The sequence below is a fragment of the Lissotriton helveticus genome, chromosome 5_1, assembly GCF_964261635.1.
Source record: "Lissotriton helveticus chromosome 5_1, aLisHel1.1, whole genome shotgun sequence".
Lineage (NCBI taxonomy): Eukaryota > Metazoa > Chordata > Amphibia > Caudata > Salamandridae > Lissotriton > Lissotriton helveticus.
In genome coordinates, this window is record NC_136065.1 from 26,275,658 (window position 1) to 26,564,015 (window position 288,358).

The 288,358-nt window shown below is 48.3% G+C and overlaps 1 protein-coding gene across 1 annotated transcript; it reads right to left on the reverse strand.

Annotated features, from left to right (window-relative positions):
- Positions 1-44,750: 44,750 nt before the first annotated feature.
- LOC144754096 (E3 ubiquitin-protein ligase TRIM39-like) lies at positions 44,751-201,185 on the reverse strand. Its single transcript, XM_078641663.1, has 6 exons — positions 200,759-201,185; positions 147,281-147,376; positions 120,785-121,015; positions 64,651-64,673; positions 61,184-61,230; positions 44,751-54,264 (listed from the first exon to the last, which is right to left on the reverse strand). The coding sequence occupies exons 1-6, from the start codon at positions 201,170-201,172 to the stop codon at positions 53,756-53,758; spliced, it is 1,320 nt and encodes a 439-aa protein (XP_078497789.1). The 5' UTR covers positions 201,173-201,185; the 3' UTR covers positions 44,751-53,755.
- Positions 201,186-288,358: the final 87,173 nt, after the last annotated feature.

Consider the following 288,358-nt stretch of genomic DNA (forward strand, 5'->3'; position numbering starts at 1 on the left):
GTCCCGTCCGAGGCCTTCCGTTCCGTGCTGCCCGGTGAGTACCATTGCTGGGGTAGTGTCTAGACAGGGTCAGTCTAAATCGACTCCTGGTCCGTGGGTTGGTGGTACCCAAGCTCACAAACGAAGTGTTCACCTAGGTGGATACGGGTCTTGATGTGTTCCTTTATGGGACCGGTATGTTCCGTACTGTTACAGCAGTGCATCCAGTAACTCCAGTCTGTTCCGTTCTCGAGAATTCTGTTCTGTTTCTGTTTTCAGTATTTTCAGGTAGTATTCTGTTCGAACTGTTATTTATAATGTTGTTCAATGTATTTCCAATGTCGTGGTATGCCTGAATTGTTTTCCCAATTGTTATTGTTTTTCGTGTATTGTATTGTGTTCCGATTCAAGTTTAGAATGCCGCTCTTTTCCAAGTTACGTCAGTTAAAAACTAGAAAGGGTCTGCTGGAAGCAGCAGTTCCTGTTCCGCCTAGGGACAGTCCAGGTCACTTTATGTATCAGAAACATGGCATAAGCGCCATATTGTATCTAGATTTATGGGTAGAGTATACCAAACAGTTGGAAGAAAAGTATAGATGGCCCGTATCGGGTACATGGGATGCCGAATGTATCATGCGAGTAGAAGAAGCATTATGGAAAAAGAAAGCCAGACAGTCACAGAAAGATGCCATCGAATTATGGCGTAAGGAAGCGCATAGAAGAACGGAAAAGGAAGTCAGAAAGTCAGAGTTAAGTAGAGAATCCCAAGAACGAGCCCAAGAAAGAGAATTAATCGAGATAGGTGAACAAGTCAAAACCGAACAGTCAGACAGACAGAGGCATGCCCTTATGAAGGGTATGTATCCTCTCCTTGCCGAAGGCTTGCCAAAAGCGACCCCAGAGGCATCCAGTAATTTCCCGCCACCATTAGTTCCGACCAAGCTACGTCACAAACCGACCGCAGCTGATATTTTTATTTCATCCTATTTGGATGACACAGTTCCAGAATATGCAAATCCAGTTCGCGCTCCACCAGTCCCTGTAAATCAGGCACTTCCCGTTTCTCCAGACACCGGAGTACCTGTTACGGTACCCCCGGGTCAGCCTGTCATACAAGTTCAGCCCACGTTACAATTACCGACCCTGCAAGCACGAAGAATGTCAGTCGACGATTCTAGTCTAGGGGCCGCAGGAGGAGGTCCTCCTCAAACCCCGCCGCCACACAAGCGTTTAACAGCACTCGAATTACATGCTCAAGCATCACAGCGTACTCCTAAAAGTAATAAGTCTGTTACAGAAATCAGGCAAGCCCTTAACGAATGTGTTTATGATCCAGTTCCAGGCGAATATAATATGGTTTTATATTCCGTACGTGTAAGGAGGGTGACCGAGTATCTAGTCACCTTGCCGAATATGAAAGAAGATCTAGACAGAATATATCGTTTCATCCGTACAGGGGATGATCCAGAAAGTATTGGCGAGATTATGTCTCAAAGGAAAGCCGAGATTCAGCTCATGATATTAAAGTTCCTGATCAATTGTCTAATAAGAGAACAAGATTACCCGTCTAAAGATCCCGCCGAAATGAGAATCCTGACAAGGTGGAGTGATAATATAGCCGAGGGTAAGCACAAGACCATTAGTGCCATGGAAAGTATGTACAAGAAAATTCGTAAAGAAATAATAAGGTTACACGAACAGCGTAAAGCAGCACAAGTAAGCGAGAAAGAAAGTATCTCTGATCCTGAAGAGGAAGACGAGAATCCCGCCAGAATAGCGTATGTAGGAAAATCCAGATTTCCAGATCGCCATTTACGCCTAGAACCCAAGTCTGTTTTTCATCATCCAGCACCAGAACAAGGTTCTCTAGAACAAGCATTTCAAGCTACCGATCACATTCTGAAATCACGAGTCGGTTATAGCGAATTAAGTACCATGCATGAACAAGAACTAGCCCGATCAGCAGTCCGATGGATTACTGATTCTACCACTTTTCCAGACGAAATAGTGGCACAAATGTTTCTGAAACTGCCCCCAGCCGAGCAACGACTGGTGGGTATGTATATGATCCAGCACCTCATTACCCAGTATGAGGGTCAACATTCTGATCCAGGCCCGTTACACGATATCCTGAACGAGTTACTCCAGTATAGATGGAGAGGTCTAGGTACCGATTTAATAAATGTCATTCTAGAACAGCGTCACAAATATAGAACGTTTTTGAACCCGCATTTTGTTCATGTCTCACCCCCAGAAAGTAAACCATTCTATATAGACAGACAGAATCCGTTACGAGAGGTCCACCCAGTCCAAGGGGCGGGTGGCGTAATGCAACGAGTGTTTGTATACACTCCGATATCAAAGATGGAACTTCTAGAAATGAAGAAATTAATTCCCTGTCATGACAAAGATCCAGCAGGGTTCCATAGAGAATTAAAAGACATGCTCCGTATGGGAGAATACACTTACCCAGATGTCATTAAAATGTTAAAGGTCCTGCTACCCGCAGGGGTGTATGAAAAGTTAAAAGAAAAAGAATGGGAGGTGGGAGAGAAAAAGATCGATTGGGCAGCTCTAGAAGCTGAAGACAAGGCACGAGTACCAGGTACCGGTCTTGGAGATAAATGTAAAGAATTACCAGAATTATTGATTCAAGTTTTACCCAGATTATTGACAACTAGGAAAGAAGACTGGGATGCAATCTCAGCCTGTAAACAGAAACAAGATGAAGACATTAGTGATTTTTATTCTAGATTCGAGAAATGTTTCAGTATTAACAGTGGTCTCAAGACAAGTAGTGAGTCATACCCTCATCTTTTCGTTACCAAATTAGTCGAGAATTCAAGTCCACAAATTAAAAATCGAGTTTTGAAAGTCGAAAGCACCTGGCAAGCAAATACTCCGTCCCAGATGCTCCAGATGCTCCAGTATCACCAGAATAGAATCAGAGAAGAGCAAGAACACGAAAGAAAACGTATGAAAGACACGAAAATGAAAGTGCTAGTTGCACAATCTATTCCTCAAGACAGTCAGAAGAGGGGTCCGAATCAAGCCAGTCATCCTGCAGCTCCCGTTAAAGGGAACTGCAATTATTGTAAACAGCCAGGTCATTTTATAAACGAGTGTGCAGTTCTGAAACATAATATAGCTACTGGTAAGACTAAAGAAAGACCACGTCCGCCTAGACAAGAACAAGTTTCACAGATTCCTCAGCCACAGAATGCACAACAGACAGTTACAGTACCGCAGCCTATTGCTGCAACACAGCATGTCACGCAGCAGATGTACCAGTATGCACAGTCTGAGTATCCAGAGTACCAGTCATATTCATGAAACAGCCTAGAGAGGGAGGTAGGCTTGCCTCTCATCGAGATACCTGTAGACCAAGAAGGTCCCTATGTTCACAGCCAAGTATTAGGGAAAGACAGAAAGTTTTTGATCGATACAGGGGCAAGTAGGACCACAATTAGTCATGCCGAAGTTCCAGGGGCTCCGCTCTCAGGCTCAAGAAATGTTTCCCTTGGATTTTCAGGAAAACCCATAGTTAATGAGATTTCAAAGCCAGTTACTCTAGAAGTAGGTCCATTGTCCCGTACTACTGATCTGTTACTTACTAAGTCATGTCCAGAAAATCTATTAGGCATTAAGACATTGAAAGAATTAGGTGCAGTTATTTGCTGTTCCCCAGAGGGAATACGTCTGTTCCTACGTGATTTTAAGGGTCACTATGTATTACGAGATTTTGATTCAAGATTGTCTAATGTTCCGCAGCATCTATGGGCGCAAGGTCCAACTGATGTAGGTTACATGCAAATCACACCCTATCGTGTGACTCTCAAGCCAGGTGTAGTGTTACCCCGAATCAGACAGTACAGATTGCCACCTGAGGCTGTAGCAGCCTTATCAAAAATTATTGACGAGCTCATGGCTCAAGGAGTAGTTGTAGAAACTGACTCCAATGTATGTAATTCTCCGATCATTCCAGTCATGAAACGTACTGATCCAAATGCACCCCCAGTATATCGATTAGTGATTGATTTACGAGAGCTTAATAAATGTATTATTCCTCAGTACCCAGTTGTCCCAGATATTTCTTCCCTGTTAACAGCCATTGATTCCGAAGCCATGTTTTTCACTGTTATTGACCTCAAGAATGCATTTTTCAGTGTTCCAATTCATCCAGACAGCCAGTTTCTTTTCGGATTCTGTTTAAATGGGAGGAGCTATATGTTTACACGCGCTCCTCAAGGTTTCACAGAAAGCCCTAGTATTTACAGTCAAGCACTCAAGAGACAACTAGACAATATTCACATGCCAACTGACACTGCCCTGCTCCAGTATGTCGATGATCTACTGATCACAGCCCGTTCTGAACGTGCCTGCGAGCAAGCATCACTTACAGTTCTGTATTTTCTAGCCGAGATGGGGCACAAAGTGTCACCTTCGAAGCTTCAATTCTGTGTCCAGCAAGTGGTATACTTAGGACACTTGCTGTCCAAGAGGGGTAGGCAGTTGACACCCGACCGTATCCAGTTAATAGCGAATCTTCCCCAGCCCAGAACCCAGAAGGAGGTACGTGCTTTTATCGGCCTTACTTCTTATTGTAGACAATGGATTCCCCAGTATGCATTCCTAGCCAAGCCACTGATACAGTTAACGACACAGGAGGCAGCCGTATCGACTGTCCTCCCTTGGACATCTGAGCATACACTTAGTTTCAACGAGTTAAAGAAAGCCCTATGTCAAGCTCCAGTTCTAGCTACACCGAACTACAGTAAGCCTTTTACACTTTTCGTTACAGAACGCGAAGGTACAGCATTATCTGTTCTCACACAAGATCAAGCAGGTCAATACAAGCCCTGTGCTTATTTTTCGAGCACATTAGATCCAGTCGCCCAGGCGTTGCCTGCGTGCCTCAAGTCAGTTGCAGCCACAGCACTAGCTATCAGACAAAGTGATTCTATAGCTTTAGGACATTCCCTGACAGTACAAGTTCCACATTCAGTAGAAGTTCTTTTAAACCGAACACAAACTCAGCACTTGACAATTGCACGTTTAACAGGTTATGAATTGACACTGTTCCAGCCACACATAGAAATTAGACGCTGCAACGTCCTGAATCCTGCTACATTGTTACCATCAGTTAGTTCAAATCCAGACCCACATGATTGTGTGGAAGTAGTTAACATTACGACTAAGCCAAGACAAGACCTGACAGACATTCCGTTACCAGATCCTGACCTGACACTTTATGTTGATGGTTCATGTATGAGAAATAATACAGGAGAACTAGTCGCCGCGTATGCAGTGACTACTGACACTGAAGTTATTGAAACACACCGTATTGATATTCTGTCCGCTCAAGCAGCAGAGCTAGTTGCTCTGACACAAGCCTGTATACATGCCAAGAACCTGAAGGTTAATGTTTACACAGATTCACGTTACGCATTCGGAGTTGTACACGACTTCGGAGTGCTCTGGCAGGAGAGAGGTTTTATGACTTCTCATGGAACCAAGATTCAGCATGGTCTCCTTATTCAAGCCCTGTTAGATGCCATACATTTACCGACATCTATTGCTATCATGAAGTGCAAAGCACATACGAAAGTCACTGACATTATTTCCCAAGGTAATGATTTAGCAGACCGCACAGCCAAGCTTACAGCACAGACTCCAGACATTCCGGTAAACAAGACACATACTCCAGATCTGACTACATGCATGACAGTTAAGGACCCTACACAAGATGTCATAGATATCCAGTTACATGCTACCCCCGATGAAATCAAGAAATGGTCTGTACAAGGAGGGGTCCAGACAGATCAAGGATGGTTAACGAAGGGTAGAGCCACATGGTTTCTCCCCGATTCTATGGTTCAAGTCATTATCAATACCGCACATAGTCCAGCACATTTAGGAGAAAAAGCTATGTTAGACAGTATCCAGAACATTTGGTTCAACAAGCATTTACGAGCTGCAGCCAAGCAGAAAGTCCGTACCTGTATGATATGTTGTCAGTTTAATCCAGGTAAAAGTGTCCCGGTGGAACAAGGTGGTTTCCAGCCCCCTGACCACCCTTTTGAGGTCCTCCAGATGGATTATATTCAGATGGAGCGATGTCGAGGTTTCAAGTATGTCCTTGTAGTAGTATGCGCTTTGTCCAGGTGGACAGAAGCATATCCAGTCCCAGATTACACAGCCGCGACCACTGCCAAGCAGTTGGTTCGTGAATTCTTCCCTAGATATGGACTCCCTAGAGTCGTATATTCTGATAACGGCCAGCCATTCTCATCCGAACTCATGAAACACGTTTCCCTTTTGTTAGGGTACCAGTGGAAGTTCCATTGTGTACGCCATCCAGAAGCAGCTGGACTAGTCGAGAGACATAATCAGACTCTGAAGATCCGTATAGCAAAAGTCTGTAAAGACAAGGGTGTGGACTGGTTAGTAGCTTTGCCAGTCGCTCTGTTTTACATGCGTATGGTCGCACATTCCAGATCAGGTCTGTCCCCGTATGAGGTCGTTTTCGGCCGCCCCCCTAACATGTGGGGTACTCCTAGACCCCGAAGTATTACCGATGTTTCATGTAATATGCTGACAGATTACCTAGCTTCCTTGATGTCTGCCCTCAACTCATGTCGTTCACAGGTTGCCGCCGCATTTCCAGACAATACCGAGGTGGCACCGCACGAGATCGTTCCAGGATCCTTGGTGATGGTCCGCAATTTTGACAGATCAAGTCCGCTGGAACCACGTTGGAAGGAGCCACGTCAGGTCCTCTTGACCACCCGAACTGCCGTCAAGTTAGAAGGCAGGAAGGGGTGGGTACACCTTTCTCATGTAAAACTTTTCCAAGGACCAAAGCCAGTCTTCAAAGACATTGCCAAGAACATTTCCCAGGATTCAAAGGATTGCCAGAACATTGTTTTAAAGGACTGTCCCGCATCGAACATTATTACAACCCCTCCCTTGTTAGAGAAAACTCCGCAACAGGAGTATAAGTTAAAGCTCAGGTCTAATAAGTCAGCCAGTTTGATTGTATAAGTCCTCCCCTAGGTGAAACGGTTAAATTGTTTCTGACATGTATAAAATAGACCCCCATAGTGAGAGAGTCAGTCGAAGTTCACTACAATGTATCGTTTTTCTGAGTTTCGTGTTATTTCTCAGCATAATGATTTCTTGCACCAGCTATGCTTTCTATCTGTATTTACCAGTTCCTCATGTAAATATGTCTGCTCATGCTACAGTAGAGCACACGTTTAGTGATCTGCCTCCTCACGAATATTCATACCGCCTCGCAATGCGTAATAACACATTCATCCGTATGTTACATTATTCACACCAGACCAGCAATGCCACTAATTGTTGGGTGTGTGGTCGACTCCCCCCTTTCCAGACACCGAAGGGAGTTCTGCCACTGTTTCCTTATCCATTCTCACACAATGGTTCGTGTGGAGCATGGTCCACGTTAACGTCATCCTCAACAGATATGTCTTTTCTTAACAGTACATGTTTCCCAGACAAGCAAGGTTTCCCCCACAGAACAGGTTTAGATTTAGAAAATGAAGTATATAATATAGGACATTATTCGTCGAATTTCATGGTCCTGAATGTTCAGTCTGATACTACTCCAGACTCACCTGCTATTTCAGTACTACCAGTCAAAGGCGAATTATGTGTCCGTAGTTATGGTTCTGTACATATAGGTCATAGTGAATGTACTACTGTTATCAAGTATAGTGACAGTAGGAAATCTATTTTTATAGCTTCACGTCATTCTTATTTTGTTTGTGGTCAAACTGCATATGTCCGTCTGCCCCTCGATTGGGAGGGAACCTGTTACATTGCTTTTCTACTGCCACCTGTTTTTCTAGCCCCACCTGATTATCATAGGAATTCTTTCTTAGTACACACTAGACACAAGAGAAATCTCCCGATTGTCGATTATACTGAAACCGCCGCAGAGCAATTCATTGATATAGATAAAGGTGTTTTCCCTTATTTAGGTACAGTTGTAAATAGTAAGCTTATCCGTAGGTTAACAAGAACCCTCGAAGCAGTAGTAGATGAGACTGCCTCTGCTCTAGGTAACTTAACTGAAGAGCAATCCTTTATGAGAATTGTCGTTTTACAGAATCGTCTCGTCCTTGACGTCATACTGGCCGATAGGGGCGGGGCCTGTAGAATTCTCGGATCCAGTTGTTGCATTTTCATTCCAAATAACGCGCCGTCTGTTTATTCGGCTATAACCAGACTCCATAAAATTGCCCATCTGTTACATCAAGATCCAGGCACCTGGACATGGTCCGGTTGGTTCTGGAATGTAATTTCCGCATGGGGATGGAAAGTCCTGTCCTTCCTAGGTATTGCAGTAGCGGTCATATCTAGCTGCTGCCTCTGTATACAATGTGGCCCTGCGATTTGCAGCATGTGTGCTACCCCTTGTATTCCTCGTCCCAAGCCCCGTTCTAAATCCCGTTCCAAGACAATTCGAGACGAGCAAATGGTACTGTATGAAATGATAGACGGTATCATGAATATTGATGTTTCCTGATGGAAACGTAGTGACAAGGAGGGAATGTGGAAAAGTAAATTTTGCCATGTTCTGTGTCCCTACGCCTCATCCATCATATGTTACGTGTGCATGATCAATATGCATATGTTATTCCCCATTTCTGATTAAAGACGCAATTACGGTTGTGTCCACCTCTGGTGTGTTATTTTCCAGTCCTCGTGAATACTACGAATATCAGGCCTATGTAAGCTATGTTGCCACGTTTCTCAGTGTGCACGTTATTCCATTATAAAGTTCCCGTTTCTAGGCCTCAAAAGGGCCCGGACCACAGATTCAGCTCCTGTCTCCTGAAAGCCTCGCTGAAGAGCGATACAGCCCCCACCTGTATCCTCGACCTTTCACTTATTTCCTGCCTCGCAGTGCCCGGTGCACCCCGACTCTGCCTCTGAGTCTGCCAAAAGTATGTTATAGTTCCTGCTATCAGTTCAAGTCCTCCTCCTCTGCATTCCTAAGCTACTGAACTGCATCAATAGTTTCCGTCATTGTCTAGCCTTCTCGTCTCCACGTTAGAGAAATACTGTATTTAATGGTCATTTAATATTCTTCACGCACTACATGTAGAATAATGCATGGTCCAGTCTTAGAGTCAAGTTAGCCTCTCCCCTCATGACTTCTAGTTTATATCAACATGTTCCCTAAACATTAGATACCAGATAGGGTTTAGGTACATGTCGCTCCGACCCTCCAGACTCTAGTCTCTGCTCCTAGCACAGAGTTCGTAGCCCCCAGCTTCTCCTAGTAACACGTCATTGCTAGTTTTCGCGCACCATTAGGTTAGAGGTCTCGGCTCCTTAGGTAGCCCCCTCCTATGTTTCCGCCCATTCATGACATATTCTGTTACGTTCGCATCACATGTCTATGTATACTCCCAGTTACACCTACTTTCCCCCTTATCTTTCGCGACTGCTACGCGTCACGCCCTCTACTCCACCCACTGTTACGCCTATTGCAATGTAATGTTATGTGTTTGCGCTATGTATAAATGTCAATGTTTTGTTATTGAATGTTAGCGCGCTCATCCCAGACCTAGCCCCGGCAGCTGCCGGGCCTCTTTTCCCCTGTCATTCTGTTCCTATGCAGGTTGTCCTGATCCTGTCCTTATGCTGTAATAAACCTGCAGAAACTCCTACTACCTCGAATCTTGACTCTTATTTATTGAGCTATCTGTTATTCATTCATTCATCCGAAAAATAGGGTATTATTTATTTATTTACCACAGTGCCTTGGAAGTGGGGAGAAGCTTCTGGAGGCATACCTTTGAAATACACAGATGCCCCGTCTTTCCTGCCCTGGCTCCAGACTAACTACAGGAGGTTTGCACTTTGTGAGGAGGTGGAACACAGCCTATTCAGGTGTAATTGAGGCTGACCCTAGCTCCTCCCTCCCATCCTGCCAGTGATGGCCCATCCAGTAACACCTAATATATCATTGTGTGTGGCTTTCTAGGAGCGTGCGCTGTTTCTTTCGACACCTGCTGTAATTACTTAGTAGGCTTGCAGTCAGGTTATCTTCTTGCTTCTGGCAGCTTGCATTTTGACTCGTTCATTCTGCATTTTGATTTGTTAAATGCATGTATTTGTCATGCTCGTTTACAGTTGCCCCTCCCTGAGAGATGCAAGTAATTACAATCTAACTCCTGCAGTCAAGAGGATGTGGCATAACAGCAACATTTATGTATTTTGGTGCTGAGGATCAAGGTTCAAGTTTGGGGACCAAGGTTTTAGAATTGAGGTTAACTTTACATCCTGAAATTGTGGTCCATTTTTAAACTTCCTTATGTTTACTAATAAATAAGGGGCAGATTTACAAGAAACTGACGCATCTGTAGAGATGCGTCAGTTTCCCTGGGCCAGCCTGCGATACCCTTGCGCCACCATGGATGCCCCATATTTACAATATGGTGCACCATGTTGCAAGGATGCGTCAGAATTTCTGACGCATCTGTTGGCCCAAAAGTCACACATTGCTGGAGTTGTGTCGCAAGCACGATGCAACTCCAGCAATGCACGTTGAGGCCTATACTTATTGTACTGCATCACTCCTTGAGCCTGCTTCAAGCAGGCTTAAGGAGTGACAAAAAAAGTTCACGTTCACAAAAGTGAAGCAACAGCAGGGCAAAAGTGTTGCAAGGGGCTTGTAAATCTGCCACTAAATTCTTCTGTGTAATGTAAGAAGTGTTCCTGTATGGCGCCGCAATCTCTTTGCGCTATGTACAAATATTATGGTGAAACAGCTACAGCTGCCAACTTTGGAGCTGGGAATAAGGTTCACGTTTTGGAGTGACAATCATATGATGTAATTCTGGTGAAATAACTTACTTGGTAATGGGGTCTAGTGCTTTCACGGTAAGTAGCACTATGACGTGACAACGAAGGGCAATGTGACTTCACACTGTGGCAGCATAAGAAGGGTCATTGTGACATATATTCATCGAGGACTCTGGCATCAAAGTAACGAACACTGTCACATCACAGTAATTAGCACTGTTCACCACAGCAGCGCGCACTAGGACATGATAGTAACGTGCTCTGTGAAACCATAACAAGGGGCACTATGCCAACAGAGAGAGGCTCATTATAACATCATAGAAAGCCTTAGTGCGTCATCACAGCAAGAGGTGCTGTGACCTCACAGCAACCATCACTGTGACTTCACGGATGGACCCTTTGACATCACGCCAAAGGGACACTGTGATATCACATCAAGAAGAACTGTGTTGGAGCAAAGAATACTATGACATCACATGAGTAGGTGTGACGTCGTCGCATTTACCATTATGTCCTCACTTCAAAGAGCACTGTGACATCACGTTGAAGGGCAGCTGAACTGCGTAACATTAGAGCAGCAAACATTGTAACATCACAGAAGGAGTAATGCAGCATCACATCATGGAACGCTGTGCCATCGCAGAAGGAGTAATGCAGCATCACTTCATGGGACGCTGTGCCATCGCAGAAGGAGTAATGCAGCATCACATCATGGGACGCTGTGCCATCACAGAAGGAGTAATGCAGCATCACATCATGGGACGCTGTGCCATCGCAGAAGGGACACTGCAGCATCACATCATGGGACGCTGTGCCATCACAGAAGGAGTAATGCATCATCACATCATGGAACGCTGTGCCATCGCAGAAGGGACACTGCAGCATCACATCATGGGACGCTGTGCCATCACAGAAGGAGTAATGCAGCATCACATCATGGGACGCTGTGTCATCACAGAAGGAGTAATGCAGCATCACATCATGGGACGCTGTGCCATCGCAGAAGGGACACTGCAGCATCACATCATGGGACGCTGTGTCATCACAGAAGGAGTAATGCAGCATCACATCATGGGACGCTGTGCCATCACAGAAGGAGTAATGCAGCATCACATCATGGAACGCTGTGCCATCACAGAAGGAGTAATGCAGCATCACATCATGGGACGCTGTGCCATCACAGAAGGAGTAATGCAGCATCACATCATGGGACGCTGTGTCATCACAGAAGGGACACTGCAACATCACAGCAAAAGGCACTGTGACCCTAGTGCTGCGTGACATCACAGTACTGAGAACTGTGACATCACAGAGAGGGATACTGTGTAATCAGAGGAAGGCTTAACCAAGACGTATGACATTACAGCAACGGGCACTCTGGCATCACATTAAGGGGTACTAAGCCATCAAAGCAACAAGCACTGTGACATCACAGCAAGGGCCACTCATAACCCATAAATGGGCCCTGTCACATAACATCAAGTAGCACTTCCATATATCAACAAGACAGGATATGACATCATTACATTGGACACTGTTATCACATGGGGCAACTCAGAAGTGTGCCATCACAGCAACACGCACTGTGGCATAGGGTGACCAACTGGCATGGGTGCAAATTCAGGATGGTGTGTGTGAAAATTCAGGACAAAGGGTCAAAATTTAGGAGAAAGATTCAGGACAGGAGGTAAAAATTCAGGACAAAACTTAGGGACAAAAGGTACGTTTTACAGACACATCAGAGGAGGGCGTACAATAGTGTATAAGTAAGTAAATAGACAAACACTTAAGTACAAGTCAAAAGAAGCTTATATTAGTTTAAGCCAATTGTCCACTTTACGATTTTTTAGTACGCTTGCAGCTTTGAGCAACTGTGCAGATCTTTTTGTGGTATTTCATATGATAAAAATCTATTCATATGGTTACTGCACTTGGTTGTTGTTAGAAATGGGGGTCTCTAGTTGGCAAGTGCGTGCACCTTTGTCCAAATAGGGACCCTTCTTCCTAGTCAGGATAAGGGAGTTACACTCCTAAAATAATCCCTGCTCACCCCCTTAGTAGATTGGCACGAGCAGTCAGGCTTATCTTAGATGCAGTGTGTAAAGCATTTGCACATAACCCACAGTAAGACAGTGTACACACTACAAAAGGACACCACACCAGTTTAGAAAAATATCCAATATTTTATATAATTTAAACAAGAACAAAAACGATTAAAAAAAACCACAATACTATATGTAAAAAAATATGTAGTTACCAAAATAAGTTTCACGCAAAGTTCCTCGATGTCGATAGCTCCGGCTGGGGCTACCACGGCGTCTTGAAAAACAAACCCAACCGTTCTGGCTGGTCGCTGGGTCGTGGGCCAGCTACCGTGTCGGGAAGTCCCGCAAACAGTACTTGTGAGAAATGCAGGGGAATGAGGCCCTTGAGGTCACTCGCGTTGCAGATCGAGCTCCTCTCTGATGGAACCTGGAGAGCTGACGTCGGCAGGCGTCGGGTGCTGCGGTGCAATGTGCAGAGGTGCAGTGCCCCCAGGTCACGGTGCGAGCAGTGGCTGACTGGCATCGTCAGATGGCGTCGTCGGTGAGACCCGGGTCGTGTTGCGAGATGGAGGCGGTGCTCGTCATGGTGCTAGCAGGTCACAGTGCAAGCAGTGGCGTCGTCATTGCTGAAGTGCTTTCGTCAGCTGGCAAGCGGGAGTTGATGGTGCCGGCGTTGGTGGGCCAGGGCTGCGGTGCGGGATGAGGGCGATGCTTTGTGTGGCCTACGAGCTGTGCCCTCGAACCACGATGCAAGCAGCAGCTTCAATTTCGGCATGGAGTGGCTGTGTCTGGGAGGCCAAGGCGTCCTCGTGAATCAAGGTGGTGCCCACAGGTCGCGTTGCGAGCAGCGCCTCGGTGGCGCATCAACATGCATCGTCGGTGAGACCAAGGTCGTGGTGCGGCATTTCAGCAGTGCTCTCTGCGGTGCCAAAGCGAGGCGTGAAGCGAGGCAGTGCAGAGTGCGGTGCCCACAGGTCGCAGTGCACGCAGCGGCTCGGTGACAGGCGTCGTCGGTGAGACCAAGGTTGCGGTGCGGCGTTTGCAGCAGTGCCCTCTGCAGTGCCTTCAGGACATGGAGTCAGCAGCATCGTCGTAGACGTCCTCAAGTTGCTTTTCCTCTGATACAGCACAAAACACACAGTCCCAGTTCTGCGGGCAAAAGAGCTTGAAGTCATTGCTGCTCCTGAGACTTCGCGAACAGGGGGCAAGCTGTACGTCAAGCCCTTGGAAAAACTCACAAACTAGGTTGCAGAAAGTCCTGCCCAGCCCTTTCACTGCCCAAGACAGAAGCAGCCACTGCAAGTCAGCCCAGCAAAGCACACAGCAAAGTGGTAGTTCCTCATCACAGCTTCTCCAGCTCTTTTTCTTGGGAGTCTTCTTGATCCAGATGACTTCTAAAGTTCAAGTGTCTGGGCCCCAGTATTTGTATCCAAAAATCCGTTGATCTCTCAGGCAGAGGCCCAGCCAGAACCAGTTCTGCCTTCTCTGGTATGATTTCCTGGCAGGAGGTGGAGACGGTATTGTGAGAGGCAGACCAGGCCCTATGAGGTGCAAAGAAATCTCCTCCCCCTTCCCAGCCCAGGTCTATTCAGCCCTTTTCTGACCTACCTAGACTATCTGGAGCCCCTCTGGCCCCCCAGGCTTCTATCATCCAAAACCCAGACAGGCAATCCACATTCCAACAGAGGCACATCGGATGACTGAGCAAGAAAATACCTACTTTCTAAACGTGGGATTTTTAAATGCAGAATGTAAAAATCCCCTTGACTAAAAGATGCATCTTTAGATTCTGAGTTCAGGCATACTATACTTCATGCTGCTACCTAATTCTTTGGGCCAGTTATGTTTATAATATGTTATAAACAAACCTCCCATTCTCTCCTATGGGGAACCAGTAGCCTTGCCATAGTGAAAAACAAATTGGCTGTAATTCACTATCGGGACATGCCACACACACCCGGGCATGTCCCACCTTTCACATACACTACACCCTGCCCACAGAGGTACCTTGGCCCTACCTGAGGGGTGCCTGACGTCTAAGAAAAGGGAAGGTTAGGAACTGGCAGTGTGTGCACTGACCCTGCGATGGCTGGCCTGAGTTACCTTTTTACGAGTAGTCCAGGTGGGTGGCACAATCCAGTGCTGCAGCCCACCAACGGCGCTTGAGTCGTAGGCCCTGGCACACGCAGTGCACTCTAGTAGAGACTGACACACGAATCAAGCAGGACAATCATGGAAACGCCAATCCATACGCATTTTACTACAGGAGCACCTGCACTTCACCACTGATCAGCAGTGCCAAAAGTGCTCAGAAACGCTAAGCCAGCAAAAACAGAGTCAGAACCGGGAGGTCAGAAAGAAAAATCTCACGCCAAAAGATGCCAAGTCTAACACATTCCCAATCTGATTTTTTGTTTACAATTCATGGTCGTGAGCAAGCATGTTTGGTGAGCGAAATGGTCAGGAAGATCTGCTCGGATAGACATTGCGAGATGTAAAGCGGCACGCAGAGGATGCAGCTAATTAGGACCTGCAGTGCTGGACTAGAGTGCAGTCCTCCGAGTGTTCAGCTTTGTGTCAGATTGCTTCAGGTATTCAATGTCTGTTCAGCTGGTGATGAGTGGTATAGGGGCTGGTACAGAACTGAGTGATGGATAAGACCCATAGCAGACAGGTCTTGTATGAGGGTAAGAGCATGAAGCAGGAAAAGGACTGCGCGATGGATAAGACCCATAGCAGACAGGTCTTGTATGAGGGTAAGAGCATGAAGCAGGAAAGGAAAATGCTACTTACCAGTATGCATCTGTTCATGGCATGTAGAGCTGCAGAGTTGTACATTTAGCATTAGATCGCCACCTGGTGTTGGGCTCGGATGATTGCATGTTGTTGTCGTCTTGGAAGAAGTCTTTGTAGTCACGAGATAGGTGACTCCTCCCTTGGACGATAGTGCGCATGGGCATCGGCTCCATCCTTAGATTGTTTTTCGCCATGATGGGAAATGATGGAGTTAGTAGAACTAAAGAAAAGGATGTCCATGCGTGTGCATCTAAGTAAGATAAAACTGGAACGGATACAGGTCCCGGGGAGGCAGGAGGGCGTGTACAACTCTGCAGCTCTACATGCCAAGAACAGATGCATACTAGTAAGTAGCATTTTGCGTTCGAGGCATATGAGCTGCAGATTGTACACTTAGCATTGGTTGTGCAGCAGTGTCTCCCTTAGCGGTGGTCACCTGTATCCGTTGCAGTAGTTTGAAATAGAGTTTTAAGGACAGTTTGGCCTACTGCAGCTTGCTGCTTGGCTTGCACATCAACACAGTAGTGTTTTGTGAAGGTGTGTGTTGTAGACCATGTTGCTGCCTTGCATTTGTCCTCTAAGGGTATGTTTCCTAAGAAAGCCATAGAGGCTCCTAGTTTGCGTGTGGAGTGCGCTCTAGGAGGAACTGTTAATGTACGTTTTGTTTTTGATAGCATATTTGTATACATTTTACAATCCACCTTGCAATCCACCTTTAGAGATGGGGTTGCCTTTATGAGGTGGAGAGAAAGACACAAACAGTTGTTTTGTTTTTCAAAAGGACTATGGGGCTCATTAGGATGACGGGCGGACTTTGTCGGCCCGCCATCCTGAGGGAATTAGGGACCGCCGGCCATAAGGGCGGGGGTCCCGTGGGGGGTATTAGGAGGTGCCAGCCACAGTGGTGGGCACATCCTGCATTTTTAGCATTGTGGCGGGCGGTGCAGAGAGCACCGCCCGCAATGCTAAAAATGCATTGAAGCTTTTGCATAAACAAAGCGGCAGGCACTCTAAGACTTCAGGAGCCAGATCGACAAATTTAGTTGATTTGGGTCTGGATGTCGGATGTCTCTATGGTTCTGCGTTAGCACGGATGGAGTTAGTCGTAACTTTTGGTGTGGAACTAGAGAGAGTTCTAGCAGTGTGGTGAACCACGGTTGGCGTGCCCATGTGGAAGCTACCAGGATTAATTTGAGAGACTGTTGTCTGAGCTTGCAAACTACTAATGGTATCAGTGGTAGAGGCGAAAAAGCTCACGCAAATCTGCCTGAACAGTTCATCCATATCGCAATCTGGCGGCGAAGGTTGGGCATTTTGCATTTTCGTGTGTGGCGAACAGATCTATGTCTGAATGACCCCACTTGTGGAAGAATGGTTGAAGAAGTTGTGGATGTAGTTCCCATTCGTTGATTTGTTGTGTCTGCCGACTCAACAGATCTGCTATCTGATTGTGAACTCCTGGAAGGTGCTCTGCTAACAGATATATGTTTTGTGAAATGGCCCACCTCCAAATGTTCTGTGCGAGCTGGGACAGTTGTAGAGAGTGTGCCCCCACTGTTTTTTTATATAATACATGGCTGTCATGTTGTCCGTCGGGATTAAGACAGCTTTGTTTTGTACTTGTTCTTGAAATGTTTTGAGTGCTAAGAATATTGCTAGCAGCTCTAGATGGTTGATATGGAATGATTTTTGTTGACTGTTCCATTGTCCTTGAGTTGTGTGAGGTAGGAGATGGGCTCCCCATCCTGTGAGAAATGCGTCTTCTGTGAGCACTAGTTGTGGGACAGGTTCGAGGAACGGCCGCCCTTTTGTCAAGTTTTTAGTGTTCCACCACTGCAGAGAGCGATGTGTGCGGCTGTCTACCAACACCAGGTCTGTTAGTTGACCTTGAGCCTGGCTCCACTGTTGTGCTAGGCATTCTTGTAACGGACCCATTTGTAGTCTTGCATATGGTACTATGAAGATGCAAGATGCCATCATGCCTATTAGTCTCATGAACACTCTGGCTTGCAGAGATTGTTGGTGTTGGAAGGCTGTGACTAAGGCTTGAATTCTCTGTATCCTTGCTGGACTGGGATACGCTAGAGCTGTAGACGTGTTTATTGTAGCCCCTAGATACTGATGTATATGAGAGGGTTGCAGGTGCGACTTGGTGCAGTTGATTGTGAACCCTAAGTCGTGCAACGTTTGAATTGTCTGATGTGTGTGTTGTACACACTGATTGAATGACTTGGATTTTATAAGCCAATCGTCTAGATAAGGGAAGACATGTATTTGTTGTCTCCTGAGATGTGCTGCTACTACTGCTAGGCACTTTGTGAATACACGTGGTGCTGTTGTCACTCCGAATGGAAGGACTTTGAACTGATAATGTTCTCCTTCCAGTACAAACCTTAGATACTTTCTGTGAGCAGGATGTATAGGAATGTGGAAGTAGGTGTCCTTTAGGTCTAGTGTTGTAAGGAAATCGCCTTGTTGTAGCAGTGGGAGAACTTGTTGTAAAGTGATCATATGAAAATTATCTGATTGTATGTAATGATTGAGGGACCTGAGGTCGAGAATTGGTCTTAGTGTCCCGTCCTTCTTGGGAATTAGAAAATACAGCGAGTAAACCCCTGTTCCTTGTTCTTGTAAAGGAACTATTTGTATTGCATCTTTTTGTAGAAGTGACAGAACTTCTTGTTTGAGTAGAGTAAGGTGTTCTGTAGACATTGGACGCTGCCTGGGTGGTATGTGTGGAGGGGTTGCTGTAATTTCTAGGCAGTAGCCATACTGGATAATCTGTCTTACCCACTTGTCTGTTGTGGTGGAGTTCCAGACAGGCAGGAATTGTGTTAATTTGCCCCCACAGGGGAGGAATGCTATTGGGGGAGCAGAGGGAAGTCACTGTTTTGTGGTGGAAGAGGCTCGAATATAGTTGTTACCCCGACCTCTTCCCTTGTTGTTATTTCCTCTATATCCTCCACTAAAAAATCCCTTGTTAGAGGATGTTTGTGTGCTAGATTTGAAGGATGTTGTATTGCCTGCCCCAGTTTGTTTGGACCGGAATCGAGCTGTTGGAGTCGAAACGATCTTAGTCGATATCAAAAGTATTTGGTCAGTTTTTAAGAAGTTTTTTGGAGCTTCGAATTGCTTGAAAAGTCTATTTCTAGCCGGAGCAGAAAACTTTCATCCGAACCCAGTGGCGGAAAACAACAATCTAAGGATGGAGCCGATGCCCATGTGCACTATCGTCCAAGGGAGGAGTCACCTATCTCGTGTCTACAAAGACTTCTTCCAAGATGACAACAACATGCAATCATCCGAGCCCAACACCAGGTGGTGATCTAATGCTAAGTGTACAATCTGCAGCTCATATGCCGCGAACAGGGAGTTATTAACCAGCCTGCATGAGCTATAATTGGCTGTAGACGGCCGAGTGTTACCATATTATTGTGGGTCGAAACATTTAGATAGTTAACATTACTATATAATGCTCTGGCTAGTGGCTATCCATATATCAGCCCTCATTATTTTACCTGTAGATGGGAAATAGTACACTGCTTGGGCTGTTTCATTTCTGTGAGATTTAAACTCAGATTCTCATTGATGCACTGGAGTGTACTACAGACTAGAAACTGTATACACTGTTAAGGCATCACTGTAGGGCAGAAGGAGGCCCTGTCTTTTACACACAGAGCATTTTCTATTAAATGGAAGCAAAATACCAACATGCAGTTTAATGATACAACTATATAGCGCACAAATACTAATGCGTGGAAATGTGGTTTTGGCAACTATATATCATTTGAACATCACCAAGTAAAGTGTCCTAATAGTTTTCATCCTATTAAACACTCTCTTTCCAGCACACTTCTGAACTACCAACTAGTGGTCCATTTGTGGTTTCCTAACTGCTGATATGTTTTGAAACATTTGCACAGTTTATTGACAGATATTTAAAAGTTGATGTGTGTTACAAACAAACTGACTGCTCACAGCCTTTGTTTTCACACCCCCAAGAAAATTTGAGAAAACAGGGTGCATTCTACAACACATTGGCAATTCTATATTCAATTGTATTCACTTCTAAATCATAGTAATTGATGGATTTACTGTGCACCAGGATAGGACAATCTTTGATGGGCTCTCCAATGATTCCCTCACTATCACCGCCCCCCAACAGTGCCTCTCATCTCTCCATTGCCCCTCTCTCACATGGATTTCATTTGTTTAATAGCCCTTCTCGTACCAGTATATGATGTCCAAGCACTTTACATCACACACACATACAGAGACAATGAATCAGATGAGTTCAAATCAGTGCATATGAATGAATGAATATGTAGTTTATTAGTCAATTAAAACCGTATGCATTCAAAAACCCTTACAATGTGAAATATTTACCTGAAGTGGTTAAAAACATTTCACTCATCAGCAGCAAACCATTTCATATCTTAATTATTAGGCAATCTGATTATTTGCATCCCTCATAATCATAATCACAAATCAGAGTGTGCACCAATATGCTCATTTTAGGATGGTTCAGAGATCAAGTATTCCTCCACACCTGCCTACAATCTAAAAGAATTTATCATTCTTTAAACAACTTTTTCATATCTTACTTAAGGAGCAAGCATATAAAATGACTATACATACAGGGAGACACAGTTAAAATGTCAATGCACACGTTGGAGTCGAGAGCATAGGATCATTAATACAGATAATAGAGCAGGTTGTTGATTTACAAATAAAGTGTCAATGTGCAAAATATAATACCATAAAAAACAGTATGCCAATTGGGAGGGGGGGCGCGTGCCAAGAGTGACTATGCATGAAGCAAATGTTTATGTGGTTTGACGGGATAGGGACAGGTTGTGACTTATTCCTCTAGCAGCCCGTCCCGTACGTATCAATAGCCCCGGTGAAACAGTTATTCGGTCACGTTACACCTACCCACCCCCCTACCCTCACCTCCCATAACCAAACTTAAGCTCCTATTACAGTTTTAAACGTAGTCAGAAATTGCACTAATCTCTTGTTCAGCGTTGTGTTTTGTGGGTCCAATGACCCCAGCATTGCATTCATACAGGCCCTGACTGCTACGCCCTTAAACAAAGGTCTTAATAAGCCTTTTTGCTGGTTCACCAGAGCAGGACAGATACATATGACATGTTGTAAAGATCCTGCCGCCTGATGGCATAGGCGGCAGCTCTTGCCCTCGTCTACCCCACCTTTCCTCCATTTTGGGACGAAATCTAGTGTAGGTATTTCACCAATTCTTTAGGCCAGGAAGGTCTGTTTTACCTTCCAATGGTGGGATGCTTCCAAAAGTGAAGATTCTCTTGAGTTTGAAAAGGATTTCAATACCAACTATCCATGGAGGCGCTTTGCCAGCTTGTCTTTGTCTGCAATCCAGCTTTGGAGTTTATTCGACTAGTTTACCATTTTCTCTTGTACACTTGTCCAGAAATGTTAGCGTTCAATAGATCTCCCAGTTCTAAGAGCACAATGCTATTCTCCAAATATTTCTTGTAGACTCCGTTCCCCCGTTGGAGATTGATTTAAATCCAAACTTGTTTAGCCAGCGTCTTATCAGCAGCTGCACGCAGCTTGTGGGAAAGCTTCACAAACGCCGCGGGTCTGGCAAGTGACTGTTTTGTTATTAGAAACTACAGCCGAACTTGGGCCGGCAGACAGATCTGGGCAGCCGAAAGGTTTGTATATACGATCTTATCACTAATTTGTCAAGAAGGGTAGTCTCATTGCCTGGAATTATCTCAGATCCATATGTAATGGAAGGTATAAGTTTAGCCTTAAGTACCGCTCCCAAAGGTTTCAAATCGTGGCCTCAGATGGATCTTGCCAGTGCTGAAAAGGCTTAATTAATTGTTTGGGCTTTCGCCTTAATTGTCTTTCTTTGGGGTACAAATGTTCCTCTTGCATCTATTTTTATCCCTAAATATACATAGGTAGATGTCTCATTTATAATATTGTTGCCAAGGTACCATTCACAGTTTTTCTTTTTTGTACGCCGGTTAAAAGCGATCAATTCGTCTATTTTGGTGTTTATTGTCAGGCCATTCTACTCTGCGTAAATGCTAAGACAGTTAAGAAGGCGTTGAAGTCCTGTTTGTGTATTGTTAAGTAGTAATACACCATCTGCATGAAGAATATTTGACAATTGTTGCCCACCCAGGCTCGGGGCATGCGCTGTCAGCTCATCCAACTCCGTTGAGAGATCTGCAACCAAAAGGGGTGCTAACACACAGCCTCGGTTTAAGCCCATCAATGTTTGAACTTTCTCTGATACATGGGTACCATTTCCAATCTTGATTTTAACCCACGTATCAGAGTATATTAATCTAATTGCTCGCAGGACGGTAGATGGAATTCCCCATCGATGGAGTTTTGCCCATAGACTACTACGTGGAACACAGTCAAAGGCTGCCTTGAAATCAACGAAGCACATATAAAGCGATGTACCAGTTGCCTTTGCTCTATTCAATATCAGGTCCACCACCATGATGTTGGTAATAGTACTGTGACTCCTTAAAAAGCCAGTTTGATTTGGTGGAAGTCTTCAGTTTTTATGTGCCCAAGATTCCAGATCGTGTAACAGTAGAGTAGAGAGGAATTTACACTCAACATCCAAAAGTGCACATAGACGGTAGTTGGTGAGAGAAGATGTTTTTCCACCTTTATAAATGGGATGGATTATTGAGCCTTTCCAGCTTTCGGGGGTAACCTTGTTTGCCAGAATGTTGTTATACAGTGACGACAAAAAGGTTGCCCACCTAGATGAAGAATGCTTAAAACGAGCCTGTGGTATTCCATTTGGGCCAGGGGCACAATCTGCTCTTGACTTTTTGATAACTTTTTCTACCTTCCCTGGAGTATTTAAACAGGGTGCCATGGTATCTTTGTAAGGATGATGCGAGCTCATTATATCCAAGGAACTTTCTTTAAAATGTGATTTTAAATGCTGAACCCACTCGAACTCGCAAATATTTGCATTATTTGCTGGTCCAGTACCTTTCTCGATATTGTTAATGAGTTTCCAAAATGTTTACGAATCATTTGTTTTTGTAGCTTGCATCAACTGAGCCCATAATGTTTCCTGTTTGGCTTTTTTAGATCTCCATATCTTCCTTTTTAATCGACGTCTCTCATTGCGGAAATGCTTTAATAATTCTGTATCTCCTAAATTGTGGCGCAACTTCCGCGAAAGCTTGCCTACTTTGGTTTTTTATTCTTTGAATATGTAGTGAGAATATGTTAGACCTGGGGGTCACTAGTTGGCAAAGGTATACACCTTTGACCAAATAGGGACCCTTGCGTCGAAGTCAGAGAAAGGGGATTACACTCCTTGATAACCCCTGCTCACTCCCTTGGTGGCTTGGCACGAGGAGACAGACTTATCTCAGAGGCAGTTCGTTAAGCATTTGTGAACCCATACAGTAATACAGTTAAAACACTACAGATGGACACCACATTCGGTTGTATACAAATAAGTATTCTTTATATACACTTATCACAAGACCACAAATGACAAAAATCCACAATACTGTAATTACAAGTAATACTTCACGATGGTAGAAGTAATTAAAAAATAGGTTATTCACTTAATCAGTCTTTAGCAACAGATAACCCCAACAGGAGTTATCACGACGTCGAGGTCAAAGAGTTCCCAAAGTACGGCGCCGACTTCGAGGTGCGCGGCGTTGGGCCCGGAGTCAAAACAGACCCCAACAGAACAGTACCTTGGAAAGCGAAAACAAAGACAGCTCACGGCCGCAGGGAAATGATGATGCGTCAGTGTCCTGGATGCTTGCGCAGGCAAGAGAGGCGTTGGTTCCTAACTGGAGAGGATGTGACGTTACGTTGGCACCGAAACCACGGTTCCTTACAATATCACGGTGTCAATGAGTTCTTGGCCACCTTCGTCGAGGATCAGCTCCACGATGATGTTGGTTTCAGAGTCGATACGGCACAGCAGCAGGTGTCGGGCCTACGTCGTAGGTCAGAGCAGCGCTCATGGCTTATGGCAGGTTACGATGTCGCTCGCTGGCATCAATGTTGCAATTTCCTTCTGTAGCAACTAGAACAGCAAGTTCCAGATGCAGGCAAGCAGAAGGGGTAAAGTCTTGTATCCCTGATACTTCAGGCAGGAGGTAAGCTCAAATTCAAGACCTTAGGGAAATATTCTGCAAGATGATGCTTTAAGATTTGTAGAAATATATATTGAAAGACCACCACATGGGTGACCTGAATTGGCTTCATGTGTTGCATTATTACAGTATTCAACATAGCCGATAAGGGGTTCATTAGATGTCGACCAGGTTTCCTGTAACATTATTATACTGGAAGCTTTCAGGAAATCCATTACCCCTTGATCTTCAATAAGCGAATTTAAGCCATTGACGTTCCAGGAACAAAGAATCAGAGGATTTGAACAGCATCAATCCTTCTTTTCAGGATTTTGCTTAGTTAATATTCCTGGGAGCCAACTCCAATCACAAAGACCAGTCACCTTGCAGTGCTGTTTTAACCTCCTCGTTTTGTCTTTTGTTTTTTGAATCTATATGTGTTTTGACATTGCTGTTTATAATTGCCGCAAACCTATATTACACTATAAAAATGTTATGAGTGGACGTTCTATTACCAACAAATGTCTACTTGTGCGTGATTCTAGGAATGCATTCCTATGTATGTTAGGTGTATGCTGTATGGAGGACCTGACGGAACCTAGTTATAGGATACGTTGTCACCTTTCATGCTAAATTTTGCTTTCCTCTACATGCTTCCTCTAGGTTCCCCTCTAGAGTAGGACCAGTTGGCTTACTCCTTGATTGACCCAGTGAGGTTGTATCTCTTTAATATTTTCTATATATTTATTAATACATTTTTTTCACTGTGTAGTACCAAAAACTCTAGGTCCTGAAGAATTGCCAGTTAGGCACGAAACATGTCGACCTTCTAGAGGGTTGAGTTAGTAGACTGTAAATTAGGCAGCTCCCTTTCTCCCCTCTCACCCCTTTTAACAAGGGAGTCAGCCACTCGAATAAAAATCCTGTGTGGACTGACTCACCCTTTTTTAACCTCACTCCAAACCTTACGACTACACTTCACCAGACCCCTCACACGCACTCAAACCATTGGCTGGAACAAAAGATCTCCAACAAAGAGCGCCTTTGGCGCCCGTCAGACATTGCAGCGCCAGTCTGACGAGGAGCAGGAGACCGATGATGAAGCCTGACACCTAGGTTCCTGGGTGTGTGAGGTCTCCTAGTTCCAACAAGGGAACACCCCTGTTCCCTGCTTCTGTTCCGTCTCCATTTCCTTACACCTCCATACTTTCCTGTCCCTGGGGAACTCAGTACTCCTTTGCTTATCAGTTGTCTGGACATGTACTGTGGACCCCGTTAAATATTGTCCACCATTGGTTCCCAATTTTGTATTGTAGCCAACTCCAATCGTCTTGTAACTCTGGGACTCTCTTCAATGCTTCACAGGTTCGCGTACCAGACTGGCTGCTCCTTATCTTGATGCCGTATGCTATGTTTAATTCCTTAGATGCGTCTGATGCATTTTTTTAAACTCTAACCTGTTCTATTCTGGCTGTTTTTCTATCATCTCGTTTTTGACTAGCCATACGTATTTTATTATCCTCACTTTTTTGCTGCATTATATCAAGGGGCTTGTTTGGAATCAACACCATTGGAAAACAAGATGCTTGTGGTTGCCAAACTTTAATACCCCATTTCTCAAATACGCTAACATTCGCCATTATTTTGTCAGCAATGTTCCTGTTTAGCCAAGTTGTAATTGTTATCTCCTTATCGGGGTATTCATCTTCTTTCTTAAATTCCACTACATCCAGATACGTAGTTACCACATCTTTAAGATCTGTAATAACTCGTAGTAATTTCAAGATATTACCACGGTTTAAAATATTGTGCGGGCCTGTATATATTGGGGGCTGAAGGCTACTTTCCTTGTTTCGGGCGATATGTTTAAATACTCAATATTCTCTTTCTCCATAATAACTGGGGGGCATGTATTTTCCATAACTGGCGACCCCTCTCTTTCCATCAGCAAATTCACTTCTTCACCTTCCGTGATTAATCACTCTTGTGTCCCTAAATGGGCCCCCTGAGTGATTCTATTATCACCTTGCTGGCCAGTGTGATTTGCTAGTATCTGATTAACAATGCTGTTTTGAGCTCCTTGGTCGACCACTAGTTCATTACTTGATATCCGACTTAATTCAATCCCTAGTTCATTATTCAGGCTTGTTAAATGACTGTTAGATTTAGCTGGATTCTTAATTTGTCCAGATTGCAAATTATGGACTTCTGCCCTTACACTTATCATTTGATCGGATACTTTTTCCTTTGTTATTATTGGCACTTCCCCTATGGGGACAGAACCGGATGTGCCCTCTACCTCCCCTGGTTTTGTTGTACAACACTCCAATAATTGGTTTACATTTACAATTAGTCCTGATTTCTTATTGGGGCCAAAGATCGGAAAGTATGAATTTATTTCAGATCCCTTTACTTTCAATGAATTAGGATCTACACTCACTTCTTTACTAAGAGTTTGTAGTTCATATGCTTTTTTATTGTGAGTTTTCCTTAACTTTTTCCTAGCCCTTTTTGACAGTTTTGTCAGTTTTGGTGAAACCCTTATTTCTTTGCTTTGTTTCGAATATGCCTTTTCCAAATTACTTGAGTCATTGATTCCACCAGAAACATCACTGCTCCCCCTTCTATTGCCAAGCTATCTTCTAAAGAATCTAAATGAGGGACTTCAGTGTGAGCTTGTGTATTCCTAGCATCTTTTACAGATTGAGGTTTTACATCATCACTCGGACTGCCTACAATATTAGATGGTGCAGTCATTTCATCCCTTCCTTGCCCATTTCTACCCAACAACGATTTTACTTCTTGCACCATGGAACTTACTACTATAGGCAGATCCGAGATCGTATCAATCAACTGTGCACAGGTGCAGGTTATATATGAAGTATCCTTATCCGCTTGAACTTTCATAATGAGATTAGTTAGATGCAAGAGTTGTGTGTCAATACCCGCCACATGGGTTGCTAGAGTGTTTAATATATCCACCTGAACATCCAATTTGTCTGAGTGGAAATTTAACGCATAAGTGATTGAGCCCATGGTATGTATTAGACAATCCCATAAACACTGCTCTGTGCTAACCTCACTCTTTTTTTTGGTTGACCTCAGCTTTAGATGATGAAGGTATATTCTCTTTAAGGTCTAAGCTACATTGATCGTTTGTACTGAAAGTCTTCTCAGAGCTACCAACATCTTGATCGAACAATGAGTTATTAGTAGTGAGGCTATTAAAGCTATTCTCCGTTACTATACTTGATTGATCCAGATTAATCAGGCTAACATTACCATCTTTAATTGAACAACTATATGGGACAGGCTGTAAGTCCTCTGTAACTAGAATGGATTAGCTGGAACCATCTTTGAAAGCTGGAATTCCAACTTCAACTCCATCTCCAGCTTCAGCTACTTGTACATACGTATTATCAAACACACTATCATATTTATTTTCATTCAGTGCCTTCAGCGGAGACAAATCACTCCCTACATCCAGCCCCTCAAAACCCAACTCTTGACTGGCAATTTAAGAATCGTTAGCCGGCCGAGGCCCCACCTGCGCTGTAGAGTCACAGACGTGAATTTACGCCCGAGCTTGTAACCGCCCTGCTACAATTAAGGAATGGAATGAGGGAGCGAGTGTGGGTGTCAGCGCTTAATCTGTCACAACCTCTTCGACTAAAATCTTCCTGTCCTGCTTAACCGATACAACATCCACTTTTACAGGCAGCTTAGTTTGGGTCAGATCATTAGCAGGGCAACTTTCTTTTTCTTTTTTACACACTGGGGAGGACAAGGCAGAAGATAATATGCACTCACTAAACCCCCCGCTAGGTTCGTCCCTCTCAGAGAACTTTCTTTTATGGTTTTCTTTGTGAATATCTTTATCTGACTGTATTTGATGGTACTTAAAGAAGTATTTCTTTATAGACGGCTGCGCCACACATGGAGACTTCATATGAACATAGTCATTACTTAGAGAAGTGGATAAAGTCCTTTCCTCAGCTGGGAAAAATTGATTCTCCTCTGAACAGGCGCTTCTTCTGTTAATTAACACGTCTCCCTCCTGTTCTCCATTTCCCTTATCCCAGCTAAGTCCGGCTGGGTCTTTTCCAATCTCTACCATCACTTCTGATTTCACCTCAATCGACTGGATTCGTTTAGATTTTTGCGGGGCTCCACGCTGGAGACCAGACCTCATCATGAAACGCACAAGATCACTCAAGGACCACTCCGCTCAGCACCTCCTCTTCTCTTTTGAGATCTTTTTTTGAGTTCGTGAGCTTGCGTAGGGTTTTGCAGTTCTCTTGCGTGCTCTCACTAACAACCTGGTGATTCCTAGTTTCTGTAAGCGCAACACATCAACACCTCCGCTCTATTCCCACTCCACCTCCCAAGCCTGTCTGCCCCCTTTGGGTTGGAGCAACTGCCATCAGGGAGGAACAGCGTGGTTGTTGCGTATGTGGCGACTACTCACTCTGGCGTTGAAAAGTGCATTTTTTTTAAAAATTATGCTAGGGATTTAATGGAGTTTAATGGAGTTCTATCCCAATGGTGTGAGCCTGTTTAACACACTGCTGACAGTTTCTTGGCTTATATATCGGGCAATTGATGTGGTAAAATTGGTGACTGTCACTTTTTTCTCCCTCCTACGCCGCCGTCTCCTTGCTGGTCTTCAATGCTACTGTCCTGTTGTCCTACTTTCACACAGGATAGGTGGGGGGGTGGCGTTGCTGGTGCTCCCGTTGGGGGAAGAAGGTGGGGGGTGCTGGGCAGAACTGCCTCTCGTTCTGCGTCCTCTCGAAAATCTCGGCGAGGCGAGTCTGGGCAGGGCAGGGCGGAGCTATACTGGAATACACAGGGCTGCACAGGACTTCACCCGTGAACCAGCCCGAGTCACCCCCGAACTCCCGCGGGACTAGCCACCCGCCGCCTCCACCTTCCCCCGGCCCCCCTCGCCACTCCTTGCACCTCACCGCGTACTTGCAGCTTGCAGACAGCCCTCCCCGGTGTATGCTGCCTCTGCTGCCGAGTGGGTCTCTCTCTCTCGAGTCGCCGAGTCACCGAGTCTCTGGGTGTGGGGTGTGGGCTGTAACTCAGCCCCGACCTGCTCCAACCTGCCTCAGCTTTGGGCGCGGACTCAGGTTTTTTTGATCCGACACCTTTAGCTCCCGGCTCCCGACTCTGCTGGCGTGCACCACTCAACTGCTCACTGCTCAGTGCTCAACTGCTCAACAGCGCCACCTCTGCTAATGCAAAATCCCCAGCAGTTACTGCTCTCTCTCTATAATCAAACTGCCCATTCTGACCTATCAGAACAGGTAGCCTTGCAATAGTGAAAAACAAAATTGGCTGTAATTCACTATCAGGGCCTGCCACAAACATGAGGGCATGTCCTACCTTTTCCATACAATGCACCCTGACCCTGGGGGTACCTTGGGCCTACCATAGGGGTGACTAACATGTATAAAAGGGAAGGTTTAGGGACTGGCAAGTGGGTGCACTTAGCAAGTCGACATGGAACTACTAGACTGCACACACGCTCTGCAATGGCAGGCCCGAGACACACTTTACAAGCTGGTTCTGTGGGTGGCACAATCAGTGCTGCAAGCCCACCAGCAGCATTTGATTTACAGGCCCTGGGCACACATTGTGCACTATACTAGGGTCTGACAAGTAAATCAAATAAGTCAATCATGAAGTCACTAATCCATAACATCAATTTAACATAGAGGGCATATGCACTTTAGCACTGATCAGCAGTGGTAAAGAAACCTGAGTCATAAAACAGCCAACAACAGATCAAAAGAAATACAGGAGGAGGGCAAACATTGCAGGGATGACCCTGCAAAAAGGGCCAAGTCCCCCTTCCTGCTAAAACGCAAGGGAGACCAATCACTTCCTTGATGGGCTTCCCTGCTTTGGGCGATAGAACATGGACTCATGCCCGCAACAACAGGGGCATATTCCAGTTCTACGCCAATCTGAACCCATTTGGATCCCTCTGTCCATACTCTCAGGGCCCACCAAGCTAACCCATGGGGAACCCTTCTCCTCGCCTGTGGGCACCCTGTGTGCATCACCTGACCTTAGCTTGCTCACAGGTGTGTCCCAACCAACAGACAGCAAGCCATGGTGGCCACTGACAGTGGTCAGTGATTAGACCCAGGCCTTATGCCTCTCAGGGCTCTCAAACCTCGGTGACGTCAGAGAGCGGGGGACAGTAGCCCTAGGTGCTTGGCACCATTTGTCTACTCTCCCTCCTGTCAGGTATGACATCCTGACACTGACCCACCAGTCCTGGGCCTGTACCCGGCGGCTGGACTGGAGAGTGGGGTGAGCTTTCCCACACCCGCTTCACCTCCTCGGGGCTCTGTATCCTCCCACCTGGAGCGGTATCCCCTTCCAGAATTGTCAGGGCACCTGTGGCAGGTGTCCTGCACAATTCGCCCACCAGTTCAGGGGTTATATCCTGCAAATCGGATCCCAGCATAGGGTCTGTAACCTTAGACTGGGCAGTGGTCAGGGGTGAGGCTGCCTTCTCCCTGCCCCCCTTACTGGGGCCCAGCACCTTCCCACGTGGAGCGGTGCCCCCAGAAGACAAACCGGTATGGACACTGATTGCAGTTGTCCTTCCCTCCAGGTCAGGCAACACCTGAACCTGGCTTTCCAACCCAGGGACGAAACCCTGAGGCTGAGCAAATGCCTGGCGAAGCAGGACTTCCTTGGGAGTACATATACCCTCCCCGAGGGTGAGACATAACTCATGTGTCGTGTGACAGTCTGCCTGGCACAGATCTCCCGACCCCTGTCCATCTGACAGTTCGTGAAGATCCTTCAGGACAGAAGTGGTGTCACCATGGTCACTCCTTGGTGACTTAGCCCTTCTGACTGGCCCCTGACCCACTGGTTCTTCCACTGGGGACTCTTTTCCCCTCTCGCCCCTCAATTTGGACTCCTGCACCCTCCACTTATGATTGGCCCCGCCAGGCACCAGAAATGATGGAGGTTCACTTACAGACTCTCCCAGCTCACCTGACTCGGGGAGATCCCTCTCAACAGACGGTCCATCAGGACAGACTAGGCTCCCTACCTGGTGTTCCCTTAAGGAACCATCCAGTACTGGAGACTAAGGTTGGGGCTCAGAATATGGCCCAGTCTCACTCCTTCTTCTGTGAGACAGGATGTGAGGCCCTATAACCTCATCACTATAAGGGGACCTAGCTGGGCTACTCTGAACCACTTCCACCACTCTGGGTTGAAAGACACCTGCACCATTCCTCTTAGGGTCACTCCCCCATGTCTATCCAGACCCTCTGGAATCCACCACAAGGTGTGCCTCACGTGCAAGCTTCCAAGGATCAGAGAACTCACACTCCAACAGGTGTTGACATAGCTCTGGAAAACAGGGACTTATAATATGCTCTCCAACAATTGGATCACACAGCCCCCTACAAGGGTTAACCAAACTACCCTTCACCTCGCCATCCAGTGCCTCGCACATGTACCCCACACCACTCTCCTGAGATTGGCAAGACAGTATCGGACTGTCTCCGTCACTCAACCCACACTTTTACGGGCGGTCTTCACACTCACATACCAGGACTTCAACGTTGGGGGAACCCCTCTCCCTGCACCTCCCATCTAGAGTCAGTAGAGTGTCCCTCCCACCAATAGGACCATGAACCCCTGCGTCAATTTCCCCATTCTGCTCAGGGACACTGCACACCACTGGAACTACCTCATGTCCTTGAACTTCCTGGTGTATGTTAACCCCCTCCTACAAGTCAGGCACCAAATTTCTGGGTGTGTGTACTATTCCCTCAGCATTAGAAAATTCTATCTTGCTGCCACCATCTGAGCTGGATTCCTCCTCCAACCCAGCAAAGCTCACTTCCTGAGCTATACCAATTTCTGCTTTTTGGGCTTAATTCCCTTTTGGCTTCATTAAGCTTTCTCAGCTCCTCATCAATCTCTCAGCCTCTGGTCACAAGCCAGAAACCAGGTATCTTTTTCTGTTTCCTCCTCACTTTTAGAGAATTCCTCCTCCTTAGACTCAGTTGGTAGTGTTGCCTTCCAGCAGGGTAACTCATACTGAAATAGGGATGCCTCTAGATCGTCCGTGGACCTTCGCTTCACAGGCAGCCCTCTTTCCTGGCAAAACACACGTAGCTCCTTCATTGTGTAGACAAATATGTGCCAGAAGTCGAGTTCCATTTTTCAACAACTAACCAGAGTCCTAGTATCAAAAATACTTCCAGGAGGACACCAGAAAACAGAAAAATAGTATGTGGTTGTGTTTGGTCTGCACTCACTAGTAGTGTACACCAATCACTGTATATGAGCCACAAATGCAAGTCTGAAACCTCATCGCTGAACACCAATGTTAGATATGGGGGTCACTAGTTGGCAATGGTATACACCTTTGACCAAATAGGGACCCTTGCTTCTAAGTCAGGGAAAGAAGATCACACTCCGGGATAACCCCTGCTCACGCAGACAGGCTTATCTCAGAGGCAGTGTGTTAAGCATTTGTGAACACATTCAGTAATACAGTGAAAACACTACAGATGGACACCACACGGGTTATATAAAAATAAATATTCTTTATATAGACACATCACAAGACTACCAACAACAAAAATCCACAATACTGTAATCACAAGTAATACTTCCCAATGGTAGAAGTAATTCAAAAATAGGTCATTCACTTAATCAGTCTTTAGCAACAGATAAACCCAACGGGAGTTATCACGACCTCAAGGACAAAGAGTTCCCAAAGTACGGCGCCGACCGCGAGGTGCGCAGCATCGGGCCCAGAGTTAAAACAGACCCCACAGAATAGTACCTTGGAAAGCGAAACATAGACAGCTCACAGTGTCCTGGAGATGCGGTGTCGATAGCGTGTTGCAATATCAAACAAGAGCTGGCTCTAATCAGTAAGGCTGAGCACTAATACCAATATAACAAGAAAAATTGCCTAAACTGATACACAATTCAAAGATTAATGTGATTCAAACGGAAGAACAACTCGTTTCTACCGGAGTATTCGCTATTTAATAGCTATTTAATCATTTTAAATAGAAACAATGTGATACAAAAATTGATATACATTAAGTTAAAGAAACATTGGACACAACATATTACGAAAAAGGTGATATGAACACAATTACTCTATTCAGGCATGTCACAGTCATTCAATACACATACAGCCACTCATACAAAACCTGACACACCCTAGAGTCCCGGATGTGTCAGTATAAAGAAAATAAATAGAATGAAAGTTCGGATTGCTCTGTGAATCAAACAATTGTTATAAATCAGTATTGCACGAAGGAATATATTCCAAAATTTTCAGTTTTCAACACAGTTTAAACACTAGTATATACAATATCATACAACTTGAGTTTCAAATGTTGTGTAGCAAGGTTCTGTGGGAATGGAGCAAAGATGGAAAAGAGATTTAGGGCGGGTCTCTCAAGAGAGATCAAGGACACTGTACACGGGGGGAGTTTTTTGTGTAGAAAGTTACCTCTCGGTGGAGATGAAATGGCCACGGCGGGACCGTCAGTATGATTTATTCGCGAGGCAATGAACACACCACTGCAGGCCAACCCAACAACAGCACGCTGGCAGAGGGGCAGGCCAAACTCCTGCAGCTTCCTTCGGTTCTTCTCTTCTGCACAGGCTTGTCCTTGTGTTCCCAGAAGTGATCTAACTTCTTGGGGTCTGGGTCCCCATATTTATACTCAGAAATCCTTTGTCCTCTGAAGGCAGAGGGTCATGTACCTAGTCCAAAACAGTTCTGGGTGCATTATGCCAGTGCACAACTTCTTCCTTTGTCAGTATGGGCTAGGGTCATCAGACGCACCACAGGAGGTGGTACCAGCAATGTGGAAGGCAGGCACAGCCCTATTCAGTCCCAGGCGCAACTCCTCCCACCACTCCTCAGGTAGATCGACCTATTCAGCCTACTGCTGACTCGCCCTGTCTCCTGAAGCCCCCCAGACCCTGTCACTCACAAAACAAGACATTCAATACACACGCTAGCAGAGGCAGGCTAGATAGTTAGGTAAGAAAATACAGACTTTCTAAAAGTGGTATTTTCAAACACAGAATGTTAAAACCAACTTTACTAAAAGATGCATTTTATCATTCTGAGTTCGAGCATACTAAACTCAAATCTCTACCTCATACCCCGGGTCCGTTAGAATTATAGGATGTTCTAAACAAAACCGCCCGTTCTGGCCTATGGGGACAGGTAGCCTTGCAATGGTGAAAAACAAAATAGGTTGTAATTCACTATCAGGTCATGCCACGAACATCAGGACATGTCCTACCTTTTACATACAACGTACCCTGCCCGTAGGCCTACCGTAGGGGTGACTGCTATGAAGAAAAGGGAAGGTTTAAGGACTGGCGAGTGGGTGCACCCGCCTAGTCGACAGAGCCCAGACTGTGTATGGGCTCTGCCGTGGCAGGCCCGAGTTACACTTTACAGGCTGCGTTGGTGGGTGGCACAATCGGTGCTGCAAGCCCACCAGCAGCATTTGATTTACAAGCCCCGGCTCACACGGTGCACGATATGATGGTCTGACAGTAAATAAAATAAGTCAATCATGGAGTCACTAATCAAAACATCAATTTAACATAGAGAGCATATGCACTTTAGCTCTTATCAGTGCCCAGAGTCATAAAACCAACAAAAACAGGTCAGAGAAAATACAGGAGGAAGGCAAAAAGTTCATGGATGACCCTGCAAAAAGGGTCAAGTCCAACAACTATATATTTAAAACTAGGTGTTTTGCATACCACAGTCTAGGCAACCTAGTAGTACATTAGAATTTAATAATGTTGTCCAGTCGGATGAGGAGTGGGTGTTATATTCTGTATGGGTACCCTAATATAGGCCCGGGTAACATCATAACCCTTCACCTATATTCGTCCCCTACACTACATACATAACGGGCTTTAGGATTGACCCTTTACCTAGTTACAGTACTGCTCACAGAATGTGGAGTTTTCCCTGAACAATAGCCTCATACATTATGCATGAGGATTCATGAGGAATCTTGTAAACTCAGCAGGACCTACATCTACTGCATAATAACTATGTACAAGGTTCATTCCCAACGTCATTCCAAGTCCGACAGTGACACAGCAAGGTAGAACCCCTGGGGAGACCTCTGGGGATAAATACATCACATCTTGCTGAGATAGAGGGAGGAGATCAGGACTTCCCTGCCGACACACAGACGTGAGACGCTGAGGTTCCTGCATGCAGACCCTCCAGCTCGCAGTGGTCTGAACATCCCTTGCAGGGTGTCCAGCTCGATACCAAGACAAGGTCCCACAGTCTCAGACTTCAGGTAATGGGGTTGACTTTATCCTAAAAGTATTCTTGGCTTTACACCTGCTGACATGCCAGGTACACTTAGGCACATCTAGTTAGGGTTGCATCGCACTAGTACCCATTTTACTGTCATGTATTTTATATATTTGCCTGTATTCATGGTTTTGGTAAAATGGTAGAAATCTACATTCCTTTTACCTTTCTAGAGCTTTTAGTAATTTATATCTGTTTCTGCCTAACGATTGTTTCAGCACACTTATCTTACACTAGAATAACGACTGTTCAATATATGCTTATTGAAAACGTCCCTACCGTTTATTTTGTGTATCTCTCTGAGACAAAGTGAGCACGAGTGACTGAGCGAAAAGTAGTGCACTGTTTCCACGGTCCTGAGGGATCAGGGTTGTCATGTTCGATAGTTGCCAAGAACTAATCTTTCCTTGGTAAGAAGAGTTTCTAGTGGCACTGTGAGCCAGCTGGTACACAGGCTGACATCCGCAGTGGGGGTGTCTGGAATCAGTCTGGACACAAGGCATATACAGTGTATGTTGTCTAAACACGCAGATCGTATATAGGGTAAAAAGGAGCTACACAACAGTTCCTGATAGAGAGAGATCAGAGTTTTATCCAGTGGCTGTTTCCACTAATGCCAAAGTAGCACAGAGGATAAAGATGCCTGCTGCAAAGAACATATCCTTGTGTGTTCATAGGTTTTCAGGCAACAATAAATATGTAAAGGTAACTTACCGTTTAATGTTCCTGCGGGAGAGAGATCGGCATTTTATAAAGTGGCTGTTTCCACTCATGTTAAAGTAGAGCAGAGGATTAAGATGCCTGCTGCCAAGAACATGTCCTTGTGTGTCCAGAGGCTTTCAGGCAAGAATAAAAATGTAAACGTAACTTTGGCGATTAATACTCCTGCTGGAGAAATGGATTAGAGTCTTATCTAATGGCTGTTTTGACTCATGTTAAAGTGACGCAGAAGATTAAGATGCCTGCTGCAAAGAACATTTCCTTGTGTGTTAAAACATTTTCAGACAACAATAAAACTGTAAAGGTAACTTTGGCGATTAATTTTCCTGCTGGAGAGAGATCAGAGTTTTATCTGGTGGCAGTTTCTATTCATGCTGAAGTAGCGCAGAGGATTAAGATGCCTGCTGCAAAGAACATGTAAAAAAAAAAAATATATATATCAAAATGTGAAGGTAATTTTAGAGATTAATGTCTATGCTGGGGAGACTCCACTGCTTCGACGCCGGGTGCTCCCTTGCTGATTTGTGACCCCACGCCTCGCGGCCCCCGCTGCGCGGGGGCCACTCGAGACTCTTACCGCCTGGACTGTTGACCGGCTGCATCGTCGAGGGAATCTATCACCACCAGGGACTGCGAGGACCAGCGGGCGCTGCGTTCTAAACTCGCCACAGCTGGTCCTCTTCCCGCCCCTCCCGCTGGACTTCAAGTAAGGAGGCGTGAATTCACTCTGTGTGCCTGCCTACAGAGACTCCACTGCTTCGACGCCGGGTGCTCCCTTGCTGATTTGTGACCCCACGCCTCGCGGCCCCCGCTGCGCGGGAGCCACTCGAGACTCTTACCGCCTGGACTGTTGACCGGCTGCATCGTCGAGGGAATCTATCACCACCAGGGACTGCGAGGACCAGCGGGCGCTGCGTTCTAAACTCGCCACAGCTGGTCCTCTTCCCGCCCCTCCCGCTGGACTTCAAGTAAGGAGGCGTGAATTCACTCTGTGTGCCTGCCTACAGAGACTCCACTGCTTTGACGCCGGGAGCTCCCTTGCTGATCTGTGACCCCACGCCTCGCGGCCCCGCTGCGCGGGAGCCACTCGAGACTCTTACCGCCTGGACTGTTGACCGGCTGCATCGTCGAGGGAATCTATCACCACCAGGGACTGCGAGGACCAGCGGGCGCTGCGTTCTAAACTCGCCACAGCTGGTCCTCTTCCCGCCCCTCCCGCTGGACTTCAAGTAAGGAGGCGTGAATTCACTCTGTGTGCCTGCCTACAGAGACTCCACTGCTTTGACGCCGGGTGCTCCCTTGCTGATTTGAAGGAATCTATTATCTTCTGTGCTGTGAGTTACTTGTTGTTTCGGCTGGTTGCTATTGACTGTCCAAGTGCCTAAGGCCTAAAATCTTGCTATTGGTAATAATCTAACATCTTGCCATATTGTATTAGGTTTGAGTGGCTCCCATATGTCGAGACAGAAAACCCCCATCACCCCTGCCAACACCATGGACAATTATTTAGTCCATGTGGTGGCAAAAATTAATAGTGAACGGAGGTCTTCCCTGGGGCTTAGTGACTCTCCACCATGTGCACAATTAGAAAAGCTAGGTTCAACCCAATTGGACTTTGATGAAATAAATGTTATAGATCTGCATACGGACGAGATTAATGATTGTTCAGTGTTAAATGTTTCTACGGCATCTATTGCTCCACAATTAGATACTAATGCCGACCTATTCATTGGGGATGAGATAAATATGTCCTGCAATGACTCAGAGATAGATAAGGAGAGCATCTCTCCTCCAATGCCTGTACCCGCACCAAGAGCAGTAAGAGGGTCCACAAAGGTTCCCCCCAAAAGAGAAGGACTGCGGTCTAGCAGGAATAAACCAGCAAACCCCCCTAAAAACAAACATAAGAGTGTTACAGAAGGGATAAGGGAGGAAGGGAATGGCAATACAGGATGGGATGATATGTTATCAAGTAAGTTTATGGGCATGTTAGAATCTAAGATATCTCGGCTAATCAAACCCCTCATATCTAAAATAGACCATCTAACTGATAAAGTTAATAAATTGGAGACCATTCTAAAAATAACAAATGATAGCGTGGGAGAGATACCGAATTTGATAATAAGCAAACTTGATGAAAAACAAGTGATGGGAAATATAACAGGGGGAAACTTCTCTGGGGGAATAGAAGATATTCCAGTTCCTATTCAGTCAACTAGTACTAGATCTAGTAATGACCCTAACAACTATATAGCCTCAGATCCTCCGATAATCCAAGGGAATGCTATATCCCCTGATTTTAATACCGAAACAAGTCCTGTGGAGCTAATTGTAGAAGCCTCACCCCTGATAGTAGTACTTGCTAATGTCCCACCACTGAAAACAGGTCAGAGTGAGTCGCCAGATTCCCTATTAAATAAAGCTTTGCAGTGGTTGAGTAATAACATGCATATATCTCCCTGGGGAAAAGAAAAGCTGTCAGAAGACTTGCTATCAGCGAGACGGGTAAAGTGGATAGGGACTAAACCTAAGAAGTTTGCAGGTGACTGCGTGGTATTAAACCTTAAGGGCCCTGAGGTATTACCGGACATTCTGCTTAATATTTTCCCTCCACAACGTAGAACGGCAGAAATAATTCCACTTATGTTGGACTTTTTCTACAGCAGAAGAGGACTTGTAGCCAAGTCAAGCATATTGAGAACCAAGTGGTCAGTAGTGGGAAATAGAAGGGCCAGGGGTGGCCCTACCTGCGATTGGGGACTAAATTTGGAAAATCGTTACTCTGCTTTATCCGATTTAAACGAATGCGACTGACTTGCAAGTTGTGAATCTGTCTCTCCCAAAAAGCAGATGATCCAAAATAACGGAAGGGCAGAAAATATGATATGTACACAGTCGAGCAATCGGATAATAGGCCCTAGGGAACCCCAAATTTTTGCTTATGGAGAGCCAAAGGCAGATATAGAGGGTTTAAACAGAGTTAGAGAGGCAAAAGAGAGCAAAATAACATTGACGGATGGAGAAATAATAACTGCAGAATGTGAAGTATTTGTAAATAGTGCTGAGAAGTGCCAGGCGTTGCAACGACAAGAGACATCATTACTGTCCCTTGTCTCATGGAACATAGCAGGCATAGTAAATAAAATAACTATACCAGATTGGGTGGATTTCATTGACCAATACGACATAATTATGCTGCAAGAAACCTGGTCACTGACCCCAACCTTTCGTCAGGGGTATCTAAACTTTCATATGCCAGCAATTAGAAATCGTTTGGGATGCCCCTCAGGAGGCTTGTTAATTTGGATACGCCAGTCACTGAACTGTTCCATAAAACAAAGATCTGTACCATCTAATGATATCATAGCACTTGATATCAGTTGGGAAAATGGCCATGAACTTGTCCTGTATAATGTCTATGCCAGGGGAGTGGGTAGTGGCAAATCCTCAGAGGTTGTAACAATCCTAGAGCAGAATATTGAAATGATAACAGTAAAATCTCATGTAATAGTAGGCGGGGATTTTAATGCCACCTTTGAACCCTTAGGTGAAGAGGATAGGATTTTGTCTGAGGAGGAGGATGCCAAGTGGGGTATACCCCAGTTAGAGGTGCCTGCTATTAAAAAATGGAGTGCAGTGGCAATCCAGTTAAAGAGTCTCTGTTTAGCAAGAGGATTGAGAGCAGTAAACGGGCGCTCGCCCTCTGATTTAAAAGGGAATAACACGTTTGATAATGGCCGAGCAGCTAGTAGAATTGACTATCTACTATTGGATGTAAGGGCCTGGAATAAAATGCTAGATATGGTCGTGGAAAAGAGATTAGAAAGTGACCACAACCCTTTATGCCTGACCCTTTACTCCTATAATGAGATTACAGAGTGTACCAATAAAAATGAAATGGTTACGCAAGATGTTGCATGCTCGAATAACCAACGTCATTTGAAATGGAGAATGTTAATAGAAGACGTAGCAAAATTTGAGATTCTCAAAAAAATAGTAGTCGATGAAGTAAATAACATTAAGTCCCACTGTGGGAAGCTTAACTTCCAAGATTATATGATGGAGGCCCATAAAAACCTCTTTTGCAATATCCAAAGCTTTTTCACTAAAACAGTAGATTCCAATAAAATCAAAAAGGAACAACCAAGTCAAGGATGGTATGACAAGAGTTGTAGGTTGGCACGGCTCAACTTAAGTACAGAATTGAGAACAGGCAATGCCATAGCAGTTAGGAGGGCTAGAGACAATTATAGACAGACCCAGAAACAGGCCAGGAAACGCTGGGATGAGGAATGTTGGCAATATTTGAAGGAGGCCTGTGCTGCTAAGGATTCTAAGCGATTTTGGTCTTTAGTAAAAATGGGAGAGGGGAGGGATAGCTGCTCAGCCACAAAACCACGTTGCTAAAAACAAATGGACTGAGTTTTTCCAACCACAGTATGCTCGAAATCCAGCCTACATCTCCATCCAACCCCCGCCACCTGTCTTTTTCAAACACCAAATATTTAATGAAAAGGACGTTAGAAAAGCATTGGATTGTATAGCGGGGGGAAAAGCCCCGGGTATGGATGGAATCCCGGCTGATATATTTTTATCGGACCGGAAATCCTGGTGTACTTACTTTGAAATGCTGGCCAATGCAGTGGCGACGGGAGGGGAGGTACCTGCATCATGGAAGGGAGCAGAAATTATCCCCATATTTAAAAAAGGCGATAAAACTCTAGCTAAAAACTATAGACCCATCAGTTTAATTGACACAGCCCAAAAACTGATGGGGCGCCTAGTCCAGAATAAATTGCAACAATGGATTGACGAAAGGAACATACTGTCACCCTATCAGGCAGGGTTTCGTCCCCTGACTAGTAGTGTTGACCAAGTCCTATACTTCATAGCCATCTATTGGAGAAATGTCACACTAAAAAAGGGGTCATTGTATGCCGTTTTTGTGGACTTAAAAGCAGCGTTCGACCTGGTCCCTAGAGAAAAATTGTGGCAGACCCTGGCTGATGTAGGATTAAGCCAGGAACTTCTTACCCTCCTAGTCCGCCTCCACGAAAATAATTTTGCCAAAATTAGGTGGGGCAAGCAGGGAGAAGTAACAGACCCTTTTCCAGTAGAACGAGGAGTAAGGCAAGGATGTGTCCTAGCGCCAACACTATTTTCAATTTACATAAATGGTATAGTTGACCATCTAAAGAAACTTCCAAGTGACGCCCCAATTATAGCAGGCTCCCGCGTTCCCGTCCTTATGTTTGCGGACGATACGCTTTTACTTTCACGCACGCCGAGCGGTCTCCAAAAAGTGGTTGATGCCTTTGGAGAATTTTGTGATAGTAGGGGCCTTGAACTGAATACTACAAAAACTAAATTCATGTGCCTAAATCAACATTCCACTTTCAAAGGTGTAATAAAATATAAAGGCACTTCCCTAGAGAAAGTGGACGCTTTTTCTTACCTAGGCATCATCCTACAGGGAAACATGAAGTGGAAATCGCACATTAACACAACAGTTTTGAAGTTTAGCCAGCTTGCAGGCGCAGTTGCTTTAAAACATCGAGCCTCGCTAACTAAGCCGGTAAATTGTGCACTTGAAATCTATAATATGAAAGTAATGGGCGCCTGTTTATATGGATCCGAATTATGGGGGTTTTCAAACTTGGGAGAGCTGGGACGCGCAGAAAACAGATTCTTGCGAGGGCTTGTAATGGTCCCCCAAAGCACACCCATAACTCCTCTGAAACTGGACCTTGGCAGGAAAAATATTGAGGACATTGCCAGGCTACGGCCACTTTTATATTGGAGACGCCTGATGGTGACTCCAGAGCTAAACCATTATGCTACAGCTTTGGCAGATGTTGTTGAGTTCGATCGTTTTCATTGTATTGAATGGCTAAAAGAACTTCGGGGACTTCTTGTAAAGTTAAAACTGGAACATTTATGGAGCTCTAATGATGTGGCTAGTTTTCCTACAAAAGCAAAATTGAAAGAACTATATTGGGAAATGGTGTATTCAACAATGTTTTGTAAAGGATCCCATTCAAAATTGTCATCTCGCTTTTCGGACATAAAAATGTATCCGTCATGCGAACTATATTGGGATATAATCGAACGACCACATGATAGGAAACTATACTTCCAATTCCGTATAGGAACATTACCAGTAAATGCGTTTAAGAAACACTGGTCTCCACTGTGGGATGAACATTGTTATTTTTGTAAAGATCAAATAGAGCACATTTCCCATTTGTTGTTCTGTTGCCCATTGTATATTAGCCCTACGCGCAAATGGCTAAAACCAGTGTGCTCAAATATTGGTACCCGTAGCCAATCGATAGCCCTTAGAATACTAGAATCCGATTGTTCAGCGCCATTTGTAGTTGCCGTAGCAAAATTTCTTGCTTGGGCTTGGGTAATCCGTACTCGTACTCTAATGTCAAATACAGCAAATTGAAACATGGCTGCTACTATCTAACCATTCCGTTATATGAATTGTCATTTTAAAAATAATTTTTATGAATTTTGGAAAAATGTATTCGTATTTTTAATATGTATAGCATTCGACTGTCAATGTTTAATATGTGTTTTAGAAAGTATTTTTAGCTATAGTATTTATTGTAATAGGGTTAGGAGGATGCTTTTGTGACAAATGTCGAATAAAGCTTTGAAATTTGAATTTGATGCAAAATTAAAAACTGTAAAGGCAACTTTGGCGAATGATGTTCCTGCCGGAGAAGGTCGGAGTTTTATCTAGTTGATGTTTCCACTCCAGCTGAAGTAGCGCAGAGGATTAAGGGCCTCATGTATCAATGTTACGTTTTGCAATTCTCAAATAGCAATTTTTGAGAATCGTTATTTGAGAATCGCAAAACGCTACGTATGTAGATTTGGAGTACATATTGTGAATCCTACATATTCCTTAATTGCGAATCGCAATTAAAGAATACCTCCCCATTGATTCCTATGGGCCTAGAGGCCCCTAGGAATGAATAGGAAGACATTATCAATTTGTGATTCCCAATTATTGAATCGCAAATTGAGAATGCTATTTCAAGTGTGCAAGTGTGTCAAAAGGACACCCTGCTGCACCCCTGAAATGAGCATGGGTGCACATATGGCGAACATACATGCCCTAAGGGCACGTGTGTGCGCCACATGCCACTTTGAATAATCCGATCACGAACGCTAAAAATCTGTGAATTTCAGTGTTAGCGATTACAATTCGCATTGATACATGTGGCCCTAAGATGCCTGCTGCAAAGAACATGTTCTTGTGTGTTCAGGCGTTTTCAGGCAACAATAGAAATGTCAAGGTAACTTTGGCGATTAAAGTTTCTGTTGGAGAGAGATGGGAGTTTAATCTAGTGGCTGTTTCCACTTATGCTGAAGTAGAGCAGAGGATTAAGATGCCTGCTGCAAAGAACATGTCCTTGTGTATCGAGAGGTTTTCAGGCGGCAATAAAAATGTAAAGGTAACAATGGCAATTAATGTTTGTGGGGGAGAGAGACCGAAAGTTTTATCTAGTGGCTGTTTCCACTCATGCTAAAGTAGCGCAGACGATTAAGATGCCTGCTGCAAAGAACATGTCCTTGTGTGTCTGTAAGCTTTTAGGCAACAATAAAAATGTAAAGGTAACTTTGGCGGGTAATGTTCCTGCAGGAGAGAGATGGGAGTTTTATCTAGTGGCTGTTTCCACTCAAGCTAAAGTTTAGCAGAGGATTAAGATGCCTGCTACAAAATACATGTCCTTGTGTGTTCAGAGGTTTTCAGGCGACAATAAAAATGTAAAGTTAACCTTCGCAAATAATGTGTCTGCGGGAGAGAGATCAGACTTTTTTCATAGTGGCTGTTTCCACTCATGCAAAAGTAGTGCAGAGGATTAAGATGCCTGCTGCAAAGAGCATTTCCTTGTGTGTTCAGAGGTTTTCAGGCAACAATAAAAATGTAAAGATAACTTTGGCGAATAAAGTTCCAGAGGGAAAGAGATGGAAGTGTTATCTAGTGTCTGTTTCCACTCATGCTGAAGTAGCGCAGAAGATTAAGATACCTGCTGCAAAGAACATGTCCTTCTGTGTTTAGAGATTTTCAGGCAACAATAAAAATGTAAAGGTAACCACAGAAATTAATGTTTCTGTGGGAGAGAGTTCGGAAGTTTTATCTAGTGGCTGCTTCCACTGATGCTAAAGTAGCACAGATGATTAAGATGCCTGCTGCAAAGAACATGTTCTTGTGTGTCCTGAGATTTTGAGGCAACAATACAAATGTAAAGTTAACTTTGGAAATTAATGTTCCTGCAGGAGACGGATCAGAGTTTTATCCAGTGGTTGTTTCCACTCAACCTAAAGTTTCGCAGAGGATTAAGATGCCTGCTGCAAAGAAACATGTCCTTGTCTGTCCAGAGGTTTTCATGCGACAATTAAAATGTAAAGGTAACCTTTTTTTTTAAACAAAGTTTATTAAGATTTTGTGCATGTTTCAAACAGCAAGTGATTAGATTGTACATTAGACATTTCTATTGTATAACTTTATATCCTGTCAATGAGTTACCTTGAACAGCAGTTTAATTAAGCATCACAATATTATAACGCCTCACTTGGTGTTCTTGCTGCATTCACATATCTCTATTACACTCATATTGCCACTACATATATATATATATGACTCTCAACAAAATCTTGTATTACAGCATACAATCCTGTCCCTGTCCTAGTCTAATAAACCAAAGTAACATATAATGTAATTCCCCCCCCACCCCCCAGCTCGGCCTCGCTTATATGCCTCTTAAGAGCAGGTGGCACCATTAAATGTCCAGTGCCCTGTGAGGTGCAACCTTAGCATAATACTTGTGTTTCAGTATCAACATCCTTCCGCCCTGACTGCACACACTAATTATATGTATATTTACAATTAAACATTTGTCCTATGTGAATGCATTAATTTCTGTCGTTTTAAACTCCTCCATTAGTACATTCCATTCAAGTGAAATAGGTTTCTTACGTAATCCCCCACGTTCCTCACTTTGTATATCTATACCTTCAGCTCTACCCATCTAAGGGCTTCGTTATACCTCTATACCTTCAGCTCTACCCATCGAAGGGCTTCGTTATACCTCTATACCTTCAGCTCTCCCCATCTAAGGGCTTCGTTATACCAATCTGAAACCGTTGGCGCTTTCTTCGTTTTCCAGCGCTTTGTTATTGTTCTTTTAGCCAGTAACAGCATCAGAGTAAGAAAGCGAGTTGTAGGGCTCCCACTTTTTCTTTTAAGACCCACACCTAGCAAGCAGGAGTCTAGTGTATTTATTTGTTTCCCCGGTGCTATCGTAGCTACTATGGTATGTATTGTATACCAGTAATGCGATATTTTGTGCATGACCATATCTTGTGGACCAGATCAGCACTTGGTTCCTGACCGCGAGGGCATAGATCAGCCACATCCGCAAACATCACACTGAATCTACGGGGGATAAATATGCGCGGTGTAGTATCATTATTTGAATACATTTAAACTTCGGGTTACGCGACACCTTTCTAGGATATTCCGTAATGGTTGACCATTCCTTGTCTGTTAATACCCTGCCTACATTCGCATTCCATCTTTCCCTAAGAGTCTGTAGTGATGTTGCTGTGTGCGAATTAATCCCATGAGCTAAACATTTTGTTAAACAACTCCCATTCCCCATCAAGTATAGCATGTGCACCAGCTCGTGTGTCGTAGGTGCTTGGCCATCCGGCGCGCAGGTACTACGAATAAATCTCAGTATATGTGCATGCGTCAAGAAAAGTACGCTTGGCACTTCCTGTTCTCTCACAAAGGTAGCGCAGTCTGACAGCATACCGTCTGCAAACAGCATTCCTACTGTATTCACCCCTGATTCCGACCAGACCGAAACTCATCGTTTAGACACTATCTCTAGTGGCAAGGGTATGCCGATCAGTGGTAGGTTTGGAGCATACGGTATTTGTTGTTTAGTATAACGCAGTGCCTTTCTCCAGTATTGCAAAGCCACTTTTAGTAACGGAGGTGTGTTTGGTGGCACCCTTGCATTTGGCAGAAGAAGTGTTTGTAACTTACCCCCATTCCATTCTCTTTGGGACATACCGAGTTTTTGTAAATTCCGGCCCACCAGCCACTAGGCCATCCAGTGTAATTGGCTGGCATAGCAGTATATTTTAAAGTCCGGCACTCCCATTCCTACGCTTCTATTGTCTAACTGTAGCTCGGATAATCCTATCCTGCGCCTTCCGGTGCCCCAAATTAACTCCACCAGTAAGGTGTCAAGAGCTTTAAATATGTGTGTAGGAATATTGTAGGCAGGTTCGTAAAATAATAAAGTAATCTAGGGAGCATCACCATTTTGGTGATTGTTATCCTCCCTGCCTCTGACAAAGGTAAAGATGTCCACAACCTAATTTGTGATCGAAGTGTATTAATCACTCTAGTTATGTTGCCATCTATCATATTTGCCATCTCTCTGTAGACATGTATTCCTAAATATTTAAATGTTGTTTGTGCTGTTTGAAAGTTCCATGGACCAAAATACAGCGAGTCATATAACCTTTGACCCAGAAAGGAATATGCGTAGGATTTGGTATCATTGATAGAGAGCCCAGACAGCAATTGAAACTTCTGAAATATATCCGGGAGAGGCGTGTGGTCTTTGCTAAGGTCCTCGAGATACAATCTAATGTCATTGGCGTAAGCCCAAACAATGTGGGTCTCGTTCCCCATACGTGTGCCGTGTTGTGGTGCAAGAAGACGAAGTTTGGCCCACAGAGGTTCTAAGGCCAGGACAAATATTAAAGGAGATAATGGGCAACCTTGCCGCGTACCTCGTGCCACTACATATTGTGGTGATATATAAGGCCCCGTGCGGGCTCGCGCAGTTGGGTTAGTATATAATAAAGCCGACCATTTTATGTATTGCTCAGTAGAGCACGGAACATATAGCCCCAATGCAAAGAGTTGAACGCCTGCTGCAAGTCTAGTGATATACAACCTTGTGTATTCATGTGGGAAGATGCTTTTGTCATTAGTTGGTGGAGTCTATGAATATTTAGGGCTGTACTTCTGCAGGGCACAAATCCACGTTGGTCTGCATGTATTAATTGTGGTATACATTGTTGTATCCTAATAGCCAGTAGCTTACTGAGAACCTTGTAGTCTGTGTTTAACAGTGATAAAGGTCTGTACCCTGACATGTCTGATATTTCTACCAGGTTTCAATAGGGATACCACTAAAGCCTGAAGTGTTGTGCCTGGTAACCTGCCAGTTTCTAACAATGCCTGATATCATTTTTGAAGGTGCAGGGCTAATATTGTCATATATGTAGCATTTAATTCTACGGGCAGCCCATCCGACCCCGGAGTTTTAGGCCTAGGAAGCGCTTTGATTGCTGCTTTAATTCCCGCTTCCGTAATAGGCTAATCTAGTTCTTCCTTATGCCCTGCCAACAATTGCAGAAGCTGGAGGTCCTCAAAGAATGCGTCAAAGTCCCTTTCGGAAAGGAGAGGCGGTGTCATATAGAGTGTCTCTTAGTATAATTTAAATGCTTCATTAATGCCCAGTTGTGTATTTACAATAACCCCCTCGGAGTTAGTTACCCCTATATTAGGAGAAGCCGTCAGTGTATTGCTGATAATTCTCGCTAGTAACACTCCCGCCCTACCTGCTTCCACATGTTGCTTTTGTGTATACAGCTGGTAGTCCAATACTCTACGGTCTTCTAATAATTCAGCATGTTGTATGTGTGCTTCTTGCAATTCCTCCTTACTAGTGTCATTTGTCAATGCGCCCCTTTCCAGAGTACCTAACCTGTTTTCTAGTGCTGTGAGTTTATCTAACAATGCTGAGGGCTCCCCTACTCTTGTGCTGATTGCAACTTCCCTAATAACTGTCTTAAAAGCATCCCATTCCATCGGTCTTGTGCTGGCGGTGTTGGCATTTTCTGTAAAATAGTTAGTAATCGCCTTGTTTCGAGTACCTGAAAGACAGAATCTTCCAATAACGACGGCTGCAATCTCCATGTAGGTATTGGTGTGGGTATCCGCCCCCACGTGAGGGTACCTTCCAGTGGATTGTGATCTGAAAGGGTCTTCCCGAGGTACATTGTGTCTGTCACATTGGGCATCAGCCTCATAGAGCAAAATATCCTGTCAAGGCGTGTATGTCGGCCGTGGGGGTGGGAGTAGGAGGAGTATTCCAAACTGTCTGGATGCTTCATTCCCCAGGAATCACCAATATTCCATCCCATTGCCCAACTTCTTAGAGCATCCGCCTGTTTACTACTATTAGTACCGTGCAGGGGTGGGTGCGACCTGTCCAAACCGACATCTAACAGCATTAAAGTCCCACGTAAAGGTAACGTTGGCAACAGTGGCGTCACTAGGGGGGTGCGGGGGGTGCGGACCGCACCGGGTGACACCCTCACATGGGGGTGACACCATCTGGTTGCGCCCCCCCCTCCCCCCAGCAGGCCTCTGTACATGGCACCCCTGCACCGCACCCGAAGGCCTCGGAGAGACTCGATCCGCTTTAAAAACAAAAGCAACCAGAGATATTTTCTCACCGATTCGAATTAAAATGTTCTCATTAGTTAAAGTTTGAAAAGTGTAGTAATGAGGGGCCCCCGCCATTTATATGGAAAAAGACACGGTGCTAAAGAGGGGGGGCCGGGGAGGGGGGGTATTAACCGCTTGGAATTGGAAATTAGCTTTTACTTTAGCTGTTTCATATCATAAAATTCTCACGTCTACAAACTCGCTGGTGCCTTGTACACAGATTTCTTTTTGCATTTTGAAAAGCTTTAAAAGAGAAACCATATGAAAGCGGCAGAGAGTGTAAAGGGGGGGGGGTCCTGCCCCCCCCCCCGGGTTTAATGTGCGAGAGAGAGGGAGCTAGAGGGAGTAAGAAGACGAGAGAGAGAGGGAGCTAGAGGGAGTAAGAAGACGAGAGAGACAGGGAGCTAGAGGGAGTAAGACAGAGAGAGAGGGAGCTAGAGTGAGAAAGACAGAGAGAGAGGGAGCTAGAGGGAGAAAGACAGAGAGAGAGAGAGGGAGCTAGAGAGAGTAAGACAGAGAGAGGGGAGACAGAGGTAGCTAGAGGAAGTAAGACAGAGAGAGAGAGAGGGAGCTAGACGGAGAGAGGGAGCTAGGGGGAGTACGATAGAGAGGGAGCAAGACAGATAGAGAGGGAGCAAGACAGAGAGAAAGGGAGCTAGAGGGAATAAGAGAGAGGGAGCTAGAGGGAGCAAGACAGAGAGAGAGGGCGCTAGAGGGAGTAAGACAGAGAGAGAGGGAGCTAGAGGGAGTAAGACAGAGAGAGAGGGAGACAGAGGGAGCTAGAGGGAGTAAGACAGAGAGAGAGAGGGAGCTAGACAGAGACAGAGGGAGCTAGAGGGAGTAAGACAGAGAGAGAGGGAGCTAGACAGAGAGAGGGAGCTAGAGGGAGTAAGACAGAGAGAGAGGGAGCTAGAGGGAGCGAGACAGAGAGAGGGAGCTAGAGGGAGTAAGACAGAGAGAGAGGGAGTCAGAGGGAGCTAGAGGGACCAAGACAGAGAGCGAGGGAGCTAGACAGAGAGAGCGAGCTAGAGGGAGTAAGATAGAGAGAGAAGGAGCTAAAGGGAGTAAGACAGAGAGAGAGGGAGCTAGAGGGAATAAGAGAGAGAGAGGGAGCTAGAGGGAGGAAGACAGAGAGAGGAGCTCGAGGGAGTACGACAGAGAGAGAGGGAGCTAGAGGGAGTAAGACAGAGAGAGAGGGAGACAGAAGGAGCTAGAGGGAGCAAGAGAGAGGGAGCTAGAGGGAGTAAGACCGAGAGAGAGGGAGACAGAGGGAGCTAGAGGGAGCTAGACAGAGAGAGGGAGCTAGAGGGAGTAAGACAGAGAGAGAGGGAGCTAGAGAGAGTAAGACAGCGAGAGAGGGAGCTAGACAGAGAGAGGGAGCTAGAGGGAGTAAGATAGAGAGAGAGGGAGCTACAGGGAGCTAGAGCGAGCAAGACAGAGAGAGAGGGAGTAAGAGAGAGAGAGAGGGAGCTAGAGGGAGCAAGCCAGAGAGAGGGAGCTAGAGGGACCAAGCCGGAGAGGGAGCTAGAGGGAGCTAGTGGGAGTAAGACAGAGAGAGAGGGAGCTAGGCGGAGCAAGACAGACAGAGAGGGAGATAGAGGGAGCAAGACAGAGAGGGAACTAGAGGGAGTAAGAGAGAGGGAGCTAGAGGGAGTAAGACAGAGAGAGAGGGAGCTATAGGGAGTAAGACAGAGAGAGAGGGAGCTAGAGGGAGTAAGACAGAGAGAGGGAGACAGAGGGAGCTAGAGGGAGCAAGACAGAGAGAGAGTGAGCTAGACAGAGAGAGGGAGCTAGAGGGATTAAGATAAAGAGAGAGGGAGCAAGACAGTGGGAGAGGGAGCTAGAGGGAGTAAGAGCGAGAGAGGGAGCTAGAGGGAGCTACACAGAGAGATGGACCTAGAGGGAGTAAGAGAGAGAGCGGGAGCTAGAGGGAGTAAGAGAGAGAGTGGGAGCTAGAGAGAGTAAGATAGAGAGAGGGAGCTAGAGGGAGTAAAACAGAGAGAGAGGGAGCAAGAGGGAGTAAGACAGAGAGAGAGGGAGTTAGAAGGAGTAAGAGAGGGAGCTAGAGGGAGCAAGACAGAGAGAGGGAGCTAGAGGGAGTAAGACAGAGAGAGAGGGAGCTAGAGGGAGTAAGGCAGAGAGAGAGGGAGCTAGAGGGAGTAAGACAGGGAGAGAGGGAGCTAGACAGAGAGAGAGAGCTAGAGGGATTAAGATAGAGAGAGAGGGAGCAAGACAGCGGGAGGGGGAGCTAGAGGGAGTAAGAGAGAGAGAGGGAGCTAGAGGGAGCAAGACAGAGAGAGAGGGTGCTAGAGGGAGTAAGACAGAGAGAGAGGGAGCTAGAGGGAGTAAGGCAGAGAGAGAGGGAGACAGAGGGAGCTAGAGGGAGTAAGACAGAGAGAGAGACGGGAGCTAGACAGAGACAGAGGGAGCTAGAGGGAGTAAGACAGAGAGAGAGGGAGCTAGACAGAGAGAGGGAGCTAGAGGGAGTAAGACAGAGAGAGAGGGAGCTAGAGGGAGCGAGACAGAGAGAGGGAGCTAGAGGGAGTAAGACAGAGAGAGAGGGAGTCAGAGGGAGCTAGAGGGACCAAGACAGAGAGAGAGGGAGCTAGACAGAGAGAGCGAGCTAGAGGGAGTAAGATAGAGAGAGAGGGAGCTAAAGGGAGTAAGACAGAGAGAGAGGGAGCTAGAGGGAATAAGAGAGAGAGAGGGAGCTAGAGGGAGGAAGACAGAGAGAGGAGCTCGAGGGAGTACGACAGAGAGAGAGGGAGCTAGAGGGAGTAAGACAGAGAGAGAGGGAGACAGAAGGAGCTAGAGGGAGCAAGAGAGAGGGAGCTAGAGGGAGTAAGACCGAGAGAGAGGGAGACAGAGGGAGCTAGAGGGAGCAAGAGAAAGGGAGCTCAAGGGAGCTAGACAGAGAGAGGGAGCTAGAGGGAGTAAGACAGAGAGAGAGGGAGCTAGAAAGAGTAAGACAGCGAGAGAAGGAGCTAGACAGAGAGAGGGAGCTAGAGGGAGTAAGATAGAGAGAGAGGGAGCTACAGGGAGCTAGAGCGAGCAAGACAGAGAGAGAGGGAGTAAGAGAGAGAGAGAGGGAGCTAGAGGGAGCAAGCCAGAGAGAGGGAGCTAGAGGGAGCTAGTGGGAGTAGGACAGAGAGAGAGGGAGCTAGGCGGAGCTAGTGGGAGTAAGACAGAGAGAGAGGGAGCTAGGCGGAGCAAGACAGACAGAGAGGGAGCTAGAGGGAGTAAGACAGAGAGAGGGAGACAGAGGGAGCTAGAGGGAGCAAGACAGAGAGAGAGGGAGCTAGACAGAGAGAGGGAGCTAGAGGGATTAAGATAAAGAGAGAGGGAGCAAGACAGAGGGAGAGGGAGCTATAGGGAGTAAGACAGAGAGAGAGGGAGCTAGAGGGAGTAAGACAGGGAGAGAGGGAGCTATAGGGAGTAAGACAGAGAGAGAGGGAGCTAGAGGGAGTAAGACAGAGAGAGGGAGACAGAGGGAGCTAGAGGGAGCAAGACAGAGAGAGAGGGAGCTAGACAGAGAGAGGGAGCTAGAGGGATTAAGATAAAGAGAGAGGGAGCAAGACAGAGGGAGAGGGAGCTAGATGGAGTAAGAGAGAGGGAGCTAGAGGGAGCTACACAGAGAGATGGAGCTAGAGGGAGTAAGAGAGAGAGCGGGAGCTAGAGGGAGTAAGAGAGAGAGTGGGAGCTAGAGAGAGTAAGACAGAGAGAGGGCGCTAGAGGGAGTAAAACAGAGAGAGAGGGAGCAAGAGGGAATAAGACAGAGAGAGAGGGAGTTAGAAGGAGTAAGAGAGGGAGCTAGAGGGAGCAAGACAAAGAGAGGGAGCTAGAGGGAGTAAGACCGAGAGAGAGGGAGCTAGAGGGAGTAAGACAGGGAGAGAGGGAGCTAGACAGAGAGAGAGAACTAGAGGGATTAAGATAGAGAGAGAGGGAGCAAGACAGAGGGAGGGGGAGCTAGAGGGAGTAAGAGAGAGAGAGAGGGAGCTAGAGGGAGCTACACAGAGATGGAGCTAGAGAGAGTAAGACAGAGAGAGAGGGAGTAAGACAGAGAGAGGGAGACAGAGGGAGTTAGAGGGAGCAATACAGAGAGAGAGGGAGCTAGACAGAGAGAGGGAGTAAGACAGAGAGAGAGTGAGCCAGAGGGCTCTTGACAGAGAGAGGGAGCTAGAGGGAGTAAGAGAGAGAGAGAGGAAGCTAGAGGGAGTAAGACAGAGAGAGAGGCAGCTAGAGGGAGTAAGACAGAGAGAGGGAGCTAAATGGAGCAAGACAGAGAGAGAGGGAGCTAGAGGGAGTAAGAGAGAGAGAGGGAGCTAGAGGGAGTAAGAGAGAGAGCGGGAGCTAGAGGGAGTAAGACAGAGAGAGGGAGCTAGACAGAGAGAGGGAGCTAGAGGGAGTAAGACAGTACCTAGCGCCGTACATTTCCGACAGAGGTGGTCCATGCTGTAAGTCGTGAGGGGGTGACACCATGAGTTACCCGCACCGGGTGACACCAACCCCAGTGACGCCACTGGTTGGCAAATAATGTATCTGCGGGAAAGAGATGGGAGTTTTATCTAGTGGCTATTTCCACTCCTGCTAAAGTAGCGCAGAGGATTAAGGTGCCTGCTGCAAAGAACATGTCCTTGTGTGTCTGTAAGTTTTTAGGCAACAATAAAAATGTAAAGGTAACTTTGGCGAGTGAGGTTCCTGCAGGACGGAGATGGAAGCTTTTTCTAGTGGCGGCTACTACTGATGCTAAAGTAGCGCAGAGGATTAAGGTGCCTGCTGCAAAGAACATGTCCTTGCGTGTTCAGAGGTTTTCAGGTGACAATAAAAATGTAAATGTAACTTTGACATTTAATGTTCTTTTAGGAAAGAGAAGGAAGTTAAGATGCCTGATAGGCACCAGGTTTGCAGTACGGAGCACAGCAGCCACACTGCTCTACAACATACCTTAGAAACATTGCCACAGCCAATAGCTCGGGCTAAAGACTTATAAGGTCCCAAAGGCAGGACCTATTGGCTATGCCAATGCTTGTTTAATTCTGCAGTTTGGTGCATGATTCACACGGGAAACATTGTCTGCCCTTGTTTATAAAATCTACAAGGAAAAGAGATACATAGTTTCACTGAGGCTTCTGGTTGCCATGGAAACAGGTGAGAGGGTCATTGAAGAAGGTTCTTGGAATGTTGGAGTTTAAACCGTGGATGACAGTTGGAGGGGGTGGGGGGGGGGGGCTCACTCCAGCCTCAGCTCCGCTCCTCCCCTGTAGGGGGGTGGGCGGGAAGGATGAGGGTCTGAAGCTCCCTGCAGCTCTCACTCCAGCCTCAGATCCGCTCCCCAGAGACCAAAGAGCGGGAAGAGCCTCTGTGTGAAGGGGGCCGGCGGGAAGGAGTAGAGAAGCTCCATGGAGTCAGCATTGTACACGGACAGCCGCCCCCCCTCGTAGTCCAGATACACCCCCAGCTTCAGGGGCTCCTCACGAGGGGTCAGAGGGGTCCAAGGGGAGGTGAGAGCTGAGTACTGACCCCCCGACCCCTGCACAGCCCAGACTCCCCCCTCAGGTGACCATGGGATCCCTCTCTTCCTGTCCACAGACTCTGCTGCGACCCCCACACGCCACTCTCCCCCCTCCTGCAGCAGCTGCACCTCCCAGTAATGTCTGCCGGAGGTGAACCCCTCGCTCCCCAGCACACAGAGGGAGTGAGTGAATCTCTTGGGGGTGTCCGGCAGGGTCTGTGCTGTGTTCGTGTCTCTCACTCGTCTCCCCCCCTCAGACAGGAGGAGCCGAGGATGAGCCGTGTCAGGATCCAGAGTCACCATCACTGCAGAGAAGAGATTCACAATTAGAGATTCAATGACACAAAGAAAGGCTGTAATTACTGCTTCTGTTTTACATATGATTAATTTACACCACATCTGGAAGGAGCACGCGGCGCTAGAGAGCGCGGCACTAGACGGCTCACTACACTAAAGCGCGCGGCACTAGACTGCTCACTACACTAAAGCGCGCGGCACTAGACTGCTCACTACACTAAAGCGCGCGGCACTAGACTGCTCACTACACTAAAGCGCGCGGCACTAGACTGCTCACTACACTAAAGCGCAGCACTAGACCACCACACATGAGACATGCTACACTACATCACACTACCACCAACGAAGCATGCTACACTACATCACACTACTACACATGAAGCAAGCTACACTGCATCACACTACTACACATGAAGCAAGCTACACTACATCACACTACTACACATGAAGCATGCTACACCAGACTACCACACGAGGCATACTACACTACATCACACTACCACACATGAGACATACTACAACACACTACAACACGAGGCATACTACACTACTACACACTACCACACATGAGACATACTACATCACACTACAACACGAGGAATACTACACTGCATCACACTACCACCAACGAAGCATGCTACACTACATCATACTACTACACATGAAGCATGTTACACTACATCACACTACTACACATGAAGCAAGCTACACTAAATCACACTACCACACATGAAGCATGCTACAACACACTACAACACGAGGCATACTACACTACATCACACTTCCACACATGAGACATACTACAACACACTACAACACGAGGAATACTACACTGCATCACACTACCACACATGAGACATACTACAACACACTACAACACGAGACACACTACACTACTACACACTACCACACATGAGACATACTACATCGCACTACAACACGAGGAATACTACACTGCATCACACTACCACCAACGAAGCATGCTACACTACATCACACTACTACACATGAAGCATGTTACACTACATCACACTACTACACATGAAGCAAGCTACACTACATCACACTACTAACTACATCACACTACTACACATGAAGCATGCTACACCACACTACCACACAAGCCATAATACACTACATCACAGTACCACGCATAAAGCATGCTACACTACATCACACTACTACACATTAAGCATCCTACACTACATCACACTACTACACATGAAGCATGCTACACTACATCACACTACCACACATGAAGCATGCTACACCACACTACCACGAGGCATACTACACTACACTACCACACATGAAGCATGCTACACCACACTACCACTCAAGGCATAATACACTACATCACACTACCACGCATAAAGCATGCTACACTACACCACACTACTACACATTAAGCATCCTACACTACATCACACTACCACACATGAAGCATGCTACATCACACTACCACACGAGGCATACTACACTACATCACACTACCACACATGAGACATACTACATCACACTACAACACGAGGCATACTACACTGCATCACACTACCACACATGAGACATGCTACACCACACTACAACACGAGGCATACTACACTACATCACACTACCACACATGAGACATACTACAACACACTACAACACGAGGCATACTACACTACATCACACTACCACACATGAGACATACTACAACACACTACAACACGAGGCATACTACACTATATCACACTACCACACATGAAGCATGCTACACCACACTACCACACACAGCATATTACACTACTTCACACTACCACACATGAGACATACTACATCACACTACAACACGAGGCATACTACACTACATCACACTACCACACATGAGACATACTACATCACACTACAACACGAGGCATACTACACTACATCACACTACTACACATGAGACATACTACATCACACTACAACACGAGGCATAATACACTGCATCACACTACCACAAACGAAGCATGCTACACTACACCACACTACTACACATGAAGCATGTTACACTACATCACACTACTACACATGAAGCATGCTACACCACACTACCACACAAGCCATAATACACTACATCACTCTACTACGCATAAAGCATGCTACACTACACCACACTACTACACATTAAGCATCCTACGCTACATCACACTACTACACATGAAGCATGCTACACCACACTACCACACAAGCCATAATACACTACCACACATGAGACATACTACATGTATTGTATGTATGTATTGCGACTTATATAGCGCACGTATCACCCGAAGGTATCAAGGCGCTTGCTTAGGGAACCCGTCCTGGTATTCCCCTGTGAGATACCCCGGCAGGGTAACCACAAGGTGAAAGCCAGGCATCCCGCCGCGAGGGGCCGTAGTGGAGATTAAGCAAGCTATTGCCCAGAGTCGCAGAGTGTGACCCCGTGAGTCGAGTAGGCACCGGAGCGAGAATTGTCGAGTCTGTGGAATTTTTGAGCCCGAGACCCGCCGAGGCGGGGAATCGAACCCTGGTCCACGGCCGATCTCAGCTTCCGGGTCTGCCGCCTCTAACCACTGAGCCACGCTTCTCACACTACAACACGAGGAATACTACACTACATCACACTACCACAAACAAAGCATGCTACACTACACCACACTACTACACATGAAGCATGTTACACTACATCACACTACTACACATGAAGCATGCTACACCACACTACCACACAAGCCATAATACACTACATCACACTACCACGCATAAAGCATGCTACACTACACCACACTACTACACATTAAGCATCCTACACTACATCACACTACTACACATGAAGCATGCTACACCACACTACCACACAAGCCATAATACACTACATCACACTACCACGCATAAAGCATGCTACACTACATCACACTACTACACATTAAGCATCCTACACTACATCACACTACTACACATGAAGCATGCTACACTACATCACACTACCACAAACGAAGCATGCTACACTGCATCACACTACTACACATGAAGCATGCTACACTACACTACACTACCACACATGAAGCATGCTACACCACACTACCACACAAGGCATAATACACTACATCACACTACCACGCATAAAGCATGCTACACTACACCACACTACTACACATTAAGCATCCTACACTACATCACACTACCACACATGAAGCATGCTACATCACACTACCACACGAGGCATACTACACTACATCACACTACCACACATAAAGCGTGCTACAATACCCTACCACACAATGCATACTACACTACATAACACTACCACACATGAATCATGCTACATCACCCTACCACATGAGGTATACTACACTACATCACACTACCACACATGAAGCATGCTACACTGCATCACACTACTACACATGAAGCATGCACACTACATCACACTACTACACATGAAGCATACTACACCACACTACCACACAAGCGATAATACACTACATCACACTACCACACATGAAGCATGCTACATCACACTACCACACGAGGCATACTACACTACATCACACTACCACAAATGAAGCGTGCTACAATACCCTACCACACAATGCATACTACACTACATAACACTACCACACATGAAGCATGCTACACTGCATCACACTACTACACATGAAGCATGCTACACTACATCACACTACTACACATGAAGCTTGCTACATTATATCACACTACTACACATGAAGCATGCTACACTGCATCACACTACTACACATGAAGCATGCTACACTACATCACACTACTACACATGAAGCATACTACACCACACTACCACACAAGCCATAATACACTACATCACACTACCACACATAAAGCATACTACATACTACACTACATCACACTACTACACACGAAGCATGCTACACTACATCACACTACCACACATGAAGCATGCTACACTACATCACACTACCACACATGAATCATGCTACACCACACTACCACACAAGGCATATTACACTACTTCACACTACCACACATGAAGCGTGCTACAACACCCTACCACACAAGGCATAATACACTACATCACACTACTACACATGAAGCATGCCACATCACACTACCACACGAGGCATACCACACTACATCACACTACTACACAAGAAGCATGCTACACTACATCACACTACTACACATGACGCCTGCTACACTATATCACACTGCTACACATGAAGCTTGCTACACTACATCACACTACTACACATGAAGCATGTTACATCACACTACCACACGAGGCATACCACACTACATCACACTGCTACACATGAAGTATGCTACACTACATCACACTACTACACATGAAGCCTGCTACACTATATCACACTGCTACACATGAAGCATGCTACACTGCATCACACTACTACACATGAAGCATGCTACACTACATCACACTACTACACATGAAGCATACTACACCACACTACCACACAAGCCATAATACACTACATCACACTACCACACATAAAGCATACTACACTACATCACACTACTACACATGAAGCATGCTACACTACATCACACTACCACACATGAAGCATGCTACACTACATCACACTACCACACATGAATCATGCTACACCACACTACCACACAAGGCATACTACACTACACCACACTACCACACATGAATCATGCTACAACACCCTACCACACAAGGCATAATACACTACATCACACTACTACACATGAAGCATGCCACATCACACTACCACACGAGGCATACCGCACTACATCACACTACTACACAAGAAGCATGCTACACTACATCACACTACTACACATGAAGCCTGCTACACTATATCACACTGCTACACATGAAGCTTGCTTCACTGCATCACACTACTACACATGAAGCTTGCTACACTATATCACACTGCTACACATGAAGCATCATACACTACATCACACTACCACACGAGGCATACTACACTACACCACACTACCACACATGAGGCATGCTATATCACACTACGACACAAGCCATAAAACACTACATCACACTACCACACATGAAGCATGCTGCACCACACTACCACACAAGCCATAATAAACGACATCACAGTACCACACATGAAGCATGCTACACAACTCTACAACACGAGGTATACTACACTGCATCACACTAACACACATGAAGTGTGCTACAACACCCTACCACACAAGGCATGCTACACTAAATAACACTACCACACATGAAGCATGATACATCACACCACCACACGAGGCATACTACACTACATCAAACTACCACATATAAAGCATGCAACACCACACTACAACACAAGGTATACTACACTACATCACACTACCAAACAAGAAGCATGCTACTCAACACTACAACACAAGGTATACTACACTACATCACACTACCACACATGAAGTGTGAGTCTGTGAGAGAGTGTCTGTGAGAGATTGTCTGTGAGAGTGTCTGTGAGAGTGTCTGTGTGAGAGAGTCTGTGAGAGAGTGTCTGTGAGAGTGTCTATGAATGTCTATGAGAGTGTCTATGAGTGTCGATGAGAGTGTCGGTGACAGTGTCTGTGAGTGTCTGTGAGAGAGTGTTTCTGAGAGTCTGTGAGAGAGTGTCTGTGTGAGAGTGTCTGCGAGAGAGAGTCTGTGAGAGAGTGTCTGTGAGAGTGTCTATGAGAGAGCCTGTGAGTGTCTGTGAGAGAGTCTGTGAGAGTGTCTGTGAGAGAGTCTGTGAGAGAGTGTCTGTGAGAGAGAGTCTGTGAGAGAGTCTGTGAGAGAGTGTCTGTGAGAGAGTGTCTGTGTGAGAGTGTCTGTGAGAGTCTGTGAGAGTGTCTGTAAGAGAGTGTTTGTGAGAGTCTGTGAGAGAGTGTCTGTGTGAGAATGTCTGCGAGAGTCTGTGAGAGAGTGTCTGTGAGAGTCTGTGAGAGTGTCTATGAGAGAGTCTGTGAGAGTGTCTGTGAGAGTGTCTGTGAGAGAGTCTGTGAGAGTGTCTGTAAGAGAGTGTCTGTGAGAGTGTCTGTGAGTGTCTGTGAGCGAGTGTCTGTGAACGAGTGTCTGTGAGAGAGTGTCTGTGAGAGAGTGTCTGTGAGGGTGTCTGTGAGAGAGTGTCTGTGAGAGTCTGTGAGAGAGTGCCTGTGAGAGTGTCTGTGAGAGAGTTCCTGTGAGAGAGTGTCTGTGAGAGTATGTGAGAGAGTCTGTGAGAGAGTGTCTTAGAGTGTCTGTGAGGGTGTCTGTGAGAGTCTGTGAGAGAGTGTCTGTGAGAGTGTCTGTGAAAGTCTGTGAGAGAGTGCCTGTGAGAGTGTCTGTGAGAGAGTTCCTGTGAGAGAGTGTCTGTGAGAGTATGTGAGAGAGTCTGTGTGAGAGTGTCTTAGAGTGTCTGTGAGGGTGTCTGTGAGAGTCTGTGAGAGAGTGTCTGTGAAAGTCTGTGAGAGAGTTTTTGATGCCTAGATAATTCAAAGTTAAGATATCTGCAGTTAGACATTGTCTCTACCAGATAAGGTGTTACTGAAGGTAAGTAACTTGTTCCTTAATGTATATTGGATTAAGAAAAGTGCTGTTGTGTTCATGTCTAAATTAGACCAGTAGTGCCACCATGTGGTGGACTGTCATGAGTACTTATGCTGACAATTAAAACCACTGGTTCAAATTAAGCATTGATTTTGTGACACCATTGCCACTGAGCATGGCAGTGATGTGTGGGGACTCTCACTACACTAGCAGTAAATTCCTTCCACCAGGACTGTCTGTCTGTCCCGGTCAGGTGGTGGTAAAGCCCTCATTTGCATGTAGATGTTGTCTGGTCTGTTTTGGCATACGTGCGCACTTTATCAAGCATACAGCTATAACAAACGATATCATTTTCATAAACAGTATCAAACATGCATAATAAACCCAATTGTATTTACCTTTATAACGCTTCATCTCTGGGCCTTGAAGCTTCACATTATTACACCTGAAACAACACATCAATCATGTTGGTGTTACAGAACAAACACAGTTTAAAAGGATAACATACGGAACACCAGATACCGCCTGTAATTAAAAAAGTAATCCTGTGATCCCAGGCGCTCCTGTGGACCAGTGCAAAGAGTGTGTTACTCTTGACACAACAACAATCAAAGCTCCAATGACACAACAACAATCAAAGCTCCAATGACACATGGCAACCCAGTTACAACCTGCTGAGCAGTGGCTGGGTGAGAATAACAGGTGACAACCCACTAAAATCACAGAATACCAAACAAACCAGGGCCACGCTGCTTGCAATGATGAAGGGACATAGATTGGCAGCCAATAAAGCCTGTCAATGGGTAAAAAGACTATTCGGCAACGCTCGATTCAAACTGGTCCAATGCAGTTATCGCCACATGTACATGGAGTTCTCCACACTGCTCAAGATGCCATGAAACACAGCTGACTCCCGGAGTATGAGGTGGCGATGACCTTCAGTACAAACATACTAGTCTGAGTTAGAGAGAAGGCTGCCTCCGCGCACTGGACGGCTTCCCGAACTATGTCCAGTGCTTACGGCAGATGAAAGAAAAGGAAAGATGAAAAGACAGATCACTCCACTGGGGAGTATACTAGCAGTATTCTATAATGTCTTTAATTGCGTGTTTGTAATTAATCTCTAGATGCCAGCACTTGTGAGTCTCTGTGGTCCTGCACCTTGGAATCTCTGTGGTCCTGCACCTTGGAATCTCTGTGGTCCTGCACCTTGGAATCTCTGTGGTCCTGCACCTTGGAATCTCTGTGGTCCTGCACCTTGGAATCTCTGTGGTCCTGCACCTTGGAATCTCTGTGGTCCTGCACCTTGGAATCTCTGTGGTCCTGCACCTTGGAATCTCTGTGGTCCTGCACCTTGGAATCTCTGTGGTCCTGCATCTTGGAGTCTCTGTGGTCCTGCACCTTGGAATCTCTGTGGTCCTGCATCTTGGAATCTCTGTGGTCCTGCACCTTGGAATCTCTGTGGTCCTGCATCTTGGAGTCTCTGTGGTGCTGCACCTTGGAATCTCTGCGGTCCTGCATCTTGGAGTCTCTGTGGTCCTGCACCTTGGAATCTCTGTGGTTCTCTACCAGGGAATCTCTCAACTCCTGATTCTTGGGATATCTGTGGTCATGAACCTGTGAATCTCTGTGGTCATGTACCTGTGAATCTCTGTGGCCATGTACCTGTGAATCTCTGTGGTCACGAACCTGTGAATCTCTGTGGTCATGAACCTGTGAATCTCTGTGGTCATGTACCTGTGAATCTCTGTGGTCATGTACACGTGAATCTCTGTGGTCATGAACCTGTGAATCTCTGTGGTCATGAACCTGTGAATCTCTGTGGTCATGAACCTGTGAATCTCTGTGGTCATGAACCTGTGAATCTCTGTGGTCATGAACCTGTGAATCTCTGTGGTCATGAACCTGTGAATCTCTGTGGTCATGAACCTGTGAATCTCTGTGGTCATGAACCTGTGAATCTCTGTGGTCATGAACCTGTGAATCTCTGTGGTCATGAACCTGTAAATCTCTGTGGTCATGTACCTGTGAATCTCTGTGGTCATGTACCTGTGAATCTCTGTGGTCATGTACACGTGAATCTCTGTGGTCATGAACCTGTGAATCTCTGTGGTTATGAACCTGTGAATCTCTGTGGTCATGAACCTGTAAATCTCTGTGGCCATGTACCTGTGAATCTCTGTGGTCATGTACACGTGAATCTCTGTGGTCATGTACACGTGAATCTCTGTGGTCATGTACACGTGAATCTCTGTGGTCATGAACCTGTGAATCTCTGTGGTCATGAACCTGTGAATCTCTGTGGTCATGATGACGTCTGTGAGACATAGTTGAAATTGCTCTTCTGCGACGGTAGAATTTTCTTCAGGCACTAAGATACACTGAGTATCATCGGCATATGAAGTGGTTTCAATTTTAAAGGATAATATTCTTTCAATGAGGGGAGCCATATATATGATGAATAAAACCAGGCTGAGGGCAGATCCCTGAGGAATGCCAGACTTGAGTGACGTTTCAGTTGGCTGTTAATGTCCAAGCGTAACCACCTGCCTGTGGTCGGCAATGAAGGACTTTAGCCAAGCCAAGGCTAGATGGGAAATGCCGCACATCTTCAGGCGGTGCTCTAGAATATCATGGGAGATCGAGTCAAATGCAGCTGATAGATCTAATGGGATCAGACTGCATTTGTACCCATATCAACGGCAAATTTAGGGTTCAGTGCATTCAAGAAGAGCGGATTCGGTGGAATGGTTAGGTCGAAAACCATACGGGCGAGGGTGCAAAAGGTTGGTCGCTTCAACAAAAGTGGTCAATTGACTATTGACTAATTTCTCCGTGATCTTACTAAGGTAGGGCAACAAAGAGATGAGCTGTAGATTGGAGAGAGTGGTACGATACTTTAATTGGTTTTTTAAAGGAGTTTTAAAGCAGCAACCTTTCCAGTCAGTGGGAACATCTGCAGTTAACAGGGAAGAATTGATTATTTCATTGATAACCGAGTGGACAACATCAATAATAGTGTGAAGAACTTCCAGCAGGCAAGCATAGAAAGGTGACCCCGACTCACAGGAAAGGATGGCTTGCCGTGACTGTTCTAGGCTAATGGTCTGGAAGGTTTGCAGATTAGAGATGACCTTATAAGATACAGAAGACGTGTCTATGGGAGGAACATATCCCATATAAAATCTGTTTGTAACTTTTGGATTTTTGGTTAAAAAAAGTTAACAATATTGTCAAATAATGTTTGAGAAGTGGGTTATTTTGAGTTTAAAGATACATTTTTTTATCTGATTTAGCTGATGTAATTAGATTTGTGTAATACGCTTTTTTCTCCACTTAAATTTGTTTGTGATAAGCTTACAGAACTGTTTTGAACTGAGCTTAGTCTTCTGAATTGTATCCTTTCTGCCATCTACTCTCAGATTGTCTACATTGAAGGTGTAATTCAGTTAGTTTTTGAGTATAGCAGGGGGCTGATACTTTAGTGATCGATTTCATTTTCAAAGAATTCTGGGGGGTGAATATATTACTAACAGTGATCATCCAATGGTTAAAGCTCTGGTTATCCTGAGAGGTGCTGACTGATAAGGTGGGTCTAAGCCCTAATGCACGGTTAACTAGATCTGGGTGCTCCTGCATGTCGCCCCACTTGCGTAATGTCTTGGGGGAACTAGTAGTAGGTGGCCTTGGGGGATTAATATGGGGCCAAGTGATTCTAAACTGAATAAGTGTATGTGCTGACCAAGGCAAAGGAATCGGGGAGTTGACAGTTAATGAACATAGATTGGAGAAAATTCCATCTATCCCCTGTAGCAGCAAGACATGCTCCTTTCACACTGAGAGGAGGATAATAAATCAGCCTTACCTGCTCAGGGTACTTCTGACATCCTGCAAAACAGAAAAAGAAATACAATGAATGCAGTTTCCACTGAATATATTAACATTTTGTATTCATTTAGCATGGAAATGTGTTTGGAAATCTAAGCTCCATTGAACTCTTCAATCTCTAGTTTGAAGACTCTGGGAGCCCCCCCCCACATCCTCGTATAAAGTCAGATATTCTGTCGGCACAGGCGGTGACATCCTGAGTGGATATCCCATGACACAGCACAATCTGAAATATTCTGAATGGGGTCACATGACACAACAGAAACTGATATTCTGAGTAATATAAAAAGGATCTCTACCCCGGAAAACCCCAGGAGTTCACTTTTTTACCACTGGTCCTTGACCTCTCCTGTGTTGTAAGCCTTCCTACAGACGTCTCACCCCTTGTAATTGCTGCTAAAATGGAATTAGGAGCTTCAACCTGTAGAGCCTGCCTTTTAATATATGGCGAGCTATGCTTGAACAGTGAGGGTAAGGGGCTCTGGGTAGGTCACAGAAGACCTGTCTAAAGACTATGTGTGCACTATGAGTGTTGCATGTGTGGATTAGGGTGAGCGTGGAACTTGTATGTTGTGCGATAACCTAAAAGGACAGCATTTTGTATCTGCTGTGTGTCAAGAGTGCCAAACAAGGAGGTAAGTTATGGGTACATAAAAGTCCTTTGAAGCTGACCAGACTTCTCTGAAAGGAGGGAGGGAGACAGGTGCCACTTAAAAGTGCCAGGACAGTCCGGGACCACTTCCCGCTACACTCTTGTCCAGCATGGTTGCTGAGGACAGCGCAGTGATTTGGAAGGCCTCTCCCTCTTTTGTGTCTTTGTCTCAGATTCCATCAAGCCACACTAACCTCTGCTCCCACTTACTGCCACATTTGAGCAAACAAAACTTTGGCCTGGACCATTCTGGGCAAATAAGGAAAATGCTACTTACCAGTATGCATCTGTTCTTGGCATGTAGAGCTGCAGATTACTACACTTTGCATTAGATCACCACCTGGTGTTGGGCTCAGATGAGTGCATGTTGTTGCCGTTTTGGAAGAAGTCTTTTGTAGTCACAAGATAGGTGACTCCTCCCTTGGACGATATTGCGCATGGGCATCGGCTCCATCCTTAGATTGTTTTCCGCCATGATGGAGTTAGTAGAAGTAAAGAAAAGGATGTTCATGCGTGTGCATCTAAGTAAGATAAAACTGGAACAGATCCAGGTCCCGGGGAGGCAGGAGGGCGTGTAGTAATCTGCAGCTCTACATGCCAAGAACAGATGCATACTGGTAAGTAGCATTTTCCGTTCGAGGCATATGCGCTGCAGATACTACACTTTGCATCGATTGTGCAGCAGTGTCTCCCCTAGCGGTGGTCACCTGTACCGTTGCAGTAGTTTGAATGAGAGTTTTAAGGACAGCTTGGCCTACTGCAGCTTGCTGCTTGGCTTGCACATCAACACAGTAGTGTTTAGTGAAGGTGTGTGTTGTAGACCATGTTGCTGCCTTGCATATGTCTTCTAGGGGATGTTCCGTAAGAAAGCCATAGAGGCTCCTAGTTTGCGTGTGAAGTGTGCTCTAGGAGGAACTGTTAATGTACGTTTTGGGTTTTGATAGCATATTTGTATACATTTTACAATCCACCTTGCAATTACACCCTTAGAGGTGAGGTTGGCTTTGTGAGGTGGAAAGAAAGATACAAACAATTGTTTTGTTTTTCCAAAAGATTTAGTCCTATCTATATAGTAGAGAAGAGCTCTTTTAACATCTAGTGTGTGTAGAGCTCTTTCTGCTACAGAGTCAGGGTTTTGGAAAAACACAGGTAAACTCTACAGATTGGTTTAAATGAAAAGGACGCATCTGTGAGCACTAAGGTACTTTTGGTCGCTGACCCTGCAACCCCAGCGGTATTCCCTGAACCTTCCAGGACTTTGCAGGACGACTCGCCGCACCCGCTCCGCGGGTGCCGCTTCGGCGCTTTGGACTCTGGGACACTTGGTGCGGGACCGAAGACAGGCTACCGGGTGAGTGCGGTCAGCGGGGCTGCGAGCGTGCAGGGGACTCCATTGCCCAGGAGTCCCTGCTAGACCATTGCCTAACATCCGGTCCGCTCTCCCTGCTGCCGCCCCCCGCCTTCTTCCGTCTTAAAAACCCTTTCCTTCCCTTCACCTGCGGGACGCATCTGTGAGCACTGAGGCACTTTTGGTCGCTGACCCTGCAACCCCAGCGGTATTCCCTGAACCTTCCAGGACTTTGCAGGACGACTCGCCGCACCCGCTCCGCGGGTGCCGCTTCGGCGCTTTGGACTCTGGGACACTTGGTGCGGGACCGAAGACAGGCTACCGGGTGAGTGCGGTCAGCGGGGCTGCGAGCGTGCAGGGGACTCCATTGCCCAGGAGTCCCTGCTAGACCATTGCCTAACATCCGGTCCGCTCTCCCTGCTGCCGCCCCCCGCCTTCTTCCGTCTTAAAAACCCTTTCCTTCCCTTCACCTGCGGGACGCATCTGTGAGCACTGAGGCACTTTTGGTCGCTGACCCTGCAACCCCAGCGGTATTCCCTGAACCTTCCAGGACTTTGCAGGACGACTCGCCGCACCCACTCCGCGGGTGCCGCTTCGGCGCTTTGGACTCTGGGACACTTGGTGCGGGACCGAAGACAGGCTACCGGGTGAGTGCGGTCAGCGGGGCTGCGAGCGTGCAGGGGACTCCATTGCCCAGGAGTCCCTGCTAGACCATTGCCTAACATCCGGTCCGCTCTCCCTGCTGCCGCCCCCCGCCTTCTTCCGTCTTAAAAACCCTTTCCTTCCCTTCACCTGCGGGACGCATCTGTGAGCACTGAGGCACTTTTGGTCGCTGACCCTGCAACCCCAGCGGTATTCCCTGAACCTTCCAGGACTTTGCAGGACGACTCGCCGCACCCGCTCCGCGGGTGCCGCTTCGGCGCTTTGGACTCTGGGACACTTGGTGCGGGACCGAAGACAGGCTACCGGGTGAGTGCGGTCAGCGGGGCTGCGAGCGTGCAGGGGACTCCATTGCCCAGGAGTCCCTGCTAGACCATTGCCTAACATCCGGTCCGCTCTCCCTGCTGCCGCCCCCCGCCTTCTTCCATCTTAAAAACCCTTTCCTTCCCTTCACCTGCGGGACGCATCTGTGAGCACTGAGGCACTTTTGGTCGCTGACCCTGCAACCCCAGCGGTATTCCCTGAACCTTCCAGGACTTTGCAGGACGACTCGCCGCACCCGCTCCGCGGGTGCCGCTTCGGCGCTTTGGACTCTGGGACACTTGGTGCGGGACCGAAGACAGGCTACCGGGTGAGTGCGGTCAGCGGGGCTGCGAGCGTGCAGGGGACTCCATTGCCCAGGAGTCCCTGCTAGACCATTGCCTAACATCCGGTCCGCTCTCCCTGCTGCCACGCCCCCCTGTTCTACTCGGCCACCTACTTATTGAACCAGCACTCCCGCAGCGCGGGACGCAGCCCGGGGCGAAGACCGGGCAAAGAGCGGGCCGTTTGAGGCCGTTCGAGGACTAAGAGGGCTGGGCTGGGCCACCCCCCCTTGTTGGTACATTATACAGTCTTATCGTTGTTTGTATTGTTATTTATTCACTTGTATCCTGTAAAATGTGCTCACGGGGTAGCCGGAGCAAAACCCTCATGGCCGCTAGCAACCCTAATAGAACCCTGGACGATTTCCTAGTCAAAACCAATTTGGCTATTGACGAAGAAATTAGTAAAATGCAGCACAAGGTTTCCTTAGAACTTGATGCTGCAAGAAGGCTGTCAGAACATATAGCCAACACAAAAAAATCATCCTTGGGGAATATTGCATCTGCCCGTACTCCCGATCGTACCATAGCTCCCCGGCCCTTATTAGCAACGGTAGCTATTCATCCCGCTCCGCTAACAACTCTTATAAATTCTCCCCCTATCCCCATCCCAACTCTAGTGCAACAAAGCAAAGCCCTTGTCCCACTAACCAATGGTATAGGCTCCATTCCTTTCCTCAAAACTAACTTAATCACGAGATCGTGTAGTGCCAAGAAAGCAGCAACCTATAAAAAGAAATGTCTAGCGAGGTCTATTTATGCTCGGAAAAAAGCTAAAATTGCAAGATCCCAGTTTTTTAACAGTAGACGTACCATGGGCTCCCTTGGGGCGAAAGATGATAGTCATAAACCGACTCCTAGTGGTCTGGGGGGGGAACCCGTTCCCAGTTCATCTAGCCTGGCGGAAGATAACATCCTCATCACCTCCCCAGGGGAGAATAGCGTGGTTAATTTGGAGAGTCGGGTGTGCAGTCCCGTGAATGGAAGGGAGGGGGATGAAGAATTCCTTAAGATAGTTTGGGGTACGCTTAAGCAATTACTATCCCCTTTGGAATTAAGACTTTCCCGCATAGAGAACAATCTGCTGGAAATGGACAGGACCATAGTCACCCTGGCTAGTTTGAGCTTAAAAAACATGGAAGCCAAGCTCCCATGTGTAACCGACTCTATCCCCCAACCCAAGGCACCTGTCCCCATACCACCTCCTCCGCATGTATCTGTAAGCATTCCTGCGACCTTGTCAGCACCAAAACCAACACCTAAGCCCCGCACTATTATTGCCAATCCTATAGTACCTACTCCTAGCTTAGATGTACCACTATCTCTCCCCTCGCAAAAACCCGCCAATAGACAGAATTTTGTCCCAAGAGTAGCAGCCCATCAACTCTCAAGGCCTGAACGCACGAAATATCCACTACGACAGGCTACCCGCCCTAACTTTCGTGGAGGGTTTATTGATTTACCCCCTGAAGCTGGGTCCTATGTCATTATATTAGCTGGTGTTCCTGAATTGGACCCACATTCTCAGGAGAATGATCTTTCCCTTAAAAACAAGGTCATTCATTGGCTTAATTCTAATAAACAGCTCCCCGGTCAGTATAGAAGTAGTGTCTTAATGGTACGGAGAGTGCCCTGGATTGGTCCCACGCATAAGTCTATAGCTGGTGACTGTGTTGTGGTATCTTTTGCGGACCACCACACAGCCCAGCATCTTTGCGCATGGCCATCCTACGGAGCTAATTCTACTATAGTCGTGAGGCCACTTACTTTCTTTTACCCTCCTAGACACCAACATACGCAGGAGGGCTTATGGTTAAATGTTCAGCACTCTAGACGGCCAACTCATATGGTTGATGGATACACCCAGCATAATTGGTGGCAGGGGGCTCCGACATCAAATATGTTCGGTTGTCTGGAGGATGTCGACTGACATGGGGGGTCTGTTGACATACTGCCACTAAAGAATTTCCCTCACACTAGGGAGATAGTCCCATTTATCACCTCTACAAAATCCAGTATTAACTTAACTCCTCCTAGAAATCTGACGAACTCTCCTTATTCCAGGGAGGCAGCCCAATTTACTACCTTAACATCGCCTTGTATTGGCCTCACTGCGCTTGGAAATCTGTGTCCAACTCCAGACCCTAGCGTTGTTCTGGCTATGTCTGGGTTAGATGCGCAGGGCCTGGCTCCCATTTGCCGAGTAAATGGTACGGATAACCCACTGAGAGTGGCATCCTGGAACATCGCAGGGCTACGGGGACGCCTGGATAATGTCGATTGGACCAACTTTATCGACCTATACGACATCATTATCTTCCAGGAAACATGGTCAACAGTCCCCTTATACAGGGTGGGTTATCTTAATTTCTCAAAACCCGCCACCCAGAGTACTAAGGGTAGGGCCTCAGGTGGCTTAACTATCTGGATTAAAAATAATCTGGGCTTTCATGGCAAGGAGATTTTGGTAGAGAGTGTGGATCTTCTGTGTATCACTTTGAGTAAAGCCAATGCCATTGATCTTTTTCTGGTTAATGTCTATGCCCGTGGCTGCCAGGGTGGGAGAAAGCAAACCGTGTTGAACGACCTTGACCGGGTACTGAAGAACTCTACAGGTGACCAGATTGTTATGGTAGCGGGCGATATGAATTCCTCCTTTGAGCCCATACTTACCCTGGCAGAGGATGTGGGTGCAGAGGAGGATACAGCATGGAACATTCCCCCGTTAACTATCCCTAGGGGAGTTAGGGGTACTGAGGCAGCCCTACATTGGCTGGGCTTTTGTTTGGAATGGGGCCTCCGGGCTGTTAACGGGCGCACACGCTCAGATAGATTAGGGACAAATACCTTTGACAATGGTTTAAGCTCTAGCCGCATCGACTACATATTGATCAATATTGAATGTTGGTCAATTGTGCGAGATATGGTGGTAGAGCCCCGTCCAGAGAGCGATCACAATCCCCTTTCACTCGAGATCTTGGTCTCTGGCTTGGGTGCCCAAGCCTGTGGAACCAACTGCTTGACGTCAGACGTAGTCTTGTGCGACAACAGACGTCGTGTAAAATGGTCCAGGGTGTTAGACGATCTAGCGCTTATCGCCAAGATAGAGGAGAAGGTCAGGAGCGCGAGGAGTAGGATGCCACCATTATCCCCTTCTGGTGTTGTTGATCCAACTTTTATCACTCTCCACGAGGAGTGTTTTTTGAGTCTCAAAAACCTCCTTACTAAGCCCTCTAAACCAGCCCCCATTAAGGCGTACAAAAAATGGTATAACAAGAGTTGCAGAGCAGCTCACAGTAGCTTAGTAGCTGCTGTTAAGGCTAGGAACATTGCAGATATTAGGGTTGCTAGGCAGTGTTATAAACATACCCTCTGGGCGGCCAAGCGGGACTGGGATGACTCTTACTGGCTCGCCCTCCTTAGAGCCTGTGAGTCTTCCAATCCAACAGAATTTTGGCTGATCGTGAGGAGGGGAAGGGCTTCAGTTGCCCAAACACCTGATAACCACGTGTCAGCACAATCTTGGGTTGAATTTTTCTCGACTCAATTCAACGACCCAAATATAGCTCTGGATCAAACAATAGCTACCTTCCCACTGAGCCCCCTACTACCAATAGGAGATAGACTTACCTTTCTGGAAACTGATACTTTACAAGCTCTTGAGTCAGTCCAGTCGGGAAAAGCCCCTGGCCTAGATGTCATCCCCGCAGACCTTTTTAAGCTTAATCCTGACTTATGGGTTCCATATATCACACTACTGGCAAACAATATAGCTGCAGGCGCAGAGATTCCGAAATCCCGGAAAGGTGCGGAAATCCTGCCAGTATATAAGAAGGGTGATCGCTCCGTCCCAAACAATTATCGGCCAATTAGTCTGATCGATGCGTTTCAGAAAATTGTGTCTAGGATGATTTTAGTAAGAATCCAGGAATGGATCGACACTAATAACATACTTTCTCCCATGCAGGCAGGGTTTAGGTTCGGCATCAGTACTATTGACCAGGTTCTCCGGTTTTCACTACTCTTTTGGAAAGTGGTTTTGTTGGGCGGCGGCGTAATATACGCCGCGTTTGTCGACCTTAAGTCGGCTTTTGACTTAGTCCCAAGGAAGAAGCTATGGGAAGCTCTTAGATCAATGGGTCTTCCTTTAGAGCTTTTGAGCCTTGTCCAGCGCTTACACGAGGATACTTTCGCTCAGGTAAGATGGGGTAGCCAGGGGCAGGTGACAGAATGCTTCCCTGTACAACGTGGGGTGCGTCAAGGCTGTGTCCTGGCCCCCACCTTGTTCCTCTTGTTTATTAATCAGGTGGCCCAATATTTTAATAACACACAGTCCGATGCACCAATGTTGGGTGGTCGCAAATATCCTATGCTTATTTTTGCAGACGACACCCTCCTCCTTTCGAAAACAAGAGGAGGGCTTCAGGTGGCCCTGAATAGATTTTCTGAATTTTGTAATGCAAACGACTTACAAATAAATGTTGAAAATACCAAATTTATGGTTTTTTGTAAGAAAACCCCTCCGATCTGTTCTGTGTCTCTAAACGGGGTCCAACTTGAGCAGGTCAAGGTCATGACATATCTTGGTGTGACTCTTGATCATCATCTCGACTGGAACTCCCAATTGGAGACGTCCAAATTGAAATTTAATAGGTTGGCTGGTTGTTTGGTTCTTGAGCAAAAGAACTCTTTTACAAAATGTATTACCCCCGCCCTTAAGATCTATGAGGCTAAGGTCCTTTCTGCAACCTTATATGGAGCCGAAGTCTGGGGTCACAAAGATCTTTCATGCTTGGCTGTGGCACAAAATAGGTTCCTACGGAACCTGGTAGGTCTCCCGCAGTCTGCACCCATAAAACCCTTGTTACTTGACCTAGGTTGTAGACCAATCAATGATTTGGCCCAGTATCGCATAGTGTCACTCTGGCGTCGCCTTTGGTCCACTCCCGAGCTTAGTCTTTTTGCTCGGGAACTAGACGAGGTAAAATCATTATGGGGTGCACAAAAATTACACTGGTTTAGGGAAGTCAGAAACACCCTACATATGATGGGCCTTCCTGAGCTTTGGTCAAATCCAGGGGGGTCTACTTTCCCATCCAAATCTGAGTTTAAGGCGCTCTTTTGGGCATGGAAAAAATCCATCTTGGTAACCCAATCCCTGGACACTAATCTAACAGGGAAATTTTTATTGCACAAGGTCACTCCCTTATTAGAGCAGTATTGGGATTTGATACCCAAGGTGTTAGATCGTAAGCTCTATCATCAGTTTCGTACTGGCACCTTGCCAGTCAATTCCTTTACTGCTAAATGGGATGCGAAGACAGGAAGCAAATGTCCCTGGTGTTCTGACCAGGAAGAAAGTATTGGTCATCTTTTCTTTGGTTGTCCTGTATATCGTGAACCTAGAAACAAGTGGCTAAAACCCATATGTGCATCCTTGAATTGTAGTGGTTATCGTGATGCACTCAGGAAACTGCAAGTTGTAAGATCGGAAATTGTGGTGGTTTGTGTTGCTAAATTCCTGGGATGGTCCTGGCTGATCCGAATTAAGAGACTGAATGCACCTTTGCACTGATCGTCCCATTTAGATGTATTTTATGTATACTGTTTGTGTATTGTGCTTTTTAGTCCTAGGGATTCCTAGTGTATTTTATATTGTACATGCTTGTATATTGTCTTTTATGAATTCTTATCATTCGAAATAAAGACTAATTGAATTGAATTGAAAAGGAGTTATGACTTTTGGAAGGAATTTAGGATTAGTTCTTAGAACCACTTTGTTACGATGTAGTTGTAAAAATGGTTCTTGTATTGTGAAAGCTTGTATCTCACTTACTCTTCTACGAGAGATAATAGCAATAAGGAAAGCTGTTTTCCATGTGAGGAATTGCAGTTCACATATGTGTAAAGGTTCAAAAGGTGGTTCCATGAGTCTTGTAAGAACAACATTTAGGTTCCACACTGGAGAAGGTGGTAACCTCGGGGGAATGATTATTTTTTAATCCTTCCACAAATGCTTTAATAGCAGGTACTCTAAAAAGTGACAGATGTTGTCTGTTTTGTAAATATGCTGCAATTGTTGCAAGGTGCAGGCGTATGGATGAATATGCCAAGTTACATCTTTGTAAATGTAAAAGGTAGCAAATTAGTCAGTCAGTCAAAGTACTTTATTTCGGTAACATACCATAAAAAGGCCATACATACACAATAAGCATAACGCAATAGCAAAGGATAAAACAGGTAAAACCATGTATTAAAAATCACATACAAACAGTTCCTGCAAATATTAAAAAAAACATCGGACATTGCACCGAAATGTCAGTATATAAAATATATAAAATTGGATAAAAAGTGTGGCACCTCCTAAAAGTAGCCCTTAGTACGAAATATGAGCTTCCAGCTTTAGTATTGCACATCTCATATACCACATAGATTGGAGAAATCTTGCAGTGGCAAAAACTATCAGGGGGGAAGTGTCATATTTAAGAATCCTGAATACCTCCCTGTAATCCCTAAAGCCCCTAACCCTACATAGCTGCAAAATCCATTTCTCCCTAGCCCTAGCGTAAGTGGGGCAGAAGAGCAGAACGTGCAGATCTGTCTCACTGCTGCCCGAACACCCCGGGCAGGTACTTGCCGTTGAGGAAGCGTTCCGCCATTTGTGCGTTACCGCCCTCAATGGCAATGCGCTGTGTCTGAACTGGGTGTAAAGTTTCTTAGCCAAGGAGGGCTGGATATCGTCCAAAAAGACTTCAAAGCGGGGATAAGCCTTGATGTTCAAGAAAGTGTCCGTTAGCCTACCCGTCGAGAGATTGCATGTTGTAGACACCATGCGGTACCTTCTAAGAGCTGCATTCAGTAGTTTTTTAGAAAGCAAAGGACAGGAATCTTGGGGAAACGACCACATGTCTCCCCTGTCTAAAGCATGGCAGAGGTGCTTGATGTAATTCAACCAGGGTATTTTCCCCGAGGTCCCCCTATGCAGAATGTCTCTCAGGTCATCCCTATAGCTCGAAAGCTCAGGAGTCACCCAAAAGACGCCTGCAGTACAGGAGAGGACGATTTGCTACGATCTCCTGGATTGGGACCAGGCCCAGGTCCAACCTCAGAGGGATCAAAGGCGAGCTCACAGGGAGATGGAGCAAGCGCCTAATAAAACTGTTTTCCGTGAGCATCAAAGGGGCAGCTGATGTATGGCCCCATAGCTCTATGCCATAGAGTGCGCCCCCTCTTGCTTGGGCCTTATAGATCTCAAGAGGCGGGCTCAGGAGTTTCAATGAGGTGTCATTAAAAACCTTTAAAATACCACCCGATGATTGGGCCAGCTTTAGGTTGGCCCTAGCCTTATGGGACCCCCAGTCCATCTTGTCATTCAGTGTGACCCCCAAGTACTCAAAGGTGGACACACGGTCCAACACTATTCCATACATATGCGGGCGGGGGCAATTGGCCGATTTATAGTTAAAGACCACTAACTTTGCTTTCGAGATGTTGATCTCCAGATTTCTCAGATGGCAAAAGGAGCAGAATGCGTCTAATGTGCGCTGTATACCCCCTGACGATTTTGACACCAGGAGTGTATCATCGGCGAACATTAGGGCCGGTATCCGTCGCCCCGCTAAACTGGGAGAGTCCAAGTCTTTTGCTCCCGAGAGATGGTCTATTAGCCCATTAAGAAAGAGGGAGAAGAGGGTAGGAGCCAAGAGGCACCCCTGCCTTACTCCCCTCTCAACCGGGAAGGGGGCCGACAACTCCCCACTCCTCCCATACCTCACCCTAGCATATGTGCCCTGATGCAGTCGTTTAAATAGGTGGCACAAGTAAGAGGGGGCACCCATCGCCAGCAGTAAAGCCCACAGCTTGTCCCTATGGACCAGGTCAAATGTGGACCGAAGGTCCACAAAGATCAAAAACAAACTACCCACCCCAATAGTGACCGTCTTCCAGTAGACCAACTGTAGTCTAAACAGTTGGTCTATGGTAGAAACCTTTGCTCGGAAGCCCGCCTGAAGGGAGGTTAGGATGTGTTGGTCATCCATCCAACTCTGCAACCTTGATAACAAAAGGCGGGCAAAGATTTTCTGGAGGACGTCCATCAAACTTATGGGGCGGTAATTAGACAGGTCTAGGGGGGAAGCTTTCTTGTGAATGGGGATTATTTCGGCTCCCAACCAGGTTTACGGGATCTCCAGACCCTGCAAAATGGCATTAAAATAAACACAAATGTAGGGAGCCCATACCTTTTGTTTGCTACAGTAGAGGCCGCCAGGGATCCTGTCCAGGCCCGGGGCTTTTCCTAATTTCAAGCTACCAAGGGGCCCCCACACTTCATGGACAGAGCAAGGTGGGCAGACCAGGGCCGGGGCTTCCAGGAGAGCCAATTCTGTAGGGCGATTTTGCAAAACAGCCTCCTCATGGTGGTCACTATGGCCAGATGAATACAGGGGCTTAAAATGATCTAGCCACGCATCTTCACTCAGATTAGGGATGATGGCAGACTTCCCCTCGGCCGACCCGACTCGCACAAGGTTCCAGAATGACCTGAAATCTCGGGTTCCCAATGCCACGCGGATATTGTCCCACCTGGCGGCTTCCCACTCAGCCCTAGCCTCCCTAATCAAAGTTTTATACACCTGCCTCGCCGTTCTAATGCTAAAGATTGAACCCGATTTGACCTCCCTGATCAAGCACCTCTTTGCGTGGCTACATTCTTTGTTAAACCAGTGATCCTGCCTCTTTGACCCACCGCTCCTAACATCCAAAGAGTAGACATAGCGGGCCAGGGAGCCAAAAAGGTTGTTATGTATATCTTGGAGCCCCTGGGAGTGGGAGGGGAGAGGTTCGCAACCTGCAACCGGGAGGTTAGAAACCTCCGTGAGAGAGCTTTCAACAAGTTGATATAATTCTGCCAGCCTCTCAGGAGCCAGTGCAATCCTCTCCCATCTAACTCTTCTCCCTCCCGCCGCTATGACTAGATTAAAGTCAGTAGCCGTTTCCTCACGTCCTGAATCATTGCGACAACCAAGGGGAACAAGCAGTTCTAATGACAATAAATTGTGATCGCTATCGAACCTTGGGATCACAGAAAAAGTTCTGAGGCAAGCCCAAAACTCTAAATTCACCAATATATAATCTATGGTAGAGCTTCCCCCGGTCTGTTAAATGTACTGGTCTCTGGAACATCTGGGGCCAATCTACCATTACAAGCCGTTAGTGAATATAGAAAAGCCAACTTGTTAATCGCAAGGGCTTTTCTGGGTACATGGTGCAGTCCGGAATGAACCAACTTTCGTCCTCTTCCGTGGAAATAGAGGGAATCCCCGAAAATGGCTCAAAGTGACAGTTGAGGTCTGCACCAATAATTTTATGAGCACCCGGGGGAAGAGATTGTAAAAGAGTCTCCAGTGCTTCCAAGGTTGATAGGCCCAGCTGGAGCGGATGAGGGCGCAGGTATATATTAAACACTGCCAACAAAGGCCCCTTGTTGAAATTCAATATAACACGGAGAATGTCCGGGCAGTGGCAATCTACTACCTTAACCGTACATCCCAGATGGACAGCAACTCAAATACATAACCCCCCCTGAAGGTCTGCCCCTCAAGCCTTGTACTGCTGGGATATGGAAGGACGCATATCCCTCCTTGACCGGTGGGGACAGCATCCAAGTCTCTTGAAAGAGACATAAATCATAGCACTCCATCAACTCTCCCCACTCCGGATTTAGCAGCTTTCTCTCGAGTTCTGCTACATTCCAAGAGGCTATAAGTGGATAGTGAGTTGAAGCAGGAACCGGGGGTCCGCCAGTAGTAGAGGCTCGATAGAGCAGGAAGGTTTAGAATGTAAATGGTTACCCACTTCCTCTGCAGAACTAACTAACCCCAGATTAGAAGAGGGCGGGGGAATAATAAAATGTGTCCCTTCTAGACCGACTCTCTCACCTGGAGCACACTTCACTCTGCTAGGATTCCCCCCACCTTCACACACCGTGTGGGGCAAAACAGATCCTACGGGGGAGAAAATTAATAGGGGTCAGTCTATATTGCTTAGGGCAGAGTATCTATTACCCATAGCGATGTTAAATTCATGATCATAACCAGCAAGAAAGGGGTGGAATGGGTCATACCCCCCTAAAGCTGGAGGTTGTGAATAGAAATACCCCAAATGGACGGTGTTAATAGAGTTCGCGTGGGAAAACCCTCCATTGTGTAATACATGTTCAACAGCCCTTGGATCCCGAAAATTCACAATCACACAGTCACCACTAATGTCCTTAGGTCTCGTCCCCAACCAACTTACTCTATGTGCAAACATAATTTCCCCCTGCCCGGCACCCATTAAAGGTCTATGCCTACTTAACCAGAAGATAACTTTGTTCTTCAATTCCGGAAAAGATTCCCATGTATCGCCTGGGAGGGCAGGGACGCCTGTGAGCACCACCACATAGGGCGAGGCTTCCGGCGGAACCTGGGGTAGGGGAGTGTATTTGGAAGAGCCCAGCATGTTGTTATTTCCTAGCGGGCACTCTAAGAGCCCAGTTGGTTTTGGCAGCCCTGGTGGTTCCTGTACTTTACATCCCGGGACAGATGGAGGCGCAATAGAGTGACCAATGGGACCTGGCCCATTAGTAGTTAATGTGGGAGTCGTGATCTTAGGAGGGATCAGTACAGGGGAGGGGGGATTAGGGCAAAGGCTATTGGCCGGAGGCTGGTCCTTCGCAGCCACGTTGGTGGGTCCTTTGGCCGGTGCCGAAATAGTATTCCCCGATGCAGTGGCTGTCTGTGCTTTCCCTGAGCCTTTACTATTTATCAAAGAGACCAGTCTGTCAATCTTAGAGGACAAAGATTTAAAATGGGTAATGATGAACAGTTGCATATGGGCCTGGAGATCGAACAAAAGGTTTGTAGCCCAGAGAGGGGACCAGAGAAAACACGAGGACTGGGATTGGGGTCACAAAAGCCCTGCTCAGAATCTCCACAAGCAGGAGTAGGTGCTGGTGCCTTAGTGGGTTTCCCTTTTTTCTTAGATTTTATGGGTCTGGCACAACGCACGTGCTCCTGAGGTGGGGCCCGGGGGGGGAAGAGGAAGGTCGGGATTGCACGCTCTCAATTGCAAAATCTGAATCAGACACAATCTGAGCACCAGGTAGGTCTGAGAATGAGGGCATAAGGGAGGTCATAAAATCTGTAGGGAAAGCTGTAGCTACGGAGCAGTCTTCCAGAAGAGTAGAGGAGGGCATAGCAGGGGTAATCGAAAGACGCCTTTTCGTATTTTCTATAGCGTTTGCCACAACCCCTATTGTTTTTTGAAGCATTTTATCAATAGCGTACGGCTAGGTAGGAAGCCGATAATAGCCTGGTCATAGGGCGGTGGGCAGTCGGCTTATCTCCCTTGCACATGCTGCTGCTCTCAGCTACTTACAGCCAATTAGGGAGTGAAATAAAATACCTAAAATACAAAGTTACACCAAGAGCAGGAACACAGTGAACTATAACAATATAACAAAAGTGGCCAAGTAGAAATATTTAAACAACAAGAAGTGTTGTTAGTCTCTTCGACTGCATATTATAGAATAACATTAAAACGAGGTACCGCTATAGAGTTCACCCAAGATATCTTTTGCGGGAAGGTTTAGAGGGGTGGCCCAGCTCGGCCTCTGTCGGCCCCGGACGGCCGCAGACGGTCCCGCCCTTGTCCCGCCCTTGTCCCGTGATGCGGGTACTAAAGAGTGACTATATAGGAGGAGACTCGAAGGGCGTGGCTTGTTCCTGGTCCAGGTGATTATCAGGCACCGAATCCTGGGACTTGGAGTCTGCCTCGGTGTTCCGGCGTGACTCTACAAGTCCAGGATGCGGGTAAGGGCCCCACGACGATCCTTCAGAGCCCGCAGTTCGTGGAAGGGCTTAGCAAGGTTTAGTCCAGTTGATTAACAGCTCCACAATGACCTCTGCGCTGCGGCACCCGCAAAGCGGGTGCGGCGAGGTCTAGTAAGCGCCTGAAGCTGGGGGCGAGGCTTGTTCCCGGTCCAGGTGATTATCAGGCACCGAATCCTAGGACTTGGAGTCTGCCTCGGTGTTCCGACGTGACTCTACAAGTCCAGGATGCAGGTAAGGGCCCCACGACGATCCTCCAGAGCCCGCAGTTCATGGAAGGGCTTAGCAAGGTTTAGTCCAGTTGAAAAACAGCTCCACAATGACCTCCGCGCTGTAGCAAATTATATTCTGGATAGAAGCATCCAGGGGATCAATTTGGTTATTGTTGCAATGCATGGCAAATCTCTTCCATTTAGCAGCATACCAAGCTCTGGTAGTAGGTCTCCTGGCCTCTTTAATGATGTTCATACAGTCTGGTGGTAGGTTAAGATAACCAAACTCTAAGACTTCAGGAGCCAGATCGCCAGATTCAGTTGATTTGGGTCTAGATGTCTGATGTCTACAAGGTTCTGCGTCAGCATGGATGGTGTCATGCGTAACGTTTGGTGTGGAACTAGAGAGAGTTCTAGCAGTGTGGTTAACCACGGTTGGCGTGCCCATGTGGGAGCTACCAGGATTAATTTGAGAGACTGTTGTCTGAGCCTGCGTACTACTAATGGTATTAGTGGTAGTGGCAGAAAAGCGTACGCAAATCTGCCTAACCAGTTCATCCATATCGCATTGTCCTTGGACAGCGGGTGTGGAAACCTGGCGGCGAAGGTTGGGCATTTTGCGTTATCATGTGTGGTGAACAGATCTATGTCTGGATGACCCCACTTGTGGAAAACTGGTTGAAGAACTTGCGGATGTAGTTCCCATTCATGAATTTGTTGTGTCTGCCGACTCAACAGATCTGCTATCTGATTGTGAACTCCTGGAAGGTGCTCTGCTAGCAGATATATATTTTGTGGAATGGCCCATCTCCAAATGTTCTGTGCAAGCTGGGACAGTTGTAGAGAGTGTGTCCCCCCTGTTTTTGTATATAGTACATGGCTGTCATGTTGTCCGTCCGGATTAAGACAGCTTTGTTTTGTACTTGTACTTGGAATGTTTTGAGTGCTAAGAATATTGCTAGCAGCTCTAGATGGTTGATATGGAACAATCTTTGTTGAATGGTCCATTGTCCTTGAGTTGTATGATGTAGGAGATGGGCTCCCCATCCTGTGAGAGATGTGTCTGCTGTGAGTACTATTTGTGGAACAGGTTCAAGGATTGACCGCCCCTTTGTCAAGTTTTTGGTGTTCCACCACTGCAGAGAGCGATATGTGCGGCTGTCTACCAACACCAGGTCTGTTAGTTGCCCTTGAGCCTGGTTCCACTGTCGTGCTAGACATTCCTGTAACGGACGCATCTGCAGTCTTGCACATGGTACAATGACGATGCAAGATACTAGCATGCCTATTAGTCTTATGAACACTTTGGCTTGCAGAGATTGCTGGTGTTGGAAGACTGTGACTAAGGCTTGAATGCTCTGTATCCTTGCTGGACTGGGATACGCTAGAGCTGTAGATGTGTCTATTGTAGCCCCTAGATACTGGTGTATATGAGAGGGCTGCAGGTGCGACTTGGTGTAGTTGATTGCAAACCCTAAGTCGTGCAAAGTTTGAATTGTCTGATGTGTGTGTTGAACACACTGATTGAATGACTTGGCTTTTATGAGCCAATCGTCGAGGTAAGGGAAGACATGTATTTGTTGTCTCCTGAGATGTGCTTCTACTACTGCTAGGCACTTTGCGAATACTCTTGGTGCTGTTGTATCTCCGAATGGAAGGACTTTGAATTGATAATGTTGTCCTTCCAGTACAAACCTTAGATACTTCCTGTGAGCAGGATGTATAGGAATGTGAAAGTAGGCGTGCTTTAGATCTAGTGTTGTAAGGAAATCACCTTGTTGCAGCAATGGGAGCACTTGTTGTAAAGTGATCATGAGAAAATGATCTGATTGTCAGTAATGATTGAGGGACCTGAGGTTGAGAAGTGGTCTTAGTGTTCCGTCCTTCTTGGGTATTAGAAAATACAGCGAGTAAAGCCCTGTTCCTTGTTCTTGTAAAGGAACTATTTCTATTGCGTCCTTTTGTAGAAGTGACAGGACTTCTTGTTTAAGCAGAGTAAGGTGCTCTGCGGACATTGGACCCTGCCTGGATGGTATGTGTGGAGGGGTTGCTGTAAGATCCAGGCAGTAGCCATACTGGATAATTTGTCTTACCCACTTGTCTGTTGTGATGGAATTCCAGACAGGTAGGAACGGTGTTAATCTGCCTGCCCCCAACCCCCACAGGAGTGGAATGCTGTTGGGGGAGCAGAGGAAAGTCACTGTTTTGTGGTGGAAGAGGTTCGATTATTGTTGTTACCGCGACCTCTTCCTTTGTTGTTTTTTCCTCTTTATCCTCCTCTAAAATATCCCTTGTTAGAGGATGTTTGTCTGTTAGATTTGAAGGATGTTGTGTTGTCTGCTCCAGACTGTTTGGAGCCTCCTCCATAGAAGTAGCGATGAAAGCAACTTTTAGCTTGTGTGGTCTGTAAAGCTCCCATAGATTTGGCAGTATCTGTATCCTTCTTCATATTTTCAAGTGCTGTGTCTACCTCTGGTCCAAACAATTGATTTTGATTAAGTGGTTGATTTAAAATGGTAGTTTGCACTTCCTGTTTAAATCCAGAAATGCGTAGCCACGTATGTCTTCTAAGTAGGACACAGGTGTTTACAACTCTAGATGCAGTGTCTGCTACATCAAGTGCACACTTGATTGAGGCATTGGAAATTAGCTTGCCTTTTTGTATACGGTTGTTTGCCTGCGCCTTATATTGGTTAGGTAGATGTTCTAGTAGTTTCTCTAACTGATCATAATGAGCCCTATCATATCTTGAAAGGAGGGCTTGTGTGTTAGCTATATGCCATATGTTGGTAGCTTGCACAACTATTCTTTTGCCTGAAGCATCTGTTACCTTGGATTCTTTGTCAGGTGGGGGTGCCTCACCTGATGTTTTGTGAATTTGCCCTTTTCCTAGCATTTGATACAACTAGTGAATATAATGGTAGCGGTCCTTTAATGTAGGCTGGTGCAGGGCTATGTTTTTTTCAATTCTAGGGTTTAGGATCCTAGTATGTACAGGGTCTTTAAATATCTCCGGAGCATGTTTGATGACCCCTTTAATCATGGGAAGAATTTGAATAGACCTTTGCGATTGTTCAAATGTGTCTAACAGAAAATCTTCCTCTGCCTCATCAGAATGCATAGTGACCCCATGGTCAATGGCAGCTCTGTTCAGCAGGTGTCCAAAACTAATTTTATCTTCTGGGGGAGAAGGTTTTGATGGGTATGACTGTGGGTCAGGAATATCTGGCCTTGCAAAGAAGAGAGTTTCCCAGAGACCAGAAAGGACCGGGTATACAATAATTTGAAAAAAATTCCTTTCTGTGTTATTAGGCTTTTATATTAGTGACCAACAGGCCTACATGCATATCGAATGACTTTTGTTTTTAGCCGTGACACTGAGAGTTCTAATTGCACCACACTAGTTTAGATTTGAGTTTCTCAAAGTTTATTTTCATAAAACATATTCATTCATCATTAAAAACATTTTGCGAATATCTTCGTACAGTGCTCTGGTACAAAATTAGCACCTTTTTCTAACAATTCCGTATTACGGTATTCTAGCACAGAGTCACTGATGGTTATGCATCAAACTTAAATATTAAATAAAACAAGAAATACACAAATTACTTAATGGGCATATTGTTTCAATATACACTTATAATAACCTTATAATAACAAAGGACTTAGTTTTTATTATAAGGTTATTATAAGTGTATAGAATAGGAGAATGTGGGTTAGAAATCTGTGGTGAATTGTTAAGAGGAGCAGGGGATGAAGGAGAAGGGAGTATAGGAGAAGAAGGGTGCATAGGAGATGTGGTAGAGTCCTTCTTCTTGGCAGGTACTACAGGTGTGGGTGTTGTATCTGCCTTCCTCTTCTTTTGTGGTATAGTGGATACAGCACCTGTTTTTGGGTCAATGTAGATCTTCTTTTGCAGAGTATCAGGTTGGAAAAGTTCTTCTCCTTCTGGAACATTGTCGGTGCCGATTTTTTCGGTTCCGAACGAGGTTGCTGCTTGTCTTTAGCCTTAGGAGGTGTTACAGTGTCCTTTGGCGTAGTTTTCGGCACCAAAGGTGTTGTTTTCGGTGTCGTAGGCTGTTTCGAGGGCTTGTGTGCATCAGAATCAGGCCTTGTCGGTTTCGGTACCGAAGACGATGGCTTCGGAGTGAAAGCTGGTCTCGTCGGCTTCGAGGCGTCGGACGCTGGCTTCATACCTTTGTCTTTAAAAGTCGACGGTTTTGGAGCCGAGACTTCTTTCAGTTTCTGTGCCGAGGGAGCTTGTGGGATCGGCACGTGTGGCTTGCTCGGTACGGAGCTACGAAAAGGCTTAGGGCCAGATGTAGGTAATCTCAATTTACCTATTCTTAAATACAGAATCATACCGATTTGGTATTTGAGAATAGGTAAATGGGATGTAGGTAATTTTTCGTTAAAAATTACCGAATCGGTAAGTTTCGGTAATTACAGAATCGGTATTTAGCAATTCGGTAATTGCCATTCATTCCTATGGGCCTGGAGGCCCATAGGAATGAATAGCAATTACCGAATCAGTAAATACCGATTCGGTAAAATGGGGGACACATTCAAGGGTGCCAGGGTGTCACTTTGACACCCTGTTTCACCCCTGAATCGTGCTTGTGTGCAGATGTGGCACACATACATGCCCTAAGGGCATGTATGTCTGCCACATGGCACAGTTAAAAATTCACAGATTTGCATTTTCTAAGGTATTCCTTGTTTACCACTAACTTATAGTTGGTGGTAAATAACGAATCCTAACATGGCAAAAGCACTCTTTTGAGTGCTCCCTACATTGCAAATTCGGTAATGAATATGCTACTTACCAGTCTGCATCTGTTCTTGGCATGTAGGGCTGCTGACATTCATATCTATAGCATAGATCGCCGCCTAGCGTTGGGTCCGGATGATCGCACATTGTTGTCCTGGAAGAGTCTTCGAAGTATCACGAGATAGGTGGCTCCTCCCCTGGACTACAGTGCGCATGGGCATCGACTCCATCCCTAGATTGTTTTTAGCCATTGTGGCGAAGATGGAGTGTAACAGTGTGAGCGATGACCATGCTAAGAGTAAGTGTAAATTCTGCAGCCGCTACAGGCGCCGGGGAGGAGGTCGGGCGATATGAATGTCAGCAGCCCTAAATGCCAAGAACAGATGCATACTGGTAAGTAGCATATTCAGTTCGAGGCATGTGGGCTGCTGAATTCATATCTATAGCATAGAATAAATAGCAGTCCCTCCATTAACGGCGGCCGCCTGTGCCAGCTGCAGACGTTTGAAAAAGTGTCTTAAGAACAGCCTGCCCTACAGCTGCTTGCTGCTTGGAGTGCACATCTACACAGTAGTGTTTAGTAAATGTGTGTGGTGTAGACCATGTGGCTGCTCTACAAATATCTTCCAAAGGGATATTACCAATGAAAGCCATGGAGGCCCCCAACTTGCGGGTGGAGTGGGCTCTGGGGGGGAACGTTAAAGTGCGCTTAGCCTTGTGATAGCAAATCTGAATACACTTAACGATCCACCTGGCTATACCTGCTTTGGAAATGGGGTTGCCTTTGTGCTGGGCTGAAAAGGCAACAAAGATTTGATGTGTCTTCCTAAAATCTTTGGTCCTATTGATGTAGTACATCAAAGCTCGTTTGACATCAAGAGTGTGGAGCATTCTTTCGGCTACCGTCTCGGGGTTTTGAAAGAACGCGGGCAGCTCAATGGTCTGATTGACATGGAACTGCGAAACCACCCTGTTGGAGTGAATTTGTATGAATGGCTCTTGTACAGTGAGCGCCTGTAGCTCACTAGCACGTCACAGAGACGTAATGGCAATGAGAAAAGCCACTTTCCATGTTAAGAACTGAATCTCACAGGAATGTAGAGGCTCAAAAGGTGGGCCCATCAACCTGGTGAGGACCACATTGAGGTTCCATACAGGAGCTGGCGGGGTTCTGGGAGGGATGACCCGTTTCATTCCTTCCAGGAAGGCTTTAATGGCAGGCACTCTGAAAGAGGAGAGATGCTGCCTGTTTTGGAGATAAGCCGCTATGGCGGATAAGTGTATCCGAATGGAAGCATATGCTAGATTGCATTTGTAAAGATGTAACAAATAACAGATGATGTTGGGAGTGGATGCATCTAGCGGGTTGATGTTGTGTTCAGTACAGTAAATGACAAACCGCTTCCATTTCGCTGCATAGCAGGCTCTGGTGGTGGGCTTTCTTGCCTCCCGTATGATATCCATGCATTCAGGAGGCAAGTTAAGGTAGCCAAATTCTAAGACCTCAGGAGCCAGATCGCCAGGTTGAGCTGTTGCGGATCTGGGTGCTGAATGTCGCCATGGCTTTGCGTCAAAGGTCTGGGTGTGAGGTGCAGCTTTTGATGCGGTACCACAGAGAGTTCTAGAAACGTGGTGTACCATGGTTGGCATGCCCACGTTGGAGCAACCAGGATGAGTGTCATCGAGTGTTGCTTTAGCTTTCGTGCCACCAGCGGTATGAGAGGTGCTATGGGAAAAGCGTACGCAAATCTGCCTGACCAGTTCATCCATATCGCATTGCCCTGCGATTGCGGGTGAGGGAACCTGGCGGCAAAGCTTTGGCATTTTGCGTTTTCCCTTGTGGCGAACAGGTCTATCTCTGGATGACCCCACTGCTGGAAGTACGGGCGGAGTACTGATGGATGTATCTCCCACTGGTGTATTTGGTGGCTGTACCTGCTGAGCAGATCCGTCATCTGATTGTCCTTGCCCGGGAGGTGTTCCGCCATGAGGAAGATGTTCCTCTAAATGGCCCACTTCCACATGCTCCGAGCCAGATGAGACAACTGCGGAGAGTGTGTACCTCCCTGCTTTTGAATGTAGTACATGGCCGTCATGTTGTCCGTCCGGATCAACACAACTTTGTTGCACAGATGCACTTTAAATGCCTTCAATGCCATGAAGATTGCCATCAGTTCTAGGTAGTTGATGTGCATCTTCTTTTGCTGCGTTGTCCATAGTCCCTGCACCGTGTAGTGGAGTACATGAGCTCCCCATCCCAGGAGAGATGCGTCCGTCGTCAGGGTAATCTGTGGCACAGGCTCCTGGAACGGTCGGCCCTTGCAAAGGTTGTGTGGATTCCACCAATGCAGAGAGCTGTATGCCCGACCGGTTACCAACACTAGGTCGTTCAACTGTCCTTGAGCCTGAGTCCACTGATGAGCCAAGCATTCTTGGAGCGGATGCATATGTAGCCTCGCGTGCGGGACTATGAAGATGCAGGAGGCCATCATGCCTATCAACTGCATGAACACTCTTGCAGGAAGCGAGTGTTGCGGTCTGAACTTTTGGATCAGTGACTGAATGCTGTCGCTGCCTCACAGAATTTGGCTGAGCTGTGGCTGCCAGAGTATCGATCGTCGCACCCAGATATTGCCGCACATGGGCTGGCTGAAGGTGCGACTTGGGATAATTTAGTGAGAATCCCAGATCGTGAAGAAGGTGAATGGTGTGGGACATGTTGGCGGCGCACTGCTGGGCCGACTTTGCTTGGACAAGCCAGTCGTCCAGATAAGGGTAAACGTGAATGTTCTGCCTCCTGAGGTGCGCAGCTACTGTCGCCAGACATTTTGTGAACACCCTGGGCGCCGTGGTCACCCCGAAAGGCAGGACCTTGAACTGATAATGCCGACCCTGAATGGTGAACCTGAGGTATTTTCTGAGTGATGGATGCAGTGGAATGTGGAAATATGCATCCTTGAGATCCAAGGTTGCGAGGAAGTCTCCCTGATTGAGCAACGGGAGAACCTGCTGCAGTGTGAGCATATGAAAGTGTTCTGATAGAATGTACTGATTCAGGGGTCTGAGGTCCAGTATGGGTCTGAGGGACCCGTCCTTCTTTGGGATTAAGAAGTACAGGGAGTACACTCCCGTGCCTTCTTCCTCCACCGGCACGAGCTCGATTGCCCCTTTTTGCAGCATGACGAGCACGTCCTGCTGCAATAAGTGCAAATGCTCTGTGGACATAGGACGGTGTTTTGGTGGCATGTTGGGTGGAGTGGATGTTAACTCCAGACAATAACTGAACTGGATAAGTTTCCTGACCCACCTGTCTGTGGTGATGGATTTCCCGACCGGCAGGAACTGCTGGAGCCTCCCCCCGACAGGCGTGTATGGTCGGGGGGCAGTGACAGGGCGTCACTGTTTGTTGGTGGCGGAGGAGCGGGAGTTGTTGTTTCCACGACCCCTGCCCTTGGTGCTGTTGCCCCGATAGCCACCTTTACTCTGCTTGGTGTAAGAGGACTACGCCCCACCTTTATTGTATTGCGTTTGCTGGGACATCTGGCCTCTGGAAACGCCTCTATTGACTGAGCGAGGAAAAGTACTTCCCCTAAACTGCTGGGACAGGAGAGCCCCCATGGACTTTGCAGTCTCGGTATCCTTCTTTATCTTTTCCAGGGTGCTATCCACCTCAGGACCAAATAACCTATCTGGGTTTACTGGCTGATTGAGGATGGTGGTTTGTATCTCCGGCTTGAAACCGGAGATTCTGAGCCATGCCTGACGTCTCAACATCACACTGGTGTTAATGGCCCTGGCCGCGGTGTCCGCTACGTCCAGTGCACATTTAATAGAAGCGTTGGAGATGAGCTTCCCTTCTTGAATAAGCATCTCAGCTGTCTCTTTATACTGATCTGGAAGATGTTGTAACAGGGTCTCTAGTGTGTCATAGTGCGCCCTGTCATATCTGGCCAGGAGTGCCTGAGTGTTTGAGATACGCCAGATATTGGCCACTTGAGCCGCCACCCTCTTCCCTGATGCCTCCAGCACTTTAGATTCCTTGTCAGGGGGAGGAGCATCACCAGTGGTCTGCGAGTTCGCCCTTTTCCAGGCATTAGAAACGACCAGAGAGTCCAATGGCAACTGGCCCTTGATGTAGGTCGGGTCGCCAGGTGCCGGCTTATATTTCTTTTCAATCCTAGGGTTGATCTCCCTGGCCCGTGTGGGTTCTTTAAAATGTCTGCAGCATGTTTTAGAACCCCTTTCAGCATGGGGAGGGTCACGACAGTCTTTTCTGCTGTGGAAAAGGTATCAAAGAGGAAGTCCACTTCGATAGGGTCGGCATGCAGCTGGACGTCGTGGTTTTTAGCCGCCCTCTCAATTAGAGCATTAAATGCAGCTGAATCCTCAGTAGGAGAGGTTTTGACATTGTACACCTGAGGGTCCTGGGCAGTTTGCTGATCCCCTGGGTCACCTGCATCTGCCCATGAGTCCTGGTGATCCTCAGGATCAGTGTTGGCAGGAAAGGTATACTCCTCGTCATCACCTTCTCCACCCTCCACATCTGAATAAGTGGGCGAGGGTGTAGCCACTCTTGGAGTCCGTGGAGCAAGCGGCTCCACTAGAACTGGGGAGTCCGTAGCAGGCTTCTTGCGCTTCAAAGGAATCGTGTAGGACTCCAAAGGTTGGGTTGCCGTGATCTTTCTCTTGTAGAGGGTAAGTTTCCCGGTGTCGGCGTCGATAAAGTTTTCCGACTGCTCCTCCACCAAGGGTTGTCGATGCTTTAAGCTCCCAAGTGGCTGAGAAGGCTTTGACGCTGAAGACACTTGCACGGGCGCTTCTGCGACCGACCGTGGTGCGAAGGCCTTCGGTGCTACCTTCGGCGGCAACGTAAACAGGAGTGGCATCGAAGACTTTGGCGTTGTGGCAGCTGGCTTCGGGGTGGAAGCATCCTTCGGAGCGGCCGTGGAAGCCTTGTTCCTGATGCGCTGTAGAGAGTCCGACACTTGCTTCGTAAAGGAAGCAGACGGTTTTGTCGACCCGACAGACGTTTTCGGTCCACCAGCGAGTGAAGACTCGAGCGTCGATGCCTTGTTCTTGTCCGGCCGAGGTACAGGATCAGCCCTTTTCGGCGCGCTGTGCCCTCCTTCCGTGCCGACGGCCTTTGGCGCTGACGTTTTCGAGTCGGGGGACTTGACTACTGGGTGTGGGGTCCTAGTCTTTGGTTCGACGCCCCCTTGGTTGATTTTGGCTCGACGCCCTTGACCGACTTTGACTCGGCGCCCTTGACCGACTTTGGATCGGCGCCCTTGGTCGACTTCCCCGGGGTCGACAGCCTTCTTCGGCTTCGGCTGCCCCGACGTATCGGAAGACGAGGAGGCGGCCGGAGGGACAGACGTCTTCTGTTTCGACGGCGTCTCTATTACTTTCGTTTTCGTCGACACCGAAGGTTTCACTTTTGGTTTTGTTTTGACCAACGGCGGCTCCGCAGAAGTGTCCGTAGCCGGGCCCGTAGGCGAGGCCGTGGATCTGGGTGAAAGGTCTTGGGTAAGGCCGTGTGGCGATCCCTCGACCTGAGCCTTAGTGAGTGTTCGATCGGGGCTTAGCTCCTCACATGAGCTATCTTCCGTGGCCCCATAGGCCTAATTGTCGTCTCCTACCTCGTCGACGACTTCTTCTGCATCGAGCACTTCGACGTCCGCGTCATAGTCGTAGTCGATCTCCTCGGCTGGAGGGGAAATCTGCATATGAACTTCTTGTTCGTCTGCTTCTTCTCTGTCGAAGATGTCCACCGGTGCCGGGGCCGACTGCCGGGCCTCCAGGCGCGCCACGCGCCAAAGTCGAATTGTCTTCTTCGATCGAAACCTGGAACAAGCCATACAGTTGGCTTCATCGTGGTCCGGCGACAGGCACTTGTTGCACACCGGGTGGACGTCGATGTGGGGATATTTAGATCCGCACACGGGACATTTCTTGAACGGACTCCGTTCCATGATGTGTTGTCGAAAGTCTTGCTGCGTCGACTGGGCCTCGAGCACCGAAGAGCCACGCGACTCCTCTGGATGTCCGACTCGGGAACTGAGCCGGAATAGAGCTGGGCACCGAACGCAAACAATACCGACGGTATAGGAAAAGGCCTCCAGGCCTTAAGAAAAGTCTATATCGATTCCGAACTGGAGATAACGAATATACATCCGAACCCAATGGCGGAAAAAAACAATCTGGGGATGGAGTCGATGCCCATGCGCACTGTAGTCCAGGGGAGGAGCCACCTATCTCGTGATACTTCGAAGACTCTTCCAGGACAACAATGTGCAATCATCCGGACCCAACACTAGGCGTCGATCTATGCTATAGATATGAATTCAGCAGCCCACATGCCTCGAACATTACCGATTCGGTATTTTGAGGAATCAGTAATTTACAGATTCCTTAAAATACCGAATCAGTAAATTAACGAATTTGCAATTTGGCCACCTACATCCCAAATGCCCAATACCGGTCGGTAACGGACGAAATTCGGTAATTTCGGCCGTTACCGACCGGTATTGGGCCACCTACATCTGGCCCTTAATTACTTTCTTAGGAGAATGGCTCGATGGTGGGGCTTCGAAGTGGTTTTTCGGTCGCGACTGGGCCCCTGAGGCGAGTGTTGACCTTTGCCTTCAATCTGGGTGCTGTGTGTGGTGCAGGGGCAGTAGTACTCACGTGCTGACCCGATGGTATGGAGTCATCTGAGTCGTCTGCCTCTGATACGATTTGGAGATCATCGGAATCTTCTTCGGGAACAAACAAAACCTCCTTGTCGAAGATATCCACAGGTTCCGGAGCTGATCTCAGCATGTCGTGTCGACGGGCCCTCCGATCTCGGATGGTTTTCTTGGATCGAAAGGACGCGCAGGCTGTACAGCTAGATTTGTCACGTTCTGGCGATAAGCACAGGTTGCAGACCTCGTGGTGGTCAGTGCGTGGAAACTTTGCTCCACACATGGGGCATTTTTTGAATGGCCTCCTTTCCATGAGGTGTAGGCCTCACGGCGTGGATAGGCCCATTGGCCCGCGTCGACGACTGGAGTCGAGCTGATGGAGTCGAAACGATGTTAGTCGATATGGAAGGTAGTTAGGTAAAGTTTTAATACGTTTTTGTGCTTTGAAGTACTTGAAAAGTAGATTTCGAGCCGGAGGGGAAAAAGTTCATCCGAACCCAGTGGCGGTAAAAAACAATCTAAGGATGGAGCCGATGCCCATGCGCACTATCGTCCAAGGGATGAGTCGCCTATCTCGTGACTACAAAAGACTTCTTCCAAGACGACAACAACATGCAATCATCCGAGCCCAACACCAGGTGGCGATCTAATGCAAAGTGTAGTATCTGCAGATCATATGCCTCGAACATACATTATCAGGGCCTGCCTGAAACCAGCTCCTGGGATGGACATCTGGAGTTTGCATCTATGTCTGCAAAACTTGGATAAATATTGGTTGGAAACCCAGATCAGTGCCAGGATTCTCTCTGACCATTGTCAGGATCATAAAGAAATGCAGGTGCGAAATATTGTAGCTTCAATGCCAGGAGGCCTGATTGCTGACTTCCTAGGTAGGAGCCCTATAAAGTGAGCTGTAGACTGCCCGGAGAAAGCAGGAACTACCTGCAGGACATAGGGGGTTAGTAGACAGCATCCCCACAGACACCTGCTTCGTGAGGTCATCCATCAGCAGAACTGTCTGGTGACTAAGTAGCTTTGCAAGGCACTTGGGGCCTAACCCAGGTGGAGCTGCTGAATCTATCTTGAGGGCAGAGTCTGATTCACTATTCAGACTGGTATGAAAGGAGTGCCCTGCATGAGGAGGTTCGAGCAGATGGGGTACGAGAGGAGAGCCCTGCATGAGCAGGTACAGGCAGATGGGGTACGAGAGGAGTGCCCTGCATGAGCAGGTACAGGCAGATGGGGTACGAGAGGAGTGCTCTGCATGAGCAGGTACAGGCAGATGGGGTACGAGAGGAGTGCCCTGCAAGAGCAGGTACAGGCAGATGGGGTACGAGAGGAGTGCCCTGCATGAGGAGGTTCGAGCAGATGGGGTACGAGAGGAGTGCCCTGCATGAGCAGGTACAGGCAGATGGGGTACGAGAGGAGTGCCCTGCATGAGGAGGTACAGGCAGATGGGGTAAGAGAGGAGTGCCCTGCATGAGGAGGTTCGAGCAGATGGGGTACGAGAGGAGTGCCCTGCATGAGCAGGTACAAGCAGATGGGGTACGAGAGGAGTGCCCTGCATGAGGAGGTACAGGCAGATGGGGTAAGAGAGGAGTGCCCTGCATGAGGAGGTTCGAGCAGATGGGGTAAGAGAGGAATGCCCTGCATGAGCAGGTACAGCAGATGGGGTACGAGAGGAGTGCCCTGCATGAGCAGGTACAGGCAGATGGGGTAAGAGAGGAATGCCCTGCATGAGCAGGTACAGCAGATGGGGTACGAGAGGAGTGCCCTGCATGAGCAGGTACAGGCAGATGGGGTACGAGAGGAGTGCCCTGCATGAGCAGGTACAGGCAGATGGGGTAAGAGAGGAGTGCCCTGCATGAGGAGGTACAGGCAGATGGGGTAAGAGAGGAGTGCCCTGCATGAGGAGGTTCGAGCAGATGGGGTAAGAGAGGAATGCCCTGCATGAGCAGGTACAGCAGATGGGGTACGAGAGGAGTGCCCTGCATGAGCAGGTACAAGCAGATGGGGTACGAGAGGAGTGCCCTGCATGAGCAGGTACAGCAGATGGGGTACGAGAGGAGTGCCCTGCATGAGCAGGTACAGGCAGATGGGGTACGAGAGGAGTGCCCTGCATGAGCAGGTACAGGCAGATGGGGTACGAGAGGAGTGCCCTGCATGAGCAGGTACAGGCAGATGGGGTACGAGAGGAGTGCCCTGCATGAGGAGGTACAAACAGATGGGGTACGAGAGGAGTGCCCTGCAAGTGGAGGTACAAGCAGATGGGGTACGAGAGGAGTGCCCTGCATGAGGAGGTTCGAGCAGATGGGGTAAGAGAGGAATGCCCTGCATGAGCAGGTACAGGCAGATGGGGTAAGAGAGGAATGCCCTGCATGAGCAGGTACAGGCAGATGGGGTACGAGAGGAGTGCCCTGCATGAGGAGGTTCGAGCAGATGGGGTACGAGAGGAGTGCCCTGCATGAGCAGGTACAGGCAGATGGGGTAAGAGAGGAGTGCCCTGCATGAGCAGGTACAGGCAGATGGGGTAAGAGAGGAGTGCCCTGCATGAGGAGGTTCGAGCAGATGGGGTACGAGAGGAATGCCCTGCATGAGCAGGTACAGGCAGATGGGGTACGAGAGGAGTGCCCTGCATGAGCAGGTACAGGCAGATGGGGTAAGAGAGGAGTGCCCTGCATGAGGAGGTACAGCAGATGGGGTACGAGAGGAGTGCCCTGCATGAGCAGGTACAAGCAGATGGGGTACGAGAGGAGTGCCCTGCATGAGGAGTTACAAGCAGATGGGGTACGAGAGGAGTGCCCTGCATGAGCAGGTACAGGCAGATGGGGTACGAGAGGAGTGCCCTGCATGAGCAGGTACAGGCAGATGGGGTAAGAGAGGAGTGCCCTGCATGAGCAGGTACAGGCAGATGGGGTACGAGAGGAGTGCCCTGCATGAGCAGGTACAGGCAGATGGGGTACGAGAGGAGTGCCCTGCATGAGCAGGTACAGGCAGATGGGGTACGAGAGGAGTGCCCTGCATGAGCAGGTACAAGCAGATGGGGTACGAGAGGAGTGCCCTGCATGAGCAGGTACAGGCAGATGGGGTACGAGAGGAGTGCCCTGCATGAGGAGGTACAAGCAGATGGGGTACGAGAGGAGTGCCCTGCATGAGCAGGTACAGGCAGATGGGGTACGAGAGGAATGCTCTGCATGAGCAGGTACAGGCAGATGGGGTAAGAGAGGAGTGCCCTGCATGAGCAGGTACAGGCAGATGGGGTACGAGAGGAGTGCCCTGCATGAGCAGGTACAGGCAGATGGGGTAAGAGAGGAGTGCCCTGCATGAGCAGGTACAGGCAGATGGGGTACGAGAGGAGTGCCCTGCATGAGCAGGTACAGGCAGATGGGGTAAGAGAGGAGAGCCCTGCATGAGCAGGTACAGGCAGATGGGGTACGAGAGGAGTGCTCTGCATGAGCAGGTACAGGCAGATGGGGTACGAGAGGAGTGCCCTGCATGAGCAGGTACAGGCAGATGGGGTACGAGAGGAGTGCCCTGCATGAGGAGTTACAAGCAGATGGGGTACGAGAGGAGTGCCCTGCATGAGGAGTTACAAGCAGATGGGGTACGAGAGGAGTGCCCTGCATGAGCAGGTACAGGCAGATGGGGTAAGAGAGGAGTGCCCTGCATGAGCAGGTACAGGCAGATGGGGTACGAGAGGAGTGCCCTGCATGAGCAGGTACAAGCAGATGGGGTACGAGAGGAGTGCCCTGCATGAGGAGGTTTCGAGCAGATGGGGTACGAGAGGAGTGCCCTGCATGAGCAGGTACAGGCAGATGGGGTACGAGAGGAGTGCCCTGCATGAGCAGGTACAGGCAGATGGGGTACGAGAGGAGTGCCCTGCATGAGCAGGTACAGGCAGATGGGGTACGAGAGGAGTGCCCTGCATGAGCAGGTACAGGCAGATGGGGTACGAGAGGAGTGCCCTGCATGAGCAGGTACAGGCAGATGGTGTACGAGAGGAGTGCCCTGCATGAGCAGGTACAGGCAGATGGGGTACGAGAGGAGTGCCCTGCATGAGGAGTTACAAGCAGATGGGGTACGAGAGGAGTGCCCTGCATGAGCAGGTACAGGCAGATGGGGTACGAGAGGAGTGCCCTGCATGAGCAGGTACAGGCAGATGGGGTAAGAGAGGAGTGCCCTGCATGAGCAGGTACAGGCAGATGGGGTACGAGAGGAGTGCCCTGCATGAGCAGGTACAGGCAGATGGGGTAAGAGAGGAGTGCCCTGCATGAGCAGGTACAGGCAGATGGGGTACGAGAGGAGTGCCCTGCATGAGCAGGTACAGGCAGATGGGGTACGAGAGGAGTGCCCTGCATGAGGAGGTACAGGCAGATGGGGTACGAGAGGAGTGCCCTGCATGAGCAGGTACAGGCAGATGGGGTACGAGAGGAGTGCCCTGCATGAGGAGTTACAAGCAGATGGGGTACGAGAGGAGTGCCCTGCATGAGCAGGTACAAGCAGATGGGGTACGAGAGGAGTGCCCTGCATGAGCAGGTACAAGCAGATGGGGTACGAGAGGAGTGCCCTGCATGAGGAGTTACAAGCAGATGGGGTACGAGAGGAGTGCCCTGCATGAGCAGGTACAGGCAGATGGGGTACGAGAGGAGTGCCCTGCATGAGCAGGTACAGGCAGATGGGGTACGAGAGGAGTGCCCTGCATGAGCAGGTACAGGCAGATGGGGTACGAGAGGAGTGCCCTGCATGAGGAGGTTCGAGCAGATGGGGTACGAGAGGAGTGCCCTGCATGAGCAGGTACAGCAGATGGGGTACGAGAGGAGTGCCCTGCATGAGCAGGTACAGGCAGATGGGGTACGAGCGGAGAGCCCTGCATGAGCAGGTACAGGCAGATGGGGTACGAGAGGAGTGCCCTGCATGAGCAGGTACAGGCAGATGGGGTACGAGCGGAGAGCCCTGCATGAGCAGGTACAGGCAGATGGGGTACGAGAGGAGTGCCCTGCATGAGCAGGTACAGGCAGATGGGGTACGAGAGGAGTGCCCTGCATGAGCAGGTACAGGCAGATGGGGTACGAGAGGAGTGCCCTGCATGAGGAGGTACAGGCAGATGGGGTACGAGAGGAGTGCCCTGCATGAGCAGGTACAGGCAGATGGGGTACGAGAGGAGTGCCCTGCATGAGCAGGTACAGGCAGATGGGGTACGAGAGGAATGCTCTGCATGAGCAGGAACAGGCAGATGGGGTACGAAAGGAGTGCCCTGCATGAGCAGGTACAGGCAGATGGGGTACGAGAGGAGAGCCCTGCATGAGCAGGTACAGGCAGATGGGGTACGAGAGGAGTGCCCTGCATGAGCAGGTACAGGCAGATGGGGTACGAGAGGAATGCTCTGCATGAGCAGGTACAGGCAGATGGGGTACGAAAGGAGTGCCCTGCATGAGCAGGTACAGGCAGATGGGGTACGAGAGGAGTGCCCTGCATGAGCAGGTACAGGCAGATGGGGTACGAGAGGAGTGCCCTGCATGAGCAGGTACAAGCAGATGGGGTAAGAGAGGAGTGCCCTGCATGAGCAGGTACAAGCAGATGGGGTAAGAGAGGAGAGCCCTGCATGAGCAGGTACAGGCAGATGGGGTACGAGAGGAGTGCCCTGCATGAGCAGGTACAGGCAGATGGGGTACGAGAGGAGTGCTCTGCATGAGGAGGTTTGAGCAGATGGGGTACGAGAGGAGTGCCCTGCATGAGCAGGTACAAGCAGATGGGGTACGAGAGGAGTGCCCTGCATGAGCAGGTACAGGCAGATGGGGTACGAGAGGAGTGCTCTGCATGAGGAGGTACAAGCAGATGGGGTGCGAGAGGAGTGCCCTGCAAGAGGAGGTACAAGCAGATGGGGTAAGAGAGGAGTGCCCTGCATGAGCAGGTACAAGCAGATGGGGTAAGAGAGGAGTGCCCTGCATGAGCAGGTACAAGCAGATGGGGTAAGAGAGGAGAGCCCTGCATGAGCAGGTACAGGCAGATGGGGTACGAGAGGAGTGCCCTGCAAGAGGAGGTACAAGCAGATGGGGTACGAGAGGAGTGCCCTGCATGAGGAGGTACAAGCAGATGGGGTACGAGAGGAGTGCCCTGCATGAGCAGGTACAGGCAGATGGGGTACGAGAGGAGAGCCCTGCATGAGCAGGTACAAGCAGATGGGGTACGAGAGGAGTGCCCTGCATGAGCAGGTACAGCAGATGGGGTAAGAGAGGAGTGCCCTGCATGAGGAGGTACAAGCAGATGGGGTAAGAGAGGAGTGCCCTGCATGAGGAGGTACAAGCAGATGGGGTAAGAGAGGAGTGCCCTGCATGAGGAGGTTCGAGCAGATGGGGTACGAGAGGAGTGCTCTGCATGAGCAGGTACAGGCAGATGGGGTACGAGAGGAGTGCCCTGCATGAGGAGGTACAAGCAGATGGGGTAAGAGAGGAGTGCCCTGCATGAGGAGGTTTCGAGCAGATGGGGTACGAGAGGAGTGCCCTGCATGAGGAGGTACAGGCAGATGGGGTAAGAGAGGAGTGCCCTGCATGAGGAGGTTTCGAGCAGATGGGGTACGAGAGGAGTGCCCTGCATGAGCAGGTACAGGCAGATGGGGTAAGAGAGGAGTGCCCTGCATGAGCAGGTACAGGCAGATGGGGTACGAGAGGAGTGCCCTGCATGAGCAGGTACAGGCAGATGGGGTACGAGAGGAGTGCCCTGCATGAGGAGGTACAAGCAGATGGGGTACGAGAGGAATGCTCAGCATGAGGAGGTTTGAGCAGATGGGGTATGAGAGGAGTGCCCTGCATGAGGAGGTACAAGCAGATGGGGTAAGAGAGGAGTGCCCTGCATGAGCAGGTACAGCAGATGGGGTAAGAGAGGAGTGCCCTGCATGAGGAGGTACAAGCAGATGGGGTAAGAGAGGAGTGCCCTGCATGAGCAGGTACAGGCAGATGGGGTAAGAGAGGAGTGCCCTGCATGAGGAGGTACAGGCAGATGGGGTACGAGAGGAGTGCTCTGCATGAGCAGGTACAGGCAGATGGGGTACGAGAGGAGTGCCCTGCATGAGCAGGTACAGGCAGATGGGGTACGAGAGGAGTGCCCTGCATGAGGAGGTACAGGCAGATGGGGTTCGAGAGGAGTGCTCTGCAAGTGGAGGTACAGCAGATGGGGTACGAGAGGAGTGCCCTGCATGAGGAGGTACAGGCAGATGGGGTACGAGAGGAGAGCCCTGCATGAGCAGGTACAGGCAGATGGGGTAAGAGAGGAGTGCCCTGCATGAGGAGGTACAGCAGATGGGGTACGAAAAGAGTGCCCTGCATGAGGAGGTACAAACAGGGAGGTACACTAGAAAAGCACCTTGCAGGAGGATGTATTAGCAGAAGGGTAAGTTAAGGGTGCCCTGAAGGAGGAAGTACGTGCAGGTAGGAGTATGAGAAGTGCCTTGCAGGAAGACTGTCTAGGAAAGGAGATTGCAGCAATCCGGTAAGAACGAAGAGCTATGGCCACCTCTAAGGCAGGGGCTTCTCTGTGCAGCTGCGTGCTCCAAACCACATTAACATGGGTGCAGACTTTAGGAGGCTCTGATTGAGTGTCTTGCTAATTTCCTGCCAGAGACCACAGCACCTGCACCAGTCACCCAGGGCAGGACCAGACGTATGTTCGAAACCTGGCCATGTCAGGGAGACGTTCCCTCACATTTGTATCCCAGAATGGAAAAGACAGATGCCCAGGAGGAGCAGGCACCTGATTAAAAACCATCTTTGTGGGTCTAACGTTTGTTAAGGCTCAGAGGGAAGGTGACCCATGTGTGGCGGGTCAAACAGGGTTTCTACTAGGAAACAGTGTAAACAAAGAGAGAGTTGCTCTGGGAACATAACTCACATAAGGCCTCTTGCATCTGGTTACAGTTGTGTTGCTTCATGAGATGATGGAACAGGAATATCCTCAGTGTATGGAGTATGGTCATGCACCCTTGTCTTGGGGATCCGGATGCATGTGAAACTGATAACTTGACATTTGTGTGGCCCTGTAACACAGTAATATAGTGTGTGCACAAAAACCTAGGCCTTTCCATGGGAATGTGGGGTTATTTATAGGAAGAGGTGAGGGCACCGTTCCGAGATTTGTGAACCATTAGGCTTCAAAAGAAGTGTTTCTATGTCTGAGTAGAGTACAACAGAGAGAGAAAGAGGAAAATGCCTCAGGCGATTGTTTTTGTGCAGGAAGGTAGGTACCCCTTCGTAAACAATAACAATCCTGCTTACAATGCAGACATCCATCTGTGCCTGGCCATGCCCAACCATCACAAGCATCCCTGCTTCCCGTACATCAGAACTGAGGTACCCACAAGAATCGCTTACTCATCTGCAGTCTTACATAAAGTTGTCAATTTGCACAGAACCTATGCTCCTTCAGACACCTCTTGCAACGGGCCTTTCCCAACCCAATTAGAAGCCCCCATAGCCTGTCTACACTAGATTTCACTATCTTCACAAGGGTTTAAAAGACCCGAGCAAGTCATCACGCCAGGTTAACAACAATAAACATAAGGCAGTAGACACCCGTAGACTCAAATAGAAACCCCACCCCCCCACCCCCCGCCTGTTGTCTCCTTAGCCTCCAAGTGCACTGACAGCCTCCTTCTCAATGTCAGGACCAAAGCATGCGGTCGATCTCTAGGACTTGCCTTCCTCAATGTCATCCATAATGTTACATATGCCCCTTAGTTTCCTTTGCATGGAGCCATTTCTCAGGAAGCTTCTCGGCTGTGAACTAATCATCCTATTTGAACAGAGCATCAAATGGACAGCGTTTCCCCATCATAAGTGGGGTTGCACCTCTATTCCTATCCTAAGCCATATCTGGTTACAGTTCATGGTGTCCAGAAAATTCAGTTATAAATCAAAGTTACTTCCTGCCAGGCAGCAATTTGCAGACATTCATGTAGTGCACTGAGCGTTAGAAATTGGGTCTCTAGTTGACAGAGGTTTGAGCCCTAACCAAGTAGGGACCACAATACTAGTCAGGGTAAGTCAGTCACAAACCATAAATTATCCGGTCTGGTAGATTGGCACTGAGCTGGCAGGCCTAGCTTAGGAGGAAAAGGGTAAAGTGTTTGTGCAACAGAACACAAAGTAACACAATGACAGCACCACTAAACGAGTCCACACCAGGTTAGAACAATAGATATTGTTTTTATAAATAAAACAATACCAAAACAACACAATTTCAATAGGTAGATGTCGAGTTATGAATGTTTAAAGACTAAAAGTGTCCGTAGTGCTTAGAAGCAATAAGCACCAATGGGAGTCTTCTGGTCACACTGGACCTGGACAAAGTGAAGAATTCAGGCCGAGCACAATGGCGTGCGGGCTGGAACAGGAGCCACGGAGGCCCAGTGAACACACTACCTTGATGCGTTGATTCCCTTTATGCAGTGGTGATGAAGCTGTGGTTCTGACGACGATATGTTGAGCGGTAGGTATTGGTTCCATAGACGATGCCCTAGGATTCTCCTCTCAGTCAATGTAATGTGCTCCCACTGCAACGCCAGCGATGCGACAGTTCTGTGAAGTGATGTGCCTATTCGGCTCCTTCAATAGGGTTAATGTGCCAGTTCTGCTACAGTCAGACTGGAGATGCAGTGAGCACAGGTGCAAGCACCTGGGCCCACTGCCAATGGACCAGGCACAGACGCAGGAGTAGAAACATTGATATCCCTGAGTCTCAAGCAACAGGAGGCAAGCCAACTAGCCCTTGGAGATATTTCTGGGTTCAAGGCGGAGTCCAGCTCTCCCTCAGCAGGGTCAGAGAGCAGCAGGCAGAAGGACAGCACAGCAGAAAGGCAGTTCTTCCAGAGAAGCAGTCCGGCAGATGAGGTATACAACGGTTACCACACATTTTTTACAATGCGGTACCGTTACCACGCTACTTTTACCACGCAAGTCGTTACCACGACTTGCGCTGGGGGGCGCTCCAGGATAGTAAATTGTTTAATTTACTATCCAACTCCTTTCCCTAGAGTCCACGGGGACTGGAGTTGGAATAGTAAATTAAAAAATTTACTATCCAGCGCCCCTCCACGCAAGTCGTGGTAACGACTTGCGTGGTAAAAGTAGCGTTGTAACGGTACGCGTTGTAAAAGTACGCGTGGTACCGTCATACATCCGGCAGATGACAGTCCTTTTAGCAGCACCGCAGTTCTTCTGAAAGGGGTTCTTTACAGGTCTAGAAGAGCCTGATTTAGTGTGGTCAGAGAACCAGTACTTATGCCCAGGTGTGCCTTTAACCCCTTCGGAGCTCATGACGAGCTCAGCTCGTCATAGCATATACCTCTCAGGTGCTCATGACGAGCTGAGTAGTATTTAAAGAAGATTTTGGTGGGAGGTTGGTTTATTCGTTTTCGTTTCACACGGAAGAAGACATGCATATTTTTGGAGCCACGGTTCTGACAGTGAGGTAAAGGGAAACATCGTAGTATTCGTAAGAATGATTAAACAGCATGGGGAAAGGGGAGAGCATTTGCATGATATCATGTCTGATTTCTTTATGAATAGTTGTTATGAACACTTGGCAAGCAAACAGGATTGATTATTGGGATATGTTTTTTGTTTTAATGATCGCAGAGCGCAAGGGTTTGGGAGAGGACTTTAGTTTACTTTGACTAATTATACAGGGGAGCTCACGAGCTCACAGGGGAATGCAATAGAGGGTGGGTTTTGGTAAAGTTTGTGATGAGATTTCTGACAATCGTGAAATTTAGAGGTAGGAAACGCTTTGTGTTTCTGTCTCATTGTTTACACAGCCTTTTTGATGTATTACAGTGCCCCTGAGGAAGAACTTATAAGGGTTCGAAATGCATTGGGCTTTACAAGTTGCTGACTTGAAGGAATGTAAAAAAGCACGTATCAATGTTTAACCTTACTTTGGCGACATCTGATATCTGAAAATGCATAATAAACATTCCAGTACCATCAGGCTGTTTCCGCAGTGATTTAATAAACTGGGATAAATTGGATTACTTTATTGGATTACAATGGAACACTATGGATTACAGAGAATAATATGGTATATTTCGGAGGAATGTCTTCCTATTGCAGCAGTGCAGCAGCAGGGGGCACAAATGGTGCCCTTGTTTGGAAGGATCACATATTCACTTACGACATATACCAGGCGAGAAACATGTTGACCGTGTTTTAGATCAATTTATTCACCATGCTAACTAGGACCATTATATCCTTAATTAGCGCTGCACTTTTAATTATGTGAGTGAGCTCAATTGTTAAATAGTCTGACCCTGAGCATCACCATCCCTATTTTACCTTATTACCACTCTACAATCAACCATCCGGGTGTGTGAGGGCCCGTGATCCTATTGGAGCACAATCCTCTCCCTGGAACTATAATCTTTCTTAAGATTATTGTTACACGGAGCTTGTGTGCTGGACCTGAATAGCTCCTGGTTCCCCGTTTTGTAGAATTCTCTTAACATGCTCTGGGGCACCAGTTACATACCAGATTAGACTACATTCTCTGTAGTGAAGTGTTCTGGCCTAGGATGCTCAATTCTGAGTACTTGGGCCGGACCTCAACAGATCACGGCCCCCTCAAGGTTACCCTCTGATAGAGGGGGGGGGGTGGAGAGTTAAGGCACTGATACCAACGCAGTGACTGCGGACAGAGGACCTGCTTGACAATGTCTACAGAGGCACCATTCGCACACACTGGCTTCTTGAGGAGGACAAAGGATCCGTTGGGTCTAAAGGAATAGAATGGGATGCAATGAAGGTGGTCATGCGGGGACATTGTATTGAGACCTCTTGAGAGGCGAGGCACTCCTTCCTCCGCAGAGTGTTAGTGTTGAATGCTCACCGGCGGGAGATGATAACAGTGGTTGAGGCACGGATGCCTCTAACTGAGCTTCATGGTCAGTATAGAGAAGAGGTATGCCATCTTAATAATATCAATTATAAGGCCTCTCTGGCTCGCATAATGCAGACGGTAACAAGCTGGGGCATACTCTAGGATGCCTGCTGCGATCAGCAATCCCTAGAACTCTTATGGGGGAAATTCATACTCCTGCTGGCAACGCTGTAAACACACATGCGGACATAAATGGGCTCTCTCAGACCCCATTCTGGACTATATTCGTGGGGTTACCCTCCCACGCATGATGCCTCTGCAGTTCCAAGAGTTGGAAAAACCTCTACAAATAGAGGAGAAACAGGCGGCGATATGTCATATGGCTCCTAACAAGGTTCTAAGAATGGACGGGTTTCCGTGGAATACTATGCTACATTCAGAGCAACTCTTACCCCAATTTTATTTGCAGTTTACCAGGAGGCACATCAACAGGGAATTCTGCGTGATTCCTTACAAGGGGCCATCATAGTATTGTTGCCCACGCTTGGCAGGGATCCCTTGGAGGAGGACCCTTATCGCCCATTGTCAATGCGTAACATTGATTATAAAAGTTAAAGCAAGGTGCTTGCCATTCAGTTGCTTCCTCTGCTTCGGTCACTGGTCCATCCTGACCATGTGGGTTTATCTCCCAAAGAACAAACTACTGTAACACACGTCGGCTGTGTCACATTATGGGAAAGGTGGAGGGAAGCGCGGGACTTCAAATGGTGGTCTCCTTGGATTTTGAGAAGGCATTCGACACCTTAAGGGTGTTGTATATGCTGTTGGTGTTGGAGGTCCTGGGGATGGGACCTGAGTTCATCGGTTGGGTCCAATTGCTCTACACGATTGCTCTACATGCCGCTAGCCAGAGAGAGAACCAGACACAGATATTGCGTCAGTTTGAGAACAGCAAAGGCACCCACCAGGGCTGCTCCTTATTGTTGGAATGGGTGAATATGATGTCAATGAATACCATGATATGTGCAGGCCCGACAACAGCAATACCAATAACTGCAATATCAGTGTATGCCATAACTTGTGACGGCTTGATCATGCCAACATCCATCAATTCAATATCAATATATGTCATAACCTGCATCCGCACAATAGCGCCAACACCGGCAAGGATGATATCAATGTATGTAAGAATCCATGCACAAATGAGGATACCGTTACCAGTAAGAACAATGTCATTGTACGTTACGACCTAAGCTAACATAACTGTGTCAACACCAGTAAGAACAATGTCAATGTATGCTATGACAACTGTATGCACAATGTTAAGGATGTCAATAAAAATGATACCAGTGACTGCCATTTTATTTCCAGGAGTTGTAATGAACTCAGCTCATTTATCTCGGATTCACCCAAGGTGACCTCCCCAACAACCCTGAGTCAGAGATAAGTGGTTAGACAACTCCTATGAACCACCCCCACGCCTATCGAATATCAGGTCACAGGTGGGGTCTCGCTTAACTAAAAGACATATGTGCACACAGAGAAAACAACAGATAGATAGCTGCACCACAAACAGGTCTGAGGAAATTGGACCCAATAAAACACGTTTGGCCAAAGGTTTGTGCTCTTCAAAATGATCACAAAGTTAGATACTAAATGTAGAAAACCAATCGGGACACAACATACACACCACAGGTAGTGATCACACGCTCCTCGTGCTGGACATCTGGACACATACACACTGACCACACTAGCTCTCTAAAAGTGGTGTCTCTTTAGATATTTCAGCAGCCACTGTTGGAGGGAGGTGTGGGGGCACTTGACATCAAGGTATAATTTGTGGCCGCACTGATAGAGAGGCCCGTGCGTTAACTGATAGGCGACATATTAGAGAAGAGCAGAGCAATTCAGGAGGAGCTGGGTGATGTTGGAGTGTTGTACTGGCTAGGGACACCTGGGGGCCTGTCCAGGAAACTGGGCAGACTGGGGCGTGTTGCTAAACTCTGCTGGTATTGGTATATCCAGCCTGACACAGGCAGATGCCTTAAGCCCCGCAGTTACTGCTGTGAAGCGCTCCAGGGATGAGAGTCCTGCTGGTAGTGCATGACTCAACACCGTGGCAAGAAGTGGGAGTGTCCCACAGAGGTGACTAATATAACTAAGGCACTGGGGGCTGATCTCTTTCTCGTTATAATGCACTTATTTTGTAAGTCGGGAACACCTGGGCAGTGAAACAAGAGGAACCACCATCAAACTGTAAGATACAGTGTACCCTAACACATGGATTGGGCAGAAGGGCAGTCAGGATGCTCTACACATCTCTGCAGGCTGCTGATGCTGACCATGCAGTACACAGTAAGCCCCGATGGGAGGAGTGTTTTGGGGGCATTGACAGTTAAACAGTGGGGGATGGCAGTGGAACACATGAAGAGCGTTTTTATGTAATGCCCTCCTGAAGTTTACGCAGTTTAATTACTTACATCAAACATACTTTACACTGCAACGACTCCACAAGATGTTCCCAGGGGTGGCCCGCTGTGCCCACGCTCTGGACCTCAGAAGCGACTTTACACATGGTGTGGGATTGTCCGACACTAGCACAGGTATTGGTGCAGGGGGAAACATCCTTTACCACGCGGATTTTAATCCGCAAGGCTTTAACAACGCGTCCATTACAACGCAAGTCGAACCACGACTTGCGCTGGAGGGCGCTAGAGGATTAAGAATAGTATATTTACTATTCCAACACCTTCCCTAGTGTCCACGGGGACTGGTGTTAGAATAGTAAATTATACTATTCTCAATCCGTGCCCCCAACGCAAGTCGTGGTAACGACTTGCGTTGTAAGGGACGCGTTGTTAAAGCACGCGTTGTGACGGTACGCGTCGTACCATCACACATCCTGGTGCAGGTGATGGAACATATTTTGGCAGTAACTGATGTGCACTTATCTCCCGATCCTCTGCCGTGCTCGCAAGAGTTTGCAAAATGGACGAAACGAGTGGTACATAAATGGTCTGTAGCTGAGGCTGACACCATGTCTTATGATCTGCAGCTCCGAGGGGGAGGTGGTGCTGCCAGGCTCTGGGATACTTAAGTGCTTAAACTCCTTGACAAATAAGACCCCCCTGCGGAATGGTTGGTTTTGTGAGATGGCTCTGCGTCGATGCTAGCCTCGACTCTGCACTTCGTTGGGAGACCTAGGAGACCTGGTCTGTCTCCACGCCCCATTGGGTGCTTTCTAGGGTCGGATGTTCTGTGTGCACTGCGCTTCGCATCCTCCCTCGCACAGATGCTCCTGTGATACACCCTTTTCGTACAGTGATCATGTTATTGTTCTTCTGTTCCCGCCCTCGAGGACCTAATCTGTTTTTGGCAGTTTTTGTTATTATAATCATAATTTTCTATTTTTGGCATCACCCTGATGGAGCGTTAACGACTTTGTTAAATCCATTTGCTATATTGTTTGAACAACATGTTTCCATGTACACTAATTCCACTTCTATATTGCTCGCTGATATATCGAATACTACTGTTTCCAGTGTGAACTCAAATGCTGATATATTTATTGATATATATGATCTGCTGTTTGTGATATAACAAAATGGCAATAAATAAAAACATAAAAAATCATTACCTTTTTGAAAATGCTTAATTAAATAGCTCACTTTTCACCCTAACATGAGGTTCGTGCAGATAAAAATATGTAGTGTCCTTCACTAGGAAAAAAGTAAGCGCTGTAGAACAGAAAGAAGTGTGTTCACTCTTCTGAGAAACTTTGTTTCTTTCAAATTCCCACAGATTTTGCTTCTCACTATGTTGCACATTTGTATTCAGCTTTTTTTACATTTTGCTCCTCTGTCTCCATATGTTCATTGCTGTCACTGGGATTGGTTGGTGTGCTGTGTCGCCCATGATAGAAAAAATGCATTAATATAAAACAACTCATCTTCATATTGAGATGGATTATTGACATGTATGTATGCATGCATGACATGTACATCTAAGTTGCGAGTGGAACCTGCTTTTGTTGGAGGTCTGCCAGCGGAATCGGTGGTTGCAATGTCCACCTAAAATGGCGGTGACCTGCCCCTGGTTATGGGGATCCTGGCGAACACAGATGCTAGGGGCGGATCATTGTATGCATCCTGCTCCGCCCACTGACCGTATCACGCCGCACGCTGTCCTCCCTCGCATGCCGATCATCTTACTCCATGCTCAGCAGAGGGTGCCCGATCCGGTATTTGTATCGCACAGGGTGAATGACGGCCATTATGGGATGTCACGCTTGCCGCATTCATGTCCAGGTCTGATGGGGCTTGTCCGATGCGGCTATCCCTCCTCGGTTATTGCCATGTGCCGCTTTCCTTCCTGGCTGCGGGGATGATTGCACACACTGTCCTGTCTTCACTTTGCCACGATCCCGGAGTCTACTGCTGGTGAGAGTAGCTGGAGGGCTGATCGTGTTTCTCGCCCTGCTACTTTCCATAGTGTGATCCTTCACTCTGCATCGGTGCTGTTATGGATCTCTCCCAGGGTTGTCTGCTCTCCCGGCTGTCTCCTACGGAGGTGAGATCTTGATTATTGGGGTGCTTTCTAAAAGTCCCCTGAATTAAGCACAAGAGATTGATGCCTGACTTTAAAATGGCGCTGGCTTGTGACTCATTTCCATTAGTAGTAAACATGGAAACAAGTCTAGACTCAATTATCAAGCTTCTTGGATTGAACACTGTGCCTGCTCATGACCTCAACTCATCTGTACATGGTCTTTCATTACTATTCTAGACAATGAAACAGATCTAAGTATCTATACTACGTCTTGGATATATTAAAGGCACTTTTTTTTTAATTAAATCTATATTTACTGGACTTCATATCTAATCTTTGGAATTGATTGCTGAAGGATTGAAAGAGAAGGAAAGAGAAAAGAAAGTGGAAGAGAGGATAAGAAGGGAAAGGAAGAAGGAAGGAAAGGAAGAGATAAGATGGGGAAGGGAAAAGAAGAAAGAAAAAATAGAAAAAGGAAAAGGGGAAAAGGAAAGGAAAAGGAGGAAAAAAAGGGAAAAAAAGAAGAAAAAAAAGCCCTTAGACTTGGAACCCGCAGGCCACAATGCCTACAAAATTCTTTACCCAGCTAAACTCACAAAAAATGCATCGAAGAAATTCAAACACCGGCTTATGATAACAAATATGGAGACTCTTGTCTTAGATACCTACTTCTGCTCTAACAAGGGCATTATTGCTAATGACCTTATCTTCCACACTAATAAACGTGCCAAATGGAGAGCTACCTTCCACGCTATGCTACATATCTCCTCAATGAAGAAATCTCCGTATGCCATCAAACTGATGGTTACTGCCTCAGACCTTTACCCTTTAAATGCCACCATTACTATTTACAATAATGGCAATATCCTAATACAATCCTCTGACGAGAATCTAGATATCTTTGATAGGCTCTTCCCCACTCGCAAGAAAGCAGTAAACAATAGGGATAACACACTTTCTACATCCTTGCATCGCCTGGACTTAGATGTCTCCTTATCGCCCCCCTTCCAGCATACCTTATCAGACCCTCCCAACCTGACCAATGCCACCCCTATCTTGACGCCTATCCCGCCAGCCTCCACTATTGTAGCTATACATGGGTCTCCTGACTCTTGCGTGCTAGGTTTGCCTTCAGCCCCTACCATCAGTACGACTGAAACCACCAGTAATCACTGCCAACTAGTCCAGCCGGCTGATACCACTCAATACTGAAGATACAAGCTTAAGCCTCGATACTGATCACATCCTGACTAATACTCCAAAGTTATCCTGGCCCTCCTCGTTGGATAACACCATACTGGAGATCTCCAACTCCCTCCCACCTCCTTCACACATTGGGGACCATCTAGTCTCCACGCACCTTCCTTCCGCTGTGGTGCTTGAGGGTATTCTTTCAACCACTACACTTATCTCGCCTATACAATCCCACATATTGGATTGCCCAGACTCCACTCTCCCACTACCTGTCACATTATGTGAGGGAACCCCTACAATGGCTACATTTAATCCGCCCATCAATTCGCAGAATTCATTGACCCCTCCACATCCCGAAGGGGGAGACCCTGACGGGCTGCCTAGCGACATTTTCACTCCCACATTGGATATGCATAATGACACTACGAGTAGTTCGCCACAGCAAACAGTCCATACACCAACTCCCATTACATACTCTCCCATCTCTGTCCTGATTGATCAAATCAATGAGTTAGCTACAGGCCTATCTCATCTTAAGGACGATATTCTTAATATTTCAACCATCACAAAAGATCTTCTCATCTTACATAGAGCCACCAATGACACAGTGAATCTTATCAATCTCCAAATGAGAAACTTCTGCCCTACGGATGCCCCCATTGACAATATTACTCAGCACAACCCAAACTATGTCCAACCTAGTAGCCTCATACCCACAGTCACACTCCCTATCACCACCACTCCAGGCAGCTTATCTTCCCTCTCGGGGACAAAGAGTTCATGCAATGAGCTCTCAGAAAGTGACATTGATGATCTTCTTACATCCTATGCCTTGGACTCTTTTAATAGTAAGTCCCACTGCAACGTCATTAAAACCATTGTAACCAACCCCCTCAGAGAACCTACACCCAAACTAGAGCAGTTAATAGAGTTAACCTCACTAATATCAATTTAGAACAGATTTCCTCAATCCCCTTGATTAACAAGCTGAAGTGTGGGCTTTTAAACTGTAGATCTGCCAGCAAACATGCTACTGATATCTTCAATCTCACATCAGATGAAGATTTAGACATTATGGTCCTCACAGAAACTTGGCTAAACAGCTCCTCATTTCCCATCCTCGATTTACTGGTTCCTCCCTCACATGATCTAATCCGATTTGATAGGATTGGGAAACTTGGCGGAGGGGTAGCCTGCATTTATCGTAACTCACTATCAGTAAAACAAGCGGATTCCATTGAGCTATCCTCGTGTGACTACCTATGCATTAGTATCTCAGATGCTAAGCGTGTCACTAGTAACTTACACATTTTTTACCACCCCCCAGGTGACAATTTGACTTGTATAGATGAGATTATGGAGATTATGGCATCCAATTCCAACTCTCTAATTCCTCATATCTACCTAGGGGATTTCAATCTCCACTGGAGCAATGCAAATGATCAGATTGTTTGCTGCTTCAAAGAATTTTTGGTTGAACAGGAGTTATTCCAATTCTGTAACAGTCCAACACATAACAAGGGTGAGACATTGGACCACATCATTGCAAAATCAAACTTCATCTTACTGGAATCCATCACCCCTTGTGACTGGTCTGATCATTATTCAATCCTCTTCTCCATCAATATCGAAGCTATTCAAAAAAGGAGTCAACCCCCAAAATCAAGGCAATTGAAACGGAATCTACAAAACATCAATCACATCTCCAATGCAACTCCGCTTTGACCCTCATGACTGATATAACTGATGTACATGACCTTACAACCTTCTACAATGACACGATGCTCGAAACTCTGGACTCCATAGCGCCGTTACGGGAAACAAATGTCTGAACTTGGATCGTAGACAGCTAAGAGCCACTGAAAGTCTTTGGAAATCGGCTCCTAACACTGACAACCTGGAGCTCCTTAGAAGGTTACAGAATTCTTACAATAGAAAGATTCTTAAGGCAAAAGCAGACTTTTTCCGAACTCAGCTGAACCAAGCTAGCAACCGTCCAAAAAAACTCTTTGAAATCGTCAAGCAACAATCATGCAATACAACTAACCATAGTGAGCTAAATGATCTGGCCACGCCTATTTGTGACGTGCTTGCCAATTTCTTTCATGAAAAGACTAGGGCTATTGAGCTAGACATCCAATCAAAGTTGGCCCCCTCTAAACCCATGGCACAAGATCCCAAAATGGGCGCTTTATTTGAAGCTCATTTTAATAACCCAAGGGAAGTTACAAAAAATAATGCCTCCTAGCACACCTTCTCTCCAATTTCTCAACAATCTATCAACAACACTCTCCAAGCAGTCAACCCCTCCAATCATTTCTCGGACCCCTTGCCTCCTGCCCTGTTCAAGATCTTAAAAACTTCTATACTACCTTTATGGTCAAAAATTCTAAACGCCTCCCTGAGTGAAGGTGTCATCCCGGACTGTCTTACAATAGGTCAGGTCACTCCTATATTAAAGAAACCTGACGCCTCCCCATCTGATCCTAACAACTACCGTCCTATAACCAACATCCCCACCTTGGCTAAATTATTGGAGAAATGTGTTCAAATTCAATTATGCAATCACATTGAGAACTTCAACCTCTTAGATTGTCACCAATCTGGATTCGGAAGAGGGCACAGCACAGAATCCGCACTCACTCACATTCTGGATGATATACTAACTATGCTTGACCGTAACGAATCATGCCTTTTGATTCTTCTTGACCTGTCCTCCGCCTTCGATACGGTCAAACACGACAACCTCTTGCCTCTACTGAAAAGAAGGATAGGCCTCTCAGGCACTGTGCTACAATGGTTCTCTTCCTTCCCGAACAATAGATCTCAAAGATTCAAGATGAAAATTTCACTCTCGCAACCTTCCATGGTCAATCTTGGTGTGCCTCAGGGATCGTCCCTCTCACCCATTCTTTTCAATCTCCTAATGGAGCCTCTGGCAAATGCATTGAAATCAGCAAACATTCTATATCACCTGTACGCGGATGACACCCAGCTATACCTGAAAATCACCTCACCTGATGACATCATTGCTCTTAACACTACGCGTATGAACACGCAAAGCTGGCTCACTAACAACCACCTGATGCTGAACACACAAAAAACTGAATTCATTCTCATCTCACCTCCAAATCACGCTCCTAAGATAGACCTCTGGCTAAAACACCTAACCTCCTTTGACTGTGTCCCCCTCATCATAGACTCAGCAAAATCCCTAGGTGTCTCCATTGACAAACATTTGAATATGCAGTCGCACATTTCTATTGCCACCAAGGGAGCTTATCACAAGATGAGTATATTAAGGAAACTCAAACACTTCCTCCCTCAGGCTGATCTAAAAATTGCAGTACAAGCTCTAGTCCTACCAAGACTAGATTACGGAAGCTCCACCCTCGCTGGTCTCCCTAAATACAGACTTGCTCCTCTGAGAGCAGCCCTAAATGCTGCGGCTAGACTGGTTTCAGGAACTAAAAGAAACAGCCACATTTCACCAACATTGAAAGCACTGGATTGGTTGCCTTATGAGGCAAGAATACACCTTAAAGTGGCTTGCATGACGCATAAAGCAATTCACAACAGTACACCTAGTTATCTGGCGGTAAAGTTGGAAAAATCTGGAGGCTGTAGACAATTACGAAGTGCGAGCACTTTCCTTCTGAAACCCCAATCCTTCCGGAAGAAGAGAACAGGCTGTAGAGCTTTCTCAGGGATTGCACCAAAGATTTGGAACTCTCTACCACCACTTGTGCATGGAATCACCTCCTTCTTTAGACTACTAATGATCAAATTCATGTCCTAAGTTTAAGTTTAAATACAGGATGTATTTGAGTTTAAGATTTTCATCACAACCCTTGTTGCCTTATATCTGCATGCAGCTCAATACTAGCTGGATATTGATATGCTTGATCATCCATGTGTGTGTTTGTGTGTATGTACATGTGTATACATATATTTATGTATATACATGTATGTATATGCATGTGTCTATTCTGGTCCTCTATGTTTGCTATGTATTCCTTTTTTTTTTTCTTTCCCTGATCTCTATTTCTTTACAAACTGGGACATTTGTTTTTGTTGACTGTAGTCTACTTCATCCTTTAATATTCTTCTACTGTAAAGCGCTCTGATACCCTCGTGGGTCACGTTCGTGCTATATAAAACTCTATAAATAAATAAATAAATAAATATGTGACGGTAAGAACTGTTTGTATATGTGTTGCACTTGGCCCTTTTTGCGGGGTCATCCCTAAACATTTTTCTCCTAGCCTTTTCTCTGACATGGTGTTGGTGGTTTTAGGCCTCCGGGCACTTTAGCACTGCTGTCCAGTGTAAAGTGCGTGCACTTTCTGTGTTACATTTGTTAAGATTGGTCTACACCTGTTTGGCATATGTAACTTACCTGTCAGTCCCTTGTTAAAGTGATATCTCATATACCCAGGGCTGGTAAATTAAATGCTACTGGTGTGCTTGCAGCGCTGATTGCGCCATCCACCAAAGTAGCCTTGTAAACCTATCTCAGGTCTCTGCCATTGCAGGGCCTGTGTGTGCAGTGTCACTGCCGCTGTGGCGTGGCACCTACAGTGTGTGCCATGTCTGTGACACCCCTTTTCCTGCATATCAGCCACCCCAAAGGTAGGCCCTAGCTAGCCCTATGGGCGGGGTGCATTGTAGGTAAAATATAGGACATGCACCTTAAGTGTGTGACATGTCCTGGTAGTGACAAACAGCCATTTTGGTTTCTCACTACTGTGGGGTTGCCCTCCCATAGGGATGCATTGAGGATTCCCTGTTAAGTGTTTCAGTGGTAATTCCAGATATGAGAGGAGCAGCATGGTCAGGTTTAGTATATTTGGAATTGTAATAATAAATGCTGCGCAATGGTGTGCACAGATTTATTATGACTATTTTAGAAATGCCACTTTCAGAAGTTGGCATTTCTGTGTGCTATGTGTCTAGGTGCCTGACGTGAATTGCATGTCTGGTTTTTGACTGACAGGGGCTGGGAGGTGTGTGTGGCTCCAGGAGGGGCAGGGTGAGTCAGCACTAGGCTGAATGGGACATCTGCATTGGGAGTAGTGGGAGGAGTAATCCCCTGACCATGAATAGGTCTGTGCCTAGCCTGTACAATGCTGGCTCCGCCCCCTGTGATGTGTCTGATCACTGAGCCCCCACCTGACAAAGGGAAAGAGGAGCCTGGTAAACAAAGTGCTCCAATTCCCCCTTTTTGCTGGTTCCCCCAAACCCTGCATTGCAGAGAAAGGAGAGAGGTAGTATAAGTATAGGGGTTGTGACCCCATGATTGGGTGCTTGTGCTTGTTCCTGAACCTGCTGGGGCGTGCTGCTGCTGGGGACCAGGAGGAAACGCCATGAGGGCTTGCCTCCCTGAGCACAGCATTGCCTCCTGGATCTCTCAGGACTTTTGCTGTTGGAGCTATGGCTCCTAGCGCCTCATGAGTGCTATATTTTAATTTCCAAAAGAAGAGGAATGCATGGGTTTCACAGCTCTGAGCTTCCCGTGGAGGAGGATTTCCCCGGCGTAGGGATTCCCCGCGTTGGCGGGAGCCCACCCAGCTCTCATGCCGAATTATCTTTATTTACGGCGGGTGCCCACCCCGCATTGATGAGTTTATATTCGCCTCGCGGGTGCCCAGTCTGCATTGAGGAGTTTATATTTGCCTCGCAGGTGCCCACCCCGCTTATTTATTTTGCGGGTGCCCACCCCGCATATGGAAATCTCCAGGGGGGCGCCATGATCGAGCGTGGCAAACCGGAAGCCAGGCAGGCTGCCTGGTGGTGGGCGGAGCCTGCCGCATGCCGCAGGAAGTGAGCAGGGCTCCCGTGAGCTAAGGGAAGCCCCGCGTATGCGGCAGAGGATCCCCGGTGCCTGTCCCCAGTCCAGGGGAGGCCGGAGAAGATCCAAGTGTGGGACCAGAGAGTCAGGAGAGAGAGTCCCAGAGGAGAGGGGGCTCTCCTGAGCATGCCGCCCGAGACGAGAGGAGCCCAGAGAGTTCCGGTGAGTGGGGGCTCCATGTGCACATTGTTGGTGCCTGAGCGGTCCCGCCGTTGTGGGCCGCTCCAATGCTGGGGGCAATTTCGTTTAGTAAGAGTCCCCGAGGGCTCCGGTGAGTTGGTGCCGATCGAGGCACATGGTCGGGGCTTTTTGGCCACAGTTGTCTGCTTGACAGTGGGAAGCTGCAACGATTGGGCAGCTATAAGACTTCAGGAGCCAGATTGCCAAATTCAGTTGACTTGGATCTGGATGTCTGATGTTTCCATGGTTCTGTGTTAGCATGGATGGTGTCAGACACAGTCTTTGGTGGGGAAATAGAGAGAGTTCTAACAGTGTTGTGAACCACGGTTGGCGTGCCCAAGTGGGAGCTACCAGGATCATATTGAGAGACTGTTGTCTTAGCTTGCAAACTACTAATGGTATCAGCGGGAGTGGCGGAAAAGCGTCCTCAAATCTGCCTGACCAGTTCATCCATATCGCATTGCCCTTGGACAACGGGTGTGGAAACCTGGCGGCGAAGGTTGGGCATTTTGTGTTTTCGTGTGTGGCGAACAGATCAATGTCTGGATGACCCCACTTCTGAAAAGATGGTGTGAGAACTTGCAGATGTAGTTCCCATTCGTGAATCTCTTGTGTCTGTCGACTTAACAGATCTGCTATCTGATTGTGAACTCCTGGAAGGTGTTCCGCCAATAGATATATTTTTTGTGGAATGGTCCATCTCCAAATGTTCTGTGCAAGCTGGGACAGTTGTAGAGAGTGTGCCCCCCCCCTGTTTTTGTATATAGTACATGGCTGTCATGTTGTCTGCCCGGATCAAGACAGCTTTGTTTTGTACATGTACTTGGAAGGACTTGAGCGCTAAAAATATCGCTAGCAGCTCTAGGTGACTGATGTGGAGCACTTTTTGTTAAGTGGTCCATTTTCCTTGAGTTGTATGGTGTAGGAGGTGGGCTCCCCATTCTGTCAGGGATGCGTCTGCTGTCAGTACTATTTGTGGAACAGGCTCGAGGAACTGCCGCCCTCTGGACAAGTTTTTGGTGTTCCACCACTGCAGAGAGCGATGTGTGCGGCTGTCCACCAACACCAGGTCAGTAAGTTGTCCTAGAGCCTGGTTCCACTGACGTGCTAGACATTCTTGCAATGGGTGCATTTTCAATCTTGCATATGGTACAATAAAATGCAAATTGCCACCATGCCTATTAATTGCATGAACACTCTGGCTGGGAGAGAGTGTTGGTTAAGAAAATCTGTGACTAACGCCTGAATGCTGTGTATCTGGCTGGACTGGGATACCCTAGAGCTGTAGACGTGTTTATTGTAGCCCCTAGGTATTGATGTACATGTGAGGGCTGGAGATACGACTTGGTATGTAATGTCTAAATTGTTTGGGATGTGTGTTGGGCACACTGATTGAATGATTTGGCTTTTATGAGCCAATCGTCTAGGTATGGGAAGACATGGATGTGTTGCCTCCTGAGATGTGCTGCTACTACTGCTAGGTACTTTGTAAACACTCTTGGTGTGGTTGTGACCCCGAATGGAAGGACTTTGAACTGATAGTGTTGTCCTTGTAGCACAAACCTTGGATACTTCCTGTGAGAAGGATGTATGGGAATGTGGAAGTAGGCGTCCTTCAGATCTAGTGTAGTCAGGAAGTCGCCTTGTTGCAACAGTGGGAGCACTTGTTGTAATGTGATCATATGAAAATGATCTGAGTGTATATACAGATTGAGGGGCCGGAGGTCGAAAATCGGTCTTAGTGTCCCGTCCTTCTTGGGTATTGGGAAATACAGCGAGTGAACCCCTGTTCCCTCTTGTTGTAACGGAACTATTTCTAGTGCGTCCTTTTGAAGCAATGATAGAACGTCTTGCTCGAGCAGCGTGAGACGTTCTGTAGACATTGGACACTGCCTGGGTGGTATGTGTGGAGGGGTTGCTGTAAGTTCTAGGCAGTAGCCATACTGGATAATCTGTCTTACCCACTTCTCTGTTGTGATGGAATTCCAGACAGGTAGGAACTGTGTTAGTCTTCTCCCTACAGGAGTGGAATGCTGTTGGGGAAGTTGAAGAAAGTCACTGTTTTGTGGTGGGAGAGGTTCGACTATTGTTATTTCCTCAACCTCTCTCCTTATTGTTGTTGCCTCTATAGCCTCCTCTAAAATATCCTCTATCGGAAGATGTTTGTGTACTATTTTTAAAGGAAACTGAATTGTCTGCTCCAGCTTGTTTGGAGCCTCCTCTATAAAAGGAGCGACGAAAGGAGCCTCTAGCAGGGGTGGTTTGCAGAGCTCCTATAGACCTGGCTGTATCAGTGTCCTTTTTCATTTTTTCAAGTGCTGTGTCTACCTCTTGTCCAAACAATTGTTGTTGGTTGAATGGCTGATTTAAGATAGTGGTTTGCACCTCTTGCTTAAATCCTGAAATGCGTAGCCAAGCATGACGTCTAAGGAGGACACTAGTGTTTATTGCTCTAGATGCAGTGTCTGCTACATCAAGTGCACATTTTATTAAGGCATTTGAGATTAGTTTACCTTCTTGTATAAGGTCATCTGCCTGTGCTTTATATTGGTCAGGTAGATGTTGTAAAAGCTTCTCTAACTGATCATAGTGAGCTCTGTCGTATCTTGCGAGGAGGGCTTGTGTGTTAGCTATGCACTATGTATTGCTAGCTTGGGCAGCTATTTGTTTGCCTGAAGCGTCTATTATTTTTGATTCCTTATCAGGGGGTGGTGCTTCCATGATGTTTGGGAGTTTGCCCTTTCCCTAGCATTTGAAACGACAAGGGAATCTAAGGGTAGTTGTCCCTTAATGTAGGCAGGATCTGCCGGGGCTGGTCTTTACTTTTTCTCTATTCTTGGGTTTATGATCCTAGCTCGTACAGGATCTTTAACACCATCTCTGCTTGGGATCTCCTTCTGCTGTGCAGGACTATAATAGAAATGGGTGTGGTCATGACGCGCTCAGCTCGTCATGAGCACATGAGCACCGTGCCTCATGACAAGCTGAGCTCGTCATGAGCACGGAAGGGGTTAAACACTTCTGGGGCATGTTTAATGACCCCTTTAATCATAGGCAGTATTTGAACAGATGTTTGTGAGTGTTCAAAAGTGTCTAATAAGAAATCTTCTTCTGCCTCATCTGAGTGCATTGTGACATTATGATAGATGGCAGCTCTATAAAGTAAGTATCCAAAACCAAGTCTTCTGGAGGGCAAGGTTTGGATGGATATGTATGTGGGTCAGGAATATCTGGTACATCCTGTGGGATTGGGAACTCCGAGTCTGGTGTATAGGAAAAAGGCTCATCTGAGTCTCCCCCTCCCCCTATGCTATACTCATCATCATTCTGAGGAGATGTATGTGGTGAAGAATGAGGAGGAGAATTTTGAGGTGAAATGTCTGAAGGAGAATGAGGTGGAGGAGAAGGTACAGGAGAAGAAGGATGCATAGGAGATGTGGCAGAGTCCTTCTTCTTGACAGGCACTGTAGTTGTAGGTGCTGAATCTGCTTTTCTCTTTCTTTGTGGTATAGTGGAAACATGTCCTGTTTTAGGGTCAATGTAGATCCTTTTTTGCAAAGGATCAGGTTGAAAAAGATCCTCTTCTTGAGGAACTCCTTCCGGCGCTGATTTTTTCAGTTCCAGACATGGTTGGTGCTTGTCTTTAGCCTTAGAAGCTGTTGTAAGGTCCTTTGGCGTAGATTTCGGCACCGAAGATATTGTCTTTGGAGTCGAAGCCTGTTTTGTGGGCTTTTGGGCATCAGACGCAGGCCTTGCTGGTTTTGGCACGAAGATATAGGCTTTGGAGTCGAAGCTGTTTTCGTCGGCTTCGAAGCGTCGGAAGAGTCTTCATTGTTTTCGGAGCCGTCTTATCTTTAGGAGTCGACGGTTTTGTATTGTCTTTCGGAGCCGGGGCTTCCTTCGGTTTCGGTGCCGAGGGAGCTGGTAGTATCGGCACGTGCGGTTTGCTCGTTACGGAGCTACCGGAAGGCTTGAGCATTTTCTTCGGAGCCGGGCTTGATGGCGGGGCTTTCGAAGTATTTTTTCGGTCGTGACTGGGCCCCGGAGGCGGAGTGTTGGCCTTTTCCTTCGATTTATGTGTTGGGTCTGTGTAAGGGGCAGTAGTACTCACGCGCTGACCCGAAGGTATGGAATCGTCTGCCTCGAATACGATTTGGAGATTGCCTGAATCTTCCTCTGGGACACATGCTTCTTCGTCGAAGATATCCACTGGTTCCGGAGCCGATCTCTGCATATCGTATCGACGGGCATTCCGATCCTGAATGGTCTTTTTAGAACGAAAGGATGCGCAGGCTGTACAGCTAGACTCGTCGTGATCTGGCGATAGGCACAGGTTACAGACCTCTTGATGGTCACTGTGTGGAAACTTTGCTCCACACTCGGGGCATCTTTTGAATGGCGTCCTTTCCATGAGTTGTAGGCCTCACGGCGTGGATAGGCCCAACGGGCAGCGGGGACGACCGTAATCGAACTGGTGAAGTCGAATCGATGCCTTTTGATATCGAAAGTTGCTTGGCAAAGTTTGTAATTGTTTATGCGCAGAAAAACTACTATTAAGTAGATTTCGAATTGGAGCGGAAAAGTTACATCCGAACCCAGTGGCGGAAAAAAACAATCTAAAGATGGAGTCGATGCCCATGCGCACTATAGTCCAAGGAAGGAGTCTCCTATCTCGACAGCAACATGCAATCAACCGAGCCCAACACCAGGTGGCGATCTAATGTTCAGTGTGAGATCTGCAGCTCATATGCCTCGAACATATGGTTAATGGACCCTGATTTATGCCTCTAATGTGGGTTATGTATGAGGTTATTTGCATAATGTGGTTTATGCTTGTGAGGTTATGCTCTACTGTGATTTATGCCCCTAATTTGATTCATGATTAGGAGGTTATGGTCCAATATGTTTAGGCTTATGAGGTTGGCGCATAATGTATTTTAGGCCAGATGTGATATGGTGCATAGTATGATTTGTATTGCAGGATATAATGCTGAGTACAGTGTTTGCCAGTAATTACTGGTTGTGTTCTATGTTTATTATTGGTTCTACAATTACTGTTTTCACGTTGTGATGGTTCTGACAGTGGCCCAATTGGCCCTGTCATATGTATATAATCCCCTGTAAATATTGCCTAGTGCCAGTTGGCACAGTGTTTATTGTGTGATTACTATTCTAATGTGTTTATGACAATACAAAGGCTATTTTTTATATATAACCTTGTGTGGAGTTCCTTTGTGGTGTGCCTAGTATGTTGCTGCTGTGTGTGTGTTGCGCAAATGCTTTACACATTGCAGCAAAGCTCGGGCCATGCAACCAAGGGGGTGAGCAGGGGTTATCTTCAGCGTGTAACTCCCTTGCCCTGACTAGAGAGGTGGTTTCTGCCTGGCTTAGGCGCAAACCCTCGCCAACCAGAATCCCATTTCTAACATTATTGTATTGAGCTCTCAGCATAAAAGGCGACAGTATAAAAATGTCTGTCTGTATGTTGTGTGCCTGTCGGAGAGCATGGCGTCACTGTGCATTGACCCTGGCAGGAGATCATGTGTGTTCTGTCAACACATGTAACACTGTATACAAAATATGACTAATTCACTTCCTTCTTTTGTTGTATTTACCAAATAGTATCTCACCTTCAGGAGTTCCCATGCCGGTGCCTCACACTTCTTTTCTATCTCCATTATCAGGGCATTGAGAGAGGTGATTTTATTGGACAGTTTGGTTATATTTGCATTTTCTACCATGGTGATTTTCTTCTCCATCTCTTCTAGTTTTGCATGCAGTGTTTGCTTATTTTCTTTCAGGAGCTGCTGCAGTTTTTCAAACTCAGATTCAATTTTCTGCTTCTCAGTTCTTAACTTGTCCTGTCAGGCGCAAAGAAAAGATGGTTAGATATTAAAAAGCTTTCTACTGAAGGTGCAGCTACAGGAACGGGTACGCGCAGCACGTCCATGAACTCCACGAGAGCCACAACCCCACTGAGAAGGTAAATGAGGCCTAACTTACAATAAACTGAAAGAGCAAAGGTTTCGGAGAAATCTGCAGTGTAAGCACTATAGTGTCTGCCCGTGTGAACTCTGAGACCTAAGCCATTGAACTGATCTACGCAGCAGCCAGTAAGGAGATTGATGTTAAAGGGAAGCTGTGCATGAATAATGCCTAGGTCCATACTGCATACTGGGGTCTATAAACATTAGACCTCCTAGGGAGGGAAGACGGCACCAGAGGGGGTGCTGGAACTTTCTTGGGACTGTACATAGCATTCCTGTATTTATAAATTTACTGAACTATTGTTCAGTAAATTTGTAACTAGAAATAAGCACTGGGCTAGACATAACATTACTGTGTTGGTTGATTGACTGGTGAGTCCTGAGTGCTTGCCCCACCCGGTTACCTCCCTAAGAAGGCTTTGACTGCTCAACCTCGCTACCCTGAGAGTCAAGTTCAGAAAGGGATGTCCTTGGCCCAGCTTGCCGGGGCATAGTCGCAACCCTTAGGCTGGTGAACAGAGCTATGATCCGATTACCAGAGTTTAGCAGCAATGAAAGGGTCACTCAGCTGTCAATACTATTGGGCGTATAACGCCAAGTAAAATAACAACCACTACAGAATGAAGGGTGTACACCAGGAAAACACTTCCCAAAAACTCTGAGAGGGACTATCAGATACCACCAAAATATTTATATTGAAACTCTCTTTAACTTGACCGCTGTAGTCCCCATGATGAACACTTAAATGTCACGACCAAGATAAGGCCTAATTGTTAGAAGGGGCGATCCCAGGGGGGCACAGAAGATGTCTTCCGACCACCCCGTGACCCACCTCTCGTAGGAACGCTGCCAAGCACTGGAGGGAGACCCTTCAGGAGAAGAGTCTAGTATCTAGGATCGTACGCGCTGAGATCTCACCACTCGACAAGGGACACCACACGGTAGGTTACTGGAGAACAGGTTCTTTATCCAACAGAAGTATTTGGATCTTTATGATCAATACGTGGTCAAATATTTACATTCGGATCAAGAGTTCACAAAGTCTCGGTTGCAAGGGTGTGGGTAGCGGGACAGTCTTGTTACTTAGGGTCAATGCGCAGCACATCCGGCGCACGGCTCTCAATCCTCGAGCCGGGAGATACGGTAAAGTCAAGGCTCCAGCCGGACCAGAATACTCTCCGAGCCGAGACCAAGTCAGCAGGGCTCGAGCAGGAATGAACGGAGGGTCCTTCGGTCTTTGGGGAGCCGCGATCCAATCAGCAGGGCTCCAGCAGAGTTGTTCAGGTGTTTCTTTAGGGTTCAAGGGAGCCACGACCACGTCAGCAGGGCTCAGACGGTTACAGGCAGATGTTTGTCTCTGCCAAGCTTGAGCCGCGACCAAGTCAGCAGGGCTCGCCGAGATTCCAATGCTCGGGTAGCATTCTTCTTCGATGATCGTCGAGCCGCAACCAGGTCAGAAGGGCTCTCTTCGTCCAGGATTCAACAACCGATAGTTCCAGAGCACCCCTTGGTATAGTCCTGTTTCCCTTTGAAGTCCGGAGCCCTCGCAGGCAGGGGTCTGGAGCCTGGGGGCTGCTTGTCGGGGTTTCCTGCCACACGGCCCTGGTATCCTTTGAAGTTGGGTCCGGGGGATTCCAGACACCCAGCAGGGTGTGGGGCCAGCACTCAGGGAGGCCGGAGGGGGCGATCGAAACCAGTCTTCCGAGGGGAGGCCAGAGGTGTGATCGAAACTGCTCCTCCCTATCTTGCTCACGGGAAGTCCTCTACCCCCCAGCCGGGCATGGCGCGTCTAGGGCCTAGGTTTCGCTGGGGCCGGGGTCAGCCATTTTAGAGACGAGGGAATGGTGACCGGAGGCCTTCAGGTGTGATGGGGTGTGGGGGCGTCCGGCACCGGGAGGATAGATGGCGGGTGCGGGGGAAGCTCGCCCTTTCTGTGGGGTCATGGGGGGAGTGGATCGGACAGGGATTGTTACGACCAGGGGTTTGGGCGGTGCACGGGTCATTGTCGGGGCGATATAGGTCAGGGAGGGCCATGCCACGAGGCCAGGTCTAACACACGTCCCCCCCAGCTGAAAGTCAGGGAGAACTACCCATCCCCTTGGGGGTTCTCTTCGCTGAGGCGGAACAACCTGGACAGGCCGTCAGCGTTGGCGTGGTCCGTACCGGGGTGGTGTTCTACGTTGAAGTCCATCTCCTGGAGGGAAATTGACCACCGCAGCAGTTTGGGGTTCTCTCCTCTCATCTGCATCAGCCATCGTAAGGGTCGATGATCGGTTTGGACCCGGAAGTGAGTTCCGAACAGGTATGGCCGCAGCTTCTTCAGGGCCTAAACCACTGCGAATGCTTCCCGCTCAATGGTGCTCCACCGTTGTTCTCTGGGCAGTAACCTCCGGCTAATGAAGGCTACGGGCTGATCTAGGCCTTTCTCATTGAGCTGAGATAGGACTGCTCCAATGCCATGCTCGGAAGCGTCGGTTTGGACCACAAATTCTCGAGAGTAGTCGGGGGCTTGGAGCACGGGGGCGGTGCACATAGCGGTCTTTAAGACTTCAAGCGCCTCTTGGCAGGAGGGGGTCCAATGCACTTTCTTTGGCTGTTTTTTAGAGGTCAGCCTGTGAGGGGGCCTACTAACCTGCCATACCCTTTGATGAATCTCCGGTGGTAACCGGTGAGCCCTAGGAAGGCCCTGACTTCGGTCTGAGTCGTGGGGGGTTCCCAGACCAGAATGGCATTGATCTTGGGCTGGAGGGGGGCTACCTGTCCGCTCCCGACCTGGTACCCCAGGTAGACCACCGAGCCTTGTCCAATTTGGCACTTGCTGGCATTGACGGTCAGGCCCGCCTGGCCCAGGCCCATCAATACCTTCCGGAGGTGCCGGAGGTGTTCGGTCCAGTGAGAGCTGAACACCGCAATATCGTCCAGGTACGCGGCGCTGAATTCTTCCAGCCCGGCCAGGACCCGGTTAACCAGTCTCTGGAAGGTGGCCGGGGCATTTTTCATCCCAAAGGGCATCACCCGGAAGCGATAGTGTCCATCCGGGGTGGAAAAGGTGGACCGCTCCTTGGCTCCCTCTGTGAGCGCAATTTGCCAGTATCCGCAGGTCAGGTCGAAGTTGCTGAGGTAGTGAGCAGACCTGAGGCGGTCAATGAGCTCATCTGCGCCGGGAATAGGGTGAGCATCGGCTCGAGTGACTGCATTGAGCCCCCGGTAGTCTACACAGAACCTCAGTTCGGGGGCAGTACCGGGGGCGGCTGCCTTGGGAACCAGTACCACAGGCTTGCCCCAAGGGCTGTCAGAAGGCTCGACTACCCCCAGGGCTAGCATCTTAGAGACCTCGGCCTGGATGCAGGTCCGGACTCTGTCAGGGACGCGACAGGCTCTGTGCCGTACCGGTGGGCTGTCCCCCATGTCCACATCGTGGACGCACCAGTCGGTGACCCTGGGGACGAGGGAGAAGAGGTCTGAGAATTGCCCCAATAGCTGGCGGCAGTCCTCGCGTTGCTGTGGAGTGAGGGAGGAGGAGAGGCTCACTCCCTCTACGGAGCCATCTTTCTCCTTAGCACACAGGAGGTCAAGGAGAGGCTCCGTGTCCTCTTCCGCCCCATCGTCGGTGGCTAGGAGCAAACTCAACTCCGTCCGCACAAAGTGAGGCTTGAGGCGGTTCACGTGTAGAACCCGGTGGGGGTTCCGGGGGGACTGTACGTCAACTAAATAGGTGACTTGGCTCTTCCCCTCCACTACTTTGAAGGGCCCGGTCCATTTGTCTTGGAGGGCGCAAGGTTTCAAGGGGGCCATCACCCATACCTGCTGGCCTGGTTGAAACTCGACCAGAGTGGCATTCTGGTCATACCAGTGTTTCATTTCCTCCTGGCTCGCCTCTAGGTTGGCCTCTGCGAGCTCTCTGAACTTCCGAGTCTGGTTCCGGAGGGCCAGGATGTATCGAAACACATCTGGGGGCGGGTCTCGGGGCGCTGCCTCCCAGCCCTCCTTGACCAGGCTGAGGCGTCCCCGGACGGGGTGTCCGTAGAGCAGTTCGAAAGGGCTGAACCCCAAGGACTTCTGGGGGACTTCCCTGTAGGCGAACAGGAGGCAGGGTAGGAGGATGTCCCACTTGCGCCGTAGGGGCTACTCGAGGCCCATGATCATTCCCTTGAGAGTCCGGTTAAACCGCTCAACCAGGCCATTCCCTTGGGGGTGGTACGAGGTGGTGAATTTGTACGTCACTCCACATTGTTGCCACAAGGACATCATGTACTTCGAAATGAAGTTGGTTCCGCGGTTGCTCACGACCTCTCGGGGAAAACCCACTCGGTAGAATATCCCCATCAAGGCCTGCCTCACCACGGGGGCCATCACCGTTCGGAGGGGAATGGCCTCGGGGTACATGGTGGCATGGTCCACCAGGACTAGGATGAATCGGTGACCCTGGGTGGTCCTGGGATCCAGAGGTCCCACAATGTCGATCCTCACTCGCTCAAAGGGGATACAGACGACGGGGAAGGGTTGGAGGGGGGCCTTGCGCTTCCCTCCGCTCTTCCCGCTGGTATGGCACGTTGGGCAAGACTTACAGTGGGCCTCCATGTTGGCTCACTTTTTTGGCCAATAGAAATGGGTGACCAATCGGTGATAGGTCACCCATTTCCATTTCTATGACCCAAGTGCCCCGCCTAGGGTACGTCATGGGCCAGGCCCTGGAGGAAGTCTCGGAATCGTTGGGGTACCACCAGCACCTGGGCTGACCCTAGTTCGGCAGACTTCTGCTCACTGTACAGGAGGTCGTTCTCCCAGTAGACCCAATGGGTTCCGGACTGGTCGCCCGCAGCTTGGGCGGCGGCCTGTTGCCGGGGTCCGATGAGGGAAGGGCAGGTAGCTTGTTCCTGGCAGAACTCCTCCCGGGAGGGGCCCCCCTCGTGGCGCCACTGAGCCAACTCGGGCAGGTCGCCTAACTCGGCGACAGGTTCGAGGTCGGGGTTTAGGGGGCCGTCGTCTGTGACGGGCTCTCCTCCCGTGGGGAGATCACGGGGCTCGGGTAGCCCGCCCCTGTCCCCATCGATTGGGGTCTGGCCTAGGATTTCTGGCTCGACTCCCCCGAGGGGGGGCAGTCGGGCAGTCATGGACCGAGTGGTGGCGCACACCCATTTGGGTAGGCCCAGCATTCCTAGGTCGGCCTTCCTCTCTACCTGCGCCCACAGGGAGCTCTCCAGATCGTTGCCCAGTAAACAGTCCACGGGCATGGAGGGTCAGACGGCCACTCGCAACGTCCCGGCAACTCCCCCCCCCCATTCGAAAGGAATTTGGGCCAGTTTGTAGAGGCTCTCCAAATTGTCGGAGGAAATAACTGGGCAAAAGATGTGCGGTAAGATCTGTTCCTCGGTGACCAGGTGACAGCGGACAGCTGTGACACTTGCCCCGGTGTCGCGAAGGGCCCCTACTCTGTGTCCATTGACCGTCACCCACTGCCGGTATTTCTTGGTGATGGCTGGCAGGTGGGCTCCAGGGGTCATTTCTCGGTCTCCTAGGGAGACCAGGGACATGGCTGCAGGCTCCCACTCTTCCGTATCCTCAACCTACTCTCCTAGGGCCACGGTGGCCATCTGTCGGGCTGGGGGCCCCGCAGTCGCGGACCTTTGGTACATGGGACACTGGGGGTCACTGGCATAGTGGCCTAGCTGCTGGCATTTGTAACATGTTATGTTGACTCGGGCCCTTGCTTACCTGGGGGGCCTGTGCTGGACGGAGGAGGAGATGGAAAGTTCTGGGGTTGGTTTCTTGGGGGGCTACGCTGGGGACCCGACTGGAATTCCCGCTGTCTCCCTTGGCCTCCCCCCCTCTCTGGCGGAGAGGTCCTTGACTGATCCGGGCATAGTCTCCCATGGGGGCCCGGGGGACCCGGTTGTTCACCCAACGATCTGCTTCGCCGGCTAGTTTTTGAGGGTCTGTTAGTTTGCTGTCTAGGAGATGCTGGCGTAATTCTACAAAACAATTTGTGGACAGGTGTTCCCAAGCTATTAAGTCGAACAATTCTTCGAATGTGGTGACCTTGCTGCCCTTGATCCATCCTTGGAAGGCCCTGCTGTAAAAGTTCACGTACTCTACCTACGTGGTGCCGGGAATTTTTTTGCAGTCTCGGAATCGTTGCCTGTACATCTCGCGGGTGACCCCATACCTGGCTAATAGTGTGGAAAAGTAAATTTTGCCATGTTCTGTGTCCCTACGTGTCCCCCATCTTATGTTATGTGTGCATGATTAATATGCATATGTATTCCCCATGTTCGATTAAAGACGCAATTATAGTTGTGTCCATCCCTAGTATGCCAGTTTCCAGTCCTCGTGAATACTACGAATATTAGGCCTATGTAAAAGTTACGTTGCCACGTTTCCCAGTGTGCACGTTATTTCATTGTAAAGTCCCCGTTTCTAGGCCTCAAAAGGGCCCGGACACCAGATTCAGCTCCTGTCTCCTGAGCCCTCGCTGAGGAGCGATACAGCCCCCACCTGTGTTCCTGACCCTTCACTTACTTCCTGCCTCACAGTGCCCGGCTCGGCCTGGCTCTGCCTACGAGTCTGCCAAGAGTATGTTATGATTCTAGTTATCAGTCCAGCCCTCCTTCTCTGCATTCCTAAGCTACTGAATCGCATCAATAGTTTCCGTCACAGTCTAGCCTTTACGTCTCCATGTAAGAGAAATACTGTATTAATGGTGTGAGAAGTTGGCCTGATGTGCAGTGCTCACTATTCTAGTGATCACTATATATCAGTCCAAACAACCCTTATTGATGATTGGTTGTAAGTCAACCTTATAGACCAGCTATCCTAGTAGCATGGATACGAGCAGTCTAAGGCTAAGACTCTAGAGGGCGTGTTAAGCCAGCTGTTTTACCATCACATTACCCCTTGAACACCCAGTGAAAGGACACCACACAAGTGTTATGAAAATAAACAATGTATTTATTAGAATCACAACAACCCTGTACTCTTTATGAGGACAGGGTGCTAGGCACACAACAAAACTCTTATGAAAATACTTAAGTTAGCATGTTATACACAAATGCCCGAGGGGCACGAAAAACCATATACTTTAAAAGTGGAATGCGAATTACTAGCAGGTAAGTAACAGTTCTAATAGGCTTTGGAATCGCTAGGACTGGACTAGGGAATCGTTAGATTACTACTAGGAGGCCCAGGGGACTCGGGTGCAGAGTGTGCACTCTCACGCGGGATGCGGGACAAAGTCTATGGAAGCTAGAATTCACAAAGTTAGTGTTCACGGGCGAACCCGACCTGGTAGGGAGAAAACGACAGTGGATCCTGACCCTAGGATAGTGAGGCTATGCTGGGACACCGAAGTGCCGAAGTTACCTAGCCCAGGGGCTGCAGCTGCATAGGTCTGAAAAGACGTCGGGGATCTCGTTGCCGGACCAGGAGCCTGGAAGGAAGAAGTTGCTGGCAGGCGACCAGTGAAGGAAAGTTCGATGGATCCAAGCCTGGATCAAGGAAGAAGAAAACCTGAAAGCAGAGGGGACCAAGTTCTTGAATCACTAGCCAGTGATTAAGTGGGCACCAGGATGGCACCGGGCGAAGTCACCGCAGTCAGGTGAGTGGGCGCTGCTGGGCTCTGCAGTCTCTCGGACCAGGAGGCGTTGTCGGCGACCAGGATGGAGGTGCGAGCTGTCCCATGAAGGTTCTTGCTGTCGACGTCGCTGGACCCAGGATTGGGCAACAAGTCTTGGCAAATGCAAGGCCCACGCGGTGGACCTAAAATGGCGTCTTGAGTGGACCAGGAGGGTCCAGGGTACTTCTCCGATGGAGGGAAGCAAGGGCCAGTCTGGAGCAACCAGACCAGCAGCAGAAATGTCGTCGGGCGTCGTCAGGAAGGCCACAAGCCAGCGGGCTAGTAGCCAAACAACGCGGTGAGCAGTAAAAAGCAGAAGGGCCCCACGCAGATCGTGGAGATGCTGGGGGGCTGCTCTTCGGTGCTGGAGCTGCTCAGGGTGGGGGCTTCTCGGACCCCAAAGCACTCACCAGGAATTCACTCGGCGGGCTTGTTGTTCAGAAGTCGTGCAGTCTTGAAGATGGCCGGTCCCTCGAGGTCTCGTCACACCCACGAATCTCAGCGTGACTGATGATGCAGGTAGAGGTCAGAGGTGCCAGGGAAACCGGTTCTCGTCGAGCTGGGCAGTCGGATTCCGGAGGAAGGACTTGCAGCAGACCGCAGTGTTCTGTAGATGGTGCCTGCGGATGCAGGGTGACTACTCCTTAGTCACAAGGGAGAAATCTTAGGAAGAAGTCTTGAGTTCCTTTCGTGGAAAGTAGTTTCAGGATTCAAAGATGATCTGATTTGGAAGGGGGCCAGTTCCTACCTTTATCCTGTAAAAAGGGGCTGGCACGCGACTAAGTCCTGCCCTATGGGTGGGACTAGGAGGGGGGTGGTTACACCCACTTCCTTGGCGGGCTTTTCCCCAGCACAGGGTCTGGAGTGACCCTGGAACTGGTTCCAGCCAGCCTATGCACAGTGAGCACCGGGGTGCCACTTGCAGTCACCTTCCTCTAAAGCCCTGCCTACCTACAATACACAAAACCCTGTCTGGGACGGTGCTGGCACCGCCCCTGGCAGGAAACCCTTTGTCCTTATCTCCTGCTCTGGGAGGACTCCCAGCAGCAGGAGGGCAGACTTGTGTCTCGGTGGCAGCATCCATTTTGTGGATGCTAAGGCTCTGTCTGACTTTAACCGGGGTTAGGGGTTACATACATGTCGTGTCCCTCTAGAAGGGTGGAATGCTAACCCCGTCGCCAGAATTGGCGAGGGGTTAGTATTCCAATTCGTATGACACCTTACTGGACATGTTTTGATAAAGCGATACCAGAGTTGGCATATAACCGCGAGGATTATAATGCACTTAAGAGTATATGGTATGCGATATCATGGAAATGGCTACGGGATAGATCCCGAAAGCCGCAGACAGGCTCAGCTCATGCCAGAGCACCATCTCACACGATTCCAAGCACTCTGCCTTCAGGATTGTTAAGGCCTGCCATAGGAGTGACTGATAGGAGATCTGTGTGTCCATTTTAGGGTTAGATATAGGTATACTATATCTAAAGCAAAGGGTGATTACACCACCTTGCCCCAGCTGTCGTGCAGCCAGTTGTGTCAGATTTGGATGGCCAGCCAGGGGTGGCATAATACATGCTGCAGCCCCTGGTAGGCCCTGGGTACACCTATGCCCTGGGTACCTACGGTACACTGTACAGGGACTGATAAGGTGACTCAGTATCCAATTTAGATATGTACCTAAGGTACATGGAATCCATTTTACAGAGAGAGCAGTAGGCCGGGGGTCTTGAATAGCAGGGCCCCAGGTCAACTAAGTCAGAAAACCAGCAAAACACCAGGCAAAAAGTTGGGGGCAACCATAGTCAGGGATCTACCTTCCTACAAATGGTCATTTAATATTCTTCATCACGCACTACATGTAGAATAATGCATGCACCAGTCTTAGAGTCTGTTAGCCTTTACCCCGATAACTTTTGGATTCTATCAACATGTTCCCTAAACATCAGATACTAGATAGTGTTAGGTACATGTCGCCCTGACTCTCCAGACTTCAGTCTCTGCTCCTAGCGCAGAAGTCATAGCCCCCAGCTTCTCCTAGTAACGCGTCATTGTTAGTTTGCGCGCACCATTAGGTTAGAGGTCCCGGCTCCTTAGGTAGCCCCCTCCATGTTTCCGCCCCATTTATGACATATTCTGTTACGTTTACATCACATGTCTATGTATACGCCTCTTGTTACACCCACTTTCACCCTTATCTTTCGCGACTGTTATTGACCACACCCACTGCTCCGCCTATTGTATGTATTGCAATTGCAACTGTTTTAGTATATATGCTTGTGTATTGTTATTAATGTTAGCGCGCTCATCCCAGATCCAGCCCCGGCAGCTGCCTGGCTCTGCCATCCCATTCCTGTGCAGGTTGTCCTGTTCCTGTCCTTATGCTGTATTAAACCTGCAAACTCCTACTACCTCGAATCTTGACTCTTATTTATTGAGCTATCTGTTATTACTATGTCCAGTCAAACCTAGATCCGGTATTATTTATTTATATACCACATAATGGCGCCCGAACAGGGACTTGCCCTTTCCCCAAGCGCCGGTGAAGCCACGTATGCCCCCTGACCCTCTGCAGCCGTGACGGAACCATACCGGCCACGTGCAGATATTTCTGCTTCAAGTATCCCTCAGGCCCACGGAGGAGACGGAGGTTGCGGTCCAGCATCCAGACGAGGCGGTGGAGGAACGCGGCGAGTCCCGACCAGAGCCCAAGCCGAGAGTCCAAGGTCCGAGGTATCCGGAGGCCCACCCGTAACAGAAGTCCGAAGTTCGTCCGTCCGGCGTCGAAGCAGTCCAGTCCAGTCCGAGGCCTTCCGTTCTTGCTGCCCGGTGAGTACCGTTGCTGGGGTAGTATCTAGACAGGGTCAATCTAATTGTCTCTGGTCCGTGGGGTTTGGTGGTACACAGATCCCAAAACGAAGTGTCCACTCCGGTGGATGCGGGTCCTGACGTGTCTCTTTATGAGACCGGTAAGTTTCGTACTGTTTCGCAGTGCATCTAGTTTCTGTTCTAGTCAGTTCTGTTCTCGAGAAAATCATGTATTCTGTTTTCCGTATTCCAGGTAGTGTTCTGTTCGAACTGTTATTTTAAATGTTCTTCATGTATTTTAATGTCGTGGTATGAAAGTGGTGTAATTATCGTTATTGTATTATCGTGTTCATTGTGTATTGTATTGTGTCTAGATTACAGTTCAGTCATGCCGTTATTTTCCAGACTACGTCAGTTAAGAACTAGAAAAGGTCTGTTAGAAGAAGCAGTTCCTGTCCCGCCTAGGGACAGTCCAGGTCATTTTATGTATCAGAAGCATGGCATAAGTGCCATATTATATCTAGATTTATGGGTAGAGTATACCAAACAGTTAGAAGAAAAGTATAGATGGCCCGTATCGGGTACATGGGATGCCGAGTGCATCATGCGAGTAGAAGAAGCATTATGGAAAAAGAAAGCCAGACAGTCACAGAAAGATGCCATCGAGTTATGGCGCAAAGAATCTCATAAAAGAACCGAAAAAGAAATCAGAAAGTCAGAATTAAGTAGAGAATCCTTAGAACGAGCCCACGAAAGGGAATTAATCGAGATAGGTGAACGAGTTAAAACCGAACAGTCAGACAGACAGAGGAATGCCCTCATAAAGGGTATGTATCCTCTTCTTGCCGAGGGCTTGCCAAAAGCGACCCCGGAGGCATCCAGTAATTTTCCGCCACCATTAGTTCCGACCAAGCTACGTCACAAACCGACCGCAGCTGATATTTTTATCTCGTCCTACTTGGACGACACAGTCCCAGAATATGCAAATCCTGTTCCGACAGTCCCTGTAAACCATGCCATTCCTGCTCCTCCAGATACCGGAGTACCTGCTACGGTACCCCCGGTCCAGCCTACATTACAACTTCCCGCCACTCTGCCAGCACGAAGAGTATCAGTCGATGATACCAGTTTAGGGGCCGCAGGAGGAGGTCCTCCTGGTACCCCGCCACCACACCAACGTTTAACGTTAGTCGAGTTACATGAATGTGCATTACAGCGTACGCCCAAATATAAGTCCGTTGCAGATATCCGACGAGCTCTCACTGAATGCCGCTATGATCCAGTCGCAGGTGATGATAGTACAGTTATATATTCCATACGTGTAAGACGGGTGACCGGGTATTTGGACACCCTACCAGATATGAAAGAAGATCTAGACAGAATATATCGTTTCATCCGTACAGGGGATGATCCAGAAAGTATTGGCGAAGCCATGTCTCAAAGGAAAGCTGAAATCCAGCTCATGATATTAAAGTTTCTGATTAATTGTTTAATAAGGGAACAAGATTATCCGTCCAAAGATCCGAGCGAAATGAGAATCCTGACAAGGTGGAGTGATAATATAGCCGAGGGTAAGCACAGAACTATCAGTAGTATAGAGAGTATGTACAAGAAAATTCGTAAGGAAATAATAAGGTTACACGAACAACGTAAAGCAGCACAAGTAAGCGAGAAAGAGAATGACTCTCCTACGGAAGAGGTAGAGGACGAGAATCCCGCCAGAATAGCGTATGTAGGAAAATCTAGATTTCCAGACCGCTATTTACGCCTAGAACGCAAGTCCGTTTTTCATCATTCACCACCGGAACAAGGTTCTCTAGAACAAGTATTTCAAGCTACCGATCACATTCTGAAATCACGAATCGGTTATAGTGAGTTAAGTACTATGCATGAACAAGAACTAGTCCGATCAGCAGTCCGATGGATTACTGATTCTACCACTTTTCCAGACGAAATAGTGGCACACATGTTTCTGAAATTGCCCCCAGCCGAGCAACGACTGGTGGGTATGTATATGATCCAGCACCTCATCACATTGTATGAGGGTCAACATTCTGATCCAGGTCCGTTACATGATGTCCTGAACGAGTTACTCCAGTATAAATGGAAAGGTTTAGGTACCGATTTAATTAGTGTCATTTTAGAACAGCGTCACAAATATAGTATGTTTCTGAACCCGCATTTTGTTCATGTCTCACCTCCAGAAAGTAAACCGTTTTACATAGATAGACAGAATCCGCTACGAGAAGTACACCCAGTCAGGACAGCAGGTGGTGAAATGCAAAGAGTATTTGTTTACACCCCGATTACAAAGATGGAACTCTTAGAGATGAAGAAATTAATTCCCTGTCACGACAAAGATCCAGCAGGGTTCCACCGAGAATTAAAAGACATGCTCCGTATGGGAGAATACACTTATCCAGATATTATTAAAATGCTAAAAGTCCTATTGCCCGCAGGGGTATACGAGAAACTCAAGGAAAAAGATTGGGAGGTGGGAGAGAAAAAGATCGATTGGGCAGTTCTAGAAGCTGAAGATAAGATACGAGTACCAGGTACCGGTCTTGGAGAGAAATGTAAAGAATTACCAGAACTGTTAATACAAGTTTTGCCCAGATTATTAGCCACTAAAAAGGAAGACTGGGATGCAATCTCAGCCTGTAAACAGAAACAAGACGAAGACACTAGTGATTTTTATTCTAGATTTGAGAAATGCTTTATTATAAACAGTGGCTTGAAGACGAGTAGTGAGTCATACCCTCATCTTTTTGTTACTAAATTAGTCGAGAATTCAAGTCCACAAGTTAAGAATCGAGTTTTGAAAGTCGAAAGTACATGGCAAGCTAGTACCCCGTCCCAGATGTTACAGATGCTCCAGTACCACCAGAATAGAATCAGAGAAGAGCAAGAACACGAGAGAAAACGTATGAAAGACACGAAAATGAAAGTACTAGTTGCACAATCTGTTCCACAAGACAGTCAGAAGAGGGGTCCGAATCAAGCGAGTCATCCTGCAGCCCCCGTTAAAGGGACATGCAATTATTGTAAACAGCCAGGTCATTTTATAAACGAGTGTGCAGTTCTGAAACACAATATAGCTACTGGTAAGACTAAAGAAAGACCACGTCCGCCTAGACAAGAACAAGTTTCACAGACTTCTCAGCCACAGAATGCACAACAGACAGTTCCAGCACCGCAGCCTATTGCTGCAACACAGCATGTTACACAGCAGATGTACCAGTATGCTCAGACAGAGTATCCAGAGTATCAACAGTATTCATGAAACAGCCTAGAGAGGGAGGTAGGCTTGCCTCTCATCGAGATTCCTGTAGATCAAGAAGGTCCCTATGTTCATAGTCAAGTACTAGGGACAGACAGAAAGTTTCTGATTGATACAGGGGCAAGTAGGACGACCATCAGTCACGCCGAAGTTCCAGGGGCTCCGCTCTCAGGCTCTAGAAATGTTTCCCTTGGATTTTCAGGAAAGCCTATTGTAAATGAGATTTCAAAGCCAGTTACTCTAGAAGTAGGTCCATTGTCCCGCACTACTGATCTGTTACTTACGAAGTCATGTCCAGAAAATTTGTTAGGCATTAAGACACTGAAAGAATTAGGTGCAGTTATTTGCTGTTCCCCAGAGGGAATACGATTGTTTCTACGTGACTTCAAGGGTCACTATGTATTACGAGATTTTGATCCAAGATTGTCTAATGTCCCGCAGCATCTATGGGCACAAGGTCCAACTGATGTGGGTTTCATGCAAATCACACCCCATCGTGTGACTCTCAAACCAGGTGTAGTCCTACCACGAATCAGACAGTACAGATTACCACCTGAGGCTGTAGCAGCCTTATCCAAAATTATTGACGAGCTCATGGCTCAAGGAGTAGTTGTAGAAACTGACTCCAATGTATGTAATTCTCCGATCATTCCAGTCATGAAACGTACTGATCCAAATGCACCCCCAGTATATCGATTAGTGATTGACCTTCGAGAACTCAATAAATGTATTATTCCCCAGTATCCAGTTGTTCCAGATATTTCTTCCCTATTGACAGCCATTGATTCTGAGGCAACATTTTTCACAGTCATAGACCTCAAGAACGCGTTTTTCAGTGTCCCCATTCATCCAGACAGCCAGTTTCTTTTCGGATTTTGTTTAAATGGAAGAAGCTATATGTTCACACGAGCTCCTCAAGGTTTCACAGAAAGTCCTAGTATTTACAGTCAAGCACTTAAGAGACAACTAGACAACATTCACATGCCAACTGACACTGCCCTGCTCCAGTATGTCGATGATCTACTGATCACAGCCCGTTCTGAACGTGCTTGCGAGCGAGCATCACTTACAGTCTTGTATTTCCTTGCCGAGATGGGGCACAAGGTGTCCCCTTCAAAGCTTCAATTCTGTGTCCAGCAAGTGATCTACTTAGGCCACTTACTGTCCAAGTGGGGTAGGCAGTTGACACCAGACCGCATCCAGTTAATAGCGAGTCTTCCTCAGCCCAAGACACAGAAGGAGGTACGTGCCTTTATCGGCCTTACTTCTTATTGTAGACAATGGATTCCTCAGTATGCATTTCTAGCTAAACCACTGATACAGTTAACGACACAGGAGGCAGCCGTATTGACTGTCCTCCCTTGGACATCTGAACATACACTTAGTTTCAATGAGCTAAAGAAAGCTTTATGCCAAGCTCCAGTTCTAGCTACACCGAACTACAGTAAGCCTTTTACACTTTTTGTCACAGAACGTGATGGTACAGCATTATCTGTTCTCACACAAGATCAAGCAGGACAATACAAGCCCTGTGCTTATTTTTCGAGCACATTAGATCCTGTAGCCCAGGCTCTGCCTGCGTGCCTTAAGTCAGTTGCAGCCACAGCACTAGCTATCAGACAAAGTGATTCCATAGTATTAGGACATTCCTTGACAGTACAAGTTCCACACTCCGTGGAAGTTCTTTTAAACCGAACACAAACTCAGCACTTGACAATTGCACGTTTAACAGGTTATGAACTGACACTGTTCCAGCCACACATAGAAATCAGACGCTGCAACGTTCTAAATCCTGCTACACTGTTACCGTCAGTTAATTCAAATCCTGCCACACACGACTGTGTGGAAGTAGTTAACACTATGACTAAGCCAAGACAAGATCTGACAGATATTCCATTACCAGATCCCGACCTGACACTTTATGTGGATGGTTCATGTATGAGAACAAGTACAGGAGAACTAGTAGCCGCGTATGCAGTGACTACTGACACTGAAGTTATAGATACACACCGTATTGACACCCTGTCTGCTCAAGCAGCAGAGCTAGTTGCTCTGACACAAGCCTGCATACACGCTAAAAACCTGAAAGTTAATGTTTACACAGATTCACGCTACGCATTTGGAGTTGTACACGACTTCGGAGTGCTCTGGCAGGAGAGAGGTTTCATGACTTCTCATGGAACCAAGATTCAGCATGGTCTCCTTATTCAAGCTCTGTTAGATGCCATACATTTACCGACATCTATTGCTATCATGAAGTGCAAAGCACATACGAAAGTTACTGACATTATTTCTCAAGGTAACGATCTAGCAGATCGCACAGCCAAGCTTACAGCACAGACTCCAGACATTCCAGTTAATCCAACACAGACACATACTCCAGATCCGACTACCTGTATGACAGTTAAGGACCCTACTCAGGATGTCATAGATATCCAGTTACATGCTACTCCCGATGAAATCAAGAAATGGCCCGAACAAGGAGGGGTCCAGACAGATCAGGGATGGGTAACGAAGGGTAGAGCCACATGGTTTCTCCCCGACTCTATGGTTCAAGTCATTATCAATACCGCACATAGTCCAGCACATTTAGGAGAAAAAGCTATGTTAGACAGTATCCAGAACATTTGGTTCAACAAGCATTTACGAGCTGCAGCTAAGCAGAAAGTCCGTACCTGTATGATATGTTGCCAGTTTAATCCAGGTAAAAGTGTCCCGGTGGAACAAGGTGGATTCCAGCCCCCTGACCACCCTTTTGAAGTCCTCCAGATGGATTATATTCAGATGGAGCGATGTCGAGGTTTCAAGTATGTCCTTGTAGTTGTATGCGCTTTGTCCAGGTGGACAGAAGCATATCCAGTTCCAGATTACACAGCCGCGACCACTGCCAAGCAGTTGGTTCGTGAGTTCTTCCCCCGTTATGGACTCCCTAGAGTCGTATATTCTGATAACGGCCAGCCATTCTCATCTGAGCTCATGAAACATGTTTCCCTGTTGTTAGGGTACCAGTGGAAGTTCCATTGTGTACGCCATCCAGAAGCAGCCGGTCTCGTAGAGAGACATAATCAGACCCTGAAAATCCGTATTGCCAAGATTTGTAAAGAGAAAGGTGTAGACTGGCTAGTAGCTCTGCCAGTCGCTTTGTTTTACATGCGCATGGTCGCACATTCCAGATCCGGTCTGTCCCCGTATGAGGTCGTATTCGGCCGCCCCCCTAACATGTGGGGTACACCTAGACCCCGAAGTATTACCGATGTTTCAAGTAATATGCTGACAGATTACCTAGCTTCCTTGATGTCTGCCCTACACTCTTGTCGTTCACAGGTTGCCGCCGCATTTCCAGACAATACCGAGGTGGCACCGCATGAGATCGTTCCCGGAAATCTGGTTCTTGTGAGGAACTTTGATCGTTCAAGTCCGCTGGAGCCTCGCTGGAAGGAGCCAAAACAGGTCCTCCTGGCCACCCGTACTGCCGTCAAGCTGGAAGGCAGGAAGGGCTGGGTCCACCTGTCTCACGTGAAAAAGTTTTATGGATTAAAGACTGTTTCTAAGAACATTCCCGAGGATTTGAAAAACTGCCAAAGTACTATTCTTAAGGACTGTCCCGCAAAAGACAATGATACTAAACCCTCCCTGTTAGAGAAAACTCTGCAACAGGAGTATAAGAAGAAATTAAGGTCTAGTAAAATAAGTCAGCCAGTTTGATTGTCTAAGTCCTCCCCTAGGTGAAACGGTTAGACCGGTTTCTGACATGTATAAAATAGACCCCCATAGTGAGAGAGTTAGTCAAAACTCAATCCGATGTATCGTTTTTCTAAGTTTCATATTGTTTTTCAGCCTTATGGCTACCTGCACAGGTTATGCATTTTATTTGTGTTTTCCAGTTTCTCATGTAAATAAGTCTTTCAATGTTACAGTAGAGCACACGTTTAGTGATCTACCTCCTCATGAACTATCTTATCGTCTTGCTATGCGTAATAATTCCTTTATCCGCATGTTACATTATTCACACCAGACCAGCAATGCCACTAATTGTTGGGTGTGTGGTCGACTCCCCCCTTTCCAGACACCGAAGGGAGTTCTGCCACTCTTTCCTTATCCATTTTCCCATAATGGTTCGTGTGGAGCATGGTCCACATTAACGTCATCCTCAACAGATATGTCTTTTCTTAACAGTACATGTTTTCCAGACAAGCAAGGTCTTCCCCACAGAACAGGGTTAGATCTAGAAAATGAAGTTTATAATTTAGGTAATTATTCTTCGAATTTCATGGTCCTGAATGTTCAGTCTGATACTACTCCAGACTTACCTGCTATGTCAGTATTACCAGTTAAAGGCGAATTATGTGTCCGAAAGAATGGTTCCGTACATGTAGGACATAGTGATTGTACCACTATTGTCAAGTATAGTGACAGTAGGAAATCTATTTTTAAAGCTTCACGTCATTCTTATTTTGTTTGTGGTCAGACCGCATATGTTCGTCTGCCCCTCGATTGGGAGGGAACCTGTTACATTGCCTTCCTACTGCCACCAGTTTTCCTAGCCCCACCTGACTATCATAGGAATTCCCACCTAGTACATACTAGACACAAGAGAGACCTCCCGATTGTCGATTATACTGAAACTGCTCTAGAACAATACATAGATATCAATAAAGGTGTCTTTCCTTATTTAGGTACTGTCGTGAATAGTAAACTGATACGTAGATTAACCAGAACACTTGAAGTAGTAGTGATTGAGACTACTTCTGCTCTAAGTAACTTAACCGAAGAGCAATCCTTTATGAGAATTGTCGTGCTCCAGAATCGTCTCGTCCTTGACGTCATACTGGCCGATAGGGGCGGGGCTTGTAGAGTCATCGGATCTAGTTGCTGCATTTTCATTCCAAATAACGCGCCGTCTGTTTATTCAGCCATAACCAGACTCCATAAAATTGCCCATATGTTACACCAAGATCCAGGCACCTGGACATGGTCCGGTTGGTTCTGGAATATAATTTCCGCTTGGGGATGGAAAGTATTGTCCTTTCTAGGTATTGCAGTAGCGATCATATTCAGTTGCTGCCTATGTATACAATGTGGCCCTGCGATTTGTGGCATTTGTGCTACCTCTTGTATTCCTAGTCCCAAGTCCCGTTCTAAATCCCGTTCCAAGAAAATCCGAGACGAGCAAATGATACTGTATGAAATGATAGATGGTATCATGAATATTGATGTTTCCTGATGGAAACGTAGTGACAAGGAGGGAATGTGGAAAAGTAAATTTTGCCATGTTCTGTGTCCCTACGTGTCCCCCATCTTATGTTATGTGTGCATGATTAATATGCATATGTATTCCCCATGTTCGATTAAAGACGCAATTATAGTTGTGTCCATCCCTAGTATGCCAGTTTCCAGTCCTCGTGAATACTACGAATATTAGGCCTATGTAAAAGTTACGTTGCCACGTTTCCCAGTGTGCACGTTATTTCATTGTAAAGTCCCCGTTTCTAGGCCTCAAAAGGGCCCGGACACCAGATTCAGCTCCTGTCTCCTGAGCCCTCGCTGAGGAGCGATACAGCCCCCACCTGTGTTCCTGACCCTTCACTTACTTCCTGCCTCACAGTGCCCGGCTCGGCCTGGCTCTGCCTACGAGTCTGCCAAGAGTATGTTATGATTCTAGTTATCAGTCCAGCCCTCCTTCTCTGCATTCCTAAGCTACTGAATCGCATCAATAGTTTCCGTCACAGTCTAGCCTTTACGTCTCCATGTAAGAGAAATACTGTATTAATGGTCATTTAATATTCTTCATCACGCACTACATGTAGAATAATGCATGCACCAGTCTTAGAGTCTGTTAGCCTTTACCCCGATAACTTTTGGATTCTATCAACATGTTCCCTAAACATCAGATACTAGATAGTGTTAGGTACATGTCGCCCTGACTCTCCAGACTTCAGTCTCTGCTCCTAGCGCAGAAGTCATAGCCCCCAGCTTCTCCTAGTAACGCGTCATTGTTAGTTTGCGCGCACCATTAGGTTAGAGGTCCCGGCTCCTTAGGTAGCCCCCTCCATGTTTCCGCCCCATTTATGACATATTCTGTTACGTTTACATCACATGTCTATGTATACGCCTCTTGTTACACCCACTTTCACCCTTATCTTTCGCGACTGTTATTGACCACACCCACTGCTCCGCCTATTGTATGTATTGCAATTGCAACTGTTTTAGTATATATGCTTGTGTATTGTTATTAATGTTAGCGCGCTCATCCCAGATCCAGCCCCGGCAGCTGCCGGGCTCTGCCATCCCATTCCTGTGCAGGTTGTCCTGTTCCTGTCCTTATGCTGTATTAAACCTGCAAACTCCTACTACCTCGAATCTTGACTCTTATTTATTGAGCTATCTGTTATTACTATGTCCAGTCAAACCTAGATCCGGTATTATTTATTTATATACCACAATAGGGCCCCTTTCATGTGGCTGTAGGAGTTCAGTACTGTGGATGGCAGGTCTAGCAGGGTGTCTCTCCCCTTGCTCAGGAACTGACCCCACAACCCGGCCCCCCAATCCTTCTGTGGGACTAGGTGGGAGGTCATAGCTACTTCATAGGCTTTAAACCATTGCTGGATGTCGTCGTTTTTGTAGTACTCTTTCACCACATCCTTGGGGATGTGTACTTTAGTTTCCACCGGGGGAGGGGTCTCTCGGTTCCCCAGGGGCCTGGTTTCCTCACTCCTCGCCTTGAGTTCGATCTCTTTTAGGCTGCGTTCATGCTCCAGTTGAAGCTTCTTTGCTTCGTGTTCTCGTTGAAGCTTCTTCTCCTCCAACTCTCCTTGCAAGCGTAATTGTTCCACGGCCAACTTCTATTCAGCTAATTTGAGTTCTCCTTCCATTTTGAGCTTAGCTAGCTCTAGCTCGTGGCTTCGGCTTCTTTCTCGGTCCGTCAGTTCTTCTGGGAACATGCCCTCCTCTGACGCGTTACTTCATACTGGGGTGCCGCTGCTCTCCCCCTGGAAGATTCTTGGTTCGTTTTGCTGCTCCTCCTCTCCGCCGTTTCCTTCTGTTTGGAGGAGGGGGGCTCCGGACTCCACCCAGGCCTTCAAGGCTTTTTGGAGATCTTCTTTGGTGCTCAACCCAGTGGTAGCGATTTTAAAATCTTTACAGAACTGTTTTTGGTCTCTGTGAGTGTATTCCTCCAACCGGTCCGCTCGAAACGTAGGACTTGCATTGGTTCCAGTGGGACTCATGGTGGTTCTTTCTTCCGTCTTTTTCGGTCTTTGTTAGGTAGTGTCAGCCACTCACTGTACGATCTCTAGATGTCGGCTCGGATCCCGTCGCTTGCCACCAATGTTAGAAGGGGCGATCCCAGGGGGGCACAGAAGACGTCTTCCGACCACCCCGTGACCCACCTCTCCTAGGAACGCTGCCGAGCACTGGCGGGAGACCCTTCAGGAGAAGAGTCTAGTATCTAGGATCATACGCGCTGAGATCTCACCACTCGACAAAGGGACACCACACGGTAGTTTACTGGAGAACAGGTTCTTTATCCAACAGAAGTATGTGGATCTTTATGATCAACACGTGGTCAAATATTTACATTCGGATCAAGAGTTCACAAAGTTTTGGTTGCAAGGGTGTGGGTAGCGGGACAGTCTTGTTACTTAGGGTCAATGCGCAGCACATCCGGCGCACGGCTCTCAATCCTCGAGCCGGGAGATACGGTAAAGTCAAGGCTCCAGCCGGACCAGAATACTCTCCGAGCCGCGATCAAGTCAACAGGGCTCGAGCAGGAATGAACGGAGGGTCGTTGTTCAGGTGTTTCTTTAGGGTTCAAGGGAGCCGCGACCACGTCAGCAGGGCTCAGACGGTTACAGGCAGATGTTCGTCTCTGCCAAGCATGAGCTGCGACCAAGTCAGCAGGGCTCTCCAAGATTCCAAAGTTCGGGTAGCGTTCTTCTTCGATGATCGTCGAGCCGCGACCAGGTCAGCAGGACTCTCTCCATCCAGGATTCAACAACCGATAGTTCCAGAGCACCCATTGTTATATTCCTGTTTCCCTTTGAAGTCCGGAGCCCTCGCAGGCAGGGGTCTGGAGCCTGGGGGCTGCTTGTCGGGGTTATCCTTTGAAGTTGGGTCTGGGGGATTCCAGACACCCAGCAGGGCGTGGGGCCAGCCCTCAGGGAGGCCGGAGGGGCGATCGAAACCAGTCTTCCGAGGGGAGGCCAGAGGTGTGATCAAAACTGCTCCTCCCTATCTTGCTCAGCTAATGTCTGAAGTCAGCGGCTTAAAGAGTACTGTGCCCATGTCATTTTGAGGATTAGAAATGCATTTGTCCTGAAGAAGGGTATGCACATGTCCCGAAACGTGTCCAGATTATAGGGTATTTGGTTTCTATTACCTTAACTATTCATGGATTTAAAATCACAATAAATATTTGTTTTCTTTCATCAGAAGCGAATACCCTGGAGAGTGAGTAATTTATGAGTGGGAAAACTATCAAGAAGTCAGTTTCTCTTTGTAAACAGGTTCGTCAGATGTCATGGGGCTGCACATACCATCTACATGGCTAGGTCATAGGTAACCATGTCCACACCTAAGCAAGAAATTTAACAAAATGACAGAATCAGTCAGATGGATGAATAAATAACTCAAGATCCATGCTGTTGGGATGGAAGAGTCCTCTGTGTGGTGAGAGACGTGCACCCCTGCCCTCAGTGCCCAAATGTTGTCTGGATCCCCAAGGCTGATTGTGTGTCACAGGCAAAAACAGATCATACGTTTGCACCATGACACAGGCCTGTCTCATGGAGTGCGGTCTTGTTGGACTGGGGAGAGTGGCGAAAGTGCTGCCCTCATAGTGGTGGAAGGCTACCGCACTTCACAAGGAGTTTAGTCGCACAAGCGCGGTGGTGACACCATACCATGTAGTGATCAGTAGTAGTAAACAGTTACTTTTTACCCTATGTCACTGCAGTGTGGCCTACAGGCTCACTCACCTTTTTAAAAGTTCTGCTTCTGTGTGCTGAACTCACCCCTGGCCTACACCAAGTTGATGTGGAAGGGCATGCGTGATGGAAACATGAGCCGAGTGCGTGTGTGCTCACAAGGAATACACTTCACAAAGGGTGAGGTGTGGTACAGTGCACGAATGGTAAATGTGTGTGCTGGCAGTGTGTGTTTTTAAAGTAACACACTCTGATACAGCACAGAGACACTGCCGTACTGAACAGTGTGCGCCGGCTCAGTGAGTGTGCTACATATGGGTATGCTGTCGGTAGCATAATACATGAAGATAACAGTACTGAGCAATGTGTGTGCTGTGGATGTACACTGAGTGCAGAAGTGTCTGCACTGGTGCATTACCTGGAGGACCTTGGGGTCCATTTTGGGGAGCCCAAGCCGGCCTGTTGCAAACACGAGGAGTAGAGGAATCCCCCCAGACAGAGTTGTGCATTGCTGCATTCCCATAAGCGGGGTAGGACATGAACTGGAGGGCTCTTTAATTCAGTGACAGCTCACAAGGTAGGAGCCTAAACACCTCATAGGAAGTGAGAGGTGAGGCTGACAAGGAAATCATAAAGAGTGGGGCTGAGGGCTCAAGATTAACCCTTTGATGCACATAACACTGAGGTTGACATCCAGGTGTAAACTCTGTCACTCCCCCGAATCTTGTTGTGGGTCAATCAGCTTTGAACTCCTGCCTGCTGTGACAGGCTCCTTCAGGAGGAAGAAGAAAGGGGAGAGATGTCCATTTCGAAGAAGCAGAACACCAACATAAATCTTCACAGACCCAGACACTAAAGGTCTGAGACATATGGGCTGCGTGAGCAGGGGTAGCACTGCAAGACTTCGGGGGCCCAAGCCTGCTAGTCTCCCTGCTGGGTAAGGGATATCCCCCAGGGAAAAGAAGATCACCTGCCCTGGAGCAGCACTGCCTGCCTGCTCGCCAAGACCGGTCTGCCCGCTCCCTGCTCCGATCGAGCCGTAGCCAGTGTGCTGGACTGAGTAGGTGAACGCAAATGCCAGGAGGGGCCGCCGTAGAGTCAAATAAGGAGTGCAGCGTGAGAAACCCACTCCCGCACCAATCGAGCCATCGCCCGTGAGCCAGATTGCCTTAGCGGCAATCTCTCCCCAAGCGCCTTGAGACCCTCTGGGTGAGTAGTGTGCTATACAAATTCTTGAACTTGAACTTGAAGTTGAGCAGCCCGTATGCTGGAAAGGGCTGCAGTGGACGCCAACATCAGGTCAGCGTGACCGGACATGCAAGTACCGGGGATATACCAGGAGGGGCCGCCAGAGACGTGGAAGGCCAGGGGCTGGACTGAGACACTGCATTGACTAAGGTGGGACCAAGCCGCATTCTGTGGACTGCACTGATGGAGGACCGATGAGAACCAGGACACAGCTGGAACCTCTTTGGAAGCAGGAGATCACCCCCATCCCTGTCGAGAAAGAAGTGACTTAGTGCATGACTGCTGGAGCAGGAGCAACCCTCACCGTCTAAATCCGCAAGTAACGTGGCTCGAGAGAGAGCTGTGTCCTGCCAGGTGCTGCCACGTGTGATTGTTCGCAGCCCGACGTAGCTGCTCCAGACGAGGACCGCGCTGCATCGCCAATGGGTTCCCTGATGCCAGAATGGTTAAGCAAAGAAATGGGCCCTTTGAACCCCAGGGGACATACCGCTATTGGTGCTGCAAATCCTTTGGCTCTAGTGAGTGAACTTATTAACAGAGTCCTAGGTAAGAACTCTTGAGTACGGCTTACTAGTTTACATCCCCTGGATGCAGCCATCAGTGAATGGGGAATAACACTGAACCCGTTGCACTACAAGAAGGAGGACAGGGAGTTGCTTGACAACTATCAGAGCCCGACCTCAAGGGATCTGTGATATTGCTTCTGAACAATGTTTACCTTTGTTTGGGTAGAGTTAGAATTGAAATACTTCTTATGATATAAAAACAAGTATTTGACTGGACATTGATATATTGTTGCACAGCTCGCACGTTGAGCTATAGGTCGTGTTCACTGATCTGTATATGAGCTTCCCTCGAAGGAGCCTTGCCTGCTTGAGCTACACTACCCACATGAGAGTCAGGTGCAGAAGGAGGGGCTTGACCCAGTTGAACAGCATCCATAGAAGGGCGAGCCCTGGGACATCGGGAGTAAAAGGCCTCAGACACCTCGGATGGGCCCAGTAGCTCCTGCATCCCCCATGGCCCTCTGAACGGTGTTCTGACACATGCGCACACAAACCTACAGAGGCACACACTCATATATATGCACAAGTGCATGATCACACTTGCACACAGATGCATAGATGCATGTACATACTCACAGATGGATATCTCTACTCCATGCATACATAACCTCACAGTGGCACACATTCACACAGATGCACACATTAATGTATGCACTCACAGATGCATAGATGCATGCACATACTCACAGATGGATATCTCTGCTCCATGCATACATAACCTCACAGTGGCACACATTCACACAGCTGCACACATTAATGTATGCACTCACAGATGCATAGATGCATGCACATACTCACAGATGGACATCTCCGGCCCATGCATACATAAGACCTTGCAATATGCAAACCTATCGACAGGCATTCACATATGCAAGTACCAACTCACAGAAAATAAATCCAGATCAAAGCATACACAACCCCCAAACACACACACACACAAATGTGCACATGAATTTGCATGACTCAACATCCATAAATGCACACACACACACACAAAACTTACCTATGTCCACATAAACAGAGATGCACAGACAAGAATGCACTCCCAAAGATAACTCCAGAGCCATCCATATATGAACACATACTAAGACACGCACACATTAGCTTGAACACGCTCACTCAAACTAGTACATACTCACAGCCAGATAATGCCACAATTGTCCATACGCACGCTAATGCTCACCATGTAAGTGCTACCTTAAGGTCAGAAGAGTAATTAGGGGCAGATTTACAAGCCCCTTGCACTACATTTGCGTCACTTTTAACATGGGAAAAGTGACGCAAAAGTGACGCAAAAGTGGCGCAAGGGGCTTGTAACTCTGCCCCTTAGTGTTTTTGTTTATTTTAGAAATTATAAGATACGAGGTGGCTAGGTTCAATTTAAGCACTCACCTACTATTATCTTGAAACTTAATACATATACATTTTTGTCTGACCTTCAGTTGGCCAACAAATAGCCTTTAGGAATGGAGAAAAGTTAAATTGCAAAAAGGTCTTTGCGCACACTACACTTTGTTTATTTTAGGACAAACCCTTGGCAAATTTGAGCCCCAATATCCACGGCAGTGACTCCGGTCAGTGAATTTACCTGGTGGGGATGATAACCCATTCCTTTGGGCGACTCATCGATTTTAACAGGTTCACACATAGACAAGGGCACAGACATGAACAGACACAGGATCCACTGCTGGCACTCACCCTCAGGGTTTTATATTCTTTCTCTTCCTTGACTTTAGACTCCAGGAAATATTCCTCCTCTTTCTTCAGAGTACGCAGCCACTCCTGAAGTTTCACCTGCGGAGATGAGAGTGCAAGAAATATGTAAAGATGGATAGGGTGCGGTCTCACTTACAGAAAAGAATCACTAAAAGGACAAGCCCTGGGCCCGATTCACGAAGGTAAACTTCGACCAAAACCTGAAGTCTAAGTTTAGACCTAAATTCTAACTTTACTACCTGTAAAGTTAGACTTTAGGTCTAAACTTGAACTTTTGGTCTAAGTTTACCTTTGTGAATCAGGCCCCCAGACTTTAAGTAGCACTCAAGCCTCGCCCGCCACTTGCCTGTGGACTCCAGTTCCAACTTGTTCCAGCCTGATCCAGTTAACGACTTTTGACCAATTGGCACCGCCATTGCCCAGGTGTTCACGCCTGTTTCTTCTGGACTGGGCATTCTCACCCGGGTTTTTCCCACTCACTGTTCGTCCCACTGGCAGAAGTTCCGCCTACTCGAAGCCAGACTTAATGCAGGCTGCAGACGATCCCATAGTGGATATGCACAGCCGGCACGGCAAAGGCAAGCCCATCTGCACCCATCTGAGCCTGGACCGCTCCCAGAGCCAGGAACCCTGACCCCACGACCCTCAAGGCTCGTCGCTCAGCCCAACACTCTACAACATCCACTTGACACCCCTCGGGGACAGCACAGAGCTCATGGCATCAACAAAGTATCCTACGCTGATGACATGACGCTCATTCTCTCCCATACCGACTCTACCAGTACCGCCAAAGCAAAATTTGCAAACTGCAGACGCAACATTGCTGCTTGGATGAAAAACAACTACCTCCAGCTCAACTCAGACAAAACATTGGTCCTTATCATCGGGATCAACCACTTCCCTTGGGATCCCTCTTGGTGGCCTTTGGAACTTGGCCCCCACCCACCCTTATGAACCATGGCAAGACCTCTGGGTCATACTGGACACCAACCTCTCCATGACCATACAGATCGATGCCGCTGCCTGATCATGTTACTTCCTCCTGTGAATGGTCAGCAAGATTTTCAAGTCGATATCACTTAACAACCGACGAACAGTCACCAAGCTACTTATTACAAGCAGACTTGACTAACGGAAACACACTCTACTTCGGAATCCCAGCCCATGTACTATGCCAAACTCCAAATCACCCAGAAATCATCCGCCAGACTCATTCTGAACATCTCTCTGCACCTGAAAAACCTCCACTGGCTCCCAGTCCAGGAAAGATGTAAGTTCAAGCTACTCACCCAAGCAAATAAAGCGCACAACAGCATCAGTCCAGCATAACTCAACCACTGTCTCAACTTCTACCAACCCGCCAGACACCTTCGATCTGCGTCCCTGGCAAGAGCACATCTCCCTCTTATCAAGAAGGCCAGAAGCGGAGGACGCTCCTTCAGGTACCTCGCAGCCAAGACATGGAACAGCCTTCTGCAACATCTCAGAACCTCCCCCTCCACCATTTTTTTATTTTTTATTTAAGAGGTTTTATATAGCGCTAGCCAGACCCAAAGGTATCGGAGCGCTTTACAGTATATAGGGGAGAAAAAACACATAAAAGAGGCAAAAGAAAGCATAAGTGTTCGAGAGTTTCAGTGTGCTGTGCGTCCGAGGAGGACATTGAGGTAGAGTGGTTCCGAGGTAATCTTGATGCGTGGATAAAGTCGTGAGCTCAGTCTTCCTCCGGGAGTAGAGAAGAGTAGGGGGTTAGGCGGCAGGGATGAGGTGGGGAGTGTTGGAGCAATTGCCTGGTGGCAAGAGGGTGCCGGCTTGTGCATTTCGGAATTCAGTTTGGGAAGGCACGGTTGAGGTATAAGTTTTTTAAGAGTCAAATTCTAGGAAGGAGGGAGTAGTCCTGATATAAACCGGGATGGAGTTCCAGATTTTGGGTGCGTTTCCTGCGAATGAACGGGCCGCAGTTGTTTGCTTGCGTGTTTTCAGAGGGATTAGTAAGAGGGTGTTGGAACTTCTAAGGTTTCTTGACATGCCGGCTTTCTTGAGCTTGGAGGCCAGGTATTCTGGTTTCCCTGTTTGCAAGGCTTTGTGAGTGAGGCAGGCAGTTCTAAAGCTGGCATGCATTTCCACTGGGAACCATTTTAGTTCTCTGAGTGCCGGAGATAGGTGGTCGTATTTTTTTACTCCAGTGACCATTCTGGCAGCAGCATTGAGAGTTGTTTTGAGTGGGGCTAAGGGGAGAGAGCTGTACCGGGGAGAACTGTGTTCCCATAGTCCAGTCTAGATAACACCAGTGACTGGGTGGCTTCTTTGAGGTCCATGGGCGGGATGAAAGGTTTACGTTTGTTGAGGAGCTTCAGATTAAGGAAGGCACTCTTGCCGGGGGTCTTAATGTGGTTGGTCATGGTTAGTTTCTGGTCAAGGGTGATTCCTAGTGATTTTATTGAGTTAGCCAGGGTGAGATTGCAGTTGAGGGCATCGATAGCTTTCAGCCACTCTACGATTTGCGGGTTTTCATCTTTGTTGGAGATGAGGAGGATTTCGTTTTTTCTTGATTGAGTTTAAGGTGATTTGTTGCCAGACATTGTTCAACCTCTTTGATAGTGTTGTTGAGTCTTAGAATTTTGTTAATGGAGGAGGTTTCCAGGTAGATCTGAGTGTCGTCTGCATATAGGTGGAAGCGTATGTTGGCTTTTTTTAGAATGGTTGTGAGGGGTTCCATGTTTATGTTCAACAGCTGAGGGGAGAGTACTGAACCTTGGGGGGCACCTCTGTTGACGGGGAGTGGGTCGGACGTAAAGGATTTGATTTTCATCCTTTGGGAGCAACAGTGAAAGAAGGAGGAGAACCGTTGAAGGACCACCTCGTCTGCAACTACCCGGTCTTTGAGAGCCTTGATGAGAAGATTGTGATCCACCAAGTCAAAGACTGCCGAGAGGTCTAGGAGAATGAGGTGGCAACATTGGTCAGTGTCAAGGGATTTGAGGATGTCATCGACGATGTTAAGGATCGCAGTTTAAGTGCTACAGCCTTTTCTGAAGCCTGATTGGTGTTGGTCTAGCATGTTGATATTGTCCATGTGCTGATTCAGTTGACGGAGAACGCATTTGACTCATTGACTTCAGAAGGAACCTCAAGACGTGGACCAACCTCCTGCAACACCTCAGAACCTCCCCCTCATTCATGGACTTCAGAAGGAGCCTCAAGACGTGGAACGACCTCCTGCAACACCTCAGAACCTCCCCTCACTCATGGACTTCAGAAGGAGCCTCAAGACGTGGAACGACCTCCTGCAACACCTCAGAACCTCCCCCTTACTCATGGACTTCAGAAGGAGCCTCAAGACGTGGACCAACCTCCTGCAACACCTCAGAACCTCCCCCTCACTCATGGACTTCAGAAGGAGCCTCAAGACGTGGAACGACCTCCTGCAACACCTCCCTCATGGACTTCAGAAGGAACCTCAAGACGTGGCTCTTCCAGACGATACTGGCATGATCTCCTCCTCCACCCTTAGGTCTGCCCTACTCAGTGCCTGGATTCCCTCACGGGTGATGAGCCGCACTCTACAAATCCATATAACAAAACAATATTGAATGTATAGGCACATATTATACAGATTGTAAGTACCAGTCATACATATCAGGAATGTAAGTACCGGCCACACATATCCAGATGGTAGGAACCAGCTCCAAGTATCATAGACAAAGAGACAGACAATGGTGTCACTTCTTTAGGCCTGTTTGGGTCTAGGGCCAGAATCCCTGGTAAATTAGCTTAATCATTGGCACTTATTGATAACTGATAAAGACTTTACGCCAAAATCGCTTAGCAACATTTATACATGGACCCACTTTAAACAGGTCCACTAGACAATAGAGAGGCCTCACAAAACAAGGGTTCAGAGCACCGTATTAACAGAAAAATCTATTATCCCCTTGAAGAAGGAAATAGAAACACCCCCTATTTATCTTCAGACACTCATTCCACAGTCTTCGCTTTTACTACAAAGATCTACAGCCATAAATCCATACCAAGTCAATGTCAAGTTTGCACCAGAGTTTTAATTTTGCAGACAATTCTACACCGAAGTTCACAAAATACTCCTATACATCATTATGCAGTACAAAATCCACATTTCATCATAGTGTTCTAACAAGAATGAAATTACAAATGGGAAGGGTCCCAGAGCATTGAGTTCTCACTATGCAACTCTTGACCCCTTCACCACGAGGCGCAACAATTTAATAACAATTAAAAATCAACAAAATCACATAATCTATTAAGAAAAAGATGCTAGACAGACAACAGAAGACACTACACATGAATTTATTCTAGTGGTGGTGGTCCGCTCCTCATCAAGGGATACACAGAACGTGGTCTTATCACAAAGGTATTTATCTACCATATCAAAATGTCAAGCAGATTGTGCATTAAAAAATTGTACGTCGACGCGTTCTGGTAGATTTTCTTCATATTCTTCAGCACAAAACATAAAATGCAATCTCCAACACAAAATTATAAAAACCAATAATAAAAAAAAATCCTGTGTAGAGAAATATATCAAATAACAATGAATCCACTGTTATTTCCCAAACATGACATCTCAGTGCAAAGGACATAGACATGATACTTTACATCACACTCATAAATAATTTCTTCTTTAATATCCATTCTTAAAGGGGTATTCCTACTGTTTGAGTACCACCATATACAATTGTCCAGCACCCCGTTGTACTTCGTTCCCACACATTATGCAGTGGAGTTACCATCAACACCCATGTCCATTCGTACAGCACCCGTTCTACTTTGTTCGCACAGTGAAGTTAATTCTCCCTAACACCCATTCTCATTAGGATATCGGGGTTCCAAGTTATCATTTTGGTTCCCCGGTTTTCAGTTTCATACAATTATAAGGATCAGTTATTTCTCAGTCAAATTTTTGTCAAAACACCCAGTGGTTCCAAACCCACAGATATCTTAAAATCATACTGCCAACCCTTTACACTCACCAGTTAATAGAGTAAACTTCCTCTGCCCGGCCTTCTCTTTCTAGTCCAGATGCTAAGAGCTGTTTTCTTTCCCTGGTTTCCCCTGCTTATTATTTGTTGGCACCCTTGACTGTTTTGTTAACCCTTTGATTTCTTGAGGGCCTTTTTATTCATATACATGCCTCCCTCACCTGTTTATGTACTAGACTATTCTAGTTTTCTTACCTGTTAGATATCTTAAGACACTTGTCTTTATTTAGAAAGCTGGGGCTGTACTGTGCACTCTGTATGTGGCATTTATAACTGTGTCCCAATTCCTACGTTAGGGGTTCTTGCTCCTCATCGATGTCTTATATGGATCTTAAGCTCCCCAAAACTAAAATCTGATTATGAAAATTCAAAAGTTCATGTTAAAGTTTTATTACCGGTAGACAGTACTGCTCTAGAAAGCTTCTTAACTTGAAATGGTGCCCGATACATTTTTCGTGGGTCTCCCAAGTCGCTGTATTTTGGTGGGGGCTATCATCTATAAATTAAAGAATTAACATAGTTCCAGTCTGTACCTTTAATGTAGATGCATAGCTGGAGAACCTTATGGTCTTCTGGCGTTAGTAGGCTCTTGACGAATATGCAAACGGCCCAAAACTATATTGACACAATAACTCATGCGCTCCTGCGGTCTGATACCCTGGGTGTATTTGTTACTTAAGAGAGGAAGCGGGTGCCACACTGTTAGACTAAATTCCAGCCATCCCGTGTACTCTTTACGAGAGATCATTGGAGAATATTATAGCACTTCAGCATGATCCAAGAATTCACCAAACCCCCCCAGCGTGGCCACAGACATCACCCCTTCCCAGGACCTCTGCAACAAGCTCAGCTACTACATCCAACTGAAAATCAAGTCTCTGGACAACAACTTCAGCGAACGAACTCCGGACTCCAAAATCTACCCCCCCCTCCAACAACGCCAGCCAATCCACCATCTCCGCCGACCCCACTCAGCACTGAATCGGCCATGAAAGGCATCCACTCAGGAGCACCCACGGACCTCTGCCCTCAGCACATCTTCCATAGAGCCTCCGCCACCATCGCACCAGAACTACTGGAAATGTGCCCAAAATTTGGAACTCCATCTCAGTACATATCAGGACTAACCCCTCCTTTTCAAAATTCAAAAGCCAGCTCAAAGAGCTTTTTCTCAACGATCTCTTCCGAATAGATAGCTGACGTTCTACAGCTAATTCCGCACACGATAGTATACAAAGACTCAGAAGAGGACTGAAACCTCTTTTTAACTCTCGTTTTTCTCCGGTGTTCCCCTTCACCTTTCTGGATTTGTCACGAACCATGGAGTCTATCGGCGACTTGGTTTGTTTCAACTTTACTCGCCACGTATATTTACGTTCTCTCTGCTATTCTTTGTGTCCGATCTTTACTCGTTACGAATCACTATGCTCTACTATGGTCACTTCTTATGTTTGTTTGCACCTTTGATACATGTTGTAAAGCGCTCTGATACCCTCGGGTCTGGCCATCGCTATAAATAACTCCTAAATAAAATAAATAAATAAAATAAAATTACGAGGCACCATTAACACCATCTTCGAAACCGGCACCTTCCTCTATGACTGGAAACACACAGAAGTCAAGCCCCTGCTTCAGAAGCCCTTGGCAGATCTTCAGACCTCAAGAACTACCGACCCATCTCCCTACTTCCCTTCCCGACCAAAGTCACCGAGAAGACCGTCAACGCCCAACTACCATCCTCGACCCCTCCCAATCCCTACTTTGCACCAATTGTCTAAAAAAAAATCACTTGGGAATGACACATCCTCTCTGCGTGCTGGAGCTCTGCGTGCCTTTGAATCATGAAGTGTACGACCCATCGAACACGATGGATGCACGCTACACACATGACAAGGTAATAGGCACAAGTCATAATACCTTTTATTTTTCACTGCTGCCGTGAAGAGGATAAGTGGTGGCACCCTCCGAGAAGTGACAATTTCTCCAACTTTCAGTTTTTTCGCTTGTTCTAGCCCCAAATAAATATAATTGTTCCTTGTATATTGTCTGCTATAATACCCCAAAGCATGCTCTCTTTTTTTCTTATTTTCTTTGATTTTCTGCAGCATTGGTGCTGCTCTCAGCGAGCATCCGTCTCTTGATCTGTAGATTAGTGCTTTGTTCTGCGCCGTTGCTTCGGAGCGCTGCCGCTGTTTCTGAGGACGCCCTGAATACCAATATGGCACAATGAGGCCGTGAAGGACTAGGCTATTTAAGGCCCAGCGGTGCCAGGGGACAACACCTAAAACCTTCGTGGGATACCTGTTCTGGCGCACTAAAGACAGAGACACGGGACACTTCCTTGGGCATCAAAGATCAGCGTTTATTACTGCAGGGAGGCAAAAGTCACGAGAAGTACAACAGAGTGTAGGTTCTGAGAGTCTGCTTCAAATTGCATATGTGAGTCGCTCTCTTTTATACAAGATTTTGTCATTGCACAACATGTGAACAAAAGGTTACAACTCAGTTCCCACAGTAAAACTCAAAAGGATCGCTTTCATGTATTCAGAACCCCGAAACATAATTACAGTAACATCGCCGGTTCCCAACTGTAAAAGCACATCTTCTCACCGTTAGGCACATTCCACTCTAGTTGTAAATGACCAAGAGAAAGAGACAAGAACAGCTGCAAGGAAGACAGACATTCGTAAGCAAAAGAAGGTGAGGGTAATATCGGAAGCATGATCCTAGGATCAAAGAGCTGGATCCCAGCACGTACTAGGCTGAAATAATAGACCGGCACGGCAAGATTACCCTCATGCGGAGCCATCTGCCTCTGCAGTGTCATTCCCCCGGTCATAAAGACGCATGAAAGGAATATGCGTCTTCCGTAAGGCTTGGGAACTAAAGGGTCATGTGGCGAACAGTTGCCTGCTCGCTGACTACGTGAGGGCAAGAAACAAAATGGATGCCGTATCTAAAATGGAACCCGGAGGTTCGATGAAGAAACCTGTAAATAATGCAAACCCTTCCACGCAGTGTAGCGAAAACGTGTACACTTACTAAGCTCGTTATTTACGGTTCGTAGATACCAAACTTTCCCATATTCGATCGTGCTCTGAGGTACCGTAATAATTCTTACGGAACCTGAGCCGGCTTCGATCGAACTCACATACTGGATCCGTGACAGGCCAGACTATTCATGTACTGGACACTGGCTTCATGAATCCATTTCTATTGATGTTTGTCGGCATTCATTCCAATACCATTAACAACTCTGAAGAACTCTTCTGCTGATGCAGTGCAGGGTGTTTTCAGGAAAGAAGCTGACAACAACTGTGGAAAAGTAAATTTTGCCATGTTCTGTGTCCCTACGTGTCATCCATCATATGTTATGTGTGCATGATTAAATATGCACATGTATTCCCCATGTTCGATTAATGACGCAATTATAGTTGTGTCCACCTCTAGTATGCCAGTTTCCAGTCCTCGTGAATACTACGAATATCAGGCCTATGTAAAGCTACGTTGCCACGTTTCTCAGTGTGCACGTTATTCTATTATAAAGTCCCCGTTTCTAGGCCTCAAAAGGGCCCGGACACCAGATTCAGCTCCTGTCTCCTGAAGCCTCGCTGAGGAGCGATACAGCCCCCACCTGTATCCTCGACCCTTCACTTACTCCCAGCCTCGCAGTGCCCGGCCCAGCCTGGCTCAGCCTCTGAGTCTGCCAAAAGTATGTTATAGTTCCAGTTATCAGTTCAGTCCTCCTTCCCTGCATTCCTAAGCTACTGAACTGCATCAATAGTTTCCGTCATTGTCTAGCCTTCACGTCTCCACGTTAGAGAAATACTGCATTTAATGGTCATTTAATATTCTTCAACACGCACTACATGTAGAATAATGCATGGTCCAGTCTTAGAATCAAGTTAGCCTTTCCCCTTATGACTTCTAGTTTATATCAACATGTTCTCTAAACATCAGATACTAGATAGGGTTTAGGTACATGTCGCCCTGACTCTCCAGACTTCAGTCTCTGCTCCTAGCACAGAGTTCATAGCCCCCAGCTTCTCCTAGTGATACGTCATTGCTAGTTTGCGCGCACCATCAGGTTAGAGGTCCCGGCTCCTCAGGTAGCCCTCTCCATGGTTTCCGCCCCATTCATGACATATTCTGTTACGTTTGCATCACATGTCTATGTATACGCCCAGTTACACCTACTTTTACCCTTATCTTTCGCGACTGCTACGCGTCACGCCTTCTGCTCCACCCACTGCTACGCCTACTGCAATGTAATGCTATGTGTTCACGTTATGTATATATGCTCATGTATTGTTATTAAAAGCCAGCGCGCTCATCTCAGATCCAGCCCCAGCAGCTGCTGGGCCCTGTCATCCTATTCCTATGCAGGTTGTCCTGTTCCTGTCCTTATGCTGTATTAAACCTGCAAAACTCCTACTACCTCGAATCTTGACTCTTATTTATTGAGCTATCTGTTATGATATATGTCTAGTCAAAAAGAGAGGTATTATTTATTTATTTACCACATAATGGCGCCCGAATAGGGACTTGCCCTTTCCCCACGCGTCGGTGAAGCCACGCCGACCCCCTGACCCTCTGCAGTCGTGACGGAACTCTTCTGCGCTGTGGCAGATATTTCTGCTCAAGTATCCCTCAGGCCCACGGAGGAGACGGAGGAGGCGGTCCAGCATCCAGACGAGACGGTGGAGGAACGCGGCGAGTCCCGACCAGAGCCCAAGCCAAGAGTCCAAGGTCCGAGGTATCCGGAGGTCCACCCGTAACTGAAGTCCGAAGTCCGAAGTTCGTCGTCCGTCGTCGTAGCAGTCCAGTCCAGTCTGAGGCCTTCCGTTCTTGCTGCCCGGTGAGTACCGTTACTGGGGTGGTATCTAGACAGGGTCAATTTAAGTGACTCTGATCTGTGGGTTGGTGGTACACAGTCCCACAAACGAAGTGCCCACTTCGGTGGATGCGGGTCCTGACGTGTCTCTTTATGAGACCGGTAAGTTTCGTACTGTTTCAGCAGTGCATCTAGTTTCTGTTCTAGTCAGCTTCTGTTCTCGAGAAAATTTATGTGTTCTGTTCTCAGTATTTCCAGGTAGTATTCTGTTCGAACTGTTATTTTTAAATGTTTTTCATGTATTTTAATGTCGTGGTATGAATGGGGAATAAGTATCGTGTTCATTGTGTATTGTATTGTGTCTAGATTACAGTTCAGTCATGCCCATATTTTCCAAGTTACGTCAGTTAAAAACTAGAAAGGGTCTGCTGGAAGCAGCAGTTCCCGTCCCGCCCAGGGACAGTCCAGGTCACTATATGTATCAGAAACATGGCATAAGTGCCATATTGTATCTAGATTTATGGGTAGAGTATACCAAACAGTTAGAAGAAAAGTATAGATGGCCCGTATCGGGTACATGGGATGCCGAATGCATCATGCGAGTAGAAGAAGCATTATGGAAAAAGAAAGCCAGACAGTCACAGAAAGATGCCATCGAGTTATGGCGCAAAGAAGCTCATAAAAGAACTGAAAAAGAAATCAGAAAGTCAGAATTAAGTAGAGAATCCCAAGAGCGAGCCCAAGAAAAAGAATTAATCGAGATAGGTGAACAAGTCAAAGCCGAACAGTCAGACAGACAGAGGCATGCCCTTATTAAGGGTATGTATCCTCTTCTTGCCGAGGGCTTGCCAAAAGCGACCCCGGAGGCATCCAGTAATTTTCCGCCACCACTAGTTCCGACCAAGCTACGTCACAAACCGACCGCAGCTGATATTTTTATTTCGTCCTATCTGGACGACACAGTCCCTGAATATGCAGATCCTGTTCGCGCTCCGCCAGTCCCTGTAAATCAGGCACATCCTGCTTCTCCAGACACCGGGGCACCCCATGCAGTACCTGCTACGGTACCCCCGGTCCAGCCAGCATTTCAATTTCCCGCTCCACCACGAAGAATATCAGTCGACGATTCTAGTCTAGGGGCCGCAGGAGGAGGTCCTCCTCAAACCCCGCCGCCACGCAAGCGTTTATCAGCACTCGAATTACATGCTCAAGCATCACAGCGTACTCCCAAGAGTAATAAGTCTGTTGCAGAAATCAGGCAAGCCCTTGGCGAATGTGCCTATGACCCAGTCCCAGGCGAGAATAATATGGTTTTATATTCAGTACGCGTAAGGAGGGTGACCGAGTATCTAGTCACCCTACCAAATATGAAAGAAGATCTAGACAGAATATACCGTTTCATCCGTACAGGGGATGATCCAGAAAGTATTAGTGATGCCATGTCTCAAAGGAAAGCTGAGATCCAGCGTATGATATTAAAGTTTTTAATTAACTGTCTAATAAGAGAACAAGATTACCCGTTTAAAGATCAGGCCGAAATGAAAATCCTGACAAAGTGGAGTGATAATATAGCCGAGGGTAAGCACAATACCATTAGTGCCATGGAGAGTATGTACAAGAAAATCCGTAGAGAAATAATAAAGATACACGAACAACGTAAAGCAGCACAAGTAAGCGAGAAAGAAAGTAACTCTGATACTGAAGAGGTAGAGGACGAGAATCCCGCCAGAATAGCGTATGTAGGAAAATCTAGATTTCCAGATGCCATTTACGCCTAGAACACAAGTCAATTTTCCATCATTCAGCACCAGAACAAGGTTCCCTAGAACAAGTGTTTCAAGCTACCGATCACATTCTAAAATCACGAATCGGTTACAGTGAGTTAAGTACCATGCATGAACAGGAACTAGCCCGATCAGCAGTCCGATGGGTTACTGATTCTACCACTTTTCCAGACGAAATAGTGGCACAAATGTTTCTGAAAATGCCCCCAGCCGAGCAACGACTGGTGGGTATGTATATGATCCAGCACCTCATTACATTGTATGAGGGTCAACACTCTGATCCAGGTCCGTTACATGATATCCTGAACGAGTTACTCCAGTATAGATGGAGAGGTCTAGGTACCGACTTAATTAGTGTCATTCTAGAGCAGCGCCACAAATATAGGACGTTTCTGAACCCGCATTTTGTTCATGTCTCACCCCCAGAAAGTAAACCATTTTACATGGAAAGACAGAACCCGTTACGAGAAGTGCATCCAGTTAAGACAGAGGACGGTGAAATGCAATGAGTGTTTGTTTACACCCCGATTACAAAGATGGAACTCCTCGAAATGAAGAAATTAATTCCCTGTCATGACAAAGACCCAGCAGGGTTCCATAGAGAATTAAAAGACATGCTCCGTATGGGAGAATACACATATCCAGATATCATTAAAATGTTAAAGGTTCTGCTGCCCGCAGGGGTGTATGAAAAGCTAAAGGAAAAAGAATGGGAGGTGGGAGAGAAAAAGATCGATTGGGCAGTTCTAGAAGCTGAAGACAAGGCACGAGTACCAGGTACCGGTCTTGGAGATAAATGTAAAGAATTACCAGAATTATTGATTCAAGTTTTACCCAGATTATTGACAACTAGAAAAGAAGACTGGGATGCAATCTCAGCCTGTAAACAGAAACAAGAAGAAGATATTAGTGATTTTTATTCTAGATTTGAAAGGTGTTTTAGTATTAACAGTGGCCTCAAGACAAGTAGTGAGTCATACCCTTACCTTTTTGTTACTAAATTAGTCGAGAATTCAAGCCCGCCAATTAAAAATCGAGTTTTGAAAGTCGAAAGTACCTGGCAAGCTAATACCCCGTCCCAGATGTTGCAAATGCTCCAGTACCACCAGAATAGAATCAGGGAAGAGCAAGAACACGAAAGAAAACGTATGAAAGACACGAAAATGAAAGTATTAGTTGCACAATCCGTTCCTCAAGACAGTCAGAAGAGGGGTCCGAATCAAGCCAGTCATCCTGCAGCTCCCGTTAAAGGGAATTGCAATTATTGTAAACAGCCAGGTCATTTTATAAATGAGTGTGCAGTTCTGAAACACAACATAGCTACCGGTAAGACTAAAGAAAGACCACGTCCGCCTAGACAAGAACAAGTTTCACAGATTCCTCAGCCACAGAATGCACAACAGACAGTTACAGCACCGCAGCCTATTGCTGCAACACAGCATGTTACATCGCAGATGTACCAGTATGCACAGTCTGAGTATCCAGAGTACCAGCAGTATTCATGAAACAGCCTAGAGAGGGAGGTAGGCTTGCCTCTCATCGAGATACCTGTAGATCAAGAAGGTCCCTATGTTCACAGTCAAGTATTAGGGAAAGACAGAAAGTTTTTGATTGATACAGGGGCAAGTAGGACCACAATTAGTCACGCCGAAGTTCCAGGGGCTCCGCTCTCAGGCTCAAGAAATGTTTCCCTTGGATTTTCAGGAAAACCTATCGTAAATGAGATTTCAAAGCCAGTTACTCTAGAAGTAGGTCCATTGTCCCGCACTACTGATCTGTTACTTACTAGGTCATGTCCAGAAAATCTATTAGGCATTAAAACACTGAAAGAGTTAGGTGCAGTTATATGCTGTTCCCCAGAGGGAATACGATTGTTCCTACGTGACTTCAAGGGTCACTATGTATTACGAGATTTTGATTTAAGACTGTCTAATGTTCCGCAGCACTTATGGGCGCAAGGTCCAACTGATGTAGGTTATATGCAAATCACACCCTATCGTGTGACTCTCAAGCCAGGTGTAGTGTTACCACGAATCAGACAGTACAGATTGCCACCTGAGGCTGTAGCAGCCTTATCCAAAATTATTGACGAGCTTATTGCTCAAGGAGTGGTTGTAGAAACTGACTCCAATGTATGTAATTCTCCGATCATTCCAGTCATGAAACGTACTGATCCAAATGCACCCCCAGTATATCGATTAGTGATCGACCTACGAGAGCTTAATAAATGTATTATTCCTCAGTACCCAGTTGTCCCAGACATCTCTTCCCTATTGACAGCCATTGATTCCGAAGCCATGTTCTTTACAGTAATCGACCTCAAGAATGCATTTTTTAGTGTTCCAATTCATCCAGACAGCCAGTTTCTTTTCGGATTCTGTTTAAATGGAAGGAGCTATATGTTCACACGCGCTCCTCAAGGTTTCACGGAAAGTCCTAGTATTTACAGTCAAGCACTCAAGAGACAACTAGACAACATTCACATGCCAACTGACACTGCCCTGCTCCAGTATGTCGATGATCTACTGATCACAGCCCGTTCTGAACGTGCTTGCGAGCGAGCATCCCTTACAGTCTTGTATTTCCTAGCCGAGATGGGGCACAAGGTGTCCCCTTCTAAGCTTCAATTCTGTGTCCAGCAAGTGGTCTACTTAGGACACTTACTGTCCAAGAGGGGTAGGCAGTTGACACCAGACCGTATCCAGTTAATAGCGAGTCTTCCTCAGCCCAAGACCCAGAAGGAGGTACGTGCTTTTATTGGCCTTACTTCTTATTGCAGACAATGGATTCCTCAGTATGCATTCCTAGCCAAGCCACTGATACAGTTAACGACACAGGAGGCAGCCGTATCGACTGTCCTTCCTTGGACATCTGAACATACACTTAGTTTCAACGAGTTAAAGAAAGCTTTATGCCAAGCTCCAGTTCTAGCCACACCGAACTACAGTAAGCCTTTTACACTTTTCGTCACAGAACGTGAAGGTACAGCATTATCTGTTCTCACACAAGATCAAGCAGGACAAAACAAGCCATGTGCTTATTTTTCTAGCACATTAGATCCAGTCGCCCAGGCTCTGCCTGCGTGCCTCAAGTCAGTTGCAGCCACAGCACTAGCTATCAGACAAAGTGATTCCATAGTCTTAGGACATACCTTGACAGTACAAGTTCCACATTCTGTGGAAGTTCTTCTAAACCGAACACAAACTCAGCACTTGACAATTGCACGTCTAACAGGTTATGAATTGACACTGTTCCAGCCACACATAGAAATCAGACGCTGCAACATCCTGAACCCTGCTACACTGTTACCATCAGTTACTTCAAATTCTGCCACACATGATTGTGTGGAAGTAGTTAACATTACGACAAAGCCAAGACAAGATCTGACAGATACTCCGTTACCAGACCCCGACCTGACACTTTATGTGGATGGTTCATGCCTAAGAACTAGTACAGGAGAACTAGTCGCCGCGTATGCAGTGACTACTGACACTGACGTTATTGAAACACACCGTATTGATACCCTGTCCGCTCAAGCAGCAGAGCTAGTTGCTCTGACACAAGCCTGCATACACGCCAAGAACTTGAAAGTTAATGTTTACACAGATTCACGTTATGCATTTGGAGTTGTACACGACTTTGGAGTGCTCTGGCAGGAGAGAGGTTTCATGACTTCTCATGGAACCAAGATTCAGCATGGTCTCCTTATTCAAGCTCTGTTAGATGCCATACATTTACCGACATCTATTGCTATCATGAAGTGTAAAGCACATACGAAAGTCACTGACATTATTTCCCAAGGTAACGATCTAGCAGATCGCACAGCCAAGCTTACAGCACAGACTCCAGACATTCCAGTCAACATGACACATACTCCAGATCCGATTACATGTATGACAGTTAAGGACCCTACTCAAGATGTCATAGATATCCAGTTACATGCTACTCCCGATGAAATCAAGAAATGGTCCGAACAAGGAGGGGTCCAGACAGATCAAGGATGGTTAACGAAGGGTAGAGCCACATGGTTTCTCCCCGACTCTATGGTTCAAGTCATTATTAATACCGCACATAGTCCAGCACATTTAGGAGAAAAAGCTATGTTAGACAGTATCCAGAACATTTGGTTCAACAAGCATTTACGAGCTGCAGCCAAGCAGAAAGTCCGTACCTGTATGATATGTTGTCAGTTTAATCCAGGTAAAAGTGTCCCGGTGGAACAAGGTGGATTCCAGCCCCCTGACCACCCTTTTGAAGTCCTCCAGATGGATTATATTCAGATGGAGCGATGTCGAGGTTTCAAGTATGTCCTTGTAGTTGTATGCGCTTTGTCCAGGTGGACAGAAGCATATCCAGTCCCAGATTACACAGCCGCGACCACTGCTAAGCAGTTGGTTCGTGAGTTTTTCCCCCGTTATGGACTCCCTAGAGTCGTATATTCTGATAACGGCCAGCCATTCTCATCTGAACTCATGAAGCACGTTTCCCTGTTATTAGGGTACCAGTGGAAGTTTCATTGTGTACGCCATCCTGAAGCAGCCGGTCTCGTTGAGAGACATAATCAAACCCTGAAAATCCGCATCGCCAAAGTATGCAAAGAAAAAGGTGTGGACTGGCTAGTAGCTCTGCCAGTCGCTTTATTTTACATGCGCATGGTCGCACATTCCAGATCAGGTCTGTCCCCGTACGAGGTCGTATTCGGCCGCCCCCCAAATATGTGGGGTACTCCTAGACCCCGAAGTATTACCGATGTTTCAAGTAATATGCTGACAGATTACCTAGCTTCCTTGATGTCTGCCCTCAACTCATGTCGTTCACAGGTTGCCGCCGCATTTCCAGACAATACCGAGGTGGCACCGCATGAAATCGTTCCAGGATCCATGGTGATGGTCCGCAACTTTGACAGATCAAGTCCGCTGGAGCCTCGTTGGAAAGAGCCCCGACAGGTCCTCCTCACCACCCGTACAGCCGTGAAGTTGGAAGGACGCAAGGGCTGGGTGCACCTTTCTCATGTCAAACTTTTTAATAGACTAAAACCCGTCTTAAAGAACATTTCCCAGGATTTGAAGGATTGCCAAAATATTGTTTTCATGGACTGTCCCGCAAAAGACATTGCTACAACCCCTCCCCCGTTAGAGAAAACTCCGCAGCAGGAGTATAAATAGAAACTACGGTCTAGTAAATTAAGTCAGCCAGTTTGATTGTCTAAGTCCTCCCCTAGGTGAAACGGTTAGACTGTTTCTGACATGTATAAAATAGACCCCCATAGTGAGAGAGTCAGTCAAAACTCAATCCGATGTATCGTTTTTCTATGTTTCATATTATTTCTCAGCATTATGATTTCCTGCACCAGTTATGCATTTTATCTATGTTTCCCAGTTTCACATGTAAATAAGTCTGCTAATGCTACAGTAGAGCACACGTTTAGTGATCTGCCTCCTCATGAACTCTCCTACCGCCTCGCTATGCGAAATAACTCCTTTATCCGCATGTTACATTACTCACACCAGACCAGCAATACCACTAATTGTTGGGTGTGTGGTCGACTCCCCCCTTTCCAGACACCGAAGGGAGTTCTGCCACTTTTTCCTTATCCATTCTCACATAATGGTTCGTGTGGAGCATGGTCCACGTTAACGTCATCCTCAACAGATATGTCTTTTCTTAACAGTACATGTTTCCCAGACAAGCAAGGTTTCCCTCACCGAACAGGTTTAGATCTAGAAAATGAAGTGTATAATTTAGGTAATTATTCTTCGAATTTTATGGTCTTGAATGTTCAGTCTGATACTACTCCAGACTTACCTGCTATTTCAGTACTACCAGTCAAAGGCGAATTATGTGTCCGAAATTATGGTTCTGTACACGTAGGACATAGTGAATGTACTACTATTGTCAAGTATAGTGACAGTGGGAAATCTATTTTCAAAGCTTCACGTCATTCATATTTTATTTGTGGTCAAACCGCATATGTTCGTCTGCCCCTCGATTGGGAGGGAACCTGTTACATTGCCTTCCTACTGCCACCTGTTTTCCTAGCCCCACCTGATTATCATAGAAATACACATCTAGTACACATTAGACATAGAAGGGAGTCCCCAATTGTCGATTATACTGAAACTGCTCTAGAACAGTATACAGATTTCAACAGAGGTTTCTTTTTCTTTATAGGACCTATCCAGAATAGTAAGCTAATCCGTAGGTTAACCAGAACCCTCGAAGTTGTAGTAAATGAGACTGCCTCTGCTCTAGGTAACTTAACCGAAGAGCAGTCTGCTATGAGATTTGTCGTTTTACAGAATCGTCTCGTCCTTGACGTCATATTGGCCGATAGGGGCGGGGCCTGTAGAGTCATCGGATCTAGTTGCTGCATTTTCATTCCAAATAACGCGCCGTCTGTTTATTCAGCTATAACCAGACTCCATAAAATTGCCCATCTGTTACACCAAGATCCAGGCACCTGGACATGGTCCGGTTGGTTCTGGAATATAATTTCCGCATGGGGATGGAAAATATTGTCCTTCCTAGGTATTGCAGTAGCGATCATATTCAGCTGCTGCCTCTGTATACAATGTGGCCCTGCGATTTGTGGCATTTGTGCTACCTCTTGTATTCCTAGTCCCAAGCCCCGTTCTAAATCCCGTTCCAGGATAATTCAAGACGAGCAAATGATACTGTATGAAATGATAGACGGTATCATGAAAATTGATGTTTCCTGATGGAAACGTAGTGACAAGGAGGGAATGTGGAAAAGTAAATTTTGCCATGTTCTGTGTCCCTACGTGTCATCCATCATATGTTATGTGTGCATGATTAAATATGCACATGTATTCCCCATGTTCGATTAATGACGCAATTATAGTTGTGTCCACCTCTAGTATGCCAGTTTCCAGTCCTCGTGAATACTACGAATATCAGGCCTATGTAAAGCTACGTTGCCACGTTTCTCAGTGTGCACGTTATTCTATTATAAAGTCCCCGTTTCTAGGCCTCAAAAGGGCCCGGACACCAGATTCAGCTCCTGTCTCCTGAAGCCTCGCTGAGGAGCGATACAGCCCCCACCTGTATCCTCGACCCTTCACTTACTCCCAGCCTCGCAGTGCCCGGCCCAGCCTGGCTCAGCCTCTGAGTCTGCCAAAAGTATGTTATAGTTCCAGTTATCAGTTCAGTCCTCCTTCCCTGCATTCCTAAGCTACTGAACTGCATCAATAGTTTCCGTCATTGTCTAGCCTTCACGTCTCCACGTTAGAGAAATACTGCATTTAATGGTCATTTAATATTCTTCAACACGCACTACATGTAGAATAATGCATGGTCCAGTCTTAGAATCAAGTTAGCCTTTCCCCTTATGACTTCTAGTTTATATCAACATGTTCTCTAAACATCAGATACTAGATAGGGTTTAGGTACATGTCGCCCTGACTCTCCAGACTTCAGTCTCTGCTCCTAGCACAGAGTTCATAGCCCCCAGCTTCTCCTAGTGATACGTCATTGCTAGTTTGCGCGCACCATCAGGTTAGAGGTCCCGGCTCCTCAGGTAGCCCCCTCCATGGTTTCCGCCCCATTCATGACATATTCTGTTACGTTTGCATCACATGTCTATGTATACGCCCAGTTACACCTACTTTTACCCTTATCTTTCGCGACTGCTACGCGTCACGCCTTCTGCTCCACCCACTGCTACGCCTACTGCAATGTAATGCTATGTGTTCACGTTATGTATATATGCTCATGTATTGTTATTAAAAGCCAGCGCGCTCATCTCAGATCCAGCCCCAGCAGCTGCTGGGCCCTGTCATCCTATTCCTATGCAGGTTGTCCTGTTCCTGTCCTTATGCTGTATTAAACCTGCAAAACTCCTACTACCTCGAATCTTGACTCTTATTTATTGAGCTATCTGTTATGATATATGTCTAGTCAAAAAGAGAGGTATTATTTATTTATTTACCACACAACAAAGCAGACGTGAGCACAAAGTGGCCTGCGAAAACAAGCATTAAAAATGCAATAGGTCTCGCCTTTCATTAAGTTAAAGCCGTTTGCTTTGCCATACAATACCATTAGCAAAGCAAACGGCTTTAATTTAATCAAAGGCAAGACCTATTGCATTTTCAATGCTTGTTTTTTCTATTTCTACTTTATTATACCCCTGAGGGTCCCACAAGATAGGAGTGAGGGCTCCCCGGCCTGTACCAGGGGCGATTCAGCTACTAGATTAAAGGAACACGTGATTTATAGCTGCCAACAAATAATGTTTTGGCAAAAAGAATGTTTTGGCAAAAAGAATGTTTTGGCATTACTTTAGAGCCAGACAATATAGAGGGGCTGTTCGTGGAGACAATGTGGGGTCCCAGGGAACTCTTTGGGGCTACACTGCTTTATTTTCAAAGGGGCCCTAGTATGGATCTCTGTGATTGGACAGCTGTGGGGAGTCCAAGTAGATCCCCACTGATGCTCGAAATTGAGACACATTATGCACAGGGAGAAATGGTTTTATAAGCAGGTTGGTTTCATTGAGACATCCAAAAGAAAGAGCGCTTCTATCGAAAGATCGGTGCTGATTAAAAAAGAAATTGATTCACTGCTTTTAGATTTGTGATGCATTTTCAGAACTGTTCTTGAAAGATAGGTGTTTCTTTTGGGGGGTGGGGCGGAGGTACAGGGCTGCCTACCACAAACAATTTTTTTTGCCTCCAAAAAGAATGTATAATTGTAATTGTGAGTTTTTAACTGCAGCTTATAAGTAGAGCATATTTGGGGTTTGGGGGTGTTCTTGCTGAATTGGAGGATAGTCATTCACTGATTATGAGTTCCTGCCCAATGTGTTTTTAGGTCTCAGCCTGATCCAGCGCATGCGTTGGTCTGGCTGAGACATCTAGTAGATGCTCTGGGAAATGCTCCTTTGCCGGCGATCAGTGTACTATCACGCGCACAAGCGCGATCACTTTCATTGCCGTGCGGCCGTGTGCCTTTCACGGCCGCACGGCCAATACTTGTTTTCCTACCCATCAGCCACAATGCATTCTGCTGCGCAACGCGGTTTGATGCGAATTACATTCAAACTAACATAATGCACCACAAAGTCACAGCTCAGCAGGAGGAATGTAAACGCGCGTTTATTTTTCCTGAATGCACCGCAGCTCAGTAATTGCTAGGTTGAGCTTTAACATTGTTTAACAATCTTTAACAAGTTTCATTGATTGTCGCGTCAGTAGCTTTCTCTTCAAAGAACCTCTCCATGCACGCTGTGTACTGCGCGTAGAACAGTACGGCCCGACATTGTGTGCAGCGTAAGAACACCCGCCCAGCCACATTAAAGGAGGCGCACAGCTGAGAGGCTCCGGGGGGCGGCCCTCACGGCTGCCAGCCGGGCACATTCTCGTCCTTTCTGCGGGCGGTCACCAGGCTCGCCGTGGTACAGAACAGTAGCCGTCGCTTGTTTAATGCCTATTTCTATGTACAGTTTGTTAGAGACAATTTGTTTGTACTTGCTATGTGGTCACATACATAGGTAATGCTTATCTCAACCAGACCTAATAAAACCAATCCAGGAACAAATTAGTGCTGTAGTAATATTTCGCAGTACTTTTAAATATAACATTGTTCCCCATATGCTATACTGTGACTCTTGGTTCGGCTACAGATGGAAGACACAGAAGAGGGAAAAGCAGGTCTGGGGGTGTGTGTGGGGTTCACTTGGCAGAATCTCCACATTCGTTGCCCGGCATATACAACAGAATTGGTGCACAGCGGATCGATTAAATGTGACGACCGGTTATAGCCTGCTCAATTCGGTGGTAAACACATCTCCACATCAGACCCATTTCACGCCTTACAGATCCGAAATGCAAAACACCACTATCTGCAAGTCCATTCTATTTTATAATTTTCTCAACATTATGTTAACATAATTCTTGCAATGTATACAAGAAAAATTTCAGTTTTTTTCATGAACTATTTACTTGTATATTTCCAGTACAGACACCCTACCAGGGACCTCAGTATTCAGGATAATATATTACATTTTCAAAGGTCTGGAAACCACGATTCGCGTTTTCAGAAGGTATGTATTAAAATGTAAAGTAAGACCATAATTATTATTTTTATTATTTTATTTTTATTTTTTTAGAGCGCGTAGTCACCCGGAGGTATCCCAGCGCTAGACAATCCTATCTCCTGAGTACAGTGGGACAAAGAAGGGAACAAGGGAAAAAGGACCAGGAGGGTGGAGCGCAGGAACAAGATAAGGGCCAAGGGTGATTCACTGTGGGAAAAGGTGGGTTTTGAGCTGTTTCCTGAAGCGGAGATATTGCGGTTCGAGGCGGAGGATTCGGGGAAGTGTGTTCCAAAGTCGTGCGGTCTGGACTGAGAAACGCCTTCCTCCGGACCGGGCTCTCTTGAATTTGGGGGCAACAATGAGATTTTCTGTGTCAGAACGAAGGGGTCTTGAAGATTTGTAAGGTGTGATAAACTTCCTGAGAACAGGGGGGCCTTGATTTCGTCGTAGCTTGTAGGCCAGACACAGGGCCTTGAATTTGACCCGCTCTCTTATGGGAAGCCAGTGGAGGAGTTTTAAGGCCGGTTTGGCCGATGCTCTGGCAGGGGTATTTGTGAGAATCCGGGCCGCGGTATTCTGGATTCTCTGAAGTTTGTTCAGAGTCGCCTCTGGGGCGCCCAGGTATATCGCGTTGCTATAATCGAGCCTCGAGATTATTAGGCCTTGAATAAGCAACTTTTGGGAGTTGGTGGGCAGGAGGGGCAGGACTTTCCTCAATGATTTCAGAAGTCCAAAGCAGGTCCCGGCCACTTTCTTTGCCTGCACAGTGAACGAGAGGTCGGTATCAAGCCACACTCCCAGACTCTTTACTTCCTCTCTGGGTTCGGGAAGAGGGCCCAGACAAGCTGGCCAGATGTTCGGGGACAATGTGAACCCTTGTGGGCCAAGGAGCAGAACCTCAGTTTTTGACCCATTTAGTTTTAGGGCAGAGGTGTTCATCCAGAGATGGACCTGCGCCAGGCAATTGAATAGGTCTGCTGGTTGTTGTTTGGGGTGGGATAATGACACCACCAATTGTGTGTCGTCAGCGTAACTGACGACACTCACTCCGAAAGGAATGATGACCTCCTCCAATGTGGACATATAGATATTAAATAATGTGGGGCTCAGGGAGGAGCCCTGAGGCACGCCACATTGGAGGGGAATTTCGGAGGAGCGGGCGTTGTTCTCCCAAATTTGGTAGGTCCGTTGAGCCAGGAAAGAAGTAAGCCAGGCTAATGCGGAGCCTTCTACACCGGCTCCCTTGAGTCTTTTAATAAGGAGTCGGTGGTCGACGGTATCGAAGGCTGCGCTTAGGTCGAGGAGGATCACTGCCACTGATCCTCCTCCGTCCAGTAGCGTTCTGGCCTCCTCAACCGCTGCTAGGAGGGCGGTGTCTGTGCCCTGCCCTGGGCGAAAGCCCGTCTGGGAGCTTTTTAGTATGTTATTAACTTCCAGGAACTGGGAGAGTTTTCTATTAACCAGTTTTTCAGCAATCTTGCTGATTCCTGGGAGTAGGGAGATGGGCCTATAGTTCGCCAGGTTTTCGGGATCGAGGGAAGGTTTTTTTAACAGAGCTTTCACGACCGCCGCCTTCCAGCTTAGGGGTACGACTCCCTGTTGGAGTGAGGTGTTAATCAGGTGGGTCACGGGAGGGATGATCGTAGGGGCAACCTTTTTAAGAATTCGGAGTGGGACGGGATCCTTGGGAGAGCCGCTTTTTATAGATGTTAACGTGTTTTCCACTTCTTCAGTCGTAACTTGGCCCCAAGAAGAAAGACGGCAGGGTGTTGAGGGTTGCAGGGGATCGTGTTCCCCGCACAGGGTCGCGGAGGGGATAGACTCGAGGATTTTTAGGATTTTCCCGTGAAAGAAATCCGCCAATTGTTGGCATTTGGTCTGGTCAGCTGTAGGGTCAATGAGATGTTTAGGTCCAGGTGCTGGGGTTTTCAGAAGGTCTTTTAGGATAGCATAGGATTCCTTACTGGAGGATACTGCTTTCTCTATTCTCTCCTGAAAGAACGCGGTTTTGGTTTTACGGATGGTGGTTTTGTAATTAAGGAGAGAAGCAGAATAAGTCTCTTTATTTGTTTCAGATTTGACTTTCCTCCAGGATCGTTCCGTCCTCTTGCACTCTTTGCGCAGGGCTTTGAGCTCTGGTGTGTACCATGGAGCCGAGGCTACTCTTTTGGGGTGTTTAAGGAAGGAGGTTTTAGGGATTAAGTTCTCTCCACCAGGATCTGAATTACCTTTATTATGTGACCCGGCCAACTAAATCGATGCTGTAATTGTCTCATGTGGTAACTACTGCACGCATCTTCCGATGTAAATGTTTGAGTTTAATTACTATAATGGAACTCGCTGTAATCTATGTATCGTGCTACTGTTGTAAAACGCTCTGATGCTTCAGGTCATGTCCGTGCTATTTAAAATGGCAAAAATAAAAAATAAGACAATACATATATTTGTGGGACGTTACATCTTTCTGAAAAAAACATTGTATTCTCGCTATTTGCAGTCTAAAAAAGTACTTATATTGTGAAAAGGTAACATTTCTTGGCAGGCGCTTGTCAACTGTTCACACATGATTGGGGGGCAGGGGGGGGCGGGGTGTTTTAGTTGGGGGTGGAGGGGGCTTGGAGAATAAGAGTTGATGACACTGGTTTGCTTCTTAAGTTAATTTTGGGACATGGACCACGGTGGAAATCCTTAGGATTAAAATCCGACAAGGTAGCATGCATATTATTGGGACCATGCTCTTAATGGCTGTGAGAAAGTGCCATCTTTCTTGCATTGGTATGCCCCCGCTGTTTTCTGAACTGCTGATGTGCTTTGACTGAGTGTGCCCTTGGTTCCTGCCAACCAGGTACCCAGGGCCTGTGTTCCTTCCCTAAAACTGTGTTGAAACTAAAACCCAATTGGCATCTCTGGCCACTTGTCAGCCCCGAGTAAATGGTACCCTAGGTACTCAGGGCATGGTGACTATAGACGACCCGTGAGGGCTGCAGCACCTATTATGCCACCCTCAGGGGCCCTGTACCCTGACACCCACACACTGCCCTTGCAGGCTGAGTGTCTAAGTACAGAACTAAACAAAGAGTCGACATGGCATACCTCCCTGTGTGCCATGCCCACAGAACCCACTACCCTGGCATACTTCAGTCACCCCTCTAGCTGGGTGCCCTATGCCAGAGGTGTGGGCACAGGTGCATGAGCCCTGTGCCCCTACAGTACCCAGGGCCATTCCTGGGCACTGTAAGTGCAGTGAAGCCATTAAGAGTATATGATGATGGGAGGTTGTCATTACGATCTCCACAGCACCATAATGGCTACACTGAAGACTGACAAGTTTAGTACCAAACTTCTCAGCACATTAAACCCGCACTGATGCCAGTGTGGGATTTAATGTAAAAGTCACCCAAGGGCATCTTAGAGATGCCCCCTGAAAACCTAACCTACAATCCATGTCTGGGCTGAGTGGCTGCAGAGGCTGCCACACAGCAGACATGTTGCTGGACCCCTGGGTGGAGAGCCCCCGCTCTCCAGGGCCTGCAACAATGCACATCCTGGGCGAGGTGCTAGGTCTCCTCCCCCAGGATGGGCAGGGGAAGCTTCAAAGGCATGCCGCCTCTGTGAGCTTCTCCAGGCCATTTGCTGTACCCATCAACTGGCCCCATTAGTCCTGAGCCCCCACTCTGGCGGGAAGACTGGCGGGAAAAACTACGTCAGGAAGGGGGGTGTGCCAGCCTGTGCCAACCCCACCCCTCAGGTGGGGGAGACGAGGCAAAGCACGACCCCGGGATCCGGCCATCTTGTAGATGGGGAGCCCTGCCCAATCACAGCTAGGCTCCTGCCCCCTCCCACAGGAGAGGAGCAGGCTAGGGGGTGTACCCACACCAGGACAGGGACCTACTGGTCCCTGTCCTTGCCTACCTGTAACGCCCCTAAATTCAGTATTTAGGGGCTCCCCGAACATTCCTTCCTCCGATCCCAAAAGAAAAAAGAAGATCAAGAGGAAGAAGACCCGCTGTGCAGCTGCTAACAACAGGATGACAACAACTGACTTGGCCCCAGCCCTACCGGCCTGTCAACCCTGGAACCTGCTCCTGCCTAAATCCAGGCGAGTCCTGTGGACAGTAACCTTGGGACACCCAGAGGACTTGCCTGCCTTGACCCTCTTAAAGATTGGGACTCCCATCAGCAGAGGCTCTGCTGCAACAACCCCCCTGGCACCAGCCAGGAAGCTCCGGACCAGCCCCTGCCGAGCCCGGGCCGTGCCCAAGTGAACCAGGACCACGAGGACGTCCCCCCGGCGACTGGGACCCAAAGTCCAGTGCCCAAAGACCTTCCTCAACGAACCAGACGACGCCTCCAGACTCAGAACCAGGGGCCACCCCAACCGCGACCAGCTGAGGGTAAGTTTTTCCGACACCCAAAGACACCCATAGACACACCTACACCCGGTGCCCTACAGCCCCCTGTGCCTCCCTTGGGGTACTTACCTGTGCTCCAAGCTCCCAACTTACCTCTGGAAGTGCTGATCGCCCCTGGAGAGTCTCCATCCCCGAGCCTGCAGCCTTTGTTCCTTTTTGACCTGTCCCATTGGTTAACATTGAGCGCCCGACGGCTCAAAAGCACACTGTGCCACCTTTGTCCTATCCTACTTCCCCCTTTGCCCTGAGCAAGTGACCAGGAGCCACGTTCCCACAGCTGCGTGGCCTGCCTGCGTCACATGCAGTGAAATAGTTAAAACGGTGGGCGTGGTGCCAACCCGAGAGAAGGCGTCAATTCGAGGGGCGGTGGTAAGACAGAGCCAGAGGGTGGAGTATAGAGGCATCAAGGGTGGAGGTGAAGAGAGAGGGAAAGAAAGGAACACAAGAGAGAAATACATTGAGAGACAAAAGCGAGTGTGTGTGTGTGTGAAAGAGAACGGTAACCGAGAAAGAAATATTGTGAAATATTCCACCACTGACGCTGGTGCGCTTAAAGATTGCGCGCCTCCCTTCCTCTCTACACACACAAAATGTGATATTTTAAAAAACGGACGCAAATATTGCCACAACATGCCCCCATAAAATAGAAAGCATTGAGCCTGGCAGGCGCTGCGCCGAGGTGGGTGTGTTCATGTCCATGTAGCGACGTGTGCCAGGCTGAAGCGCGTGTGGGCACCAGGCGTTCTCCACGCTGGGCCTGTGTTCTCCCGAGGGCAGCGCCTGGGCCCCGATGGTGGGCCCCGATGCCAGGAGACACCGCTGTCACCACCCCGCCGCCGGCAGCACACACGCCCAGGTGCGCAGACTCACACCGGTCTCTGGGCCTCATGCCCCCTCTGCAGCAGAGAGCGAAAGAGAGGCATAAGAAAAAGGGGTGGGCGTGTGGCGAAACAAATAAAGCAAAAGGTTAAACGAGAATGAAAAGAAAAATAGAGCTTGGACGGTAAATCACTTCCAGATGTGCACTGCGTTTGGGATTACAGACCCTCATAAAACAAGTGACGGCAGAAGGATGTCTAGATAAAAAAAGTCCTCAGTGTGTCATGCCGAGAGTGAAGCATCCAGCCCTCTCGTGCACATCTTCTGTCCGTCTGCGTGCACGCTTTGGAATCCGTATTGATTCCATAAGGCCCTCGAATGGCTCGCTGCTAGCGCCAGGCGAGACCTAAATATGGGCGGAGAGCGGGCAGAGCTTCAAGTCCCTACTAGTATACAGCATGCCTCGCAGAGCAGCGCGTGCGCTGCCCAGGCTCGACCTACAAAGCAAATTAAGTGGCATAATAGGTCACTTTCCATGGCACTACTACTTCTCTATTTTGACATCTTAACGCATACTAACACTGAATGTGCAAAGGTTCCACCTCAGAAGTACCTTTCACCACACAATACTGCTATCAGCAACTCAAATGTGACCCGCTGCAATGGGCTATTTTAGCTACAAATTTCGAAACATTTTGTCATGCTTGTGTGAAAATTGTGTTGGCTGAGATATAGGTTCCTTCTAGGCAACCCCCACCCCAAACCTTTATAAGACTTATCTGTGGTAGAGGTGGGTGAGCTACTGAAAGCTTGAGCCCGGCATGAGCCTGAAGTCTGGCTCAGCTCGAGGCCCTGCTGGGACCTCAAGCCCATAACGAGCCGAGCTTTAATGTGGCTTCTGCCTCCCTAGTCCCTGTCCCCAAGACCGGGTGTTAAGGTCAGACTGGTTGACTGTGGAACTTTGCACCACTATCTTTTCCGACCCTACCACCTTTGCACTACACGTAGCTTTTTTCACTTAAATACGTGCTCTGACGTCTACATAGGTCGTAGCACGCCCCGCCTCGTAGACGGACGGGAAGACCCCTATAATGAAGCATGACACTGAATTAATTTTAAGTGGGTGAGGGGTATTTTAAAAACACAGTGTGTTCCCCCCTTTTTGAATAACTGCAGGGGTCTAAAACACTTTTTCTATACCATCATTATAATTACAATTACAGTGTTGAAAGTTGTTTCTCTTACGGGGTTGCAGGTATGCCGACGAGGGGCAACTACCCGGTAAATATATCACACGTGATGCCTTGATTCCCCACAGATATCATATATCTTTTTTAACTTGATGCATTGTCTGTTATATGTGTTGATGAAATGTGGTATGCTGTCTTTTGCAGGTACAATAAACGGAGAAAAGAGGTGTAGTGAGGATACTGATGAAATTGCCGCAAATTCTGTGAGGCAATGAAACATGTTGGTTTTAATTGAGCAGACACACAGCAATGAATAAAATAGTAAAGGCACTGGGTCTAGCTCGTTTTTATTTTTAAACTAAGGTGCACCAGGTTTTCGATGCTAGATCCCACGAATCTGCAGAACCACCACCGGGGGAAGATCCTTCTCCTACCTAGCGGCCAAGACATGGAACTCCCTCCCCGCACATCTCCGGCTGACACAGGACCATCTCTCCTTCAGGAAGCAACTCAAGACCTGGCTCTTCAAGCAGTAGCTGCACCCCCTCCCCCAGCGCCTTGAGACCCTAGCGGGTGAGTAGCGCTCTTTACACATTTGATGATTGATTGATTGATCCTGGCACTCCTTATAGAGTCACATGTATCACATAGAACACAATTTTGTTTTTCTATTTCTCCTCACTATGTAATTGTTTTTCAAGTTGGCAGGTGCTAATAATGAGAACCTGAGGATACAGGCGAGTACCAGTCTGAAAACTCCCATGGTGTTACTCCCGTGAGGCGCGGCCAACTTTTCCTCACCTTTTTTCACCTCTACGTCCCCCTCACACTTGTGAGAGGGTCTGATCAAGCAGATACAGCACCACAGATCAGGGTTTAAATTAGTGATTTAGGTCACTCTCTGGCAGATGTGAGATATTGTTTCACTGCCGTGTCACATAAAATTGTATGATTAGAAAAGATATGGTGGACGTTCGTAGTCGTCCATAGAATTAGATAGAACAGGTCCTTTTTTGTGGTGTGTGAAATGCATGCCTGCGTGCACGAGGGAGAGAAGGCTGAGTGCATCTTCGTTTTATACCATTCCGTGCAGCAACTCAAACTAGCCTCACACTTGAAGCTCCTTTTCAATTTGGAGCAAGAATCTTGCCCATGAGTTGACACTTTGCGACGCCCTTTTAAATGCACATCCCCAACCGCTGTCCGATTTCCAGGTAAGTCCTGCCACCCATGTCGACCATATTGACTTGGTCTATAGACCCTCTGATCCCCTAAATTTGCACTGGTAACCATTCCTTTGCTCCATCCAACCACTGTTCCTCCTATAACTGCTAAACAACTAACTAACTGTACCATCAAGCGCAATGCTTTACATTAATTCTCTTTAAAACAATCTTTTATTTCTCTCTGGAGCTTAGTCAGCAGTGCTTAAAAAATGTCCTGAACAGCTAATGTTTAATCTATTCACTTAATAACTCATCACGGCACAAAACCCACCAATCTGGCGTTGCAAGCTCCACTCCACAGAAATGTATGAGGTCTCCACAGGACAACCCACACACAGCTCGGTCCTTACTGCCACTCAAAGCATACACCGCCTCATCCTGCGGTGCGAGGCCTAGCTACTCCTACAGCTACCCGCCCCACACTGCCCCCCTCCTGCTGTGTGAGGCCTAGCTACTCCTACACATACCCAGCTCACACTGCCCCCCTCCTGCAGTGCGGGCCTAGCTACTCCTACACACACTCACCTCACACTGCCCCCCTCCTGCGGTGCGAGGCCTAGCTACTCCTACACACACTCACCTCACACTGCCCCACTCCTGCTGTGCGAGGCCTAGCTACTCCTACACATACCCACCTCACACTGCCCCACTCCTGCTGTGCGAGGCCTAGCTACTCCTACACATACCCACCTCACGCTGTCCCCCCCTCCTGCAGTGCGGGCCTAGCTAGTCCTACACATACCCAGCTCACACTGCCCCCCTCCTGCGGTGCGAGGCCTAGCTACTACTACACATACCCGCCTCACACTGCCCACCTCCTGCGGTGCGAGGCCTAGCTACTCCTACACACACTCACCTCACGCTGTCCCCCCTTCCTGCGGTGCGGGGCCTAGCTACTCCTACACACACTCACCTCACACTGCCCCCCTCCTGCGGTGCGGGGCCTAGCTACTCCTACACACACTCACCTCACGCTGTCCCCCCTTCCTGCGGTGCGGGGCCTAGCTACTCCTACACACACTCACCTCACACTGCCCCCCTCCTGCGGTGCGGGGCCTAGCTACTCCTACACATACCCACCTCACACTGCCCACCTCCTGCGGTGCGAGACCTAGCTACTCCTACACATACCCACCTCACACTGCCCACCTCCTGCGGTGCGAGACCTAGCTACTCCTACACATACCCACCTCACACTGCCCACCTCCTGCGGTGCGAGGCCTAGCTACTCCTATACACACTCACCTCATACTGCCCACCTCCTGCGGTGCGGGGCCTAGCTACTCCTACACATACCCAGCTCACACTGCCCCCTCCTGCTGTGCGAGGCCTAGCTACTCCTACACACACTCACCTCATACTGCCCCCCTCCTGCGGTGCGGGGCCTAGCTACTCCTACACACACTCACCTCACACTGCCCCCCTCCTGCGGTGCGGGGCCTAGCTACTCCTACAGCTACCCGCCCCACACTGCCCCCCTCCTGCGGTGCGGGGCCTAGCTACTCCTACACACACTCACCTCATACTGCCCCCCTCCTGCGGTGCGGGGCCTAGCTACTCCTACACACACTCACCTCATACTGCCCCCCTCCTGCGGTGCGAGGCCTAGCTACTCCTACAGCTACCCGCCCCACACTGCCCCCCTCCTGCGGTGCGAGGCCTAGCTACTCCTACAGCTACCCGCCCCACACTGCCCACCTCCTGCGGTGCGAGGCCTAGCTACTCCTACACACACTCACCTCATACTGCCCCCCTCCTGCAGTGCGAGGCCTAGCTACTCCTACACACACTCACCTCACACTGTCCCCCTCCTGCTGTGCGAGGCCTAGCTACTCCTACAGCTACCCGCCCCACACTGCCCCCCTCCTGCGGTGCGAGGCCTAGCAACTCCTACACATACCCACCTCACACCGCCTCATCCTGCGGTGCGAGGCCTAGCTACTCCTACACACACTCACCTCATACTGCCCCCCTCCTGCGGTGCGAGGCCTAGCTACTCCTACAGCTACCCGCCCCACACTGCCCCCCTCCTGCGGTGCGAGGCCTAGCTACTCCTACAGCTACCCGCCCCACACTGCCCACCTCCTGCGGTGCGAGGCCTAGCTACTCCTACACACACTCACCTCATAGTGCCCCCCTCCTGCAGTGCGAGGCCTAGCTACTCCTACACACACTCACCTCACACTGTCCCCCTCCTGCTGTGCGAGGCCTAGCTACTCCTACAGCTACCCGCCCCACACTGCCCCCCTCCTGCGGTGCGAGGCCTAGCAACTCCTACACATACCCACCTCACACCGCCTCATCCTGCGGTGCGAGGCCTAGCTACTCCTACAGCTACCCGCCCCACACTGCCCCCCTCCTGCTGTGCGAGGCCTAGCTACTCCTACACACACTCACCTCACACTGCCCCCCTCCTGCTGTGCGAGGCCAAGCTACTACTACACATACCCGCCTCACACTGCCCACCTCCTGCGGTGCGAGGCCTAGCTACTCCTACACACACTCACCTCATACTGCCCCCCTCCTGCTGTGCGAGGCCAAGCTACTACTACACATACCCGCCTCACACTGCCCACCTCCTGCGGTGCGAGGCCTAGCTACTCCTACAGCTACCCGCCCCACACTGCCCACCTCCTGCGGTGCGAGGCCTAGCTACTCCTACACACACTCACCTCATACTGCCCCCCTCCTGCAGTGCGAGGCCTAGCTACTCCTACACATACCCACCTCACACTGTCACCCCCTCCTGCGGTGCGGGGCCTAGCTACTCCTACACACACTCACCTCACACTGCCCCCCTCCTGCGGTGCGAGGCCAAGCTACTCCTACACATACCCGCCTCACACTGCCCCCCTCCTGCGGTGCGAGGCCTAGCTACTACTACACATACCCACCTCACACTGTCCCCCCCTCCGGCGGTGCGAGGCCTAGCTACTCCTACACATACCCACCTCACACTGTCCCCCCCTCCGGCGGTGCGAGGCCTAGCTACTCCTACACATACCCACCTCACACGGTCCCCCCCTCCTGCGGTGCGAGGCCTAGCTACTCCTACACATACCCACCTCACACTGTCCCCCCCTCCGGCGGTGCGAGGCCTAGCTACTCCTACACATACCCACCTCACACTGTCCCCCCCTCCGGCGGTGCGAGGCCTAGCTACTCCTACACATACCCGCCTCACACTGCCCCCCTCCTGCGGTGCGAGGCCTAGCTACTCCTACACATACCCACCTCACACGGTCCCCCCCTCCTGCAGTGCGAGGCCTAGCTACTCCTACACATACCCACCTCACACTGTCCCCCCCTCCGGCGGTGCGAGGCCTAGCTACTCCTACACATACCCACCTCACACGGTCCCCCCCTCCTGCGGTGCGAGGCCTAGCTACTCCTACACACACTCACCTCACACTGTCCCCCCTCCTGCGGTGCAGGGCCTAGCTACTCCTACATATACCCACCTCACGCTGTCCCCCCCTCCTGCGGTGCGGGCCTAGCTACTCCTACACATACCCACCACACACTGCCCGCCTCCTGCTGTGCGAGGCCTAGCAACTCCTACACATACCCGCCTCACACTGCCCACCTCCTGTGGTGCGAGGCCTAGCTACTCCTACACACACTCACCTCATACTGCCCCCCTCCTGCGGTGCGGGCCTAGCTACTCCTACACATACCCGCCTCACACTGCCCACCTCCTGTGGTGCGAGGCCTAGCTACTCCTACACATACCCGCCTCACACTGTCACCCCCTCCTGCGGTGCGAGGCCTAGCTACTCCTACACATACCCACCTCACGCTATCCCCCCTCCTGCGGTGCGAGGCCTAGCTACTCCTACACATACCCACCTCATGCTGTCCCCCCCTCCTGCGGTGCGAGGCCTAGCTACTCCTCCACATACCCGCCTCACACTGCCCACCTCCTGCGGTGTGAGGCCTAGCTACTCCTACACATACCCACCATGTGGAGAAGCGTGGCTCAGTGGTTAGAGGCGGCAGACCCGGAAGCTGAGATCGACCGTGGACCAGGGTTCAATTCCCCGCCTCGGCGGGTCTCGGGCTCAAAATTCCACGGACTCGACAATTCTCGCTCCGGTGCCTACTCGAATCACGGGGTCACACTCTGCAACTCTGGGCAATAGCCTGCTTAATCTCCACTACGGCCCCTCGCGGCGGGATGCCTGGCTTTCACCTTGTGGACACCCTGCTGGGGTTTCTCACAGGGGCATACCAGGACGGGTTCCCTAAGCAAGCGCCAGGATGCCCTTTGGGTGACAGGTTTGCGCTATATAAGTACACCTACATTTACATTTACATTTACATTTACACCGCCTCAGCCTGTGGTGCGAGGCCTCGCTACTCCTACACATACCCACCTCACACTGCCCACCTCCTGCGGTGCGAGGCCTAGCTACTCCTACACATACCCACCTCACACTGTCCCCCCTTATTGCGGTGCGAGGCCTAGCTACTCCTACACATACCCACCTCACACTGTCCCCCCTCCTGCGGTGCGAGGCCTAGCTACTCCTCCACATACCCACCTCACACTGTCCCCCCTCCTGCGGTGCGAGGCCTAGCTACTCCTACACATACCCACCTCACACTGCCCCCCTCCTGCTGTGCGAGGCCTAGCTACTCCTAAACATACCCACCTCACACTGCCACCCCCTCCTGCGGTGCGAGGATAAGCTACTCCTACACACACTCACCTCACACTGCCCCCCTCCTGCTGTGTGAGGCCTAGCTACTCCTACACATACCCACCTCACACTGTCCCCCCTTCCTGCGGTGCGAAGCCTAGCTACTCCTAAACATACCCTCCTCACACTGCCCCCCTCCTGCGGTGCGAGGATAAGCTACTCCTACACATACCCACCACACACTGCCCACCTCCTGCGGTGCGAGGCCTAGCTACTCCTACACACACTCACCTCACACTGCCCCCCTCCTGCTGTGTGAAGCCTAGCTACTCCTCCACATACCCACCTCACGCTGTCCCCCCTCCTGCTGTGTGAGGCCTAGCTACTCCTCCACATACCCACCTCACGCTGTCCCCCCTCCTGCTGTGTGAGGCCTAGCTACTCCTACACATACCCACCTCACTGTCCCCCCTCCTGCTGTGGGAGGCCTAGCTACTCCTACACACACTCACCTCACACTGTCACCCCCTCCTGCTGTGCGAGGCCTAGCTACTCCTACACACACTCACCTCACACTGCCCCCCTCCTGCTGTGGGAGGCCTAGCTACTCCTACACATACCCACTTCACACTGTCTCCCCCTCCTGCAGTGTGAGGCCTAGCTACTCCTACACATACCCACCTCACACTGTCCCCCCTCCTGCGGTGCGAGGCCTAGCTACTCCTACACACACTCACCTCACACTGTCCCCCCTCCTGCGGTGCAAGGCCTAGCTACTCCTACACACACTCACCTCACACTGCCCCCCCTCTTGCGGTGTGAGGCCTAGCTACTCCTACACATACTCACCTCATACTGCCCCCCCTCCTGCTGTGCGAGGCCTAGCTACTCCTACACATACCCACCTCACGCTGCCCCCCTCCTGCGGTGCGAGGCCTAGCTACTCCTACACATACCCACCTCACGCTGCCCCCCTCCTGTGGTGTGAGGCCTAGCTACTCCTACACATACCCACCTCACGCTGTCCCCCCTTCCTGCGGTGTGAGGCCAAGCTACTCCTACACATACCCACCTCACACGGTCCCCCCTTCCTCCGGTGCGAGGCCTAGCTACTCCTACACATACCCACCTCACACGGTCCCCCCTGCTGCGGTGCGAGGCCTAGCTACTCCTCCAGATACCCACCTCACTGTCCCCCCTCCTGCGGTGCGAGGCCTAGCTACTCCTACACATACTAACCTCACACTGTCACCCCCTCCTGCAGTGCGAGGCCTAGATACTCCTACACATACCCACCTCACACTGTCCCCCCTTCCTGCGGTGCGAGGCCTAGATACTCCTACACATACCCGCCTCACACTGTCCCCCCTCCTGTGGTGCGAGGCCTAGATACTCCTACACATACCCCCCTCACACTGTCCCCCCTCCTGTGGTGCGAGGCCTAGCTACTCCTACACATACCCACCTCACACTGTCCCCCCCTCCTACGGTGTGAGGCCTAGCTACTCCTGCACATACCCACCTCACACTGTCCCCCCTCCTGCGGTGCAAGGCCTAGCTACTCCTACACATACCCACCTCACACGGTCCCCCCTTCCTGCGATGCGAGGCCTAGCTACTCCTACACATACCCGCCTCACACTGCCCCCCCTCCTGCAGTGTGAGTCCTAGCTACTCCTACACATACCCACCTCACACTGTCACCCCTTCCTGCAGTGCGAGGCCTAGATACTCCTACACATACCTACCTCACACTGTCCCCCCTTCCTGCGGTGCGAGGCCGAGATACTCCTACACATTCCCGCCTCACACTGTCCCCCCTCCTGTGGTGCGAGGCCTAGCTACTCCTACATACCCACCTCACATGGTCCCCCCTCCTGCGGTGCGAGGCCTAGCTACTCCTACACATACCCACCTCACACTGTCCCCCCTCCAGTTGTGCGAGGCCTAGCTACTCCTCCACATACCCACCTCACACTGTCCCCCCTCCTGCGGTGCAAGGCCTAGCTACTCCTACACATACCTACCTCACACTGTCCCCCTTCCTGCGGTGCGAGGCCTAGCTACTCCTACACATACCCACCTCACACTGCCCCCCTCCTGCGGTGCGAGGCCTAGCTACTCCTCCACATACCCACCTCACGCTGTCCCCCCTCCTGCGGTGCAAGGCCTAGCTACTCCTACACATACTCACCTCACACTGCTCCCCTCCTGCGGTGCGAGGCCTAGCTACTCCTCCACATACCCACCTCACGCTGTCCCCCCTCCTGCGGTGCAAGGCCTAGCTACTCCTACACATACCCACCTCACACTGTCCCCCCTCCTGTGGTGCGAGGCCTAGCTACTCCTACACATACCTGCCTCACACTGCCCCCCTCCTGCAGTGTGAGGCCTAGCTACTCCTACACATACTCACCTCACACTGTCCCCCCTCATGTGGTGCAAGGCCTAGCTACTCCTACACATACCCAGCTCACACTGCCCCCCCCCTCCTGCGGTGTGAGGCCTAGCTACTTCTACACATACCCACCTCACACTGTCCCCCCTCATGTGGTGCGAGGCCTAGCTAGTCCTACACATACCCACCTCACACTGTCCCCCCTCCTGCGGTGCGAGGCCTAGCTACTCCTACACATACCTAACTCACACTGTCCCCCTTCCTGCGGTGCGAGGCCTAGCTACTCCTACACATACCCACCTCACACTGCCCCCCTCCTGTTGTGCGAGGCCTAGCTACTCCTACACATACCCACCTCACACTGTCCCCCCTCCTGCGGTGCAAGGCCTAGCTACTCCTACACATACCCACCTCACACTGTCCCCCCTCCTGCGGTGCAAGGCCTAGCTACTCCTACACATACCCACCTCACACTGTCCCCCCTCCTGTGGTGCGGGGCCTAGCTACTCCTACACATACCCACCTCACACTGTCCCCCCTCCTGCGGTGCAAGGCCTAGCTACTCCTACACATACCCACATCACACTACCCCCCCTCCTGCGGTGCGAGGCCTAGCTACTCCTACACATACCCACCTCACACGGTCCCCCCTTCCTGCGGTGCGAGGTCTAGCTACTCCTCCACATACCCACCTCACACTGTCCCCCCTCCTGCTGTGTGAGGCCTAGCTACTCCTCCACATACTCACCTCACACTGTCCCCCCTCCTGCGGTGCGAGGCCTAGCTACTCCTCCACATACTCACCTCACACTGTCCCCCCTTCCTGCGGTGCGAGGCCTTGCTACTCCTACACATACCCACCTCACACTATCCCCCCTCCTGCTGTGTGAGGCCTAGCTACTCCTCCACATACTCACCTCACACTGTCCCCCCTCCTGCGGTGCGAGGCCTAGCTACTCCTACACATACCCGCCTCACACTGCCCCCCTCCTGCTGTGCGAGGCCTAGCTACTCCTACACATACCCACCTCACACTGCCCCCCTCCTGCTGTGCGAGGCCTAGCTACTCCTATAACTACCCACCTCACACTGTCCCCCCCTCCTGCGGTGCGAGGCCTAGCTACTCCTACACATACCCACCTCACGCTGTTCCCCCTTCCTGCGGTGCAAGGCCTAGCTACTCCTACACATACCCACCTCACGCTGTCCCCCCTTCCTGCGGTGCAAGGCCTAGATACTCCTACACATACCCACCTCACGCTGTCCCCCCTTCCTGCGGTGCGAGGCCAAGCTACTCCTACACATACCCACCTCACGCTGTCCCCCCTTCCTGCGGTGCGAGGCTAAGCTACTCCTACACATACCCACCTCACTGTCCCCCCTCCTGCGGTGCTGGGCCTAGCTACTCCGACACATACCCACCTCACACTGTCCCCCCTCCTGCGGTGCGGGGCCTAGCTACTTCTACACATACCCGCCTCACACTGTCCCCCCTTCTTGCGGTGCGAGGCCAAACTACTCCTACACATACTCACCTCACGCTGTCCCCCCTTTCTGCGGTGCGAGGCCTAGCTACTCCTATACATACCCACCTCACGCTGTCCCCCCTTCCTGTGGTGCGAGGCCTAGCTACTCCTACACATACCCACCTCACACTGCCCCCCCTGCGGTGCGAGGCCTAGCTACTCCTACACATACTTGCCTCACACTGCCCCCCTCCTGCTGTGCGAGGCCTAGCTACTCCTATACATACCCACCTCACGCTGTCCCCCCTTCCTGTGGTGCGAGGCCTAGCTACTCCTACACATACCCACCTCACACTGCCCCCCCTGCGGTGCGAGGCCTAGCTACTCCTACACATTCACTCCTCACACTGCCCACCTCCTGCGGTGCGGGCCTAGCTACTCCTACACATACCCACCTCACTGTCCCCCCTCCTGCGGTGCTGGGCCTAGGTACTCCTACACATACCCTCCTCACACTGCCCACCTCCTGCGGTGCGGGCCTAGCTACTCCTACACATACCCACCTCACTGTCCCCCATCCTGCGGTGCGAGGCCTAGCTACTCCTACACATACCTACCTCACACTGCCCCCCCTGCGGTGCGAGGCCTAGCTACTCCTACACATACTTGCCTCACACTGCCCCCCCTCCTGCTGTGCGAGGCCTAGCTACTCCTACACATACCCACCTCACACTGCCCCCCCTGCGGTGCGAGGCCTAGCTACTCCTACACATACCCTCCTCACACTGCCCACCTCCTGCGGTGCATGCCTAGCTACTCCTACACATACCCACCTCACTGTCCCCCCTCCTGCGGTGCTGGGCCTAGATACTCCTACACATACCCTCCTCACACTACCCACCTCCTGCGGTGCGGGCCTAGCTACTCCTACACATACCCACCTCACTGTCCCCCTTCATGCGGTGCGAGGCCTAGCTACTCCTACACATACCCACCTCACACGGTCCCCCCTTCCTGCGATGCGAGGCCTAGCTACTCCTACACATACTCACCTCACGCTGCCCCCCTTCCTCTTGTGCGAGGCCTAGCTACTCCTACACATACCCACCTCACACTGTCCACCTCCTGCGGTGCGAGGCCTAGCTACTCCTACACATACCCACCTCACACGGTCCCCCTTCCTGCGGTGCGAGGCCTAGCTACTCCTACACACACCCACCTCACACTGTCCCCCCTTCCTGCTGTGCGAGGCCTAGCTACTCCTACACATACCCACCTCACACGGTCCCCCCTTCCTGCGGTGCGAGGCCTAGCTACTCCTACACATACCCACCTCACACGGTCCCCCCTTCCTGCGGTGCGAGGCCTAGCTACTCCTACACATACCTACCTCATGCTGTCCCCCCTTCCTGCGGTGCGAGGCGTAGCTACTCCGACACATACCCACCTCACACGGTCCCCCCCTCCTTCGGTGCGAGGCCTAGCTACTCCTCCACATACCCACCTCACGCTGTCCCCCCCTCCTGCAGTGTGAGGCCTAGCTACTCCTACACATACTCACCTCACACTGTCACCCCCTCCTGCAGTGCGAGGCCTAGCTACTCCTACACATACCCACCTCACACTGTCCCCCCTCCTGCGGTGCGAGGCCTAGCTACTCCTACACACACCCACCTCACACTGCACACCTCCTGCGGTGCAAGGCCTAGCTACTCTTACACATACCTATCTCACACTGTCCCCCTTCCTGCGGTGCGAGGCCTAGCTACTCCTACACACACCCACCTCACACTATCCCCCCTGCGGTGCGGGGCCTAGCTACTCCTACACATACCCACCTCACGCTGTCACCCCCTCCTGCAGTGCGAGGCCTAGATACTCCTACACATACCCACCTCACGCTGTCCCCCCCTCCTGCAGTGTGAGGCCTAGCTACTCCTACACATACTCACCTCACACTGTCACCCCCTCCTGCAGTGCGAGGCCTAGCTACTCCTACACATACCCACCTCACACTGTCCCCCCTCCTGCGGTGCGAGGCCTAGCTACTCCTACACACACCCACCTCACACTGCACACATCCTGCGGTGCAAGGCCTAGCTACTCTTACACATACCTATCTCACACTGTCCCCCTTCCTGCGGTGCGAGGCCTAGCTACTCCTACACACACCCACCTCACACTATCCCCCCTGCGGTGCGGGGCCTAGCTACTCCTACACATACCCACCTCACGCTGTCCCCCCCTCATGCGGTGTGAGGCCTAGCTACTCCTACACATACCCACCTCACACTGCCCCCCTCCTGCTGTGCGAGGCCTAGCTACTCCTACACATACCCACCTCACACTGTCCCCCCTCCTGCGGTGCAAGGCCTAGCTACTCCTACACATACCTACCTCACACTGTCCCCCCTCCTGCGGTGCGGGGCCTAGCTACTCCTACACATACCCACCTCACACTGTCCCCCCTCCTGCGGTGCGGGGCCTAGCTACTCCTACACATACCCACCTCACACTGTCCCCCCTCCTGCGGTGCGGGGCCTAGCTACTCCTACACATACCCACCTCACACTGTCCCCCTTCCTGCGGTGCGAGGCCTAGCTACTCCTACACATACCCACCTCACACTGTCCCCCCTCCTGCGGTGCGAGGCCTAGCTACTCCTACACATACCCACCTCACACTGTCCCCCCTCCTGCGGTGCGAGGCCTAGCTACTCCTACACATACCCAGCTCACACTGTCCCCCTTCCTGCGGTGCGAGACCTAGCTACTCCTACACATACTCACCTCACGCTGCCCCCCTCCTGCAGTGCGAGACCTAGCTACACCTACACACACTCACCTCACACTACCCCCCCCCTCCTGCGGTGTGAGGCCTAGCTACTCCTACACATACCCACCACACACTGCCCCCCTCCTGCTGTGCGAGGCCTAGCTACTCCTACACATACCCACCTCACACTGTCCCCCCTCCTGCGGTGCGGGGCCTAGCTACTCCTACACATACCCACCTCACACTGTCCCCCCTCCTGCGGTGCGGGGCCTAGCTACTCCTACACATACCCACCTCACACTGTCCCCCCTCCTGCGGTGCGGGGCCTAGCTACTCCTACACATACCCACCTCACACTGTCCCCCCTCCTGCGGTGCGGGGCCTAGCTACTCCTACACATACCCACCTCACACTGTCCCCCCTCCTGCGGTGCGGGGCCTAGCTACTCCTACACATACCCACCTCACACTGTCCCCCCTCCTGCGGTGCGGGGCCTAGCTACTCCTACACATACCCACCTCACACTGTCCCCCTTCCTGCGGTGCGAGGCCTAGCTACTCCTACACATACCCGGCTCATACTGCCCCCCTCCTGCAGTGCGAGGCCTAGCTACTCCTACACATACCCACCTCACACTGTCCCCCCTCCTGCGGTGCGGGGCCTAGCTACTCCTACACATACCCACCTCACACTGTCCCCTCTCCTGTGGTGCGAGGCCTAGCTACTCCTACACATACCCACCTCACACTGTCCCCCCTCCTGCTGTGCGAGGCCTAGCTACTCCTACACATACCCACCTCACACTGTCCCCCCTCCTGCAGTGCGGGGCCTAGCTACTCCTACACATACCCACCTCACACTGTCCCCCTTCCTGCGGTGCAAGGCCTAGCTACTCCTACACATACCCACCTCACACTGTCCCCCCTCCTGCGGTGCGAGGCCTAGCTACTCCTACACATACCCACCTCACACTGTCCCCCCTCCTGCGGTGCGAGGCCTAGCTACTCCTACACATACCCACCTCACACTGTCCCCCCTCCTGCGGTGCGAGGCCTAGCTACTCCTACACATACCCACCTCACACTGTCCCCCCTCCAGTTGTGCGAGGCCTAGCTACTCCTCCACATACCCACCTCACACTGTCCCCCCTCCTGCGGTGCAAGGCCTAGCTACTCCTACACATACCTACCTCACACTGTCCCCCTTCCTGCGGTGCGAGGCCTAGCTACTCCTACATATACCCACCTCACACTGCCCCCCTCCTGCGGTGCGAGGCCTAGCTACTCCTCCACATACCCACCTCACGCTGTCCCCCCTCCTGCGGTGCAAGGCCTAGCTACTCCTACACATACTCACCTCACACTGCTCCCCTCCTGCGGTGCGAGGCCTAGCTACTCCTCCACATACCCACCTCACGCTGTCCCCCCTCCTGCGGTGCAAGGCCTAGCTACTCCTACACATACCCACCTCACACTGTCCCCCCTCCTGTGGTGCGAGGCCTAGCTACTCCTACACATACCTGCCTCACACTGCCCCCCTCCTGCAGTGTGAGGCCTAGCTACTCCTACACATACTCACCTCACACTGTCCCCCCTCATGTGGTGCAAGGCCTAGCTACTCCTACACATACCCAGCTCACACTGCCCCCCCCCTCCTGCGGTGTGAGGCCTAGCTACTTCTACACATACCCACCTCACACTGTCCCCCCTCATGTGGTGCGAGGCCTAGCTAGTCCTACACATACCCACCTCACACTGTCCCCCCTCCTGCGGTGCGAGGCCTAGCTACTCCTACACATACCTAACTCACACTGTCCCCCTTCCTGCGGTGCGAGGCCTAGCTACTCCTACACATACCCACCTCACACTGCCCCCCTCCTGTTGTGCGAGGCCTAGCTACTCCTACACATACCCACCTCACACTGTCCCCCCTCCTGCGGTGCAAGGCCTAGCTACTCCTACACATACCCACCTCACACTGTCCCCCCTCCTGCGGTGCAAGGCCTAGCTACTCCTACACATACCCACCTCACACTGTCCCCCCTCCTGCGGTGCGGGGCCTAGCTACTCCTACACATACCCACCTCACACTGTCCCCCCTCCTGCGGTGCAAGGCCTAGCTACTCCTACACATACCCACATCACACTACCCCCCCTCCTGCGGTGCGAGGCCTAGCTACTCCTACACATACCCACCTCACACGGTCCCCCCTTCCTGCGGTGCGAGGCCTAGCTACTCCTACACATACCCACCACACACTGCCCCCCTTCCTCTTGTGCGAGGCCTAGCTACTCCTCCACATACCCACCTCACACTGTCCCCCCTCCTGCGGTGCAAGGCCTAGCTACTCCTACACATACCCACCTCACACGGTCCCCCCTTCCTGCGGTGCGAGGTCTAGCTACTCCTCCACATACCCACCTCACACTGTCCCCCCTCCTGCGGTGCGGGGCCTAGCTACTCCTACACATAACCACCTCACACTGTCCCCCTTCCTGCGGTGCGAGGCCTAGCTACTCCTATACATACCCACCTCACACTGTACCCCCCTTCCTGCGGTGCGAGGCCTAGCTACTCCTACACATACCCACCTCAAGCTGTCCCCCCTCCTGCGGTGTGAGGCCTAGCTACTCCTCCACATACTCACCTCACACTGTCCCCCCTCCTGCGGTGTGAGGCCTAGCTACTCCTACACATAACCACCTCACACTGTCCCCCTTCCTGCGGTGCGGGGCCTAGCTACTCCTACACATAACCACCTCACACTGTCCCCCTTCCTGCGGTGCGAGGCCTTGCTACTCCTATACATACCCACCTCACACTGTACCCCCCTTCCTGCGGTGCGAGGCCTAGCTACTCCTCCACATACCCACCTCACACTATCCCCCCTCCTGCTGTGTGAGGCCTAGCTACTCCTCCACATACTCACCTCACACTGTCCCCCCTCCTGCGGTGCGAGGCCTAGCTACTCCTACACATACCCGCCTCACACTGCCCCCCTCCTGCTGTGCGAGGCCTAGCTACTCCTACACATACCCACCTCACACTGCCCCCCTCCTGCGGTGTGAGGCCTAGCTACTTCTTCACATACCCACCTCACACTGTCCCCCCTCCTGCTGTGTGAGGCCTAGCTACTCCTCCACATACTCACCTCACACTGTCCCCCCTCCTGCGGTGCGAGGCCTAGCTACTCCTACACATACCCGCCTCACACTGCCCCCCTCCTGCTGTGCGAGGCCTAGCTACTCCTACACATACCCGCCTCACACTGCCCCCCTCCTGCTGTGCGAGGCCTAGCTACTCCTACACATACCCACCTCACACTGCCCCCCTCCTGCTGTGCGAGGCCTAGCTACTCCTATAACTACCCACCTCACACTGTCCCCCCCTCCTGCGGTGCGAGGCCTAGCTACTCCTACACATACCCACCTCACGCTGTTCCCCCTTCCTGCGGTGCAAGGCCTAGCTACTCCTACACATACCCACCTCACGCTGTCCCCCCTTCCTGCGGTGCAAGGCCTAGATACTCCTACACATACCCACCTCACGCTGTCCCCCCTTCCTGCGGTGCGAGGCCAAGCTACTCCTACACATACCCACCTCACGCTGTCCCCCCTTCCTGCGGTGCGAGGCTAAGCTACTCCTACACATACCCACCTCACTGTCCCCCCTCCTGCGGTGCTGGGCCTAGCTACTCCGACACATACCCACCTCACACTGTCCCCCCTCCTGCGGTGCGGGGCCTAGCTACTTCTACACATACCCGCCTCACACTGTCCCCCCTTCTTGCGGTGCGAGGCCAAACTACTCCTACACATACTCACCTCACGCTGTCCCCCCTTTCTGCGGTGCGAGGCCTAGCTACTCCTATACATACCCACCTCACGCTGTCCCCCCTTCCTGTGGTGCGAGGCCTAGCTACTCCTACACATACCCACCTCACACTGCCCCCCCTGCGGTGCGAGGCCTAGCTACTCCTACACATACTTGCCTCACACTGCCCCCCTCCTGCTGTGCGAGGCCTAGCTACTCCTATACATACCCACCTCACGCTGTCCCCCCTTCCTGTGGTGCGAGGCCTAGCTACTCCTACACATACCCACCTCACACTGCCCCCCCTGCGGTGCGAGGCCTAGCTACTCCTACACATTCACTCCTCACACTGCCCACCTCCTGCGGTGCGGGCCTAGCTACTCCTACACATACCCACCTCACTGTCCCCCCTCCTGCGGTGCTGGGCCTAGGTACTCCTACACATACCCTCCTCACACTGCCCACCTCCTGCGGTGCGGGCCTAGCTACTCCTACACATACCCACCTCACTGTCCCCCTTCCTGCGGTGCGAGGCCTAGCTACTCCTACACATACCTACCTCACACTGCCCCCCCTGCGGTGCGAGGCCTAGCTACTCCTACACATACTTGCCTCACACTGCCCCCCCTCCTGCTGTGCGAGGCCTAGCTACTCCTACACATACCCACCTCACACTGCCCCCCCTGCGGTGCGAGGCCTAGCTACTCCTACACATACCCTCCTCACACTGCCCACCTCCTGCGGTGCATGCCTAGCTACTCCTACACATACCCACCTCACTGTCCCCCCTCCTGCGGTGCTGGGCCTAGATACTCCTACACATACCCTCCTCACACTACCCACCTCCTGCGGTGCGGGCCTAGCTACTCCTACACATACCCACCTCACTGTCCCCCTTCATGCGGTGCGAGGCCTAGCTACTCCTACACATACCCACCTCACACGGTCCCCCCTTCCTGCGATGCGAGGCCTGGCTACTCCTACACATACTCACCTCACGCTGCCCCCCTTCCTCTTGTGCGAGGCCTAGCTACTCCTACACATACCCACCTCACACTGTCCACCTCCTGCGGTGCGAGGCCTAGCTACTCCTACACATACCCACCTCACACGGTCCCCCTTCCTGCGGTGCGAGGCCTAGCTACTCCTACACACACCCACCTCACACTGTCCCCCCTTCCTGCTGTGCGAGGCCTAGCTACTCCTACACATACCCACCTCACACGGTCCCCCCTTCCTGCGGTGCGAGGCCTAGCTACTCCTACACATACCCACCTCACACGGTCCCCCCTTCCTGCGGTGCGAGGCCTAGCTACTCCTACACATACCTACCTCATGCTGTCCCCCCTTCCTGCGGTGCGAGGCGTAGCTACTCCGACACATACCCACCTCACACGGTCCCCCCCTCCTTCGGTGCGAGGCCTAGCTACTCCTCCACATACCCACCTCACGCTGTCCCCCCCTCCTGCAGTGTGAGGCCTAGCTACTCCTACACATACTCACCTCACACTGTCACCCCCTCCTGCAGTGCGAGGCCTAGCTACTCCTACACATACCCACCTCACACTGTCCCCCCTCCTGCGGTGCGAGGCCTAGCTACTCCTACACACACCCACCTCACACTGCACACCTCCTGCGGTGCAAGGCCTAGCTACTCTTACACATACCTATCTCACACTGTCCCCCTTCCTGCGGTGCGAGGCCTAGCTACTCCTACACACACCCACCTCACACTATCCCCCCTGCGGTGCGGGGCCTAGCTACTCCTACACATACCCACCTCACGCTGTCACCCCCTCCTGCAGTGCGAGGCCTAGATACTCCTACACATACCCACCTCACGCTGTCCCCCCCTCCTGCAGTGTGAGGCCTAGCTACTCCTACACATACTCACCTCACACTGTCACCCCCTCCTGCAGTGCGAGGCCTAGCTACTCCTACACATACCCACCTCACACTGTCCCCCCTCCTGCGGTGCGAGGCCTAGCTACTCCTACACACACCCACCTCACACTGCACACATCCTGCGGTGCAAGGCCTAGCTACTCTTACACATACCTATCTCACACTGTCCCCCTTCCTGCGGTGCGAGGCCTAGCTACTCCTACACACACCCACCTCACACTATCCCCCCTGCGGTGCGGGGCCTAGCTACTCCTACACATACCCACCTCACGCTGTCCCCCCCTCATGCGGTGTGAGGCCTAGCTACTCCTACACATACCCACCTCACACTGCCCCCCTCCTGCTGTGCGAGGCCTAGCTACTCCTACACATACCCACCTCACACTGTCCCCCCTCCTGCGGTGCAAGGCCTAGCTACTCCTACACATACCTACCTCACACTGTCCCCCCTCCTGCGGTGCGGGGCCTAGCTACTCCTACACATACCCACCTCACACTGTCCCCCCTCCTGCGGTGCGGGGCCTAGCTACTCCTACACATACCCACCTCACACTGTCCCCCCTCCTGCGGTGCGGGGCCTAGCTACTCCTACACATACCCACCTCACACTGTCCCCCTTCCTGCGGTGCGAGGCCTAGCTACTCCTACACATACCCACCTCACACTGTCCCCCCTCCTGCGGTGCGAGGCCTAGCTACTCCTACACATACCCACCTCACACTGTCCCCCCTCCTGCGGTGCGAGGCCTAGCTACTCCTACACATACCCAGCTCACACTGTCCCCCTTCCTGCGGTGCGAGACCTAGCTACTCCTACACATACTCACCTCACGCTGCCCCCCCTCCTGCAGTGCGAGACCTAGCTACACCTACACACACTCACCTCACACTACCCCCCCCCTCCTGCGGTGTGAGGCCTAGCTACTCCTACACATACCCACCACACACTGCCCCCCTCCTGCTGTGCGAGGCCTAGCTACTCCTACACATACCCACCTCACACTGTCCCCCCTCCTGCGGTGCGGGGCCTAGCTACTCCTACACATACCCACCTCACACTGTCCCCCCTCCTGCGGTGCGGGGCCTAGCTACTCCTACACATACCCACCTCACACTGTCCCCCCTCCTGCGGTGCGGGGCCTAGCTACTCCTACACATACCCACCTCACACTGTCCCCCCTCCTGCGGTGCGGGGCCTAGCTACTCCTACACATACCCACCTCACACTGTCCCCCCTCCTGCGGTGCGGGGCCTAGCTACTCCTACACATACCCACCTCACACTGTCCCCCCTCCTGCGGTGCGGGGCCTAGCTACTCCTACACATACCCACCTCACACTGTCCCCCTTCCTGCGGTGCGAGGCCTAGCTACTCCTACACATACCCGGCTCATACTGCCCCCCTCCTGCAGTGCGAGGCCTAGCTACTCCTACACATACCCACCTCACACTGTCCCCCCTCCTGCGGTGCGGGGCCTAGCTACTCCTACACATACCCACCTCACACTGTCCCCTCTCCTGTGGTGTGAGGCCTAGCTACTCCTACACATACCCACCTCACACTGTCCCCCCTCCTGCTGTGCGAGGCCTAGCTACTCCTACACATACCCACCTCACACTGTCCCCCCTCCTGCAGTGCGGGGCCTAGCTACTCCTACACATACCCACCTCACACTGTCCCCCTTCCTGCGGTGCAAGGCCTAGCTACTCCTACACATACCCACCTCACACTGTCCCCCCTCCTGCGGTGCGAGGCCTAGCTACTCCTACACATACCCACCTCACACTGTCCCCCCTCCTGCGGTGCGAGGCCTAGCTACTCCTACACATACCCACCTCACACGGTCCCCCCTTCCTGCGATGCGAGGCCTAGCTACTCCTACACATACCCACCTCACACGGTCCCCCCTTCCTGCGATGCGAGGCCTAGCTACTCCTACACATACCCACCTCACGCTGTTCCCCCTTCCTGCGGTGCAAGGCCTAGCTACTCCTACACATACTCACCTCACGCTGCCCCCCTTCCTCTTGTGCGAGGCCTAGCTACTCCTACACATACCCACCTCACACGGTCCCCCTTCCTGCGGTGCGAGGCCTAGCTACTCCTACACACACCCACCTCACGCTGCCCCCCCTTCCTGCTGTGCGAGGCCTAGCTACTCCTACACATACCCACCTCACACGGTCCCCCCTTCCTGCGGTGCGAGGCCTAGCTACTCCTACACATACCTACCTCATGCTGTCCCCCCTTCCTGCTGTGCGAGGCCTAGCTACTCCGACACATACCCACCTCACACGGTCCCCCCCTCCTTCGGTGCGAGGCCTAGCTACTCCTCCACATACTCACCTCACGCTGTCCCCCCCTCCTGCAGTGTGAGGCCTAGCTACTCCTACACATACTCACCTCACGCTGTCCCCCCCTCCTGCAGTGCGAGGCCTAGCTACTCCTCCACATACTCACCTCACGCTGTCCCCCCCTCCTGCAGTGTGAGGCCTAGCTACTCCTACACATACCCACCTCACACTGTCCCCCCTCCTGCGGTGCGAGGCCTAGCTACTCCTACACACACCCACCTCACACTGCACACCTCCTGCGGTGCAAGGCCTAGCTACTCTTACACATACCTACCTCACACTGTCCCCCTTCCTGCGGTGCGAGGCCTAGCTACTCCTACACACACCCACCTCACACTATCCCCCCTGCGGTGCGGGGCCTAGCTACTCCTACACATACCCACCTCACACTGCCCCCCTCCTGCTGTGCGAGGCCTAGCTACTCCTACACATACCTACCTCACACTGTCCCCCCTCCTGCGGTGCAAGGCCTAGCTACTACTACACATACCCGCCTCACACTGTCCCCCCTCCTGCGGTGCGAGGCCTAGCTACTCCTACACATACCCACCTCACACTGTCCCCCCTCCTGCGGTGCGGGGCCTAGCTACTCCTACACATACCCACCTCACACTGTCCCCCCTCCTGCGGTGCGAGGCCTAGCTACTCCTACACATACCCACCTCACTGTCCCCCCTCCTGCGGTGCGAGGCCTAGCTACTCCTACACATACCCACCTCACTGTCCCCCCTCCTGCGGTGCGAGGCCTAGCTACTCCTACACATACCCAGCTCACACTGCTCCCCCCTCCTGCGGTGTGAGGCCTAGCTACTCCTACACATACCCACCTCACACTGCTCCCCCCTCCTGCGGTGTGAGGCCTAGCTACTCCTACACATACCCAGCTCACACTGCTCCCCCCTCCTGCGGTGTGAGGCCTAGCTACTCCTACACACACTCACCTCACACTACCCCCCCCTCCTGCGGTGTGAGGCCTAGCTACTACTACACATACCCACCTCACACTGTCCCCCCTCCTGCGGTGCGGGGCCTAGCTACTCCTACACATACCCACCTCACACGGTCCCCCCCTCCTTCGGTGCGAGGCCTAGCTACTCCTACACATACCCACCTCACACTGCCCCCCTCCTGCTGTGCGAGGCCTAGCTACTCCTACACATACTCACCTCACACTGCCCCCCTCCTGTGGTGCGAGGCCTAGCTACTCCTACACATACCCACCTCACACTGCCCCCCTCCTGCTGTGGGAGGCCTAGATACTCCTCCACATACTCACCTCACACTGTCCCCCCTCATGTGGTGCGAGGCCTAGCTACTCCTACACATACCCACCTCACACTGCCCCCCTCCTGCGGGGCGAGGCCTAGCTACTCCTACACATACCCACCTCACTGTCCCCCCTCCTGCGGTGCGAGGCCTAGCTACTCCTACACACACTCACCTCACACTGCCCCCTTCCTGCGGTGCGGGGCCTAGCTACTCCTACACACACTCACCTCACACTGCTCCCCCCTCCTGCGGTGCAAGGCCTAGCTACTCCTACACATACCCACCTCACACTGTCCCCCCTCCTGCGGTACGAGGCCTAGCTACTCCTACACATACCCACCTCACACGGTCCCCCCCTCCTGCGGTGCGAGGCCTAGCTACTCCTACACATACCCACCTCACACTGCTCCCCCCTCCTGCGGTACGAGGCCTAGCTACTCCTACACATACCCACCTCACACGGTCCCCCCCTCCTGCGGTGCGAGGCCTAGCTACTCCTACACATACCCACCTCACACTGCTCCCCCCTCCTGCGGTGCAAGGCCTAGCTACTCCTACACATACCCGCCTCACACTGTCACCCCCTCCTGCAGTGCGAGGCCTAGCTACTCCTACACACACTCACCTCACACTGCCCCCCTCCTGCGGTGCGAGGCCTAGCTACTCCTACACATACCCACCTCACGCTGTCCCCCCTCCTACGGTGCGAGGCCTAGATACTCCTACACATACCCGCCTCACACGGTCCCCCCTTCCTCCGGTGCGAGGCCTAGCTACTCCTACACATACCCACCTCACACTGTCCCCCCTCCTGCGGTGCGGGGCCTAGCTACTCCTACACACACCCACCTCATACTGCCCCCCTCCTGCGGGGCGAGGCCTAGCTACTCCTACACATACCCACCTCACGCTGCCCCCCCCTCCTGCTGTGCGAGGCCTAGCTACTCCTACACACACTCACCTCACACTGCCCCCCTCCTGCGGTGCGAGGCCTAGCTACTCCTACACACACCCACCTCACACTGTCCCCCCTTCCTGCGGTGCGAGGCCTAGCTACTCCTACACATACCCTCCTCACACTGCCCACCTCCTGTGGTGCGAGGCCTAGCTACTCCTACACATACCCAGCTCACACTGTCCCCCTTCCTGCGGTGCGAGGCCTAGCTACTCCTACACATACCCTCCTCACACTGCCCACCTCCTGTGGTGCGAGGCCTAGCTACTCCTACACACACCCACCTCACACTGTCCCCCCTTCCTGCGGTGCGAGGCCTAGCTACTCCTACACATACCCACCTTACACTGCCCACCTCCTGCGGTGCGAGGCCTAGCTACTCCTACACATACCCTCCTCACACTGCCCCCCCTCTTGCGGTGCGAGGCCTAGATACTCCTACACATACCCACCTCACACTGTCCCCCCCTCCTGCGGTGCGAGGCCTAGCTACTCCTACACATACCCTCCTCACACTGTCCCCCCTTCCTGTGGTGCGAGGCCTAGCTACTCCTACACACACCCACCTCACACTGCCCCCCTCCTGCTGTGCGAGGCCTAGCTACTCCTACACATACCCACCTTACACTGCCCACCTCCTGCGGTGCGAGGCCTAGCTACTCCTACACATACCCACCTCACACTGCCCCCCTCCTGCGGTGCGAGGCCTAGCTACTCCTACACATACCCACCTCACACTGTCCCCCCTCCTGCGGTGCGGGGCCTAGCTACTCCTACACATACCCTCCTCACACTGCCCCCCCTCTTGCGGTGCGAGGCCTAGCTACTCCTACACATACCCACCTCACACTGTCCCCCCTCCTGCGGTGCGGGGCCTAGCTACTCCTACACATACCCTCCTCACACTGCCCCCCCTCTTGCGGTGCGAGGCCTAGATACTCCTACACATACCCACCTCACACTGTCCCCCCCTCCTGCGGTGCGGGGCCTAGCTACTCCTACACATACCCTCCTCACACTGTCCCCCCTTCCTGTGGTGCGAGGCCTAGCTACTCCTACACATACCCACCTTACACTGCCCACCTCCTGCGGTGCGAGGCCTAGCTACTCCTACACATACCCTCCTCACACTGCCCCCCCTCTTGCGGTGCGAGGCCTAGCTCCTCCTACACATACCCACCTCACGCTGTCCCCCCTCCTGCGGTGCGGGGCCTAGCTACTCCTACACATACCCACCTCACACTGCCCCCTTCCTGCGGTGCGAGTCCTAGCTACTCCTACACATACCCAGCTCACACTGCCCCCCCCTGCGGTGCGGGGCCTAGCTACTCCTACACATACCCACCTCACACTATCCCCCCTCCTGCTGTGCGAGGCCTAGCTACTCCTCCACATACCCGGCTCACACTGTCCCCCCTCCTGCAGTGCGAGGCCTAGCTACTCCTACACATACCCACCTCACGCTGTCCCCCCTCCTGCTGTGCGAGGCCTCCACAGGGCGTTATAGCGCCGACTGTCACGCAGTCATGCGAGGCCTCCCAGCACAACCCACACACAGCTCGGCCCTTCCTGTCTGGGCCTCCTCCGGCGGTGCGGGCCCCGCTCTTCGGGCCCACCCCCTCACACTAGCAGTAGTCTCCTGCAGGGCTGGGCCTAGCTCCTCGTTCACATGTTCACGTCACACTAGGCACCTGCTCCAGCGCTGCGAGGCCTCGCTCATCCTTCACATACTCAGGTATGTTTGGGGTGTTAATTGATCAAAATTCACCCTGAGGGTCCCAAAGAGAAGGGAGCCCAAGACAACATAGTAAGTGGACAACCTGTGATCCCTGAAAGCTGACATATATTGATTCCTTGTATTTCTCTTTTGGACTCACAGTGTGTCTTCACTTGTGAATCCTGGCTGCCTACATTCACACAATGTGCTCTTAGGCACCCTTTTCTATGGGATCCGTAGTGTGAATTTGGATCCCTTAACACCCTAAAAGAAACTTTGGCTCCTCTTAAAAGACTTAACGAAGGAATTCACTTGTATATCCTGAAAATCCACAGACATACCTTGTGCTCCTCTGCAACTTCTTCCTGTGTGGAACCTACAATGTCTTTACTTGGGACCCTGAACCTCCACACACAGACCTTGTCGCGCCTTCTCTTTGAGTGCAATATGATGTGTAAACAGCGTCACATACATAATGCTCTTCAGCCGCCTCCTATATAGAGCCACGCGGTGCCTCGTGATCCCTCGAAATCCACAAACTTTCATTGTTTCTGCAGACGCTTCTATAGGACACACAGGGTGACCTGTGACCCCTGAACATTTGTACACACAGGGTCTGTGCTCAGGCTGCCCCTTGATGTGAAGCCCCGAGTGACCTCTGGTCTCTGAATACCCACTGACACACCTTGTGCTCTTCTGCTGTCCTTCCAAAACACAAACACAAACACATACACACACACACACACATACAACATATACACCTTTGCAGGCTCCTCAGCAGGGTTAATATTGTGAGTTTGTGGTGCCTGAATACCCACAGACGTACCTTGTGCTCTTCGGCAGCCTCGTCTATTGGACTTGCTGAATGAGTTTTGTGCTCCTTGGACTCCCGGCAGACCCAGCATATCATCCTCTGATCCTCTGCACAGAACAGCCTCAGTTTCTCTTCATGTTTCTCGCATAGATTCTTCTCCGAGGGCTTCACGGGGGGCAGATGAAGCTGTTTTAACTTTTCCACCATGTTCCCCACTAGTCTGTTTGGTCGAAGGTTTTTCCCTGAAGATGTCTCCCTGCACTCAGGACAGGGGAAGTTTCCATCTCTTCCCTCCCAGCTCGCGGTGATGCAGGAGCGGCAGAAGTTGTGTCCACACTCGGTCATCACCGGATCAGTGAAATATTCCAAACAGATGGAACACGTGGCCTCTTCCTGGAGGTTCCCGAGCTGAGCTGCCGCCGCCATGATGCAGAAACGCAGGAAGTGAAGGTAAGTTTCAGTTTCTCTCTGTGTGTGCAGTGGGTGCGTCTGTGTGTCTGCTCCTCCCTGTGTGCAGTGGGTGTGTCTGTGTGTCTGCTCCTCCCTGTGTGCAGTGGGTGTGTCTGTGCGTCTGTCCCTCCCTGTGTGCAGTGGGTGTGTCTGTGTGTCTGCTCCTCCCTGTGTGCAGTGGGTGTGTCTGTGCGTCTGTCCCTCCCTGTGTGCAGTGGGTGTGTCTGTGTGTCTGCTCCTCCCTGTGTGCAGTGGGTGTGTCTGTGCGTCTGTCCCTCCCTGTGTGCAGTGGGTGTGTCTGTGCGTCTGTCCCTCCCTGTGTGCAGTGGGTGTGTCTGTGTGTCTGTCCCTCCCTGTGTGCAGTGGGTGTGTCTGTGCGTCTGTCCCTCCCTGTGTGCAGTGGGTGTGTCTGTGCGTCTGTCCCTCTCTGTGTGCAGTGGGTGTGTCTGTGCGTCTGTCCCTCCCTGTGTGCAGTGGGTGTGTCTGTGTGTCTGTCCCTCTATGCGCGCTTGGTCTTCCTGGTTCATGTTACAGGCACAGAACAGGACTGACTCCTCTGTTCCTACTGTCTCCTGTGCTTTTCCTGTACGTTTTTCCCCCTTCTCAGCCCAACATACGAGTTGCTGCCTGGGCTGCTCCTGTAAGAAGATCAAGAAACAAACTTCTCGCCTGAACCTCTGTACGCGTGTGTAAATACAACACACAGTCTGGCGTCTGGGGGCTTCGAAGCAGTCAGGGGCGTGTCACGCACAACGAGTGAGCGAGAGGCGGGGCCGTGCGTGATCCTCTGAATTAGATCCGGCATCGGGGGCTGCTCGTGTGCCGAGGGGGCCGCACACTCGACTCGTTATCACAGGAGCCGCGGCCGGTCGGACCCCTCAGCTGAGGAAGGAATCTGCCCCAAACCTAAACCAGGAAGAATCTGCCCCAAACCTAAACCAGGAGCAACGCGGACCGAGGGTCAGACTTCAGCCGAGTCTAGACCGGGCAATGCGGGTTGAAACTCTGGCAGATCAAAGACACTTTATTGGATAACAAGGACAGAGAGCGCCCGAGCTGACTCTACTCTGAGCTAACAAGGACAGAGAGCGCCCGAGCTGACTCTACTCTGAGCTAACAAGGACAGAGAGAGCGCCTCGACTGACTCTACTCTGAGCTATTAAAGCAGACGTAGCGCCCAGAAGAATCCATCACCGGATGCACAGACACTCCCGGGGAGTTTAGATATACAGACAGGTTTGAAGGTGAATACAATGGGGCTATCCACACCCACCAGCCCAAGGAGTCAAGAGAGGGCTTTAGGCCCCTTTATAATTCAACACACCCTCCCGAAAGGCGCCAGGAACACCCTCTTGCTTCCCTTTCATTTGCCCAATCATGGAGCTATTGGCACAAAAAGTGACACACACAAAACACTTCACAGACGAGGTGATTCCTTTCCTGGCTAACCAGGCCAGCGCTCCCGGGCCAATGAAAAGGCGCCTCTCTCGGTCCGAAGGTTCAAGCTGCGCCCGCAGAAGACTCAAACCCTCAACCTCTCGGTGTCGAGGGGGCGCCAGGCACACTGCGCTCTCTTTCTATCCGTCTTTAACCCCAAACACACAGACCCCGGGATTCATATACCGAGTACACTCTCAACTCCAGCCGGGCTAATTACCAAACGTCACTAACGCAAAGACTGTAGGGTTGGGGCGGATTGCAGCCACTAAATGACTAAGCTCCCAATGATTGTATATTTATTCCAAACACTCCCACCGCAGCAGGTGCTGCGACCCTCTCAGCCTTACAGAAAGGAAGGAACGATCTTATTTGGGGAAACAAGAAGCCTGACATTATCTTAACAACACTCACTGGGCGTGGTTTGGGGGTTCATAACCTGGTGGAATAGAGTCAGGCAGCAGAGCCGGCTCCATGGGCTAATGTCCGAGAGAAGAGACGGAGAAACACTGGGGCTTCAGGGGCCAACAAGAGGCGGGGACACATCTGGCCACTTCCCTGGCTACTCAGGGTCAATGACCTCGAGGCCTCTCCTCAGCGCCAGGTTCTATGGCGACACCGCTGGTCTGGGATTCACCTGCAGTAAAAACAGGCTCACGACATTCCCCTCGCCACTTACCCCAAAATATCCAATCCAGAATTGACCCCCGACCTCAAAGGTACCCCCTCGAGGCAATAGGCAGGCTGTAAAGATACAGGCGAGGAGGGGGCTCTGGAGGAGATATGCTCCTCTGATGAACTGAGGAGGGCGCGGGGTCTACAGGAATCGAACAGATGCACACAGGTGCAACCTTGGATTTCAAGAGTGGCAATACAACAACCGCCTGTAGGTTATTGACACCACTGCTGCTTCCAAGACCAATGATCAGAATATCACAGATCTATACCCACAATTCCAAGCAGCCTCTCCGTGCCCCAGGTACACGGGTCAGACATGATGGAAGGGAGAGTTAGACCAGGCACTTACAGACAACGAATGGAAGGACATTTGGCAAAAGGCGTATTCAATAGCACGCGCCTCGGCAAGCAGAGAAACAATGATGGAATAAGCAGCGCACCGGTGTTACACGCCAGCCAGATAACATATATGGGGCCCAGGGGCGCAACTAGGTCTTAATTTCGGGGGGGGCTAACATGGCAAATGAAGGGGCGTGGCTAATGTTAATCAATGGGGCGGGGCTCAAATGTCAGATAAACGGGATCGATTAATGCTCAGGTCAAGTGGAGAAAACATGCAACCCTAAAATTACCCCCTCCCAACCCAAAACCCATTACCACCCTGAACCCTGAAATCATCCACCTAGAACCCCAAACCCACGCCGATCCCTAAAATTACACCCTTACCCCCCAAAACCCATACCCACCCTGAACCCTAAAATTACCTCTGGCTCCCCAAAACCCATACCCGCACTGATCCCTAAAATTACACCCTTGCCCCCCCAAATCCATTACCACCCTGAACCCCAAAATTACCCCCAGGCACCCCAAAACCCATACCCACCCTGAACCCTAAAATTACCCCCTGGCACCCCAAAACCCATTACCACTCTGGACCCTAAAATCACCCCCTTGAAGCCCAGAAACTCATACCCGCGCTGATCCCTAAAATTACACCCTTGCCCCCCAAACCCATACCCACATTGAACCTTAAAATTACCCCTGGCACCCTAAAACCCATACCCATGCTGAACATTAAATTCTCCCCCTGGCACCCCAAAACCCTGTGGCGTCACTGGGGTTGGTGTCACCCGGTGCGGGTAACTCATGGTGTCACCCCCTCACGACTTACCGCATGGACCACCTCTGTCAGAAATGTACGGCGCTAGGTACTGTCTTACTCCCTCTAGCTCCTTCTCTCTGTCTAGCTCCCTCTCTCTGTCTTACTCCCTCTAGCTCCCTCTGGTTCCCTCTCTCTCTGTCTTACTCCCTCTAGCTCCCTCTCTCTCTCTCTTACTCCCTCTAGCCCCCTCTCTCTTACTCCCTCTAGCTCCCTCTCTCTCTCTCTTACTCCCTCTAGCTCCCTCTCCCTGTCTAGCGCCCTCTAGCTCTCTCTCACTCTGTCTTACTCCCTCTAGATCTCTCTCTCACTCTGTCTTACTCCCTCTAGATCTCTCTCTCTCTCTGTCTTGCTCCCTCTAGCTCCCTCTCTCTCTCTTACTCCCTCTAGCTCCCTCTCTCTGTCTAGCTCCATCTCTCTCTGTCTTACTCCCTCTAGCTCCCTCTGTCTCCCTCTGTCTCCCTCTCCCTTGATCTCCCTAGCTTCCTCTCTCTCTGTCTTACTCCCTCTAGCTCCCTCTCTCTGTCTAGCTCCCTCTAGCTCCCTCTCTCTCTGTCTTACTCCCTCTAGCTCCCTCTCTCTGTCTAGCTCCCTCTAGCTCCCTCTCTCTCTGTATTACTCCCTCTAGCTCCCCTCTCTCTGTCTTACTCCCTCTAGCTCCCTCTCTCTGTCTAGCTCCCTCTAGCTCCCGCTCTCTGTCTTACTCCCTCTGTCTCCCTCTCTCACTGTCTTACTCCCTCTAGCTCCCTCTCTCTGTCTAGCTCCCTCTAGCTCCCTCTCTCTCTGTCTTACTCCCTCTAGCCCCCTCTCTCTGTCTAGCTCCCTCTAGCTCCCTCTCTCTGTCTTACTCCCTCTAGCGCCCTCTCTCTCTGTCTAGCTCCCTCTCCCTCTCTGTCTTGCTCCCTCTAGCTCCCTCTGTCTCCCTCTCTCTCTGTCTTAGTCCCTCTAGCTCCCTCTCTTCCGGTCTTTCTCACTCTAGCTCTCTCGCTCTCTGTCTTACTCCCTCTAGCTCCCTCTCTCTTTCTGTCTTACTCCTTTATCTCCCTCTCTCTCTGTCTTGCTCTCTCTAGCGCCCTCTCTCTGTATTACTCCCTCTAGCTCCCTCTGTCTCCCTCTCTCTCTTACTCCATCTGTCTTCCCTGGATTTGTATAAACAAGAGTGCGATCAACAGGTTGCACTGTAGTGAAAAGCAAGCTGAAATTTGGAACTGGTTCACTGAAAAACTGAAGACTGTGCAAGATACTGAAAAATAGGAAACCATGCACCCTCAGGTGAGCTAGGCTGCTATAGAGTTGCCTTGTGAGCAAAGAAAATTGTAGTCAAGAATTGCAGATCTCCTGCGAGACGCTGGCGAGTGTGAACAGCATGAGGAACAAGCTTGCACAGGGAGCGACAGTAAAGGTGAGAGCAGATGTGAGGCTGCAGTGCAGATTGGTGTCAGCCCATGTGTTGGTGTCACCCGGTGCGGTCCGCACCCCCCGCACCCACCTAGTGACGCCACTGCCAAAACCCATACCCACCCTGAACCCTAAAACTGCCCCCCTGCTCCCCTGACACTCGAAAACCCACACCCACCCTGAAACCTAAAATGTCCCCCCCTCACAAACCCAAAACCCATACCCGCACTGAACCCTAAAATGAACCCCATGGCACCCCAAAACCCATATCAGGACATGCGTGTTCTGTAACTACAGGACACCCTCCTACTTTGCACTCCTTTTTACTTTTCAAACATGGTAACTCCAATTGTGTAAGTATCAAATCATACTGTTTATTTAAACATTCTTTTGTAGCGAGTGTTCATTTGAGAATTGTATTTCATTCATACACATTTACATGTTCATCTTGTCATGACAAGATGAACATGTAAATGTGTATGAATGAAATACAATTCTCAAATGAACACTCGCTACAAAAGAATGTTTAAATAAACAGTATGATTTGATACTTACACAATTGGAGTTACCATGTTTGAAAAGTAAAAAGGAGTGCAAAGTAGGAGGGTGTCCTGTAGTTACAGAACACGCATGTCCTGATATACTACATACCCTAAATGCTCAGTAGGGTACCTACCTATGCACCAACGACTTATGGAAAATTGATTAATTTGAAATACAATTTTGAACAAATGAGTGCAATACCAAACTTTGTTTATTGACCCCAAAACCCATACCCACCCTGAATCCTAAAATTGCCCCCCTGACACCCGAAAACCCATACCCACCCTGAACCCTAAAATTAACTCCATAGCACCCCAAAACCCTTAACCACCCTAAACCTTAAAATTACACCCTGGCACCCCAAAACCCATACCCACCGTGAACCCTAAAATTGCCCCCTGACACCCGAAAACCACACCCACCCTAAACTCTAAAATGTCCACCCCCTCATACCCTAAAACTCATACCTGCCCTGAACCCTAACAACCCCATGGCCCCCTAAAACCCATTACCACCCTAAACCATAAAATTACCCCCTGGCACCCCAATTCCCATACCCACCCTGAACCCTAAAATTACCCCAGGAACCCCAAAATCCATACCCACCCTGAACCCTAAAATTACCCCTGGCACCCCAAAACCCATACCCACGCTGCACCCTAATATTACCCCTGGTTCCCCAAAACCCATACCCACCCTGAAGCCTAAAATTACCCCTGGCACCCCAAAACCCACATCCACCCTGAACGCCTAAATTACCCCCTGGCCCCCATACCAGTCCTGAACCCTAAAATTGCCCCCTGGCACACCAAAACCCATTACTACCCTAAAATTATCCCTGGCACCCTAAAACCCATACCCACTCAGAATCCTACAATTACCCCCTGGCACCCCAATTCGTAACCCACCCTGAACCCTAAAATTACCCACTAGCACCCCAAAAAATGAACACTACAAACTTACACTACATATTCATATTCGGAGGGGACTCTCCTCTTTAGAGAAAGATACATGGCCCTGTTCACCATTTATCTGGTGAGGTGCGCTGTGGATGTGAATTCCCTACAAGTGCATGGACAGCAGGGGGAATGGGATGTCCAGTGCAAGTGAAGCTTTTCATTTGTAAATTAATTCCTTCTGGCGTCATAGCCCAGGGTTTGCGGTCTGTGCACTTGTATGGAATACACATCCATACAAGTGCACAGACAGCAAACCCTGGGATATGACACCAGCAGAAATTCCTTTACAAAGGAAAAGCGTCACCTGCACTGGCCAGCCCTTTCCCCCTGCTGTGTGCATCTTCCCACTCCCACCCCATGCTGAACACATCAAGTGCTTAGGTGAAATCCCTGCCTTCAGGCAAGGATATCACCTCGGCGCTAGTAAAGGAAAACAAGAGGGGGGGGCTGGGGGTTTACTTGATACTGTTCAGAGGCTGGCTGGCTCGGGCTGCCGGGCCTCTCAGAATGCATCAATAACAATGACATTCTCAGCTCCGATGCGCAGTCATCTCAGTGCGTGTCAATTAGCCCGGGCTGAAGAAGACGACGGGGGGGGCTGAAGCCCGGTGAGCCCAATGGGTGTTGCGCGCCTGATGGGGCCCCATTTATGGGATTTTGGCATAGGGCAATGCAGCAAGTCGCCATGCCGCGTTGCCCTACATCAAAGTGAAAGGACACGAGTGCACCATTTTTATTCAATACAGTGCATTCCTGTCTTTTCCCCCTGATGGTGCTATTTCCGCAGCTTAGCATCAATGCAGGCTCCCTTGCATCACGGTGCAGGCAGTGGCGGTTCCTCCGCTATGGCACCCAATACAGTCATGCGCCCTCTCCCATTTCTCCAAGCAGGCTGCCATAAAACCTGCATGGAGAACAGACCCACCCTCCAGCCCCGGCTGAGCGTTGTGTCACGGCACTCAGACCAATTACAATGCTGCATGGCAGCGTTGTGATTCGCTGCGGAAGTATGGAAGCCCTGGGCTTCCTGCTTCTCACAAGAAGCCAGGAATAGGACGGACCGGACACAGGAGATGTGGCCAGCCAGCCGGCCGTTCGGGAGGTAAGTAATCTGTTTGTTTTACACCTATTACCTGTGCCTGCCCCTTCGCCCGCGCCTGCCCCTGCGCCCTCACCCGCCCCAGTGCTGCTTCTAGGTAGCAGCCGCGACTGGGTGCAAGGCTGTATCTGTATTCTTGGCAGGATTGTTTTTGTGCAGGAAGGGACACCTTCTTGCATCAAAACAATCAATGGAGGCGTATCTGTTTTAAATGATAAAGAAAAATTTACCACCAGGCTCCATGCCTGGTCGGTGATCAAAACTCAACCATACCTAGAAGCAGGCTTGCCAAGAATATTGAAAGTTGATTTCATGTGTTTTGGCAAAGCCCCAGGTGAGGAAAATGAATAGCATAAAATATCTACAAAAACTCTCTATAGACTGTGTAACATAGGGGAGGAGAACATTATACACATTACTTGTGTATGCCCGAGACAAATTAACGAAAGAAGAAAAATGCTGAAACATTTTTTAATGAGCGGGAAATCCGCACTTGTAGGCAGGCTGTCATGGCATGTCACCAACATAAGTCAACAGTGAGTCTGCACAAACAAACAAAGTACCCAAATATACAAAATACTAAGGAGAAGTTTACCAGAAACGAGTTCCCATCAGTCCACCATCGAGACCGCCCTTCATCATCTGGGATCTCTTTTGACACATATGACTATTGCTGTTGAAGGTGAAAAAACCTGCACTGGCTGATAACAACCATGTACCAGGAAAAACCACAGCAAATATGTAGATGTGAGAAATGGCGTGTCTGGTGGAGTACTGAATAGCAGTGCAAAGAGAAAATGTGTTGTGAAAAGAAAAAGAAAAGGGGTTCTAAAATTAGGTCGTGATCAGGGACAACAATTTTAATAAACACCGTCACACTCCTAAGTCAATAAAAACAGTGCAAATGAGTGGCATAACAAATAACCACTTAGTAGATATGTAAGGTCGACATGTTTCTGCAGTCTAATAGAGTCTCGAGATCTCCTGCTGCTTCCTCAGGACCATTAGTGCTACTGCTAAATAAGATCAAATGGATCAAACAATAATCCGTCGGTACACCGGTCGTCCCTCTAAGCTCAAGCCCCAAGATTGAGCTTAGAGGGACGACCGGTGTACCGACGGATAGTGCGGTGCATCCACTACCTGAGCTCGCGCCAGGTGAGGTGGGGCTTCTCCTTCTCATCGAGTGGGATGGGAAGATGATTGTACAGTAACCTACACTATCCAGGTGATATGGTTTATTTATTGTTTGATCCATTTGATCTTATTTAGCAGTAGCACTAATGGTCCTGAGGAAGCAGCAGGAGATCTCGAGACTCTATTAGACTGCAGAAACATGTCGACCTTACATATCTACTAAGTGGTTATTTGTTATGCCACTCATTTGAACTGTTTTTATTGACTTAGGAGTGTGACGGTGTTTTTTAAAATTGTTGTCCCTGATCACGACCTAATTTTAGAACCCCTTTTCTTTTTCTTTTCACAACACATTTTCTCTTTGCACTGCTATTCAGTACTCCACCAGACACGCCATTTCTCACATCTACATATTTGCTGTGGTTTTTCCTGGTACATGGTTGTTATCAGCCAGTGCAGGTTTTTTCACCTTCAACAGCAATAGTCATATGTGTCAAAAGAGATCCCAGATGATGAAGGGCGGGCTCGATGGTGGACTGATGGGAACTCGTTTCTGGTAAACTTCTCCTTAGTATTTTGTATATTTGGGTACTTTGTTTGTTTGTGCAGACTCACTGTTGACTTATGTTGGTGTCATTTCTGTTCAGGGGATTCAACAGGTAGAGTCTTTAATATACCCCTGGGACCTTCCCTTTGTGATTAGTTGTCATGGCATGTCTAAAATCTAGAGACCCAGTGATCAACTGTTGTTATACAAAATGTTTAAATATTACCGGGAAAAAACTATTAGATACAGCTGGGCTTTGGCTGGCACATGAGATTGTAAAAAATAAGTGAAGTTTATATTGCAATATTTTGATCATTTATAACCTCATGTCTAATTTCTATGTAACATTGCTAATATCATTGCATTTTTAAAACAGCACAGCACATATGCACTTTAGGGACACAAAATACCTCCAGGTATCAGGAATAGCCAGATAAAAAGATCTTGTTTCCAATAAGTAACGCTGTTCACATTTTACAAACAGTATATGCTTTTATAAAAGCTTCCTTCTTTTTCTACCATTTTGAAAAAATGTTTGATGAAATGTGTTTGATGTGTAATCTTTGTAAATTCATTGTTCTTTTTTTGGTGTTTATTGTGGTTTTAAATAACTATGCATAAATAAATAAATAAACTAAACTCCTTCAGTGTGTTCTGCGGAATCTGACTCCGAGCCTTGGTGCAAACGTGACACAAGGCTCTCATAAATATGCCCCATTGGTGTCCTCCAAAAACAACCCTGTGATGGAGAGGCTGTGGAATCACAGGAGCAGTCACTCACCTGCTGTCACTGTCCCAAGCTGACGAGGGACTGGAAGGAAGTACTTGATGATGTCGACAAATTAATGGCAAAGGAGATATATATGTTTTGTTGGTCCTTCCTAATAAGCTGACTTACCAGCTTCACTCTATCAGGGCAACATGAATTGCCTTGCCCTTGTACTCTGCTAGCCAAATGAGTCTCTCTTATTGGGGGACTGAATCCCTGGTCACAGAGCTTGGCTGCCCCACATCCGGGGCCTGTTAGGGATGGAGACACAGACTATGGCCTTAGAATTGCAAATAAAGAACTTGCAACAATAGGAGTCCCATTTGTCACACTCATCTCCTCAGAAGTCTGAGAACTGACCTGCCCAGTTACTTGCAGGTTCCCCCCATCTTACAGACACCTGGAGAGGCCACAACTATTGGGGAAGAGGGGGCGGAGCACAGAACACTGACGCTGGTTTGTGTGAACAACGCCGCTTTATTGAAACAGGTGCAGATCACATCAAAACCGGGGCCTTTTGCCTTACAAAACTAAAACCTCAATACACAAAAATGCTCACATATGTCAAACTAAACACAGCCCCTAAATGTCTCACCCCTCCCCAACAAAACTTAATTCTGAAAGTCTCTGATTGCAGATCTTCACGTCTTATAGGCACCGGGAGAGGCTGCAACTAATGTAAAGTGGGTCACAGAGCTAAGGCATAGACAGAATTCATGCAATGCGGGGTGAGAGGCTGCAACAAATGTAAACTGGGTCACAGAGCTAAGGCATAGACAGAATTCATGCAATGCGGGGTGAGAGGCTGCAACGAATGTAAACTGGGTCACAGAGCTAAGGCATAGACAGAATTCATGCAATGCGGGGTGAGAGGCTGCAACGAATGTAAACTGGGTCACAGAGCTAAGGCATAGACAGAATTCATGCAATGCGGGGTGAGAGGCTGCAACGAATGTAAACTGGGTCACAGAGCTAAGGCATAGACAGAATTCATGCAATGCGGGGTGAGAGGCTGCAACGAATGTACACTGAGTCACAGTGCTAAGGCATAGACAGAATTCATGCAATGCGGGGTGAGAGGCTGCAACGAATGTAAACTGGGTCACAGAGCTAAGGCATAGACAGAATTCATGCAATGCGGGTGAGAGGCTGCAACGAATGTAAACTGGGTCACAGAGCTAAGGCATAGACAGAATTCATGCAATGCGGGGTGAGAAGCTGCAACTAATGTAAACTGGGTCACAGAGCTAAGGCATAGACAGAATTCATGCAATGCGGGGTGAGAGGCTGCAACGAATGTAAACTGGGTCGCAGAGCTAAGGCATCAGACAGAATTCATGCAATGCGGGTGAGAGTCTGCAACTAATGTAAACTGGGTCACAGAGCTAAGGCATAGACAGAATTCATGCAATGCGGGGTGAGAGGCTGCAACGAATGTAAACTGGGTCACAGAGCTAAGGCATAGACAGAATTCATGCAATGCGGGGTGAGAGGCTGCAACGAATGTACACTGAGTCACAGTGCTAAGGCATAGACAGAATTCATGCAATGCGGGGTGAGAGGCTGCAACGAATGTAAACTGGGTCACAGAGCTAAGGCATAGACAGAATTCATGCAATGCGGGTGAGAGGCTGCAACGAATGTAAACTGGGTCACAGAGCTAAGGCATAGACAGAATTCATGCAATGCGGGGTGAGAGGCTGCAACTAATGTAAACTGGGTCACAGAGCTAAGGCATAGACAGAATTCATGCAATGCGGGGTGAGAGGCTGCAACGAATGTAAACTGGGTCACAGAGCTAAGGCATAGACAGAATTCATGCAATGCGGGGTGAGAGGCTGCAACGAATGTCAACTGGGTCGCAGAGCTAAGGCATCAGACAGAATTCATGCAATGCGGGGTGAGAGGCTGCAACTAATGTAAACTGGGTCACAGAGCTAAGGCATAGACAGAATTCATGCAATGCGGGGTGAGAGGCTGCAACTAATGTAAACTGGGTCACAGAGCTAAGGCATAGACAGAATTCATGCAATGCGGGGTGAGAGGCTGCAACTAATGTAAACTGGGTCGCAGAGCTAAGGCATAGACAGAATTCATGCAATGCGGGTGAGAGGCTGCAACAAATGTAAACTGGGTCACAGAGCTAAGGCATAGACAGAATTCATGCAATGCGGGGTGAGAGGCTGCAACGAATGTAAACTGGGTCACAGAGCTAAGGCATAGACAGAATTCATGCAATGCGGGGTGAGAGGCTGCAACTAATGTAAACTGGGTCGCAGAGCTAAGGCATAGACAGAATTCATGCAATGCGGGGTGAGAGGCTGCAACGAATGTAAACTGGGTCACAGAGCTAAGGCATAGACAGCATTCATGCAATGCGGGGTGAGAGGCTGCAACTAATGTAAACTGGGTCACAGAGCTAAGGCATAGACAGAATTCATGCAATGCGGGGTGAGAGGCTGCAACTAATGTAAACTGGGTCACAGAGCTAAGGCATAGACATAATTCATGCAATGCGGGATGAGAGGCTGCAACTAATGTAAACTGGGTCAGAGAGCTAAGGCATAGACAGAATTCATGCAATGCGGGGTGAGAGGCTGCAACGAATGTAAACTGGGTCACAGAGCTAAGGCATAGACAGAATTCATGCAATGCGGGGTGAGAGGCTGCAACGAATGTAAACTGGGTCAGAGAGCTAAGGCATCAGACAGAATTCATGCAATGCGGGTTGAGAGGCTGCAACGAATGTAAACTGGGTCACAGAGCTAAGGCATAGACAGAATTCATGCAATGCGGGGTGAGAGGCTGCAACGAATGTAAACTGGGTCACAGAGCTAAGGCATAGACAGAATTCATGCAATGCGGGGTGAGAGGCTGCAACGAATGTACACTGAGTCACAGTGCTAAGGCATAGACAGAATTCATGCAATGCGGGGTGAGAGGCTGCAACGAATGTAAACTGGGTCACAGAGCTAAGGCATAGACAGAATTCATGCAATGCGGGGTGAGAGGCTGCAACGAATGTAAACTGGGTCAGAGAGCTAAGGCATCAGACAGAATTCATGCAATGCGGGTTGAGAGGCTGCAACGAATGTAAACTGGGTCACAGAGCTAAGGCATAGACAGAATTCATGCAATGCGGGGTGAGAGGCTGCAACGAATGTAAACTGGGTCACAGAGCTAAGGCATAGACAGAATTCATGCAATGCGGGGTGAGAGGCTGCAACGAATGTAAACTGGGTCACAGAGCTAAGGCATAGACAGAATTCATGCAATGCGGGGTGAGAGGCTGCAACGAATGTACACTGAGTCACAGTGCTAAGGCATAGACAGAATTCATGCAATGCGGGGTGAGAGGCTGCAACGAATGTAAACTGGGTCACAGAGCTAAGGCATAGACAGAATTCATGCAATGCGGGTGAGAGGCTGCAACGAATGTAAACTGGGTCACAGAGCTAAGGCATAGACAGAATTCATGCAATGCGGGGTGAGAGTCTGCAACTAATGTAAACTGGGTCACAGAGCTAAGGCATAGACAGAATTCATGCAATGCGGGGTGAGAGGCTGCAACGAATGTAAACTGGGTCACAGAGCTAAGGCATAGACAGAATTCATGCAATGCGGGGTGAGAGGATGCAACGAATGTAAACTGGGTCACAGAGCTAAGGCATAGACAGAATTCATGCAATGCGGGGTGAGAGGCTGCAACTAATGTAAACTGGGTCACAGAGCTAAGGCATAGACAGAATTCATGCAATGCGGGGTGAGAGGCTGCAACGAATGTAAACTGGGTTGCAGAGCTAAGGCATAGACAGAATTCATGCAATGCGGGGTGAGAGGCTGCAACGAATGTAAACTGGGTCGCAGAGCTAAGGCATCAGACAGAATTCATGCAATGCGGGGTGAGAGGCTGCAACTAATGTAAACTGGGTCACAGAGCTAAGGCATAGACAGAATTCATGCAATGCGGGGTGAGAGGCTGCAACAAATGTAAACTGGGTAACAGAGCTAAGGCATCAGACATAATTCATGCAATGCGGGGTGAGAGGCTGCAACGAATGTAAACTGGGTCACAGAGCTAAGGCATAGACAGAATTCATGCAATGCGGGGTGAGAGGCTGCAACTAATGTAAACTGGGTCACAGAGCTAAGGCATAGACAGAATTCATGCAATGCGGGGTGAGAGGCTGCAACAAATGTAAACTGGGTCGCAGAGCTAAGGCATCAGACAGAATTCATGCAATGCGGGTGAGAGGCTGCAACTAATGTAAACTGGGTCACAGAGCTAAGGCATAGACAGAATTCATGCAATGCGGGGTGAGAGGCTGCAACGAATGTAAACTGGGTCACAGAGCTAAGGCATCAGACAGAATTCATGCAATGCGGGGTGAGAGGCTGCAACGAATGTAAACTGGGTCACAGAGCTAAGGCATAGACAGAATTCATGCAATGCGGGGTGAGAGGCTGCAACGAATGTAAACTGGGTCACAGAGCTAAGGCATAGACAGAATTCATGCAATGCGGGGTGAGAGGCTGCAACTAATGTGAACTGGGTCACAGAGCTAAGGCATCAGACAGAATTCATGCAATGCGGGTGAGAGGCTGCAACTAATGTGAACTGGGTCACAGAGCTAAGGCATAGACAGAATTCATGCAATGCGGGGTGAGAGGCTGCAACTAATGTGAACTGGGTCACAGAGCTAAGGCATCAGACAGAATTCATGCAATGCGGGGTGAGAGGCTGCAACTAATGTGAACTGGGTCACAGAGCTAAGGCATAGACATAATTCATGCAATGCGGGGTGAGAGGCTGCAACGAATGTACACTGAGTCATAGTGCTAAGGCATAGACAGAATTCATGCAATGCGGGGTGAGAGGCTGCAACGAATGTAAACTGGGTCACAGAGCTAAGGCATAGACAGAATTCATGCAATGCGGGTGAGAGGCTGCAACGAATGTAAACTGGGTCACAGAGCTAAGGCATAGACAGAATTCATGCAATGCGGGGTGAGAGGCTGCAACGAATGTACACTGAGTCACAGTGCTAAGGCATAGACAGAATTCATGCAATGCGGGTGAGAGGCTGCAACGAATGTAAACTGGGTCACAGAGCTAAGGCATAGACATAATTCATGCAATGCGGGGTGAGAGGCTGCAACGAATGTACACTGAGTCACAGTGCTAAGGCATAGACAGAATTCATGCAATGCGGGGTGAGAGGCTGCAACGAATGTAAACTGGGTCACAGAGCTAAGGCATAGACAGAATTCATGCAATGCGGGGTGAGAGGCTGCAACGAATGTACACTGAGTCACAGTGCTAAGGCATAGACAGAATTCATGCAATGCGGGGTGAGAGGCTGCAACGAATGTAAACTGGGTCACAGAGCTAAGGCATAGACAGAATTCATGCAATGCGGGTGAGAGGCTGCAACGAATGTAAACTGGGTCACAGAGCTAAGGCATAGACAGAATTCATGCAATGCGGGGTGAGAGGCTGCAACTAATGTAAACTGGGTCACAGAGCTAAGGCATAGACAGAATTCATGCAATGCGGGGTGAGAGGCTGCAACGAATGTAAACTGGGTCACAGAGCTAAGGCATAGACAGAATTCATGCAATGCGGGGTGAGAGGCTGCAACGAATGTCAACTGGGTCGCAGAGCTAAGGCATCAGACAGAATTCATGCAATGCGGGGTGAGAGGCTGCAACTAATGTAAACTGGGTCACAGAGCTAAGGCATAGACAGAATTCATGCAATGCGGGGTGAGAGGCTGCAACTAATGTAAACTGGGTCGCAGAGCTAAGGCATAGACAGAATTCATGCAATGCGGGGTGAGAGGCTGCAACAAATGTGAACTGGGTCACAGAGCTAAGGCATAGACAGAATTCATGCAATGCGGGTGAGAGTCTGCAACTAATGTAAACTGGGTCACAGAGCTAAGGCATAGACAGAATTCATGCAATGCGGGGTGAGAGGCTGCAACTAATGTAAACTGGGTCGCAGAGCTAAGGCATAGACAGAATTCATGCAATGCGGGTGAGAGGCTGCAACAAATGTAAACTGGGTCACAGAGCTAAGGCATAGACAGAATTCATGCAATGCGGGGTGAGAGGCTGCAACTAATGTAAACTGGGTCACAGAGCTAAGGCATAGACAGAATTCATGCAATGCGGGGTGAGAGGCTGCAACGAATGTACACTGAGTCACAGTGCTAAGGCATAGACAGAATTCATGCAATGCGGGGTGAGAGGCTGCAACTAATGTAAACTGGGTCACAGAGCTAAGGCATAGACAGAATTCATGCAATGCGGGGTGAGAGGCTGCAACGAATGTAAACTGGGTCACAGAGCTAAGGCATGGACAGAATTCATGCAATGCGGGATGAGAGGCTGCAACGAATGTAAACTGGGTCACAGAGCTAAGGCATAGACAGAATTCATGCAATGCGGGGTGAGAGGCTGCAACTAATGTAAACTGGGTCACAGAGCTAAGGCATAGACAGAATTCATGCAATGCGGGGTGAGAGGCTGCAACGAATGTAAACTGGGTCACAGAGCTAAGGCATAGACAGAATTCATGCAATGCGGGGTGAGAGGCTGCAACGAATGTAAACTGGGTCACAGAGCTAAGGCATAGACAGAATTCATGCAATGCGGGGTGAGAGGCTGCAACTAATGTAAACTGGGTCACAGAGCTAAGGCATAGACAGAATTCATGCAATGCGGGGTGAGAGGCTGCAACGAATGTAAACTGGGTCACAGAGCTAAGGCATCAGACAGAATTCATGCAATGCGGGGTGAGAGGCTGCAACTAATGTAAACTGGGTCACAGAGCTAAGGCATAGACAGAATTCATGCAATGCGGGGTGAGAGGCTGCAACTAATGTAAACTGGGTCACAGAGCTAAGGCATAGACAGAATTCATGCAATGCGGGGTGAGAGGCTGCAACGAATGTAAACTGGGTCACAGAGCTAAGGCATAGACAGAATTCATGCAATGCGGGGTGAGAGGCTGCAACGAATGTAAACTGGGTCACAGAGCTAAGGCATAGACAGAATTCATGCAATGCGGGGTGAGAGGCTGCAACTAATGTAAACTGGGTCACAGAGCTAAGGCATAGACAGAATTCATGCAATGCGGGGTGAGAGGCTGCAACGAATGTAAACTGGGTTGCAGAGCTAAGGCATCAGACAGAATTCATGCAATGCGGGGTGAGAGGCTGCAACTAATGTAAACTGGGTCACAGAGCTAAGGCATAGACAGAATTCATGCAATGCGGGGTGAGAGGCTGCAACTAATGTAAACTGGGTCACAGAGCTAAGGCATAGACAGAATTCATGCAATGCGGGGTGAGAGGCTGCAACGAATGTAAACTGGGTCGCAGAGCTAAGGCATCAGACAGAATTCATGCAATGCGGGGTGAGAGGCTGCAACTAATGTAAACTGGGTCACAGAGCTAAGGCATAGACAGAATTCATGCAATGCGGGGTGAGAGGCTGCAACAAATGTAAACTGGGTAACAGAGCTAAGGCATCAGACATAATTCATGCAATGCGGGGTGAGAGGCTGCAACGAATGTAAACTGGGTCACAGAGCTAAGGCATAGACAGAATTCATGCAATGCGGGGTGAGAGGCTGCAACTAATGTAAACTGGGTCACAGAGCTAAGGCATAGACAGAATTCATGCAATGCGGGGTGAGAGGCTGCAACGAATGTAAACTGGGTCGCAGAGCTAAGGCATCAGACAGAATTCATGCAATGCGGGGTGAGAGGCTGCAACTAATGTAAACTGGGTCACAGAGCTAAGGCATAGACAGAATCCATGCAATGCGGGGTGAGAGGCTGCAACTAATGTAAACTGGGTCACAGAGCTAAGGCATAGACAGAATTCATGCAATTGCATTAACTCCATCACGATATGTAAAGCAGATAAAGGTGGTGCGATTGTAGTTTTGGATTCAATATACTACCAAGAATGTCTTCAAGAACATCTACAAAATCCGGATCTATACATGCGCATGAACTCGGATCCTACCATGGTCTTTAAAGAAACACTCACTAAGATCATAAACACAGCCATATCAGCGAATGCCATTAATGAAAGAGACAAAAAATTTCTGATTAAGGATTACCCACAGGTACCATATATGTACCTAGTACCCAAGATCCATAAGAATTTGACACGACCACCATTTAGACCTATTGTGAGTACCACCGACTCTATTCATGCACCTACAGGAGCTTACATCGATAAACACTTACAAGCCAGTGTTAAGGGTATGACCACGTATATACAAGACACTACCGATTTTTTAAATAAACTGCAAAACATTTTGATTCCTGTCAACCAACCCATCATTCTATGTACTATTGACGTAAACGCCTTATATACCTCAATCCCCCACAACTTGGGGTTGGAAGCTTTGGAAAATGCTATAGTACAAACAGAAAAATCTTTGGAACTTCAGGTCTTCATAATGGAGTTAATGCAATTTATTTTACACCACAGTTACTTTCAAACTAACCAAGACCAATACTATCTCCAACTGTCTGGAGTAGCCATGGGCAACTGTGCTGCTCCAGCATATGCTAATCTTTTCATGTATTCCTTTGAAAAACAACACATCCTCCAAAATGCTTCATGGCAACCTTTTCTATGTGCATATTTTCGGTACATAGACGACATCTTCCTTGTGTGGCGAGGAAATGAGATGCAATTGGTCTCGGCCATAAGGGACCTCAACCAAGTGAACGAACGGATACAATTCACCTACACACTGAGCACGACCGAAATCTCATTCTTGGATGTACAAATTCAGATACATGAGAATCAATTCATCACTTCAATTTTCTCCAAAGCCACAGATCGTAATAACTATTTACATTACAAAAGCTTTCACCAACCCAGCCTGAAACGTCACCTACCATACTCACAGTTACTTAGAGCAAAACGCATTGCATCAACGGAAGACCTGCATCTAGAGAATAGTTCCAACATCCTCACCAAGTTCCAGCAACGAGGTTACCCAGAACATATCACACTCATGGCTGAAAATAGAGCCAAAATGAATAATTGTGTAGAACTTCTGAAACCTGCATGCAAAGATCCGCAACAAACAAGTAGACCGTTTTTTGTTTCTAAATATTCTACCCATTCAAGACAAATTAAAAATGTGATTCGCAAACACTGGGTATTACTACAAACTGACGTCGATTTTAACCACATTTTTGAGAGGCACCCTATTTTTGCATACCAACGGACCAAGACTATACAATCTTTTTTGAAACAACCGACCATGATCATGAACACCAGGTTCAAAGGAACAATTCCATGTTACAACTGCAGTCATTGCAACAGTATAATACCTGGATCCACACTAACCCACCCTACCCAAGGAACACCTATCAATCTTGCAGTAAATGCTACATGTGACTCAAGTAACGTGATCTACATGATTAAATGCCCATGCGGCCTCCCATATGTGGGCAAAACTGAACGAAAGATTAAAATCAGGCTCAATGAGCACAGAAGCAACATTCGCACAAAGAATCTAAAATCCAACATAGCGGCTCATTATACCCAACAGTCGCACAACCCCAGTCAAATTAGATTCTTGATCTTGGAAACAGTGGAGAAAAAGCCTCACAAAGATAACAATAAGATCCTGTTACAGCGTGAATTGGTTTGGATATACCGTTTGCAGGCTACTCAGCCTAAAGGACTTAATGATAGACTCGAATTCAGTTGTCACTTGTAAATACATGTACCCATCAACACACATGATTCTATGATCTCTCCAGCAGCTGTGATGACCTTGTTCACCTTTGCTACTTATTCTAATATTTTGATTTTTTCTTGGTTAACTCTATAGAATAGCCTCTTGGGCACTCACATTCATTTACTTTTTGTATCTTAGTAAAACACGTGGCACTCCCATCCCTATTTTTTATCTCTGATTCACATATATATTATCATATATTATTTATTTTACTTGGGCACCGTCAACTTAACATTCGGGACTTTCCCATCAGATACTAAATAGCATCTATACTATTGAGGATTCTAGTGGTACTCTTATCGCTGATTGTCAATATTAAGTTGTGTTCACGATCGTTATACACACCCGGGGAGTCTTTTTTCTATTTTCTTCCACCCTCTGTTACTTATGACCACACAACGCGCATGCGCGGCGTTTTCCGGGTTCGCGGCTATACGGAACCCGATTCTCTCTGTCAGACCGTCTAAGATTGGAACCAGAATACTTTCTACTACGGGTAGGAATACAATACAGGATAGACTTGATTCACACGATGTCATGTACCTCTAATCACCATTTTAATAATCTGGGTCAGCGTACACCGTTGGGGCACTCTGGTTTCTTTTAAAATATGGCAACCATGTTTCGAGCACTGGTTTCTTCCCAAAACTCAGTTTCTTTCACTATTCACGTTGTACGTTGTTTAATACTTGTTTGTCACTTTTAAGCACTTGCACCTATGGGTGATTACGTGAGATACCTGCGGGCTCTTTTATTCTATAACCAGGACTTTGGTGTTGCTTTATTTGCGAGACGTCTGTACTATTTTTTCCCCAATTACGATTCACCTACATCGTCTATATTAGCTTGCACGTACTGCATATTATGCTAAGTACTTTCAGTATATTGTTTTTCTATGAATGTCAATCTTGCTCCTGTAATACAGTATGATACAAATGTCTTCCTATTTAATGGTTATGCTGTTTGCACCCATACAGAAAATCAGTGGCATGCATCCGCACTATGGATTTTGTGGTTTAATGTTCTGGGGTGTCTGTACAATAATGAAGGTGTGGAACTGGCAAAGATTAGGTATATTTTCTGACAGAGGGGAAGGAATGGTAGGACGCACATGCATAGACTTAAGTGGTTGAAAGCTGGATTGGAGACCGTGTTAATTTCAGATTTTAAGGAGGGCTCAGCGTTGAACAAAAAAGGTGTACAATATTGTGGCTGGATCACCGATTCTCAGGCCATTAGAAATGCAAGGAGCTTGGCTAAGAGTCACCAAGAGCAGGATCTCAGTTTCCTCTCAGTTCAAGCCATAGCCTGAGGCTCTGGAGCCATCCACAGTGTTGGGTATAGAAAGCCCATCAGCAGCAGGTGCGATGCTTACATCACAGGGTATGCCCAGACGTGGGTCCCTTGCTCGCTTTGCCACTGGATTGAAGATAGCCTGGCTGATGAGGGTTACCCAAAACCAGTCCCAGGATGCTTGTTTCCGGTTCAGGGAAGACCTGGCTCGGCAGTTCGGGCTGGACTGTTCCCATGAGGCACAGGGTCAGACTGATTTGCATATGGCCATGTCTGACCTGGGGTGGTGGAGTGAGCTGAAGAATAATGATGGATTAAACCCAGATCAGTTGACTGGGGGTGAGTGCTCGCAATGTTCAACACTCCGTCCATCATCCCCTTTGGTTTTGCTTTACATCACATTAAGACACCACAAAGGAACCACCAGGGTATGTTATGTTAATATTTTTTATTCGGCACACAGCTGCTCCAGCGAAGGAGCGTCCTGGCGCCCGACAAGGTAAAACATAACACTACCAACAGAAGAGCAGAGAGGGAACAGCTAAAGGGAGATTAAAATAAAAAAGTTTTGATGGCTTTCCGAAATTGTAAAAGATCCTCCAGCATACGAATCTCAACCGGAAGAGAATTCCAAATGGCCGCAGCCTTCACACGAAAGGATCGGCCCCCGGCACGACACAACTTAAACCGAGGGACCACGGCAAGAGCCTGGCCCAAAGATCGAAGAGAGCGTGCCGGAACATAAAAGGACAGGAGATCAGACAGGATCTGAGGGGAGGTACCTTTCAGGATTTTAAAAGCCAAACATAAAACCTTAAAATGAATCCTCGTCTTCACCGGCAGCCAGTGCAGGGAGCGAAGAACATTGGAAACGGAGCAGCATCTAGGCAAGCCTACTATTGCTCTAGCTGCAGCGTTTTGAACCCACTGCAAACGGGTAATTTCTGCCTGGTTAGCCCCCACCAGGAGAGAACTAGCGTAGTCAAGCCGGGAAATTACCATTGCCTGAATCACCAGCTGCCTGGTCGGGGCATCGAAACATTTTAGGACCGGTCTTAGGCCCCGGAGAACGCCGAAACCGCAGGCCGCAGTTTTTTTGGTATGGGCAACAAAGTTAAGGCTACTGTCCAGCCAGACTCCCAAGTTTTTTAATTCTGAGACCGGAGTAGGGGATGGTCCCAGTTCCGGGGGCCACCAGCTGTCCCCCCAAAGCTCCGCTCTCTTTCCGACAATCATAACCTCGGTCTTTGATGCGTTAAGCTGGAGACAGTGCGCCGTCATCCAGCTGGCCACCGCCTTCAGTCCATTCCGAAACCTGGGGGCATCAACCTCCGCATCCCCGCTGAGAGTAACCGCCAGCTGAGTGTCGTCGGCATACGAGACCATAATTAGACCCCATTGCCTTGCGACCTCAGCCAGCGGTCTCACGTATAGATTAAATAACGTGGGACTCAGCGAGGAACCCTGCGGAACCCCCATGGCCAGGGGATGGAGTTTGGACTGAAAGGGAGGAATGGCCACGCAGAAGGAAAGATCGTCGAGGAAGGAGCGGAACCATTGCAGGGCCTGTCCCCCAACACCAATCTCCTCCAACCGGTGCAGCAGAATGCTGTGAGAGACGGTGTCAAAGGCGGCGCTGAGGTCTAATAATACCAGCGCCGCCGTCTGACCAGCATCCAGCACCGTACGCAGGTGTTCCACCATCGCGAGAAGGGCCGTTTCCGTGCTGTGCCCAGCACGGAAGCCATTCTGCGTGGGATCGAGGGCATCGGCCCGAGCGAGATGTTCTGACAGGGCCAAGTTGACATGAGCCTCTGCCACCTTCGCCGGCCAAGGGAGTAATGAAATCGGGCGGTAGCTCTCGGGTTTCACGGGATCCATCGAGGGTTTCTTAAAAATTGGAGAAACCACCGCCTGCTTCCATTTGATAGGAACCACACCCGAGGTCAGCGAAAGGTTAATCAAGGAACACACCGCGGATCGACCCAGAAAAGACTGGTCTCTAAAAAGAGCTGATCTTACCGGATCCGAGGGAGAGCCAGACTTAATTTGCAAGGCAAGTTTATTAAATCCCTCCGGAAGTAGCGGAGGAAAGCAGTGCAATGTAGTGTGTCCTTGACTACCATCATGAAATCCCGGATCGGGCCCGATACCCGGAAAAGCTTGGTAAATAACTCGAACCTTCTCCAAAAAGAAGGAAGCCAGTGCCTCACAGTGGGAGATGGAACCAACTGCCACGGAGGTGGGCCTTTTCGCCAAAAGATCTTTGACGGCTTTAAATATGGTCTTAGACGGGTTCGAGCTGTTGCGGAATTCCAGTGCATAGAACGCCGCACAAGCTTTACAAATAGCTCGATGATAGGTCTTGACGGAAGCAACGTATGCGGCTTTCATGTCAGCATCATACGTCTTCCGCCAGACTCTCTCCGCCCGTCTACATATCCCCTTCAGGGCACGTAATGCCCCGTCATACCAGGGGCTTGGATCTCTGGTGCTCAGTTTACACGAGACGATGGGAATCAGAGAATCCAGCGCCCTAGCAGTCCATCTACAAAACTGATCATAACCCGCTTCCACGTCATCCAGTGGGCTCAACGGCACTTCCTGCAGAAGCCGGTGCAGGTCTTCCATCCTGAGTTTATTCCAATGACGCTTGACAACCCGCCTGAACGATGGAATGGAAGGGGTCTCCGGCAAAGAATACCGGATGGACACAAGAAAATGGTCCGACCACCCTAATGGAGAGACGGATACAATACTGGCCTCGATCAGATTAGTAAAAAAGGGGTCCAAAATATGGCATCCTACATGGGTGGGTTGTGATACCTGTTGGAAGAGCTGGAGAGCCTCTAAATCAGCTAAGATACTTTTCACAGCCGGGGTGGTGTGACTGTCGAAGTGGAGGTTCAGGTCGCCCATGATAGAAAAGTTAGCACAGCCCATAGCTAATGCGCTGACCGCGTCAGGAAAGGCGTCTCTGAACACTACATTACTACCCGGAGGGCGGTAAACCACCATCCCAGAGAAGGTAAACTGGGGGCTGATTTGGATCTTAAAAGAGGCACTTTCACAGCCATCGATGTAGAGACCTTTCCAGTTACAGGTAAAACAGGACCTAACTATAAGAGCAATACCACCTCCTCTAGTTGGCCGGTTCAGAGTGTAGATAGAATACTCAGGAGGGCAGGCTAAGTTGATAATGGCCACATCCGCATTCTGTAGCCAAGTTTCTGTGATGGCAAATATGTCCTGGGACTCATCCTTAATAAGATCGTGGAAAGCCTGATGGTATTTTACCATGGATCTGGCATTCACGTTCAATACCCTAAGAGTGCGTACAGAGCCCTTACTCCTAGGGGCAGATAAAATGTTCAACTGTTCAAAATGTATGCAAAAATGCTTCCGACTTGGAATCTGTCTGTTGCCATAACTGAATCCCCTCTTCCGATGAGCTACTGATTTACAAATTCCTGAACTAGGGCAGTATCCAATACTTTTTAGGATGAACGGAGGAGTGAGGAGGGGGGGAGAGCATTGTCTCAGTGCAGTCATTGTTACATACACAAAATAACAAAGCCACCTAGGTGAAGAGTTCTCATTCCAAAAAGTGAAAAGAAAGATCTTATTTGACTATAGTACATCCAGGTAAGGATTCCGTCCAAGAAATATTTTAGGGAAGATTTAACAACACTTGCAACAGGGTGGTCACAAAACAGGATGCAAAACCACTCTAAGGGGCCGATTCCGATGTCGGATGGGCTCAGGTCCGTCCGACATCGGTCAGGAGCCGTAACCGGCCGACCTGCTGTCATCGGTTACGACCCTGCTAGTACGATGCTACCGAACCCCGTTCGGTCGCATTCGTATGTTTCACAATGGAAGCATGCCTTCCAAGCGGAATGCATGCCTGCATTGTGTAAAGCAGGGGTGCTGTTCATCCCTGCACCCTGTGGCCGGCACCCCAAGGTGCCAGCCACCCGGTGCAGGGTTCAACAGAGGGGCACCATAGGTGCCTCCAGGCCACCACTTGGCGACCTCGCACCCATGGGGGCCCTGCTGGTAGCCCCCAGAGGCAGTTTCTGACTGCCTTTTCATGCCGGAAACACCAGCATGAAAAGGCAGTCAAAAACTGCCATCGTACTCCCTCGGAATCGGCCCCTAAGTATAGGAAAAGTATTTGCTTTCCAGTGCAAAAGTTGTCTGTAAAGTAACGCAAATAGCTTTTTGCGCTCTTTGCAATATTTTGAGTCAAGGGGACATCCCATTGTGCTACATGGGTGTTCCTACTCTGACACCCATGGTTGTTGACGTAAAGCCCTTCTACTAAAAATGGTAGACACAAAAAATTACCACCTTCTTGAGGCAGAAGCTATCAAGGAGAAATTATTTTATTTCTTCCCCAAATTTTTTGTGCAAGACTTTTTATTACAGTTTTACACCAAAAAGGAGTACAGTTGTTCACCCCTCTTGTGTCCGAGGGTGGGTACAGGCTCAGGAGTTTTGCAAATTGTGTGTACAGAGGTAACGTTAACATTATCACTACATAGCCTTTGCCGTAGACAGTTAATAATAATAATAATAATAATAATCCACATTTGTAAAGCGCACAATCACCCGTAAGGGTCTCTAGGCGCTGGGGGCCGTCGGGAAGATTAAGCGAGCTATTGCCCAGAGTCACATGGTGCTGGGCTAACCTGCCGCCGGAGCCGGGGATCGAACCGTGGTCTCCAGATTCCAGCGTCAGTCGCCCTGGCCGCGGCGCCACACCTCTCACATAGTCACATGTCCCCCCATTGAAACTTTACCCTTCCCCCGCTCACCCCAACTTGCAGACAGTAATCCTGCATTCCTGGTGTGTGTCCTGGCCATCCAGGCCCATGCAGCCCACCAAAGACAGTACTTAGGCGCCCACCCACCCCGTCGACCCCCATTGTCGACCCACTCAGTTAGCTCCCATGGGCGTGCAGTGAAGATGTCCACAAGGGCACAACTACCATCGCTGGTCAAGGCACTGAAGGGATCCCCTCAGTCCCCCAGACACCTTGGAATTGGGGTGTTGGAGCTGTTCTTGATCCCCTTGGATGTTGATCCCCTGGATGCATGGTGTCACAGGCTGCCCTTTAAGGGGAGGGGAGTAGGTTCCATGTAGCAGCGCAGTGACCGCAACCTTCCCCAGAAACAGCCTCATCCAGGACCACAAAGTGGATTCTCCAGAGACTGTTCTTGATCCCATGGGTCAACATATCCATCCTTAGAGTCGAGCCTTGGGCAGCCCAAGGCACAGGGTTGCATCTAGGAGTCTTTCCTCTTGAGTTTGTTGTCTGTCGTCCATCGAGAGCCTCGGGTCCCGCCGCAAACTGGGGGCATCGCCAGGGGAGGCCCAGTTTCCGTAGAGCCTCCGGCGCTGCAGCCCCTACTGGTGCAGTCTCCAACTAATTACAATAAGAGGAAATAACAACCCACCTCCAAATCTATGATCATATCAAGAGTCAAAAATCAAATCCAACAACACAGAAATTCTATATATTTGAAATATCTCCATTACTTTTATTTGTTCCAAATACATAATTTGAAAGCACTAATTTAAGCATCAATACATACAAAAAAAGTATCCTTCTCTCAAACTGTACCATCACACAATCAGACTTCTCACATACTACTCATACCTTTGAAATCATCCTCATTCAAAACAGAGCCTAACTAAAACCCTCGTACAGTCAGCCTTACAGAACACTAAAACCCAAGGTGGAAAGATACGCCCTCACAACAGTGCGCAAATGATTGAAGTTTGAAATTGGTCTAACACAAACCAACATCTATAGGCCAGCTATACATTAGCAGTTTTATTCAAACATCTGTTCAAAATATTTAATACATTTATCTTTTGTATACATCAAATGGAACAATGAAACCCAGAAAGAACAGATTTCCCAATTATTAGTTCAACTTTGATTCGGTGTCTGAATGGCTGAAGCGCAGGTGTTAAACCAATTTCAAACTTGGATCATACGTTCAATGACTTTGCATCTGGATGGTATCCTGCTGAATGAGAAGGTTGTGTTGCAGTGGCTACTTCTTTCATTGTGTTTACTGACCTTTCCCTCAGATGTGAGTACCACGCCTGTCTGGCCCAAGTAGCAGCAACATGGAGCATTATCATTGTTACTCAAGACATCTTCTGCACTACGTACAAAAGTGGTAAAAGTGGGAACCATCCACAGATATTCCTGGCCATTCATACTGAGACAGTGTTTATCAGTAACATTGCTATTTCTTCCAAGAAGTGCGGAAACTGGTGTGCTCTTGTGTTGGTTTTTCTTGGACGGTGACGATGGTGCAAATGTTCTAATTCTATTCAATACTTGTTGGTGAAAGTGTCCCACACCCACTTCCTTCAATTGCTCTGGTAAAACCTCAGCTGGTCCGCGACAAGAATATTGTGTTTGGGTGAATGAAGTATGTGAAATTGTTGATAACAGTCAATAGCACGATCTCCTTCATGGTAGTGTGAATGCAGAATCTGTATCAGTATAAATAAAAGTCTGGGCAGTGAACTCCACGCTGCTCATGGAGTTTTCTGCACTCTGCATTATGCAGAGCTCCCGGAGTTCCGAAAAACTCAGAGCAGAGTTTTTTTCCTCACTCGCATTCGTCAATGTCAAGTTGGCAACCGCAAGCAAGGACAATCCACCTCCCAGAGAGATTTTCCTCGTTCGCGATCGTCGACATCAAGTTGTCGGGAGCAAGCTTGGGAAATCAACCTCCCGGCAAGATTTCTCAACGTGGGTGGTCAGATTTCTCATTGCGAGTGAGAAAATGTCCATTCGTGTTGAGAAAGCTGCAGCTCAAGTAAAAATCTACTCGAGTGGCAGAAAGGAAGCTTGCATGGTGCTGTTCGCGATGTTTGCACAGTGCGGACAAGCATCTGGCACTGAAAATTACAGTGAACGACATTTATCTAATGCACTCCACCGCTTGCGGAGCTTCACGTCTCGCGCCGGAGGTTATTTGTACTTCGCGGAGTTCCGCATAGTGGAACTCTGCCAGGCCTATGAATGCTGATTTGGTTAATAATTGTTGTTTAAACTGCATTTGAAATGTACTTCCTCATTGTACCAGGATGTGCAGGCCTTCTTGTTAGCTAGCAAACAAAAATTAAATCAAATCAGGTGTTTGTTAAGCACGACTTCTCACCCGTAAGGGTCTCAAGGCGCTGGGGGTGTGAGGGGGTTCGCAGGTTCATGTCCATCAAGAAGGGGGTCTGTCAAAGTGCCAGGTTTTGAGGTTTCTTGCGAAGATGGGGAGAAATGTTATCTGTCTAAGGTGGAACAGAAGGTCGTTCCAGGCACTGGCCGCGCGGAAGGAGAAGAAGCGACCTCCTGATCTGGTCTTTCTTGTGTGGGGGGCCATGGCGTAGGAGAGTTTGGCTGATCATAGGGTCCTTTGGGGTGCGTGGAATTTGAGTCAGCTGTTCAGGTATGCTCGTCCAGTATCGTGGAGGGCCTTGTGAGCGTGGGTTAGCATCATGAGGGTGACTCTAGCTTCGATGGGGAGCCAGTGGAGTGTGCGCAGGTCCTGGGGGATGTGGCAGTGGCTATGCAGGTTGAGGACGAGTCTTGTGGCGGCGTTTTGGATGTTCTGTAGCTTGTGGGTGAAGTTTTTGTTTATTCCGGCATAGTGTGCGTTGCCGTAGTCGGGCCTGCTGGTGACCAGGCCTTGAGTGACGGTCTTTTTGTGTTCGCGGGGGATCCATTTGAAGGTATTACGTAGGAGACAGAGGGTGTGGAAGCAGGAGGACGAGACAGAGTTGATCTGGCGGTCCATTTTGAGGTCTGAGTCCAGGATGATTCCCAGGTTGCGTGCGTGGTCCGTGGAGGTAGGCCGGCTTCCGAGGCCCGGGGGCCACCAGGTGTCATTTCATGCATCTGGGTTTGGGCCCATGATGAGTACTTCTGTTTTGTTTGTGTTTAGTTGTAGGCAGCTGTTTTTCATCCATTAGGCGACAGCTTTCATGCCTTCTCGAAGGTTGTGCCTGGCGGTGTTGGGTTCGTTGGATAGGGAGAGGATGAGTTGGGTGTCGTCTGCGTATAACACAATGTTGAGTCTGTATGTTCTGACGATGGTGGCGAGCAGATCCATGTAGACGAAGAGAGAGGGCTGAGGGAGGACCCCTGGGGACTCTGCAGGTGGTAGGTGTAGGGTCTGAGAGGAAAGGGGGGAGTCTAACCTGCTGCGTTCTGCCGGAGAGGAAGGAGCGGATCCAGTCGAGGGCCTTGCCTTGGATCCCTGCGTTGTGGAGTCTGCGTATTAGGGTGCGGTGAGAGACTGTGTCGAACGCCGCTGAGAGGTCGAGGAGGATGAGGGCAGCTGTTTCTCCTTTGTCCAGTAAGGTACGGATGCCGTCTGTTGTGGCAAGATGGGCGATTTCCGTACTGTGGTTTCTTCTGAAGCCGGATTGGGAGGAGTCGAGGATGTTGTGCTCTTCGATGAATGTGGCGAGTTGGCTGTTAATGGCTTTCTCGATGACTTTCACTGGGAACGGGAGCAGGGAGATGGGTCTGCAGTTTTTGAGGTCGGTGGGGTCCTCCGAGGGTTTCTTCAGAAGCGGGTTGATCGCAGCCTGTTTCCAGTCGTCAGGGAACGAGGTGGTTGCCAGGGAGTGGTTGATGGTGTGGCAGAGCATGGGTGCGATGGTGTTGGCGGTTCTGTTGAAAATGTGGTGGGAGCAGTGGTCCGTGGGGACCCCGGAGTGGATTGACTTCATCGTCTTCAATGTGTCTTCGGTGGTGAGGGCTGTCCAGTTGTCGATCGCTGGCTTCAGGGTGTTAGGGGTGGTTGGTGAGGTTTCAGTGCATTGGTTGTCTTTGCCGAAATTGTCGTAGATGCTCTTGATTTTGTGGTGGAAAAAGGTGTTGAGTTTGTCGCAGAGGTGTTGTGAGGGAGGGATGTCGCTGGACTCAGTGGTGGGTTGGGCGAACTCCTTGATGATGTTGAAGAGTTCTTTGCTGTTGTGTGCATGAGTGGAGATTCTGTCTTCAATCACTTTTTTCCTTGTTTTTCTGATGAGTTGGTGGTGGGCGTTGGAGGCAGCTCTGAAGTTGTTGTGTGCTTCTGTGGATTTGGTGTTCCTCCAGGCCTTTTCAAGGTGGTGGCAAGTTGCGCCTGGACTCTTGAAGTTCGGTGGTGAACCATCTAGCATTTTTGGCATTGGTGTTGTTGTTGTTGTTTTTCTTGAGCGGGCTATGGTATTGGTGCTGTCGGAGATCCATCTCTGCAGGTTTCGGGGTGTGGTGTTGGCCTCGTCGTTTTCCGCAATGGTTGGGGTGGAGTTGCTGAGTGATGAGGTTAGCTGGTTGTCGGTGATTCTGATCCAGTTTCTTCGTGGGACCAGGTGCTGGTGTCTATGGATGGTGGGTATTCTGAAGGAGAAGTGGACGCATCAATGGTCAGTCCATGGGAGTTCGGTGGTGTGGCTGAAGGTGATGAAGTTTCCTGTTGTGAAGAGGGGGTCGAGGGTATGTCCTGCTGAGTGCGTGGGTTCGCTCACAATCTGGCGGAGTCCAATGTTGTGGAGGTTTTCCAGGAGGGATGTGGTGCTGGGGTCCAGTTGGTTGTCGAGGTGGAAGTTGAGTTCTCCTAGTAGGGTGTAGTTGGTGGACGCGATGGCATGCGGGGAGATGATGTCTGTGATGGAGTTGGCGAAAGGTCTGCAGGGTCCAGGGGGCGGTAGATGAGGGTTCCACGGAGGGTGGAGGTAGGACTGGCCAGTATCTTGAAGTGAAGGCGTTCCATCAAGTCTGTGGGCTCGTTGGAGAGTGTGTTCAGGCGGAGGGTGGATTTGTGTATGATGGTGATTCCTCCTCCAAGGCGGGTGGGGTGGTCCTTCCTGGAGATCTTGTATCCTTTGGGAATGGCGATGTCCAGTCCCGAGGTGGTGTTGGTCCAGGTTTTGGTAAAGAATGCTACATCTGGGGTAGTGCTGTCGGTGGCATGTTTGTGGAGGGATCGGACGTTGAGGAGGATGCATTGCAGAGTCTTCAGTTCGGTTGTGTTCTTACGGGTGGATTGCGCTGGGTCAGCAGTCTTGCCGGTGCTGCAGGTGTGCCAGTAGCGGTGACAGCTGAAGGGTCCGTGGGTGTCGGCTGGTGATGCTAGCTTGCAGTTGTTGTTGCGGCCTGGGTTGAGAGTGTGGAGTGCCGCTGGGTCATAGCATTTGCGGTGCAGAGAGCCAGGGTTTCTTGTGCTGGTCGCAGTCGGGTTACGCACGGTCACAGACGGCCTTGCCTTTGGTGCCCCGGCGGCGCGGCCGCGCAGTGGCCGCCATTACGTAGGGGTCGGGGAGGGCTGGACAGCTGGGAGGCGGGAGTGGGGAGGGGATCTGGATTGGGCCAGTCGCACTGGTTGTGCTGGGGGTGGGAGTGGCCACGGGGGCAGCAGCGGCAGGGAAAAATGGGCTAAAAAAGGCAAGTGGAAAAAGGTAAAAAGAGAGAGAAAAGTGCAAATAAGGCAGCAAAAGTGCAAGAAAGAGTGGAGGAAAGACACAGAGGATAAAAAGGAGAGCGAAAGGGGGAGATTGAGATGAGGGTTAAAACAAGTGTAAAATGGAGGAAAGACACAGGAGAGGGAAGGGGGAGCTTGAAATGAGGGGGAAACGACAGGAAATGGAGGTTAAGACCCAGAAGGAGAGTGAAGGGGGAGATAGAAGTGAGGGAAAAAACAAGTAAAAAAGGAGAGAAAAAGCGGAGCAAGAGAATGGAGACAGAGGTCCACTGGACCACCAGGGATGAGGCTCAGGTGAAACCTGCGGGTGGAGGAGGGCCTCGAACACCAACACTCGAGAGTGCAGGGGCACCGGGGAAGGCCTCACTTAATGGTGCAGCTGCGAGGGAGGGAGAGCAATTTCACTGACAATGAGTCAGTGGTCTTGCTCGCCTGTCCCCGCAGTGGCTGCCATTAAGTAGGGGTAGGGGAGCGCTGGACAGCTGGGAGGCTGGAGCGGGGAAGAGAGCTGGATTGGGCCGATCGCACTGGTCGTGCTGGGGGGAGGGGCCGCAGGGTCAGCAGCGGCGCGGAAAAAGGGGCTAAAAAAGGCAAGATGAAAAAGGCAAAAAGAGAGGGAAACGTGTAAATAAGGCAGCAAAAGTGCAAGAAAGAGTGGAGAAAATACACAGAGGACACAGGAGAGTGAAGACTGAGATGAGGGTAAAAACGAGTGAAAGGTGGAGGAAAGATACAGGAGAGTGAAGGGGGGAGATAGAAGTGAGGGAAAAACGAGTAAAAAAGGAGAGAAAAAGCGGAGCAAGAGAATGGAGACAGAGGTCCACTGGACCACCAGGGATGAGGCGCAGGTGAAACCTGTGGGTGGAGGAGGGCCTTGAACACCAACAGTTGAGAGTGCAGGGGCTCGGGGGGAAGGCCTCAATTAATGGTGGAGCTGCAAGGGAGGGAGAGCAATTTCACTGACAATGAGTCAGTGGTCTTGCTTTGGCTTTGGTATTTGGAAAGAGAAACTCAGAATCAATTAGGTCAGCAGAAAACCTTTTGCCATGTATTTTAGTTTCAATGACTCTTGGTGATTTCTTCAGAGATCAAAGAGCATCTTAAGCTTCTATTATCTGAAGTTTCTGCTTAAACATATGACATTTATATGGCCTCCGTGAAGAAATCATATAAAGGAAACGCAATTTGGGTAGGAGGTAGGATTATATGATCAATAATTCTCTGAGTAAAAGCTACATTGCACTGTCTTGCAAAGACTAACTTTTTTGCTTTTGTAACGTACAAGTTTAAAGACTGAGTAAGTGGAGAGAGTGATTCATCTTTTATATTTCTGGTGCAGTGGCCAAGAAATACCTACTCTTGGCCTGAAGCTGGAAGAGAACTGGACTGAACTCCACATGACAACCCCAGGCACCAAAAGAAAGGGAGATATTCTCCAAGGGTAACTTGGATGGAGAGGGGCCCAGCACTTAAGCAGAGGCGTAACACAGGCCCCCGCATCCCCCGCAGTGCGGGGGGGGGGGGCTCCGAGCTGCAGGGGGCCCTCTCAGGTCTCAGAGAGCATTAGTGCAACCCAAATACCTGTAATACAGAGTCTGAACGCGATTATTGCTCTGTTGTTGTGCTTGCTACATAGGGTGCTTTCAGAGGAGTCTGGATAGGTGAGAGCTGCATTAGGCTGGAAGGTTGGGTAGAAAGGGTGGTGTCTCGCGGATGAAAGGTGTGTGTACTCTACAGTATATGGCATGTGGGTTGTAGAAAGGTGCACAAAGGAGGAAATAAACAAGATTGTCAGGACCCTGAACATAGGCCCAGTTAGAAAGAGTGCGTGGAAATGGGTCTTGTTAATCCAGCCGCAGCAGCTCTTTAACTCGCGTCTCCAAGCGCGCATTGGAAGAGTGGACCAAAGAAAGGAGGTCAACAGGTGAGAGTGAGAGGTACTCTCCTCCCTCCCTCCTTGCTATTATTTATATCAAACTTGCTGAAGGACCCTCCCTACCCCTTCCTTCCATCACCCCCTAACTCTGTCCCTCCCTCCATGGGATGAGCTGCAGCACAAGGCAGGCAGGTCCTTCTGGAGTTCCAAAGCGTCAGTAGAAATGCAGGATAAAATATCCAAGATAGAACCCCAGGAAAATAGATAACTGTCCATGCTATGCAGAACCAACATGAAAACAAGCATTGGCATAGCCAACAGGTCTCGCCTGTGGGACCTCATAAGTGTTTAGCCATGCAACAGATGGTGTTGTTGCACCAAGGATATTCTGCTGCTCAACTAAATACTTATACGGTCCAAAAAGCGAGACCTATTGGCTATACCAATGCTTGTTTCTCATGATACGAGTTTAAAGATAGCCATCCACAGGGGCCCCATGATGGAAGTACCCTGGCCTGCAAGGAAGCACACTCTGATAGGATTGTATTTCGTTTTACAGAGATATTGATGGGGTATTCGCTGGCAATGAACCTAGAATGTGAGCAATGTTTCCTGGCACATTTCCTAAAACGAGTCTTATGTTTCCTGACACAGGGTTAGTGACAGACACTTTCCTTCTGAGTGCTATTGCAGCACACTTGCATATATTGTCAGTATACAATGGCCTGGGGCAATGGAATTATGCAGCAGTGGAGCTGGGAGATTTTCACATAAATATAGATTTGCCTCATTTGCTACATAATCCATCCTCTGCCACATAATCTACAGATGTTAACCCATAAATTGTTTCCAGCTCAAAGGAAGGCCCACTGCATTGGACTGCACGCCTTCCTGTTTCTTGTTGCTATATTTGGCTGTTAAACTGGTACTAATGAGGTGCAACCAATGCCCAGAATGTTACCAAGTTTAAATAGGATTACCTAAAAAGTAACAGCATTCAAACATGTGCTGCATTACCCCGCATCATTTGCATTTTCTTGCTGCATAATTGACTCAACCCTGCCACATAATGTGGCCCACCCCTGCCACATAACTCAAGTGGCCCTGACAATGGCTGCCTCTGGGGTCTGCGGGTCACTCTTTATTTTGATGCTATTTTTTGGCAGGATTCTTTGTATGGGATATTTATTGACAGAGGAGCTGTAAGTTATATCTTCACACATGATTATTTATAACCATACTTTCCCATTCAGGTGCAGGATTCTGTTTCTACATTAATCGCCTTATAAAGTAGAGGCCCATCCGGTGTATGATGACACAGTCTATCACAACACTCGGCAGACGTCAGAGTAACATCCTATAATGGTAGCTAGAGTTGCAAATGGGAGAAACGTAATTGCTTTCCCTCTACTGTACGACCACCTTAATGTACAAATCTTCAGGGTACCCAGCAAACATAAGCATTGGGCTTTTTCAGATTATCCTTAAAAGCTTGTGGCTTCTTGGCACTTTCTTTAAATGCGCAATAAACTACAGTGTCTGCCCAACTTTGTGCTACAAAAGCGTTTGCTGGAGAGAGGGAAGGAGTTATAGTTAGACACAGAGGGCCTCATTTATGAGGCTGTGCGTCACTTTTACGCCGCCGGTGCGTCACTTTTTGTGACGCACCAGCAGGGTAAATAATGCGCCTTGTTGCACCATATTTACAAAGTGATGCATCTAGGTAGATGCGTCACTTTGTAAACCCCTGTACCACATTATACCTGCACCAGGTATAATGTATGCAAGGGGGGCATATTGACGCAAGGAAGGGTCGTAGAAGTGACGCAGTGAAATTTATGAGATTTCACTGTGTCACTTTTAGGACGCTGTTGCGTCAAAATCTTGCGCCTGCCTCACAGCAGGCGTAAGAATGACGCAGGCCCTTTCACATGTGGCTTGCCCCATGTGAAAGGACACATTGCGGGAGTTGCGTCACTTTTGTGACACACTCCAGCAATGCGTCACTTTTGCGCTTACAGATACGTCAGAAATACTGACGTATCTGTAACTCCTTGCGACATGATACGTCATACATTAATTATGACGCATCATTAGTGTCGCAAGGAGTGCGCAGTGAAAAGTGACGCATCGCTGTTTTCACGCAGGGATGCGTCACTTTTCATAAATGAGGCCCAGGATTTTGACTCAATAAGCCTGTTTGCTCAGACTTTAGTGACTGACTGCACCCTCTACCTCTTTGGTTACTCAGCAGTACTAGAGAGCACAACCTGCACTGTAGTGAACCTGTTATCTAATCTATTGCCTGTGGCACCTCCTGCCGACAAGTGGACTGGTTTGCCAAGCGGATAAACCACTTCTGCCGGCTTCATCTCCCTCAAATATGCATGACATCTGAGGACGTGTGCGAGGAGGAAACATACACAGAGAAGCGCCTCCCGTGGCAACAGGTCGGCGTGCTTTTAGGAGCTTTGCCTTTGTTGACCTGCCCGCTGCATCGACCTGGCTACCAGGCGCGCCCAGACTCCCAAACACCCAAACACCTTCAGCCCAGTTACTCTGCCAATAGGCCTTATAAAACAAAGCCGCGAGTGGTTTCTTTTCCGAAGCACATCTATGAGCGCCATGCAGAGACACTTCAAACCACTCTTCGAGATCAGCCTCAAGGATTACTTTAGACCAAATGAAAAATAATCTCTTAACACACCGATTACCTTTCAGGAGAAGCATGGTGCTGGAACAAAGAATACAAACCTGAGCAAAACACACACAGAAGCAGCAAGGTGATTATTCAAGATTACTATTACTCCAGAGAGTGCAACAGTACAGAAATTGTTGAGTAGCGTAGGGATAAAAATGACAATTCCCGCTCCAGTGAGTGCAACAGTAGGGAAAGCGTTGGATAGCGTAGGGATAAAAATTACTATTCCCAGTCCAGAGAGTGCAACAGTAGATAAAGCGTTGGATAGCGTAGGGGTAAAAATTACTATTCCCACTCCAGAGAGTGCAACATTAGGGAAAGTGTTGGATAGCGTAGGGGTAAAAATGACAATTCCCACTCCAGTGAGTGCAACAGTAGGGAAAGCGTTGGATAGCGTAGGGGTACAAATTACTATTCTCACTCCAGAGAGTGCAACAGTAGGGAAAGCGTTGGATAGCGGGAGGGTTAAAATTACTATTCCCACTCCAGAGAGTGCAACATTAGGGAAAGTGTTGGATAGTGTAGGGGTAAAAATTACTATTCCCACTCCAGGGAGTGCAACAGTAGGGAAAGTGTTCGATAGCGTAGGGGTAAAAATTACTATTTCCACTCCGGAGAGTGCAACAGTAGGGAAAGTGTTGGATAGCGTAGGTGTAAAAATTACTATTCACACTCCAGAGAGTGCAACAGTAGGGAAAGCGTTGGATAGCGTAGGGGTAAACATTACTATTCCAACTCCAGAGAGTGCAACAGTAGGGAAAGCGCTGGATAGCGTAGGTGTAAAAATTACTATTCCCACTCAGAGTGCAACAGTAGGGAAAGCGTTGGATAGCGTAGGGGTAACAATTACTATTCCAACTCCAGAGAGTGCAACAGTAGGGAAAGTGTTGGATAGCGTAGGGGTAAAAATTACTATTCTCACTCCAGAGAGTGCAACAGTAGGGAAAGTGTTGGATAGCGTAGGGGTAAAAATTACTATTCTCACTCCAGAGAGTGCAACAGTAGGGAAAGTGTTGGATAGCGTAGGGGTAAACATTACTATTCCAACTCCAGAGAGTGCAACAGTAGGGAAAGCGCTGGATAGCGTAGGTGTAAAAATTACTATTCTCGCTCCAGAGAGTGCAACAGTAGAGAAATTGTTGGACAGCGTAGGGGTAAAAATTACTATTCCCACTCCAGAGAGTGCAACAGTAGGGAAAGTGTTGGATAGCGTAGGGGTAAAAATTACTATTCTCACTCCAGAGAGTGCAACAGTAGGGAAAGTGTTGGATAGCGTAGGGGTAAACATTACTATTCCAACTCCAGAGAGTGCAACAGTAGGGAAAGCGCTGGATAGCGTAGGTGTAATAATTACTCCTCTCACTCCAGAGAGTGCAACAGTAGGGAAAGCGTTGGATAGCGTAGGGGTAAAAATTACTATTCCCACTCCAGAGGATGCAACAATAGGGAAAGTGTTCGATAGCGTAGGGGTAAAAATTACTATTCCCACTCAGAGAGTGCAACAGTAAGGAAAGCGTTGGATAGCGTAGGGGTAACAATTACTATTCCAACTCCAGAGAGTGCAACAGTAGAGAAAATGTTGGATAGCCTAGGGGTAAAAATTACTATTCCCACTCCAGAGAGTGCAACAGTAGGGAAAGTGTTGGACAGCGTAGGGGTTAAAATTACTATTCCCACTCCAGTGAGTGCAACAATAGGGAAAGTGTTGGATAGCGTAGGGGTACAAATTACTATTCCCACTCCAGTGAGTGCAACAGTAGGGAAAGTGTTGGATAGCGTAGGGGTAAACAATATTATTCCAACTCCAGAGAGTGCAACAGTAGAGAAAGTGTTGGGTAGCGTAGGGGTAAAAATGACTATTCCCACTCCAGAGAGTGCAACTGTAGGGAAAGTGTTGGATAGCGTAGGGGTAAAAATTACTTTTCCCACTCCAGAGAGTGCAACAGTAGGGAAAGTGTTGGATAGCGTAGGGGTAAAAATAACTATTCCCACTTCAGAGAGTGCAACAGTAGGGAAAGTGTTGGATATTGTAGAAGTTAAAAGTAACATACTTATAAATAAATTATTATTCTAAAATATTAAAAAAAAATATTAAATAAATCTAATCTATTTACAAATACCAATACATATTTATTAAAACATAATTACCAATGAATAATTAAGTAAAAATAAATGAATAATAAATACCAATTAATAATAATTAATTACCAAATAAAAATTATTCACCAATATTATAATTAACAAAAACAATTATTTAAATAAAGTATTACTTAATTACATTTAAATTACTTCCCACCCTACTCCCCTATCAACTCATAACCCACTACAGAATATAATTATCAATTAATAAAAAATATTTACCAATTAATAATTAATTAACAATAATATAATTAACAAAAACAATTAATTAAAATAAAGTATTACTTAATTACATTTAAAATACTTCCTACCCTATTCCCCTATAAACCCATAACTGCTACAAAACATAATGATCAATTAATCAATTAATTTAAATTAATTACCAATTAATAAAAATTAATTTATAAATCATTAAAATTAATAATTAATGTAGTATAATTAAATTACTACCCAACCTATTCCCCTATAAACCCACAACACGCTACAGTACTAAAATACAAAATTTTATTAAATGACATAAAAAATACATATTAAATACATAATAATATACATAAAAATCATATAAAAATCAATATTAGTAACATCGATATTACTAACATCGATATTATTAACATCGATATGACTAACATCGATATTAACAAAATCGATATTACTTACCTTCGAAATTTTGTCCCATCGATATTAAAAATATCGATATTACTTACCTTCTCTATTCTTTCCCTTCGATATTTAAACATCGACATTATTGTATGTCGATATTTAAAAATCGATATTTTGTCTGCCTTACAACTGGCTGACCCGCCAAAAAGAAGTACTGGCTGTAGGCTACCTTTTCAAGATACTCCCTTATGGAATTAAAGGTCCAGACGCCATCTAACGTCGATCTGCTCGCACACACTACGAGCCGGCACAACAAAGCATTCAAACCCGGTTGGTTTGAAACTACCCACGTGTGAAAGCGCGCACGCCTCGCACAAGTGGGTGGGGTGGGGGTTTGGTGGTGCGGCCGAGAGCAGGCAGCGTTTCCCTTGTGGGAGCGTGCCACCATATGGCGCCGCGCGCTCCCGCAAGGAAATCGCCAAAACGTGCATGCGTTGCATTGAAAGCAATGCAACGAGTTCACGTTTTTGCCTGGAAAGCTGAAGCGATCTCAAGAGGTCTCTTTCTTATGCAGCGCATGCACAGTGCATAGGCGAGACCTAAAAACATGAGCAGGTTTTTGAAATAGTGGATGGAACTCGCTAGCGAAGAAGAAAAGTGGTCTTTTCAGGAGAACAGTACCTTCAACCTAGAAGAATAATCAAATTTGAGGAAAAAGGCAAAAGATACTAAAATAAAATAGAAACGGAACCAATTCAATTCAATTCAAAGAATCTTTATTCGAATTGTATCAATTCATAAAAGTACATCATAATACACATAAAAACACAGTTATACATTAAAATACATAATATAATTAGGCAGGTTTTTACGCGTTTTCCATCATTCTGCGAGCGCTAACAGCAATTTTTAAAAAGGTACTGGTACAGCAGATTATTTCCTCATTGTCAAGAGATAACAGTGCCTGATCGGATTGATTCAACGTAATGGGTCTGTGCTTTTTAAAAAACGGGGTTAAAAGCCATTTTATATATTTCAGATAAAATTTGCAAAAAAAGAGAAAGTGCTGATCGTTTTGAGTACTTTGTCCATCCCAAGGACAACTAATTTTAACTGTGCTTTGCTGGTAACCCAACGGAAAGTTAAACAAATGCCTAATGGTACCAGCCCTTAAGCGAAACAACAAACTTCTTTCCCAATTTGACAATGGTAACGTTAAATATAGTGCAAAAAAGTGTCAAGGTGGCTCTATATTCAGGTACCTAACAACTGTATTTTTCCCTGATTCAGTTTTTAATCTTCGCAAAGAATAAAGTGCTTTTAGTGCTTCTTTCAGTTTGGATTTCTGTACTGTGCTGGCTTGACTGGGATTAAGGAAGATATGTTCCAAACCTAACTCTCGCAGGTGGGTGTGCACATATGAAAGCCACGGAATCTTCATCCCCCTTTCACAATTTAAACAGTCTGTTATTATATCTTGTGTAAATGTCGCTGACTGATTCATCCAAACAGAGCGCCAGAATAACACTGGGCGTGTACTGACAAAATCAGAGATAAATTGTAAATTAAGTTCGTTATGTGCAATGAAATTAGAAGTATGGATTGGAACACTTAACACTTTCCTGCAGAACCTATTTTCTTCTCGCTGGATAGCGGTACTTTGCCCTATGCCCCAAATTTCTGCCCCGTAGGTCGCTACTGGGACACATTGTAGTTTAAAAATGTTAACAATCGCTTTGGCGACGTCAGATCTCTTAGGTCTCGGGATACTTAAAATCGAAATAGTGGCCTTTGAGAATTTGCCCGTGGCTTGGGCCAAATGCCCAGTCCACGAGCCATTCGCAGCAAAGGTCAAATATGGGAAATTATGGGTTGTAGTAAGTTTTCCTTCACCCACCCGTATGGAGTTCATCTGTTGCTTACCTGGCCCACAAGACATTATAAAAGACTTTTTAAAATTTACACGCAGGTCTAAGTTGTCCATGAATTCTGTGAAATTTGAAAAAGTACGTAGTGAGTTAGGTGTACGTCCCAATAGCACCGCATAGTCTGCGTACAGAAGGGCGGGTATCGGCTTGCCAATTATTAGCGGGACGTCCGGAGTCGTCTTTCCAAGGTGGTTGCTGAGACCGTTGATATAAATTATAAAAAGCAAGGGTGCTAAAACGCACCCCTGCCTTACTCCTCTTCCTATTTTAATCGTCCCTGACAGCTCTCCACCCATTCCTATTCTCACTCTGGACTGTAAATCTGCATGTAAAAAAGCCAAGAAGTGGACCAGGGGAGCGTCCAGACCATACTCCAATAAAATGGACCAAAGTTTGGACCTGTTGACAAAATCAAAAGCTGATGACAGGTCCATAAATGCTAAATAAATAGGGACTATCCGTGCGATGTTATATTTATCAATAATTAATTTGAGATTGAGGCATTGTTCGATCGTGCCAACCCTGTTTCTAAATCCAAGTTGACACGGAGATAAAATCCCGCTGTCTTCTGTCCATGTAATCAACCTGTTATAAATGACACGACCCAAAATTTTTAACGAGTTATCTAGCAGTGAGATTGGTCTGTAATTCACAGGATCAGACCTATCTCCTTTCTTGTATATAGGCACTATTATACTAGTACCCCAAGTTTCTGGCATTTTGGCTTGGGGTAAGCTGTTGAAGACATTCACCAGTATTGGGGCCCAAAGATCCGGCTGCCATTTAATTAAATCTATAGGTAGCCCCTCTGGACCTGGGGCTTTATTTCCTAAACTCTGAGCAATTGCCTCTTCCACTTCACCCAAGTTTATGTCTAGGTTACAGGATGCCTCAAATGTGTTTGGGGGCGAATCGCTCGAGGGTGTAGCATAGATTTTAGAAAAATGTGCTTCCCAGGAGCTACTGGCAATTGTGCAGCTAATTGGGGTAAGTTGTTGGCCCATATTCCGAAGATCTTTCACTGCGGGCCAGAATAAGTTACCTAATTTCCCTCCTGCAGTTTCGGCCAGGGCCTCCCAACGTTCTCCCAAATGTGTAGCTTTCCTCTTATCTAGAGCTAATTTATGAGCTTTCCTTGCCGCACTAACATTTGCCTTGACTCTAGGGATCTCTGACAGGGCCTTGCGTAGGTTCCTGTTCGCCACGGAACAACTGTTGTCAAACCACCTCGGCTCTTTAGCACCCTGGCCTACTGGCGCCGACAGCAGAGCTCCAACTGTGGAACATATTTTACTGAAACAAGAAATAATTGCCTGGCCATTAGTTTGAGAATCAGAGCAGCGATCTATTAATGTCTGTTTATCCCTTATCAAAGACATTGTAATTCCGTCTTTGTCTATGTTTCTCCATTTCAGCCTTAACTTGTCTGTGGATACAGTGAGATCCCTTGCACCTTGCGTCCTGCTGAAGACAGGTCGGTGTTCAAGCTTCAGGATTGCAGTTACGGGATTGTGGTCCCCATAATCTAATGCTAGTACATCAGTTACTATTATACGATCTGCCATCCATACCAGGAGAGACACAAATAAAATCGATAGTTGAGGTCCTAGCCAAGCTTCTGTGCGTGGGGACTTGCTGTGATAATGTGATACATGTATAAGGAGGGGGTCCCCGTAAGGGTAGTGTATTGCCGATGGGCAACACTAAAACATGATTAATAACAATTAGTCAAAAATTACAAGGACATTTCCATTGGTAATAAAGTTTTATTACCAAAAAAACACAAAAATATCAATTACAATGCAACAATTCAATATATTGACAAGCCCCAAGGGGGGGGAGAGGAGGAGAGAGAGGATAGGAGTGCTAAAAAGGAAGTGATAAGGCAAATAGACACAGTATAAGTAGTAACCTGATTATTACAAGGTTAGTGACACTATACGAAAAATTACAATACAGAGGCCAAAATACGGCCAAATTCAAACAGTTAACAAATAGTCTAAAACATCCGGCACATATGACAATTCAAATTAATGGGGGTTGTGCCCGGTGTATCAACAAAAGACAGTCGACGTTTCGACCCCTAATAACAGGCTGAGTAAAGTCCTTTCACGGGGTCTTCATCAGGACGTCACACGGGGAAGGGGAAGGGGGCCAAACTGTGGGAAAAGATTATTTGACTTTAATACATGGTAAAGACGGCAGTTTATCCAATAGTCTAAACCAAGCAATTAATTTAAAACAGATATAGCAAAAATAAATTACCATGGGGTACGGCCGGAGGGGCTCTGTACACAGGATTGGCGCCACGCTAATAAGTCGCGGTCTGTCACTAATGGTGGAAGACTCCACTAGAGAGGAGAAAATCTGCAGTTAGATCTGCACATGCTATAAGTGAAAATACACACTATGGTAGTTAAACGAAAGCACTATGGACCTTCTTAAACTAACTAAAGGCGTCCACAAGGGGAAAAACCAGGCCTTATTACCAATAATAATCACTCTTAGAGTTGTAATCATGAAATTGATAGTTAAATACCTCCGTACTCTGGCGGAATGGCTACACCAGGAAACAGCGAGTAGGACACATATAGTGGAATGTAGCCACTCGAACAAGCTAGAAATGGGTAAGTAAACACACTCGCGTTACTGAATATGCAAAGCTGATAGCCTAAAAACTTATGGCCAATGTTAGCAGACTTACAAGAAAATATTTTGCGGACAAGGTTATCTCAAGTACATCAAAGGCCTCCGTCACCGTGGTAATGTGAGGAGACGTTTGTTGGGACAAACTATTGACACGAGGGCGGATTTGCGTGTGTTTTCAAATCCCAAACTGCTGCTGAAAAATATATTGAGAAGAAGAGCTGAAATATACACTTAAAACTCATGTCGTAAAAAACCATACCGAGGCTATTACTCACAAGAATTTGTAGCAGGAAAGTTATCCGTCTAAGTGCTTCATTGGCCACAAAGCCGATGCTTTTCTGCAAAGCTCCACAAAGGCCGAAAATAATTTGCAGGGCTCGTGGCCCCTTAGTACCTAAAGAGCAAAATAACAATTATTTTCTTAGCTCTAAGATACCGATAACGCCACCCGTCAACTATTCACTTACATTAAATGGACTGAAAGGCGTCTACAGGGATCCGGACAGCAACTCCGCAAAACCGCAATGCGGAGTTTGTGGGCGGGGCCAGCTAATGTTGATTCCATGAAAATGGAAGAAATCCTCGAGGCAAACACGGGAAAGGGATGATTTGAGGAAGCGATATTACGCCACATTTGATGAAAGTTTCTAAACCAGCATAAATGAAAGTGTGTCTCAGAACAATTATAATAAATCGGTGCATAGTCGGATCCTTGCCTTTGAGGATATTGTAACCTCCTCTATAGACCATTCACTCAAAGAGCCTAAATTCACGAGGTTGAATTTACCAAAAATAGAGAAGAAGGCTTTGGCGGATTTAAGTAACAACAAAGAGGTTGTTATAAAACCCGCGGACAAAGGCGGTGCCATTGTGGTACAAGACCTTTCAGATTACAAAGCCGAAATCTACAGACAACTATCAGATGGCATTAGCTACCGTCTTTTACCCAGTGACCCTTCACGTGACTTGGCTAGTACCATCTTAAGGGTCACACAAAAGGGCTTGGACACTGGTTTTTTGAGTAAACAGGAATTCGAGTTCCTTAATCAAAAATTTCCTAGACTGGCTACAATTTATACTTTACCTAAGGTGCACAAGAACCTTAGTAAACCTCCGGGACGGCCGATAGTTTCTGGCTGTGGGTCTCTTTTAGAACCTCTGTGCCAATACGTCGACTTTTTCCTTAAGCCCATTGCACTACGCACAAAGGCTTATTTACGAGATACCACGCAAGTCATTAATTTGATAGATGGTCGACCCTTTAATCCAGAGAGTTCCCTTTTAGTTACATGTGACATCATATCGCTCTACACGAGCATCCCCCAACAAGAAGCATTGGATATAATGAGAATGGTTTTGGACACCCGAACCGCCCCGATCCAGGTTCCTACCGAGTTCATTATCGAATTATTGGAAATTGCTATGATGCAAAACTTTTTTATTTTTCAAGATCGTTTTTATCTGCAGACCAGGGGCGTAGCGATGGGGGCCACCTTCGCTCCAAACCTGGCTATAATCTTCATGGATTATTTTGAACATCAGCATATCTTTCCAGCCACTAACCCATTCAAGGCCCATCTGCCCCTATGGGTCAGATACATAGATGATGTCCTTTGCATTTGGGACGGAGACGGGGATCAACTCCAAGTGTTTCTTAACTGGCTTAACTCCCGTAACCCGGCGATCCAGTTTACAATGGAATCCAGCAAAGAAGTCATACCTTTCCTGGACATCTCGATCTACGTAGAATCAGATCATTTGCAAACTACCCTGTTCAGGAAGCCAACTGAGCGTAATTCACTTTTACAATATCAGAGTCATCACCCTAGGGGTTTAAAAGACAACCTGCCAGTCGGCCAATTCTTCAGGATTAGGAGGAATTGTTCCACAAGAGCCGATTATTTCAAAGAGTCGGAGGTCTTGAGTGAACGCTTGATATCACGGGGGTACCCCATCAGGTTGGTCAAGAGAGCCAGAAAACGTGCTTGGTACAACCCCCGGGATTCCCTACTTAATCCAAATGACGCTTCACGTGCCACAACTGATCGCGTGATTTGCGTTACGACCTTCTCAACTCGCAGCAACGACATCAAGAAGATCATCAACCAAAACTGGCCATTGGTGGCTGATGTTATCAACCAAACAGAGTTGCCCCTTCACTCTTTTAAGAGAGCTAAAAACATAAGGGACATGGTGGTCCACTCTTTTCTTGAAGGCGAGAGCCAACCCACTTTAACATCACTCTGGAATTTGCCCCCTGTAATTGGCCACTACAGATGTGGTGGGTGTACTGCTTGTGACACCACAATCCAGACCAAAACATTTGACCACCGGGGACGCACGTATACCCTTAAACACTATACCAATTGTAATTCCACTGGAGTGATATACATCATTCGTTGCCCATGTAGTCAATTGTATGTAGGTCAGACGCAACAAAAAATTAAGTCTAGGATTTCTTCCCATTGCAGTAGACTGAGATGCAAAGTGGCAGGCGTCCCCCTGGTGGACCATTGGCTGACAGCTGGCCATTTGGTCACAGACTTGCGGTGGTTTGCCGTTGAAAAGGTTACCCTCGGGAGAAGAGGAGGTAACCTCCTATCAATCCTGAACACACGGGAGTCCAAATGGATGTCACTTTTGGACTCCATTAAATACGGATTAAACGAACAGGACAGTAGTTTATCACAACTGGCAGCATTAGGTTGAAACATTTAACATGTCCCTTATTGAACCATTATGACAATAGCAACTGAGATTTTAAAGCTATTTTTGTAACCCTTGAGCACCTTGATTTTTCGGATTATTGTTTAAACGGGTCTTCATCCTCCTGTGTGAGAGATGCACCCATTTTTCACAACTTTTCTTAAATTATGTGTTGCTTCCCATTTGTAACTTGGAATTTAATTATGTTAAACGGGTTTCATCCTCCTGTGTGACAGATGCACCCATTTTTCACAAACTTTCCTTAAATTATGTGTTGCTTTCCATTTGTAGTTTGGAATTTAATTATGGTTTTTTTGCAGCAAATTGGTCTACTTCCTCCTGTGTGAGAGAAGCACCACTGGAAACCAATGACAATCTGAGTGAATTGTAGCTGCGAATCGGTTGACATCCTCTTGTATGAGAGATGCACCGATTTATTATAATTGTTCTGAGACACACTTTCATTTATGCTGGTTTAGAAACTTTCATCAAATGTGGCGTAATATCGCTTCCTCAAATCATCCCTTTCCCGTGTTTGCCTCGAGGATTTCTTCCATTTTCATGGAATCAACATTAGCTGGCCCCGCCCACAAACTCCGCATTGCGGTTTTGCGGAGTTGCTGTCCGGATCCCTGTAGACGCCTTTCAGTCCATTTAATGTAAGTGAATAGTTGACGGGTGGCGTTATCGGTATCTTAGAGCTAAGAAAATAATTGTTATCTTGCTCTTTAGGTACTAAGGGGCCACGAGCCCTGCAAATTATTTTCGGCCTTTGTGGAGCTTTGCAGAAAAGCATCGGCTTTGTGGCCAATGAAGCACTTAGACTGATAACTTTCCTGCTACAAATTCTTGTGAGTAATAGCCTCGGTATGGTTTTTTACGACATGAGTTTTAAGTGTATATTTCAGCTCTTCTTCTCAATATATTTTTCAGCAGCAGTTTGGGATTTGAAAACACACGCAAATCCGCCCTCGTGTCAATAGTTTGTCCCAACAAACGGCTCCTCACATTACCACGGTGACGGAGGCCTTTGATGTACTTGAGATAACCTTGTCCGCAAAATATTTTCTTGTAAGTCTGCTAACATTGGCCATAAGTTTTTAGGCTATCAGCTTTGCATATTCAGTAACGCGAGTGTGTTTACTTACCCATTTCTAGCTTGTTCGAGTGGCTACATTCCACTATATGTGTCCTACTCGCTGTTTCCTGGTGTAGCCATTCCGCCAGAGTACGGAGGTATTTAACTATCAATTTCATGATTACAACTCTAAGAGTGATTATTATTGGTAATAAGGCCTGGTTTTTGCCCTTGTGGACGCCTTTAGTTAGTTTAAGAAGGTCCATAGTGCTTTCGTTTAACTACCATAGTGTGTATTTTCACTTATAGCATGTGCAGATCTAACTGCAGATTTTCTCCTCTCTAGTGGAGTCTTCCACCATTAGTGACAGACCGCGACTTATTAGCGTGGCGCCAATCCTGTGTACAGAGCCCCTCCGGCCGTACCCCATGGTAATTTATTTTTGCTATATCTGTTTTAAATTAATTGCTTGGTTTAGACTATTGGATAAACTGCCGTCTTTACCATGTATTAAAGTCAAATAATCTTTTCCCACAGTTTGGCCCCCTTCCCCTTCCCCGTGTGACGTCCTGATGAAGACCCCGTGAAAGGACTTTACTCAGCCTGTTATTAGGGGTCGAAACGTCGACTGTCTTTTGTTGATACACCGGGCACAACCCCCATTAATTTGAATTGTCATATGTGCCGGATGTTTTAGACTATTTGTTAACTGTTTGAATTTGGCCGTATTTTGGCCTCTGTATTGTAATTTTTCGTATAGTGTCACTAACCTTGTAATAATCAGGTTACTACTTATACTGTGTCTATTTGCCTTATCACTTCCTTTTTAGCACTCCTATCCTCTCTCTCCTCCTCTCCCCCCCCTTGGGGCTTGTCAATATATTGAATTGTTGCATTGTAATTGATATTTTTGTGTTTTTTTGGTAATAAAACTTTATTACCAATGGAAATGTCCTTGTAATTTTTGACTAATTGTTATTAATCATGTTTTAGTGTGGCCCATCGGCAATACACTACCCTTACGGGGACCCCCTCCTTATACATGTATCACATAGCACCCAGGTCCCCGTGACTATATGGGTTTAACCCCCCTTTGTGTAACACTTGCTGTGATAATGGCTTTTGATCAAAATCCATTATATTGGTCAAGATATGTTTATCTAGGAAATGTTCCAGTTCTTGCCCCCTTTGGCTGGCTATATCCCCCTTCCTTAGTTTTGCCTGCCATTTATTTCTTAAAAGCTGAGCATTGAAATCCCCACCTAGGATGATTTCTAGTCCTTCAGTTTGACCCCAGGTGTCCTCTAATTTGGTAATGAATTTCGATAGCGCTAAACAATTTGGATTTGGGATAGAAATAAAATCATTATTATAAAAATGTATCAAAACAAAAGAGACCTTCCGCGTATATTCAATGGCTTGTATGTTCCCATTTTCAGTATTAATGATTCTGTGTTTCCCCCCGGCCTTTATGCTTAATCCAACTAACAGTCCCCCAGCTGCTCGGCCAAAATTTGATTTGCGAGCTGCTACATTATAGCAGTGGAACCCATTCACATGAAGGTCGTAGGGTGCCCAGGTTTCCTGAAACATTATTATATCGTACCTTGAAATTAACTCGACCCAGTCTTTATCCGCTAGTCTAGGTTCAAGGCCCGCAATGTTCCAACTTAGGGGCAGATTTATGAAGGCCTTGCGCCGCCGGTGCGTCACTTTTAACATGGGAAAAAGTGACGCACCGGCGGCGCAAGGCCTTCATAAATCTGCCACGTAGTATTTTTAAAACCGGGGCATTATTCTGCATAATTTCCAGCGACATTATCGGTTGGCATGTTTGTACGGGCGGGACTGTAACTAAATTACTTTACTTTACTTCCCTTAACCCCGGAGTCATTAATGGGAGTGATTCTACGCTGTCCAAATGCATTTGTTCCTTATTTACTGCGCTGCTACCTAATCCGGGTAGATCACAAGTTACTGATGGACCAGTCTGGTTAAGGAGTCAATCTACTCCCTCAAGAACTTCCTGAAGGTGAAGGACATTAAATCGATTGGAAGTAGGTATTCTGTATTGATTAGTGTAGTGATCATAATACGTACCTCCTTGTGAAAAGTTGGGGTATGTGTTATTATCTCGCCCCCTGGGGACTGGTGGGTAAAGGTCCTGATGGAAAAAGGGCCTATCTGTATACCTATAGGCCGGGTAAATCAGTCTTTGATGATTATTATATATAGGATGGGAATTGTACATGGAAGTGTTTGGATTTAAAAGTGAAACTAGCCAGCCCTCGTTTTTGTGGTAATGGTTCCGGATAGAAATAAGTCAGGGGCCTAGTTACTATACCACTACCTCCTTGCTCTTGGTACCAATCCAGAATATGTGTTACCGCCCTACTGTCTCTGAAATTGAGTACAATTACGTCCCCTTTGAGGTCTTTAGGTCTTGGGCCCACCCACGCAAGTCTACGCACATGTGCTATTACCCCATCTATGTTGCCGGGAGTGGTCTATTATGCCTGAGCCAATAGATGACTTTATTTTTTAGCTCAGTGTAGCTCTCTCTTTTCCCCTCTCTAAGTTCAGGGACCCCTGTGAGAACTGTAACTTATGGGGCCGCCTCCGGGGGGAGATCAATGTGGCTTCCTATCCTATTTAAATCCCTATCAGGGGGGTCAGCCTTGACCGAATTGGGATCTCTGGGTGTTATCAAAGGAGGTGGGCATGTCTTGTTGTTAGGATCTCTATCCTTTGGCTTGCTTAGTGTTGCTGCTGTTTCCTCGACTATCTTACCAGGTTTTTTAAGTCAAGATAATTTGATACTCTTGTTCTTAATCCCAGGAGCAGTTGGCTCAGCCAACTTCGTATTAATAAGGGTTACAGTGCCCGATGGAGTGTCCCCCATGGTGGGAATGATGGTAGCTTTGTCCCCATCATTCACGGCGTTCTGCCTGTAGGCTGCCAAGCCTTTCAGCAGTGCCGTATTCGATGTTGCCGCATCCACAAGGGTACTAACCCGGGCGTCCAGCCTGCTTACCCTTTCAAAAAGTGGGAGAAGGAGTGATCTAACAAGGTGCTCTATATTCTGGATCATGCATGAATGTTGTTGTTGTGACCCCGGGTTCTCATATTGTATAGGCGGCCGTTTGTCATTGTCCTGAGAGAGGGAACTTGTTTCTGAAAAACAGGCTTGATTTTGTCAGGGGGGCTTATGTCAGGAGGTGTTCTTGTGACTGTTCTAGATATCTTGGGTCTCCTACCCCGATGGGCAAGACCCACCCTCTTCCTTTTCTGTGGGGCTCCTTTCCCTGGCCCCATATTCGAAATGTTGTTCTTTTTAGTCACTAGGGTAGGATTAAGTGATCTTTGCAGGATATAATCTATTGCAGGCTCTAAATCAACGAGGTCGACAATAGTATCTACCGGTCTCATAGTTGACGTTTGGGGGGGGATAATGATATGTCCTGGAGCAGACGTGGAATGCTGCTGTCTATCATAGAAGTGTTCCCTGAACTCTGTGGGCTGTTTAGCATAGGTGCATTGCATGGCACTATTGGACCTGGTGAAGTGCGCTTAGTATGTAGCTGGAGCTCCAAAGACAGACGGCGCTCTGCAATGGAGATTTCACGGTTCAAATTAGTAACAGCCTTAACGAGGTAATCGTCCAAAGTCCCTTTCATAGTCCTCCCCTTCTGCGGTTAGTTACCTTTGCCCAATTTGCTAGACATTTTTTGTGTGCATGTTTTAACATGAGCAGCACACCACCAAAATACTCAAAAAGAAAAGTGGGTCAGAAGCTATGTTCAACCTCTAACAGTGACCTCCCCTTACTGTAGTGTTAGTCCTGGCGGTCATGGGTGGTGAATCCAAGAAGGGTGGCCCAGCCTTGGTCTGTCTTGGACGGGCTTAGACGGGCCCGCCCTTGGCCCGGGCTTCGCCCGGCGTCCCGCGAGGCGGGGCTGACGCTTCTCTTAAGCGCCTCCTGGCGCGGTAAACTGTCGTGCGGGGCCGCTAGGGCTGCTGGGTGTTGTAGTTCACCCCAGCCCACTCTCCACTCGGCAGCCCGACTCCAAGGTGGCAAGAAGAAGTCAGGCAGCGGGATGCATGCGGGTTAAGCCGCGATGGCCCCCCCTCTCCTCCAACGAAACGCTCCAGCGGCAACTGGGCTCTCCGGTCAGCAGGACTGGCAGGTGAAATTAGGCAGGTTCCTTTCTAAATTTGATTTGAAGAGTTTAATAAGCGTGCACATGAATCTCAGATCAATGGAATGAAGCAGACCCAGGAGAGACACATGGTTAGCTCTTGTGTCCACACTGCCCCATCTCTTCTTTACTTACTTATTCTGCCACTTAACTAAGCTATCAGTAACAGAGGAAAGATGAGGATGTTGTTGACATCCTTGGTTTTCCATGTCGGTGAACGTGGCTGTGGGTACGCCTGCATCTGCATCCGGAAACAGGGGGAGCCACTGGACAGCAGTGCTAGCCCACCTTCCAAGGATGCTATGGAGCAGGAGCCCCCAGTCCAACCCCCAAGTGCTTTGTTCCCTCTAAGGGAATGCCGGGGCCTGGGGACAGAGTAACCATGTCTGTCCTGGGTCCCCGTCTGACTTAACGAACATAAAGAAGCAATTCCCTACAATGAAAGAACATCTTGCTAAGTTCTGAGAAGAACTGCAAACAGTATTTCAAGTATGTAGGCCAAATTGGGCGGATGTGAATCAGCTCTTGTTATTGGTTGTTCCAAGTGGATCTGGACAGCGACTGTTATTAAGGAGTCATTAGCAACAATAGGCACCACAGGATCATGGTGCTTTGAATGGTGCAAAGAAAGATTTAGTGAACGCGGTAATGGGGGTATGCCTGGTCAAGCTAGATCCAACTCAACTTCCAAAATTCAAACAGAACAAGGGTGAATCACCAGCTGATCATTTAGCCGGATATTTTGTTATTTCTTGTCCTAAGTACCTATCTCGGGGAGCTGTAGGCGCTGTCTTCATACATGGATTACTACCAAGGGTGCATAGTCAGCTGCAGAGGATTAGCAATGCATAGAAAACAAAGACTGTAACTGAAAGGCAAATCATTCATGTCTGTGCAGGAACATAAAAAAGAATCTAATAAGTCTAATTTGATGTGTTTTAAAATGCAGCACATACAACAAACTGTGAAGGGAAGAGGAAGAAGTTCTGGTGGCCAAGAATCTTAACAAAGAGCCCAAGTGGGTGACCAGTGAGGGGGCTGGGTTCACAGAGTGAGAGGAGGCGCAGGAGAGATGCTCATACTGTCCTGAGTGACTCGTGTTTTAATTGTGAGCAACTGGAACATTTGAAGAGGGAACCTTTCTCCAGGCAGCCTTGCACAATCCAACCCTCCAGAATTTGTCTAAATTACCCAAAGCCAGTATCCCGAATATTAGACATCCTTGCCGTGATGACTGCACAATGAGTTCTGTGATTCCTGTTGATTAGAACGCCCCTTATGTGAAGTGTACTATTAACAGAAAACCCTCTTCGACTATCATTGGTACTGGCAGTAGACGATCTGCCCTCAATCTTATAAATGTCCTCCTTCCCTCTCTCACGTTGGTCCATCGGTGCAGTTGGCATCTCCAGCCAGAAATCTGTTAGGTAGGGAATGGCTGAACAGATCTGCAATTCTCAGTACTAGCAACACAACAACATTAAGAGGAAGTTTTGTCACTTCTTGTTGTAATTTAGCAGCGATTAGGTTAAGCATTAGCAGAAGACATCCTGTATTTAGAGACTATCTTGTCCGTTTTGCGGAATCCATTTTGTATTTCTGTCAGCCATTTTGTTTGCCATGGGCTCACCATGTGCTCTGTCCTACCTCCCTGTTAACTGCTCTTGAAATCTGCCTAGAGACGACATATATTTAGCCTCTTCTGCTTTGCACATGCTCAGTTGAGCTTACAGCTGTACCCAAATTGTAACTGTCAGGATGTGTCCACCAGAATTAGCTAACTGTCAGCCTCTCCCACTTGTTGCTAGCACACTCTCTGTATGACCTTATATGTAGTAGTAGTATGAACTTTATTCGATATACAAAATATCATAAAAGCATATACAATTTGATAAAAAGAGTTAAAAAGAATTAAAATATTATACAGCAATTTTAAGATACAACATGCATCATACTACATTTTACAGTACTAATTTGCCTATAAATATAAGTCATTTAAAAACAGAATACAAACAATCATATATAGGCCATTTTGTTAGCTAAAACACTGTAACAAGAACATAGCAGCAATTGAATTGACCATATGGTATGCTAGACCCAAGGTCTATTCTCATAAAATGGCAGGACTGATGTGGCATACTGCCTTTTTTGCCAAAATCTTATTTCTTATCAACCATGCACAGCCTAAAAACTTGGCCACCCCGCATATTAGTGACAGAGAGGATGTATCTGTACTCAAAATGCGGAGTGCAGCACGATGGTTCATTGGGCCAATCATTTGGCAGACCGCTTGAGCCACTTGGCTCTAGCCGATCTGTAGGCTGGGCAGGTGAATAAAAGATGGGCAGTTGACTCATTGTGATAATCACAACCAGGGCAAGGCATAGGTGTCGAATATAGCCCTTTCCAAGAGGCATTTGCACTGTTTATGGGCAGAGTCCCGAATCTTAACTTCAAAAACAGTGCTCTTTCCCTAGGGATCTGTATAAAGTCCAGATGGGGTTCCAATCTACAGATCAATTTATGTTCGAAGAACCCCTCGGTAAGTTTCCCCGTTTTGGTGTTCAGAATCACGTTCGTCTGGACCCAATCCCAATAGGCTCGTTTGAAATCCTGCTTTGACGGGGGGCTTGACTGACCCAGGCCTTAAGGCCTACGGCCATTAAAAGGTGTCGGAGGTCCGTTATCCACTTGATCCTGTTCCCCGTATCGGCTAATATCAATTCATCCAGGGCCGCCGCTTAATTGGACAGTTCAGCGGTCCTTCTTATGCGTGCCCAAAAGAGAAGAGGACGCAAACGTACAATGTCATGGATGGAACGCCTTCCCATGTCGTAAAATAAGGGTTTCAGAGGTGTTGAGACCGGGAGGGAAATAAGATCTCTGATAAACTTATTTTCAGATTTGGCAAGTTCGCTAACGTTCTCGAAGCCCCAAAGTTCGGACCCGTAGAGGGCCGAAGGGAGTGCTTTGCCATCATAGACTGCAATCGCAGGGGCTACTGGCCTACTCCTGGGTAGATGTTGCTCTCTAATGATAGCCCCAGAGACCTGTTTGTGGTTTAAGAGCATTTTGGCTAAATGGAAAGCCCACCTCATACTCTTAGAGACACGGATTCCCAAGTAGTCAAATTACTCAACAGTGTCCAAAGGGGAATCATTTAGGGTAATGCCTTTTTAAAATGTTTGGAAGGGTTGATAGCCATAAGTTTGGTTTTTGTTGTGTTAATTGTCAACCCCCGGTCGTTATAGAAGTCGCCGAACCTATTCAGAAGTTTTTGGAGAGCCCCCGGAAACTTAGAGATCAGGAGAGTGTCGTCTGCGAACAGGAGGGTTGGGGTCTTCTCCCCCGCCAGTGAGGGTGTGTCTGCTGGTTCTTGCTTTAAAAAATCAGCCACCCTGTTGATGTATAGAGAAAACAGGGTGGGAGCCAGCACGCATCCCTAGCGGACCCCCCTGTTCACCATGATCCTATCCGTCAACTGCCCCTGTGTTCCCCACCTAATGTTTGCATAGTTGTCATTATGCAAACGTTGTAAAATGTCGAAAACCAGGGGTGAGATTCCTAGTTGTTGGAGGACATACCAGAGTTTCTCCCGGTGCACCAGGTCGAACGCAGTCTTCAGATCTATGAAGGCCAAATACAAACTGCCTTTCCCCAAAGTGACTGTTTTCCAATATATCATGAAGAATCTGAACACCTGATCCATTGTTCCCACCTTTTGCCTAAACCCTGCTTGATAATGGATACAGGATTCTGCCATCCTCAAACCATGTACCAATCCGAGCAAGGAGGGCCCTGCCAACCACTTTCTGCACCACGGCGATTAAACTTATCGGCCTGTAGTTGGCAGGGTCCTCCCTGTTCCCCTTCTTAAAGATTGGGACAACCTCGGCTCCCTTCCAGGAGTCGGGGACAGGCGATCCCCTCGCTATTAAATTCATTAACAATAGGATGCATGAGGCCCAAGGCTTAGGGTCGTACAGGAGCAGGTAACCAGGAAGGCCATCAGGGCCCGCCGCCTTACCGGGAGCAATGCTATTAATTGCTAGCTCTACCTCTTGGAGCTCAAAACCATCTGAGTTGAGATCAGGGGCAAAGGGGGTTATGGATAGATCAGATGCTGAAGGGACAGAATAATCAGCATCCGAATAAAGATTAGAGAAATGGTCCTGCCATTTTCGAGACGTAATATGGTTCGAAATTGCAACGGTATTACCTCTGGTCCTACTATTAATTAGCTCCCAGAAGATTTTTGAGTCCCTCTGCAAGGAGGCATGCTTTAATTCCTGCCAATGATCTTCTTCCCAGTTACGTTTAGCTTCCACCTGAGCCCTTGAATACTCCTTCCTTGCGATTCTAATCGCTAAGGAATCTTTCCTCCTAACTGCGAGTGATAGGGCCGCCCTCTTTTCCCTAAAACTCTGGGAATATCATGGGGTGGAGGGCCTTACCTGATCACGTCTTGAGTTCACTTTCACCTCAACGATAAAAAATGAACTCTGTTTTTCTATTAAATCTTCATAGATCAGGTAGAGATTGGGTTGGGCCCCCATTTCCCTGGAAATCACCCCAAGTTCCCTGTTCTTAACCTCTAAGATTTCCCTAATGCTTTCCAGTTTGTGTTCCTGCTTAGAAACTTTGAGCCATTTAAGGCGTTTATTACAGTTAGAAGGAATTACCTCTCTGGTGGACAAGACTGGGGAGCTGGAAGCCTCGGCACCTAAAGACCGCCAGACATTAGTGATTTTTAAACGTAAGAGATTATGATCACTATCTATGGAGGATTTAACTTCCATATCTATCAGGTCTCTCCATAGTCTAATATCCATAAGAATATAGTCTATTCTGGACGGGGAACTTATCCTATTAAAGGTGTTTGCCCCATTTGGATCCGAGCCTGTTCTCCCATTTACAGCTCTAAGAATAAATTCCAGAGTGAGGGCATTGATTTCGATTGCACTCTCAGACCACTTCTTGATAGGTACTAAATTAAAAGCAGGAATGTCCCATTTCGCATATTCTTCAGCAATACCCAGGAAGTCTTCAGTACTAAGAGGTTCAAATGTACAATTAAAGTCCCCCCCTACAATGATGTTAGAATGGGGTGGGATGCAGGATATCATGCTTTCCAGAGTTGTTACAGTCAATGAATGCTGAGCACCCACGGAGCCCCTTGCATAGATGTTAAAAAGTTCTAGGGCTGTGCTGTTAGGTATACCTCTAATGGTTAGGCGCAGAATATCCCTTAAGGCAGACTTGTTCACGGTGATTGACCAATTCAAGTTGATACTAACCGATATTTGAAGCCCCCCAGAAGGGCGGCCTCTGCCTGAACTAGTAGCCGGAATAAAGTAAGTGGTGTAGCCTGATTTGTGAATGGGGTTTAGACTCCACGTCTCCTGGAACAGACAAATCTCAAACTGTTCAATAAATCTATTCCATTCGGGGAGCAATAATTTCTACTCTAAACCCGCTACATTCCAGAAAAGAAGGTTAAGGGGATTTTTAATAATTTCAACCACCACAGGTGTATCAACAAAACCATCACGTGATTCCCTCCTCCCTTCAACCACCTGGCTCTGAGCAGTTACAGTTCCTAGGGGACAAGAAGCAACTGAGACATTAATCTCACTACAACTGGAAGGTAATAGGGGAGTATTCGAATTTCAATCTACCCTGTTCAGACCTGACCCCCCTCTTGGTCTCCCGGCAGTTTGTTGACACTCGCCCCCCTTGCTGTCCAAAGAGGAGAAGCCCAGGTCTCTGGGGAAGAGGTACGGAATTCCAGGGCCAATACATTCTCTGCAAGGACAGCATCAGTTAGCTGTAACTCAATACAGTCTGACACAGAGTTACACGATGCAATCCTCCTGGCTCTGACAATGTCGCCCCTAATTATGGATCTGCAACCCCTGACATGTCGCAGCCAATGTATGGCCTTATTACGGAGAGATTCGCCTCCTTCATGCCCCTAATTAGAAGAACATTTTGGGACTTTCACCATGTAGACTATAGTCCCAGTATTGGTCAATCTACCTGTGGGGAATTGTCCCTGTGGCCCCTTGATGTTGAGTGTATCATTACCACAACCCGAGTGGTGAACCTGTGACCCCCTGGTGTTATAAGCAGTCCCCTGAGCCCCGTGGATTTTTAGTGACTCAACACATGTCTTCTTGGGGCTGGATAGGGGAGCCAAAGGAGGGGCAAGAGTTGCTCTATTACAGAAAACATTAGGACCCCCATTGACCCTCTTAGAGGGAGAGCCAAACAAGGGCCTAATCCCAAGTTGAGTAGCTGTAGTATAAGAAGTTCTTGGCCACAAAGCATGGGGGCGGGGGGACAGCTGATCCGAAAATTCAGATCCTCAACAATTTTCCTGAGCGAATCAACCTCTCTTTGAAGAATTTCCACTTTTAGTAATAGCTCATCATGGGAGTCTCTACAGTTGCATGAGGATATAAGACCCACTCCACTGTGGGTCCAACCAGCCCTCTCATCTCCAATTTCCAATCCCCCCTCCGAACAACCAAGTGCTGTAAAACGATTGGAGCAGGGAATTAGTGAGAGGGGTTCAGCATCCGTTTCCTTATCCCCAGAATTCCCACTCACGGTTAAATTCGATGGGGGCACTGGGGATATTAATGCACTAGACAACCCAGTACCTTCTGGCAGTGAGCTATAAGTACAGTGGTTAGACCGTTGGGACGATTTTTTTTTAAACATAGATGGAATAACCCCATGGGGATAACTGCCCAGCCCCACCTCCTGATGTTCACCTATATTGGCTGCTGGATTTTCGCCTCCTAAAATTTCTTCACACTCGCTTACAATGCTTTCTATTCTATCTAAAACACAATTACTAGCCGCATGTCTAGATTTTTTTGACCTTTTTACCCTTTTTAATTCCGCCTACACCCCCACCCTCCATGGCCTTCCTTTTGCCCATTTAAAACAGTATTTATCCAAGTAGGGCTTGGACAGTTTGGACAGCAGCACCCAATAAATATATTAGAATGCCCCCCGGAGGTCACTGCCCAAAGGTAATAAGTCAGTCAGTGGCAGGACCCCACAGATGTTCACACACAGTCGTATGGCGATGTTAACAAAAAGTACCTTGTGTCCCAAATCCTCGATGTTAGAGAGGGGGCCCTGCCCCTTCCTGTCGATGACGGGCCCGGGCTTCGCCCGGCAGATGCCGGTGCACCTACGCCCGCGTCCCGCGCGGCGGGGGCGTGTGCAGTTTTGTAGGTGTCAGTGGGAGGGGCACAGGTGTTCGTGGGTGCGGACTCTTGGTCCTTGGAGTCCCGCTGCTCTCCCTCTCTCAATAGGCGTTGGCGGCAGGAACAGTCAGCAAACTCCCGCTACGAGCGGCTCCCACGACGCGGGGGCCGCGAACGGTGATAAGGACATCAGGGGAGGGGCACAGGTGTTGGCGGGTGCGGGACTCCTGGTCCTTGGAGTCCCGCTGCTCTCCCTCTCTTCTAGGCGTTGGCGGAAGGAACAGTCAGCAAACTCCCGCTACGAGCGGCTCCCAGGAAGCGAGGGCCACGAGCTGTGATAAGGACGTCAGGGAAGGGGCACAGGTGTTGGCGGGTGCGGGACTCCTGGTCCTTGGAGTCCCGCTGCTCCCTCTCTCTCCCTAGGCGTTGGCGGCAGGAACAGTCAGCAAACTCCCGCTATGTTAGTGTCTACAGTCCTCCCCACCTTGTTTAATAGTAGGTACGTCGCCCACACGGTCTTAATTTCATGTTTAATATACTCGGGGAAACCAGTAACGTGTGGCCCTAAACATCATGTATTTGAAACCAGCATTCTGTACCTTGTACCCCCTTCATTTGAGCCATTATGTGGGTATAAAAGGACCAAGCTCCTTCCAGTCAGTGTGCTACCTCATACACTATCGAAGGGTGTTGTGTGAATGTAGTTCCACCTCATGAGGTTTAATAAACTTTGTCTTTTCTATTCCAGTTTCTGTGCCAACTTCTTCCTATTGGTCTGAGGACTCTGTGCAGAGAAAGGAGAACCCCTAGCACTGGTAGGCCTTGCTGAGACTCACCACCACAAATTGGCGCTTCAAACGCGGGGCTCATCGGCGACTCGTATGCCCGAAGGATTGGTCGCGACGAAGGATTGGAATCTCGCTTTGGACCCGATCGCTTCCTGAGGAGACCCGAGTCTTGGCACCCACAGCGTTTTTCCTTTCTTTCAGATCTGACAATCCAGGTGGCGCCGGTCCTCGACTGAGATCTCTTCTGTTGATTCGCCGTGCAGTGACCATTTGGTCAATTTGAGAACTTGGCAGTTGGAACCTGGACACCATTTGATTGGTAAGAGCCTTTCTGCGGCACTTGCTGTTGGTTTGACGACTTTGATTGGTAAGGTAGTGTAGTAACACTTACTGCGGCTTTGTTTGAAAGATTGGCCAATATTGAATCTCGTTTGATAAATATATATATGTGTTGCAATACATATAGGCAGGTAATGAGGAGATTTTTCTCTATTTAAAATTGTTTGAGCAGCGCAACGTACGAAGAGTACCTTAAGCGCTACTTTTGATTATAATACTGCATATTTTTCACTATTTTTGGCATGCCTGTTTCCAGCACACTTCGTAAGATGTGTTGCTTTTGTAGTGGTACCAATTTGAGACTCGACGAAGCACAACCGGCCCCCTCAGAGGGGACGCCTATCACATGTACGTTAAGTATGGTATTTCTTACATAATGTACAGCAAGTTTTGGAACAAATACACTTGTAAAGATCCTGAGTTGCGTTGGCCTATGCATGGGTCATTTGATTTGCAAAAGATTCAGTATGTGGAGCAACGGATGTTTAAGCGAAAGGCTAGGCAAGATGTGTTTGACTGTGTACGAATGTGGGAGAAAGAAGTGCGTGAACTAATGAAGCGTGAGCAAGCCTTGATTAAAAAAGAACAGCGAAAGAACATCCATGCGAAAGCATAAGAAATTAAAAATAGGGAAATGAAAGAAATTAAAGAGAGGGAAGATAGGGAGCGTCATTTACAGGTAAATGGCCAATACGCTTTTCGTAGACCTCTTTATCCTATTCTTATTAAACCCCAAGATGATTCTCTCTTATTAGATTGTTGTCCACCTACGTATACTCTTCCTTCTGCTCCTTATGAGTCAGATGAGGACTCTCCTACAGAGCAGGACAAAGCTAGAGAAACTCGCTCGATATTATCTGCTGAACGTGCGTCTCAGATTAGATCTGCTGCGCGTAAAGCCGTTCGTAGTACTGCCACTGCTTCTGAACTTTTAGATAGTATAAAAGATTGGCAGGAAAAGGAGCAAATATATTTTACCAATACATTTGCCGCAGAGGTTATCGAACGGTTTAGAAAATATTCGTTAGAAATAGAGCCCGATGATGTAGCAGCTGATTGTAAAAAACGACGTGAAGGACTTTTTGTCTTCTCGCAGGTGGCTGACAAGGACAGACGCTTGGTTAAACTGCGTGTTGAAGCAGCCCGTTTGCGAGAGGAGAAAAAGGCAGCAGACGCAGCTGCACAAACATCCCAAATCAGCATGGCACAAACTTCTACTCCAGAAACAGATAAGAATGTTGTAATTAATTTGAAGCCCATGTGGGAAGCTGCACCTTTATATGTTCCTCCTAAAGGAACGGGTACAAATGATGATAAGACTTCTGTAGATGCTAAAGGATATTTTATTTATAATTGGGTTTATACTCCTTGGAATAGAGCAGATATTTTGGCCTTTAAAAATGCATTCCCTGATCTGCGAAAGAATCCAGCAACCTTTTATGAGGAAGTTGAGGGTGCAATTAGTTCTTGTACTATGACTTTGCCTGATATTGATCTGTTTTTTGGATTAATATTACTGCCTGATATGTGGAAAACTGCGCGTAAAGTTGATGGCCGTGTGACATTTGGGGTACAAAAGGGGGTGGTGATGGACAGAGCATCTGAATCAATCAAACACTCACACCCAGTCAAAAGATCTGGGTTTAATCCATCACCGTTCTTTAGCCCACTCTGCCACCCCAGTTCAGACATGGCTATATGCAAATCAGTCTGACCCTATGCCTCATGGGAACCGTCCAGCCCGAACTGCCAAGCCATGTCTTCCCTGGACCGGAAACAAGCTTCCGAGGACCGGTTTCTGGCATTCCAGCCGTCTTCAGCCCGGCTTGCTTGAATCCAGTGGCAAAGTGAGCAAGGGACTCACGTCTGAGCATACCCTGCCACACTTATGGCGGCCAAAAGCGGTACAAAAGGGGGTGGTGATGGACGGAGCATCTGAATCAATCAAACACTCACACCCAGTCAAAAGATCTGGGTTTAATCCATCACCGTTCTTTAGCCCACTCTGCCACCCCAGTTCAGACATGGCTATATGCAAATCAGTCTGACCCTGTGCCTCATGGGAACCGTCCAGCCCGAACTGCCAAGCCATGTCTTCCTTGGACCGGAAACAAGCTTCCGAGGACCGGTTTCTGGCATTCCAGCCGTCTTCAGTCCGGCTTGCTTGAATCCAGTGGCAAAGTGAGCAAGGGACTCACGTCTGAGCATACCCTGCCACTCTTATGGCGGCCAAAAGCGGTACAAAAGGGGACGGTGATGGACGGAGCATCTGAATCAATCAAACACTCACACCCAGTCAAAAGACCTGGGTTTAATCCATCACCGTTCTTTAGCCCACTCTGCCACCCCAGTTCAGACATGGCTCTGGAATGCCAGAAACCGGTCCTCGGAAGCTTGTTTCCAGAACCTTCCAGAACCTGGCAATAAACTGAGGCCCCCTGTCAGACACAATGACCTCAGGCACCCCATGCAACCGGACGATATTGGTAAGCAATAGTTGAGCCGTTTGGCCAGCCGTGGGGAGATTCACGCAAGGGATGAAGTGCCCCAACTTAGTGAGGCTGTCAATGACCAATAAGATGGCCGATTTACCCTGCTCTAATGGTAGTCCAGTGACAAAATCTAAACTGATGTTTTGCCACGGTCTTCTGGGCGAGGGCAAAGGCATCAATAGGCCTTTCTTTTTTCCTGGCATGGTCTTAGCTCGCGCACAGGTCTCACATTGTGCAATCCAGGTGGCCACATCGCTGCTTTCAGTGTCCCACCAAAAATGTCTTTTCATGAGCTGTAGAGTCTTGTGTAGGCCTTGATGACCTGCCAATGGAGAAACATGACACCACTAAAATGCCTTCCTTTGTAATTCACCCGTGGGAAGGTACAACCTATTGTTCTGAAAAGGGAGACCCTGCTTTAATGTGCGATTCACCCCCTTCGTGGCCCAAAGAATCCAAGCATTATGATCCTTGTTCTTCCGAATGACATCCAAAAAAGAATTGGCCTGAATCACACAAATCACCTTTTCAGGACTCACGATCGCCCTCTTTGTGTCTTTATTCCCGAATTCATCAACTTGATCCCAGCGAGATAGAGAGTCTGCTTTCAGATTCTCTGCTCCTGGTCTGAATGTAATCAACACAGGCTCTCAAATCGCCATTAGCCTTCTTGATGAAAAACAGGGGAGAGGCTGCAGGAGATCTAGATGGTCGAATAAATCCTATGTCTACATAGTGCTCCAGATATTCCCTCAAATGCTTGGTTTCAGGCTCCGACAAAGCATATACCCTACATGACGGGATGGTGGCCCCCTCTACCAGATCTATTCTACAATCGTACAAGCGATGCGGAGGTAGTGTCTCAGCCTGACTTTCACTAAATACGTCCCTGTAGCTGAAGTATTCGACTGGCAATGCCACCTCTTTTTCCGCGGCCGTAGCCACCAACAGAGGAACACATGTGGGCAGAAGCGCAGCAACGTTCTTTTCTTCCATATGAGATGTACATTCCTCAGATAGGAACTGAACTGTTCTCTCCTTCCAGTCAATGGAGGGATTGTGATGACTTAACCAGGGCATCCCTAATATCACCTCATATTGTGGGGCTTCAATAATGTTAAGAGTTAGTTCTTCCCTATGTCTGCCTTCTCCCACATCCACGGTCAGTGATATCAACTCTGTTTGTTCGGTTATTAGTCCGGATATAAAAGGTTTCCCGTCTACCGCTAATACCTCCTCTGGTCTTTCTCGGGGTACTCTGGCCAATGACAAGGAGGTTACTAACCGGCTGTTGATAAAGTTCCCAGTGGCCCCTGAATCAATCATAACCATCACTTGATATACCTGCAACTGACATTCCAACCTCATGGGTAGTAATATATGAGAGGCGGACTCAAGCAGGGTTGGCACAGTCAACGAGGGTACTTTCCACGGCTGAGGCTCACTCTGGTGTGCTTCAGCCCCACTGCCTGTCTCTCCCTGAACGCTTCCTGTAGTGACGGCCACTCTCTTAGTTCTATTCCATCCTCCCACAACCTTAGGTTTGGAGGGGCATTCCCTAACGTAATGGCCTTTTTTGCCGCAGTACAAACATAATCCCACTGTTCTACGGCTCTCTTTTTCTTCTCTGGTTAAGGGGCCCGGACTGCCCCTATTTCCATGGGTTCTGTGGAAGTCTCAGTAGAAGGCAAGGCCCTGCGGGGAGTCCATTCGGTTCTAGGAGGCCCCCTATCCCACTTTCTCCTGTCCCCTCTAATCTCAGGGTTAGGTTTACCATGTCCACACACGTAACCGGTTGGGGATCAATTTGGGCTATGACATTTTTAAGCCCATCCCTTAACCCTTGATAATACAAGGACATTCTTTTTTCCTCAGGCCATGCCGTTTCGGCCACCAACCTGTTGAACCTGGTCAAGTAAGTTATGAGATCCAATCTGCCTTGTTTTAATTCCAAGAGTTCTCTGTCTGCACTCAACGTGGTAGCCCTTCTGTCAAACACCTTCTCAAACTCTGCACGAAACGCCGACCAATCGGACAGGATAGGATCGTCGTTCCGGACCAATGGCACAGCCCAGTTAGCTGCATCACCTACCAGATAGGATATTGCAAAAGCCACTCTTGAATGGTTGTTCGGAAAAGAAGCTGGCTTGCAAGAAAAATGGAGCATTATCTGCGTTAGGAACACCTGAGTTTTTGCTGGATCCCCTGAATACCTTTCCGGACTAGCTAAAGGAATAGGAGGAGGAACCGTAACCTGGACCTGTGTAGAGGAAGCATCAAAGGGATTCCGAGACAGTCTATCCACTTTCTCACGTAGAGCAGTGGCTTCGGCTTTGGAAGCGGCCAACTCCTGTTGGACCAAAAGTAAAGCCTGCATGACGTCATCCATGGTAGCCATTACGCAACAACTGGACCAGGCAGAGCAACGTTCGTGGGCTTGTTATTCTGTCAGGTTTATCTCCACGGGATCCAGTTGTTGCACTAATGGTTCCACCTCCAAATGTCACCAACACCCTGAAGTGTATACACAAGGTGTTGGAGTCATTAGGCGAGGGAGAAAAATAACAAACTAAAATAATAAAGCAAGGGAAGGGAAAAGGAAAGGGTCTGCAGGGAAAGGATGCCTGTAACAAAAAACAAGACACATTCAGTAAGTCTCATAAAGTCTCGCTATAAATGCACATAGATACATGCATGTACTTTGGAGTAAGGACCATTGCTCATGAACCCGAAACCACTACTCAAACACAATCTGTGGGAACTCCTATGTGAAAAGGTAAGCATTAAACACATGAGGTCTGTATTCTGTTTTAACTTCACCCTATCGTAATGAGATCAGCAACAATATAAACACTACATACCCCCAGACAGATCAGAGGTAGGCTTGTACATTTTAGATCCATGAGATAACTCCTTAAAGAAAACAGTATCATACAATGTATATAGGATACGGTAGTGTGTAGGAGGCAAGAACCACAACACTCCGCTCCTCCTCTTCTTTTGAGAGGATTCCGAATAACCAAGATAAACCATGAAATCAGTAACACGTAGTTGCGACCACTAACGTGTTCTGAAAGTATGTGTCATACAAATATTTCCAGAAAAAGGTAAGCGGTAACGCGTAGTTGCTTCACTACCACGTTCCACTCTTAGTTCATTGAAACAGAATAATCCTGGACTCACGGTAACACGTGGATTCGACCACCACCGTGTTCCGCAATACCAATTGCCCCCAACCAGTAATAACAGTACTGAAAACAGTATCTCAGTAATCAGGTGTAGTAACCGTTCAAAGACAGGACAACACAGGAAAACAAACAGGAGACGGTCCGATGACTGCAATCGGAAAACAGAGAAGGCTTTTCCGCGAGAGAAGAACAAACGCCCTCTCTCTCTCTCTCGTATAGGTCAAACCCGACTCACCGCACAGCCGAGGGAAGAAACCAGGAACCAGGGAACAGGCGCGCAGAGCAGCCGCTCTCACGCCGAGGAAAACGGGTCTCAGAATAACAAGCACCCGGTAAAGCGATTCCCACACTGAAGTACTTCCTGGTTCCCCCGGAGGATCATGGGATATGTAGTTTATGCGGGCAATGCAGGCGCAAGGCAGCGGAACCCTGACAGGAGAAATGACGAAGCAGGAGAAGTGATGGGGCAACAGCGGTGATTAGGCATGAGCAAGAGCGGTAACCGGGCAGGAGCAGTAAACGGACAGGAGTGGTGAACGGACAGGAGCGGTGAACGGACACGAACAGTGAACGGGGCAGGAGAAGTGAACGGGGCAGGAGCAGTGAACGGGGCAGGAGCAGTGAATGGGGCAGGAGCAGTGAATGGGGCAGGAGTAGTGAACGGGGCAGGAGCAGTGAACAGGGCAGAAGTGGTGGGGCAGGAGCAGTGTACGGGATAGGAGCAGTGAACGGGGCAGAAGTGATGGACATGAGAAGTGATGGGACAGGAAAAGGGACAGGGCAGGAGAGGCGACAGGGCAGGAGAGGCACCAGAGAAGGAGAGGCGTAAGGGAAGGAGAGGCGACAGGGAAGGAGAGGTGACTGGGCAGAAGAAGTGATTGGCAGGAGAAGTAACAGGCAGGAGAGGTGACGGGCAGGAGAGGTGACGGGGCAGGAGAGGTGACGGGCAGGAGAGGTCACGGGGCAGGAGAGGTCACGGGGCAGAAGCAGTGATTAGGTATGAGCAGGAGCAGTTACCGGAAAGGAGCGGGGAATGGGCAGGAGCGGGGAAAGGACAGGAGCGGTGAACGGACAGGAGCGGTGAACGGACAGGTGCGGTGAACAGGGCAGGAGCGGTGAACAGGGCAGGAGCGGTGAACAGGGCATGAGCGGTGAACAGGGCAGGAGCGGTGAACAGGGCAGGAGCAGTGAACAGGGCAGGAGCAGTGAACAGGGCAGGAGAAGTTATGGGCCAGGAGAAGGGAGGAGGCAGGGGAATTGACGAAGCAGGAGTGTTGATCGAGCATGAGCAGGAGTACTGACTGGACAGGAGCAGTGAAAGGGCAGGAGCAGGTGTTTCCCAGGGCGACTGGAAGGGTAGGGGGGCCAGTTTAGTTTGGGAGGACTGGGTTTGTACAAGTGCAGGAGTTTTAAAAACACTGCAAAGTTCTTTGTATATTCAGCAGGTTTCGGTCAACAATACAAGTGCCAAGATAACTTTGGTGATCAATGTACCTGCTAAGGAGAGATGGGAGCATGTTTTGTCTGGTGGCTGTTTTACTCATCTTAGGTAGTGCAGAGGGGTAATATGCCTGCTGCAAAGAACATGTACCATGCATATCAAAGAGCAATATGTTATGTGCATAGTGTATACTGCTTTGCGTTCACTTCCCGAATGAAAGGACACTTGAATACATATGGCCTGGCAGTTCGGGCTGGACTGTTCACATTGGGCGCAGGATTAAGACTGATTTGTATATGGCTGGGTCCAAACTGGAATGGCATGGTGAGCAAAAAACGATGGATTTAAGCCCAGATCTCTGAACTGGGGTGAATGTATGACATTGTTCTGTATTCTGTCCATCAATTGTTCTTTTTGCATTTGTCACTCCGAGTGGGACAGTTATGCTCAGACATGAGTCCCGTGCTATCCCTGTCACTGGAATCAAGCTATCCTGGCTGATGAGGGCTGAAAGCCCGAAACCGGTCCTAGGATGCTTGTTTCCAGTCCAGGGAGGACCTGGCCTGGCAGTTCGGGCTGGACTGTTCCCCTTGGGTGCAGGATCAAGACTGATTTGCATATGGCTTGAATGCCATGGTGAGCAAAGAAACAATGGATTGAGTCCCAGATCTCTGTACTGGGGTGAATGTATGATATTGTTCTGCATTCTGTCTTTTTGCTATATTATGATTGAGCAGCTAGCTGGCTAACATGAATATGAAGGAGCCTTTGTGGGTTTCCGTGAGTCTAGATTCTCCTGAAGAGTCCCTTTCTCTTCTGAGCCCTGCTTAACACATGTGTACAGGAGGAGCCCTGCATTCATGACCTCAATGTTTGAGACAAAAAGTAATCATGGATTTCTGAACAATGGGAGTAAAAGCATTAAGGTAACATGTTGTTCCTGCTTATATTTCACACGCTTTACATAACCCTGTATTCCCTATGAAAGTTTGCTTTTTCCTGAATTAAACCTCAAATAAACATGTTTATCCATTGTTTTACTTAAATAACGTTAAAAGCTGTAACTGGTCAGTGAAATGCTAAACGTACTAAAAATTGGTATGTTTTGCTATTTCTAGCCACACCTCTGACTCCGCCCACTAATTCAATCTTCGGGTATTCCCGCCCCCGATTCTCCACCCACAGTTGCCCTACTTTTTTTCCCCACTTCGACCACTGCCTAGGAGCGACTATTACTTCCTAAAATTGCCCAAACATCTTAAGTATTCTTATTAAGCAAAAGAGTGGGGGATTCTACATGGCATACGCACAGTTATAACACTGCTGCCATCAATCCGCAAAGCAAAAAAAAATAGTTTGTAAACTACCATTACCAAACCCGATAGTCACCATCGCGCTCTGGCCTTAAAGTACGGCACGGCTTTGTTATTTTTATTCTTCTATGATTTGATGTACAGACACACTTCAAACAGGGATCATAAGCGTGTTAGAATTATGCGAATCAAATGTTCTACTTTTTAGTAGCTACTGTGCTATGTATGCTCTGCTCCGCGCACCAATAGCAGACAAATTAGAGGCCGAAAATGGGAATCCGAGCAGACGTTCGTCGCGGTTTAAACACCCTGTGGCAATTCAAACCTGTCTCCTTCACGGCAGTGGTTAAACAGTCATTTGCCCAGCAGTTTCGCATCAGCCTTCTAAAGCTGATTGGGAAGACAGTTACCATATATATGTATGTGGGAATGTGGGTAAGTGCATGTGTGAGGCATGCATGACGTAGTTACCATACATATGTGTGCAGGAATGTGCATATGTGCATGTGTGAGGCATGCATGATGTAGTTACCAAACATATGTTTGCAGAAATGTGTGTAAGTGCATGTGTGAGGCATGCATGATGTAGTATATGTGTGCAGGAATGTGTGTAAGTGCATGTGTGAGGCATGCATGATGTAGTTACCATACATATGTGTGCAGGAATGTGTGTAAGTGCATGTGTGAGACATGCATGATGTAGTATATGTGTGCAGGAATGTGTGTAAGTGCATGTGTGAGGCATGCATGATGTAGTTACCATACATATGTGTGCAGGAATGTGAGTATGTGCATGTGTGAGACATGCATGATGTAGTTACCAAACATATGTGTGCAGAAATGTGTGTAAGTGCATGTGTGAGGCATGCATGATGTAGTATATGTGTGCAGGAATGTGTGTAAGTGCATGTGTGAGGCATGCATGATGTAGTTACCATACATATGTGTGCAGGAATGTGCGTATGTGCATGTGTGAGACATGCATGATGTAGTTACCATACATATGTGTGTGAAATGTGTGTAAGTGCGTGTGTGAGGCATGCATGATGTAGTTACCATACATATGGGTGCAGGAATGTGCGTATGTGCATGTGTGAGACATGCATGATGTAGTTACCATATATATGTATGTGGGAATATGTGTAAGTGCATGTGTGAGACATGCATGATGTAGTTACCAAACATATGTGTGCAGAAATGTGTGTAAGTGCATGTGTGAGGCATGCATGATGTAGTATATGTGTGCAGGAATGTGTGTAAGTGCATGTGTGAGGCATGCATGTTGTAGTTACCATATATATGTGTGCAGGAATGTGTGTAAGTGCATGTGTGAGGCATGCATGACGTAGTTACCATACATATGTATGCAGGAATGTGCGTATGTGCATGTGTGAGACATGCATGATGTAGTTACCATACATATGTATGTGGGAATGTGTGTAAGTGCATGTGTGAGGCATGCGTGATGTAGTTACCATACATATGTATGCAGGAATGTGCGTATGTGCATGTGTGAGACATGCATGATGTAGTTACCATACATATGTATGCAGGAATGTGCGTATGTGCATGTGTGAGACATGCATGATGTAGTTACCATACATATGTATGTGGGAATGTGTGTAAGTGCATGTGTGAGGCATGCATGATTTAGTAACCATACAGTTGTATGCAGGAATGTGCGTATGTGCATGTGTGAGACATGCATGATGTAGTTACCATACATATGTATGTGGGAATGTGTGTAAGTGCATGTGTGAGGGATGCATGATGTAGTAACCATACAGTTGTATGCAGGAATGTGCGTATGTGCATGTGTGAGACATGGATGATGTAGTGACCATACATATGTGTGCAGAAATGTGTGTAAGTGCATGTGTGAGGCATGCATGATGTAGTTACCATACACATGTGTGCAGGAATGTGCGTATGTGCATGTGTGAGACATGCATGATGTAGTTACCGTATATATGTATGTGGGAATGTATGTAAGTGCATGTGTGAGACATGCATGATGTAGTTACCATACATATGTATGTGGGAATGTGTGTAAGTGCATGTGTGAGGCATGCATGATGTAGTTACCATACATATGTATGCAGGAATGTACGTAAGTGCATGTGTGAGGCATGCATGATGTAGTTACCATATATATGAGTGCAGGAATGTGTGTAAGTGCATGTGTGAGACATGCATGATGTAGTTACCATACATATGTGTGCAGGAATGTGTGTAAGTGCATGTGTGAGACATGCATGATATAGTTACCATACATATGTGTGCAGGAATGTGTATAAGTGCATGTGTGAGACATGCATGATGTAGTTACCATACATATGTATGCAGGAATGTGTGTAAGTGCATGTGTGAGACATGCATGATGTAGTTACCATACATATGTATGTGGGAATGTGTGTAAGTGCATGTGTGAGGCATGCATGATGTAGTTACCATATATATGAGTGCAGGAATGTGTGTAAGTGCATGTGTGAGACATGGATGATGTAGTTACCATACACATGTGTGCAGGAATGTGTGTAAGTGCATGTGTGAGGCGTGCTTGACGTAGTTACCATACATATGTATGCAGGAATGTGTGTATGTGCATGTGTGAGGCATGCATGATGTAGTTACCATACATATGTATGCATGAATGTGCGTAAGTGCATGTGTGAGACATGCATGATGTGGTTATCATACATATGTATGCAGGAATGTACGTAAGTGCATGTGTGAGACATGCATGATATAGTTACCATACATATGTTTGCAGGAATGTATGTACATGCATGTGTGAGACATGCATGATGTAGTTACCATACATATGTATGCAGGAATGTACGTAAGTGCATGTGTGAGACATGCATGATGTAGTTACCATACATATGTATGCAGGAATGTGCGTAAGTGCATGTGTGAGACAAGCATGATGTAGTTACCATACATATGTATGCAGGAATGTGCGTAAGTGCATGTGTGAGACATGCATGATGTAGTTACCATACATATGTATGCATGAATGTGCGTAAGTGCATGTGTGAGACATGCATGATGTAGTTACCATACATATGTATGCTGGAATGTGCGTATGTGCATGTGTGAGGCATGCATGATGTAATTACCATACATATGTATGCAGGAATGTGTGTATGTGCCTGTGTGGGACATACATGAAGTAATTCTATACATATGTATGCATGAATGTGCGTATGTTCATGTGTGAGACATGCATGATGTAGTTACTCTACATATGTATGCAGGAATGTGTGTATGTGCCTGTGTGGGACATACATGAAGTAGTTCTATACATCAGGGCTGCACTTTCACCTCTTTCTTGACGCTGCCAATCCCGTGTACAGTGCAGAGGGTGGCAGCCCCGTTCACCCAGGCCTGGCTGGGTGAATTGTGCTCCTTTTCATCCCAGTGTGTTCATGCGTCAGGTGGGAGGCTGGCTGGAGAACCGCTTCTAAAGAGGTGGTATGAGCCAGTGGGGTAACGATAATTGAGGGGGCCCCCCGCAAGGTACAGGGAGGGGGCCCCTCTGGACTCCCATTAGGAGCTCTCCGGCCGGAGTGCAGTGCTGAAGGGGCCCCGCTGGAAGGTACGTGGAGGGGGCCCCTTTGGACTCTTATCAGGAGCTCTCCGGCCGAAGTGCAGAGCTGAGGGGGCCCCGCTGGAAGGTACGTGGAGGGGGCCCCTTTGGACTCTTATCAGGAGCTCTCCGGCCGAAGTGCAGAGCTGAGGGGGCCCCCTGGAAGGTACGTGGAGGGGGCCCTTCTAGACTCTATCAGGAGCTCTCTGGCCGAAGTGCAGTGCTGAGGGGGCGCCCTGGAGCTTGAGCCCCCCCAGCACAGCGGGGGATGTGGGCGTGTGTAACGACCCTCAGCATGGAACACACTCTGACACGGAGCTGTTTTAAGCCCAGGGCAAAGTGTGCAGTGGCCCAGAGCCCCACCCTTCAGGAGCGCCGTGAGAAAGCCATTGTGTGCTCTTTCTATCACACACCATAAATACCTCTACCTCTGTACCACCTCTCTCGAATCCTGCTCCATCTACGCCCACAATTTCTCCACCACTCCCCTCTCCCTGCGTCTCGCTGCTAGTTTTCATCCTCGTTCCAAGTATTTCTCCTTCATCGTCACCTTTGTCTCATCTTCATCACTCTGCCTCATGCCTTCCATCTTTATCACTCTGCCTCATGCCTTCCATCTTTATCACTCTGCCTCATGCCTTCCATCTTCATCACTCTGCCTCATGCCTTTCATCTTTATCACTCTGCCTCATGCCTTCCATCTTTATCACTCTGCCTCATGCCTGTCATCTTTATCACTCTGCCTCAGGCCTTCCATCTTTATCACTCTGCCTCATGCCTTCCATATTCATCACTCTGCCTCATGCCTTTCATCTTTATCACTCTGTCTCATGCCTGTCATCTTCATCACTCTGCCTCATGCCTTCCATCTTCATCACTCTGCCTCATGCCTGTCATCTTCATCACTCTGCCTCATGCCTTTCATCTTTATCACTCTGCCTCATGCCTTCCATCTTTATCACTCTGCCTCATGCCTGTCATCTTCATCACTCTGCCTCATGCCTTTCATCTTCATCACTCTGCCTCATGCCTGGCATCTTTATCACTCTGCCTCATGCCTTCCATCTTTATCACTCTGCCTCATGCCTGTCATCTTTATCACTCTGCCTCAGGCCTTCCATCTTTATCACTCTGCCTCATGCCGTCCATCTTCATCACTCTGCCTCATGCCTGTCATCTCCATCACTCTGCCTCATGCCTTCCATCTTCATCACTCTGCCTCATGCCTGTCATCTTCATCACTCTGCCTCATGCCTTCCATCTTCATCACTCTGCCTCATGCCTTCCATCTTCATCACTCTGCCTCATGCCTTCCATCTTCATCACTCTGCCTCATGCCTTCCATCTTTATCACTCTGCCTCATGCCTTCCATCTTTATCACTCTGCCTCATGCCTTTCATCTTTATCACTCTGCCTCATGCCTTTCATCTTCATCACTCTGCCTCATGCCTTTCATCTTCATAACTCTGCCTCATGCCTTCCATCTTCATGACTCTGCCTCATGCCTTCCATCTTTATCACTCTGCCTCATGCCTTTCATCTTTATCACTCTGCCTCATGCCTTCCATCTTTATCACTCTGCCTCATGCCTGGCATCTTTATCACTCTGCCTCATGCCTTCCATCTTTATCACTCTGCCTCATGCCTTCCATCTTTATCACTCTGCCCCATGCCTTCCATCTTTATCACTCTGCCTCATGCCTGTCATCTTCATCACTCTGCCTCATGCCTTCCATCTTCATCACTCTGCCTCATGCCTTTCATTTTTATCACTCTGCCTCATGCCTTCCATTTTCATCACTCTGCCTCATGCCGTCCATCTTCATCACTGTGCCTCATGCCTTCCATCTTTATCACTCTGCCTCATGCCTGTCATCTTCCTCACTCTGCCTCATGCCTTTCATCTTTATCACTCTACCTCATGCCTTCCATCTTCATCACTCTGCCTCATGCCTTCCATCTTTATCACTCTGCCTCATGCCTTCCATGTTCATCACTCTGCCTCATGCCTGTCATCTTCATCACTCTGCCTCATGCCTTCCATCTTCATCACTCTGCCTCATGCCTTCCATCTTTATCACTCTGCCTCATGCCTTTCATATTTATCACCCTGCCTCATGCCTTCCATCTTTATCATTCTGCCTCATGCCTTCCATCTTCATGACTCTGCCTCATGCCTTCCATCTTCATTATTCTGCCTCATGCCTGTCATCTTTATCACTCTGCCTCATGCCTTCCATCTTTATCACTCTGCCTCATGCCTGTCATCTTCATCACTCTGCCTCATGCCTTTTATCTTTATCACTCTGCCTCATGCCTTCCATCTTTATCACTCTGCCTCATGCCTTCCATCTTCATCACTCTGCCTCATGCCTTCCATCTTCATCACTCTGCCTCATGCCTGGCATCTTTATCACTCTGCCTCATGCCTTCCATCTTCATCATCTGCCTCATGCCTGTCATCTTCATCACTCTGCCTCATGCCGTCCATCTTCATCGCTCTGCCTCATGCCTTTCATCTTTATCACTCTGCCTCATGCCTTCCATCTTCATCACTCTGCCTCATGCCTTCCATCTTTATCACTCTGCCTCATGCCTTCCATCTTTATCACTCTGCCTCATGCCTGTCATCTTCATCACTCTGCCTCATGCCTTTCATCTTTATCACTCTGCCTCATGCATGTCATCTCCATCACTCTGCCTCATGCCTTCCATCTTTATCACTCTGCCTCATGCCTTCCATCTTTATCACTCTGCCTCATGCCTTCCATCTTTATCACTCTGCCTCATGCCTGTCATCTTCATCACTCTGCCTCATGCCTTTCATCTTTATCACTCTGCCTCATGCCTGTCATCTTCATCACTCTGCCTCATGCCTTCCATCTTCATCACTCTGCCTCATGCCTGTCATCCTCATCACTCTGCCTCATGCCTTCCATCTTTATCACTCTGCCTCATGCCTTCCATCTTCATCACTCTGCCTCATGCCTTCCATCTTCATCACTCTGCCTCATGCCTTCCATCTTCATCACTCTGCCTCATGCCTTCCATCTTCATCACTCTGCCTCATGTCTGTCATCTTCATCACTCTGCCTCATGCCTTTCATCTTCATCACTCTGCCTCATGCCTTCCATCTTTATCACTCTGCCTCATGCCTTTCATCTTTATCACTCTGTCTCATGCCTTTCATCTTCATCACTCTGCCTCATGCCTTCCATCTTTATCACTCTGCCTCATGCCTTCCATCTTTATCACTCTGCCTCATGCCTTTCATCTTTATCACTCTGCCTCATGCCTTCCATCTTCATCACTCTGCCTCATGCCTTCCATCTTTATCACTCTGCCTCATGCCTGTCATCTTCATCACTCTGCCTCATGCCTTCCATCTCTATCACTCTGCCTCATGCCTGTCATCTTCATCACTCTGCCTCATGCCTTCCATCTCTATCACTCTGCCTCATGCCTGTCATCTTCATCACTCTGCCTCATGCCTTCCATCTTTATCACTCTGCCTCATGCCTGTCATCTTCATCACTCTGCCTCATGCCTTCCATCTTTATCACTCTGCCTCATGCCTTCCATCTCTATCACTCTGCCTCATGCCTGTCATCTTCATCACTCTGCCTCATGCCTTCCATCTTTATCACTTTGCCTCATGCCTTTCATCTTTATCACTCTGCCTCATGCCTTCCATCTTTATCACTCTGCCTCATGCCTTCCATCTTCATCACTCAGCCTCATGCCTTCCATCTTCATCACTCTGCCTCATGCCTTCCATCTTCATCACTCTGCCTCATGCCTTCCATCTTCATCACTCTGCCTCATGTCTGTCATCTTCATCACTCTGCCTCATGCCTGTCATCTTCATCACTCTGCCTCATGCCTTCCATCTTTATCACTCTGCCTCATGCCTGTCATCTTCATCACTCTGCCTCATGCCTTCCATCTTTATCACTCTGCCTCATGCCTTCCATCTCTATCACTCTGCCTCATGCCTGTCATCTTCATCACTCTGCCTCATGCCTTCCATCTTTATCACTCTGCCTCATGCCTTCCATCTTTATCACTCTGCCTCATGCCTTCCATCTTTATCACTCTGCCTCATGCCTGTCATCTTCATCACTCTGCCTCATGCCTTCCATCTTTATCACTCTGCCTCATGCCTTCCATCTTTATCACTCCGCCTCATGCCTTCCATCTTTATCACTCTGCCTCATGCCTGTCATCTTCATCACTCTGCCTCATGCCTTCCATCTCTATCACTCTGCCTCATGCCTGTCATCTTCATCACTCTGCCTCATGCCTTCCATCTCTATCACTCTGCCTCATGCCTTCCATCTCTATCACTCTGCCTCATGCCTTCCATCTTCATCACTCTGCCTCATGCCTTCCATCTCTATCACTCTGCCTCATGCCTGTCATCTTCATCACTCTGCCTCATGCCTTCCATCTTTATCACTCTGCCTCATGCCTGTCATCTTCATCACTCTGCCTCATGCCTTCCATCTTTATCACTCTGCCTCATGCCTTCCATCTCTATCACTCTGCCTCATGCCTGTCATCTTCATCACTCTGCCTCATGCCTTCCATCTTTATCACTCTGCCTCATGCCTTCCATCTTTATCACTCTGCCTCATGCCTTCCATCTTTATCACTCTGCCTCATGCCTTCCATCTTTATCACTCTGCCTCATGCCTTCCATCTTCATCACTCTGCCTCATGCCTTCCATCTTTATCACTCTGCCTCATGCCTTCCATCTCTATCACTCTGCCTCATGCCTGTCATCTTCATCACTCTGCCTCATGCCTTCCATCTTTATCACTCTGCCTCATGCCTTCCATCTTTATCACTCTGCCTCATGCCTTCCATCTTTATCACTCTGCCTCATGCCTTCCATCTTCATCACTCAGCCTCATGCCTTCCATCTTTATCACTCTGCCTCATGCCTGTCATCTTTCTCCAATCCCCCCATACCACACCTCTCCCGACCAGGCTGTCACCCGTCTCTCTGTACCCTTCTCTTTAGCTCTCCACTCTCTACCTCGCCGTTATGCATCTCAATTCTCTATTTCACATCTCTCTCACTACTCTTTACCCAACCTTTTTCTCTCTCTTGCTACCAAACCTAACAGCTTATGTCACCGTGTATTCACCTCTCCAGCTGCCCGTCTCTTTGTACCTCTTTTCTCACCAACTTTCTCATTTCCTCTCTTACTCTACCTCCACCTCTTTGTCTCAATCTTCACCCTTTCTCAATGTATAGTTCTCCTCTCACTCTCTGCACTTTTTTCTTTCAGTCCACCCTCTTTAAATCTCTTCTCTCTTCCTCCCTCCCTGGATACCTTATTTATCTCACTCCGTCTCTTTGTCTACCTCACCCTCTCTATCCCTCTGTATCATCTCATTCTCTCTACCTCAGCTGCCTCTCTACTTAACGTTTCCTCCCCACCTCAACTTTCTTTGCAGTCCCTCAATCGCGCCTGTCTACTTCCATTGCTCTCAAACTCTCTCTCCAAATTGTCCCACTTTTGCCTTCACTCTCTCAACCTCCCCCTCTTACTCACTATTTCATCTCTCTCTACCTCACTTTAAAACCTTATCTGTGTACCTCTAATAGCACATTTGCAATTCGGTAATAGGTTATCAAATCGCAAAATGGGCGAATCCGGCCCTTTGTGACTGGTAGTAAGCTACGTGTATGTGGCTGTTAGTCCTGGCTAGTTGTTGCATTCTTACCTGTACTCCCTGACTCACTGCTGCACACCGAAGAATTCCTTGCTGACCCCTGTGCAGCATTCACTAACTGGTGCACACATTCACTGCTGTTTGCTCACTCATTAATTACCTGCTGCAACCTTTCACTCATATAAGTTCACTCCTTCTTGGAACTAACTTGTTCAGTGCAATATTAATCCACCCCTGTACACTAATTCTTGTATGTGCTCAACATTAACTTATTTAAACTCACAAATGCATTCCTGTACTTAGAGCATTACTCCAATGAGTGTCTGTGTGGGTGAGGATCGTAAATGAGTCAACACATTATTCCAAACATGCCCTAACTCACCCATCCATTCATCCACACATTCTCATTTTCTCTTCTAACCATACACACGCTAAAAGTGCCAGTAAATGCAGATTAACGTAAATAAATAAAAGGCCAGTCCTATTGGCTTTGCCAAAGCTTGTTCAGGTTGGGGGCGGGGGTTGATGCTCAGGGTGAATTTTGTCCCAAAGCTGTAAATGTGTTTTAGCCCTGCATTTGGAGCGAGGACATGCCCTGACTCTGGGCTGATGCTCCGGTCCATTGTGTGAGGGTTGTGTACACATTGTGGCTGAAGTGATTGGCTGCCTTGAGGCCAGCATCACTGGGTGACATCTTTTGAGAATGTTTGTAGAGTTCAGTAGGAACGATGCGGCCAGCGCCAAGAGATGCCCCTCAGCCTGGCACTGTCCCCCTCACCAGTGCCAGGCCTGGAGGCGCCCTGTAACTTACTGACCCCCTGGAGGTGCAGCTTAACTTACTGACCCCCTGGAGGTGCAGATTTTTTGTGGGTGTCTGAGTCCCTCCTGAGGGGGAAGCCGGGAGGTTGTGCTATTCTGTGCTGCATTGATTTTACCTGCTTTTAAAACTTAAAATAACTACAAAAATCACTTCGCAACTTGGTCTAAATAGCTTGATTTTAAGAAGCTCGACCTGCTGACTCCTTCCCCCCTCTTCCCCGCTGCCCTGGGCCACTCCCAGCCGAGTATTGAAGCTGTGGAGTTGGTCCCGGGCACAGAACTGCGGCGGCCATCTTGTGTGTGGGTGGGTTTTAGCGCGCTCTAGTTGCGCATAAAAGGGATGTCCACTCCTCCGCGCAGCGGACGCGCTTTGCGGGCGCGCCCGACTCGCGCCGGAGTCGTGCCAGAGTCCTGCCCGTCTGCGCCCGTCCGCGCTTGGTCGGGCTCAGGGACCAGGGACCCTGTCACCACTATTACATATACTCCCTCTGCCCTGAGAAACCTACAGTCCAAACCTTGTAACCTTCCCCCTGCCTGTTTGGATCGCATTTCCTTATTGGGCATCGTGCGTACAGCCTCCTCTCCTCACCCTATCGCCCATCCCCCAGTATGCACGGATAATCAAGACCCTCGTATACGTGTCATATACTTAAACACACGATCTTTCTCAAAACATCATGCTGACCTTTTTATCCTACTCACTGATGAGCGCCCCGATATCCTCTTAATCACTGAAACTTGGCTAACTGATGACTCCCTCCCTGATATTCTGGCAGCCCTTCCCCCTGACTACTATATGTTGAACATCAATCGTCCCCCCGGACGTGCTGGTGGCGGGGTGGCAGCTGTCATACGGAAATAGCTTAAATTCATCTCTACATCCTCCCTCACTCTTGTCGATGTAGATAATCTTATCATCAGTCTTGAAACAGGAGAGGGAGCCCTTACTCTTATTGTCCTATATCGCCCCCCGTCCTCCATGCCTTTGTTCCCTGCCACTTTTAGCGAACAACTAGCCAACCTGATCACCTCATCTGCCCGCCTCGCTATCTTCGGCGATTTCAATTATTGATACAACGATAGTGATGCCGGCCCCCATGCTGCAGAGCTGTTCGAAGTTCTCTCTAACTTCATCATGAATCAACTTGTCTCTTCCCCCACTCATGTTAAGGGTCACATATTAGATCACATCTGGGCCTACAATCTCACTCTCTCCTGTCCTGTGGTTACCCCCTGCATTTGGTCGGACCATCACTTAATCGACACGGTGATTACAATCAGGGGCCGTGTTAAAGCTCCTGCAGTAGCAGGCGGGGTCGCTCGCAAATGGGGCACCCTCGATTCGCAAGGTTTTCTGTCTTCCCTGGCCGACACTCAACCTCCATCGCGCTGCAATGCGACAGTCCAGGCCTTGGAAAACGATTTTTCCAGCTGGATCACCAAAGCCAGTGATCTTTTCACCCCCCTTTCCAAATTTCCCCGCTCTCGCCACAGCAAGTCACACAGGTGGTTCAATCCCTCCTTGAAATCCCAGCAGCTTAAACTGCGTCAGATGGAACGTAAGTGGAGGCGCTTCTACTTACCACCCGACAGAGAGGCTTACGTTGAGGCACGAAAAATATACAAAAGTGCAATTATAGCTGCGAAATCTTCATACTTCTCCGAAAGAATCTCTGTTGCCCCCAAGTCGAAGGAAATATTCAGAATTATGGGCGAGTTGACGTCTGATGCCAGAACCCTCCCTTCCCAGGTCCCCACCCAACATTCTTGTGATGCTTTAAATAGCTTTTTCACTGAAAAGATCATTAAGATCAAGAACACTATCCCCCCTGCCCTTCCTGCCGCTCCTCTTGCCCCCTCCCTTGGCAACCCATGCTCACTATCACACTTCCCCCTCCTTAACTCTCCCTCCCTCGCCAAACTTGCCTCTCGAGTCAAATCTGGCTCCCCCAATGATTGTTGCCCTCCCTCTGTCTTCAGGAACATCTGCTTAACTCTGCCGAACTGTATTTTGCCTCTACTCAACACCTCTCTTGAGGCCGGCATTGTACCCATCTCCTTTAAGGAGGCCGCCTTGGTACCATTGCTGAAAAAACCCGGAGCCGATCCAGAGGACCTTGCCAACTATCGGCCTATCTCTCTCCTGCCTTATTTCTCTAAGATCTTGGAGGCACATGTCACCTGTTGCCTCTCCCAGTTCATCGAGTCCACCGGCTACCTTGAGCCTAACCAAGCCGGCTTCAGACCTGCCCATTCTACTGAGGCTGTGATCTTGGCGGTTATGGACTCCCTCAGGAGCAATGCCGACAAAGGGTCTTCTCAGGCTCTGAACCTGTTGGACCTGTCGGCAGCATTCGACACGGTGGACCATGACATCCTTCTCCACCGTGTCGAACAAGCCGGCATCCGGGGGTCAGCCCTGGCTTGGATCAAATCCTTCTTGACAGGTAGAACCCAGGCTGTTCACCTGGGTCCTTTCACAGCTACTAGGGAACCTTCCACCTGTGGCGTGCCTCAGGGTTCTTCTCTGTCTCCCCTGCTTTTTAATCTTTATCTTCGCCCGCTCATCCTTTCCTTGAAGAACTGGGACATCACCGTCTTCAATAACGCAGACGACCTGCAAATCATCTTTCCTCTTAACACCTCTAACGCAGCCCTCGACTGTCAGGCGGTCATGTTACATATCCAGCAATGGATGAACCTCAATCAACTTAAGCCGAACCCAGGGAAGACAGAACTAATTCTCCCGGGCAGTAGCTCCATCCACTGGGGCCCCCAGTTCTGGCCTACAGAGTTGGGCCCTCCGCCCGTCCCGGCTAAGTCGGCAAAGAGTCTGGGGGTGATCATAGACTCAGAGCTCTCCCTCAAACCTCAGGTTGGTGCAGTCATATCTTCTTGTATGTTTCAGCTCCAGAGAATCAGGAAAGTTTCCCACCTCCTTTCGCCTGCAGCCCTGATACAAGTCCTGATCGCCCTTGTGCTATCCCGCCTGGATTTTTCCAACTCCCTGTATCATGGCCTACCCAAATACCTGCTTCATAGGCTGCAAGTTGTGCAGAACCAGGTGGCTCGACTAGCCTATAAGATCCCAAAGTGGCAGTCTGCAAAACCACTGCTTTGCAAACTCCACTGGTTGCCGGTCGAACAGAGAGCTGCATTCAAGACCGGCTGCCTGACTTACAAAGCTGTGACTGGCACGTCTCCCGCCTTTCTAGGATCCCTAGTGACTCCTTACCGTCCGGCACGTAACCTACGGTCATCCCATCGTCAACTTCTGACTGTAGTTCCAATTAAACTAAAAAAATACGGTGGCTGCAGATTTGCCCATCTGGCTCCCAAACTCTGGAACCAGTTGCCGTTATCGCTCAAATCTTCCATGTTCCTGCTGGAATTCCGAAAACTTCTTAAAACCGATCTCTTTGCACAGTCCGGCTAGCCCCCCTTTCTAACATCTCTCAGCTCCACCCAGCGCCAGGAAACCTATGGTGACAGAGCGCTATATAAGTCTCCCCTAAGATAAGATAAGATAAGATAAGTGTCATGATGTCCCAGCCCTCAGAAGGTTCTTGTGTGGGAAGAGGTTCAAGTATGAAATGTAAGACTCTGGAGCCTCGAGAGAGGTCTTTATTCCTTCATCATTGCTGCTCCTGATATTCCAAAGAGGTTGTTGGTGAACTCCTCCCTTTCCTTTAGATATGAAAACTGATAATCCAGGGACTATAAATCGTGTTTTTGGGGTCAAGTAGAAGAAATGTGACTCAGTGGCTCACACCGGCCCAGTGTTGTACAACACCCAGTGCCGCATGCTAAATGTGAGAAATTGGGGGCGACTTGTAATGTACTGATGACTTAAAGTCGTTTCCACTGGAAGAAAGAGCTTCCATTAAGAAGTGATGATTCCCTGAGACATAAGGCCTCTCTATTAACGCCCCCCTTATGAGGCCATTATTCCCTTCTGCCTGATTTTGATACTGGTGGTGGGAGGAGGGAGGGGTCTGCATGGGGTCACTCCTGGGACCCGGATGGTCCCTTCGGAAATCATTAGATGCTGGAGGGATATGGAACAGAGAACCAATTCAATGGTAATTCCACGTTTCACTTGGACATGGCTGCTTCAATCAAAGTGTCAGGGAGAAAAGTGCGGATCTACACTTTAGAAAACTCCCTAGCCCCCCCTTCCTAAAGTGACCACCATTTTAAGAGTGTGGGTGGCCACCGACCCAGAAGGCCCCTGAGCAGTCGTAATGTCAGATTAGAATTTGATATCCGTGACTCTCCGATAAGTATTCACAACCAATCAGCGAGGTGGAGACCTCCCGTGAATGGTGGGATTTGTGGCAGGATTGGATGGCGATCGTTTATAGTTATTTGCTTCTGGGCACCTCCCACGACACAGTACTTAGTGGATGTGAAGCCGTCTATACATCAGGCCAGGGGTATGTGGTGCCCTCTGAAGTCCACTGACAGGGGCGGGATGAAGAGTGGCCTGCGAGGCTGGGAGACCAACTGTAGTCAATAATCACCTTTGGTTTGCTTTGTTCACCTTAAATTGGCAGGGTATGCCCAGACGTGGGTCCCTTGCTCACTCTACCACTGGATTCGAGATAGCCTGGCTGATGAGGATTATGAATCCGAAACCGGTCCCAGTATGCTTGTTTCCGGTCCAGGGAAGACATGGCTCGACAGTTCGGGCTGGACTGTTCCCATGAGGCACAGGTCAAGTCTGATTTGCATATGGCCATGTCTGAACTGGGGTGGGGAGTGAGCTATAGAACGGTGATGGATTAAGCCCAGATCAGTTGCCTAGGGGTGAGTACTTTTAATGTTCAACACTCCTTCCATCATCCCCTTTGGTTTTGCTTTGTCAGTAATCACATTCCCACATTAGGAACAACCTTAATGGTCTGTAACAACAGGAAGCGTGGGTTTGGTACTTGCTGCCCCATGACACACTGAGTACATTTATGAAGGAACTACTTTCACTCTGACAAACTCACCTTAGTGGCAATAACAATGCTCTGGGATGCGGAGTACCACCCCTAAGGTACAAGATTTACTCCCCGAAGGTACAAGATTTACTCCCCTAAGGTTTTACTCCCCGAAGGTACAAGATTTACTCCCCTAAGGTACAAGATTTACTCCCCTAAGGTACAGGATTTACTCCCCTAAGGTACAGGATTTACTTTACTCCCCTAAGGTACAAGATTTACTCCCCTAAGGCACAATATTTACTCCCCTAAGGTACAAGATTTACTCCCCTAAGGTACAAGATTTACTCCACTTAGGTACAAGATGTACTCTGGCAGATGTTGTACCTTCTCAGGTAAGTACTCTGTTCTCTATACAGTCTTTATCCACACTCGACTTTTTAAAAGCTGTTACACTACAAGGCTCGTGGACGACGTAGGGTATAGTGGGGCGCACTAATAGGGATAGTTCTTTAATAATAGTATTAATTAGCACTCCACCAACTACTGGGGCATCGTCCCCACCCCAGACTGGATATGCACATATACAAGAAAAAAAGCTGGGAGTACTATATTTATCTCAGAAACAATCAAGTATTTAATCATCAGGAAAAAAAAAACAAATAGATCAAAAACGAAAGATATATATTGATGTACAAATTACAATCACAAAAACAATCGATTTCTTGTCTTTCGTGATGTTGAGCAGCCGACGCGTTTCGTCCTAGAGGCAGGACGTCATCAGGGCTGCAAGTGCAAACATATGATACAGTCACATCAGTGCATATGTACAATCTTGAGTAATGATATTCTAAACACATCACCAAATCATTAATTGACTTATGAGTAAATAACAGCTCATTGTGCCGGGTGGTAATAACAGAGAATTCAGCACATGAATATTACACTACTAGACCCTTGCGGGACTGTTCGCCTATATTTCACACAGAGCCGATATCTGCAGCTCATTCTTTTCACCTAAAACTTACACCTACATTCTGGGATAAAAAGCTAGCCAACTGTAGCGTGCATTTAGTAAGAAAATCATGGATGAACAGCTCACCTCGTACAATTATAATAAGGCTCCTCTGTCCTTGTCTTTGAATTTTGAACCTTGAATCAAGGCAGTTTGATACAAGAGGCCAATTCTTCACCAGTGCACTTATATCAGTAATGAACTAAGGTGAGGTAGAAAAAGGAAAACCGATCAATTACCCAAATGCGTTTATTATATCACCACAGTATCATCTACACTATTCAAATATTCTAATACTTCTAAGTAGCCACATCATTCTGAATAGCATGATTGCAACTATAGGAATTCCTACCTTATAAACCACTAGGTCGGTGCTTTTCTCAAATCGATTTATCCCTTATTTTTTAAATCGAGAGTTCTTTAAAAACTGCTCTGCCAATGTAATATCAAAACCTGGAAGAATTAATAAACCTTCATGTATTAAGGTGAACTATTGTCCATCATGAAAAGTAAAGAACTAGGACCTTCCTATTTACTCACCCTAACTCAGTGTAATGACCGCAACAGGAATATTTCACATCTATTAAGCAGTGTTCCTATCAATTCCTTCCGAATGCATCCATTCTAAAAACAACAAAAAAATGAACAAATAATGTAGCTCCCATCCCTCTGAGTTAATCCGTTAACCAAAGTTCTATCTGTTCCTCTCTGCTTACCCTTAATAACGTGGCCTCGTGTTCATCCTCATCTCCACACCATCCGGGTACGATAAATCCCGAAGGTGAAGTGCCGCAGACTCCCTGTTCCTAAAAAGATGCCAGTAGCCAATCACAGCACGCTCTATTTCGCGCGCAACCTAATTCAACTCATCTGTGTCACAGAGAAAGTTCCCAGCCAGGTCCGCTACGGACCATGTTTCCGGCTGCTTTTCATTTCCGCTCATGCGCAACTTGCTTTAAGTGTTAAATGTGAGGATTTCCAAATCGGTTTGTTAGCCGTATTGTTTCCTGTTGCTGCTGCTATTATTTCCGGTACTGCGCAGCTGAGGTTTCGTCTAGCCCGACCAGTTCCCTTTCAGGTCCGCCCGCGTATCTGATTATGCGCAGAAGTTTATAATCATGTTCGAGCCATCTAACTAAACGAGTTTCCTAGCAAGTCCGCTCGCTTTTCTGATAATGTACAAAAGTATCAAAGCATGTTCAAGCCTGCAACTACATGTTCATCGGAACACAAACCCGATCTACAAACTCACAGTGAAATTGAGCCAATGCAAAAAAACCATATAATTCATAAATACCAACCGGGATTGGTTAGACCCGAATTCCTTTCGTAAATAACTACTTCCGCTAAGTATTATTTCTGTGCATGCCTTACTCGAGTTCTGTGTTACCATTAATGATGCCTTGGCCTACATTCAAATATTTTGATTGAGAAACGGACCTGCATTATATTAAAGTAAAATCACTCGTGCTGGTGAGTATATCTCGCGTTACTGATAATGTACAAAAGTATCAAAGCATGTTCAAGCCTGCAACTACATGTTCATCGGAACACAAACCCGATCTACAAACTCACGGTGAAATTGAGCAAATACAGCAAAGTCATATAATTCGTAAATGCCACCGGGATTGGTTAGACCTGAATTCCTTTCGTAAATAACTACTTCCGCTAAGTGTTATTTCTGTGCATGCCTTACTCAAGTTCTGTGTTACCGTTAATAGTACCTTGGCATACATTCAAATATTTAGATTTAGAAACGGACCTGCATTATGCTAAATTAAAATTCCTCGTTCTGGTGAGTATATCTATACTCATAAGCACTTTTCTATATTATGAAGGACTTAAAAAGAACTAGCACTGTACTAAATTTAGGTTAGGGAGTATATCTTAGATCATGAAATCTTTATTTATGGTGACATGAGACATGAAAGTGCTCAAACACATATCACATAATTCATATCTGAAATGCCTAAATGTAGGCAGAAAAAGGTGCTCATGTCAAATGGAATGAATTGATAAACCACAGTTGGCCTCTGCTAGATACCACAGAATGTGTACAATAAGCATTATACATAATAAATAAGACATTTCTTTTCGCATTAATTGTTACTGATCATGTACATCAATTGAATCAGCACTTAACTGATGATTATGCCAGAAAATGGTGTAATTCAGAATCAATGTTCAAACCATATTTCATCGTTCGACATTTAATTATCCAGCGTGCTTCAGTTTGTCGGATTCGTAGTTCCCAATCACCCCCCCTCACATGTTGGGATATTTTCTCTATTCCATGGAATTTGAAGTCCATGTTCGCACCATGTTCCTTCTCCATATGTACATATAATGGGGATTTCGTGTCTCGATTTATAATTGCACGCCTGTGCTCTTGTATCCTCATTTTAAGGGGTCTTTTGGTGCTCCCTATATATACTTTGTTACAACTGCAAATAATGGCATAGACTATTCCAACACTGTTACAATTGATAAATTCATTTATACGGAATTGTCTAGTGCCATTGAAATTGAAGATTTTAGTTTTATTCATGCCATAAGAACATATTATGCACATCCCACATGTGTAAAAACCTTTAGGTTGTGTGGGAAGCCAGTCCTTGGTCTGTATCGATATCGGACGGATATAATTCGATGAGACCTTGTCCCTGATCGTTGGACATTTCTTGAATGTTATTATGGGCTTATCATCTAGTATAGTTGACAAGCCCGGGACACCTTTTAATAAAGTCCAATTCCTACTCAGTGCTTGCCTGATTTTGTCTTTTTGCATGCAGTATGTTGTAACAAAGGAAGGTTTGTGTCTAACAGATTCTTTCTTATTAGGAAGCAAAGTTGTTGTTCTGTCAATCTTAGACGCTTTCTCACTTGCCCTTGCCAGATCTTTCTTGGCATAACCTCTCTTATTCAGTCTTTGTTTTAATTGATTTAATTCTTTGAAATAGTCTTCATCCCGACTGCAATTTCTTCTGGTTCTCACCATTTCTCCGTATGGTATCCCTCCAATTACAGATCCTGGATGAAAACTATCTGCCCTCAGGATGGAGTTGGTGGCGGTTTCTTTTCTGAACAATTTGCTGTTTATTTGGTCTCCGTCCACCATCAGCGTCACGTCTAAATATTCAATGCTTGATGAACTTT

Excerpts from the sequence above, each read along its gene's own strand:
- LOC144754096 (XM_078641663.1), bottom strand. The coding sequence starts at position 201,172 with ATGGCGGCGGCAGCTCAGCTCGGGAACCTCCAGGAAGAGGCCACGTGT. Across the intron at positions 147,377-200,758 it reads AGGCTGCCGAAGAGCACAAG|GTGAAACTTCAGGAGTGGCT; the intron begins GTACGTCTGTGG and ends TCATCTCCGCAG. Across the intron at positions 61,231-64,650 it reads GTCAGAAGTACCCTGAGCAG|GTGTAATAATGTGAAGCTTC; the intron begins GTAAGGCTGATT and ends GTGTTGTTTCAG.